Source organism: Podarcis erhardii (assembly GCF_964252035.2).
Source record: "Podarcis erhardii genome assembly, chromosome: 9".
NCBI classification, from domain to species: Eukaryota; Metazoa; Chordata; class Lepidosauria; order Squamata; family Lacertidae; genus Podarcis; species Podarcis erhardii.
The window spans coordinates 64,897,262-65,184,572 of NC_138512.1; the positions used below are offsets into that span (position 1 = coordinate 64,897,262).

General features: G+C 43.3%; 9 protein-coding genes and 4 long non-coding RNA genes across 21 annotated transcripts; 4 read left to right on the forward strand and 9 right to left on the reverse strand.

Moving 5' to 3' along the window:
- Positions 1 to 24: 24 nt before the first annotated feature.
- PPM1K (protein phosphatase, Mg2+/Mn2+ dependent 1K) lies at positions 25 to 25,873 on the forward strand. Of its 4 annotated transcripts, none has more exons than XM_081877079.1 (7): positions 25 to 361; positions 10,667 to 11,187; positions 13,972 to 14,072; positions 20,994 to 21,159; positions 21,520 to 21,664; positions 23,115 to 23,249; positions 24,813 to 25,873. In XM_081877079.1, exons 2-7 carry the CDS (start codon positions 10,751 to 10,753, stop codon positions 24,942 to 24,944), a joined length of 1,116 nt encoding a protein of 371 aa, XP_081733205.1. In that variant the 5' UTR covers positions 25 to 361; positions 10,667 to 10,750; the 3' UTR covers positions 24,945 to 25,873. The 4 variants fall into 4 exon arrangements, with proteins under 4 accessions (XP_081733205.1, XP_081733203.1, XP_081733202.1 ...); XM_081877077.1 differs by lacking the exon at positions 25 to 361 and adding an exon at positions 5,433 to 5,518; XM_081877076.1 differs by lacking the exon at positions 25 to 361 and adding an exon at positions 5,507 to 5,561.
- Positions 25,874 to 25,883: 10 nt separating this feature from the next.
- On the reverse strand, positions 25,884 to 28,199 carry LOC309350412. The gene is made up of 2 exons (XR_014160332.1): positions 26,582 to 28,199; positions 25,884 to 26,437 (listed from the first exon to the last, which is right to left on the reverse strand). It is a non-coding gene; the product is annotated as an uncharacterized lncRNA (long non-coding RNA).
- An 11,381-nt stretch (positions 28,200 to 39,580) lies between these two features.
- LOC309350157 (broad substrate specificity ATP-binding cassette transporter ABCG2-like) lies at positions 39,581 to 69,393 on the forward strand. Of its 3 annotated transcripts, none has more exons than XM_081876876.1 (16): positions 39,581 to 39,714; positions 48,230 to 48,432; positions 49,769 to 49,828; positions 51,007 to 51,121; positions 51,355 to 51,507; positions 52,081 to 52,238; positions 54,558 to 54,709; positions 55,027 to 55,131; positions 57,141 to 57,382; positions 61,796 to 61,878; positions 63,024 to 63,113; positions 63,976 to 64,100; positions 65,015 to 65,169; positions 66,230 to 66,319; positions 67,327 to 67,427; positions 68,978 to 69,393. In XM_081876876.1, exons 2-16 carry the CDS (start codon positions 48,251 to 48,253, stop codon positions 69,123 to 69,125), a joined length of 1,959 nt encoding a protein of 652 aa, XP_081733002.1. In that variant the 5' UTR covers positions 39,581 to 39,714; positions 48,230 to 48,250; the 3' UTR covers positions 69,126 to 69,393. The 3 variants fall into 3 exon arrangements, with proteins under 3 accessions (XP_081733002.1, XP_081733004.1, XP_081733003.1); XM_081876877.1 differs by lacking the exon at positions 39,581 to 39,714 and adding an exon at positions 43,602 to 43,816; XM_081876878.1 differs by lacking the exon at positions 49,769 to 49,828.
- LOC309350418 lies at positions 66,142 to 71,923 on the reverse strand. The gene is made up of 3 exons (XR_014160340.1): positions 71,853 to 71,923; positions 70,654 to 70,771; positions 66,142 to 66,371 (listed from the first exon to the last, which is right to left on the reverse strand). It is a non-coding gene; the product is annotated as an uncharacterized lncRNA (long non-coding RNA).
- Positions 71,924 to 73,018: 1,095 nt separating this feature from the next.
- On the forward strand, positions 73,019 to 95,144 carry LOC309350152 (broad substrate specificity ATP-binding cassette transporter ABCG2-like). Of its 3 annotated transcripts, none has more exons than XM_081876861.1 (16): positions 73,019 to 73,096; positions 76,218 to 76,434; positions 78,118 to 78,177; positions 79,050 to 79,164; positions 80,075 to 80,227; positions 81,483 to 81,640; positions 82,163 to 82,314; positions 82,747 to 82,851; positions 83,854 to 84,101; positions 86,987 to 87,069; positions 87,739 to 87,828; positions 89,063 to 89,187; positions 90,660 to 90,814; positions 92,041 to 92,130; positions 93,648 to 93,742; positions 94,094 to 95,144. In XM_081876861.1, exons 1-16 carry the CDS (start codon positions 73,057 to 73,059, stop codon positions 94,239 to 94,241), a joined length of 2,034 nt encoding a protein of 677 aa, XP_081732987.1. In that variant the 5' UTR covers positions 73,019 to 73,056; the 3' UTR covers positions 94,242 to 95,144. The 3 variants fall into 3 exon arrangements, with proteins under 3 accessions (XP_081732987.1, XP_081732988.1, XP_081732989.1); XM_081876862.1 differs by lacking the exon at positions 73,019 to 73,096 and adding an exon at positions 73,132 to 73,270; XM_081876863.1 differs by lacking the exon at positions 73,019 to 73,096 and adding an exon at positions 73,290 to 73,341.
- On the reverse strand, positions 94,825 to 114,474 carry PKD2 (polycystin 2, transient receptor potential cation channel). Of its 2 annotated transcripts, none has more exons than XM_081876726.1 (15): positions 113,886 to 114,474; positions 111,188 to 111,298; positions 109,620 to 109,753; positions 108,698 to 108,948; positions 107,819 to 108,043; positions 105,971 to 106,199; positions 105,387 to 105,557; positions 104,255 to 104,436; positions 103,622 to 103,742; positions 102,226 to 102,324; positions 101,356 to 101,477; positions 100,691 to 100,808; positions 100,057 to 100,217; positions 98,089 to 98,236; positions 94,825 to 97,865 (listed from the first exon to the last, which is right to left on the reverse strand). In XM_081876726.1, exons 1-15 carry the CDS (start codon positions 114,457 to 114,459, stop codon positions 97,626 to 97,628), a joined length of 2,886 nt encoding a protein of 961 aa, XP_081732852.1. In that variant the 5' UTR covers positions 114,460 to 114,474; the 3' UTR covers positions 94,825 to 97,625. The 2 variants fall into 2 exon arrangements, with proteins under 2 accessions (XP_081732852.1, XP_081732851.1); XM_081876725.1 differs by having other exon boundaries at positions 100,057 to 100,220.
- A 1,860-nt stretch (positions 114,475 to 116,334) lies between these two features.
- LOC309350404 (uncharacterized protein) lies at positions 116,335 to 141,911 on the reverse strand. The gene is made up of 20 exons (XM_081877467.1): positions 141,810 to 141,911; positions 140,650 to 140,730; positions 140,486 to 140,536; positions 139,173 to 139,238; positions 139,027 to 139,071; positions 136,478 to 136,522; positions 136,303 to 136,347; positions 130,745 to 130,795; positions 128,385 to 128,432; positions 127,876 to 127,914; positions 127,138 to 127,200; positions 125,982 to 126,038; positions 124,105 to 124,144; positions 123,170 to 123,231; positions 121,298 to 121,336; positions 120,657 to 120,695; positions 120,146 to 120,202; positions 118,511 to 118,555; positions 117,498 to 117,542; positions 116,335 to 116,828 (listed from the first exon to the last, which is right to left on the reverse strand). The coding sequence occupies exons 1-20, from the start codon at positions 141,894 to 141,896 to the stop codon at positions 116,757 to 116,759; spliced, it is 1,077 nt and encodes a 358-aa protein (XP_081733593.1). The 5' UTR covers positions 141,897 to 141,911; the 3' UTR covers positions 116,335 to 116,756.
- A 4,779-nt stretch (positions 141,912 to 146,690) lies between these two features.
- LOC309350263 (uncharacterized protein) lies at positions 146,691 to 158,756 on the reverse strand. The gene is made up of 7 exons (XM_081877122.1): positions 158,509 to 158,756; positions 154,062 to 154,135; positions 153,910 to 153,954; positions 152,765 to 152,890; positions 151,388 to 151,432; positions 149,894 to 150,154; positions 146,691 to 147,849 (listed from the first exon to the last, which is right to left on the reverse strand). Exons 2-7 carry the CDS (start codon positions 154,116 to 154,118, stop codon positions 147,313 to 147,315), a joined length of 1,071 nt encoding a protein of 356 aa, XP_081733248.1. The 5' UTR covers positions 154,119 to 154,135; positions 158,509 to 158,756; the 3' UTR covers positions 146,691 to 147,312.
- A 2,022-nt stretch (positions 158,757 to 160,778) lies between these two features.
- On the reverse strand, positions 160,779 to 163,549 carry LOC309350461. The gene is made up of 3 exons (XR_014160400.1): positions 163,414 to 163,549; positions 162,653 to 162,684; positions 160,779 to 161,648 (listed from the first exon to the last, which is right to left on the reverse strand). It is a non-coding gene; the product is annotated as an uncharacterized lncRNA (long non-coding RNA).
- Positions 163,550 to 163,740: 191 nt separating this feature from the next.
- Positions 163,741 to 172,415, forward strand: LOC309350494. Its single transcript, XR_014160435.1, has 3 exons — positions 163,741 to 163,972; positions 167,385 to 167,579; positions 172,311 to 172,415. It is a non-coding gene; the product is annotated as an uncharacterized lncRNA (long non-coding RNA).
- A 38,248-nt stretch (positions 172,416 to 210,663) lies between these two features.
- MEPE (matrix extracellular phosphoglycoprotein) lies at positions 210,664 to 225,557 on the reverse strand. Its single transcript, XM_081876791.1, has 5 exons — positions 225,544 to 225,557; positions 220,457 to 220,522; positions 218,829 to 218,882; positions 215,928 to 216,020; positions 210,664 to 214,064 (listed from the first exon to the last, which is right to left on the reverse strand). The coding sequence occupies exons 2-5, from the start codon at positions 220,508 to 220,510 to the stop codon at positions 211,833 to 211,835; spliced, it is 2,433 nt and encodes an 810-aa protein (XP_081732917.1). The 5' UTR covers positions 220,511 to 220,522; positions 225,544 to 225,557; the 3' UTR covers positions 210,664 to 211,832.
- Positions 225,558 to 230,767: 5,210 nt separating this feature from the next.
- On the reverse strand, positions 230,768 to 250,417 carry IBSP (integrin binding sialoprotein). The gene is made up of 7 exons (XM_081877197.1): positions 250,349 to 250,417; positions 246,280 to 246,345; positions 244,326 to 244,376; positions 244,154 to 244,225; positions 240,164 to 240,244; positions 234,533 to 234,652; positions 230,768 to 231,758 (listed from the first exon to the last, which is right to left on the reverse strand). Exons 2-7 carry the CDS (start codon positions 246,331 to 246,333, stop codon positions 231,192 to 231,194), a joined length of 945 nt encoding a protein of 314 aa, XP_081733323.1. The 5' UTR covers positions 246,334 to 246,345; positions 250,349 to 250,417; the 3' UTR covers positions 230,768 to 231,191.
- A 19,170-nt stretch (positions 250,418 to 269,587) lies between these two features.
- On the reverse strand, positions 269,588 to 278,674 carry LOC309350176 (uncharacterized protein). Its single transcript, XM_081876941.1, has 3 exons — positions 278,603 to 278,674; positions 273,873 to 273,941; positions 269,588 to 272,000 (listed from the first exon to the last, which is right to left on the reverse strand). Exons 2-3 carry the CDS (start codon positions 273,924 to 273,926, stop codon positions 270,360 to 270,362), a joined length of 1,695 nt encoding a protein of 564 aa, XP_081733067.1. The 5' UTR covers positions 273,927 to 273,941; positions 278,603 to 278,674; the 3' UTR covers positions 269,588 to 270,359.
- Between the last annotated feature and the right edge of the window lie 8,637 nt (positions 278,675 to 287,311).

The window sequence follows — 287,311 nt, forward strand, 5'->3', positions numbered from 1 at the left end:
GAGCCCGCCCACTCCGAGGCGAATTTGGCCGGCAAAGGGAGGGAAGGAAGGAGGCTCGCTCGGCTCCGCGGCTTCGATTGGCTCCGGGAGGCGGGCTGGGCCCTGCCTCGATAGGGCAGGAGAGCTGTCACACTCCTCGCCGGATCGAGTTTCTCGCCTTTTACGCACGGCCATTGCGCGCAGGGAAATATTTGGAGAATTCGCCGGGGAGAAGTGTGTCGACTGCTGGTTGCCACTGCTTTTTCCTCCTCCTCCTCCTCCTCCTCCTCCTCCTCTTTGCACGGGTGGAGTGCTCTGGTCCAGCGGGAGAGGCAGGACCGGCCGCCTTGCTACGCATCTCCTCGAGGGCAAGCCTTGCCAGGTAACAAGAGAAAGCTCGCGCCTTCGCCAGTTGCTCGCTTGCTTCCCATTCAGCTTTCTTGCATTGCTTGCGCTTCACAGGAAGCTACGGGAGGCGGCTGGAAGGTTGCAATTCTCTGCCGCCGCCGCCACCTCGCGTTGGCGCGCAGAAGGAACGTTTCCAAGCCGCCGTTCGTCCCCTATGCTATGCATCTTTCCAGGGCTTTCCGCCGAGGCGTCCTCTTGGCGCTCAGTTTTTGGCGTGGACATGCCCTGTCTGCTAAGGAAGAGGATGGGTTTCCCCACTTCTCTTAATTTTGGGTTTTGTTGCGCGCTCGGTTGACAGGCTTGGCTTGCAAGCCTCGACCCATTTTCTCCAGGGTTGTCCCAAATTGCATGAATGGGGTAGGGAGAGGCTGCAGCGAACTGCTTGCAGGCCGAATTTGAATACAGTACTTGCTTGTGGAAAAGAGCCTGGCTGAACAGAGTCAATGAGGCGGCAAATGTGCTTGGGACTGTATCGCTCGACGGCTACACATGTTTCCGCCTAAAAACGTGGAGCGTTCCTCGATGCTCCAGTTTTAAAGTACCTAGGACGACCATGTCAGGATCTGACTGAGGGCAGATCCAAGACTAATATTCTGTATCCTTCAGTTGCAAAAAAATACAATTATTTTTAATTACATAGCATTTTCAAGTGTTCAGGGCCCTTTTGAAGCACAGAGCTGTAAGGGACACCCAGGGTCATCCAGTCCAGCCCCCCTTCAATGCAGTTTCCACAACAACCCTGCGAGGTAAGTCAGCATTATTCTTACCCATAGAGAGCCGAGGTCGAGGGAGTGCCTTTGCCTAAATTCACGCCGTGAATACATGGCAGGGGCGAAATTTGAACCGGGTAGCTCTTTAGCCACTTATGATTCAGCTACTCCGGCTGCTGGTTTCCATGGCAGCTGATAGGCAGAGAGATACATTGCCTTTGAACCTGGACGTTCCATTTTAGTTGCCACGAGTAATAACTGTTTATAGATCCCCATAAATTTTATCTGCTCATTCTGCCGCCGCCCCCCTCACCTGGCCACTAGTTTAAGTTCTTAACTGTAGTGGGTAGCTTGCCATTTAGAGACATGTGATCCAGCCCTTCACCTTGCATTCCTCCTTCCTGATTATTATTTTTTAAAGACACATCACTCCCAGTTCGTTTGTTGCGCCTTTAAACCTGCAGGCTGCTCCTTTGCGCTTGCCTTAAAGCAAGAAAACGGGCTCGTCATCTTGCTGTCTTTTCTCCAGGGGAAACATATGTGGGTGGTTCTCCCCCCCCCCTTTATTTTGCACAGTTTTCTATTTGCCGCTTCGCCTGCAATAGAATCGCGCGAGGTGGAACTTGCGGCGGCCCTTCCTTCCGGGTCTCGCGTTCACAGTCGCGTTTCTCCTTAAGGCGATGTTCGGTGCACACGAGGGTGCCTGTTTCTAGAAGAATCGTATGGAAGGAAGCCGTTGGCGGCAGCAGCAGCAACAGCTTCCTCCAGCGCTCTCGGCTGGCTGCGGTGCAAATGGCGCTTGCTTGCCAGGAACTCGAACAGGGAGGCGGGCTGGGCTGGTGCAGACGGAGCTGCGCAACAGCGGCGGCGAATGTTGGAAACCGCCGGGTTCTAGAACGCGAGCCCGGGGAATTCCAATTTGGAACGCAGCTGAAGCCGCTGGAAGAACGCCTGCTGTTCCTCTCGCGGGGGGAAGGGAGGAGAGGCGTGGCTCGGCTTTCTCTCTCTCTCTCGCCTTCTCTCTTTACACGCAAGAAGGCGGTGTCTTCGCTCTGGTGGAAGAGAAAATTTTCCAACTTCCATGACGCAACCGATACGCCCATGGTGCCCTCCTAGTGGTGCAGCAAAATAATAATAATTGCTAGCGCATTTGCAAAACTAACCATGATCCAGGGGATGCGTTCAAATTGAATGGGGCACCGCGTGTTGAGATGCCTGCATTGGCCTCCATGACCCTCGGGGGGTTTCTTCCGAGTCTGATTCCTTTTGCTATTCGTGGAAGCAGAGACACACCCCTGCGCCGACGTCAGGAGTTGTGCCCGCCTCAGTTAGGACCCCCTCTCCAATATCTCTCCCCGGAGACCTCTGGAGTTGCTCCTCCTTGTAGCCTATTGACCTGCTTTCTCCTAAATCTGTCAGTAGTGCCAATGAGAAGTTGCTTCCATAGGCCAAGCCCTGGGCAGCTTTGTGGACCCTGCTCAAAGGAAGAGGGCAGATAAATGGCCTGGGAGGGATGATAGTAGTGAAGCCAGCCCTCTCAGGGAATGTGTTGCCTGCCCCACCCCCACCCCTTTGCATTTTATTTAAGGGCCCACCAAAATCTGGAACCAGCTCTGAATCTTTGCTTGAGACCTTTTGTGTAGGGGATCCGAGCACTCAAAGTAATTTGCTGTGGGCGGGAAAGTGGATTTCTCCCTTTGTCCATTGCCATTCCAAAGTGTTCTGGATTGACCTTTGAGACCTTACTTGAAAGTAAGTATCACAGCTATCTGCCAATCACCCATTCCCACCACCCTTCTGAGTAATACCCCTCCCCACCTTCTCACTATATAGAAAGGTCCGGTGACTTCTGTTTCAGTGTATCTGAAGAAGTGTGCATGCACACGAAAGCTCATACCTAGAACAACTTAGTTGGTCTTTAAGGTGCTACTGGAAGGAATTTTTTTATTTTGTTTTGACAATGGCAGACCAACACGGATACCTATCTGTTACTTGAAAGTAGTATTAGACAGGGAGGTCTTTTTCGTATGGTGGCTCCATGTTTTTCAAACTCTTTGCCTAGACAGGTAGGTAGGTGTTATGTATTGAAGTTCTCACCCTGGCCAAAAGGAGTATCATGTAGATAGTTTTCACTCAGGTCCACGTCACTTATTTTAGGCGGGAAACCCTGGGTTGTTGCTGCTACAATGTTGACAGCCGGCTGCCTATAAAAGCAGGCCTGCTGAGCTGTTTGCTGTTCAGTTCTGTTCCAGCTTACGAATAAAGAGCTGCTTTGGAGAAATCACTGTGTCGTCTGCTATGTTTACCCACAACTTAACAGTATGGCTCTTATCTTTTTGCCATTTAATAAGACCTTGAGGATTCCCTGCTTCTCTCCCCCCCCCATTGTTTTTAGTTGGTATTTATTTTAGTTGTTTGGTATTTAACTGCTACTTTTAAAATTCTTTGTTTTGCTGCATTTGCTGCATACTTTCCCGTGCTTATTTAATGTTTTATTGCTGCTATAACCTGCTTAGATGTCTTAGTGTGATTTTTTCAAATTGCACTTTTATGGCTTGCAAATTGCCCTGCGGGTGAGTTTTGTGTTTTTATATCCTGCGAGTCACCTTGGTTAATCCCGAAAAGTGGCTTGTATAAGAATCTAAACAAATTAAAGTTTATGTCCAAATGCTCAAAGGCAGGCTTCCTCAAACTCGGCCCTCCAGATGTTGCTTGGCAGGGGGTTGGACTCGATGGCCCTTGTGGTCTCTTCCAACTCTATGATTCTATGATTCTATGATGTTTTTGGCCTACAACTCCCACAATCCCTAGCTAGCAGGACCCAGTGGTCAGGGATGATGGGAATTGTAGTCACAGAACATCTGGAGGGCCAAATTTGAGAAAGCCTGCTCAGAGGTCTCTTCTCTCCACCCTGCCCCATTTGATCCTTGCCAACAACTGGAAGGTAGGTTAGGCTGCAAGAGAGGAACCAATCAAAAGTCACTGAGTGAGCTGGAATGGGAATTTCAACCCAGGACATTCTGCTTTTCAGTTGGCATATTTCAGAAAGTGTTGATAAGGTAGATTTGCCTTTAAATGCAAACTGAATCAAATTCCTCCTGCCTTCTTAAGCGGATTGTAATCTCTTGTTGCCAGTTGGCATTGAATGCACTAATCCTGCTGGTCCCATTGCAGGGCTGAGAAAATAAAGTACCCACGAGCCAGCATTAGATGTGTTAGTGACTGCTTTGTACAGTTACAGATAGGTAGCCGTGTTGGTCTGCCATGGTCAAAACAAAATAAAAAAAAATTCCTTCCAGTAGCACCTTAAAGACCAACTGAGTTAGTTCTAGGTATGAGCTTTCGTGTGCATGCACACTTCTTCAGATACACTGAAACAGAAGTCACCGGACCTTTCTATATAGTGAGAAGGTGGGGAGGGGTATTACTCAGAAGGGTGGTGGGAATGGGTGATTGGCAGATAGCTGCGATGAGCCTGTTGACGACTCTTAACGACTGCAATAGGTCTAACAGGAAAAAGCAAGGGGTGAGAAGGTGAAAAATGGCTTTGTCATGTATAATGAGATAAGAATCAGAGCCTGCAATAAACCCAGATGCCAACTTTGCTGCCACATACACCCGGACAACACCATTACTGGCCCCAACAACATCACACATACCATCTCGGGACTATTTAATTGCTCATCGTCTAACATTGTGTATGCCATAAAATGCCAACAGTGTCCTTCAGCTCTCTATATTGGACAAACAGGCCAGACCTTACGCCAAAGAATAAATGGACATAAATCCGACATCAGGAACCACAAGACAGAAAAACCAGTAGGAGAACACTTCAATCTCCCAGGACATTCTATACAAGATCTCAAAGTAGCTGTTCTATTACAAAGGAATTTCAGAAATAGACTGGAAAGAGAAGCTGCTGAATTGCAACTTATCACCAAACTTAAAACTATGGAGAGACCTGGTTTGAATAAAGACATTGGATTCTTATCTCATTATACATGACAAAGCCATTTTTCACCTTCTCACCCCTTGCTTTTTCCTGTTAGACCTATTGCAGTCATTAAGAGTCGTCAACAGGCTCATCGCAGCTATCTGCCAATCACCCATTCCCACCACCCTTCTGAGTAATACCCCTCCCCACCTTCTCACTATATAGAAAGGTCCGGTGACTTCTGTTTCAGTGTATCTGAAGAAGTGTGCATGCACACGAAAGCTCATACCTAGAACTAACTCAGTTGGTCTTTAAGGTGCTACTGGAAGGAATTTTTTTTTATTTTGTTTTGCTTTGTACAGGTTTGACTTTGAACACAAGCAAGCATCACATAGGCAATTGTGACTTGCCCAGCCCATAAACCCTGTGCAAGACATCCTATTGTTTGGCTGGTCTTGAATCAAGATCCTGCAGCAGTGACAGCCAGGTAAATCCTTAGAAGTGCATGAGTTGCTCAGCTTTACATGCGAGTATGTTCTTAACTTGGGGCTTAAAGCTATATATAGCTTGCAGGATTCAATTTATTGAGAGAGTCCAAAAGCCTGGTAACTACAGTGGTACCTCAGATTGCATACGCTTCAGGTTGCATACGCTTCAGGTTACAGACTCCACTAACCCAGAAACAGTGCGTTAGGTTAAGAACTTTGCTTCAGGATAAGAACAGAAATTGTGCTCCGGCAGCAGCAGGAGGCCCCATTAGCTAAAGTGGTGCTTCAGGTTAAGAACAGTTTCAGGTTAAGAACAGACCTCTGGTACTTAACCCGAGGTACCACTGTATGCAGATTATGTGGAAAGCTATGTCTTTAAACAGGTGATGGGGCAAGGGACTTCAAAGGGAAGTTATTTTGCACCTCCCCCTTCCCAGGAGTGCAGTTTTTCTTACAGCAGTTATCCACACATTTATACACCCTGTAGGTCCAGCCTTTTCTCAGCCTTGAGTCCCCCAGATGTTGTTGGACTACAACTCCCATCATCCCATCATGGTGACTGGGAGCGACCACCGAGACCTCATAACACTGGTCTTGAAAGACCTACATTGGCTCCCAGTACGTTTCCGAGCACAGTTCAAAGTGTTGGTGCTTTAAAGCCCTAAATGGCCTCGGCCACTCCCATCGTTCAGACATCTGAAGGCAGCCCTGTTTAGGGAAGTTTTTAATGTTTGGTGTTTTAGTCATAGTGGGTTTTTAATCTTTGTTGGAAGCCGCCCAGAGTGGCTGGGGAAGCCCAGCCAGATGGGCAGGGTACAAACAATAAATTATTATTATTATTATCCCTAGCTAGCAGGACCGGCAGTCAGGGATGATGGGAGTTGTAGTCCTCCCAACATTTGGGGTCCAGGATTGAGAAAAGGCTGCTCCTAGTCACTGTGAGGTTTTTTGAAGCTTAGAGGGAGTGATCCAAATTTCTGCACTGTAGAAAATTTCCTGGTTTCAAAGAATTTACATAAGCAATGCCTTGTAGCTTTTGGCTGCACTCTGAAACAAGGTCATTCCTCTATAATCTTCCCACCTCAGCTTGTGTGAAAAAAACTTCCGCTGAACCTGTTTTAACCCTTCAGGCACTGCTGGGTGTTTACACACCTTTGCTGAAACATTCCTCTGAGCAGTAGGTGGAAAATTCCACCACTACCACCGAGCCAAAATCCCCAGTGGTAGGATCAGTTTCCTTTGGAAATAGGTCAGAACACTTAAAGGTAAAATTGTGATTTTTTGGTATTGGCTCTGATCACATTGGTGAACTTCTGGGACTCAGTAACCCGCCCCCCCCCCCAGTAATATTCGCTTTCTGCAGTTATTTGACTTGTTTCCCCTCTGCTGCTGATTCCTGATCCTTGTGTCTTCCCTTCCTTTTGCTTGTTCCTAAGCAGCAGGCGCGGGTGGCGCTGTGGTTTAAACCACAGAGCCTAGGGGTTGCCGATCAGAAGGTCGGAGGTTTGAATCCCTGCAATGGGGTGAGGTCGAATGTTCGAATCCCCGTGACGGTGTGATCTCCCGTTGCTCGGTCCCTGCTCCTGCCAACCTAGCAGTTCAAAAGCACGAAGTGCAAGTAGATAAATAGGTACCACTCTGGCGGGAAGGTAAATGGCGTTTCCGTACGCTGCTCTGATTCGCCAGAAGTGGCTTAGTCATGCTGGCCACATGACCCGGAAGCTGTACGCCGGCTCCCTCGGCCAGTAAAGCGAGATGAGCACCGCAACCCCAGAGTCGTCCGCAACTGGACATAATGGTCAGGGGTCCCTTTACCCTTAAACAGCATAGGCAAATGTGCTCCTTTAGGAAGGCATAGCCCCCCCCAATGAAAGTTCCTAAGATGGAGCAACTTCATTTAAAAATTAATATGTTTATATAGGCCACTTTTTCTTCCAGGGAGCCGATTCTTGTAGTTGGTATTCAACAACATCTGGAGGGGTGGCAGGTTGTTTATCCCAACGCTGAAGGCACTCTAGTGTCTGTATTGGGAATTATATTGGCCGGGTGGGGGCAGGGGCGGTGGATGAATGACTGAGTTCATCTTTAGAATTTTCTCCAACTGGAAAACTACCTGCGAGACCATCTCAGATTGCTGCACTACCAGAAGAGGGAGGGCTTAGAAAGACGAAAGGTGGAGTTGCAACTCTTGCTTCCCCTTGGGGGACTGTGTAGTCTGGTGCCATTACAGGTCCAGACCTTTATATAAATAAATGTTGGCACAGCAACAGCGCTGGCTCAGTTACCTCTTGCCCTGTGTCCAACAGAAAAGATCTCCATACTTACCCCTGCAATCATTATGAGTGTAGAGGTTGAGGTTTCTATTACCTTTTCATTCTGCCCTTATTCAGAGTAGCTGTTCTTTTCTTCATCCCATTTTATCCTTTCACTTGCTAACGCTGTAATTTAGAAAGTGACCAGCCCCAGGACTACTTATCAATTTTCTGGGGGGAAGATTTGAATCTGGGTCTTCGTGTGGAGATGACACAGAGGGTTGTAGCATTCCTGAGCTAGAAAACACAGAACACCTTTTTTTAAAAAAAGGTTTGTGTTGGGGCTGAGGGTGGTATAACGTTGAGTTCCGAACTCGCATCCCCGTGTGAAATCACCGTATTTTTCGCTCTATAAGACGCACCAGACCACAAGACGCACCTAGTTTTTGGAAGAGGAAAACAAACAAAAAAAGAAAAAGAAAAGAAAAAATTCTGAATCTCAGAAGCCAGAACAGCAAGAGGGATCATTGTGCAGTGAAAGCAGCAATCCCTCTTGCTGTTCTGGCTTTTGTGATAGCTGCGTAGCCTGCATTCACTCCATAAGACACACACACATTTCCCCTTACTTTTTAGGAGGGAAAAGTGAGTCTTCTAGAGCAAAAAATACAGTATATTCTCAGAACCATACTAGCTAACTGAAATTGGAAGTCTTGACTGACTGCCACTAGTAGCCAACTTGGGCTCATTCTGTGGAACTCTACAAGTGTCACATAGTGTTACAGTGGTGCCCCGCAAGATGAACGCCTCGCAAGACGGAAAACCCGCTAGATGAAAGGGTTTTCCGTTTTGGAGGCGCTTCGCAAAACGAATTTCCTATGGGCTTGCTTCGCAAGACAGAAATGTCTTGCGAGTTCCTGCGGATTTTTTTCCCCTCCCCCCCTTTTTCTAAGCCGCTTATCTGCTTATCCGCTAAGCCGCTAATAGTGCTAATCCGCTAAGCCGTCAATGGGCTTGCTTCGCAAGACAAAAAAAACGCTAGACGAAGAGACTCGCGGAACGGATTCTTTTCGTCTTGCGAGGCACCACTGTAATTTTGCATAGGTAAGGAGTCATTCTCTTGGCCTGGCAGCACTGTACTTTTGGAACTCCCTGCCAGTTGACATGAAGCAAGCGCCATCGCTACATTTTACTAGATGCCTGCTGAAAATATTCTCTTTCAGCTGGCCTATCCAGAAACATAATCTGGTTCAAAGAATCATATGGAAGGGACCACTAGGGTCTTCTCAACCAGCCCCCTGCAATGCAGGAATCCTTGAACCCATGACCCCAGGTCTACCAGCTGAGCAATTCCAGCAGTCAATATGGTTACAATATGGTTTCATTGTTTTTAGATGAGTTTAATAGTCTTTAATAATAGTCTTTGGTGACTGGGAGTGGCTGCCGAGACCATATAAAACTGGTCTTGAAAGACCTACATTGGCTCCCAGTACGTTTCCGAGCACAATTCAAAGTGTTGGTGCTGACCTTTAAAGCCCTAAACGGCCTCAGTCCAGTATATCTGAAGGAGCATCTCCTCCCCCATCGTTCTGCCCTGACACTGAGGTCCAGCTCCGAGGGCCTTCTGGCGGTTCCCTCACTGCAAGACGTGAGGTTACAGGGAACCAGGCAGAGGGCCTTCTCGGTAGTGGCGCCCGCCCTGTGGAACGCCCTCCCATCAGATGTGAAAGCGATAAACAACTACCTGACATTCCCTGTTCAGGGAAGTTTTTAACGTGTGATATTTTACTGTATTTTTGGTTTCTATGGAAGCTGCCCAGAGTGGCTGGGGAAACCCAGCCAGATGGGCGGGGTACAAATACATTATTACTATTATTATTATTATGACATTTTAAACAAGTTGTAAGTATATTCTTGATTGTATTTTTTAAAATCACAGATGTGTTTGCTGCCCTGGGCTCCTTTGCGAAGGAAAGGCAGGATATACATTTAATTTTTGTCGTTTAGTCGTGTCTAACTCTTCGTGACCCCATGGACCAGAGCACGCCAGGCACTCCTGTCTTCCACTGCCACCCGCAGTTTGGCCAAACTCATGTTTGTAGCTTCGAGAACACTGTCCATCCATCTTGTCCTCTGTCGTCCCCTTCTCCTTGTGCCCTCCATCTTTCCCAACATCAGGGGCTTTTCCAGGGAGTCTTCTCTTCTCATGAGGTGGCCAAAGTATTGGAGCCTCAGCTTCAGGATCTGTCCTTCCAGTGAGCACTCAGGGCTGATATCCTTCAGAATGGATAGGTTTGATCTTCTTGCAGTCCATGGGACTCTCAAGAAAATTAAGTAAATAAACATAACATTCACTCACCTGTCTTATTCTAACTCTAGGTTCAGTATTGTTGATGTGAACGGAGCCTTATTTCAGTGCAAATGCTGGGCGTTTGCAGTCTGATTTCTTTTTGGTGAATGTGAGTTAAACATCAATGAGAAGGAAAAATGCTCAGCTGTGACCGGCCCATGCCTGTGGTGCATTTGACTATCAAAACTCAAAGAGCAAACATGCATTTCATTAGCTGGGAGTTGACATTTGATAGGGTACACTGAAATGAGTTTCCTTTGCTTTCATTCAGCTTTGATTGAAAAGAAAGGAAAGACGTGTCTGGCACGCAGGAGTCTTAAAACTGGGTTGCTGAGTCACGGGAACAACCTGGTCCAGCAAGAAAACTGCTAGCACATTTGCAAAGCTAAGTAGGGTCCAGTGCTGTTTCAAGTTGGATAGGGGGCTGTGTGTTGAGATTGGGATTGTACGAATGACCCCCAGGCGGTGCACTTTCCCCCGGCTGCTAATATGTCCTAACTCCGTAGAAAACATCAAGACAAACTTTCTTTTTTGTTTCCCCTCCCTAGACCAGATCTCTTTATATTGGGGATATTCTGAGACCCGCTTCCCACGGTTCTCTTCTCCGCCCCAACACCCGCGGATCCCAAGTTATGTCCACTGCTCTAATTAATCTGGTTAGAAACGGAGGCCACCAGGTGAGGAGGAGAGCACTGCTGACATCGCGCCTGTTGCAAGACGACAAGCGGGCGGCGGCTATTTGCCCTAGCTCCACCAGCGTACGCCGGACATCTCGCTTCGACTTGGACGGCAGCGGCCGCCCGGCCACGTGGGACTCCTTCGGGATCTGGGACAACCGCATCGATGAGCCCATCCTCCTCCCACCAAGCATAAAATATGGGAAGCCCATCCCCAAAGTCAGCCTCTCCAAGGTGGGCTGCGCCAGCCACATTGGGAAGCGGAAGGAAAACGAAGACCGCTTTGATTACGCCCAGCTGACCGACGAGGTCCTGTATTTTGCCGTCTACGATGGGCACGGTGGGGTGGCGGTAGCAGACTTCTGCCATAAGCACATGCAGGGATTCATCCAGTGAGTACATGAATTCTCCTTGGGGTTTTTTTTTTAATTATAGTGGGGTAGAGGATATTGCAAGGGCCGCGGGTGGCGCTGTGGGTTAAACCACAGAGCCTAGGACTTGCCGATCAGAAGGTCGGCGGTTCAAATCCCCGATACGGGGTGAGCTCCCGTTGCTCGGTCTCTGCTCCTGCCAACCTAGCAGTTTGAAAGCACGTCAAAGTGCAAGTAGATAAATAGGTACCTCTCCGGCGGGAAGGTAAACGGCATTTCCGTGCGCTGCTCTGGTTCGCCAGAAGCGGCTTAGTCATGCTGGCCACATGACCCGGAAGCTGTATGCCAGCTGCCTCGGCCAGTAAAGCGAGATGAGCACCGCAACCCCAGAGTCGGCCATGACTGGACCTAATGGTCAGGGGTCCCTTTACCTTTACCTAGAGGATATTGCACAGTTGAGTAGGAGAAACATCTTGATGTGTATAAGCTAGGCACCCAAGGGCACCTTAAACCGAGAATGGGGCCTTCTCTGCAGTGGCTCCTTGTTTGTGGAATGCTCTCCCCAGGGAAGTTTGCCTGGCGCCTTCGTTATACACCTTTAGGCGCCAGGCAAAAATGTTCCTTTTTAACCAGGCCTTTGGTTGATCTGATTTACATCCTATGCCCTTTTAAAATATGGCTCTTTTTGGGGAGGGGTGTTATCGGGTTGTTGTTTTTCTTTTGATTATGTATTTTGTGGTTTTATATCTTGATTTTATTCTGTGAACCACCCTGAGACCCCCCAGGTATAGGACAGTATAGGAATTCAATTAATAATAATAATAATAAACCGAGGTTACAGTCTCCACAACAGAATGTCTTCGCCCGGCAGGTTGGATGAGATGATGTTCAGGGTCCCTTCCAAATTTGATTCTATGATCTCAGCTACATTGCTTGGCTGTAGCCTGCTCTTACAACACTTCATTTGTCCCACTAGGCAAGAAGGATAAACACACACAGTGGAAATGGAATTAACTATGCACTAAGATGAGCACGCAACCCTAGAGTCGGCCACGACTGGACCTAATGGTCAGGGGTCCCGTTACCTTTTTAAGGCAGTGGTTCTCAAACTCTGGTCTGAGTTCTGTTTGGGTGGCTTGTGGAATGGCTGCAGCACAGTCAATATACCTGTACCCACACCCTGCACTTACTTTCCTTGATGGGATAATTGAGGACTAAGATGCCCAGCAAAGGAGTCCATGATTCACATGAGTCAGCTGGCTTGATGGAGATGACAGCCATCAACCTGGTGCCGAGAGATCTCCACGTAGTTGCAGTTGGACCCACACCAGTAGCAAAAGGCACCAGGCGTCCTGGGGAATTTCAATCAGTGGTTCAGAGCAGTTCAGTGGTGGGATCGGTTATCTGGGGTCTGAGGATGTCTGAGTGCTTGTAGTAAGTAAGTAAAGATACATATATATACACCCCGTCCTCCCCGGCCAAGACCGGGCTCAGGGCGGCTAACATCAAATATCAAATACATTAAAACAAAATCAAACGATTAAAATACAGCTTAAAAATTAGAATCAGGATAAAATTAAATGACTGACCACAAATTACAACCATAGGGGTCGGGAACCTCAAGTATTCATCAGGGCCAGCTATCCATGTTGGTCCCACATGAGCCGATAAAAGAGCCAAAGAGGTAACTTACAGGGTCCCATAGATGGGGGATCAAACTGGGCCCGGACCGAAGGCCAGGCGGAACAGCTCCGTCTTGCAGGCCCTGCGGAAGGATGTCAAGTTCTGCAGGGTGCTGGTCTCCTGCGATAGTGTTCCACCAGGCTGGGGCCAAAGCCGAAAAGGCCTTGGCCCTTGTTGAAGCCAGTTTAACCTCCTTCAGGCCCGGGACCTCCAAGATATTATTATTTGAGGACCATAAGGTCCTCCATGGGGCATACCAGGAGAGGTAGTCCTGTAAGTATGAGGGTCCTGGGCCATATAGGGCTTTAGAGGTTAAAATAGCGGTTCTCAACCTGTGGGTTCCCAGATGTTGTTGGACTACAACTCCCATCACCCCTAGCTAGCAAGGCCAGAGCTCAGGGATGATGGGAGTTGTAGTCCAGCAACATCTGGGGACCCACAGGTTGCAAACCGCTGGGTTAAAACCTGGTAGGAGGTCTTCAGACAAAGGCTGGACTACTGGGGTGGTCTAGCTCTGGATTTCCTCCAGTGAGCAGACAGTAGAGCTGTTTATTTATATATATATTGATTGAACATAAACTCTGCCCTTCATCCAAGGGTCACAGGGCAGTTAACAGCATAAAAACACAAAAATACGCACAACATAAAAGCAAACGAAGTTATAGGCTAGATGGCCTATGACAGTGTTCACCAATCTGCTGTCCTTATATGAACGGAGGAAGCTGCCTTATATATTGGTCTGTGTAGCTCTGCATCATTCCACTGGCTAGCAGTGGCCTTCCAGGGTTTCAGGTATACCTGTCTCTCCCAGCCCTACCTGGAGATGTCAGTGATTGAACCTGGGACCTGCCCCATAGGCCTTCCAGCTCTGCTGAAGGAAGCTGTCCCAAATGTCTGAAGGACAGCTGATTGGTGAAGGCTGGTCTACAAGATTCCCTCCAGCTGTATATGACGGCACCAGTTGCCTACCCATGAGAAGGCCAGGGGGATGATATTGGTGCTTTTGCAGCTACCGCCACTTTTATCTCAGTAGCTGATGTTAGAGGGTTTCTTGGATTGGAGCTTTTGCACTGCCTTCCTTGGGGATAATTTCAAGACTCTCCCTTCCTTGCTTTTTTCCAGAGGCTTTCTCACTGAGGAGCAGAACATGGAATTGGTATTGATGAAAGCGTTTTTAGAAATAGACAAAGCATACGCCAGGCATGCTCAGTTGTCTGCGGATGGTAAGTAAGAACCTTGTTTCCGTTCAGCCGTAAAAGACAGGAGAAAAAGAAATTCATGTGGCAACCACTGTTTTTTCTATTGAAAGTTGAGGCTAGCAGTTGTAGAGAGAGAACGCCAAGTAAAATATAGAAGGACTTGCTAAAATCCTGTTTTTACAAGGTTAGCATGGCTTCATAAGCCTGTGCTGCTTAAAATAATTCAAAGAAATTATTTGAAATGTTACCTTCAGGCAGATTTGTCCACAGCTGATTTTCCACCGCGAGACTATACACAAGTTTCTGTGTAACTCAGTGGGACTTAAGTTTTGAAAAGGTACGTTGAGCTGTTGAGCTAAAATGACTGGGATCTAGAAGGTTGCGATGAACAAAAACGTATTTCCATTTGTTAAAAAATCTCTGTGTTGATGCACTGACCTCCGCTTAAAAGAGGTGATGTTGGCTAATGTCATTGGCATGGACTAAGCAATTTAAGGCTAGGCTATAGTCTTACTTAAAAGCAAGGGCCATTGATCTTCAGTACCTTCACATAATAGCGGTTGGACTGATGGGGTGCCAATTCTATGTTAAATGCAAGGTGACAAAAAAGAGACAAATACAGCTTCACTATCCAACTTACTCAGGTTTTTAAATTAAGTGGAGACAGGCCTGCAATGTTGTTGGCCTCATGTTATGGCTTAGGCTGTAGATAACTTGATGAAAAGAAGCACACACGCCAATGCGCTTTTCTATCACCTTTTGATAACTGTCCCAAACACAACATCTAGCTTGATGGTAGAACACATTTTTACATGAAGCAGACCCTGGCTCTTCCCATTATGATGGGGAAGACTCCTGTCTGACACCCTGGAGAGAGACTGCTGGCTTATAAGAAAATATTAAGATCAACCTTAGGTCTGATGTTCCAGTACAGCTTCATAAGTTCATCCTTGGTGGCTCTTTGCATCTTGCTTTCTTATAAAATATAACATGCCTGCCAGCCCAATGCCTAATCTCGTTCTCTTGCTAATGTATTGTTTAGTTTTACGTGGATTAATTATTATTGCTCACCAAATTAAATAGATACTTCTTGATGCAAAAATATATTAAATGACAGCAATTTTTGTCTCGTGTATATCACTATAAGCAATCTTAATGAAAGCATTTGTTTAGCTTAGTATCCTTCTTGGATGGAGGACATATTGCATAGCCAGCAAGGACACTTCTACAGATCTAGCCTACAATTCTGCCCATATTCTGTTGAGACTAAGCCTTTGAACCCAATGTGACTTGCTTATGAGAAAGTATGCTTGGGATTGGGCCGCATGGTTACGATCATAGAATTGTAGAGTTGGAAGCGATACTGAGGCCAACCCCTTGCAATGCAGGAATCTCAACACGTGGTCTCTCATCCAGTTTGAAACCATACCGGACCCTGCTTAGCTTTGCAAATGTACTAGCAGTTTTATTGCTGCCTATACATCAGTGATGGTGAACCTCTGGCCCACGGGGCCTAATTACACCTCGCAAGCAGTTTTGTTCAAACTATGCCTACCTGCCCCACACAATCAGAAATTTAAAATATGTTCCTGGGCCGTGAATTTACAGATGCTTTATTAGACTTGTAGTTAATGCACTATTTGGGTAGTCTTAGAGTCTTGTTTTATAATGTTGATTTAGTAATGACAGTATAGTTACTAATAAAAAAAAGGTGTGGTGTAATTTTTGTTTCCTCGTCTTAAGAAGTTGCCAATCAAAACCATGATTTTTAAATTCTTTAATATGTTAACCTGCAACACTGAAGAAGTGAAAGAGCTGCAGAAACATGCCTGTTTTTATGTTCAGATTTGTAATTGTGACACCAAACTTGGATGCATTTGCTACATTTATATACCAGGCCGTTGCTCTGAAGTGAACAGGAATTATGCCTTGCATGTGTCCTACTCACTCTAGTGTGGCTGTGCAACTAAATTCCCAGGGAATTGTACTTATAGTCTACTGGAGATGGTGGTCTTTTAATTTTAAAATTGGTTGGAGCACAGTAGCCACAGTGCCCTTTAAAGTATACATCTTTGCCTAATGCAAATAGTTGGGACTTTTGGACAAATAACAGCTAGGCAAATGTATAAGTGGGTTTTACTCAGTTAAAAACTAGAAGCCGAAAAACAACCCACCCCACTATTTCCCCCCTCCCCGGAGATTGATTATCTTTGCCCAGGACAGATGTGCACAGTGCAACTAATAAAACTGCTTATTTGGCTAGGCTCCTTTGGGGATTTTATAAAATGTTCCTTTAAAATGCCTTTTTGGAACTGTGCAATTCCAAACTTCATAATCCCTAGCCGAGTGTTTGAACAGCAGGAGGTGTGCAGATGGATTGGCTTAATAACCAAGCCATGGTTGCTATCAGAGACGGATGCGTAATAAAATTGGGTGCAATAATATACCCCCATAACATTTCTAAGCAGAGCCCTTGAGTTAAGAGGGAATGCTTTGCTCTCTTTTGCAGCTCTGATCATCTCAAGTGTTGTAGGTTTCCTCTCTTTACTTTGAGCAAAATTCCTGGGTGAATTTCCTATTTGCCTCTGTGTACATGTTATTTATGGCAGACACTGTACCTGACCAACAGCTCTAGAATTGGAGGCCCGGGACTCTATGCTGGGCTTCAGTGGAAAGAGAGATCTGTGGTCCCAGGTGAAGGAGTCTGGCGGGTTCCTAGCCGGGACCAACGGAAGGTTCCCACAACCACTTTGTCACATTAGTTGTGACGACATGCTCTAAAAGGTGCCCAGTGAGTGTTAAGATACCTCTTGAAAGATTTTAGATGATAATATGTCTGTAGTAATATAATTTCTGTAGCTGTCTAGGAAGCAAACAAATTTTCGTTTTGTTTTAAAATAAGTTAATTTGTGTTCTGAGCCAATGTGTTTTTATGCTGCTAGATACCTTTGGAATAAATGGTGGCAAACGACTAGTGACTTTATGAATAGTATGATTCCTTGATTTTGGAACTGCAATACCGCTTGCGGAACAAATCCACCTATTTGCATTTTTTTTTTCTTTTTACATTCTCTCATCATTCCAGTGAAACTTGGAAAGGACTCCTGTACAAACTTCAGTTGATATGAATGCATTGCCCAGCTTGTGGCAATTTAGGCAGAGGTGGGCAACCTGTGGCTGTGAGTGATGTCGGACTCCAATTCTTGTTCATCCCAGGAAACATGGCTAATGGTCAGGCATGATGGGAGTTGTGGTCTGGCATCATCTGATCCTAATGGTTCTTCCCATTCTATACATTTTACTTTTAAAGCACATTCAAAACAGGTTCTTTCCCTCAAAGAATTCTGGGTACTGTAGCTTTCCACGCGCAGAGTTAGTTCCCAGCAACCCTTGACAAACCACAGTGCCCAGAATTCTTTGAGGGAACGAATATGCTTTGAAAGTATGGTGTGTACACAGCTTAGTCCACTCATTGTTTTGATCACTGTCCTCTGGACAGTTCGTCAACGTCCGCCTTAAAATGTGGCACCCACAACTGGGCATGGTACTCCTGGAAGCAAAGCTTAGGAAGAAAAAACATAGGGCTTCCCACAAAGTTTCACTATTCATTTAGGAAGTGGAAGAGAATGTTAAATTGAGGGCTGTGTTATTTCTTAGTGCTGAGTAGCTCAGGCTTTTAGGATCTACCTATCCAACAGGATAAGAGGTCAATTACTTTAACTCCTTTTGCATAGGCTATCTTGGAAGTTACTTTGCGCTCACTCCTGAGTGCTTTTAGTTATGACCCTGGGATTCGCTGCCACACCCTCAGACTTTGGGTGTGTGCATACACACAAATCTCAGTGTGGTTTTTGGAGAGGGGCTGTAGATTGCTCACCCCAAAAAGCCATGTTGTCAGGCTCTTAACACTGTGCAAGAGGAGCAAAGCTGTGCCTCTTTTCTGGTTTTGGGTGGCAAGATCACGCCAGCCTCTTACTACGGGGTTTCAGGGAAGGCGTTGCCTTTCAGAGAAGTGATGCTAAGGTAATGTTTGGTTACAGTTGCACATCCAAAAATGTGTAACTTACGTTTCCTTAATTTTATGGCCGTAAAAATAAAATAGCAATGTCTGATAATTCCCATCCCAAACGAAGTCCGAAACTACCCTGGCGTTTGTGCTTTCCAAGGGCGGAAAAACAAACCCATTGATTCAATATGTCCTGCCACTGTACATTTGTATCTGATGTCTCGGGGTTCATTATGGGATGGGTGCTCTGATTCATGAGGTTTTTCACCTGACGTCATTGCCATCAGACAGCTGCCAGCCCAGCCTGCATCCCCTCCCCCCCAAAAAAACCTTTTAATCTGGATTCGGCCTTTTTCAAGGAAATCCAACAAGTTAAAGAAAAAAGGCCTATTGCAAACATCCCCCCTGAACTCGGTGACCCATTTGTCATATTAAACCCCCATCTAAAAGCACCCATAATAGTCTCTTCCTGAAGTGGCGCTGCAGTTCGAAAAGCAAGGAATTGAATTGGGACGAGGGAGGTGGGGGAACTAGAGGTGGCCTTCAAAATTTAGAGGGGAGTTGAGAAAGAAGGCAAAAACTAGCTCAACCTTTTACGCCTTGCTGTGCTTTATTCATGTTGCTACTTAAAACAGGTATCTTACGAGCAATGCTAAAAAGTGTGGTTTGCCCCTCTCCGTTTCATGTGTAGTGCTTCTCCTTACTTAAGCACCTGCTTTGGAGTGTGCGGGAATGTTATTCAGGCGGACCTAGAAGTAAGACGCACACCCAAGTCCATGAGGTGTACGTCCAAAACACAAATAATACCAGGCTGAATGTGCTATAATGTCATGGCCACATTCAGCTTTCTGTGGTTAGAGGGTTGGACTTAAGGCATGAGACCAGGGACTTGGCTATACAGCTGCAAATGCAGCATTTTTAGTGCATTTTATTTGCATTATACAAATTTGACACTACATGGTCATGGTGAGCTTATGGCAAATTCAATATATTTTTCCAATTTTTTTTTAAAAAGCATTTTTATGTGTCTATATTCCACCCAGGGCTCAAATCCCCACTCATCTATTAAGCTCCCTGGGTGACCTCAGGCCAGTCACTCACTTTCAGCCTGACCTACCTCACAGGGTTCTTGTGGGTATAAAATGGGGAGGAAGAGAAGCCATGTATATCACCTTGAACTCTTTGGAGTAAAGGTGGGATATGAATGCAAGGAAATAAATAAATTTCCTAATGATACAAAACATCCAAGAAGAGATGGGAGGAAGGGGGGAAATTATTCCATCAAAAATTGTTGGGCAATCTTACAAGGGCAGTTTTCAACAGCTGCTCAGCGAGCTCTTTGCAGTAAGAATACCTGTTTTAATTCATGACAGTATTGCCTAGTTTAGATTCCTCTTCTGTTGCTGTCCTTTTGTTTTCCTATCTAACGTCTCCATTCTGTGGTGCTTCCACTTCACAACAAGGCTTGATGCATTTCTGTTCTCCCCCCGCCCCTCAGGTGTTCAGTTTGCCTTTATTATTTATTATTTTATTTTATAATGCATGTCAGCCTTTCATCCGTAGATCTCATGGTGGTTCACAACAAAGAAATACAGTATAAAAACACTTTTAAGTTTGTGATTAAAAACAAGAACAAAAATACACGAACCAGTAACTCTCCTCTCCCCTTTATTAAAAAATTGTCATAGATTCTCTTGGCATTTCAGTTCAGGGGCAAAAATAGGCATAACTCAGGACCTGACGCCAGTGTTAGGAACTCGGGTCTATAAGTTGGGCACCATATGGGTCCATAAACCAGGGTCACACGCACCCAGCGGAATGCATGGCTGCCATTTTGGGACAAGGTGGCTTGAAAGTCCTATTTTTCAGTATGACTTTTTGGTTGCTGGTGTGACCTGGAAGTGTCTCCGGACAGCGCTGGCCCCCGGCCTCTTAAGTGAGATGGGCGCACAACCCTAGAGTCGGACACGACTGGCCCGTACGGGCAGGGGTACCTTTACCTTTACCTTATTCATTCTGATAAAACACAATGGATAATGGCAGATAGGCAGGTGTGAAATGCGCCTGGTGAATTTCGAACGCCTGATCGCCGCCTTCTCATACCTTTCATAACTGGCTTAGTTCTCCTGTATCTGTACCCAAAAAGGAAACTGATCCAGCACCAAGCAGCTTTGCTACTGAGCACCCGGGAGTAAGGAAGAAGACTTTCCCACTACTTTTAGAACTTCAGCACTCGTAAAGAACATGCCAGTTTAATTAAACTACTTCAGAAAGCTACTGTGTATGGACATTTGTTTAAGGCTCAGTAAAGGTAAAGGGACCCCTGACCATTAGGTCCAGTCGCAGACGACTCTGGGGTTGCGGCGCTCATCTCGCTTTATTGGCCGAGGGAGCTGGCGTACAGCTTCCAGGTCTTGTGGCCAGCATGACTAAGCCGCTTCTGGAGAACCAGAGCAGCGCACGGAAACACCGTTTACCTTCCCGCCGCAGTGGTACCTATTTATCTACTTGCACTTTGTGCTTTCGAACTGCTAGGTTGGCAGGAGCAGGGACCAAGCAACAGGAGCTCACCCCGTCACGGGGATTCGAAGCGCCAACCTTCTGATTGGCAAGCCCTAGTCTCTGTGGTTTAACCCACAGCGCCACCCGCGTCCCTTTTAAGGTTCTGTTTTACTAGTTCAAGAATAGATGAGAACTCGCCACAGACTTCACCCAGCCCAAGCACCAACATGCCACATTTTCTCCCCACTGCATGGAGTCTTGTTGTCAAAACATTGCTGCTTTGTGTGCATGTCCCCCACGTTGCTTGTTTCTTGTCTTTGTAGCTTTAGCTATACAGCAGTGACTCTTTACGGGTGGTTAAAGTTTTTTAAGTTGAGTGGCAGCTTCTTGTGTGGTGCTCAGGCCTTGACCGCCTCTCCTTGCATGACGTTTTGTAGCCACCTTGCTGAACGCCGGGACCACAGCGACAGTGGCCTTGTTGCGCGATGGGATTGAGCTGGTTGTGGCCAGTGTTGGAGACAGCCGCGCCCTTCTGTGTCGCAAGGGGAAAGCCATGAAACTGACCATCGACCACACTCCGGAAAGAAAGGATGAGAAGGAAAGGTACTTTCGCCAGAAGCCTTGGGCTGGAGTTGTTGTTGTTGTTTTTCTGGGGGGGTGGAATGTAAAATTTGTATCCCTTGCAAAGACTGCTAAGGAATGAACACGAGCGGCTGTGGGCAGATATAATAATAATAATAATAATAATAATAATAATAATAATAATAATAATTTATTATTTGTACCCCACCCATCTGGCTGGGTTTCCCATAAAGACCAAAAATACACTAAGCTCTTTCACAGCCAAGCTGTGGTTGGCGTCGCTTGCATAAATCGGTCGTGCTAATTGCTTGGATATGTACGACCATAGTGAACGTTCCATCCTCTCTTCCTTTCCTACTTTGTGTGTTTGCGCATGCGAAGAATCAAGAAAACCGGTGGTTTCATAGTCTGGAACAGCCTGGGACAGCCCCACGTAAACGGCAGGCTTGCAATGACCCGCAGCATAGGAGATTTGGACCTTAAGAAATACGGTGTCATAGCGGAACCAGAGACAAAACGGGTCCAGGTAAGAGGCTGAGCACCTTCCTTTTCTACACCCTGACCTCATTTTCTTGTAAAGATGGCACAGCACTAAATAGCTGGCACTGCTACCATTCCTTAGAAGTGTTTCCCACTACCACTGCTCTTTCAGACTGTGGTACCCAGGCAGACCCTGCTATGCCCTGGTCTATACAGTATTTGGAACTGGGGGGGGGTGGTTTCCTACCTAATTTATTTTTTTCAACAAAGCATTTGTGCATTGGATAGCATACAGAATGTGTGTGTCAATAAAGCCACTTTTGCAGAGTTGCCAAGTGCCAGGGAGATGCATTTTTGGATATTTAGCTATGCATCTCGGAATCTTTTCTTCCCTTGAGGCCTAGCTGGCTTTGAGAGGGATGTTGGGAGAGCCACTACAGTGGTGCCTCGCAAGACGAAATTAATCCGTTCCATGAGGCTCTCCGTATAGCGTTTTTTTCTTCTTGCGAAGCAAGCCCATTGACAGCTTAGCGGATTAGCGCTATTAGCGGTTTAGCGGATCAGCTGATAAGCGGCTTATCAGCGGATCAGCTGATAAGCGGCTTAGGGCTTAGGAAAAGGGGGAAAAAGGGGGAAAAACCCCGCAGGAACTCGCAAGACATTTTCGTCTTGCAAAGCAAGCCCATAGGGAAATTTGTTTTGCGAAGCGCCTCCAAAACGGAAAACCCTTTCGTCTAGTGGGTTTTCCGTCTTGCGAGGCGTTCGTCTTGCGGGGCACCACTGTACTGATGTCTGTTCCTGGCCAGTATTACTCACTTTCCCTTATAGGGTTAATGAGGGTGAGCCAGAGAGAGAGAGAAAAAGATCGGAATGCTGCCTATGTTAAAAGTATTTGCCCTCCCTCTAATGGTTAACTTGGCAGGTGAGGGCCAGCAGGATTGTAGCATAACTGGGGCCGCTGAGAAGGAAACTCAAAATTTTGCAGTAGTACAGTGGTACCTCAGGTTACAGACGCTTCAGGTTACAGACTCCGCTAACCCAGAAATAGTACCTCGGGTTAAGAACTTTGCTTCAGGATGAGAACAGAAATCGCGTGGCAGCAGTGGGAGGTCCCATTAGCTAAAATGGTACTTCGGGTTAAGAATAATTTCAGGTTAAGAACGGACCTCCAGAACAAATTAAGTTCTTTGCCCGAGGTACTACTGTATAAAAAATATACTAGATGCCCCCATCCCAAAACAAAATAGCCCTATGAAGACTGAACATGGTTGGCCACAGAATGCAAAGTGTGGGGTTTGGGGGGGGGGAGGAGGGGTAATATAAAACTAGAGGGAAGGGTAATGAAATTGAGGTTCATGGAAAGAGGGGGCTGATGGAACCCTGAAGAGGACCACGCCGCACCGCAACACTTAGTTGCAGCTCTCACTTGTGGATTTGTATCACTACAGAAATCTGGGCATTTGGCATACTTTTGTTTGTGTGGCGTGTCATTTCAGTTGCACCATGCGAGCGACAGCTTCCTGGTCCTTACCACAGACGGCATCAACTTCATGGTGAACAGCCAAGAAATCTGTGACTTCGTTAGCCAGTGTCACGATCCCACGGAAGCAGCTCACCTTGTAACCGAGCAGGTAGGCGTTTCTGCCTTTCCAATGCAGAAAACACCACCACTGTCCAGTTTTGAGCAAAGCCAGTTAAGTCTGCTTGATTCTTTTTGGGTGGAACAACCTCCTACAAACTAGTGATGAGACAGCACAGGTTGTTAAAAGTATATGGCGGTTGTGTTCCTGCAAGGAAAATTCTCCCATTTGATTTTATTGTCTTCAACAGCTAATTGGAAGTTGCTGGTGTAACTCAGACACAGCACTTTCCTTTCAGTTGTGCCCTTGCTCAAGGACAGCAGGGGCCCACAGTCTTGCTTCACTGTCGGATATAAAGAGTTGCTTTTGGAAAGCAGATGCTGAAAAAGTCAACAGAACTGCTGCTGCAACTGTTTACCTGCTGGGAACTGTTCTCTTACTCAAACCGAGAAGATACTAATTTTGAACAACGCAGGCAGTCAATGGATGTATTTTCTACCATATCTAGTCAGCTGGAATCCAAAAAAATAAATCCATACACGACTGTCTGCATTATTTTATTTCCCCCCCAAAATCTGAAGATCACTGTTCCCCACATTTATTGATAGTGTAACTTAGGAGTAACTGATGTGGGGCTCACTTGGATGCTACTGGACTCCAGCTCCCATCAGCCCTAGCCAGCATTGCCAATGGTCAGAGGTTGTAGGAACTGCAGCTGTGTTAAGCTGGGTATACAGTGTGGTGGCATCCAGCTGATGATGATCAAAACTGTATTTATATTTTTTACCATTATCATGATTGTTACTAAACAGTATCCACTCCGTGTTAAAACTTCTGTGGGCTGTTCTCTCTCCTTCCACACCACCCTGTGATGCTATTGCCCCATGTTGAAATTCACAGACTTCTAAAAAGGTCCAGCATGCAGAAATGTGCAGTGGGTGAAATTTGTGGGTAGCTTTTGTATCAACACCCTTATCAATCCGTTCCTGTTTATTAATAGTCACAGACTTCGGTTTCCAGAAAGTATGTACTGATAACAAGATTAGGTTCAGATCCTGATTTTAGTAGTTTGTAAAACAGACCACCTGAGCGCAAGGTACTTTATGGATTGCCCAGTTTGACTGATCCATCTAAGTCCCTTTTATTTCTCTCCTGCTCGTCATTCACAATTGGGAAACTTGTGTATATATGCATACATTTCCTCTTTTGGCAGAAGTGGATAAAATTTGAAGGCGGGGTAAGCCCTCCAGTGTAGGCAAAGTCTGCCAAATCACAGGCAATGAAGTCCAATTGCTTTTGCGCCTTTGGGAGGTGCTTGGAGTGGGAGGCTATAATGTAGCCACAATTTTGGGGGGTGGAACTTCCCTTGAATTTGAATTATCTGTGGAATACATTAGATGCTTGTGGACACCAGTTCCCACCAGCCTCAGGCAATATGGCCAACGATTGGGGTGATGGGAATTGTATTCCAGCAACACTGGGCAGGTCACAGTTTCCCCTGATTTTGGTAGGATTTCAAAACTCCAGATTGCCTGCATCAATTCTTAGTTGAAAGAATACAGCCAAACAGGGTGAAGGGCTAAAGCTTTGTGCCTTTTGCAATCTCTCCCTCAGGCCATACAGTATGGAACGGAAGATAACAGCACTGCCATTGTCGTGCCGTTTGGAGCCTGGGGCAAATACAAGAACTCTGAGGTCAACTTCTCATTCAGCCGGAGCTTTGCCTCGAGCGGGAGATGGGCCTGAGTCACTGCTGCTACAAGATGTGGACTGGACTGTCCTGTAGGAGGCCTCGCAAGGCAGAGAGCAGATCTGTAGATAGTTGCGTCCATCTCTCTCTCTCCCAGCACCTCGTGCTTTCTGCCTGGGTAGAAAACCATCGTTAACTTGATGTTGCCTCTTTAACAAACACGTCTGCTACTGCTTAATCTCAGAGCCAGCGATTTCCGCCCCCTCCATCCAACGTAGATAATTCTGTCTGGTTCTTTGGCACAGACAAGATGCTGGCTCTCTGCACCTGGGTGACACACCCTCTGAAGGGGTTTTTAACCAAGTGTTTCTTATGCACAGCGTATGTTTTTAGAGGATGAGAGAGAGAGAGCGAAGAGGCCAAAGGGGCTCTCTTAATTTGCACAGTGCGAAAGGGAGCAAGCGCACAAGGAGAGAAAAGGTGGCATTTCATCTTCTCCGCTCTCACAAGTCTTTCCTTCCCTACTTACAGAAGTAAGAGAAAGCCAGGAGATTCGGAGGCAATGTGGCTGGCTGTGCTTGGCTTTGCTCAGCCTGCTGGCACCAGGTTAACCACCAAAGCTGACTTTGGTTTTGGTTAGTCCAGTTCTGGAGAGAAAGGGATCTTGGTCTCGGGGCTAAGACTCCGTGCAGTGGAAGGCAAACAGCAAATATCAGCTGTGTGTATGTGTGTAATGTCCTGTCCTTAAGTCCAATTTCTCATAAGCAGAATGTGGCTTTTACACTTGGGCTGAAGCCCATGTCTATTCCTCTGTCTGTGGGTTTATAATTGGAGAACCACGCTGTAACCCTCAAGGCAGAAGTGGACACAACACTAACAGGGATAGTGGCAATCGTCACATTGATTCCGAAAGGCGGAAGCAATGTAGGTTTTCTGTATTTATTTGTTTTTTCTTTAAATATACCAATACTAAGTAATCCCCCTTTTTTTGAAAAAAAAACCCCCTGCTTTTCAGGAGCTAAACCCTTTCAAAGAACATCTTGTTCTTCAGTTCCTTTTTAGATGTTCCTTGTCTTTCAGAGCCACTGAAAAATGCTATCTGAGACGCACAGAGTTAACTTGGATGGGGACATGTTGCCCAGTGGGTATTCAGTGTTCAGTTGCACAACGGTTGAAGTTCCTAAGGGATTTCTCTTCCTCCCCACAAGTTAGCAAGAAGTTGAGGGTACACTTTGGAAGGGAGATTTTTGTAAGGGAACGGGTAGGGTTATATTTGGACTTGCCACTCATCTTAATCAGAATTTCACTTTAGAAGCAAATGCTGGAGGGAAGCAAAAGGTTTAAATGAGGTAAGTAGAGTTTCTCCAGGAAATTCTACACTCCCCCACTTCAAATGTAACATGGGGGGGGGGGACCAAGGGAACAATCAGCATTCCTTTGCAGGACTTCAATAGGTTGCATGTAATCGAGAAATTCCGCAGGCCAAGAATATGATTCAGAGTGTTGTGTCACAGAGACCATTCACACCTCTAGATCAGTGTTTCCCAACCTTTGGTCTCTAGCTGTTTTCGGACTACATTTCCCACCATCCCTGACCACTGGTACTGCTAGCTAGGGATGATGGGAGTTGTAGTCCAAAAGCAGCTGGACACCCAAGGTTGGGAAACACTGCTCTAGGTCATGGGTAGCCAACATGGCAGCTGCAGGTATTGTGGATTGCAGATCCCATAATCCTGACAATTGGCCATGCTGGCTGGGACTGCTGGAACATGGAGCCCCAGGAACACCTGGTATTTACTGTTGGTAGTAGAGGCTGTCCACAATAGTTCTTCATTTCTGACATAGATACTTTGAACATTAATACTTGGAATTGAAAACGACCACCCCAAAGCAGTAAGAGTTGTTTCACAGTGGGACGTTCTCCCTGGAAAGGTGGTGGACCTTCATTGAAGGTTTTCAAGCAGGGGTTGTGTGGGCCTTCAGACATGGGTGCTTTAGTTGAGACTCCTGCATTGCAGGGGTTTGGACTATAGATGACTCACAATGCCCCTTCCAACTCTACAATTCTGTGATTCTACGAAAACCCAGAATTAAGCCGCTATAAAGTTACCTGGCACTGAGGTGTAGCAGTGCTGAGCTCTTTTAGCTGAACCCTGATCGCAATGTGAACCCGTGGACTTGCTGCTAGATGCCAGTACTATAATTAGAGCCACACCTTTTGCATAAATCATTCCAGTTTCACTTCTGCACAGCTGTTCACAAAGCTTCCTTTGGTCATGTACCTGTTGAAAACCACAAAGTACTTTGGAAACGGTGCCCTGGGTCCTGTTCTGGTGTTATCTTGTGTGTATTCTACATGTTTGTATATATGATATATATAGAGAAATGATATATCTACTTTATAAGTAAAAGAATATGTTAAAAAATGTTTGCATGCAGTGCTGTTTTGCTTAGTCGCTGCAACGGCACATGTGAAAACGGTTTCTCTCTTTGCTACTTCCCAGATTGTTGGGACCTGGGCTGAGAGTATATGTCCCTATAGAGTCAGGGTGATGCATTATCCCATGTGAGGAGAATATTGACATCTCTCTCAGTTGGTTTTTTTTGCCCTTGGAGATCTTGTATAAAAACAGCAACCTTTTTGTGCGCGTCCAATTGGTGCACAGCTGCTGAAGCGTGGGTCATTTGGGATCCGGAAGGGTGGGCTCACGCTTGCTCCATCAACACACACGGGGGCCAGGAACAGAGAGCCCCCCCCCACAAAATGGTCACTGCCTGTCTCCAAATTTGGCTACCTACGGTAGTTCTGTGACATTGTGTTAATCGGATGATCCCTCATTGGCTGGGATTGTTCCATTGGCTCAAAGGCTGCATTAGAAGAAAAAATTGTCACAGTCCTTACAAAGTTTCTGCCACCAGCACTTAAGTCTTCTAGCCCACTAATGTCTACCAACACAACAAACCAACCAACCTATGGTCACGTAAAGCATACTCAATAAACACACAAAACATAACCGGCTGTGTTCTTAGATAAATAAGGTATACTATTCATTGTGTCAAATCATAAATTTCAACAGAAGTAGCTCATAAAGTTCAACTAATGAACAAAGTAGAAGACCCAGTGGATCAGATCATTCTCTAATCAGTTCATGCATAAGGTCCACCTGTGTAATAGTGTCTAGTCCACCTGTCTGTTCATAAGGCCCAAACAATCCACATGAAAGGTTGTTACAGTTCCAAAGAATCCTTTTGCAGAGTCTAAAGACAAGGATTTCCGGAATATTGACCTGGTTTCGCCATCCTGGGCTTCATCAATACAGTGGTGCCTCGCAAGACGAAATTAATCCGTTCCGTGAGGCTCTTCGTATAGCGGTTTTTTCGTCTTGTGAAGCGAGCCCATTGACAGCTTAGCGGATTAACGCTATTAGCGGTTTAGTGGCTTTTAGCGGATCAGCTGATAAGCGGCTTATCAGCGGATAAGCGGTTTAGCGGCTTAAGAAAAGGGGGGGGGGAAAGGGGGAAAACCCGCAGGAACTCGCAAGACATTTTGTCTTGCGAAGCAAGCCCATAGGGAAATTCGTTTTGCGAAGCGCCTCCAAAACGGAAAACCCTTTTGTCTAGCGGGTTTTCTGTCTTGCGAGGCATTCGTCTTGCAGGGCACCACTGTAGTTAAAGCTCTAAGTAATACAAATAAATACAATATCGTGATCTCACACATTTTACAGCAAAAAATAAAATAAAACCATAAATAACTACGTGCCATATGTGATATTGCAGGACAGTGGATCTTATGGCACAGTAGTAGCTGGGGTAAGCAGCAACTGTTACAAACTAGGGTTGTATGGACAAACACAATATTGATTTACAGGTGTTGGCAATCCACAGATACAGAATATCTTCCTTAAAGTGACCCATATGGCACAGCAAAAGTAAAACAAACTTAATCCATGTTCAGATGTTATACATATAAACATTAATACAAATTCATACATTAATGTAAACAATTTTTGGATCTAAAGTAATAGCAATCCACAAATGCACAATTTTGTACTCAAAGTTTGATACAATGAATAGTATACCTTATTTTTATCTAAGAACACAGCCGGTTACGTCTTGTGTGTTTATTGATGATTCACTAATGTGTACCGGCATGTCACGGAATAAATGCAACAGTTGCATGTCCCAAACTGCTTGCGCAGAAATAATCACCAGTGGCTACCTGCAGAGAGGCATTGAACGTGCTGTATGCAAACTGCGCCCCAGGCCTTGTTTTTGTTGGCTGAAAATGCCTTTTCTTTCATTGTGTGCCGGAAGAACTTTGCCTGTATTTTGCACAAAACTTGGAGCTTTGGTATGCGAATGGGTGGTTGATTTGGTTACAAGGGATTTGATCAAACTAAATGTTGGCAGTGGGGAGCAAACTTAAAGTATTCAACCAAACTGAATTAATAGGTGCTAGTTTTTAGGGTGGGTGAGTGGGTTTCTGAGACTGGGGATGGGGGAAGTTCATTTGCTTTTGATATTACTAAACCATAGATCCTTTTATCACGTTGCTGAATGTACTGGAGAGAGGGAGACCCTCTCCTGGAGTGTCAAAGTTGGGAAGTCGCCGTGCGTCCCCAAAGGCGAGATGACAATGTAAGGAAATTCCTGGATATGTAGAGTGTGACTTGGCAGCTTCATGCATCATAACTGACTTGTTGGAAGTACTGAAGTGCACTTGTGTAAATTGTGTTGCATACTTTTTGCCTTGGCGAGAATGTAGATATTTGAATGTTGATTGTTCAGGATCTGGGGGAGCAAGCAAACTTGTTGGGTGGTCCAAATGCAGGCTCCCCGCCCCCTGTTGCATTTTTTTGCAGAGGCTGTTGGCAGACCATGGTTAACTGTTTCCGCACTGGGGCTTAATGAGAAACGCAGCGACTCCCTTGCTCTCTGTCAGGAATGTCTGCCGAAGGCAACACCACGGTCTGCTAGCACATATGTTTAAAACAACAGCAGCAGTGTGTGCGATTATTAAAGTTTCTTAATGGTCGCTGTGATTGGATGTGGACATTTCTATTGTGGATTCTGTAGCCCAGCTGCTGCATCATTTTAAACAGTTGCTTTGTTTAAAAAGATTATGTGGAAGCAGGTTGGAGATGGAAGAGTATTTTAATAAACAGCTTGCTCCTAAGGGGATTTGTCTCCTTTCGTTTTTTTCACCTGCATGTCCTTTGATTCGAATTACAAGGAATGGTAGGATTATTATTTTTTTGTATTTTTTAGATTTTCCATTGTTGGGTTGAAATACCGTAAACGACAGACAAATGACAAGTGTCATATGGGAGGCATCTCCCGAGCATATCTCGGGAAGTCCCTTTTATTGAATATTACAGCATTGCCACATATGTGCTTGTTGCTGATTGGTTAACACAAATACAATGCAAGGGTTGCATATAGGCATTAATCATCAATAGATTAAAGGTTGGGAAAGGGAACACAGAATTGGACAGGCGTGAAAACCTCCTTATTAAACTATTACTAGTGATTGATATAGCAGGACTTAAACTATTACTAATGATTGATATATCAAGACTTAAGAGAGCATACATTCCGTAGATGTGGTCAACCATGCATTAAGAACAGGTCAGGATACAATGTTTCATGAACTCAATGTGAACTGAACATTCTAGGGTGGATGAAGAAGGAATGCTTCGTGTGCAGAAGCAAAACTTCCCATCATTCCATCATAAAATTTAATTAAAAAAAGAGAAATAATACACAACAGAAAAGAAACATTAAATCATTATACATTAAATCATTATGCAATATCCAAAAAGGGAAAAGAAAAAACATAAAAAGAGTGGTGGGTTTATTTTATTTTATTTAACTTCCCTCCACTGCTACTCGTCTTCTCGAAAATCAATTTTACCTTTATCATTGCATTCTGATTGTTTTTATTTTCTCTATATACATACATATGTCATTGATAATTTATTGTTTTGATGCATTTACATTATTAATCTAAACATATTAGCATGTCTTTTTTAGAGCAATGTTTTCTCATATAATCATCAAAGCATTGCCCGGAATGGTAGGATTTTTCTGGGGCTTTGCCATCTGGGAGCTGGCCTGGTGTGTCCATTGGACCTTTCAGGGAAAGACAAAACAGCCTACGCAAGTTCCCGGAGAATGTATTCACATGTCTTTTTAGGGTGCCAAGCAATGGGTGGAAAGCACAGTTGGTTGTGGGTTCTTGTAGGCCTTGGGCTACTTTCCCTTCTAGCTGTCAGAATGGAAGACGTCCTTGCGTAATGGAAGCTAATAATGTCTTGTAGGCCAGTATGAGCCAGTTTCATTCCCAGGGTACTTGTGTGCTTGGAATAAAGCTCTTGAGGCCTCATTGCGATGCTGAGTGGAAGATTTCCCAAATATTCAGCCTGATCTTTTATTTCCCTTCTCTTCCCTCCCTCTCCCCTTTTTCGAAGATTACCCACTCTGAGACCCCACAGCTAATTCTCCCCTGGCCTCGCTGGCCCAAGTAGGACTAATTCAGCCAGCTAGCCCTGGTGATTATCTAATGCTTATTAGATAGATTTCCCCTAAATTGATTTCTGAACTTTCAATCTTATTATTATTCATGTTTTTATACTGTATTTTATGCTGCTTTTACAATTGTGTTTTAAATTTTTTGTTAGCCACCCTGAGCCTGGTTTTTGAACCGGGAAGGGTGGGGTAAAAATATATATATATATATATATATATTTGCTTTCGTAGATTTTCACGGGTACAGGAATGCAGGTTTTGGTGTCCTCGGGTGTCTTCCCGTGTAAAAGTTGGGGTGTCTGAGACCTCGTCGAAACGTCGCCTAGACACCCCAACTTTTACACGGGAAGACACCCGAGGACACCAAAACCTGCATATATATATATATATGTTTGTTTGTTTGTTTGTTTGTTTGTTTGGAGGGTGCCATATCTTAGTTGTGGAGCATGCAGATATCTCTAGTTAAAAAGATTGGTGGAATCGGCCCTTTGCCTGAAATCTACATGATCTGCTTGGGAGATTTATAGAAAATTCTGGACTTTTGTTTATTAGATTTATAATCATAAGATCTCAGGGTGGTTCACGGAATTAAATACAGAATAAAAACAAGTAAATGAGTAGAACAAAACATCAAAACAGTAACCCCTCACCCTTCCCACAGACACATTTAAAATGCTGTATATTATTAATCAGCCCAAGTCCTGGCTGAAGAGGAACGTTTTCACCTGGCTCCTAAAAATATATAATGAAGGTGAAACTCCCTGGGGAGAGCATTCCACAAATGGAGTCACTACAGGAAAACGGCCTGTTCTCGTGTTGCCACCCTCTGGACCTCACATAGAGGAGACACACAAAGAAGGGCCTCAGAGGATGAACGCAAAGTCTGCGACAATTTATATGGGGAGAGGCAGTCCGTCAGGTTAGGTGGACCAAGCCAAACGATTGGCTCAAGTCTGGTTCATATGACATTGGATGAAGGTAAAGGGACCCCTGACCATTAGGTCCAGTCGTGGCTGACTCTGGGGTTGCGGCGCTCATCTCGCTTTATTGGCCGAGGGAGCCGGCGTACAGCTTCCGGGTCATGTGGCCAGCATGACTAAGCCACTTCTGGCGAACCAGAGCAGCGCACGGAAACGCCGTTTACCTTTCCGCCGGAGCGGTACCTATTTACCTGCACTTTGACGTGCTTTCGAACTGCTAGGTTGGCAGGAGCAGGGACCCAGCAACGGGAGCTCACCCGTCACAGAGATTTGAACCGCCGACCTTCTGATCGGCAAGCCCTAGGCTCTGTGGTTTAACCTCTGTGGTTTAACCCACAGCGCCACCCATGTCCCATGACATTGGATACCTCTTGAGTAAATCATGTGTATCTTCAGTTAACAAATCCTTTCGGGAAAGTCTGGCAGAGCTGTGCAAGTTTCAGCCTGCAGGAGAAGAGAAGACAGAATATGCTTGCAGTCTTTTAGGCAAGAGGATCCATTACCTAGAGGGGTGGTAGGTTGAACAGCTGAGGCAAATAGCCCAGTCCATTGCGAGACTCAGCAGTAAATGTTATACTGGATGTTGAACCACACATCCCTTGCCAGCATCTTTTTTTCCTGTAGCAGCCAGACATGTCAGCCAAATGGGCTTGTAATTGAAGCCAACAGTCTTCAAAAGCATGTCATGGTGACCTGTATCACCCATGGGACACAGCCAGAGAAATGGGCTGCACTTCATTGCTTTCGGAATGAACTCAGGTTTATGCAACAAGGGTTTCAGGAGTTGCAGTGAAAAGTTCAGACCAACGGCATTGGCACAGAAGCCAAATTGCTCTTGCTCTCGTGGCAGATGCAGTGACCCATAAATGGATCTGTATCCTTTCCAAAATGCTCCTGTCAGAAGACACCACTGGCTATGACACACTTGGGAAAGCACCTGCCCCATCTTGTCACACGTACTTTAGTAAGGCGGTTTTTCCAGGCAAGGCTGAAGGCAATCATTTCTTTCAATGTGGATTTATTGGCTGAACTTGAATGAGGGGTCTTATGTGCCATGAGTGCAAAAGGGATATGTTGTTTCTGCTCTGGAAGTGCAAAATATTGAAGCACGGGAATATAATAAGCTGTCTACTCATCTCCTTGATATACTTTTTGACTGAAAAGGAAAACTGATGAAACCTGCGACCAAGTTCTGGACACTCAAAGACACACTGCAGGGGAGGGGAGGGAGTGTTTTAATGTTTAATCCACTGAACTTTCTTGTAACACATGGGCGAGAATTGGTTTTTCAATGCCATCCTATTTGGGTTATGGTTTTGGATTACTTACATTACAGGTACTAGGCATGGGGAAAACGAGAAGTTGTTCCCCTTCCCTATTTATAAAGTTAGCATTTCTGAAGGTGTTTGCAAAGTTTCACATTGAAACATTTGCAGTTCAGTAGAAGAGCAGCTTGGGTGATCCAAAGATCAGGTTTATCCTCGCACACCACACTTGTCCATTCATTGTCTTTTTGCACACACTGCCCATTAATAATTATATGTAGACACACAATTTCCACTGGAGTTAAAACAAAACAAAAAACTTCCCATTCATTCCAGTGGGAGGTTTTTCCACATGCAAACTGCAGGTGCAGAGGGCCTCATCAGAATCAAAACTCTTAACACAGGTGGGCTTTAAACCTTTGCTTAAATTTTTAAGCATTTCCATTTTCACAGACAAAACAAAATAAAAAAATTCCTTCCAGTAGCACCTTAAAGACCAACTAAGTTAGTTCTTGGTATGAGCTTTCATGTGCATGCACACTTCTTCAGATATATCTTCAGGGTATCTGAAGAAGTGTGCATGCACACGAAAGCTCATACCAAGAACTAACTTAGTTGGTCTTTAAGGTGCTACTGGAAGGAATTTTTTTATTTTGTTTTGACTATGGCAGACCAACACGGCTACCTATCTGTAACCATTTTCACAGAAACACCCATGGTTCTTAATGTTATTAACAACAATAATGTTAAATAGCATGGCCCACAGGTATGAGGTGGTTTCCTATGTTCCTATGATTTGAGCAAGGCTTCATGGGCCTCATCCTTACTGAGGTAAGATGGTCAACCTGCATTTGGGCTACACCACTGGACTGCAGGAATGCTCTCAAATTTTTAAATTACACTTTAAAAAGCTCTCACTAAAAAAAATAGGACTTTTTTCTGACGAAAGCAGCTTCTAGGCATCCTTGAAACTGCATCGTGCCGTGTGAGGAACAAAAATATTGCAGCAAGCACCCTTGTTTCCATATAAATAATAGTCCACAAGAGCTATATTTTGGGTAAACAGACTGCTTAGTAAAATACCAAATCCTTAAACAACCCATATATTCGGAGCACGACAGAGGTGAAAAGAAAAAGAGAAGTCTCGAATGTAAGAATATTTTTATTTGTTTGCAAACATGCCTTGTATTGTTGTGTGCACTTTAGGGAAAAGGGACTGTGGCTCTGTGGTAGAAGTATCTGCTCTGCGCACACTCCATGCTTATAAGCGCACTGGCCTGGGTCATATGAGCCAGCAGGGAAAAGTTGGAGGACAGATAACTGTTTTCTAAGCACTGGAGAGCTGGAACAGATGGGCCTTCCCTCTGGGCATTGACAAGCATTCCTCTCAGGATACTCTTTCTAACTTGCTCCTACACAGCAGCTGAGGTGGAACAGAGCCAAATGCAAACAGACCAGTTCTTCACCAGCGGGGACTCTTAAGTATACTTCTCTGACTGTCAACCCTATGCTCAGCCACCAGCAAGAGAGGTGAGGGCTCTCCTGTCCAATCAGAGCTTTTGCTGCCTGCCCTGCCTCTTTCCTCCCTCCCAGGCTTCAGGTGCTCACCCTAGTAATAGGGTTGTCAAATTTGCAGATTGGGCTCATCTCTGAAAGGGAGGGTGAAACGGACTATAGAGATGAGGTGGGGCGGGTGACAGAGTGGTGCAGAGCTAACAACTTGCTCATAAATACAAGGAAGACAAAGGAGCTTGTGGTGGACTTCAGGAGACAGAAGAGCAATGTCCAGCCACTTTTGATTGATGGGGTCTGTGTGGAGAGGGTTACAACGTTCAGATTTTTGGGTACTGAATTACAAGAGGATCTGTCCTGGAGTGTCAACACAAGGGGGCTTGTGAAGAAGGCGCAGCAGAGACTGTACTTTCTGAGAATCCTAAGGAAAAACCATCTTCCGCAGAAACTGCTGCTTGCCTTCTATCATTGTGCCATTGAGAGCGTGCTCACTTATGGCTTATGTGTGTGGTACGGAAGCTGTACTACCTAGGACAGGATGGGGTTGTGCAGAGTTGTGAAGGCAGCAGAGAGCATTGTTGGCTGCCCACTTTCCACCTTAGAGCAGATTTATGCCACAAGGTGCCATAGGAAGGCACTGGACATAGTAAAAGATCCATCGCATCCTGGTCACTGTCTCTTCGAGCTCCTGCCGTCGGGACGGAGATACAGGACGATGAAGACAAGAACGAGCCGTCTCAAGAACAGCTTCTTCTCCAGAGCGATCTCGGCCCTGAATGGGAAACCTGGACTTTGAAAGTCATCTAATCTTCCTTGCTGTATTATATTATATTGTTTTAATTAGTGTTTTTATAGTTGTTCTGATTTTGTGTGGAGTGCCCTACCTGGGTGGATGGAGCAGCCAAGTAATTTTCGTTGTCCCCGAGAGGGGGCAATGACAATAAAGATGATGATGATGATGATGATGATGATGATGATGATGATGATTAAATATGGCTGCCTCAAGCCAAAATATACTTGAGAGGAGGAATGATGGAGAACACGTCATCTCCACGTTAGCACCCATGGGCCTTTATTCTTCCTTTTAAAAAAAGAAATCCATAGGATTCCTTTAAACATTGTATCTCTTAGGAGAGTAAAGGGAAAGGGATGTATTTGGTAATTCATCTAATTATTATTATTATTTATTACAGGTGTCAGGTGCTCAGGAGCAGAGACACAGGGGAGAGAGGAAACGGAGAGCGAAGGGGAGGAATCTGAGGGCAGCTTAGGGGAGTATGACAGTGGCCCGAGAGATTCCATGAGCTTCTCCAGCGATTCAGAAGATTCCCAGAGGGGGGCGCCGGTGGCCAGGGCAAGGGGGGTCCCAGGGGGGACACACCAGAAGCAAGGGGCCAGCGGGGACTCCCAAAGCAGCAGCGGGAGATCAGGACCAGTTCCCCCACCAGAGCGGAGTGGGGGGGAGGAGTCCCATGAATCAGGGCCAGCGTCTTCTCCAGTAGGGAGAGAAAATGAGTCAGAGCTGGCCACACCTCCATCGGAGAGTGAGGGAACGGAGGGGAAGTCAGGTCCAGCTACCCCCCCCCCCCGAGGGGGGAAGCAGTGACAGGAGCAGTGAAATGGTCAGAAGGAAGGTTACCAGCTGGGTGCGCGCGCCAAGTTCAAATGTACAGGCGCGCAGGACAGCTGGAAGCCCGGATTGGGAGCCAGGTCCTAAAGCACGCCGGAGGCAGGGGGAAGAATCCGGGGACTCAGCATCAGAAGAGTCCAGAAAGGGCGACACCCCAGCGGGCAGACGGACCCAGAGGAGGAAAGAGCAGAGGAAGAGGTGGAGCAAGGCTAGAGTCTTAAACTGGTGTCTGGGGGGGAGGAGATTCAGACGGAGCTTCAGCGGTCTAGCGTTGAGACGTAGAGCTGCGCGCCGCGGCTTTGAAATCAAAACTGAACCTTAATAAAGACTTTTGTATATAACGAGAACTGGCGTTGGTCCTTTGTGAGCTGGGACCCTGGGCAGCTCTGACAACAGGCAACTCCCAATTTATGCGGGGGTTACGTTCCAAGGCGCCGTGTGTTTAAGTGAAATTGTGTATAGCTGAAACACCATTGAAAAGGCCAAATCCACACCGTGATCAACTCCTACCCAGAAACCAATGTCCCCATGTGTGGGTCCAGATTTGGCCTCCACAGTCGCTTACGGACTCATTGTTAAAACTGTGTTTATGGAAGACAATCTTACTTGGCTACAAGTGATCGCCGAAGAAGAAGATTATTAAGATTTTTATACTGCCCTTCATTCAAAGATCTCAGGGTGGTTCACAACATAAAAATAAAACACGAGTAGCAACAGCACACAGTTCCAACAGGAGATAAAGCCTGCATATAGTGGAAGTGTGGGTTATCCAGAGAAAGTTAAGTCACAGATATGTTACACAGAAAGCAATCAAATTCCTATGCATTTTATAAAGGTAAAGGTACCCCTGACCATTAGGTCCAGTCGCGGACGACTCTGGGGTTGCACGCTCATCTCGCTCTATAGGCCGAGGGAGCCAGCGTACAGCGTACATGTGGCCAGCATGACTAAGCCGCTTCTGGCGAACCAGAGCAGCGCATGGAAACGCCGTTTACCTTCCCGACGGAGTGTTACCTATTTATCTACTTGTACTTTGTGCTTTAGAACTGCTAGGTTGGCAGGAGCAGGGACTGAGCAACGGGAGCTCACCCCGTCGTGGGGATTCGAACCACCAACCTTCTGATCGGCAAGCCCTAGGCTCTGTGGTTTAGATTACAGCACTACCCACATCCCATACACATTTTATAACCACCTTTAATTCTTTTAATTTCATTGGGACCAAGGGAGAGTTAGCTTTTCATTCACATGGATATAGCTCCCTCTGATAGGAAACATACCTTCTCTTGTGCTAGGGATCTGTACTAAGCAATAGTGTAGAAGGGAGGGGAAAACCCATCCCTTGTTCATAATTCTCATGATACAGCACAGTAATCTTTCAACGCTCAGCAATATAAGAATAAATGCTTCCATCTAGTGGCTATAATGGGAACTGGGAGTTTTGAGTTTCAGCCTTCAGCAGCAGCAGCAGGTGGTGATAACATCAGGCTTTCCGACTGGTGAGGGTCACAATCCCTGTGTATACACTGGGTGGTATTCAACTCAGTGTTACTCAGAGTAGACCGACCAATGAAATGAAAGGGCCTAACTTAGCCATGCACATAAATTTCTTCTTCTTTTTTTAAAAAAAGTTTTTATATTTTTCAAATTTATACATTTCATTAATTTTACAATCATTTTAACATTTCAAAGCTTGACATCTTCCCCCCTCTTTCTGTAGTTCCTTAAATTTATTTTTTAATATCTTCTGCATATCCAAATTCATTTAATTATCTAATTTAAATACAAACTGTTATGCAGTTATATAACTGTTATATAACTGTTATCCTGCCAATGTTTTTTTATCTGATTGTACTTTATCTGAAAATTTTCAATAAACCATTTTCATCATATTATAAAAGGTTTTGTTATCTTGATTTCTCATTCTTCCGGTGAGTTTCGCCATTTCTGCATGTTCCATAAGTTTTCGTATACATTCTTCCTTTGCTGGGACTTCTGCTTCTTTCCATTTTGGGGCAAATTTCTATACAATTTAGGTAGTTCTGTCCCTATAATTCCCAAAAACATATGTTATAAGAAAAATACTGCTCCCTTTCCCTTATGGGGTATCTAAGAGCCCGTAAAGAAGGCTGATTGCCAAAGAATTGATGCTTTTGAATTATGGTGCTGGAGGAGACTTGAGAGTCCCATGGACTGCAAGAAGATCAAACCTCTCCATTCTGAAGGAAATCAGCCCTGAGTGCTCACTGGAAGGACAGATCCTGAAGCTGAGGCTCCAGTACTTTGGCCACCTCATGAGAAGAGAAGACTCCCTGGAAAAGACCCCGATGTTGGGGAAGATGGAGGGCACAAGGAGAAGGGGACGACAGAGGACGAGATGGTTGGACAGTGTTCTGGAAGTTACCAGCATGAGGCAGTGGAAGACAGGAGTGCCTGGCGTGCTCTGGTCCATGGGGTCACGAAGAGTTGGACACGACTAAACGACTCAACAACAACAACAAGAGCCCGTATAGAGTCCTTGAGTAGTTTCTCTATTGGTAGGAGAAAAGAACAGAGGCCAACCAGAGAAAATTGAGAAGCAAGGCAGCTAGTAAGCCTGATCTTTATTAACTGTTGCAACAGGGTGTTCACAACCACATGCAGGAGGCAGGAGGGACCCAGAACAATGGTGCGCAAACCCTAATATAGACTTTTGAAGTTGCCCACCCTTTAGCCAGAGACCACCACCCCCCATCACACATACATCACAGAAGGAGACGGGCTACAGTAGAAATACATCACAAGGGGCCATCTACAATACAAATCCTGTCTGGCAGGATACTGATAATGGTCACTTGATTGCTTCACCTGGGCAGCCTGGCCATTCCTCTTGAGATACTAAATAGCTCACCCTATTCATATACCCTTAAGACAGGTAAGCAAAAGACATTTCCCATTTCCTTTCTTGTTGCAGAGAAATATCTGAAGTCAGTTTGGGAGAGCCAAAATGGTTTCAGGACTGCTCTCCTGTACTATTTCAGACATGCGGTTCGTATACTTATGTATGTGTTTGCCTTGTAGATTTATGAATATAGGATCTTTATATTTGAGACCCTAGAATTCCTATAACACCTAATTTTTCTGTGTCTGCTCTGAGTAAACCTCAGCTGAATACCAGCTACTATACCTTGGAAACTAATGGGTCATTATGTGCCCAAAAGGTACTTAGGCCTTGTCCACACAATACCTCTGAAGCACATTTAAAGCACATTATTTCCCGCAAAGCATTCTGGGTGCTGTAGTTTACAACTCACAGCTTCCTGCAAATCTCTCCTCTCACCTCCCGCAACTCACCATGTTGTAGCTGCATCTACTGTAGGTATTCCTCTCACAGACATGGTGGACCTTGATGGCTGGTCCACACTGGAACTCATAGTGTGAATGATGAAGGTAGCCTGTTGGGGCATTTTACTGATTTCCACCCAGACACAGTTTCTGACAGCTGTCACATCAGTGGTGAGAAAAACTTCCAGCCTGAGCTTCTGCATGTATATTTGGAAGTTCAGCTGGTAGAGCATGAGAGTCATGGGTTTGAGCCCAACATGGGGCAAAAGATCTCTGCATTGCAGGGGGTTGGACTAGATGATCCTTGTGACCCTTCTGATTCTATGTCCCATTGTGATCAAGAGGCTTTATTCCCTAGAGCAACCTTCCCCTACCTGGTGCCTTCCAGATGTTTTGGATGCAAGTCTCATTGTCCTGCCAATCTGAGGACTTACCCTTATCACTTAACCTATTGCGCTGCTCTTTCCAGGCATAGGTAAAGGTAAAGGGACCCCTGACCATTAGGTCCAGTCGTGGCGGACTCTGGGGTTGCGGCACTCATCTCGCTTTATTGGTCGAGGGAGCCGGCGTACAGCTTCCAGGTCATGTGGCCAGCATGACTAAGCCACTTCTGGTGAACCAGAGCAGCACACGGAAATGCCGTTTACCTTCCTGCCAGAGTGGTACCTATTTATCTACTTGCACTTTGGTGTGCTTTTGAACTGCTAGGTTGGCTGGAGCAGGGTCTGAGCAATGGGAGCTCACCCCGTCATGGGGATTTGAACCGCCGACCTTCTGATCGGCAAGTCCTAGGCTCTGTGGTTTAACCCACAGCGCCACCTGCGTCCCTTTCCAGGCATAGGCTCCTGCATAAAAGTTCCGTGTCTGTATTTTTTTGCCACCGAGCTTTCCCACCCCCTATTTAGCGCTCAATTGTAGCAAGCACCAATTTGGGTTTTCTGCAGATTGCCATTTGCTCCAACTGAGCTTTAGAGAGTGGGTTTTTGCAGGGGGAAAGCTCTGGAGTGAAAAGGAAAAGGGGCTCTCGGATATGGAGCTTTAAAATGTGGACTGTGCTTGGAAATAGTAGAGGAAAGGAAGTGTGGATAAACCCTAAGTCTATAAAACATTTTACACCAGCTGCAGCTTCTGAACACTCTTCAAGGGCAGCCCCATTGTGGTAATCTAAAAGGGATGCGGGTGGCGCTGTGGGTTAAACTACAGAGCCTAGGACTTGCCGATCAGAAGGTCGGCGGTACGAATCCCCGCGACAGGGTGAGCTCCCGTTGCTCGGTCCCAGTTCCTGCCAACCTAGCAGTTCGAAAGCACATCAAAGTGCAAGTAGATAAATAGGTACCGCTCCGGCAGGAAGGTAAACGGCATTTCTGTGTGCTGCTTTGGTTCGCCAGAAGCGGCTTTGTCATGCTGGCCACATGACCCGGAAGCTGTACGCCGGCTCCCTCGGCCAGTAAAGCGAGATGAGCGCTGCAACCCCAGAGTCGGTCACAACTGGACCTAATGGTCAGGGGTCCCTTTACCTTTAAATGGGAAGTGACTTTGGCATGCCTCAGGCTAGCTGGTACATAGGCACTTCATCCTCATCACGACTCTCAGATTGTTTTTCTTACTCATTGCTAACACCCAATGTTCACTTTCATAAGATACTCAATCCCCCCCCCCCCAGTGAGTGTTATGGATTAAAGCTGCAGTCCTGGGAGTAGTTCCAACTGAACTCATTGGAGCTTACTTCTGAGTAGACATGTGTAATACAGTGGTACCTCTGGTTACGAACTTAATTTGTTCTGGAGGTCTTAACCTGAAACAGTTCTTAACATGAGGTGCGCTTTCGCTAAGGGGGTCTCCCACTGCCACCCCACGACTTCCGCTCACATCCTGGGGCAAAGTTCGCAACCAGGAGCATCTACTTCCGGGTTAGCGGAGCTCGTTACCCAAAGCATTCGTAAGGAGGGCGGTACATAACCCGAGGTTCCACTGTATAGTATTGCACTGTAAGGAGTCACTAATCTCTTAAAAGAACTTTATACTAAATAGTGTACCCTGATATGATTCTATATCTCCTATGTTAGGCTGGCCGACTTTTAAGAGCAGTATCTTGGCTTCAAATCTTATGCATTATATGAAATTATGCTAATTGGTTAGCACTCAGAATAGTTTTCATAGCTCAGTCATGCCTTTCGAGGGAAAAAGCTGTTACACAACGTACAAATCATCATAAATGCCTGATGCAAAAGGTCAAACTTATATAACCAGCTATTGATGGGCACAATCCATTTTTATTACATGGCTGTATAGTTACGGTTATACAAGTGGCCGTCATGCATATCTAGCAGAAAAGAACACTGCTTTATTAACAGGGAGAAGAATATCTTCAGTTCTTTTACAGAAAACCGTGCCTCTTTGTGACACATAAATGAAACTGGAATAACTGTTACTAATTCCATGAAGTACTCATAACTGAGGAGGGGATTTGATTATGTTCAAAACAACATGAGAACCAAAACATATTCATTCTTCAAAATCCACACTTCTCTGAATTTTGCAATCTAGTTCTCCAACCAATGTTTGCAGAACAGCATATGTCAGGGGTAAATGTGCATTAAAATGATGATAGTGAAGCTAACATGCAAAAAAGCGTGATGTCAGGAGAAATTGCTTGCTCAAATCTGAGACATTAGGAGAAAATTGCCTCTGATGTGGGACTACAATTTCCATCATCCATGCTGGCCGAGAGTTGTAGTCCAAAACATTTGGAGGAGCCCAGGTTGTTTTGCGCATTCTGGAGGCCAGAGGCCTAGTTCATTTATTTCCAAATGCTCTGGGTTCTGTCAATCCTATAATTGGCACAGACTCCTTGGGATTTCAAAATTCCTTATTCATATGGTCCTGGTCCTCTTACCTGCTCTGGGACCCTGCTAGGTTCTCCTCCTGCTTATGCACGTGCATGGAGAAACACTGTTGTTTTTGAGAGAGCATGTCACTCTTCTCTCTTGTCTCTCAAACCCCAAATTCTAACTTGCAGAAGCTCCTTTGTAGCATCTGGGGAACACCAGCTCACTCTTCAAAGCATGGCTTATTCTCATCTGCTTCTGTTGGGCTCTAGCCCAATCATACGGGATCTGGGCACAGAGATGCAGGGAAAGAAGTCTGCATAAGTATCCTCAAGGAGGATGGTTATACATTTAGCTTTAATTTCCCCTTCACAGTTGCTGCCTTCCAGCCTGAGGACCTTCAGGCCATGTCCTGCTGGGGTCCTCCTGGCTTAGCAACAGGATGGAATTGGGTGTGTGATTGAATACCAGTAAGTTCTTCCACACATTCTGGGCTACTCCTGCAGCACTTTCGGCTCTCAGACAAGAGAAAGTGTGTCTCTGGGCTCGCCCTTCCCTAAGCAGACCTTTCACCCCTCCCTTAATTGCAGCTGGAAAGGGGAGGGGTGAGCTGCCTCCTTTACAAGGCCCTACAATAGGACTTGCCTGGGAGAGAGAGAGAGGAAGTGGGAGAAACTAGCTGGCTTTGTGGATTAGCGCTTTATGCCACAGAAAGTGGTCCCTTGGGTGCCCCAGTCAGGGGGAAGACTTTGCCTTCTTGCAAGCTGTTCAAAAGCCTAGAATTTAAGCCTCATCGGACAGCGTTTCTTCAACCTGATCCAGCTTTTAATATCCTTATCTGCTGCTGCCTCTTACGCACAAAAGGTAAGCCCAAAGTTGACTTCTGAGAACCATTCTCCAGCTTTCTTGCTTTTTAAAATTTTATTTTAAATGTGGGGCTTTCCCCCCTCAAGCACACCATGGGTGAAGAAGGGAGAATATTAACTATGCGCTGTAGTTACACGACTGAAATAAAACTGGTGTGTTTCACAGCTGCTCCAAGCTGCTATTTCTGATAGCAAGGCAGAAATTGGGGCGATTTGGACCTATTGCCTATTGCCTTTGCCGATTATTCCGACTGAAAGGTAGCTTTTAATCTGAGAATAGGATTCACAGATTGAGGTTAAAAGGAAACCGAGATTTAAAACCAGCCTCTAAGGTGGAAAGTGGCAAATACAGGAGGGATCTGCTATGCTACTCAGAATGACAGGAATATATAATGGGTGCAAATGAGTGTAATTGGGGCAGAAAGGGGCAGAAACAGATGTTTTGGTGATTGAAACCTATTCAGAACTAATATGAGCATTGGATGGATTCTGAATTTTTAAAATCTTGGATGCAAATGCCCCTGTGTTAGGGGACTAACAAACAGAATCATAACAACAACTCTTGAATTGTCGATTCACAGTTCTTCAAAAAAAATATGAGAGCCAAACAACAGCCATCCTTCAAAATCTGCAGTACTATGAATTTTATGGTGCACTTGTTCAAACAACCAACAAAGAACATATTACATGTAGGGTAAAATGTGCATAGAAATGCATATGCTGCTGACAAGAGCAAAGAGAAATGTATTATGTTGCTGTAAATTCCTTGCAAAATGTGCACAAATTGCTTTAAAATTTACTTTAAGAGAAATGAGAAATATGACAAAGAGTGGGGAAATCAGAGAAACAGAAATCGACAGGATTTACCTATTCTTTTAAGTATAGGAAACATTAGTATTTTTCTTTTTAATGGACTGATTCCAATTTCTTTAAAGTCAGAAAGAATTAAGCAACTTCCCTGGGAGACGACCAGCGCTTACCGTATCTAAATGTATCTTAAAAGTAAAATCAACGGGAGGGCAGCTAAGCAGCATAAGAGATATTATTCCCCCTGTTCTCCTGAATTAGTTTAAGATTTTTTTGGCTAAATTATATCTGGTATATTGTGAGGGAAACAACTTGAATTTTCTTGGAAATTCAGGCTGCTTTCTCAATATTTATATATATATATTGTTGCTTAAATAATGTGGACACTAAAGTGTAGATTTAACTAGCTACCAGGAGTGTCATTTAAATGAGCTTTTGCATTTTTTAAAAGTTGGTAATTCAAACATAAACATTTCAGGGACTTTAAATGTATATTGAATTTGAAAATGACCCATCTGTTTCCAATTCCCCGTAAACAACATTCAAAAGTAACACACACAAAACTAACAGCAATGCTCATGAACTGTTTGTAGGTTTCCCAAAGAAAACTTTTTGGCCGCTGGGCAAAGACAATGATAGATTGGATGGGCCTTTGGGCTCATCCAGTGGTTCTTTAACTTTTTTCTCTGGGCCATGCTTTCAGAATAGAAATTTGCTCGCCACACTGAATTTTTTTATTGATAAGAAATACACGGGGAAACAAAAACAAACAGCTCTTCGCAGTTCTTGATTCATAACATAGAACACAATTACTTTGTAATATGATTGTGAGACACCCAGAAAGCATAAAACAATTATTTTTGAACTGCGCTACACTGAAATGTTTAAATGTTTCTTTGTTTGCTCTTGCCACACCATTTGAGAACAGCTTCCTTATATGCATGTTGACCCACATGTACCGTATGCATGTTGACCCACATGTACTGTATTTTTTGCTCTATAAGACTCACTTTTCCCCTCCTAAAAAGTAAGGGGAAATGTGTGCCTCTGGGCTCGCCAGAGTGTGTCTTATGGAGCGAATGCAGGCTGCGCAGCTATCCCAGAAGCCAGAACAGCAAGAGGGATCGCTGTGCAGCGATCCCTCTTGTTGTTCTGGCTTCTGAGATTCAGAATATTTTTTCCCTTGTTTTACTCCTCCAAAAACTATGTGCGTCTTATGGTCAGGTGCGTCTTATGGAGCGAAAAATACGGTAAGTCCCACTGTTTTCAACGGGGCTTTCTCCCAAGAAAGCGTACACAAGATTTCAGCCTGAAAAGCATTCTTAGTATTATATGAGAAAACTCCATTTAGCATTGCTCCCCCCACCCCCAATATTTCATCAAAATGTATCTGTAGTTTGGGCAGGTGTAGTAGTCTTTAATAGGCCATTTAAAATAGCTGAGAGCAGGGCCTGTCCTGGCTGCTGCTTCTGTATATTTTTAAAGGAAGAGATGCTACATGCTACTGAAATCTGATGTGCTATATGCGTACATCATTCTTCTAAATACTTGCATTACGATTAATGCAACGAAGTATGTGACCCTTAGTTATGCAGGCTGCAGTCTTTTACTGTTTTGTCTAAGGGCAACCAAAGCAGTGCCTTCTCCAATATGCTGATTCTGGTCTCTGATATCCTCTGTTGAGGTTCTGCTGTTGACTTATAGTGGCGACAGTGAAGGTCTTTTCTGTGGAACCATCATTTCTCAAGGTTTTCAGGGGTTTATATGTCATTGACTAAGCCTTGAATTCAGACTAAAAACAAATGGGCAGCTGCTGATGACTGAGGGATAGAAGGGACTGTCAATCTCGGTTCTCTTAGTTCCGTATTTTTGTCCCGTTATTAAATTCAGTTCTCCACATTTTGCATCAATTTGCGATCGGAAAAATCCTTATGGAAATTCACCTGCATTTTAGTGCAAATTTCTCCTTTAACAGCAGTTTTCACTAATGTACACATTTCATCATTGTTATGCACACTTTCTCCTGATAATACTAATTTCCCCCTAAAAAAAAAATGTTTGGTTGGAGCGCTGCATAGCAAATTTGGACAAGTGTGAATTTCGAAACTTTGTTTTGTTTGGATAGCTGTGTTTTGCTTGGCATCATGAGCAGCCCTACATAATGTGTTGAAATAACTGGGCATTTTCTCACTGATCCTCCACTCCCATTTCCATACTCATTTATTTCATTCACCCTAATTTCAGTCTCCTTTAGGCAGCAAACTTGCAGGCAGTGTCTATATCTCATATCTTACATAAAGCGCTTCAGTGCCTTCACTACAATAAATGAATAATACTAGGGTACAGCGTATTTTCTCAGTATTGGCACTATCCAGTAAACATTAGACAATGAAAGCAGTAGACTAACATTTCTCAATGAGCTTAATGGGACTGATTATCACTATTTTGTGGGATTTGATTGCGTTCATACTGGAAATCTATGCTTCTGCAACTAAAATGGATTTAAGTGCCCTGATGAAACAAATTCATGTTTTAAAAATGACCTTTTCGCAAGGAGGAGAGTGATGGGGAAACACACTAAGAAGTGTGGGATACGGACTGATTTGCAAAAACTCATATAAGCTTTGTGCAAACAAATTGGGATGAATGCTCGCTGCTATATAACCTCCCTTAAAACTGTGTTATTTCTTTCCTGGAGTTCCTATGGAGAAATAACATTCACTGCATCAATATGACAAAATCTCTGGTTACAAAAGCTATAGCAAGTCAGAATGGATGGGATAAACCTCTAGGATAGCACACACATACACGCAAACTAACACAAATATCAAAGACAGAGGAACTAAATCAGTAAAATGCCTAGGGATGTGGCACAAATGATTCAATAGAAATTATCAGAATCAATCAAGAGCTATTATATATTAAAAAACTGAGAAATATTTGGAATGTTGGAAATCTCTCTGTATATCCTGGATTGATAGGGTATCAGTAATTAAAATGAATATGCATCCCTAAACCCTGTTTTTGCCCATAAATATTCCTCTATTCCAGGAATATTTATAAGCAAAACCAATATTTTCCCCTTCTTTTATTTTCTAAAATTTGCAGATAAAAATAGATAAAAGTGAAAACATATTCCCGTTATCGTTTTCTTTATTAATTTTAGATAAATAGCAAAAGCTCTTATTGAACTTTATATAGTCAAAGAACACACATAGAATAGCAGCAAAAATCATATTCCTTAAAAAAGTAGAAAGAGGAGCGGGAGTGCCTAATACTGTATTCCAGGCTTCCTCAACCTCGGCCCTCCAGATGTTTTTGGCCTACAACTCCCATGATCCCTAACTAGCAGGACCAGTGGTCAGGGATGATGGGAATTGTAGTCTCAAAACATCTGGAGGGCCGAGGTTGAGGAAGCCTGCTGTATTCTGTTACCATGCAGCAAAATATAGCTTCTCTTTGAGATTTGTTGTTTCCAGTAAAACAACAGAAGCAGAAAAACATTCTCCTGAATAAAGAATTTAAAAGTCTGTTAATGAGGGGTGGCTTGGAGCTACCTGAATTTTGTTGCTCATATTGTCTGTGTTCATCTTGTGGTTCACAGGGATAAAGCACCTCCGGAAAGATGGCTCAGAACCCACAAGTTGGCATCCCCATGTCCGAGACCAGTACAAACGGCATCCCAGGCAAGAAGCAGATGAAAGCCAGCACAGTCACTTTTCACAACATCTGGTACAGAGTTAAGACGAAGTCTGGCTTCATAGGTTGCCGAAAAACAGTTGAGAAAGACATTCTGAGAGACATCAAGTACGTATTTCTCAGCCGGAATGTGCACTCACTTTCCATATATATGTGTGTGTATACTTTGAGAGGGTCCCTTGTGTTTCTCCTACATTATCTTAATAATTCTTACAACAGCCCTGTTATGTAGGCCAGTATTATTATCCCCATAATACAGATCAAGGGCAGTGTCTAAGGTCACTGAGTGAGTTCATGAAGGATGGGTGCCAAATATTCTGATAAACCAGCCACAACCAAGTTCCTTATCTGCTGGCCTAGCTGTTGGTGAAGACCAGACCCTGCGAAATCCAATGGGAACTTGGGTGATATAAGTTAGGAAGAGGAGACTGAAACGGTTTCAGAGTTCATTGCACTATCCAAAGCCCTTTCAGTGGACAATTTTTTTGCCTTAAGAAGCATAGGTGGAAGAAGGGTGGCCCTCTGGCAGCTACATGATGACAGTGCTAACAGATCGTCTGCCTAAGATGGCATGGCAAACTTTCTGTGGGAATTTCTGGATCTAAAATGGCAGCCACCGCTGTGGAAATCTGCCAGTGCTCGCTTATTGACCTATGTCGGGAACAAAAATTGATCAAGCAAACACGGCTGTGGTTGCAAATGGTGCGCAATTGACTGTGAAGTTCAATGCTACATGAGAACAGACCGTAATATGACTATGAATAATTAACCGAATTATATTGATCCCTGTGTGAAAGGTAACAGGGGGCCACACCCTACGGAATATTTGGTAGCTTGCCCTTAGATAAACTGAAATAATGTGTTATGAAAGCAGTCGTTATTAACCCTAGGGACCCATAGGGTTGATTTGTAAGTTTCAGGGATGTCCAATGGATCCGCAATCAGTGCTGGATTAAGTCTAGGCACCCACCCCCCACAACATGTCTGTGATCAACTCGTGCATGACCACATACACATGCAGTACTGGGAATAAATAAATCGATTCAGACTTGGAATTGGCAGCAGAGTGCTGGAGAGTCCTTGTGGAGCCCGAAGAGTACTTCAGTGAGGGCAGAGGAAGCCTTGAAAAGACCGGAGGCACAGCTGGAGGGAGAGAACTTAATTATACCACATTGAGCTCCTTGAAGTAAAGGTGCAATACAACTGTAATAATAATAAAGTATGTATGTATGCTATCTTGAAGGACAGCTTGTCTAGCATTGCTGCTGCAACGTTCACTTGCAGGGGCATTTTTGAGAATATTGTACGGATGCACTTTTTAAGGCCTTCAGCCTTTTCAAACCCAGGCTTCGAATCAATCTGCAGCTTGTTTAAGTTTGACCAATAGATGCAATGCACCGAAGGCGAAGCAACTCACAAGAAATGTGCTGGTTTTGTGTTGCAGCGGGATAATGCGGCCTGGACTGAACGCAATCCTGGGGCCAACCGGCTGTGGCAAGTCTTCGTAAGTTTCATGGCAGTGAGCAAAAGCGGCTACATGTTAACCTTGACTAAAAGAAAGCCCTTCAGGCAGAAAACATGGCTTCATATATTGAAGCCCAGAAGGGGTTCATAGTCTGGTCTGAAATAATTTTGCTGGAGGATCAGCCTGTTCCTACAATTCTGGTATAATGTTGTGAGCATGTCCTCAGTTACGTTTCTCAGTGGGACTAGCTAAACGATGCTGATTATGCTATTATGGTCTTGACAGAGGCAGACAGAGGAGCAGAGCAGTCTATAAACTGAGTCAAGACATCTGTGTGAACAAACTGCAAGTTATGTCCAACACACAGGGCTGGATTCATCTACCCTGTTCTGCTAGCAGAAGCCGGCAGAAGGACTCCGGCTAAAATAATGGGGATTCCTTTCTTCACCATACGCCTCCTACACACACACACACACACACACACACACACACACACACACACACTATTATGGAGGACTGGGAGACCACCCAGAACAGCACTGGAGGGAGGGGAGATCATCCCATCGGGTAATAGGGTGTGTTGAAATTTTCAGCTTTCAATTTCCCCAAACAAGGGGTGCTAAAAAGTTGTAACGTGACTTGGGAATTCAAAAGATATTTTGGTTAAATGAATAGAAATTTGTTTTTTCTTGGGAAGTAAAACGATAGGTTTCAGGAGCCAACACCGTCGGCAGAGCATGAGGCTCTTAATCTCAAGTTTGTGGGTTCGAGCCTCATGTTGGGTGAAAGATTCCTGAGATGCACTAGGCTGGACTAGATGACCCTTGTAGTCTCTTCTAAGTCTACAATTCTATGTTTCTACGAATTTGGTGATCTGTGCTTTTTAAAATAAAAATCTTAAATAGCAGCCACACCAGGGAAAAGTGGAATCAGATCAGAACCGGTGTGTGTGTGTGTGTAACTACTTTCCCTCCATACCTTGGGCCTGATAAAAATCTTCCCCAGTTACACTTTTGCACTGGAGAGAAGCTTTCCTCTTGTCCACATAGTTGCTTTTGGAAAGGGCTGGGATGACTTATTTCCATTAAAATTGTGCACAATCAAATCCAGTTTGACTCCCAGTTTGCTTTAACAAAATAATAATAATAATAAAAATTGTGTGGGTGGGTGGGTGGGTGGGGAGTCCTGTGTGATGTAGTTCTGCCTTATTCTTCTAGACTACTGGATATTTTAGCCGCAAGGAAAGATCCCCATGGCTTGAGTGGAGACGTTCTAATCAATGGAGCCCCTCAACCTGCCAATTTTAAATGTATCTCTGGATATGTTGTGCAGGTAAGCCACCGATAGTCTCTGACTCTGTTTATTTTACCCTTTACAAAATCCAGTGTTAAAATCAGGATTGCCCAGTCCCGATGCATAGTCCCAGTTTGCTTTAGGCAAATGTTGCAGAGCATGGAATAGAGAAGGTTTGCCTGGAGCTGTGCATGTGATTTGTGGCTTTGGTATGTGAACTGGAGCTCCCGATTTGAGTTGCGAATCTATCTGTTTCCTTTGGATTTGTCCAGGATGATGTGGTCATGGGAACCTTGACCGTGAGGGAGAACCTCCAGTTCTCAGCTGCCCTCCGATTACCGAAGACTGTGAGGGAGCAGGAAAAGGAGGATAGGATCAACCAGATCCTCAAGGAGCTGGGCTTGACAAAAGTGGCAGATTCAAAGGTATTATCATTGCTTCTCCAAAACTATGTCCCACACTTTCTAAATTCTGGGAGAAAAACTTATATCAATAAGACACTACAGAAAAAAATTAAGATTTTCAGAGGTGAATAGTCTTTTGAACAATATACCCATTGCATTGAAATTGACCACAGGACAGTGAAAATGGATTCTACATGCCCTAATGCTGGCCAAGAGATTGATACTGATGGATTGGAAGAATAGAGATACAATTCCTCTTAATCAATGGCTTGACAACATGATAACATTTGCAAAATATGGATAGCTTATAGACGCAGACTATCTTTGAATACAATGATATTTGAAATGAGTTTACACAGAAGTTATTAGGTTATTGACAATTATATGTGTATTAGGTTAATAAGAATATACACATTTGTATATTAATGTATGGTAATGTTAGGGTTTCTTCCCCCGTTCTCACTTTCTTTTCCCCTTCTCTTTCATTATAAATGAAATTCTTCTAATGAAATATTAATCTTTATTATTTTAAACGTTTATTTATATGGCACCATCTACGTACACAATATCGCTCAAGTTCTTGTTTTGCATTAGGTTGGAACCCAGTTCATTCGTGGCATATCGGGGGGAGAGAGGAAACGGACCAATATCGGCATGGAGCTTATTACTGATCCTACAATCTTGTTCTTAGATGAGCCAACCACTGGACTGGATGCCAGCACAGCCAATGCTGTCCTGCTGCTCCTGAAAAGGTAATTGCTTGAAAAGGTACTGCGTGTCTTTGGCCGTGCATAGGATGAAACAATAGCACTTTCTTCAGCATCGATGCAACAAACTGTGAGGCCCAAAGTATGATTCTTGTGTGAGCCACTGGGATTTAGTTGATAGGGCTGGAATTTGGATGGCGAGACCACCTGTGTCCAAAGTTTTACTTAGCCATGTTATTTATGCTAGGAAATAACAATGCTTGCAATAAGTTACCTGAACCAGGGTGGGGTGGGGGAAGCAGACGAAAAGGCAACCTGTTCTTCGCTTCCTGATTCCTTCTTAACGAACTGCTTGTTGATATGTAGATTGTTTCTCATGCTTTACTTCTTTCCTGCTTCTCCAAATCAGTTATTGTTAAATTTTTGATTCCATGTTGGCTACATGTAAGCTTGGAGCTGACATGTGGCTTTGTTTGCTATAAGTAATAAACCTTGCTTTCGTCTTTCAACCAGCCATCAGTCTTATTTGACTATTAAATTCTGCACTTCACTGCAATATATACAAGACACCACAATTTATTTAAAATTATTTATGTGCCACTGTACGCACAATGTATTGCAGGGATTTCCAAATGTTAAAATACTACTACTACTACTACTACTAATAATAATAATAATAATAATATAATACTAATAATAATACCCTGTCCATCTGGCTGCAGCCACTCTGAGCGGCTTCCAACAAAATATTAAAATACAATAGTCCAAAATATTAAAGCACAACAGTAAACCAAGACTTCTCTAAAGCCAGTCAAAAAAGTAAAAACAATATAGCAAAACAGCCAGAAAACAGAGGATGAGGTAGTCAACTTCAGCTTTAAAAGGCCAGATGGGACAAATAGTTTTCTGCAGAAAAGTGACAAGAACTTCTCTTGGAAGGCACAATTGCAAAAACAAGGGCCAACCTAGCTTCCCCGTGAGGTGGAATCCTGAGCAGGGCATCATCGGAAGATCTTAAGTGCCGGGAAGTTTTATATGGAAGGAGGCATTCTTCCTAGAAAATCGAGACCCAAACTGGTTAGACTTACATGGAGAGTTTGGGTCAGTCACTCCCTCTGAGCCTGCCCCACCTCATAGGTTTTTGTTGAGCAAGGGGAACCCATCTGTGCTTTCCAGAGGTACTTTGGGGGAAAGTCATATACCGTACAGTAAATAAACGAGGTTTTGTTAAATAGGTTTAGTGTTTTTCAGAGAATCAATCTTGGATACAGTAACAGCACTTGATTATTTTTTTAAATGTTATAGTTCTTTGATGGGACTTACAATACTCCCAGCCTCATAACAAGACAAATGGGGAAAGTACGGTGATAATAAATGCAAACTGTGTAGCTGCTGAAAGTACGGACTAGGCCTCGTGAACTAGGTCCCTTTTTTTCCCCCTGCGGCTCACCGGACGTTGGGGAATTGTAGCCAGCTTTTAACAAGCCTCTTTTTCCTGGAGGTGTGCAATGCATTCATCATCTCTTCCTTCACAGGTATGCAGTTGAGCAGGTATTATGGAAGTGCAGAAGCAGGCACACTTCAAGAAGCACTAGCAACCTAACAATATAAAAAAACCCGAACCCCTCTCCCAAGCTGTTTCTGACAGCCTACTCCCAGGTTTACCTTGCCATACAGCAGAGCCAGAGATATGAAAGCTAGGAGCTAAATGGCACCTTAAACCTAGGTTATGGGCACAACAACAGAATGTCTAGGCGTGTTTTTTTAATAACAATACAAAGCTGAAAATGAATGAACTGCAGCTAAAATATTATGTCCATTTTTCACATGGTCTAGTCCTTCCCCTGCCCACCCCCCTAATATTCTTAAGAGGGTCTCTTCTCCAGTCTTCAGAGAGTAGCTGGAAGTGGGGAGGCAGAAAAAGGTCTTCTTTTCCTTCCACTCTGCAGTTTTAATCTGAAATCTTCGGCACAGTACTGCACCCAGAGCTCAGAAACCACTCGTGCTCATGAAATTCCCTGTCACAAAATGTGCCTAGAACAATGGGAGTTTCGAAGAGCTGGAAAAAAGGCAGAAGCTATCTGCTGGGCCAAATCGGGGAGTGAAATCAGCTTCTCAGGTAGCTAGAACATCAATTCAGTGCCCATTATGCAAGTAGTCATAGCTACTGGGCTATGGAGAAGAGAAGAGGTGGGGCAGCACAGAGAGAGGTGGTCTCTTCACTTTGCACAGCTGCATTTTGAGAATTTCGACCTAAGATGAATTGCAGGGTTTTTTTTTAGCTTGCTGATTTTGAATGAGTAACACCATGTTTTACAAAACCTTAAGCCGGTTGACACCTTTCTTACTGCCTACTCTGTTCAGGATGGCCAGGCAAGGGAAAACAATCATCTTTTCCATCCACCAACCTCGCTACTCCATATTCCGACTGTTTGATAAATTGACCTTGCTGGCAGCAGGAAGGATGCTTTATCATGGACCAGCTCAGAACGCCATAGAATTTTTCAAATCCAGTGGTAAGGTTTCTGAAGACTCTCTACTGAACATAGTGGGGACTGCTATATGTGAGCATATCTCCCTGTTGTTGTTTTGTTAAAGTCAGCTCAATTTGGCTTTGCTACTGGGGAGTGGGTTGATGTATTTATTACAATAGCCTAGTCTTGAAGTTACCAGAGCATGGATGGCTGCAGGCTGTTTGATAATCTGGAGACATTTTTTGGGGGGGGGAGGGGACACAGATCTGAAGATTTTGAATACACGATCCCAAGTACTTTGCAATACATTTTCACCACCTGCTTATTGAAAGACCTGCAAGCATTTTATTTCTTTGTAGGTTATGAGTGCGAACCGTACAACAACCCTGCTGACTTCTTTCTGGATGTCATTAATGGAGACTCGACGGCTGTGGCTTCAAACAAGACTGGTGAAATTGAAATAGGTATGCAAAACACTGTTTCTTTGTTAGAGTCACTGCCTGATGTGCTGTATGAAGAGATGCATTCTGCGTTGATTAGCTTTGCCATAGAGAAATTGCTCCTGTACGATACCATACAGAGACCACTGGTTTGTATAGTGCCGGTGCCAGCACAACAATCTATTCAGAGATCATACCCATCTGTTGTGCAGATTACGGCACTCAGCTGTGCATCCGTGTGCATTCAATGTACTGCCTACCTCCCACTGGTACTGACACACGGTGAAGTCTCAGCACCTACAATCCGACAGAGCATAAGACCCTTAATCTCAGGGTTGTGGGTTAGAGCTCCACACTGGGCGAAAGATTCCTTCATCACAGGGGGTTGGACTAGACCCTCGTGGTCCCTTCCAGCTCTGCAGTTCTATGATTCTATAAATAACTGTTGGATCAGAGCAAAAAAGAGCTGGTTTCAAACCAGCCTGACAAGGAAGCTCAAATGCTGCCCAGGCAGCAGTGAAGTGTTGCCAAACTACCACTGCATCCAGATCCCTGTCACTCATGCTAGCAGGGGCATAAGTAGGCATAAATCCCTGTGCGAGCCTGGAGTTGGTGCAGCAATTGGACCTGATGCTGTCAAATGATGGCAGTTGGGTTGGGGAGCTAGCACATGCTGGGCCTGCTTAGCCCCTCCTTGCCTCATTTTGGTGCTTTCTGTATGCTGCTGGTGGTGATGTGGACCTGCTAATAGTTCTTCTGCCCACTCACATGCTTGAAAAGGGGAAACTGCCTTTGTAGAGTGACTCTGGTGTTACTTTGTGGCTGGAAGACGTCAAAGGCCTCCACTCAATCCAAAACCACCTCATCGTGGCACAAAGAGGGTTGGGATTGCAATTGAATGGCTTAGGACCAGAATACCTGGAGGACTGGCTCCTATCATACAACTTTGGTCGTTCCATTAGGGCAGTGTTGGCCAAACTCGGCCCTCGGACTACAATTCCCATCATCCCTGACCACTGGTTCTGTTAGCTAGGGATGATGGGAGTTGTAGTCCCAAAACATCTGGAGGGCTGAGTTTGGCCACCACAGTTTTAGGGTCAGGCTGAACATGGGTCTTCTTCTCTGTCACCATGTCCCAACTTTGGAATGTCACCTGAGAGATCAAGTACATGTGAAAAGTATCTAGGTGTCTTAGTTGACCACAAAATGACCATGGGCCACCAATGCAACATGGCTGCAAAAAGAAGAAGCAGCTATTCCAGTCTTAGGCTGCATTAGCAGACAAATTCATGGAAGATCTACTTATCAACAGCTACTAGGCATGATGGCCATGCTCTGCTTCCACAGTAATGCTTCTGAATGCCAGTTGCTGGAAACTGCAGGAGGGAAAAGTGCTCTTGTGCTTGAGTCCTACTTGTGGGTTTCCCATGGGTATCTGCTGAGAGCAGGATGTTGGACTAGGTGGGCAATTGAGGCTCTTCCTGTGTCCGTTTCATTCAAACAGTGGACCAAACTGAAAGCGAAGAGCAAAGCGCCTCTTTGGATGGTATGAACCCTAATCCACAAAAGCTTATGTTATATAAAGTAAAGGTAAAGGTAAAGGGGCTGCTGACTGTTAGGTCCAGTCATGAACGACTCTGGGGTTGCGGTGCTCATCTCGCTTTACTGGCCAAGGGAGCCGGCGTACAGCTTCCGGGTAATGTGGCCAGCATGACTAAGCTGCTTCTGGTGAACCAGAGCAGTGCACGGAAACGCCATTTACCTTCCCACCGGAGCGGTACCTATTTATCTACTTGTACTTTCGAACTGCTAGGTTGGCAGGAGCAGGGACCGGGAGCTCACCCTCCTGCGGGGATTCGAACTGCCGACCTTCTGATCGGCAACCCCCAGGCTCTGTGGTTTAGACCACAGCGCTACCTGCATCATATAAAGTACTCGGTCTTTATGTTATGCTACATTTTGTGTTTTGTGCTCTAGCTCAACTCCAAAGATCCAGAAGACCATGTTAAATGTATTTCTCCATCTCTCCAAAGATAACATTGACGAACACATCAGTCGTGATCAGACACTGGCAGAGAAATTGGCAGAAAAGTATTCCAGTTCCACTTACTACCAAGAAACCAAAGCAGAATTAGAGAGGCTGTCTTTGGGGAGCCAGAGGGAGACCTCTTTCCGAGAAATCACCTACTCCACTCCCTTCTTTCACCAGCTCAAGTGGGTCTCTAAACGCACGTTCAAAAATCTGCTAGGCAACCCGCAAGCCTCCATTGCACAGGTAATACTGGTCATTTAAAATGCTTCCTTCATTAATCTACACCCCAGTGATACAATACTTGCATTGACCTGTGCAGCTAGTGAGTTACTGCTGTGCACATGTTGATTGCACAAGAAAGAACTTTAAGCTGTTGGGGGCTTCCAGGTGGAGAGAATGGCAGAAATAACAAATGGATACCAGAATGCACCAGTGTTTTTCCATAGATGCTGGAATATTTCACCCGGAGCCATGATGACCACCCACATTTTGTTTGGGGGATGGTAGTTGCATGACTATATTGGAAGACGCTCACCTAAACAATTTCTTTATTTATGAGATTTGTTTCCCTCTCTCTGTAAATGATGCAACCATTAAATATTGCAATGGAATTAAAAAACAGAACCAAGAAAATGAAGCGGTTAAAATAACCAGCATCTAAACCAGTAAAAACCAGCAGCAAAAACAAGAGGTTCCATGACATTTGCACAAGCCACTAAAACTAAAATTCCTAGGGAAACGGGTATGTTTTGAGTTGCCGCTGAAACAACAGTAATGTAGGCGCAGTGCTATTTTCCTAGAAAAAGAGGTGGCAGAACTCACCATGAACGTCCGTCTCCCTTGTTCTCTTGTAATGGCAATGGGGCCTACCTGAGAGGTGCCAGAATTGTTCCAGTGGAAAAAAACCCATGTGTAGGTGTCATCCATACCTCTGGGGGGAAAGAGCATGCCAAAGTCTGGGGGGCAAACACAGAGAAGGCCCTATCTTGTTTTACCTTTGTCTGTGTTGTTTTGAATAACCAGAAGTCTCTCTTTTAAGTTTCTTGTTTTCTGTCTCCTTCCCCCTTGCCACAAGGTTTTCTGTTCATAGACTTTAAAAATAATAATAATAATAAATTAATTAATAAATGGTAGCTATCCTGGTCTCCAACTCCATATTGGGAAGCAGCACCCATTTCACTGAGGAGACCTACGTATTGGGCCAAAAATATGTACTGTGTCCTATGACTGGCTCCTACACAGAGGGCACGGAAAGAGGTCGATGGTGAAAGCAGGGGATACGACGATTCCTTAGGGCAGCCTTTCTCAACTTGTGGGTCCCCAGATGTTGTTGAACTACAACTCCCATCACCCTTAGCTAGCAAGGCCAGAGCTCAGAGATGATGGTAGTTGTAGTCCAACAACATCTGGAAACCCACAGGTTGAGAACCGCTGCCTTAGGGGAAGAGGAGACTGGCTCTGAGGGTGAGGATCACCTGGAAGAGGCTTGCTCGGGGGAAAGTGACAGGGAGGGCGAAGACTGCCGGAGTTGGGGGGGACCTTGCAGAGAGCAGCAGCAGCAGGGACTCGGTGGAATGAATATGGGACCGGTGGAAGAATTGATCAAAGCAAGAAAGGTTGCCCAAATGCCCCTCTCCCCACCACTACTGTCACCTCAGCCCGTAGGCAGGCAAGGAGGGAAGAAGAAGGGCATTGTTTGGCTGCGTGCACATAGCAGCTTGAAGAGAATGACAGCTAAACACAGGTGGGGAATGCCTGAGGTAATGTTCACAGCTGTGCCTGGCCCAGGCTAAGATGGGGCTGGAAGCAAAGAGCATGTGATCTCTGCACCTGCAGTTGACTCAGCTGACTGTAGCTGTAGCCCATCACTCCACCCTGGAAGGGTGCTCTGAAGAGAAAGCATCCCTCAGGCTGAAAAAAAAGTTCCCCACTTGGTTTTATTAGGCCCGACCTTTTAAACTGGTACGATGAATTGACATGCTTTACTGCCACTTCTCTTTTCCCTTCATTGTTTATAGTACAGTGGTACCTCAGGTTACATACGCTTCAGGTTACATACGCTTCAGGTTACAGACTCCGCTAACCCAGAAATAGTGCTTCAGGTTAAGAACTTTGCTTCAGGATAAGAACAGAAATCGTGCTCCGGCGGCGCGGCGGCAGCAGGAGGCCCCATTAGCTAAAGTGGTGCTTCAGGTTAAGAACAGTTTCAGGTTAAGAACGGACCTCCAGAACGAATTAAGTACTTAACCCGAGGTACCACTGTATAAAGCTATGCATAAAAAAGAAGAAAATAAAAAGGTTCCCTGCTCCTGGTCAAAAAAGTGGCTGAGGCGGGATATGATTTGAAGTGGTGAACAAGGAAATGTTGCTTATCCCAAATCAGCTTTAGGCCTGTATTTTCCCCAGCTGCATTTATTCTGAGCCCCAACAAATATGCATCTGGGTGTCCTGAAAGAAGAAGATTATCTTGGGGAGGGGAGCGCAGGGGAGAAGAGGAAGGCCACGAGAAGGCTTAAGTTTCTCCCACCTTTGCGCTTCAGATGTTCAGCAAACCTATTTGGCCCTTAGACGTTGGGGCTCTATAAAACATCTAATTAGATCCATTTGATTCCTTCTTAAACTTCTGCTGTCCACAAGCCAAAAATCTCCTAGAATTACGGCCTTTGATTCCATGTGTATGTTGATATTATGGAGATCTCTCTTAATTGCTTTGTAAAAGCTTGACCTTGTGACAAGAATAATGCCCTTTTAGAGCTTTTTAATCTTCCAGGGTCCTGACTCCCCAGCCCCTCCAATCGTTTTGATCTCCCTAACCTCATTAGGAATGGATTTGAAATGCGGTCTCCAAATGCCCTACAGTTCTTTTTTAATCTTCTCAATTGGGCCTTGCTATGATCCTTGTTTTCTACTACAATTGGCTTAGTGCTTGGATTATCCCTGACATTTGGTCCTTTCGGCAGGTTCTTAACATCACGGTACCATGTATGGAGGGCCCTCTGTTGCGTTTTGAGGGCTGCTCTTGCCAAACTGCCTGATACCATCACATTGGCCGTGGTTTTAATCATTCATACTTAATTCTTGATATGCGGTCTTAACCATTCTGGCAGTACCAGCCCAATACATTCTGAGTCCAAACGGTGCCCTACCCACAATGGCCAACACTTTAAAGCATCCTTCATCAATCTGGTGCACCTCCAACCTCCCATCAGCCCTAGCCAGCATGACCAATGGCCAGGAATGATGGGAGTTGTAGTCCAACAACATCAGGGTGGCGGGTTAGAGAAGCCTTCATGTAGTCATTCAGTCATTCAAACACTTATCCTTGCCTTCAGCAGTCCCCGCCACCGCTGATATAGCCTTGTGTGCTCCAAGTACATTAGTATACCAGTAGATACTTCATCAGCTAAAAAGAGAAATAATGTTCACCATATATCACACTTTATAATACAGTAGTACCTCGGGTTACAAACTAAGGTTACCAGACGTCCCCGTTTCCCGGGGACAGTCCCCGTATTTATAAATCAGTCCCCTAATAAAATCCTATCATTCCTACTGAAGTTGAAAAGTATCCCTGGATTCATTGAAAAAAATCTGGTAACCTTATTACAAACACCTCTGGTTACAAACACTTTGGGTTATAGACTCTGCTAACCTGGAAATAGTACCTCGGGTTAAGAACTTTACCTCAGGATGAGAACACAAATTGCGCAGCGGTGGCGTGGTGGCAGCGGGAGACCCCATTAGCTAAAGTGGTACCTCAGATTAAGAATGATTTTAGGTTAAGAACAGACCTCCAGAGCAAATTAAGTTCGTAATCAGAGGTACCACTGTAATAATAAAAAACCCTTCTCAACCAGGGTTTCCGAAACTTGAACTACAACTCCCATCATCCCTAGCTAGCAGGGCCAGTGGTCAAGGGTGAAGGGAATTGTAGTCCAAAAAAAGGCTGGAGACTCAAGTTTGGGAAACCCTATTCTGAACCTATTTGGGCTGCCTTGAATCAACACCATTCTTCAAAGTCTGCTGCATACATCACAGGCCACTGCCAGTTATGATACTTATTTTATCACTAATATTATTTTATTAATGATATCAATAATATTTCAAATGTAGATCATGCTAAGAAATTGAATAATAAAAATACGCTGGGGCTGCAATTCTATTTCCCAGGCTCGGGAGGAAGCCCCTTTGCATTCCAGGAACTTACTTCCGAGTAGATATGAATAGAATTCTATTGAACGGTAAAAAAACACACACAAAAAAATACAATCGTGCACCCACAAAATAAATAGCAGCAGATGAGACCTCAGTGAAACAGCCATAATCCGAAAAATAAAAGTCAATTGCAAAATATAAACAGCTTGAGCCGATTTCAAATGCCTTCTTAAAGAAAAAGGCACGTGTCTGGTATGCTGTTTCTCAGGCTGCAGCAGGTTTAACCTGCTAAATTCCAAAGTTCTATATGAAACCATGATAACTAATATGGTACTTGTGATGGTTTTTAGCTGCTGGAGGGTGTTTCGTTGCTAACGACAAGTCCAATTTTTAGAAGGAATTTGATTTGTATTTCTCTTCAATTTTGTAGTTGACAGCTAGTGATTTTTGCACTTGACTGTATGTGATATAACACTGCTGTATATTTCGTTTATGTTTCAGATCTGTGTTACCGTTTTCCTGGCAGCAGTTGTAGGTGCCATATTCTTTGGGGTAACGAATGACACTACTGGTTTGCAGAACAGGTGAGCAATCTGGGGGCTGTGTGAGGAGAAAATGGCGGCAGTTTTTGATTCTAGAGAAATCTTCAGACTTCTTAAGCCAGTGTGGTGTAGTGGATAAGAGCAGTAGACTCGTAATCTGGTGAGCCAGGTTCGCTTCCCCGCTCCTCCACATGCAGCTGTTGGGTGACCTTGGGCCAGTCATACTTCTTTGAAGTCTCTCAGCCCCACTCACCTCACAGAGTGTTTGTTGTGGGGGAGGAAGGGAAAGGAGAATGTTAGCCACTTTGAGACTCCTTAAAGGGAGTGAAAGGCGGGATATAAAATCCAAACTCTTCTTCTAAGAAGATAAGAAGATCAGGCTGGATCAGGCCCATGGCCCATCTCATACCAGCATCACAGTTTGCCTGTGGGAATCCAGCAAGCAGGATCTGAGCCCGAGCCCATTCTCCCCTCCTGTGGTTTCCTGCAACTGGAAGCAATCAGAAGCATTGATGCCTCCCATTTTGAAGCTTGAAATTTAGCTCTTGTCAATTGAAAAACACAGCCTGTAAAACAAATACTAGCTTCTGCTTGGACTTTATACATCTCTTTTATTCTTTAACTGGATGGGACTGCTAACCAGCCAGTATCTTAGCGCTCCGTCTTGTAAAAGCAGGCGATGGCAGCTCCTCCTTTAAATTTCTGACTTCCACCAGATGTCAAAGAGAAAAACAACTACCAGATTTTTAGAAGACATCTGAATGCAGCCCTGTTTAGGGAAGCTTTTAATGTTTAATAGGTTATTGCATTTTCATATTCCGTTGGAAGCCGCCCAGAGTGGCTGGAGAAACTCAGCCAGATGCGTGGGGTATAAATTATTATTATTATTATTTATTTGCAGGGTACTGGCCCCTCCCATTCTGCCTCAACTTACCTCCCAAGGGGATAGTATCTTTAACATAAATTGGCAGCTACCCAAGGGCATACACTGTAAATGCCTGTTTTCTACCAGAAATGGAGGTTACAGCTCTTTTCCCGGTGGGTGAGGCAGTGGTGAAGATGAGAACATGGGGTCATCCAAGGATGAGCTTGCTAAGAAAGTGGGTTTCTGGGATCCTTTTTGTGAATATCAAATATTTTTTCAAAGGCTTTACAGTGACAACCCCTATTTCCCCCCCACCCCATAGAATTGGTGCTATGTTCTTTATGACCACCAACCAGTGTTTCAGCAGCATTTCTGCTATTGAACTTTTTGTTGTGGAGAAGAAGATATTTATGTAAGTAGAACACTGCTGAACAGGCAACACTGTATATTATTATTATTATTTACCTTATTTATTTGTTTATTTTATTTATTTATTTCAAGAATCATCTTTCTTACCCACCCTTCACCATAAGGTCCCAAGGCAGGTTGCAATTTAAAAACGTAATTATTAAAACGAGTTCAAAACATATTAAGAGTCACAGAAATAGGGTGGGTCCTAATATATAAGGCCAGGAAAAGAGGGTGTATCTTCAGCATGAGACAGAAAGGTCCCAGACACACCTCTGTGAAGAGGTAATTTTACAGTATAGGGTTTTTTAATGTTTGATGTCTTACTATGATTTTATATCTGTTGGAAGTCGCAGAGCGGCTGGAGCAACCCTGCCTGGTGGGTGGGGTACAAATAATAAAATTATTATTACAGCATAGGGTCCACCCTCTTCCAGGCCGCTCCCCCCCCCCAAAAAAAAATCTGAGGGTAGTGAACTACCAAGACTTCTACCCTATGCTGATCTTAACACCCAAGAAGTTCTAAAGGGAAGGAGACAGTCTTACAGTCTAACCCAAACTACAATTTCCAGCCTCCCCTGAGAAGAGGAAGTAACTGTTTTACACCTCTGGTCTGCATGACCCCAATGTATATTTTTATGGTAATTTTTTTTTTAAAAAAACGATTTAATCCTAGCATAACATTTTATTGAAAGACTGATAAATAAGACTGAACAGATGTACTTTTTTATTTTTTGGATGATTTTATTATGGCAACATCAAAGTTTTGCCAAACTGCATACAATGTATCTTGGTTGTTTATTGTGTGAAATTATTTGAGTACTTTAAAACTTTACCTGATAATATTGTACTGTTTATATTCATAGACATGAGTACATCAGCGGATACTACAGAATTTCTGCATATTTCTTCTCAAAGCTAATGGCTGATTTAATACCCATGAGGACTTTACCAAGCATTATCTTCACCAGCATTGTTTATTTCATGTTAGGTAAGTATGTTGTCCTTGAAGCTTGCCAAGTGGATCCTGCAACAAAATTTTGTCGTGTGCAAATGCTCCTGTTCTGCTTTCCAGCCCATCAACCCTACACACTAGGATATTCCATCCCTCCGTCACCAGGGCTTTTTTTCAGCTGGAACTCGCCAGAACTCGCACCTCTCAGGTGGGCACTATTGCCATTATAAGAGAACAAGGGAGGAGTTCATGGTGAGTTCCGGCACCTCTTTTTCAAGAAAAATAACACTCTCTGGCACCCTAATCAGATAGGCATCATTTCATGATCGCTGCTATGCTTTGTCCTCATTGAAGTGTTTTGGAGCTTTGTCTTGAATTTAGTCCTTTTTGTTTCTCCCACTCCCGTACTTTTTCCATACTACTGCAAACCTGAGATGTATGAGGGCAGAGTGGGATGGTGCTTTCACCCAGCGGTTTATCGCTGGGTGAAACTGCGGCTGCTCTGCTTCCAGTGCCTGTCTGCAGCTTGTTGCTCCCTCGGTGCGCTAGGCGCTGGTTGTAAAGGGATTCTGGAGACAGCAGTTTCATCTGCAATATACCGCTGAGTGAAGCTGTCATCGCAGTCTGCCCCTTATATCAGTCCAGGGCGATATATCGCCCAGGCTTGTTCCAAAGGCCAAGTAATGTCTGAATGGGCCATTGGCAAGTCACCCTCTTTCAGCTTTCCACCTAAAACTAAAATAATATGAGCAACGTCATATTATTCGTTGTAAACTGCACAAGGAGTAGAAAGCATTTCGCCCATGCAGATGTTATTAAATATAAGGATGCAACATCATGAAAATAAAGTGTATGCAAAGTCTATGATGCGTAATAAACTAGTAACATGGTACAAGATTTGACTGTATATTCTTCGTCAAACAGCACGCTTTTTCTTTTCGATCTCTAAGGTCTAAAGCCAACAGCAGAGGCCTTCTTTATCATGATGTTTACTCTGATGATGGTATCTTACACAGCGACTTCTATGGCGCTAGCAATTGCCGCAGGACAGAGTGTCGTGGCTGTAGCAAATCTACTCATGACCATCACCTTTGTTTTTATGATTGTGAGTATCCTTAAATGGTTGATAGGAAGTTGCTGGCATTGCAGCAGCTAGGAAACTGAATCAGGTGGGTGCCCCCTTTTTTTAATAACTAAAACTTTATTGCCGGAATCACTTTTTATTGAGTTTTATAAACAAGGACCACAGGGATAGTAAACAATACAAATAAATAGACCAAGTTTTCTCATGTCATTTGTCTATCACAAAATTAGCATAATAAATTTGCAGTGCGATCTACAACATAGGGTTCATTATTAGTGGTCAACGTGTAAGTTCTTGGTTCCTGAATTGGTTTAAACAAAAACAACGGGGAAACAGGATAGAAGAGTTAACAGATAACATTCAACTTCACATAACTAAACGCCCTTGTGGTTGTGCTTAGATTAAGTATGAGAAATGGTCATTTTTCCTCTTACATTACCTATGAAACAATATAAAGTTTTGGTAAATTGATGGACGTGGGAAGGGGTTTCAAAGTGAAGCTAATACTTTATGTTTAAATTTAGATCAATCAGATTGAGCCAAATGCTGATGGGGGCTGGAATGGTTCATTTTCTGGAACACAGTGGTACCTCGGTTTAAGAACAGTCCTTTTCTGGTACCTCGGTTTAAGAATGATTCAGTTTACAAAGTCCACAAAACCGGTAGTAGTGTCCCGGTTTGCGAACTTTACCTCGGTCCAAGAACAGAATATGAGGCCTCATTAGGGAAAGTACACCTCAGTTTAAGAACGGTTTCGGTTTAAGAACGGACTTCCAGAACGGATTAAGTTCGTAAGCAGAGGTACCACTGTATTGGCATATGTTATGAAATTAAACCACACTGGAGTAAAGCCATCTTTCTTGATCTGTCCGTGTGTCAGCCGCAGTTTATTTGTTAAATCTTTCAAGAAGGGCTGATTCCCAAACAATTTTGTACCAACTGTACAATTATACCATTGTCTGGTTATGTTGCATCTCACTCCTTGTAACAAAATGGCTTATTAATTCTTTATTATGTAAATCCAGATTGTTGACTACAAAGCGTCATCGGATTGAATTTTTAATTATGGTTTTGTCTGCAGATTTTCTCTGGGTTGCTGGTAAATCTCACCAGTATACTGCCTTGGCTTGCCTGGCTCCAGTACTTCAGTATACCTCGATATGGGATGACAGTAAGTGCTTTATGCGAAGAATCATTTCCCCCCAGAAAAGTAACTATTCTACCTATAATGGTGAAAGACAAGCTCAAGCCCTTGGAAATTCTGCCCCCTAATTACAGGCATATATATTTGTTGCTTTTTGAGTTTTACAGGCTTTGCCCTCAATCCAGCAGCTAAAGTGAGTTGTGACTAAGGTTACAGCCGTAAACATACTTGCTAGAGAGTCTACCCACTGAATGTAGGTCATACTCCTGAATAAGCATGCACAGAATTGTGTTGTTAAGATCCACTGAAAGCAAAAGGACATATCACTTTCAACATAATCCTGAAGCTGTCTGCAATGCCTCGGTTAACAGCTGCCCCTAAAGTCGACCTGGGCTGAAGCACTTCATGGATTGCTGGAACATATGCATACTAAGTCACTTAGAATCATAGAATCAAGAGAGTTGAAAGGGACCGCAAGGTTCATCTACTCCAACCCTCTGCAATGCAAGAATCTTTTGCCCAATGTGGGGTTTGAACCCACGACCCTGAGATTAAGAGCCCCATGATCTACCGATTGAGCTGTTCCAGCTGTAGTAATCTGGGCTGAAGAATAGCTTCCTTTATACTCACCACCACAAAAAAGTCTACAGTCTGGGAGCCACCAATTTCAAATAAACCTTATCCCCATTATATGGTTGTAAATAATAATAAATGTGCAAATATATATGACACTTTCTCCAAATGCTCAGAGCATTTCACATACAACCTTTGTGTTCCTTACAACAATATTACTCCCATATTGCAAACGGAAGAGGGAATGTTGAATGATAATGGCTTGTCTGATATCACCCAACAAATGTCATAGCTGAAGTGAGGACTAAATCAGCAAAACAAACTCTCAGCTCATTTTCTATCCTATACTAGTGAGAAAAGAATAGTCTGCACACTACAACATTTTTTACATGAAACTACACTGCAACAACTCTCTTGCTGTTACTATGCCTTTATATCATTTTTTCTTCTTACTTTCAAAGGCACTGCAGGTTAATGAACTTGCTGATCTCAATTTCTGCAATGTAAGCATGAATGAAAATTGGAGCAATTCTAACTGTACAGATCTCAGCAAATTACAGATGTAAGTAAAATATATTTTCATTCTAACTAGATCTAACCCAATTAGCAGGAGGCACCTACAAACCCCCACAAGAGTACTGTTCACATTAATATGACGACTGCATTCAGACATACTGAACCATAGTTTAATGCAATGTGAATGGACCTAGGTGAGCCTTGGTCATTGTTTTGGATGTCTCCCAGAGGAAGAAAGGCATTAGAAAGAAATTGCTATGTTACTGTTTTGACGCTACACTATTTATTATAGCAGTGGTACTATGAATGGTTTTAGCCTAATCCCTTTAAATGAGGGATTCTGGAAACCCCTGAGGCAAATCAGGTCAGAGGGACATTTCACTATACTGTATATATCTTATTTCATTAAGTACATACAAAAAACAGCTGTCTTAATTGCAAGATAATTCATAACCATGAAACTAGGATCATGCTTACTGCCCACTTGTAGGCATATGGAAAATCCATGCATAGTCTGAACGTTTTTCTGTGCTGAATTTAATCTCGGTCATGTTGGATGGCCTGATAGGAAGCTGATTTATACCTGGGGGGTAGGGGTGGCTGATGTAGTCTCACCACCACTGCCCAAGCAAATCCCTTCCCCCAAATGATCCTACTAATTCTGCAGTAATGTCAAAAAAAGAAGTTAAAATTATATGCAGCACTGGGGTTAGGTGGAGAAGTTTTTTAATCTGCCAAACCCAGTACCCTGATGGGAAGGCAAATTGCCCATTCCTTGGTCATCAGACTGATCATCCATGGAGTGCAGAGGGGGTCAGTATCCCTCTTCAGCTGACCAGGTGAGGATGGAGGTTGTGTTCTGTGTGGTGTCTACCTTGATTCTTAGCCAAAACTACTGCTGCCATGTGGTCCCCAGAGTGTTGGCTAAGGACAGATGCACCCTTAGGCCAAAAAGCTTAGCTATCCTTGTTTTATAATGAGTCAGATCAGTGGTCCATCTAGCTCAGTGCTGTCTACACTGATGGCAGTGGCTCTTCAGTTTAAGATAAGGAATCTTTTCCTGCTCCACTACGGCAGATGCCCAGGACTGAAACTGGGACCTTCTAGGGTGGCGCTGTGGGTTAAACCACAGAGCCGAGGGCTTGCCAATCAGAAGGTTGGCGGTTCGAATCCCCGCAACAGGGTGAGCTCCCGTTGCTTAGTCCCTGCTCCTGCCAACCTAGCAGTTCGAAAGCACGTCAAAGTGCAAGTAGATAAATAGGTACCGCTCTGGCAGGAAGGTAAATGGAGTTTCCGTGCGCTGCTCTGGTTTGCCAGAAGCGGCTTAGTCATGCTTGCTACATGGCCCAGCTGTACGCCGGCTCCCTCAGCCAATAAAGCTAGATGCGTGCCACAACCCCAGAGTCGGTCATGACTGGACCTAATGGTCAGGGGGCCCTTTACCCTTTACCTTATTTTACCATTGGGAAAGGGCTATGTGCTCTTTCTGTGCTAAGCAACAAAGTCGCTGGCTACTTCTGGAGGGGAAGGGGACACTTATAATATATTGCAATTCTAGGACTAATTCTCAAAATGTCTACTTGTACTTCTTTGTAGGTGCACTGGAGAACAGTATCTCAAAAGCCAAGGCATCGAACCAACTGCATGGGGCCTGTGGCAGAACCATGTTGCACTTGCTTGCATGACCGTAACTTTCCTTACGATTTCATACATGAAGCTGCGTTTCATGAAAAAGTTCTCTTAAAAAGCAACAGCTTGGAAAACAGATCTATGATCCAGGCTGCCCTGGAGGTGTCATAAGTAGCAGAGCTAAAGGCGTGACTATTCTCTTCTGCTGGCAGTCTTATTTCTTTCTTTGAACACATAATGGAGGAAAACACTGCCAAACGTCTGCATTTGTAGCGCACCAAAATATTCTCTTTCAATATTGCTATACTTATTTAGTGGCACTTCCAACTGCAAGCAGGCAAATGCCTGAACAGTTATTTGCAACTAACATGATCCAATCAAGACTGACCACTTGTAAGCTCTGTAAATTTCAGTGGGAGAGAGTTCATCATGTGTTTAATTCTCCAACAGAAACCAATAGGATATAAAGTGTTTAAGTTTGGAAGGATGAATATTTATTAGAACTCAGAACAGTTTTTGTGAGGTTTGCCCTCACATTTTGAAGTGTGTAAAGGCAAATAGATTCAACTTAGGAAGAAAACTGGGTTTTTAAAATGAAGCCCTTTTCGTTCACAGGGCTTTGGAATACAACTTCTGTTACTGCTTTGATAGCACTTTTGGTGTGTTTGGAGCATGTCACACAGATTAGCAGTACACCCATGAACCTTCCCTTATGTTCGGTGCATGAATGGAAGGAGGAAAGAACAGGACTGAAGTTTCACCCCCCCCCAAATCCCCTTTCTGGCCTTGTCCCCCTGGTGTCCATGCACTTGGCATGGTGTTTGCAAAGGAGAGGCTGTCATGCATACTTTTGCACACAGACACACACACACAGACACACACAGACACACACACACAGACACACACCTTCCTTTACAGACATTGCACAAAACATTGACTTTGGGGTGGAGGACTTCATGCATTTATTGAACATGAGCTAGAGTGTCATGTGAAAACCCGTTAAGCCAGTGTATCAGATATGCAAAGCAGCATATACTAGGATCTCAACAAGGTTTGCTTCATTTTATTTTTAAGAAAAGCAGCTTTGGAAGATAGGGTGAATGTGTGTACAGATTAAGAGGGGCAGAGAGCTGGGAGAAAGGATGCTCCTTATTTTCTTCACTGCAGGTTACGCCCCCCCCCCAATGGCTTCTCATCCAGTGTTTGGAATCAGTTTGCCCACTTTCATTTAAATCAGAATTCAAGCTATTATTTCATTGCATGTAGTTTGTGAAATACCTTCTTTCTCTCCCCCCCCCGCCCCAAATAGGAGCTAGTCAAGGAATTAGCGTATCTCAAATTTAATTTAGAAATGCTTTTATTTAGGGCATCCTATGAATGGGAAAGTTTTGCATATGAATTGTAACTAAATAGTTGAACAATAACTGCTTATTATACACTTTATGAAAAGGATCGTGTTCCTTGAAGTGCAATCGGTTACAGATACCCAGCATTATGGTTAATGATTTTTTTTTAAAAAAATGATAAATATTTCCTTTCTGTTTTGTAGCCTCTTTACCCCATTCTGAGTTTAGGTTAGGGGGCAGAACCTCATGAGCTGAGTTGGACCCTGAATGGCTTACAGCTTTATCACTTCAACTCACCCTCAATCTACTTTCAACTTTGCTGTGTGCTGATATTCTTACTGATGAGTGTGGGCCTTAGGGAACAAGGGCAAACTGTCATCTTACACTTGTACAGCATTTTGTTTCTGTAGGTACCCTGAAAATAAACAAACAAATAATATCAGATGCAGTGAATGTGTTTTGGTATCAGCCTTTTCAGATACAGGACCCACCTTTTACACATACATGCATTTGGGGACCCATTTCTTAATCTTAAACCATATATGGTGGTAGTGCTCCTGTTGCGACCCACCTTGGATCAGGCTATGTATGACCCAGTAGCTGGTCCTGACCCACCAAATGAAGACCAGTGAATGAGTGCAAACTGCTGCTCCCTAAAACAGTGATGCTGCAAGCTCTGGCCATTTCGGTGGAAGTTCAGGGCTTCCCACTCGTCAAAATGAGCAAGAGTACTACCAAAAAGCACCAGGTTGGGTTTACCACATTTTAAAGTACCATTTAAAGAGCAGTCACCACCATATAAGCCTCATTGGAGGTCTTGCTGTAGTGTTGGCTTCTAGGTGCTGACTGATTTTGTCCTTGGTTTAGCATAGATGGATAGATAGAGATCTAGATGATATAATAAATAAATAAATAAATAAATAAATAAAAATAATTTATTATTTGTACCCTGCCCATCTGGCTGGGTTTCCCCAACCACTCTGGGCGGCTTCCAATAAAGATAAAAATACATTAAAATGTCACACGTTAAAAACTTATCTAAACAGGGCTGCCTTCAGATGTCTTCTAAATGTCAGGGACAGTCATACCTCGGGTTTAACATGCTTCGTGTTGAGCGCATTCGAGTTGTGCTCCGCGGCAACCTGGAAGTAATGGAGCGCATTACTTCCGGGTTCCGCCACTTGTGCATGTGCAGACGCTCAAAATGACGCCACGCGCATGCGCAGACGCGGCGAAAAGCTACGCGTGTGTGCGCAGACATATCGTCGCTAGTTACGTTTGCTTCTGGATGCGAATGGGGCTCTGGAACGGATCCTGTTTGTATCCAGAGGTACAACTGTAGTTGTTTATCTCTTTGACATCTGATGGGAGGACATTCCACAGGGCAGGCGCCACTACCGATAAGGCCCTCTGCCTGGTTCCCTGTAGCTTAACTCTCTCTTTATGTACCGTGAGGGCAAACGGAACACATTTTAATTAACGCTGCAGTAACATACCTAATCCACACTGCTGGATATCATATTCTTTTGATCTTTCCACCTTCCGGATAAAATAAACAAACTCAATAAATAATAACTACAGTGGTACCTCGGGTTAAGTACTTAATTCGTTCCGGAGGTCCGTACTTAACCTGAAACTGTTCTTAACCTGAAGCACCACTTTAGCTAATGGGGCCTCCTGCTGCTGCTGCTGCGCCGCCAGAGCACGATTTCTGTTCTCATCCTGAAGCAAAGTTCTTAACTCGAGGTACTATTTCTGGGTTAGCGGAGTCTGTAACCTGAAACGTATGTACTGAGGTACCACTGTGTTAATTGTGAAAAAGAACAATGCGTGGGGGGGGGGGCAGAGCTGGCACAAGCCATTTTGGCACCTGAGGCAAACCACAGAATACTCACCCCCTGCACTGGTTCCCACTTCAGGGGAGAAGAAGGGGTGAGTGAAGATCGAAACCAGAAACAAAGGAGGGGGAGCCAGTGGTGGTACAATGGTTAGAGCATTGGACTTGGACCTGGGAGATGAAGGTTCGATTCCCCACTCGGCCATGAAGCTGACCTTGGGCCAGCAACTACCTCTCAGCCTAACCTGCCTCACAGGGTTGTTGTGGGGATTAAATGAGGGGCAGGCGAACTAGGCAAGTCCCCTTGGAGCTGCATGGAGAAAAATGGTGGGGATGTAAATGCAGAAAATAAAAGATCCTGCTAACCCTGGGGATCCTGTCGCCTCACCTTGTCCCATGGGGGCGGGGGCAGCCAGTGGCGTAGCGTGGGTTGTCAGCACCCGGGGCAAGGCAAGTAATTTGTGCCCCCTAACCCATGGATTTGCGCCCCCTGACCCGTGGATTTGCGCCCCCTAACCCGTGGATTTGCGCCCCCTAACCCTAACCCTAACCCCCAGATGTTGCACCCGGTGCGGCCGGCCCCCCTGCACCCCCCACGCTACGCCACTGGGGGCAGCCCATATAACCCAGAAACAGGAGCCCCCCCTCCCACCGGTGTAGCCAAGGGGGAGGGGCTGCCTCCCAATCAAGTAAAAAAAAAAACTTAATTGAGATTCTGCCCCCCCACCCCCCAACATGAAGCCTGCCCCCCCCAACATAAATCCTAGCTTAGCCCCATCCATGACGTCTACTTTTTGTGCCCCCCCCCCCATTTTGCCGCCTCCCACGCCGCCGCGCGGTGGAGGGAGGGCGAATGGGCCGCGATGGAACGTCCCCGGCGGAGCCGTTATTTCCTGGCTTGCGGTGAGATGGGGAAGGGAGGAGAAGCCGGAGCGGGACCTCAGCGCACGCGCGCTCTCTTTCTGCCGCCTTCACCTGCCGAGGCGCTCACCTGGGCCCCCTTCGGCCCGTCGGAGTGGAGGGACGGCTGCTAGCGCATGCGCGGCACTTCGCCCGCCCCGGCGCCTTCATGAATGGGTAACAAAACAAACCAAACAAAAGGGACGGAGGGATTGGCTGGAAAAGGTTTTGAAAAAGAGGGGGAAAGTGTGTGAGTTGAGGGGAGGCTGCCCTCTAGTAATCCCGTGGTTTTTTGAGGGGGGGGAAATGAATCTTCATGAGGGGTGGGGTTGGGGTTGGGTGGAATCCCTCAGGAAAACAGCAAAAGGGCGCTCTTCAAAATGGGTTGAATTTCCAAATCTCGTTCATCATCATCATCATCACCACCACCCCTTTTAATTTGTATACCGTCTTTTTATCTTACAATACCCAAGGCGGTTTACAAGCTGAAGAAGCAAAAGAATGTACCAATCTAATGCAAGACAAAAATGTGACAATAAAACATCACTTTAAAATACGCAACCTACATCAAATAAAGTAATTCATTAGAATAGTATAGAATAATATTAAATACCAGCATATAAAAAGTAACAGAAATCCACTCTTAACAAGTACAATATATAGTTTCTAAACTACAGTCGATAAAACAACGGCAAGCAGAAAATAATACAATACAAATTGAGAAGCAGAGACTGGAAGGTGGGGCAAGGCAGATTCAGTGGCTCTGAAATGCCTGTAGGCCTGATGATGATGATGATTATACCCTGCCCATCTCGCTGGGTTGCCCCAGCCACTCTAGGCAGCTTTCCAACACATAAAAAAACAATAAAACCAGTGCTTTTTTCTGGTGGTGACGCATACCCCTAAACATTTTGTGAGTGTTTTGTTTGGCCTCATTGAGGGGCCGTATGAGTAGGAAAATGAGAGTACCCATAAACATTTTTTTAAGGACTAAAAGCACTGAATAAAACATTCAGATGTTTTGGTTTTGGGATGCTACATGCACCCTGAATTCAGAACTTGGGGTCACTGGTGGAGGAAGAGGAGTGCACAGCCCCTGGCAGCGCGATCCTGGCAGGGTGCCATTGCAGCTGCCCCCCCGCCCGCACCGGGTGCCATGCCCCTGCAGATGGCGTACCACACCCCCAGGATGCGCGCCACACCCCTGTGGGCAGCCAACCCCCCCGCCTGCTCTCCACCCCCCCCCTTGGTGTCGGAAAATAAAAATAAAAACAAGACCATTTATAAACTGCCGATGCATTAAAACTATAGTGGCAGTGTGCAATAAGATCATTTGCATGTAAAATGTTTCCTAAAAACACATACACAGTGTGCATAGATGCTAACCTCAGAGGGAGAGACAATTATATACGTATGTATTTTCTCATAACTATGCCCCAAATAATTGTGCACTTAGGGTGATGCTGTCAAGGATGTGCCTTTAGGAGGTGCTCTGTGGTGACTGGTTGCACGGGTCTTTTTCGGTTCTTACTTTGCATTTTTAGTAGCTACAACTGGCTCGGGTTGTTTATTTTGTCAAAATGTTTCTATTTCAGAGTACATAAGTTGGCTAACAAAACACAAACAATTTAAGTTGCATTTGTTACTCCAAATCTCTGTCATTCTCTCTCTGCTAAATGCATGATGCTAAATGCTAAATGCTAAATGCATGATGCTAAATGCTAAATGCAGTTGCAAAATGGAAATGGGTGTTTTGCACACTGGTACCAGCTTTGCTGTGGGATAAATGGGCAACCTAGTTATTTCCTTTAGCCATCGTTTTAAATATCTGGGTAAATGTTCATTCCTGTGTGGGAGTTGTGAAGTGGGAAGTGCATAGCTCCCTAAAGAAATTAAAATAATAAAATTAAAGTATTGTACAGAGGGCAGAAATTGCTGACAAGATTCAGCAGGTGCTCATGATATCCATGCAGCCACAATCCACAGAGCAATGATAATAGCAATGAATTCTGTGCCTGTAGGAAGAACTATATTTTCCCAAATACAAAACTAATTTACACAGGGCTTATGTTTCGAGGTACTATTCGCGTCAGTGAAATTGTGTATATTTGAAGCACCATTGGAAAAACCTGCAAACACACCCTTGAAACCTCTGTAAACCCTTTAAAAAGCCAGCAGTGCTTACCCAATGCCAAACTCCACCACAATTGTTCCCTACAAACCTTCTCAAACTCCACAGGCCTCAATGGTCAGCGCAAGGGCTCCTAGGATTCCTCTTACAAGGCTCCTGGGATAGATAGGCGCTGTTTTCACTCATTTTTTCCCATTTCTGGGCTCTTCTAGAGCCGTTTTTGCAATTATTAAATTCACTTCTGGTTTGGCATGATGTTTGTGTGTACAGTTGTGCATCAGTTGGACACTCATAAATAACTGGAACATTCCCTAGAATATTCTGAATGGAGAAATCCAACAGAGCTCAGGGACATTGACACACTCCCACCCACTCCCCAAGCACAGCTGGATCTTAAGTTGTTTGTAAGAGACAACTTCATTTTTGAGACAGAGACTGCATATACACCATACATTTAAAGCACTTGACTGCCCCCAAATAATTATGGGAGCTGTAGTTTACCACCTCACATAGCTACAATTCCCAGCATGCTTAACAAACTGCAGTTGCCAGGATTATTTGGGGAAAGTCAGGTGCTTTAAATGTATGGTGTGAACATAGGCCAAGATAGAGAGGCAGACAGCTGCCAGAAGGCTGATGGAACGCCTCCCTAGGGATCGGATGGGGCAGTGTTTCTTAAGTTAAACAAATATTACAGAAACACCATAAGCCCTCTCTATCAAAGGAAGCCAAACCCTGATAACCGGTGCCCTTGGAAATCCCCACGGCCCACGCAAATAGAGAGAGTGTAACAGAAAATTAATTTAGAAAACTTGGATGCCCTGCCCTCGTTTTGTTTCCTTAAAATTGCCTTCGTAATTTTTTTATTGATGGTGGTGTTAGATTAGAATTGGGCTCACGATATACTTTTGCTACCTGTTGCTATTGGTTCCTCGTTTGTTACAAACCTACAGTGACTTTTCTGATCATTCATTTGTTTATTGCCACCACCAGCATTTGCATCAAAAATCAGACAAATTGAAAAGCATGTAAGCATATGTGATGACGAAGATGCAGGTTTCCTACGGAAGAAGAAAATCAATTTTCTAGGCTCCGGGTTTGCTGAAGGAAGCACAATGACCTTTCATCACATCAGCTACAGAGTGCATTTGAAGACTGGCCACTACGGCTTTCGAAAAGTGGTTAAAAAAGATATCTTGACGGATGTCAGGTATGCTTAATTGCCATTGCTTACTTATTTTGGGGTGCAATTCCTGCTTCTTCCATGTACGGAGAGCAAGGTGTGGAGTGGCTTCACTGGAGGGGAAGTTGCTGCAGCTCATTGGTAGAGCAGCTGCTTAATAATAATAATAATAATACTAATAATAATAATAATAATTTATTATTTATACCCCGCCCATCTGGCTGAGTTTCCCAGCCACTCTGGGTGGCTCCCAATCAAATGTTAAAAACACTACAGTGTTACATATTAAAAACTTCCCAGAACAGGACTGCCTTAAGGTGTCTTCTGAATGTCAGGTAGTTGTTTATCTCTTTGATATCTGATGGGAGGGCGTGCCACAGGGCAGGAGCCACTACCGAGAAGGCCCTCTGTCTGGTTCCTTGTAGCCTCACTTCTCACAATGAGGGAACCGCCAGAAGACCCTCGTCGCTGGACCTCAGCGTCCGGTCTGAATGATGGGGGTGGATACGCTCCTTCAGGTATACAGAAGGTTTCAGGTTCAATCCCTGGCATCTCCAGGTAGGGTTGGGAAAGATTCCCCACCTGAAACCCTAGTGAGCTACTACAAACAGTCGACATAGAAAATACAGTGGTACTTCGGGTTACAGACGCTTCAGGTTACAGACGCTTCAGGTTACAGACTCCGGTAACCCAGAAATAGTACCTCAGGTTAAGAACTTTGCTTCAGGATGAGAACAGAAATCGTGCTCTGGTGGTGCGGCGGCAGCAGGAGGCCCCATTAGCTAAAGTGGTGCTTCAGGTTAAGAACAGTTTCAGGTTAAGAACAGACCTCCAGAACGAATTAAGTTCTTAACCCAAGGTACCACTGTACTGAACAAATGGATCCACAATATCATGTGGTATGAGGCAGCATTCTATGTTCCTTACCAGTCCTTTCCTGCCCCTGGTATTGTTTTATGTACGTTCTGCTCTGCAGCTGGAATACTCATTGTCAAGAGATGCCCTCCTGAACCCATCTCTCTGTGTTACAGAGGCCAAGCTTGTTTCACCTAGAGGCAGTGCTTTTTTTTCTTCTTCTAAAAAAATGTTTAGGGGTACTCTCATTTTCCTACCCATATTGAAATACTGCCCCTCAATTAGGCCAAACTTAGATTCACAAAATGTTTAGGGGTATGCGTACTCCCAGGAAAAAAAGCACTGCTTAGAGGGTTTCCCAAACTCGGGTCTGCAGCTGCGTTTGGACTACAACTCCCATCATCCCTAGCTAGGAACCTCTTAGGTCCCTCCATGAACAGAAGGATCCCATCCGTTAAGAAGAGGGACAATCTGGATCTAACCCATATAGAGAAACTAAACCCAAATGTAAGATGAATATTTATGGCATATAATCCATAATCTTGTAGAAAAGGAGTAAGGAACCTGTCACCTACCAGATGTTGCTTAATTACAACTCCCATCATCCCTAACTGTTGGTCATGCTGGCTAAGGCTGATGAAAGTTGCAGGATATTTCCAGTTGTTGAACATGTTCTGCCTCTTGTACACTGATATTTAAAGGGGTGGGGGGGAAAGATGCTTAGTTTTCAAATTATGAAGAAAGAACTAGTTTATTTTTGTGCAAAAGTGAACTATTTTACCAAAGATGCCATTCTGTTGGAATGGATTTACACATTAAACAACTGACTACTGACAAATTGCTTTTCATTTACAGTGGTGTCATGAAACCTGGTCTCAACGCAATCTTAGGACCTACAGGCTGCGGCAAATCTTCGTAAGTGTTAACATATGGGTAAAGATCTATTTTCTGATAATATTAAATGTAACATTGTTACAGGTTTTTTTTTTACATTCACAACCAGTAAGTGAGATTCTGTAATGAATGTGCATATTTGATCGGAACAAAACTCAAGACACATTTTCAAAATGGCATCAATCAAAACCAGAAAAGTACAAGGTAAAAAGATTCAGCGTGGTGTGCAGAAAATGGGTAAAAAGAAGTGTTTTTTCCTCCTCTTATAATACCTTAACTTGGGTTATCCAACATGGCTGGATATTGGAAAATGCAGGGCAGACAAAAGGAAGATCTGCTGCACATAGTTCAACTCTGGAATTTTCAACCACAGGGTGCATTGATGGTAACCCAACTTGGATAGCTTTAAAAGGGGATTAAGCAAATTCATAAAAAGATAATACTAGATTAATAATGGAGATGGCAGGACTTTGAATACCAGTTGCAGGGGGACATGAGTAGGGAGTGTGGTTGTGCTTGAGCACATCTGGTCGGCTAGCATGAGAAGAGGTTGTTGGGCAAGATGCAAAGGCACCAAATTGCCCCCAAGATTGAGGGGGCCTAATGCGTGACTTGCATGTGTGACGCTGAGCACTCTGGAGGAGCTGGCCACTGAAGCTCTGCTGCTCTCAGCTCCACAGTCAGCCTCCTCCACCCCCTCAACATTGAGGGGCCCCGACTCCCTTCCAACAAGTATTGAGGGGGCCAAAGACACCTTGGCTTCCTAGAGTTAGCGTACCTGGCTAGACAGGTTTTTGGGGTGATCCAGCAGGGCTCTTCTTAGGTTCGTAACAGTATGATCTTCAGATGTTGGCACAAGTAACTTTTCTTGAGTCCTTTGATTTTCCTTATAGGCTCCTGGACATTTTAGCTACAAGGAAAAATCCTAAAGGCCTGACAGGAGACATTTTGATCAATGGCTTCCCTTTGCCTTCAAATTTTAAATGCATTTCCGGATATGTAGTTCAGGTAAATAAACTCTGTAGTGGATCTTTTATCACGGTACGTGTGTGATAGCTATTATTCTGTTTAGATAAAGGATTGTTATGATACTTCATGTGTTAATTGTCTGCCAGTGCTATCAGTGTCTCCTTTTCTGTGCATGATTACTGTTAATCATGTAAATCCGCTCACCTTCTCTGGTGGGCACCATTGCGTGCCAGCATTCCCCACCCACCCCGCCTGCTGGATCCCACCCATGGATCCCACCCATCTGCTCAGTCAGAGAATCGTGAGTGGGCATGGGGGCGAGCAACCAGGCGGCAGGCTCAGCTGCCCCCGGCATATAGCGGAGGCTGCAAAGCTAGAGTTTTCTCTTGCACTGGCTGTTTCCCAACTGATTTCATTCTACCTTGTACCTGGACATATGGAGTGGGCCATAGCTATTAGCCACCTGTCATCAGTGCTCATGAAATAACCATCTTCTGAGCAGGCGACTTCAGCCAACTCTGGTAATGTCAACTGACCTTCAGTGCCCTTTAGCGATCAATCAATACATAAAACAAAAAATAGCAGCCTCTTCTCTTGACACAGCACAGTAGCACTTTCTTTACTATGTGAATGCATACAGTGGTACCTCGTTTTACGAACAGCCCTGTTAACAAACTATTCAGTTTACGAACTCCGCAAAACCGGAAGTAGTGTTCCGGTTTGTGAACTTTACCTCGGTCTACGAACGGAAGCCGAATGGTGGAAGGGCATCGGCGGTGGGAGGCCTCATTAGGGAAAGCGTGCCTTGGTTTAAGAACAGATTTGGTTTAAGGACGGACTTCAGGAACAGATTAAGTTCGTAAACCGAGGTACCACTGTACTAACAATTGTGCAGTAGTGATAAAACCTAGTATAATGTTCAACTGAAAACTTTTTTTTAATCAATCAGGATGACATAGTGATGGGAACATTGACGGTCAGAGAAAATTTAGAGTTCTCAGCGGCTCTTCGGCTACCATTGTCTATGAGCAAAAAGGAAAAGCAAGAGAGAGTTGAAACAGTTCTCAAGGAACTGGATTTGTCTAAAGTTGCAGACTCCAAGGTATCTGTGTAGTGGCATTTAATACTGCCAAATATTAATGGTTAATGTCAGAACTCGTCTTATAAATACTGGCAGATTATGCAGCCCTTCTGGCCATCTGCCACAGAGGCTTTAATTGAGATTCCTGTATTGCAGGGGGCTGGACTAGATGACTCTCAGGACCCAACTCTACAATTCTGTGATTCTCCCTGCCTACCTCTGCAGGGAGTCTAAGTGCCCATTGTTTGCTACTTGATCATGAGACTATCTCAGCCCTTTTCTTATGGGATGCTGGTAGCACGGGAGCTACTGCAGCACATCTCCCTTCTATGCCACTGGAGTAAGCTGAGGAGCCCTGGGCTGGGGAGAGAAACTTCACCACTCTGGCATTGTCCCATTGTGGAGTTGGGAAGCTGCAGCCCTGGTGACCAAATGCAGCCCTGCAGACCGCTCTGTCTGGTCTTTGGGGCTCTCCCAGGCCACGCCCCCTCTTTGGACCACACACTCTCACCAGTCCTGCACCATACCCTCTTCAAGTGCTAGAATGTGTCTTTGAACTATACTCATGCCTCAGGCTTGCCTGCCTGGATGGATGGGTGGAAGATAGAGAGGATGAGTGTGTATAGAAAACCTTAGGCTTTTGCTGGAAGGTAGCATAGAGTACAAAGATAAAAGACCCAGAGCGGGTTACATTGAAAGCAAACACATAATACTAAGGTTGGCTGGTCTATAACAGCAACTAGTTCCCCTACCCTCCCTCTGGCCAGAGTTTGAGCAGCAGTGGGGAGAGAGAGAGAGAGAGAGAGAGAGAGAGAGAGAGAGAGAGAAAGGAAGGAACGAAAGAAGGAAGGAAGGAAGGAAGGGTGGAAGGGTTATGGGTTGAGTTCCAGAAAGACCTGTGGCTTGGGAAATGGATGTGTTACAAGCAGGGGTGGACTTTGGTAAAATGGTGCCCTGAGTAAGGACAAAATTTGACACCCCCCTTGAATATCTCTTATTTTCACGCCACCTCCCTCTTGCCTTCTGTTCTGTGCATACTCTCAAGCGCACTATGTCATAGTTGTGGCATATTTTGCGCCCCCTCAGCTCAGAGCCCCAAGAGAGGAGCTGCCCTAAAACCGCTGCTGGTTGTAAGAGAGGTACCTGAAAGATAGGGGTGATGACATCTTTTTTTTGGGGGGGGGGAGAGAGGTCCAGAGATTTTTCCTGTGTGCTAACTGAAACATTTTCATAGTTTTGAGGATCCTCGTTTTGAAACTTCATTTCCTGTACCTAGATTGGCACCCATTTTATCCGTGGAGTTTCCGGGGGAGAGAGGAAAAGAACCAGCATTGGACTAGAGCTCATTACATACCCTACAGTATTGTTCTTAGATGAGCCAACAACTGGACTGGATGCCAGCACAGCCAATGCCGTCCTGCTTCTTTTAAAAAAGTAAATTCTGCTAGACTCTTGGAGACTGCACCTTATGGCTAATGATGTACTCTCTAGATTGAAGCAAGAGACAGACAGACGGGGGTGGGTGGGTGAAAACCTGTGCCATGGCTGGAATATTGACAGTCTGATGTTCCTTGGCTTGGTTTGTTTTTCAACAAGGCAATTATTTTTAAAGACAGCATTCCTTTTTTTGGTTTTTTGTCACAGCTTTTATATTCACTTTCTTATGCAATAGTTTCCCCCATGCCTCCAACTCTGGTGCGATCCCACAAGACAGCACTTATGTTATGGTTATGTTGTGAGTTGTGTGACATGCTAAGTGGATATGGGTAAATGAAGAGGGGTTGAGTTAGAAGACTATCAGTTTTGGTAAGAATTTTGCTTACAGTACTGCTTAATGCAAGAGCCCAGTGTTGTTATCTAAAGTTATGTCCATTTGTGTTGTGAATGGTTTGGAACATTAAAACAACAGGTACCGGTAATTACAGTAGTTGACGGTCTTTCCTGTGTTGCACTCAGGATGGCGGTACAAGGGAGAACAATAATTTTCTCAATCCATCAGCCCCGGTACTCTATTTACAAATTGTTTGACAGCCTGACGCTACTTGCTGCTGGAAGACTTCTTTATCATGGCCCGTGTGAAAATGCTCTTCCATACTTCAAAGGTCTTGGTGAGTTTTCATGTGGTATGTTAAATTTAGAGCCAGAATTGAGCATGAGTCTTTTCAAATTCCTGGATCCAGCAAGAGTTAAAATCTAATGGAGGATCCCATGTTGAATTAGCCAAGCAGGGGCCATAATGGCTGCTTACCCAGTCCAGGGGTGGGCAGCGGTTGCAATTCATTATGTCCGGCTAGTGGGACCGCAGAGGCCCCTAATTATGGGTCATTAGCTTTGTTGGCATCCATCTGTCTTGGGAGACAATGGAAGAGTGCAGAATGTGGAGAACTGAATTTAAGACTGAAAACATAAAAAACTGAGGGAACCGAAAGTGGCAGTTCGTAATTGCACCTGTAATGTTCATAAATGTACCTGTAAATGTGTTTTCATTAAAGCTGCCTCAGCTGCCGGCTATGTAAAAATAAATCATCTTTTATTCACAGGTTATTTGTGTGAACCATATAACAACCCTGCTGATTTTTTTCTGGACATCATTAATGAAGATTCAACTGCTGTTGGAATGAGTAAAATGACCATCATTACTATACGTATGTATTCTGAAAGCCTTCAGAGTTACCTTGATGAATCTGTGTGTATCAGCACCAAACCACTTCTTTCTGTGTTTTTTTAAAAGTACTTATCCATTTGGCCCTAAAATGTGATAGGAGGTTCTACTTTTTTGTCAAAATCCCACCCATAGAATTGGCAGAGTTACTAGACCAGATTTAAGTAGCTTCTGGTCTAATCAATCACAACCCTAAGACAATATTGGGCTGCATGCACACTGTTCATTTATATTACATTGTAAGCACATCACTTCCCCCAACAAATTGTGGGTCATACAGTTTACCTCTCACAGAGCTATCATTCTCATCTCCCTTAACAAACTGAAGTTCCCAGGATTCTTTGGGGGAAGTCATGTATGTTAAATGTGCCTTAAAAGTATGGTATGTGTGCAGCCTTAGAGAGTATTCCTAACTGTCCAGATCCTCTGGCTGGAGTGCTTTCAGTTTGGGGCAGGGGTGCTTCTCCACCTGTGTAGAGCAGCTCTGCTAGCAACAGAGGGACTGGGGAAACAATTACCGTATTTTTCGCTCTATAAGACGCACCAGACCACAAGACGCACCTAGTTTTTGGAGGAGGAAAACAAGAAAAAAAAAATTCTGAATCTCAGAAGCCAGAACAGCAAGAGGGATTCCTCTTGCTGTTCTGGCTTCTGGGATAGCTGCGCAGCCTGCATTCGCTCCATAAAACGCACACACATTTCCTCTTACTTTTTAGGAGGGAAAAAGTGAGTCTTATAAGAGCAAAAAATACGGTATGCCCATAGAAAGATCTGTGGGCATAGAACTACCATCAGTATTTTTGTTAGCCGTAGACTGTGAAACGCAGCATTTCAGTGTTCACCCAGAAGTAGCTTTGGATCTGTTGCAAGATGGTCAGTCTGTACACAACCTAAGATAGTTCAGAGTACACAAACTGTGATTTAATTTGCACCTGTTGCTCATTTGCAAAGGAGTAACCTCAGTTTTCATTATCACCCAAAACAGCCATTGATGAAGACAATGACATGGAAGACACTGACAGCATTGCATTAGGATTAGCCATACGCTTTACCAGAAGTGCTTACTACAAACAAATGATGGCAGACCTCGATGCACTATCTTCGGACGATAAAAAGAAGACGACAGCTTATAAAGGAATTCCGTACACCACACCCTTTCTTCATCAGCTCAAATGGGTGTCCAAACGCACATTCAAAAATCTGATTGGAAATCCACAAAATTCCACTGCCCAGGTATCCCAAATTAACCTTTCTTTTTTTGGCGGGGGAGATCAATGTTACTAGGAAGCTATGCGGGTTATTTAAAAATGAATTTAATTTAAATAACCAAGAGCTATAGGAATCGTTACGTTTGATATACTGTGGGTGGGTGTTGGGAGCAGGACAGACATAACTTACATGGTGTCAGTGAAATGGACTATTCAAAGAAACAAAATAGCTCAGGCCTAGTGAGCACAGCAATACTTCCCAGCAGATCTTGCCCCAAGCAGGCAGTCTCCAAAGTCTCCTTCTCCCTTGGCTCCTTCCCAAGCACTCTGAGACTCCTTTGTCTTGGCTGTCTTTGCTCCGCCCTCTTCATACCTCTTTGGGTTCTGGGAGACCAGTGGGGAAGGGAGCTGGTCATAGCGGAGGGGGAGACTCCCTAGCTTCTTCAGCAGCCTGCCTCATCTCTGTCTCTTGGCCTCCATCCTCTGCTTCTGCCTCTGGTTCTGGACTGCTCTCTGCCACAGCCCCTTCCTGCTCACTAAACCCTGTTACCTCTTTAGCTTCCGACTCCGACTCCTCCTCCCAGTCAGCTCCCTTTTCTCCCTCTGACCACTCATTCTTGTCCCACCACCAATGCCCAGGCTCCGAGCCTTCTTCCCTTGGGGGTTCCCCAGCTGGTGGCTCCCACCGCTCCTCTGCGTCCAACCACTCCATCATACCTGAACTGTATGTGTCCTCTTCTTCCCCTGGGAAGCACATTTCAAGCACACGCCTGTACTAGAAACATCCACAAGTTGAATGTGACAGAAACGATGAGGGACAGGCATGGGCAGAGCTAACATTGTCGTCCCTACTGTCCTCCTCATTGATTTTCTGAACACTGGGTCATAATGTCTGAAGAGAGCCGTAGAAAACAGCAAACAACAATGTATTGCTGTTCCAGCAGGTATTCTATCCGAAGGGCTCTTTGAGTTTCCCTCTCACACAATGTGTCCATTCCTTTCGCTATAACCTCCACTTCTGCTGCAAATTTGTCAAGAATTCTGCAGCGGTTTTCAAAGATATGTAGTGATTGCTAATCATCTGTTCAGAGGCCGTGAAGTTAAAAGCTTTGTGTGTGTATGTTGATATTATGGGGATCCCTATTAATTGCTTTGTAAAAGCTTGACCTTGTGACAAGAATTAGGATTTTAAGAACCTATAATCTTCCAGGGTTAATGGGCCTGACTTTTTTCTCACAATCATTTCTATCTCCCTAACCTCATTAGGGATGGATTTTGAGTGCATTCTTAAAAAGACTCCACATTTCATTAAGCCTTTTTTTTTCTTTTTTGGTAATCTTCTTAAATTGGTCTTGATATGATCTTTGTTTCCCACTTCAACTGGCTTAGCAGTAGAATTATCCCTGACATTTGGTCCTTTCAACAAGTCCTTAGCACTACGGTACCATGTATCAAGTGCACTTTTAGTGTTAAGGCTCAGGCAATCCCTCCTGCTTAAACACGACTGAACAGGCTGTTACCGTCATCTTGGCTGAGATTTTCATCACTTTTGCTTGTTCTTAAGAAAGCAAAGCATAGTTTTTAATCAGTTTGATCATTGTCCTCTCCCTCCTTCTCTCTGTATATTTCATATAGAGAGAGATACAAATAAATATATGTGTGCATGTGTGTGTGTGTAAATTGGCTGGGCAATTTTATTGCTCTGTATAAATGTGTTTAAAGGGACATGGGTGGCGCTGTGGTCCAAACCACTGAGCTTCTTGGGTTTGCCGATCAGAAGGTTGGCAGTTCGAATCCCTGTGACGGGTTGAGTTCCTGTTGCTTGGTCCCAGCTCCTGCCAACCTAGCAGTTTGAAAGCATGCCAAAAAAGTGCAAGTAGATAAATAGGTACCGCTCTGATGGGAAGGTCAATGGCGTTTCCGCGTGCTGCTCTGGTTTCGGTGTTCCGTTGTGCCAGAAGTGGCTTAGTTATGCTGGCCACATGACCTGGAAAAACTGCCTGCGGACAAACGCCAGCTCCCTCAGCCTGTAAAGCGAAATGAGTGCCGCAACCCCAGAGGCGTCTGCAACTGAACTTAACTGTCAGGGGTCCTTTACCTTTATAAATGTGTGTAACAATACCTAGTTTGTTCCAAAATCTGGCAGAGTTTAAACACATCTCTGTTGGATTTTACCTTGTAAACATTTAGTAGAATGTTTTCTTTTCAAATTCAGTTTGAGTCGTTCAAGTTGTTATTATTTCTAATAGCATTTTAAAGCAAACATTATTTTACAAAAAGGGGGGGGGGGTTGCATAGAATTCAAGAAATAAAAGAAAGAATAAAATTCAGTTAAAGAACCAGTATTAATATTTAATGCAGTGGATGTGCTTTCTCTTGTTTTCAGTCCCAAATCCATAGACATGCTGTGGGCCATGTGAATGAAATGTGGGCCACTGATGGTCTACAGACCACAGTCTGGGAACCCTGTTCTATGTTACAGTGAAGGTCCAAAGCCCATTTTTATAAGTTACCTAGAGTGATATGGTTACTTCTTCTTTTGTGGTTTCTCCTATGCCAAAGTATGATTTGTATCCACCATTTACCGGTACTTAGAAAAGACTGATTGAAACAAATGGGAATTATTAACTTGGGTCTGATTTCTTTGGGTCTGCTCAGTTGGATATTTAGTTGGATACAATCTTATGTTCTAGGACTAGTATGCCAGGCATGACCAGTGTGGTATATCAACACACATCCTTCCCTAACAAAGTGCAGTGCTCATCATCACAGCAGGAGAAGAAACTTAATAGATAACAGTTATTATACTTTCACGAAGTCCACTATTTTTCAAAAGTTTCCTTCTGCTCCTCACTCCTACCTGCCCAAGACAGCATGTTTTCAATATGAAATATTCTTTCCCTGCACTAGATATGTATTGCCACTTTTCTGGGACTAATAGTAGGATCCGTATTCGCTGGAGTTAAAAATGATGCCACTGGCATTCAAAATAGGTGAGTAAACGCTTCAAAAAAAGAGAATGCAATGTAGCATCATCTTCAGCTAGTATTTATGTGCAGAAAAGTTTAGGTAACAAATTACTTTAGGACATATTTTATGCAGCAGTCTCCAATATATTTGCTTAAATGTTTATTTAACCATGGGACAGGGAAAGGTAATTTTGCCAAGGCTTTTTTCCCTTTTAGAAAAAGTCTGGTATTGTCTGATTCTATCTGAGAAGGGCTTTCTAGAGTTCACTCATCTCTAGCAAAGCTGAGCCACCCAATTCAAAGCATCTATTTCTCCCATCTAAGGATGAGGGAGAAATTTGTTTTTTTATGCATTTTCTTGTGATACTACCGAATCTGCACGTAATCCAGAAAGCCAGCTGAAGGACGGCTGTCTTTCAAAATTTGCACTTCGCCAAATTTTTCAATGCAGTTCTAAAGCTGCAATTCAGTTTTGCTCCGACGAAACAGTGTGCACAAAAATATATTAGAAGAAATAACATATGAAACTAAATTAGATCGGGAAATTGCTTGCAGAAATGCATATGCTAGAAGAATCCACACAAAAATACGTAAGGATTTTTGCACAGATTTTTTTTAAAAGTTGCAGATTGATGCAGAATTTAATCTGTGCCTTGGTATCTCTAATTCTGTCACTTTTGGGTTCTCTTGTAGAGTTGGCGCTTTGTTCTTCTTGACGACCAATCAGTGTTTGAATAGTATTACGACTGTTGAACTTTTTATCACAGAAAAAAGGATATTTATGTAGGTAAAACTGTGTGTAATGGAAAACCAAGCTTACTCTTCTGCTAGTAGCCTTATTTGCTTACCTGTTCTTTGGTTGAGTAACTCATCAGTCACTTCCACCTATGGAGCCCATGCTCATGGCCATTCTGCCACACTTCATACTACTTATCAGCCCCTGGTTATGATAAAAGCCTTCTCTTCATTTGGTAAGGAGATACAGATGGCCACGCTGTCCTGGCTGAGAGCGCTCAGTCTGAATTAAAGTTTGGCTGTCTGTATGGGCTCCGGGTTTAGGGAGAAAGAATTCTCTAAAATAAGGGTGAGAAGCTTTTTCCAATCCAAGGACCACATTCTCTTCTGGGCAACCATGCAAGTGTCACATGTCCATGGTGAGTAGGGCCTGGGCAAAAGTGGGAGGAGCAAGAATTTGACCGTTGTAAACATAGACTAGTTTCTACACACCTTTCTCTGTCCTCCAACCAGACAAGCAAGAGGCATCATCACAATTCAAAGACACATTTCAGCCAGGAAGAACCAGGTATTGCCTGAGAAGAGGGTGTGTGACCTGGAGAAAGCATTAAGGGCCAGAAAAAGGAGCCTTGAGGGCCACATCCAGCCCTGCTCTATAGCATCAGTTTTGTCGCCTAAGGAATATGTGAATGTTGAGCCCATATTCAATTTCAGCAAATACTAGCTCAGCAGTTGCATGCTGGATGCGTTGTGGACCTGGGTAGAGCAAGCACACTTTCATTAAAGCTTATGGGGCCCCAGCTAAGTGGCAGAATATGTGCTTTGCATGTTGCGGAGTAGTGACCTCATATAATCATAGAGCTGTAGAGTTGGAAGGGATCCTGAGGATCATCTAGTCCAGTCCCCTGCAGTTATAGAATCTTGCCCTTGGTGGGCTTGAACCACCAACCTCCTGGTTAACAGCCAGACACACTGATCCATTGTGCCACAGGGAAGACCAAGGACAGGACATGTTGCCTGAATAATCCTGGCACCATCTGGACACCATGCTATTTCTGTTCTTGATAGTAAAGCTGAATGTGATTATATTGGGGGAATCTTTCATAAAGCACTTTTGACAACCTCACAAGTCTATAAAGCAGGACATAACTGTTCTAAATAGATGAAACAAGCTTCTGGGAAATGTCTGGTACTAGTTTGAAAACTAGATTGAAAACTGCTGCCATTTATGAATCCATTTGTTGGTTGTGCAAGTCCTGAATGTATATATTTTGTGTTGCAGACATGAATATATAAGTGGCTACTATAGAGTGTCTGCATATTTCTTCTCAAAGATATTAGCTGATATGGTGCCCATGAGGACTTTACCTGGCATCATCCTCACTTCCTTAAATTATTTCTTGATAGGCAAGTATACTACAAAAGTCATGTTTCATTTTTCCTTAATATAGATATTAGATGGTGGCAGGCAGATTGCTTGTTGCATATCACTATTGTTGGAAAGCACAATATGCTTATTTTGCCACTTAAAACCATGTGTGTATTCAGACACACCCTCCCGTACCAGCAACTGGGAAATGAAGTGGACTTGATACTAGAAATGTTTATGCCATAAAAAAAATTTAGTTAGTCTTTAAGGCGCCACAAATGCATTGGTTGTTTTCCGTAGGAGACTAACATGTATATTCCTCTGGAAATAAATAGTAAAGTTATTGTTTTCCTTTTGTCGACCAAATCTCACTTTTGATGTAAAATATATAATAGGTTAATTCTAATTACAGATAGGTAGCCGTGTTGGTCTGCCATAGTCAAAACAAAACAAATTCCTTCCAGTAGCACCTTAAAGACCAACTAAGTCAGTTCTTGGTATGAGCTTTCGTGTGCATTTTTTGTGTGTATCTGAAGAAGTGTGCATGCACACGAAAGCTCATACCAAGAACTGACTTAGTTGGTCTTTAAGGTGCTACTGGAAGGAGGTTAATTCTAAATTAGCAATAATATAAAACACCTACCCAATGCTTGAGGTGGGGTAGGAGAGACCTGCTAACTCCCATATCTTGGCAGCCCCCTCAAGCACTGTGTATGGGCTTGTGGATTTCATTAAGACCCACTCACCCCAGAATTAGGGTGGTTAAAGCAGAAAGGGATAGCAAAAAGCTCCAAAAAGTTCCCCTGAGCTGGGGGACTGAGCACTGAAAGGATAAACACAGCTCTTATGCATTTGTGAAAGTGATGCACGCTGGACTCCAAATACAAATGTCACATATACATAGATGTGATTTGAGTGGACAGTGATTGATCAGGGTATCAGTCTTGGGGTTGTAGTGGAGAGCTGGATGAAAATGTTGACCCAAAGTGTAGCTGCTGCAAAAAAGGCAAATTCTTGGCTTTTCAGGTAACAAGATCATAGAACACTGTATTCTGTGTTCTGTTTACAATACATGTAAGGACCAAAAGCACCACAGTCAACAATGCTTTTTATTGACAAATAAAACCAGCTATGATATTAAGGCTGACATGCTAGTGCAAAGCTGCATATGTATACAGTTTTGCTCATGGGGAAACTTGCATTGCAAAATTTTGATGCTGAGTATGTACATCTACAGTGGTACCTTGGTTCTCAAATTTAATCTGTTCTGGGAGTCTGTTTGACTCCCGAAACACTTTGAAAACCAAGGCGTGGCTTCTGATTGGTTGCAGGAGCTTCCTGCACTCAATCAGAAACTGCGGAATCCACATTGGACATTTAGCTTTCAAAAAACGTTTGCAAATTGGAACACTCATTTCCGGATTTGCAGTGTTTGGGAGCCAATTTGTTTGGGAGCCAAGCCATTCAACTACCAAGGTACCACTGTGTTAACATTTTTAATTTGTTTCAGGTTTCAAGCCAACTGTGGTAGCCTTCTTTACCATGATGATTACTGTTATATTAGTCGCCTACGCAGCCAGTTCCATGTCTCTGGCAATAGCAACAGGGCAAAACGTCACGTCGGTTGCAAACCTCATCATAAATATTTGCTTTGTTTTTATGATTGTGAGTTTTGGTTGATTCTTCTCTTTCCCCTCCTCCTTTGCTGGGTGGGGGTGGGAATGTTTAGACAGATATTATGCAAAAAGGCCACATTGCCACATTTCAGCCACCACCCAAAGTTCTATCACATGAACAGGATGATTCATAGGGGAGCAAATTTGCCTTCAGGGAAGTGGGTGGTGCTGTGGTCTAAACCACTGAGCCTAGGGCTTGCCGATTGGAAGGTTGGCGGTTCAGATCCCTGCGATGGAGTGAACTCCCGTTGCTCGGTTCCAGCTCCTGCCAACCTAGCAGTTCAAAAGCACATTGAAGTGCAAGTAGATAAATAGGTACCACTCCGGCAGGAAGGTAAACGGCGTTTCCGTGCACTGCTCTGGTTCGCCAGAAGTGACTTAGTCATGCTGGCCACATGACCCGGAAAAACTGTCTGCTCCTGTCAGCTCCTTTGGCCAGTAAAACGAGATGAACGCCGCAACCCCAGTCGTTCGTGACTGGACTTAACTGTCAGGGGTCATTTACCTTTACCTTTTTAAGTTTGCCTTCAGTGGCTGTAAGACTCCTAGATAGTGCCTGTTTGGGGTGAAGTCAAACTGTGAAAAGTTAGAGCACTTGCTGTGGATGTTGAGACGGGTATGAGAGACATGGTTTTTTGGAGCTGTGGCAGATGAAGGCACCCAGCTGTGCTGCTGCAGGTGCACCACAGGGTTTCTTATCTCTACTATCCTCCCAGTGGTCATTCCTGTTCTGGCCACTGCTATGGATGTGCAACCTGTCTGTCTGTCTCCAGGCTCTGTGGTCGTCTGCAAGGGATTCCCACACAGTGGGGTTGATGTTGCCAGCCTTCATGCCATGTTTACAGACATAATGGGAGTTGCAAAGATGGTGCCCTAAGACTCTTTATCCCATGGAAAACGAATAGCCATTCATTCCCGCAGGAAAACTGTTTACTGCCATTAAACTAACTTACGATGCACCCCTGAAATGGGGGCGGTGAATAAAAAACACATACATAGTTTGCTGAACTTCAAAAAGTACACGCTTACTGATGATGGGTGCTCCAGAGGAATAACGACTCGGTAAACATGAAATCCACAAAGCCACTTTGTATAATTTATGGCAATGAGAATGAATTCTGGAAATGGCTGAAATCCTTTAAGAGCTCTGGGTGAATTTTTTTTCTGTCAGTTTGACTTTCCCCTGTCTTTTAAAACTACTATTACCATTTGTAGGTTTTCTCTGGCTTGCTGGTGAACATCACAACCATTTCACCTTGGTTGCTGTGGCTGAAGTATTTCAGTATCCCGCGCTATGGCCTGAATGTAGGTATTAGCCTTTCCCTTTTTTTTCTTTAGAAATGGTTCTGGAAATTTAGAACTCGCCACCAGATATCATAACCCTGGCTGCAAATTCGTATAACTGACCAGAGAACGTTATCTTTCCCCTCAACATTGACTCTGTTTTTTTTTATTTAAAATAGTTCTTAAACACCCAAACTTCTAAGCAGTTTACATAAAATACAGTACGATAAGTTCTCTTAAGGCTGCACCATATGTGCAGGTGTTTAATAAAAACATGTTTGCTCGCTTAGCAAACACATTTTAATTAAACGCCACATGTTACTTTTGCTAATTTTAAATGCAGGCATTAAAATGCCATTGTGTGGGACCAATCTGGATTAGGACCCTAGTGTGGCAGGTGGGTTTTTAAAAAAAAACAACAACAATGGCATTGATGTACCTTTAGTGATTTCTGCTCTTGGAGAAATATTAAGAGTCCCTTCTCATTTCATCAAGCAACTGCCTGGATGATGGCTCTGTGGAAGTGCAGGCCTGCCCCTTTCTCATTTACTACAAAGAAGACCCCAGATATTAAGCATTTGCCATACACTGGTTACTGAATGTGTGAACTGGGCACAAGCACACTTTCCACATCCTTTTCTTTTAAATGAGAGGGTGAATTATGTGAATTGGACACCACTACATGATGAGCGGTGAAAACAAAAAACACCCCACCACTTTTGGACCTGTGACTTGAGATCACAAGACAAAACGAAAGTGTGGAAAAGTGATCTCACAGTGACATCTAGTGATATAGGCTGTGAAGTGCACAGTGCTGCCTGTTAACTCTCTTCTGTATTGGCATACATTAATTAGAATCAAATATCCCTCTCCCCCGCCCACATTGTTAGTTTGATGTGAATGATTTTTGGACTGGGGGAGATCGAGATTTTGTTCATTTTTGTTCATTTGTTAATTAGTGGGTCTGAGTATTGCTTTATTCTTTGAGCATGGCTTTTTTTTATAAAAAGGATTTTATACGAAATATTAATATATTATTTGATTCCCCCCACGGTAATATATACTGTATATCTTCCTTTTTTTGCTGTAAGTCATTTGGAGAACTTCAATAAATCTAATAAATGAAATGAAATGCATATAAAACTTTAGGTGAAATAGGTATTTCTGCTACAAAGGGTGTGTGTGAATTGCAGGATTTCTTATGCAACATTTTCCAGTTATGTTCTTAAAAGCACCAATAGATCCTTAGTATATTAACTTGTGGCAAAAAATAGTGCTTGAAAGCATGTGAGGCTGTTCAGACAGGTTGCCTCTTAATGCGCACAGCGATTGACAGCCAAACTGAGAAATCTCAGCTACTTTTGGGATCTCCACCAATCCTGGAGAAGTAAATATAATGTGTAATGTTTTCATATCCTTAACAAGACTGAAATTCTTCTTGTTGTATTGCCTCTTCCCAAAGATGTGAAAATATGGAAACCTTCTCAGGTAACAGCGGCGTAAACAAGCAAGTAATTCAGTTTTGTTTGTCTTTAAAGGCTTTGCAAGTAAATGAATTTACCGGGCTTAAGTTTTGCTCAGAACTTGAACAAGGGGTCAACGTAACCTGCATCGCTCCTAGTCCATTTACTATGTAAGTACTTGGCATGTTGCAAACAGTTGCGCTATACAGTAAGCTAAAAAAACAGTTATTTGGAGCTGATTTCTTGGACATTAGAATTAACCGGGGGCTGCGGTGGAGTGGAGAAGAAGGCTTCACTGCATTACAGTCTTAGTAGGGGGTGTGGTGTGTGTGTATGTGTGTGTGGACTGTCTGTGTCATCCTCGATCAACTAATAGCAGTGTCTTCTTTGTATTCCATCTTTTGTTGTCATTCTTCTGACTTATATTAAGAAACAGCATTGAGAGCAAAACAAGAAAACTAGGTAAAATTAGGGATAATGCATTTCTAACAAAACGTCTGCCTTTAACCTGTATTTTCTAGATGCACTGGAGAAGAATATCTGAAGATGCAAGGCATTGACATGACTTTCTTGGGCATGGTGAAGAATTACGTGGCTCTTATATGCATGACAATCATTTTCCTCTCTATTGCGTATCTGAAATTGAGATTTATTAAGAAGTATACTTAATCGAGCAGGGCACACATGCCTACTGAACACTACAGTGTATTTTTATGGTAAACATGTAATATATGTAAAGTATACAGCTGATTTATAAAACTTTTCTTTCTTTCTTTTCTTTCTTTCAAGAGAGAGAGAGTGGAAGGAAAGTGGCCATTGTGCCAATTGGAACTTTCCTCCCGTTAGCAATTAGCAAATAGCCGGGGATTCCGAATGGGGCCGTGGGTGTGGCAAAGTGCCCCCCCCCATGGTCCTAACCTGGCCTGTGACCTCCCCCACCAGTGCCATCTACGTATAAAACTATATGTATTTATCATCTACAATGTCACATTTAGATTGGCCTTGTCCTTCCAAACAGTGGTTAAGGTGGTCAATGTCTTACCCATACAAAATCAAACCAGAGGTGGGAGCTCACATGGGGGGATATAAATTTGCCCTTATGCAAACAGAGACTTTTGCTTTAGTTCAAGATCCATGGATTGAGTTGAACTGGGTCAAGAGACCACCTATTCCTACAACCTACAACAGGCCCATGGAACTAAATTGAAACCCAGCCTGTATCCCCCCACCTAATAACACACAAACTACTGCAAACCATATAAAGTCTTTATTAAGGGGGGAGGTGGTCACTATTAAACCAATACATCTTTGATCATTGTGGATAACTAATAACTTTCCAACACACCTTTGCTATTAAGACATTAACCTAAAAACAGGGGGTAACTCACACTTCCATTGTGTGAAACAAAAGGGATACAAAAACAGGTAGCTTCGCTGTCATACACTAAATGTATGTACGTTGTCAGTATGCATGGATAACCCATGAAATCTTATTGCACTTCAAAATGAAGTTTGTTATTAAGTAACAACATGTTACAACAATATATATAAACATATATATTAATATATATATATATAAACAAATAGGATTATGAATGCAAACATTTTGGTTTTTATAGCAACGCTGAAAATGTAAGATATAATGATTGTGATGGCTGTAAATACAAACAGGAAGACACAACTTTTGATACAAGCACGCCAAGGCCGTGTTGCAATGGCAGCTTCCCACTCTGCGGCTTGGCATCTGCGACAGCATGGCACGAAAGATCTGGGATGCCATTAGCACTACTGTGAGAAATCCCTGTGGACTGAAGCACCCTCTTGAAGACATCTAGCCCCCAGCAACAAAGCCAACTGAATGTGTCCCTATGAGTCATACTGTCACACAGGTTGTTGTTTTGGAAATGCACCACATAAAATCTTTCAGAAATCTAAAAGACTCTGACTTGCTGACTTTTGTGCTCTTGCTACATCACTAAATGACCTTTCAGGGTTTTTTTTTAAAATTTCATGTCTAATTTAAGCCACAACCCAACCACAATCAGTGCCTAAGAATAGAATGTTGTAAATTTCCTACCAAAAAAGAGAACTCTGGGTCCCTCTTGTGGTCCCTTTAATTTTCAATTAATGCAAGGTGCATTGCTAATACCGTTGAATTGAAAGGCATGAGCTGCCAGTCTGGCACCTCACAAAAGCTGCTTCCACAGTGGAATTTTACTGTAGGATAGACATACTTTCTGCATTATGTTCTGAGCAAAACATCCTCCCCCTGCAAGTATCCCTCCTTCAGCTTTGGGGCAATTTCCTCAGGTGTAGGTGACCTGCCATCTAGCTGTTCATTCCCCCCATTTTTGCCAGTTATGACCTGCATAGATTCATCCAGCCATTTCCCTTCTCTATGGTTAATACTCCTCTCTAGGAATCAACTCTTTATCATTTTAGCCCTTCCCTTCCCAAATTTCATTAATCAGTTTCTTACCCCATCCCAAAACTCTAGAAACAAGATGGGGGGCACACTTATTATCTGGGGTGCAACCCAGGGGTGTGGGAGGGTGTAGTTAATCCCTTCACCCTCATGATGCAGCTCTAATTGAAATTGCTTCACCCTCTCAACATTTGGGGCTGGGGACACTGCCTACCAGGCTAAAGGAATGTCATTTGAATTTCAGAGGTCTGGAAACAGAGCTGTTATTCTGCTTATAGCTTGAAGCAGAGCTATTAAACAGGGTGCTATTAAACAGTACTTTTTCCTGGGGGGTACTCAAAGGTACGCAGTACTGACACCTTTTTTTTCCCTAGAAGAAAAGCACTGGTTAAAAATGTGGCACTTATTGTAACAACTTCATGGCGAAGAACTTCTAGAAGAAAAGCACTGCTATTAAATCACCCATGTTTAGAGGCACACTGTGTGAAAATAGCATTTTAAGAACTAGAGGAGACTCTGCCTTCCCTTGCCATTTGAGAACTACTGCTTGCTTGAGTAACAGAAAATTCCTGTGCCATTCCATGTAGAAAAACAGAAGAAGAAAAAGAGCATACCATCCCAGCCACATTATTCTGGACATTGTGTGATTTCATTTCTTTCTGGTGAATGAAATGCAGAGGTTACTTTTTTGGCAAGTAGTTAGGATAAATTACTGTAATACCTATTTCTCTTGAAAGCAGGCAACAGCTATTTATCCTTTGATTTGGACAGTTTCTTTAAAATACTATTAAGAGTACAGGATTTCCAGAATCCTGCTATCTTTAAGAACATACAGATAAGATTTGCAATTAAAATTGGTGTGTTTTATACTTTATATAGCAAATTGAAACTTGATAGTTTAGGGGTCGTCGTCCCTCACTCTAGAGGGCTAATTACATTTTTGAAGGGAACATAGTCCGGAGGGGAAGCCTCAATGCATCTGTATGAAAACATGTAAAACAACTATTAACAGTGCAATCCTATGCATATTTACTAATGTGTTCAATTGTGCTGACTTTCAGGTAAGTGTGTATAGGATTGCAGCCTTAGTTATTGAGCTGACAGTTCACTATATGAGCTTACTCATTTTCTATGGAAAGCAGAGAAATTTGTGACATTTCTGTAGATTCTTAAGTAGCTGGAACCGAGTCCAAGGCTGGATCAGTTCTGTTTGGTAGTGTAAGTGTTCTTGCACTAGCAGATGTGAAGGTTTTGCTATTTCACATCAGAGAAGTCCAATACAGCAGCTGTGCTGGTGGAAACTTGGTGCGCAGCCTACTGTACAATCTATCGTGCGACAAAGTTACCTGCAACCTACTTTTACATTAATCTGTGAAACAGCCTTTTGCCAACAAAAGTATATCGCTAGGTGATTTTAATTGAGTGCTACATTAGAGACAACCCCAAATTAACTTTTCTTTTTAAATCACTTCTTAGTCTCCCAATTTTATATTTAAAAAAGCATCAACAGCTCGGCTGTTTCTCTGCATACCGAATCTGCCTCTGCATATCTTAGAGCTTCCTGTGACTTAGCCAAATCACTAACTCTGCGCAATACTCATAATTTTGTAGGCAAAGGAAAAAGTCTACTAGACGTGGACATTGTTCCCACTGTTCCCACCTCCTCCGGCATCAATGCCTTCTGTGGACTGTGAGGAAGAAGGGCGGGAACTCCTAGCCCGGGACTGGCCATTGAGCCCCATTGGAGTTCCCAGTCTGTGGCTCACTTGGGATGCCGTATCATCCGATTCCCATCGCTCCAGCTCTTCTCGTACAAGTCTCTCCATCTGATCCCTGTGGACTTCATTATCACGGCCCAGCCTGTCGTCCTAGGCACAAATATCATAGTGTCTGATCATACAAAGAATGCCCAAAGACGATACACTGCATTTTATGAATTCTTAAATTAGGAAGAAACACTTATGTGGTTTAAATGGTTAAAAATTACTAACACAGCTAACAGAAACAATACTTTGTCTTAAGAAAATAGGAATAGAATGAAACAGCAAATTTGCAATAACTGTTTGCATTTTTCCAGCACATGTGAGTTACCTCTGTGACCCCATCAAGCAGCCTCCCCAGCACCTCTTTCCTTTTCAGTTTTGCTCTCTCCATGGCTTCCAGCTTCACGATGACAGCGTCAATCTTAGAAACAATGCTGCCTATGGAATGCTCCATGCGATCCACTCGCCGCACCAACCTAGAGCCAAACATTTTTTTTTATAAAATATGGTTTTTACTTAAACAATGCGTATTTTATTTTGACTAGAGATTTAATGATCAAGCAATTCATGTAACACTTGTTAGGAAAAAACCCCTCTGCCCTAGTGGTCTATTATCATGTACTTTTGCATAGATCGGTCTCTTGCATCTCCAATGAAAAAGTAGTATAAGAACAGGCAGAAACCCCGAGGAGCTGCGGCCAAGCGAAGTGGTCAGTACTGAAGCAGCATCTGAATCAGGGAAGCCTCACTTTGAATTTTGCCTCTGACATGGACCTATGAAGTGGCCTTGGGAATGCCACTCCCATTCAACCTCCCATTTTTAGTAATGATAATAATAATAGTAGCCAACCTTGCAGGGCTGTTATATGGATTTCAGCAGTTTAACACATTTGAAGTACCTTGATAAATAAATCCGCAACGAAGCATAAATACATGGTTATTTGATTACAGGGTCTGTGAAATACTGCACACAACACTCCACAGAGCATGGCAATGGGAGCCACAGCTTCTTTGCATGGCAACTGTCTTCTGGAGCACACAAGAGGTGCCACTTTAAATTGAGAAAAACAGCCGAGAGCTCATGCTCACTGGAAATCCTATAGTTCTACCGCTGAATATACAATAGCCTTGATTAAAAGGGAGGAAAGGCACCATGCAATGTTCTTTGAACATTCATAATCAAGTAGAATTCCCCTATATCTGGACATCTCAGAAGACAATCGATCAGTCTACACGTACTACTGTGGAAGGACACTAACAGGAGCAACCCAAGAACCTTTCAGCACCGTGCTCAGAATGCCTAGGCAACAGAATCAGCAACAATCATCTCCTATGCTTGCTGGCTGCTCATATAGCTACAACCCTATGCAAGGCTTTGCAACGCACAACAGAAAGACATCAAGATTAGAGAGTGGTCAGGATACTCAAGTGTTTCAGCTTATTCTAGCAGGATGACAGCATAAATGCACAGCTGTCCAGAAACAATTATCCAAAAACAATACTCCCACATTCCTTTGCTGGCTTAGTCACAGGATGGCTCGTTGTTACTACCCATCTGTATTTAGTGTTATTTCCCCTTCTGTTTTCCACTGGAACAGAAGGATTTTCCCTCAGATATTTTTCAGCTGGATTCCTTCACATTATGTTCCGAGACGGAAGTTTCCAGAGGCAATACAGAACATTCATAAATCAGACTTGGGAAGAAGGTAGACAGTGATCCACGAATGGAACTCTGAGCAATTTCTGGCAACTGCCTTCTCCCCGCACCTTCTCCCAAGACAAATCCAGCACTCCACTGCAAGAAGAAGCCTCATGCCCCACTGGTTTGAATGCAGGCTGTTTTTTACATATATAAATGCTGAAAACAAACAAACAAAAGCAAAACCCATGAAGATCCTGCTTACAGCAGGAGCTCTTGCCTTTGATGCTAATGCCCACCCCCCAAGTAACAGATTCAAGTCTCTCTTACACACCCACAAGGGATACAAGCAACGTTTTGTTGCGGGGCTTTGCTTGTAAGTGATGGAGAAGGACCATGGTTCAATCTTAAAGCATCTGTTTTGCATTCAAAGGTCCCAGGATTCAGTTCCCAGCATCTCCGTGTAGGGCTGGGAATATCCCCTGCCTGAAATCCTGGAGGCTGCTGCCAGTCAGTGTAGACAAGACTGAACCCGATGGGTGACCAGTGGCCTGGCTCAGGTTGAGGTCGTTTCCTAGGATGCATTTCAAAAGGAATATCCAGAACTGTGTTGAACAATGACATTGTTTTAAAAAACCCCAAATTCCTAATACTAACACTTGAAATTCTTCATACGAAACCCCGCTCGAGCTGCTGCCTCTCCTCCGGGAACTGTGTCCGCTGTCGTCGTCATCGTCCTCTTCAGAGTCATCCAGGCTTCGTGGGAAGCTACGGCCGCTCAGCGGACGATTCAGAGAGCTTCTGTCTAACTCTAAGTCCTCCTTGGTGAAAATAACAAAGGCTATAAGGTTCGTAGGGCAGGCACAGTATCAGAAATACACAAAGCTCTCTTTCCTCCCGAGGTTGTTACAACCAGGGACCCATGCTTGCCACAAACTGAAATCCAAAATTCTGCCTAAGTGATTATTTGAGACAGCTTCCTGCAGCATTACTCCACGTGTACTTTGTGCCTTGCCATTTTTACTTTCTTTATTCTGAAACTAACGATGGCATTTGTGGCTCGGCAAGGCCAAACATAAGGCATCGTTCTGCTCTGCCTTGCACTGGTCCAAGACCTGCACAAGCAGAATGCAGTAGAAATGGAGCAAGCAAAAATAAGATAAAACTGCTTCGCTGAAAGCAAAAGCAGTAACTTGGATTATATAATCCAGACTTCTAATAGCGAATACAGATAAAAACAGTATTTGTTCATTTCAAGAAGTCGTCCCGTGGTATTTAAACCATAACTCACCCTCTCTTTTTCCAAATCATCTCTCATTTGCTGATGCTCCAGCTCAGTCAATTCCTGATCTCCATCTTGGTCATACTTTGTAAAGATGGCTTCAATCTCGGCATCAGTGTGTCCCCTTCTGAAAATAAAACACACACACACGCACAAACTTCAACAAAAGGTTGCCAAAGGGTAGGAGAAGTTAAACATTATGCATGAACAGGCACAAATCAGCAAATACAGTTATATAACTGCTCCTTGGATCCATGATGTCATTTGCTATCGCTAGTATGTCTAAAATTGGCATTCCATACAAAACTATCCATTAGAAAAAGATCAAAATCCACCCATCTCACAACAAAAGGTTGGTGAAATTAATTGAAAAGGCTACTCATCACCATTGTTCTTGAACTATGGTCACCAAGAGCCTTTTGCTGGGAAAGTACAGTGGGCCCTCCGGATATGAACTTAATTTGTTCCGGGGGTCTGTCCGCAACCTCAAAAGTCCATATCTGGAGGCGCTGCTTCTGCGCATGTGCAGTGTGATAGAGCGCTTCTGCGCATGAGGCGAAACCCAGAAGTATACACTTCCGGGTTTGCCGTGTTCGGAAGCCGAAGTTTACGTATCCAGAGGGGTATGTAAGTAGAGGTACGACTGTATTACAGAGGAGGACAGTCAAACTTACCCCTTCAGGTCTTGCCGCAGTTCATCAAAGTTCAATTTGCCTCCGCTTTGTCGCAGACTCTCTGAAATGTCATCAACTGGTGTTTTTTTAAGTTTTAATTTCACCATGGCTTTAGTGTAACCCTGAAATAGGAAATACAGTCTGTATATAGTCAAAGCTATAAAACTTAGCAGCATATGCTGGAACTGTGTATTTTTATGGATGCTTTCCTCTCACATTACCTTTGGTATGAATGCACTGAGCTTCTCCACATCAGGGGATTAACTTGGGAACGTTTTGTGTGACAAAACGCTTTCTAACTGACCTGCGACCTGTACATTGCTGCTTTCTAGTATACTGCTAAAGAGATCAATGACAATCTTCTTCAGCCGTTCTGTTTACTCACATGAAGATAATGACTTTCCGGGGTTCTAACACGCAGGGAGGGCCTCCCCACTTCAGAAACTTGCCCTCCCACCTGTGGAGGACTGTAAAGGAGAGAGTGATACACTGGATGGGGAAGAGACTGTCAGCTCTCCTTGCCAGGGATGGAAACCTTGGACCCTCCAGATGATGGACAGCTTCCATCATCCTTGATGGCTATACAGGTTGAAGCTGATGGGAGTTGCAAGTTCCAACTGCTGAATGCCTACAAGTTCCTTATCCCTGACATGTCCTGGGAGCTGCATTCAGGTACCTTCTTAAAATACCAGCTGAAGCTCCATGTTTAAATATGATTAATAAAAGGAATAATAAAAATAAAAGGAATTGGTAAATTAATTTGCCAATCAGGATTTGTGAATTCATATGCTAACCATTCTGAAGGGGCTCTGAGCCCCTTGCTTGTGCCGTAAGGTCAAGGCAGCACAAATATCTGTAAAAGGCTTTTACCTTTCTTATAAGATCCGACAGTTCCATTTCAGATTTCTGCTGCGCCATATCCGATTTGACTTCAGAGTATGTATCATTGATGATGGCCAAAAACATGTTCTGTTTAAGACAAAGCATTTTAAAATGGAGCTTGAAAAACAAACAAACCCAAAGCCTTTGACTTCATTAAAATATAGTTACTGAGCATATGCTAAGGTTAAGTTTTGTAACTTCCAAGGAAAAAGACAAGCTCTGTCCAAGTGAGAGGCAGGGGGACCTGGAACAATGAGGGTAATTTGCAACAGCTCCACCAGAACTAGTTGCTCATTATCTTGTCCTCTCAAAAAGAGTGAACATGCCTTATTAGGATATAATATATAACCCAAATGCAAAAGAAAAATAAAATTAGGCCAGGTTTGGTGCTCTCCCTCCCCCTTTCAGCATCACCCCTCTGACAAGAGCACTAGATAAATGTAAATGGCCCCTTGATCCTTGGATGAAGCATGGTGTATAAATATAGAGGATAAAACAACAACAACAATAAGGGGCAACAACAACAACAACAACAGGCAGTTGCATTCATAGCCATAACTCATTTCCATAAGGATATGAACTGATTTTAGTTTTAGGTTTATTTAGAGTTCAAACTGAGCTTGGGAAGAATGAATGCCTCTTGACCCACCTCAGCTGAAAAATGCAAGAAGGGCATGGACAATAGAGAGAGGCTGCCATCTCTACGAAGTGTATTTCACAATGTAAGAATGGAACACAAAGCAGTCTCAGTCTCAAATTCCAGAAACTGAATAAGCTCATAACAGACTGGGGCTGGATACTTGTGGCTGCACTGCACCCATGCACGTACTGTCAAACTGTACAACTGTTACTTTTCCCTACCCCCATCATTCTGCCCAGACACTGAGGTCCAGTACCGAGGGCCTTCTGGTGGTTCCCTCACTGCGAGAAGCCAAGTTACAGGGAACCAGGTAGAGGGCCTTCTCAGTAATGGCACCCGCCCTGTGGAATGCCCTCCCACCAGATGTCGAAGAGAAAAACAACTAACAGTCTTTTAGAAGACATCTGAAAGCAGCCCTGTTCAGGAAAGCTTTTAATGTTTAATAGGTTTTTGTATTTTAGTATTCTGTTGGAAGCCGCCCAGAGTGGCTGGGGAAACCCAGCCAGATGTGCGGGGTATAAATAATAAAGTATTATTATTATTATTATTATTATTATTATTATTAATATTAATATTATTATTATCAAGTGGACATACACCTCAGAAACTGCACACTGTTAAAGCCCTTTTGAGTATTAGTTGTATTGAAGCCCAGGAAAGATAATAAAACAAAACAAATAAAATTCAACTTGAGAGGATGACAACAATAATACAAAAATGGCTATGAATAAAATGGTTACATACCAAAAGAATGAAGAACATAAAGAACACAAATGTAGTGAAATAAACTGGTCCCAAAACTCTGTTAGCTTCTTCAATCTCTGTAAAGTCAAAATCTCCCAACAGGATGCGGAACTGAGTAAAACTTTAAAGAGAACAACGCAGTTTTAGCCAATAGTTGAGTAAGTCTCACAAAACTGATCCCACCCCCTTTGTATTCTGGCAGTGGTCTACAACATTCTTTTCAGCACGAAGACAGGTGGCTGGTAGCAACTGCCTAAACAAGTCCAGCCGCAATGCAAATATATCTGCAAATATTAAAGTATTTTATGGATTCTAAAAGTTCAGTTGGTTACAGCATGGTGCTGATAATGCCAAGATTGCAGGTCTGATCCCCATATGGAGCAGCTGCATATGCCTGCATTGCAGAGGGTTGGACTATGTGACCCCCAGGTCCCTTCCAACTCTACAATTCTATGGTTCTAACTTTTGCATAAGGTCAGAGAAATTTATTTGATGCTAGAATTTTGAAAATCCACAAGAACTTCACTAAAATGGACAGAATTTGAACAATGAATTTGATGTGATCTTCTGCGTCCAATGAGGACATTTGCTAAGCCACTGGCAGCCTTTTAAAGATTTTATTGTTGTACTTACACACTGTCCTGGAAGGTACTGAAATCGTCGACTTGTGCACCAAACACAAGGTAAGCTAGCTGAGCATAGGCTATGAAAATGATGAAAAACATAATGGCAAACCCAAGAACATCTTTGGCACATCGTGACATCGTGGTAGATAACTGGCTCATTGTACGGTTGAAGCTGATAAATTTAAAGAGCTGTCAAAGAACAGAAAAATATTTCATGAGCTGGGTAATTGAGTGAGAGTAGGAAACAGGGAGAAGAATTAGGCTGCTAAATACTGTAAACCACAAAAGGAGGAACATTAAACAATTCTGTAGGCTTGTTCAGACATACTGCCAAGCCACGGTTTGTACTAATCACAGACGGACTCCAATTCACAATGTGTGCTCCAGGCAAACACATGGAAGCCATGGTTTTTGTGGTTTTCTTCTTCTCCTGCCTTCTCTGTGATTCCCTGGATTCTATTCTAAACAATAGAAGCAAGTCAAACTTTGCAAACTGGAGTGGTGCAGAGGCTATACCAAAGCCTTGTTTGCTGAACCTTTAAATCGTGGATTCAGGTCCTGGTTTGGCAGACACTCACAAACCACAGCGGATTAGAGTGTATTGGTTCCAAAATTATGAAAAATGATATCTGGCCCTTACAGCTGAACTATTTCAGAGTGTGGTATGCTAGTACTGTAGAACAAAGTTCAAAGGAACTCTCTGCTAGGTAGCACTAGACACCAAGGATGACACAAGTAGCAGAAAACAGTGTTGTAATAAGTCACTTAGAAAGGAAATTTACATTTAAATCTAATTTTCAAATAGTTTAATCATTCTTTCAAGGCAAAAAACAGGTGGTCTAGCAAACTGAGTTTTCTCTTCCTTTCTAGCAACAGCTTTCTTGGATCAACTTTAGCTCTTAAAATATGAAGTTTCAAAAGCAACTTTGGATTTGCTGGATTTTGCCCTTGGTTTGGAATGTTCTCTTTCCTGCTGTGAGTCTTATGGCAGGGTAGGGCACAACACATATTTAAAGGAATAAAACCATGGACAGATTTGGATGTAAATTGATTTATCAAAATAACAAATACAAATTCCCTTAAAAAGATATTAATATATAGGATGAAGTGCCTTGAAATATCACTTAAGCATGAATTACCTTAATCCAGACAAAAAACATGGTGACAGCTGCGATATTGTTGAACTGTGTTTGCCAGTATGCTAAAGGTTCAAAATTTGGGAAGTTATTTTGATTTTCCAGCAGCTCCTTCAGTAACCTATCCACAGCAGATGTTCGATATATATTAATTCCTATAGCTGCCACCGATAGCTGAGTGCAGAAAAAAGAGTACATAAATAATATGGAACATGCATCTTAAAAAAGCATAAGAAGAGCCTGTAACTCTTGTCCAGAAATCTTGTGAGACATAGAACTGCCAAGTCTTGCAATATCTCTCCCTCTCCCATTTCTATGGGATAACTGAGAACTCAACCATCATGACAGCTCACCTAGAGGTTTTCTTTCCCAGCAGGAGGCAGCTGAGCTATAGAAGTAGTGCACTGGAAGAGCAGATAGGCATATTGCCTCCTCATACACAGGGAACTCACAAGACAAATTACCCAAGGTCTGTGTCCATTAGAACTAATGAGTCAGCTCACTCTGCACATCAATCCACAAGCACTTCTCTCAAAAGACAGAAGGTTCCACTATTGAAAGATCTGTAGTCCTTAGATCTCACTTACCACGATAATGAGAACATCAAGACAATTCCAAAGACTCCTGAAATAAAAGAGTCTGTGTATGTGAATTTCCAGGATTTCTTCCACCACGTAATAAAGAACAAAAAGACAAAAGACAATTTCGCAGGCAGCCAGGAAAAAGTCAAAAGTGGAAATGTAATGGATCAACTTTACAGGCTGGAATTGCCAAGATGTAAGGAGGCCTCCTGTTGGTGGGAACTCCACCAATAACCTGAATTTCAAAAATAAATACATGTATAATTAATTCACCTTGTTATTAATAGAAATTTGTTGTTTTATTGCTCAGGAATCCACCTGAAAGTATTTTTATACTGAAAGGAAATTAATTTTATAATAAATAAATGTTTGAAAGGCAAGGCTTGGAAACAAACTAAAATGCAAGCAAGTAAAATATATACAGGTAAAGGACCCCTGGACGGTTGAGTCAAGTCAAAGGCGACTGTGGGGTTGTGGCGTTCACCTCGCTTTCAGGCTGAAGGAGCCGGCACTTGTCCACAGACAACTTTCCGGGTCATGGGGCCAGCATGACTAAATCACTTCTGTCGCAACGAAACATCGTGACAGAAACCAGAGTGCACAGAAACGCCGTTTACCTTCCCACCACAGCGGTTCCTATTTATCTACTTGCACTGGCATGCTTTCGAACTGTTAGGACAGCAGGAGCTGGGACAGACCAACGGACGCTCACTCCGTCACAGGAATTCAAACCACCAACTTTCTAATTGGCAAGCCCAAGAGGCTCAGTGGTTTAGACCACTGCGCCACCTGCATTGTGCTTTTATTTATTAACATTTACAACCCACTCTTCACTGTTCACCCATCCCAGAGCAAGAAACATTAAAACACTGCAGTAAAATACCCTTTTAAATACAACTTAATGCAAAAGCAGAGTAACATCATTCATTCTACTGTTTTAATATTTTTTAAAAAGAATTTTTCTTTACCGCCCACAAGAATGCTGTACAGGAAATTATTTACAAACAAACTAAAAGTGTTAGCACCATTTATAAGTTAACAAGGATGTTACCAATAAGAAATCGTACAGATGTCCTAATGTTTTCATGAGTTTTAATTATTGAAAAAAACTCCCTGTAAATGACTTTTTAATGCAATTCATTTTAAATTGCTCTCATTTTACATGAATTCTCTTTATGCATGTGTATATGGTTCTGTATATCTACTGTATATAAAATTACAACATATACACACAGCTGTGTGGGAGGTGAAAGATGTGAACTCAGATCTCACTTTAATAAGGGAGGGTTGCTCAAATGCACCTCTTCAATTTGCCTGTGAAAAAAGCTGGAAGCATTTGAATTCACGGGACTTAACTGTTCTTCAAATGTCAAAGTAACTTCTTTTTAAAAAGGACTGATAACATTTCATTTTATGTCCCCTTAATAAAATTCAAGGCACAATTAACTTTTCAGTGTTCCTGCCAGTGTGTTTGCACTATGCCACTTTTCGGCCTCTCCCCGTCCCAATGAGCAGTGGCTAATTTACCTATTGGGAGGTCAGAAGTGCCATTCACTACTGCATATATAGTTTGGGTCTAGTTTTCATTGATTTCAATGGTAATTACTTCTGAATAAATATGCACAGATGCTCTAAATCAAGCTTCCTCAGCCTCGGCCCTCCAGATGCTTTTGGCCTATAACTCCCATGATCCCTGGCTAGCAGGACCAGCAGTCAGGAATGATGGAATTGTAGTCTCAAAACATCTGGAGGGCAGAGGTTGAGGAAGCCTGCTCTAAATCTACACAGTGAAAGCAGACACTACCATCTGCTTCATAAAGGCTGTGTTCCATCATTCAACAATTCCAGACTTACCTGATAATGCAGAAGAGATTGATGTTTGCATTGTACACTGAAAAATCTATAAATGTTGCCCGTGTGCCTCTATCAAGCCACAAGCTGTTCTTAAGGCCAAGAATTAACGCAGATGTCTCCTCTCTGCTTCTGGACAGATCCTGGTAATAGCCAGCTCCACTGTAAGTTGCAAGCAACCCCCAATGGCTGCTTCCATTCAGATCTTTTTCATTGGTATAAATCCAACTGAAATGCAACCAGAAAAGACACACTGAAGAATTTCTTTTCATGCATGTCTACTACTTTGCAGGAAAACCTAACTGTAAACTCTTAGGGTTAACAATTCTGACACAGATGGAGGAAATTCCCTCTCAGCCTTTTCTCTCTCCATCAAAATTAAACTGTTGTGGCAGACATGGATGCACCTGAACTATTCAAGAAAACAGGCTGGTTTTTTTTCCAAATTTACACAGGCTGTTCATATGTTTGCAGAAACAAATTAGTGGTTATGGGATCTCAGGTAAAATACAGTGGACGCTCGGTTTGCGAACATGATCTGTGAGGGATGCACGTTTGCAACCCGCAGCATTTGCAACCCGTGTCTGCGCATCTGTGCACGTGTGGGTTGCAATTCTGGTACCCATTCTGGTACTTCTGGGTTTCAGAAGTCCGTAACCCGAAAAAACGCAACCTGAAGCGGCTGTAACCCGAGGTATGATTGTAGTGCTTTTATAGGGACTACAGCACAGATTGAATGAAATCTAACAAAGTCCCCCCCACCAGAAGAACTGCCCCCATTTGTGAGATGGATTCCTCCTTCACCCTACAGCCTCCTGCATTCCCCCCAAATCTGCTCCAGATTGCTAGAGTTGGCTATATTTATGTGAGAAAAATACATACGCAGTTCCATTGCGAGGCCCGAACGGTGCAGTGTCCTCATTACTCACAGAGTAAACATCATAACAGTCTTTAATTTCATCTTTTAAATCTTCAGGTATTGAACACGTGCCATTCCTCACTTTCAGCTGTCGAATGCGAGGCACTCCCAAAAGCAGGTTCTCATGGTAGATAAAACTCCTGTTCTCGGCCACGGTTCTGTTGTTGTACCACATCTCCCAGTACAGGCCATCTAGCAAAGGACCCTCAGTGAACTGAAACAGAATGCAGTTTCAGGGAAATTAACTCTTGCTAAGATTCTGCAGGTTGTTTTTTTTAAAAAGATACAATTTTATCACTGAATAATGTTTTAGAATAGGCATGGTGTAACAATTTCTACTATTACAGCATAATCCTCTGTGTATATCTGTTCATACTATAGAAAACTAGTCCTGTTGATGGCAAGAACTGTTTCCAGGCAATCCAAAGAGAAACTTTTGTATATTGGAGAGAAGTTGGTTTTATCCTAACTAACCCCACCCCACCCTCCCACTATATATAAGGGTCTCGTGACTTCTGTTTCAGTGTATCTGAAGAAGTGTGCATGCACATGAAAGCTTATACCCGGAACAAACTTAGTTGGTCTCTAAGGTACTACTGGACAATTTTTATTTTTTTTACTGCATCAGACCAACATGGCTACCTACCTAAATCTTATCCCAATTAAGTCATCATTGTACCACAAGAAATAAGAAGGTGAAGTAGTAGTAGTTTCATTAACTGGCTTCTTTGAAAGACTGGATTAAATCGTACCGTTAACTCCTGCCAAATCATACATATTTTTCAACACTGCAATAGACTAAAATTGCCTTAATATTTTTCTGATAACACACCATGTACATATTATTTGAACATATTCCTGCTCAAAAACCAAATTCCACAGTACCTTCCAGAAGTCTTCCATTGTAGATAAAGTTTTAAAATTGGTCTTCTCCATTTTTGACACTGGTGTGTCTAGAAAGAGCTGTGACATCACCCTTGTGTAGTAGTACATATTCGAACTCATCATCCCATATGACACTGTAAATGCAAGTTGGAAGGGGGGGGAGAGTCAAAATGTATTTTTTTTTAAAAAAACAACAACATACAACCCATACAAGCATCAAACAATATTTTTTTAGGCTGTGTTATGAACACAGTAGTAAATAAACTTTTAATTCAAACAGTCTATGATTTACCTAGCAGACTCCAATGGGGGTCTGGGTCTGATCCTATACTGATTCACGAATAGGGGGGAGGGAATGCCCACAATCTTGTTGGAACCAAATATATGTGCTGTAGCATCAGCGGCCCCATTACAGAAAGACCTAAGATATTGTATATCTTAACAGTAGCGTTCACCCTTTTTGACCCACCTTTGAACTCAACCCTCATCATGTAATCTACCTTTGACTATTTTTCTGCGCAAGTCCATCTTTGTCCTTCTCTTTCTAGTACTCTCCTCTTTCTCCTGTCCTTTAAAACATTTAAACAAAAGAAAGAACATGGTGGCGCTGCTGCTTATGTAACCTACTTTGATTTTTCTCCAAATATCTAAACCACAAGCAAATCTAAAAATTGCTCTAATAATTCAAACAAAATGGTCCATACTATCAAAAAATGTTTCTTGCATATATATCTTTTTAAAAAGGGAAAAGGATGGCAACTTCGCAATTTCCATGAAACCGCTTTGGACAGCAATGCATTTCATACAAATTTACATCTGGTTAATCAGCTGCCTAAGCTGCTGATATGGATAGCCTCTAACAGCAATAAACTTCACAGAAGGCCTGCCCTGCAGAACAACAGAGTGCTCTCAGAATATTTTATGTTTCTTTAGGAAGCAACGCTATTGGCATAAGCACAAATGAACTTGCACCAGACGTGCTCCAAAAGGGAAGAGACTAATAACTTGTCAGTAACATCTCACTTTACACATATGCTCTGTTTTGTTGATTTCCACTAGTGAAGAGAGGAAAACAACTCTAAAGTTGTATTAATGAAAATATGGCTTATGAAATATTGTTCTTGACACTCAAAATTATTCCTTACCCCCCCCCCCAAAAAAAAAACCTTATCACAGATAAGGAACTGAACCCAATACAGAACTTCAATTTTGTGAGTGGCAGTGTTGCTTTTGCAAAATCATAATATCATCTGCAATTGAATTTTGATAGCATAATGTAAGGCTCTCTTTTTCCACAAAAGATGGACATTCATGAATTGTCAAGACGGGTTAGTACATATGCTATTTCTTTTCTAGGACTATTAACCATGTAGAGCCACAGTGAATCAGAGAAAATGTATAACCATTAAAGCTGATTAACTAATTTTAGGAGCAATGCCAGTCTATGGTCTTGAAAGAGGAATACTTTTAAAACAACAACTCAGTAGAACTATATTGAATTACCTGTTAAGCTTAACTAGTGGTCATTACTAGTTATCATGTTAAAGTGTTAGCAAGAGTCTACTTACAGAAAGACAAGACCAGGAGAAAAATCAAGTACGTGATCAGTTCTCGTAAAACACTTTTCAGGTATCTCTCTCTGGTTGTGGTTTCTTCCATTAGGCTAGTACCCCACAGACCTTGAAAAAGAAGCATTAACAGAAAACCGTAAGAAATGTAACATACTTACATGTTTAACTGTGCCTATACAATCAGGTCAAAGTGTGCATTTGATTTTAATTTGATATATAAGCTCTGGCAACCATTTCCCTCCTACACAAACTACCAGATCTACCATATATTGCTTTAACATTTTGGGCTTAACGTTCTGGGGCAAGGAGCTATGAGTATGCTGAGGACGCTCTACTCTGTTTCTCCAAAACATCTGAATTGGTGGATCTGTTGAGACTTAAACATTACACATTACACACAATTGATTGCTGTGTGTTTTAGGTGACGTTATCCTTTTAAGCAACTGCTGTTGGATCTCCTGTAAATATTTTCCATTCATTTAAAATATTGGGACGTTTTGAACGGTACAGATTTTGAGATTACTACATCAGCAACAATGGAAGGTTAAAAAAAGAGAACAATGAAGTAAGAATTTAGCACCATGTGCTGCCAGAAATATCTCTCAGATTTAGTACATATGCCAAAACATGACCTAAAATCAAAGCGTCAGTAAATACTATACATTCTCTTCACCAAGAAGAAGTGTTTCAGTATGTGACTGTAAAAAAGATTAGCTGGCATATTACCTAGTTACAAGAATCATAGAATCATAGAGTTGGAAGAGACCACAAGGGCCATCGAGTCCAACCCCCTGCCAAGCAGGAAACACCATCAGAGCACTCCTGACATATGGTTGTCAAGCCTCTGCTTAAAGACCTCCAAAGAAGGAGATTCCACCACACTCCTTGGCAGCAAATTCCACTGTCGAACAGCTCTTACTGTCAGGAAGTTCTTCCTAATGTTTAGGTGGAATCTTCTTTCTTGTAGTTTGGATCCATTGCTCCGTGTCCGCTTCTCTGGAGCAGCAGAAAACAACCTTTCTCCCTCCTCTATGTGACATCCTTTTATAAGAAGGTAATAGAAAACTACTCAGTGCCGGGGCTTTTTTTGGGAGGAGTTGAACTTATACAAAGTGGTTGGGAATATTTTGTAGGAAAACACTCACACACAAAAAGCTTAACCTGAATGTCCCACAACTTGCTATAATTAAGCTTGTAACCAAGTCTTGTTTACCTGTCTACCCCTGATTCTACCTTCCAGTGGCTCAATGTCAAATTTTAGTTTGTAAGTTCCTCTGAACAAGGCCCTTTCCCCTTTCATACTCTGTAAAGTGCCCAGTCCACAGAGGACAATGTAAAGAATACATTAATCCAAACAAAAATGGGAGCGAGTGAAACATGGAAAAAATTGCTTATGCAAAGCTCATGTCACAACAAACCAGCAAATATCTGTCACAGCACTGTTTGCTTTTTTGCTGCTATGGGCTAAGATGGCTCTCCTTCTGGAATTTGTAGCTAGATGGTTATCCTGAACTGGAACAAATGAGCAAATACTGGTTGACTAGGCAACAGAAAGCTTGAAATGTACTCTGACGGAGCTGCAATTCGCAAAACTTGGCATGGTGCAGGTTTTTTTATATATATAATCAAACACATTGCTTTTCTGCTGTTTCCCCCCTCCAAAAAGTCTCCTGGTCAAAAAAGCAACAACTTAACAATACTGTATACAACAACTTAACAATATTCTATAAACCATATTGCATGTGGTTTTTAAAGGGATACTGATTCCTGAGGATTTGGAAATCATGCAGTCTATGCCACTGCAATTCTGCATGTACGTTTGCCAGCTTGGAGTCTAAAGTAAAGTGTCTACATTTTTTGAGGAGGCTCCCATATAACATCTTTACTGTTAGCTTTGGATTTTCTCTTAGGAACTTGAACAACTTCAATATTTTCTTTTAAAGTAGCCTGGTCTAGTCTTCAGCACAGGGCGAGAAATCTTTTTCATCCCAAACCCATGTGCTTTTCTAGTCAAATACGTATTACCTACTGGTTTGCATGAAATGGTGAAAAACTTTGTTGGAAAACAATACACACAGTGTATTCCCACATCAGATGCAAACAGAAGCAGACAAAAGTGAACTGCTTTGATTGGTTTCCCCCATTATAACTAGTTTGGCCCAAAGCGTTACAACTTTTTGAGATAGATTAGCTAGATGGATGAAGGAAAGGTCTGACTGGATAGAAAGTAGCTTCCTGGGCTCTTAATAAAAAAGCATTAGTAGCAGGAGAGGAGACAATGAGGTGGTAGGGCAGTGGTGCCCAAACTTTTTTCAAGGAGGGCCAGATTTGATGAAGGGAAGGGCCATGAGGGCCAACCAAAGTTGTTGCGCTGTTTTTAGGCTTGAAATTATTGAGCTTTTTTTTTAAAGGGTTGAAGTTGTTGCGCTTTATTTAGGATTGAAGTTGTTGGGGTTTTTTTTTAGGATTTTACTCCGAAGGGGCCCCGAAAACGGACTTTGATATGCCTGCATGCCTGTGGTAGAGCCTTTGGCCAACAAGGGAATCCAAGGTGTGCTAAAGGCGTGCAAGGAGACTGCAGAGGAGCTGAATGGATTATTTGACTCGCGAGAAACATCCAAGTAAGAAGGCGAGGCAGGAGAGAGGCGAGCCGGGAAGGGCGACCGAAGGGCCCGGCGGCCGGGCGGTCACTCACCTCGCAGGCGGTGCGCCATCCCTTTGGCCCAGGCGAGCCGGCGAGGCGGCGGCGGCGGCTGCTGCTCGGCGCCCTCCTCGCCCGCCTCCTCGTGAGGGAAACGCGGCGTCGGCGTCGGGGCGGCTCCGGCGGAGCAAGGCCGCTGGCCTTGGCCTTCCCCCCCGCCCTCCTCCTCCTCCTCCTCCTCTTCCCCGCGCCGCCTGCGCCTCCGCTGCCTCCCGCTCTCGGCGGGGCCTCCCGGGCGTCGGGCGTCGGGCTCCGAGGGCGAAGGCGCCCCTCCTCGGCCCCACTCCACCACGCCCATCTGCAGCACGGGCCCCGCCGCCACCGCCGCGCTCCCGCCAGCCGCCCTGGCCGCTTCGCCCGCCTCCTCCTCGGCCTCGAAGCCCGGGTTGTCCCGGCTCCAGGCCTGCCTCGAGCAAGACGAGAGCGGCGGCGACGGCGAGCAAGAAGAAGGAGGAGGCGGCGAAGGAGAAGCAGCGCCGCCGCCGCCGCCGCCGCCGCTGCCCGGCGGGTCCCGCAGCCGCCCCAGCTCCAGGTGCTCCAGGCCGCCGGGAGGGCAAAGTCCCGCCATGGCCCCCCGACCCTGGACGAAGGCCGCCGCCGCCGCCGCCGCCTCAGAAATTTTCTCTGAGGCCAACCGAGTAACGGCGCGGGAAGGGAGCGCCTTCGCCTTCTCCGCCGCCCGCCTTCCAGCCCCGCATCCCCGCCCACAGCGCGCCGCCTCGCAGGGGGAAGCGGGCAGGCCGCGCTGCGTGTGTCTCTGGGCCGGGAAGCTGCGGGCAGGGGAAGAGCTGCGCTCCCCAGACAGCCCGGAGTTCCTGCGGCTCCTTCCGAATCTAATAGGAGTTTTGTTTTGTTTTTGTCTCTCTTTCTCTGCAATTTGAGCTGCTGACACAGCCCCGTCCTCGCCTCCGATTAGGATTACCCCGGGGGATCCCTTTCCAAGGTTCCTCTAGTCCAGGGATTTTTCAATTTCCAAGAGACTGCGATCTACTCCTACTAAAAAAACAGCAACTGGCAGTGATCTACCCATTGTATTGACCAAAGTTGTTGAGATTTTTTGGGGAGAGGAAGACCCAAAGTTGTTGAGTTTTTGCTTTGTTTTTTGGGGTGACCGATCAGGATCACACGGTCGACCAGGGACGCCCCGCAATCAACCGGTAGATCGCAATAGACCTGCTGGACATCCCTGCTCTAGTCTGTTATAGAATTCTCAGATACAGAATTAAGTTTTGATAATTGCACAATGTGAACACACACATAGGTATATAAACCACATTAAAACAGTACAGGAGAGCAATTCAAAAGCCATCTTGGCTCTCCCTAAAGACTCTAAATCAGTGGTTCCCAACCTTTCTTTGGCTATGCCCCACCTAAGCATTTCTAAGATCCTGATGTCCCCATCTGTGGCATATAATTCTTATTATTCAAAAAGTGAACTCCTGTTCACGTGGAGGAAGCCTAAAAGGCCATTAACTGTTAATAATTCATTCTTGAATTGTCCCCCTTAAAAATCGAATTGCTCCTCTGTGGGGTGTGTGCCCCATGTTGGAAACCACACTCTCAATATTTCCTCTGCCTTCTTAATCCCCCTTGCCAGAGAACAGGTAGGCAGCTGGCAATCAGGGAAGTTCCTGAAGGTTATTCCTCTCTTATATCTATGAAGCTCCTTTGTATGAATTGTCATTGTTTGCCCAGATGCTCTGCACTGAGGGATGTCTGACAGGCCTCCTGATTATCTTATCAAATGCTAATGTTTTGTTTAAACTGTGTCTGGAACTATGTAAAGCTTGTTAAATCCTCAGGAATATCACATCTTGGCCTGCCTGAGCCACAGTAACCCCACCTTACGTGTGATACAATTTCTGACTGTACAGTACAGGGGGTGTCCTTCTTCTCCATGCCAAAACGCAAACCCTTAAAAAAGATGTTTCTTCTTGGTTCTGGGTCTCTCATGCCTCCTTCCTAGGAGGGGAGGAAACTCTGTCGCAACAGAAAAATAAAGATCTGCCTTGCTTTCCCTGCATCCTGCCTCCATCCATTCATCTCTGACCAATCATGGACTTAGGGGACTCAGTCCCTTGGGGAGTTGGGCAGCAAAAGCCAACCATCCTTATTTTTTCTATATCAAGTCCAACCCCTGCAATGTGGGGATCTCAGCTAAAGCATCCATAGCAGATGGCCATCTAACCTCTGCTTTAAATCTTCCAAAGGAGAGTCCACAACCTCCCGAGGGAGAGACTGTTAATAAAAAAGGGTCCAATTTAACTAACTTCCTTTCATGTTTCTTATGTGCGATGTTTTCCGTTAGTGCCAAGTCTCACATTCTTTGGTCCCCAGTTTCAATAGATGGTTGTTGGCCTGCTGGTTGGTGCTTTTTGTGTTTTTAAACAGATCAACATGCCTGAGTGTGTTTTGGTGTACTTTGGAAAATAGACAACACTGCTCATTTAGACAACATTTATTTCAAGTGTTAAAATCATTAAACATGAATCATATAGAAGACTCTCTGGGGTTTTTCTTTTACTTTTCATGATGAAAATGAGAATGAGCTACACAGAAAGGCTTGCATTGCTTTAGTGGAAATGAGAACTAAAGGCTTCAATTTGTTTATATAACAAAGCCTGTTGTATTCGGATCTTTACTAGCTGAAATCAAACTCATTCTTGAAAATAAATGTTGACATGAAAACAAGTTTCCCATCTGCCTAGCTGAGAAAAAGAATATTACTGATTTGTGTCCACATTTTAACGTTAATCTTCCTTGCTTTGAAAGCAGAAATTTCATTGTCAATGCTAGGCAGTTTCAAGGACCTCTGATGATTGTAGTTATTTTAGAGGCACAGGTTTCATATTAGACTTCTACACTTCAAACTTCAGCTTCCTCACTGTCCTGGAAATCCCCGAGGACATCTGCTGATGGTTCACTTTCATCAAAGACCTGTCAAAAATGTAATAAAATTACGGTATTGGCCTGAATATAAACCACACTCCCCCCCCCCCCCCCCAAAAAAAATTCTGACCGTGAAAAGTTAAAGAATTTATAGAATTCTATTATTCTATGAACTCCTCAAATAGTGACTTACACATACAATCATGCAATCAATAAAAACTGCTGTGATGGCACACAAGGCAAGAAATGAGCATCTCACCTAAAACCAAAGGTTGAACTACTAGAATGCATTTACTGCTAATAAATTAAACAGTTAACATGAAGAGCGTGACGACTTAGAAGCCGTGACCCACCAGTTGAAGCCTGACGGGCTAAAATCTACCTGTAGTTGTGATCATTAAGGTGCACCTCTGGAGGAAAGTAAGCTAAGAATATTCTATTGCCTAGAATTTCTAAATTTGCCTTATTTGTTATAGCAGTTATCACTGAGCTACCCAGTGTGTGTGTGTGTGTGTGTGATTAAAGCAGTCATTTAAAATCTTAGGATACTTAAATTTGTGCTTCTATAGGTAATAATACTTTATCTCAAAAAACTAAAACCAGCAGAGGGCTAAACTTTAGCCATACTGACTATTGGCATTCTCACAGCCAATGCCAAAGTGATGCTTATGATGAACTAACTGAAGCAGAGTTAGATTTCTATGTTGTAATTTTTACCTGTTGCTCAGCAACGTTATTGTTTTCTTCTGTTAAAAAGGATACCTGTAACAAACCAACAACAACCCAGTATATTACTGTTATATCTGTAGAGTTCTGCCAGATGCAAAACTTTGGTGCTGCCCTTTTTAAAGAAACTCCCTTTCTCTTGTCAGGAAAGAGGGTTAAAGGTGGTTTAGAGTTCCAAGGACACTATAGTTAATGTGAATCGCTTTTTTCGTTGTAATCACGGTTGCAAACTAATTTCATAGGGGGATGCAGGGGTACGCATACCCCTAAACATTTTGGGAATCTAAGTTTGGCCTCATTGAGGGGCAATATTTTAATATGAGTAGGAAAATGAGAGTACCCCTAAGCATTTTATTTTTAGAAAAAAACACTGAATATATGCATTTTAAAGCACACTGTATATGCATTTTTATACACCTTAGTTGGCTGGGGTCACAAAATTCAGAGAAGTGTGAATTTCAAAAGATTGCTGTTTTAGGTCATGTATTGTGTAGGAAAGTATGAATTAAGGAGGCTTGCCTTTAAATGTGAATGTGATTGGATTTCTCCACAAGCTCTAGTGCCAGATTCAATTCTAGGCATTTCCAGGTAGGGTTGGGAGAAAGAGCTATCCAAAATTTTGGAGAGCCACTACTAATCATTGTAGACAATAGTGTGCTAGGTTGACCAATGATCTGACACTGTACAAAGCAACTTTCTGGGCTCCAAATTCTCTGTGTGTGCATGTGCTTATGTGTTTCTAAGGGAACCATGGTTAGTGTTAAACCTGGTTAGCATTGGTGCACCAGCAGTAATCAGCAAAGGCAAGGAAGGGAATTTTTATTTAGAGGGGAAGGAGAGAAAAAGGAGTGCACATGCACAAGGTTAGTTCCCAATTTGTAAACCATGGTCTGCTCTGTTTTGTATCTGCTAAAGACCTTGACAACTAATCCTGTAAGTTACTCATGAACAAGTTATTCATAGCATCACACACTCACTGTACAATTCTCTATAAGAAAGCTTACTTGTGGTTCAATCTTCTCTATAGCTTCATCCGAAGAAGGAGCACTCTGAAAAAGCAAAATGGATAATGTCAAAAGCTATGTCTATGACAAGGCTGCCTGAAACATAGTGAAAAGGTCAAACAATACATTGGTTAAGTTGGAAAAACCCAAATACAGTCGTACCTTGGTTGACTAACACCTGGTGAGTCGAATGTTTTGGCTCCCAAACACCGCAAACCCGGAAGTGACTGTTCTGGTTTGCGAACTATTTTTGGAAGCCGAATATTTGATGGGGCTTCCAATTGGCTGCATGAAGCCCCTGCAGCCAATCTGAAGCCGCACTTTGGTTTTTGAACATTTTGGAAATCGAATGGACTTCTGGAACGGATTCCGTTTGACTTCCAAGGTACGACTGTATACTGAATGTTACATTTGTGCATGGGTGCCAGCCCTGACATCAAAGCGAGAACTCTGAAATAAAAAAAATACATTCTTGTATGTGTGGCATCATATATTCACTAATAGAAACATAAATAAAACCTTTGAACAAAAATGTGTTCATGTCAAGTTGATTGTTTGTAGTAGTTAATTGAAGCAACTTAACCATAGTCCATTCTGTAAAAATTCAGTGTGATAAGTTACTAGATAAGATGTTAGATTCCAACTGACATCAGGAGAAGCATCACCATCAATGGTCAAGGCAGATGAGAACTGTAGTCCAACAACAGCCGGGGGGCAAAAAACTCCCCATCCCTGATCTAGATGGAAGCATTCCTACTGCCATTTTACTTCAAAAAATGGAAGGAGAAGAAGTGTTTGGAAAAGTGACCCTGAAGTGTCTCCGGACAGCGCTGGCCCCCAGCCTCTTAAGTGAGATGGGCGCACAACCCTAGAGTCAGACACGACTGGCCCGTACGGGCAGGGGTACCTTTACCTTTACCTTAAATGATAATACTGAAAGCAGTGTCTCGCCTAAAACCAAGCTAAGCATAATGCAAGCTTCTTATAATTACCGTATTTTTTGCACCATAACACTCACTTTTTTCCTCCTAAAAAGTAAGGGGAAATGTCTGTGCATGTTATGGAGGGAATGCCTATGGGTGGCATGCCTACGGATTTTCCTCCTCTAAAATCTACGTGCATGTTATGGTTGGGTGCGTGTTATAGAGCGAAAAATACGGTAAATACAAAAAGGGAAAGTCCCAACTTTATTAAATGTTGCCGTATTACCTCTTTGTCAACCTCTGTCAAGTCCAAAGCAGATGAGTTCAGAAAATCAAGAGAGTGGATTTTAACAGCAAAATTGTCTTGTTAAAAATGATTTGTATGGCTTACTCCCAGGTCAATGGGGTCAGGACTGCAGCCTTTGTAATCTTTTTGTAATCTTTAAATTCTTTAAATTCTTAATAAATATTATTATTTTTTTAAAAAGGACTGCAGCCTTTGTAGCTATCACATCAGCAAATAACTCCTATCCATAGCAAAGAAAGGTATTGCCATATTTCCTCATATCGCTGGTCATGTTATTGCTCCCAATATATAAATGCTTTGTATCATGTTAGAAGTCATAATTCTACCAATGATGGCCCTGAACCTTGTGGATACTTTTTTGCTATATTTCTCCAGAGAGTTCAACAGCAAAGAAACTTTACATACCTGATAATCTTCTGCTGGAGCTTGCAGTTGTTTGACAGCAGGATGGTTTTCAGCATCCTGGGCATAGAAAAAGAACCAAAACCTGTTTTTTTCCACCACATCAGTGCGGAACTTAATAAAAGCAACAGAGGGTCATGGTTTATCTAACCACAGCTGTGAGAGCACAGGTTCCTGTCCCTGCTCTGCGGGGAACCATTCTTACAACCAGTGCCATTTTTCTAGAAAAAGGGGTGCCGGAATTCACCATGAATGCCTCCCTTGTTATCTTACAAGGGCAATCGTGGCCACCAGAGAACTCTGTGCCAGTGAATTCTGGCTGGAAAAAAACCCTGCTTACAACTCACTTAGGAACCTTTTTACTTCAAGAAATGTGATAAAGGACATCATTAGAAGAAACATAAATGGCAGTATTTAACGGGGTATCCAACCTAAAACCGATGAAAGCATAATTAAAGCTGCTAATATATAAGGAAAGGGAAAGTTTCAACTTTATTAAATGCTGCCATTTTACCTCTTGGTCATCCTCTCTGGTGTCCGAAGCAGGTGAATTCCGAAAATCAGGAGTGCAGAAGAAAGTCAGTTTCTCCTCGCAAAAGCACAATTTTCTGATTAAAAACGATTTATGTGGAAAGGGCCCCTATTTTGATTGATTGCATCACTGCTTAGATGACAAATGTGTCCATACGTCTAGTTCAGTGTGTAGTGTAGTAACAAACAGCACAATCCTATAAGACTTCCTGTGAAGTGCCAAAATCTTCATTTGTCATCATGCATGAAGTGCTCCATAAGGCTGATCTATTAGATGTTGTAAATTCTTGATAAGGGGGAACCTGTGGCCTTCCAGAAATTGTTGGATTCCAATTCCCATCAGACCCAACAACAAGGTCGATGGTCAAGGATGATGGAAATTGTAGTCCAACAGCAGCAGGAGGACCACAGATTTCCATCCTGGCTCTAGATGGAAACATTCCTACAACTATTTTACTGCAAAAAAAAAAAAAAAAAAAATTATTTAATAAGGTGCTGGAAGAAATGTAAATGAAAATACTGAAAGTAGTGTCCCGCCTAAAGACAATCAAAGCACAATGGAAGCTGCATCTAATTAACTATGAAACGGGAAAGTTCCAAATTTATTAAATGCTGCCATCATACCTCTTGGTCAACCTCTGTCAAGTCTGAAGCAGGTGAGTTCTGAAAATGAAGAGTGTAGAAAGTCATATTTCTCCTGACAAGTGCACAATTTTCTGATTAAAAAAGATTTATGTGAAAAGGGCCCCCATTTGCACTGATTTCTCTTAGATTTCTGCATCACTGCTTAGATATGGCCCACATCAGCGAGTCATAAGATCACAGCAAGGAAAAGTCTTGCCATAGCTATTGCTTCAAATATTTGTTTGTTTGTTTGTTTGTTTAAGAATAATTTTTATTAACCGACCAATCACATCAAATCAAACCAAATCACATAAATTCCAAATTACACAGCCGAATTTTAAATTTTTGTTGGGGGTACCCATATTTCAAGTTCCGAAGGGATCCAATCAACTTCTTGCTTCTTACTGCTGTTTTAATGTCCACAAATCTAACCTTATGATGTCCACAGTACTATCCAGTCCTTTCTTATTATTTTTCCACATCTCTTGTTGTTATTTTCACATATTTTTCCTTTCTCTTTGTGACCTCTGACAGTCTCCGCAAGCTGGTTAGAACAGTTTGTAATCCTGCGTGGTTATTAATTTTTTTTTTATCCAGTAGCCATATCCAGACGTTTTCCATATAACATCACTTCCATACATCAAAACAGTCTTAGTGTCATTAATCTTCACCAATCTGCCTCCTTTCTCAAAACCTCTGAGGAGATTCACTAGGAATGCAGTCTGAAAACCAAGTCCATTCTTCCTCCCGGCTATAAATCCTTTGGCAAGATGGCGACTCCGAATTAATTGCTGCGCCATTCACAAAAGCTCTTATTGCTTCTCGATCTCCATAAAGCATACTTTTGGTTAAAGTTTATCTCCACACAGACCTTAATCATCCTGCTTGGGTCAGTTCAACTGACGGTTCTAATAAGGAGGGGTTCTTGTAAATCACATAGAAGGAAAGTAAAAAAGGTCCCCCCCCCATTCAGCCCTGTTGGTGTATCTTTACCGTAAAATATTCCTGTTTCTCCAGCCCGTCGTCTTCCTTCGCAGAGGTCACTTAAATTAGCAGACTTCACTCCCCTTCTTCACTTGAAATATGTGCATTTGCTTCTTTTGTAATTAATTATTCCAAATTGCTGCAACTAGTGCGCGATCAGAGACAGCGTCCAGGAGAGCCGAGGTCCACATGGGGGCATTCTGCCTAGGGCCCTCACCCCCTTCTTTCGAATTAGGGGGTGATTTATGGGCACAGCAGGCAAGGGCAGTGTTCCCCATTTCCTTGGGGCAACAAGGGAGGCTGCCTACTCCCATAACAGCCTCTTAATTACCCCGTGTGGGTCGGAGAGATGGTATTGTCGGCCATCTTCCAATGCGCCCCCTAGTGGCCCCCTTTGGTTTGTTTGTTTGTTATCATGTTAGAAGTCATAACTCCACCACTGATGACCCTGAAGACTTTGTGGTTACTTTCTGAAATATACTCAGAGTCGAGAGTGGATTTCATGCTCTTTATTCAGCTCATAGTGGTGAGGAGGAACGAAAGTCCCCTCAAAGTATCTACTTTATATACATTATTTACACAATGGGCTGCTCGTGATTGGCTAATTCCGGAATTCTCCTGTAGGCCAATCAGGTTGTGGATTCACTTCCATCTGGAGCCGGATTGGGTGGCTCCTGCAGACCAATCATACTGCTGCATTGTTCTAGGACCAATCCGACTGCTGCATTCTGAATCCTATTGTTCTAGGACCAATCAGACTGCTGTATTATGGATCCTATTGTTCTAGGACCAATCAGACTGCTGCATTTGGATCCTATTCAACTCAGTACATAACACTTTCCTGCTGCATTTCTCTGGATAGTTCACTGGCAAAGAAACTTTACATACCTGAAAAGCTTCTGCAGGAGACTGCAGTTGTTTGAAAACTGGTTGACTTTCAGCATCCTGAGCCAAAGAAAAAAAAAGGAACAAAAATCCATATTCAAAATGAAAGTTTTCCATTTGTAATGTTCTCCCCACCACACAAATGGGCAACTTCATAAAAGCAACAGAGAGCTGTCCCACTCATAATGTGTTTTATCTTATACTTGTCCTCATGTAAAGTGTGAACTGTCTCATAAGATTGGTGTATTAACTATTCTGGACTCTAGATAAGGCATGGGGAACCTGTGGCTCTCCAGATGATGTTGGATTTCAACTCCCATCAGGCCCAATGGTGAAGGATGATGGGAATTGTGGTCCAATCACAGCATGAGGGCAACAGGTTCTCATCCCTGCCATAGATGAAAACATTCTGACAACTCATGACCAAACATTTAAAATTCAAAAATGTGATGAAAAAAGACCATCAGAAGAAATGTAAAGGGACCCCTGACCATTAGGTCCAGCCGTGACCGACTCTGGGGTTGCGGCGCTCATCTTGCTTTACTGGCCGAGGGAGCTGGCGTACAGCTTCCAGGTCATGTGGCCAGCCTGACTAAGCCGCTTCTGGTGAATCAGAACGGCACGGAAACGGCGTTTACCTTACCACCAGAGCGGTACCTATTTATCTACTTGCACTTTGACGTGCTTTCGAACTGCTAGGTTGGCAGGAGCTGGGACTGAGCAACTGGAGCTCACCCCGTCGTGGGGATTCGAACCGCCAAGCTTCTGATTGGCCAGTCCTAGGCTCTGTGGTTTAACCCACAGCGCCACCCTTAGAAGAAACATAAATAATTTATTGGAAGAGGGTCTTACCTAAAAACAATCAAAACATAATGGAAGCTGCTTATAATTAACGATGAAAGGGGAAAGTTCCAACTTTATTAAATGTTGCCATCCTACCTCTTGGTCAACCTCTGTCAAGTCAAAAGGAGGTGAGTTCTGAAAATCAAAAGAGTGTGGAAAGTCACATTTTTACCGTTCAGCTGTGGATTGCTGCCTTGATGTAGTGAACTGTTTTGCCATTATCAATGAAATTTACACCTTCTTTTCATCCTCCACAAAGAGATGGGCAGAACTGAGTCTAAAGTGCCTAAATATTTGTCAGACACCAGGTGGGACGCACATGCAAAATCCACAGAAGCTGTTTTGGAACGTTACAGTGCTATCACTAATGCCCTCAGTCATTTGTACTCTGACGTTAAAGGGAAGGGGGAGACCAGGCTTCAAGCTAATAATCTTTTGCAGAAGATGGAAGAAATGGAATTTGTGTTTATGCTGCATTTTTGGGCCCGTGTGCTGGGTCATTTTCACAAGGTCAGCAAAGCTCTTCAGAAATCAGACCTGTTAATGAGTTCTTGTGCAAATTTGAACAGTTCAATTCTGGATTTTATAAGGAAAATTAGAGAAGATTTTGATGAGCTTGAGAAACAAGCAAAGGCCACCTTGTCAAATGTTAACTACAAAACAAGGAGACAAAGAGTGAGGAAATGGCAAAAAAAAAGTGCACCTGATGCCTTAGATGCACTTTCTTCAAGAGATAAGTTTAGGATAAAATCCTTAATTCCTATATTAGATGCGCTTGAAGCCAATTTAAAATAAGAAGTACTGTCTACAGTGATGTTGCACAATTGTTTCCCATTCTTGCTAATCTGACAGCATCTAAGCAAGAAATTGAGCAAGGTGTTGAACTGTTAATGGAAGCATACCCAGAAGATACTGACCTGAAACTTCTTGATGAACTCTTGCACTTTTACCTGTACATGAGACAAAGCCATGGGCTTACAGCAGAGCACTCTCTGTCTCATACAGACCTTTCTCAAATTATATACAAGGAAAAAATTCAGCTGGCCTTTGCTAATGTGGAAACAATCTTGCGGCTATTTCTTAGCTTTATGGTCACTAACTGCTCAGGAGAGAGGAGTTTTTCAAGACGCAAAAGAATTAAAAATGAATTAAGGGCCACAATATCTCAAGAGAGGTTGTCTGCACTGAGCATTTTGTACATTGAAAGTGACAAACTTAGACAAACAAATTTTGATGAAGTTTTGGATGATTTTGCTATGAGGAAGGCTAGAAAAAAATTTTTTAGTCTTACTGTATTTGATGGTTGCAGTTTACTTCTTAATATGTATTTTAAAACTGACTGTTTAATGAAAACATAAAGTAGATTCTAAAAGTGCCACACTGTCAGGTAACCATGATCATATTACCGTATTTTTCTGTGTATAAGACTATATTTTTTCCTAAATTTTTGAAGTTTAAAATAAGGGGTCATCTTATACACGTGTTATACATGGAAAAATATGGTATTTACACTTCCCAGGCAATATAATATGTAAACTCAAGGATTTTTTTTTAAAGAATAACATTACAACTTCATTTTCCTAAAAAATAATGCTTATTCCATAAAAGGTTTACAAAGTTCAGCTGCTGCAATAGTTTTTCAGTTTTAATTTTAACATTTATGCATTTTTTAAAACCAAAACCACCATGGTATTTAACAATAGTATCTTATGTCCTTTAGAGGAGAAATACCCCTCACATCCTTGGCTTCAATCAATTTTGTTTATAGCACTCTTCCATTTTCTTCTAGTCGTGAGGGTAGGGGACTGGGAGGGGCATCACAAGTAGAGTAGCCTAGGGCCCCTCTTTGTCTAAACCTGGCCCTGGTTTTCGTGTCAGAAGTCATAATTCTACCAATGACGACCCTGAACCTTGTGGATACTTCCTTACTATATTTCTCTAGAGAGTTCAACAGCAAAGAAACTTTACATACCTGAGAATGTTTCGTTGGAGCTTGCAGTTGTTTGACAGCAGGACGGTTTTCAGCATCCTGAGCACATAAAAAGAACCAAAAATACAGAGAAAACCTGTAGCATGGAAAGTCTTATTTCTCCTGACAACGGCACAATTGTCTGATTGAAAATGATTTATGTGAAAAGGGCTCCATTTGGACTGAAACCTATCCATTCTTAAGGAAATCAGCCCTGAGTGCTCACTGGAAGGCCAGATCGTGAAGCTGAGGCTCCAATACTTTGGCCACCTCATGAGAAGAGAAGACTCCCTGGAAAAGACCCTGATGTTGGGAAAGACTGAGGGTACAAGGAGAAGGGGACGACAGAGGATGAGATGGTTGGACAGTGTTTCTCGAAGCTACCAGCATGAGTTTGACCAAACTGCAGGAGGCAGTGGAAGACAGGAGTGCCTGGCGTGCTCTGGTCCATGGGGTCACGAAGAGTCGGAGACGACTAAACGACTAAACAACAACAACCTTTAGATTTCTGCATCAGTGCTTAGGTGGTGCGAGAGGACAGGAGTGTCTACACTTCTAGTTCAGAATGTAGTATAGTAACAAACAGCACAATTCTAAGACTGCCCACTCAGAAGTAAGCTCTACTGAATGCAGTGTAACTTAATCCCAGGTTAATGGTGTCAGGATTGGAGCCTTCGTAGTTGTCACATATGGGCCACACCAGCAATTAAATCCTACCTATAGCAAGGAAGCCTGCCAACCTAGCAGTTCGAAAGCACCCCTGGGTGCAAGTAGATAAATAGGGACCGCTTACCAGCGGGAAGGTAAACGGCATTCCGTGTGCTGCGCTGGCTCGCCAGATGCAGCTTGTCACACTGGCCACATGACCCGGAAGTGTCTGCGGACAGCGCTGGCTCCCGGCCTACAGAGTGAGATGAGCGCACAACCCTAGAGTCTGGCAAGACTGGCCCGTACGGGTAGGGGTACCTTTACCTTTACCTTTACCTATAGCAAGGAAAAATCTGGCTATATTTCCTCATATTAATGGTCAAGTTATTGCTCCAATTTTATTATATTTTTTGTTATCATGTTAGGAGTCATAATTCCTGACCCTGAACCTTGTGGATACTTTCCTGCTATATTTCTCTGCAGAATTCAACATCAAAGTTACTTTACATACCTGAAAATCTTCTAATAGAGCTTGAAGTTGTCTGGCAGCAGGATGGTTTTCAGCATCCTGAGCCTAAAAAAAAGAACCAGAAACTGTATTCAGAATGAAACTTTCCCATTCATAATGTTCTCTCCGCCACATAAGAGTGTAACTTAATAAAAGCAACAGAGGGTCATGATTTATCCAACAACATCTGGAGGACGTCAGGTCCTGCTCTGGGGGGAACATGCTTACAACACAGATAGGAACTATTCTACTTCAAAAAATGCAAAGGGAAAAAAAAAATTAGAAGAAACATACCGGATTTTTCGCTCTATAAGACGCACCTTTCCCCCTCCTTAAAAGTAAGGGGAAATGTGTGTGAGTCTTATGGTGCGAATGCAGGCTGTGCAGCTATCCCAGAGGCCAGAACAGCAAGAGGGATCGTGAAAGCAGCGATCCCTCTTGTTGTTCTGACTTCACTTCGCTGGAGAGGTGCTGCACAGCTTTCTCTCTCTGTCCAGCGCCTCTTCAGTGCTGGAGAGGCGCTGCACAGAGAGGGAGAGAATATTTTTTTTCTTGTTCTCCTCCTCTAAAACTAGGTGCGTCTTATGGTCGGGTGTGTCCTATAGTGCAAAAAATACGGTAAATGGTAATATTGAAAGGGGTATCCGACCTAAAACTGATGAATGCATAATGAAAGCTGCTACTGTAATAATTAAACAAGGAAAGACAAACATTTGACTTTATTGAATTCTGCCATCTCACCTCCTGGTCATCTTCTCTCACGTCCAAAGCAAATGACTTCTGAAAATCAAGAATGCGGAAAGTCATATATCTCCTGTTGAAAGCACGATATTTTCATTGGAACATTATTGATGGGCCCCTGTTTGGACTGATTGCTCTTAGTTTTCTGCATCACTGCTTAGGTGGGGAAAGATTCCACACTTCTTGTTCCGTATGCAGTGTAGCAACAAACAGCACAATCCTAACCATGTTCACACAGAAGTAAGCCCAATTGAATTCAACAGGGCTTACTCTCAAGTAAGTGGGGTCAGGGTTGCAGTGTTAATAGCTATCACATATGGCCCACATCAACAATAAAATCGTATCCATAGCAAGGAAAAGTCTAGCCATAATTCCTTAGATTGTCGGTCAAGTGATTGTTCCAAATAATATTTGTTTTGTTATCAAGTTAGAATTCATAATTCCACCAATAATGACACTTTCCTGCTACATTTCTTTGGGCAGTTCAATGACCATGACGCTTTACATACCAGACCAACTTTTTCCAGATTCTTGAAAGCAGGTTGATTTTCAGCATCCTGAGCCACAGAAAGAGAACCAAAATCAGTATTCAAAAATCAAACTTTTCAGCTGTTAAAGCTCTCTCCACCACACAAGACTGTAACTTCATTACGGAAACAAAGGGCTCTCCCAGTCATAATTTATCTTTTCTGCAGAAGGTTGTATTTCCCACTGTAGTTCACCAGGGAGAAAGTGTTCTATGCCAGTTTACAGCGCATGCTTTGAGGTTCTGCATTATACTGCTGAATGTAGGGATAAATCAGTAGTTCATTGAACAAATTACTTTGGTCAGAAAATAGAGATAGAGTCGAAAGACTAAAATTTGGCTAATTAAAACATAGTTAAATATGCTTTTGATAGAACTGATAAGGAGTTAAGTTGTTTCAAACATTTAGTTTGGGGTGGGATATTATATTCCATGAATTCCATGGTATTAAATATAAAGAGACCTTCTGAGTCAAATCAAGAGTCTTAGGGTGGATCTACACTCGTCGTTTATAATGTTAAAGGTAAAGGTAAAGGGACCCCTGACCATTAGGTCCAGTCGTGGCTGACTCTGGGGTTGCGGCTCTCATCTCGCTTTACTGGCCGAGGGAGCCGGCGTACAGCTTCTGGGTCATGTGGCCGGCATGACTAAGTCACTTCTGGAGAACCAGAGCAGTGCACGGAAACACTGTTTACCTTCCTGCTGGAGTGGTACCTATTTATCTACTTGCACTTTGACGTGCTTTTGAACTGCTAGGCTGGCAGGAGCAGGGACTGAGCAACGGGAGCTCACCCCACCGCGGGGATTCGAACTGCCGACCTTCTGATCGGCAAGTCCTAGGCTCTGTGTTTTAACCCACAGCACCACCCGCATCCCTTTTATAACATTAAAAGTGTGTTATTAAAATGTGACACCAGAGGGCACTGCAGAGCAGCGAGCCACTGGCGATGGAAAACTGCCATTAAGCGGTATAAAATGTTACATTTAATAACGTTTAGAAGATCAATGTAGATCCAGCCTTAAATTGGCCAGTTAGATGCTTCCAGGAGGCTAACATGCAGGGCTCAAAGGCAAGAGCTCACCTTGATTGTTTACCCATTAGCAACTGGCACAATATTGAATCATAGAATCATAGAATCATAGAGTTGGAAGAGACCACAAGGGCCATCGAGTCCAACCCCCTGCGAAGCAGGAAACATCATCAGAGCACTCCTGACATATGGTTGTCAAGCCTCTGCTTAAAGACCTCCAAAGAAGGAGACTCCACCACACTCCTTGGCAGCAAATTCCACTGTCGAACAGCTCTTACTGTCAGGAAGTTCTTCCTAATGTTTAGGTGGAATCTTCTTTCTTGTAGTTTGGAACCATTGCTCCGTGTCCGTTTCTCTGGAGCAGCAGAAAACAACCTTTCTCCCTCCTCTATGTGACATCCTTTTATATATTTGAACATGGCTATCATATCACCCCTTAACCTCCTCTTCTCCAGGCTAAACATGCCTAGCTCCCTTAGCCGTTCTTCATAAGGCATCGTTTCCAGGCCTTTGACCATTTTGGTTGCCCTCCTCTGGACACGTTCCAGTTTGTCAGTGTCCTTCTTGAACTGTGGTGCCCAGAACTGGACACAGTACTCCAGGTGAGGTCTGACCAATATAGAGCTGCCATTTAGCTGTCATGGCTGGCACACCATTGATTTATCCTCATTTAGCAATTTCTAAGCCAGTGGTAGGGAACCTGTGGCCTTAATAATAATAATAATAATAATAATAATAATAATAATTATTTATACCCTGCCCATCTGGCTGGGTTTCCCCAGCCACTCTGGGTGGCTTCCGACAAAATATTAAAAAAACATTAAAATATCAGTCATTAAAAACTTCCCTAAACAGGGCTGCCTTCAGATGTCTTCTAAAAGTCAGGCAGTTGATTATTTCCTTTACGTCTGATGGGAGGGCGTTCCACAGGGCGGGCGCCACTACCAAGAAGGCCCTCTGCCTGGTTCCCTGTAGCTTCGCTTCCTGCAGTGAGGGAACCGCCAGAAGGCCCTCGGCCCTGGCCTACCAGATATTGTTGCCCTTCAACTCCCATCATGCCTGGCTGCTGGCCATTTTGGCTGTGCTGGATAGGAACTCAGCTCCCAACAGCACGTGGCTCGACACAGGTTCTCCACCCCTGTTCTAAGCCAGCGACCCACCTAATATAGCTCATTTCATATGCTTGTTCTGTGCAGTGCACATAACTTTGTTTTGACCATCCTGAGTCTACCACCTGCATTTCCAGTACTTGTGTGAATGAGAGGGAAAGGGGGAAATGTCTCTATTTCAGTGGAGGGGAGGTTTCACACACCGGTGTTTTCAGCGCCCGAGTGCTCTTGGAAGGAGGCTTATCTTCAGAATCCTTCAACCACAGAAAAAAACAACACACCAAATATCAGCAATACTTCAAAATGAAACTGCCATGCCCTAATATTTCATTCACAACCAGGGACGGATTTAGGCTATAGCTTGTTTAGCTTATACGTAAATCTGGCACTGTTCACAACACACAGCTGTGTTTTAGTAAAAAGCTTTTTGGTGGAAACACAAGAATATTGATGGCCCAGAAGTGGAAACAAGAGGAGCTACCTACGTTAGAAGAATGGAGAATGAAAATGATGGATTACGCAGAACTTGATAGATTGACTGGAAGGATCCGAAATCGACGAGATCAGACTTCCGGGTTGGCGCCTCCAGGCAATGGCGGAGTTCCTCCGATCGGGAGGAATTTGCTCCGTGGAAATTAGGGTCTGACCGCCATGGCGAAGATGGAGACCCGTTGAAATCACAGGCAGGAGAAGCTTGTGAACTTGGGATTTGGCTGGCACCTTTTGCGCCTCCTCTACTCGCGGGGAAACCCTGATTTGGGGATCCGGAGCGAAGTGGGGTGAGCGGCGCAGTGCTTTGAAATGACTGCTTCTTTCACGGAGTGAAGCCGCATCACTGTTGCCGGAGAGTGCTGACTTTTTCCTGTGGACAATTTGACTTTAAACAACTACCCGTGAGTATAATGGAAAATTGGATCTTTAAATTCATTAATTTGGCATCGAAGCGGGAAGGTTTTAAACAGGAAGTCCGCCTTCCTCTTTTGTAAATAGATTGAAGCAAAGATGTTGCAAGTTAAAGCCTTGGAAAGTATTTTGTAAAGGATTAAATCTCCATCGGTTAAAACTGTTAAAAACCCCCCTTGGAAGCAGGAGAAGAGGGGGAAAATTTTGGACTTAGTGAGCCTGCAGGAGAGAGTGAAAAATTAAATTACCACTGCTCTGAACCTGGAAAAGGGCTGCCAGCAGAATTAACGTTTTGGGAGAGTTCATTGACTGTGAACGGATAGCATGTTGACAGATGGCTAAATAAGAGAAATATATTGTTTCCATTGTCCTCTTCTGTGTTCAAAAAGGAGGAAAAGTAATTGAAAATTGAAACTAACTTTATATTTTAAAAAGCGCATGAAAGGATCGATACAAGTGGAGACTGTTTCCCTCTAGAGGGAGCTTTTGAAACTGTTACAAGAGTGGGTTTTTTCCAGCTGCAAGATAAGAGCTGTGAGAATCAGAGATTGACTTTGGACTTTAAGAATGTTGACAGAAGGAGCTTTAGTGACTGTTTTATGTAAGATAAGCTACTTGCTGGAACAGCTTCACAAAAAGACGGATGTTATGAATTCCAAACTTGAGAACTTGAAACAAAAAGTGATAAATTTGGGACAAAAAGTGACCATTAATACAGAAATTGCTCAGGATTTGATACAGGAAACTACTTTGACAAGACAAACTGGGGAGAAGAAGGAGAAAGTTGTGGTTGTTGAACCTAAAGTAATACAAGTGGAAGCCCCAGCCTTTCAGAGGCAAATCGAGGACTATAAGTGGAGGCCTCTTATGAATGAATATAGAAAAAGTCAGAATTTGAAGATTGGAGCCCTGCCTGCACTGGAGAAGGAAGGTTGGATAGACTCTTTCATGCAGGGATTTATTGACCTTTGGGTTCTGAATCTGGGTCAGGAGGTCATTGGAGTTGTGAGGGTCTTTGGATCTGGAGGAGTCTTGAAACATGATTTGAGATATTGTATGGACCTTGGTTCTAGCTGTGGAGAGTTGGCTGGCCTGTCGAGAGGGAATGGGGGCATGGCTGGGTTGGGGCCTCCCCGAGACTTGCTCTTCAGCATTTTCAGCATCAAAGAATATGAAGAAGAATTGCAGAAGGGACTTGGAAAAGATTTAAGAGCCTCGGACAGAAGATCTCCAGGTTGATGAACTATATGGAATGGACGGAAATGATTGGCAGAATCCGAGACCAGGGAGAAGAGATGGTGGTAGAAGATTGGGAAAGTCTAAAGTTTGTACATAGAAATATTGTAAAATTAATGAGTGTTTGAAAATTGTTGGAATGAAACTTTATGGCTTTAGCAGAAATGATATAAGGAGGTAAGTATAAATAAGTATTTTAGTATTAATGGAAAATAAGGTTAAAAATATGTTAAGACATTCATAATGATAAAAATAGAGAAAGATGGAAAGGATTTGCTGAAACAAGTAACAGAAGTGGAATACAAAAAGGGAGGTGAGAGGAAGTCGATGAAATAAGGGAATGAAAGATAGACTAATGAAATGGTATGCTATATGTTTTTTAAATTGTTGTTGTTTTGTTTTGTTTAATTTAGTGTTAAGGTTGTGTTTTGTATTGTTTATTGTATTGTTTCTTCTTTTGTTCTTTTTTCTTGTTTGCCGTAAGTTTGAAAAGTAATAAAGATTATTATTATTTTTTAAAAAAATGAAATCGATGAGATCAGAGATTCACAGAAGATTGGAAAAAATCCAGTTTGCATTACCTGCTATGGAAAAGCATGCCTTGGTTTTGGAACGCTTTGGTTTTGGAACAGACTTCCGGAATGGATTAAGTTTGAGAACCAAGGTACCACTGTAAATAAATCACATCTCACAATAGGATGTTGTCTTTCCCAGATCTATTCAGCAGAACGGAAACTTTGCATACCTTTTCAGTTTTTCCTTTTTCTGCTTTAACTTCTTTCTCCTGGTGATCATCATGCTTAAAGCAAAGAAAAAGTATCAATATCAGTATTTCATTTGGCACTTACCGTATTTTTCGCTCTATAAGACGCACCAGACCATAAGACGCAACTAGTTTTTGGAGGAGGAAAACAAGAAAAAAATATTCTGAATCTCGGAAGCCAGAATAGCAAGAGGGATCGCAATCCATCTTGCTGTTCTGGCTTCTGAGATAGCTGTGCAGCCTGCATTAACTCCATAAGACGCACACACATTTCCCCTTACTTTTTAGGAGGGAAAAAGTGAGTCTTATAGAGCAAAAAATACAGTACTTCATGCCTCATGACTGTCAGATAGGAACTTCTCTGAAGTGAGAAGTCTTCATATGATCCTTGATCATAACTGAATCCTGTTTATTTTATGGCGCAGTTTACATACATGCACCGGTTCAGTTTTCCATCAGTGGACTGGATGTGGATGTGTTTTGCACCAGCGCCTTAGTGCCTGAAGTTCTCGATTTTCATGCTGACCTCCAAAATCTTTTTTCAAAACTACAACAACCCACCATTTTTTTTTAACCTTGGAGCTATCGCTTGTAGCTAGACAAGGATGATCCTGAAAACAAAAATCATATCTCACAATGTGATGCTGTCCTCCCTATATTGAGGTGTGTGTGTGTGTATTTATTTTGATTATATATTTTGTGGTTTTATATTTTGATTTTGTTCTGTGAACCACCCTGAGACTTCTGGGTATAGGGCAGTATATAAATTCAATAAATATGATAAAAATAATGATGATGATGATGATGATGATGATGATGATGATAATAATAGCAGCAGCTCAGTGGGAGGCAAGATTTACATACTTTTTCACTTTTTCCTTTTTCTGCTTCCGCTCCTTTGTCCTTCTCAACAGACTTAACCTCAGCATCCTTAAATCACAGAAAAAGTACCAACATGAGTATTCCATTTGACACTTGCTGCAGGCATTATGCTTTTCAAATAGGAGTTATCGCTGAAGTTGGAAGCCTCAATATTGCCAATAATCATAGCTGACTTTTCCGGGGTGTTTTGGTGAAGTGGATGCATCATGGACTAACCTACTTAGTGCATAAAGTTCTGTGTGGGAAGAGTGACTTCCCAAACCCTCGCAAGACAGAATTCTTATGAGACAGACTCAACACCAGTGTTTAAAGATGGGACTCTGTTAACAGAAGGAGGTCTGGAGGCATAGCAAGTAATTAATTAATTGCATTACATAATTCCTTTTTGAGTGATTTAATGTCATCATGGGAAAGACAGGCTCCACTGAATATTGCGTTTTATACCACTCCATTCTATTAGGAACTTATCATTGAATTGCAGACCTGCTCTCCAAATCAACAAAGCAGGAATTTTTGCACAATTTTTGCACACTGGGGGTGGCAATAACAGCACTAAGAAATAAGGGAGGTCTTTCTTTAAGTCACTACACAGAGGGCTGCTTTACACAGGCTTGAATATATAGACTCTGCATAGGTTGTGGAGCACAAACAAATTTTTATGTAAGCTGCTACATGTTATTTGTATGCACAACCCAAATCCTGAAGGGCCCTAAGGAAGTCAGACTATCCTCCACCAGGGCCAGGGCCTTTTCAGTGATGGCTCCGACCTGGTGGAATGCTCTGTCCCATGAGACGAGGGCCCTTCAGGATTTAACCTCTTTCCGTCAGGCCTCTAAGACAGAGCTATTCTGCCTGGCCTTAAATTTGAATTCAGCCTGATCTTTTATTTCCCTCCCCCTCCCCTTTTATGAAGATCACCCGCTCTGAGACCCCACAGCTAATTCTTCCCCGGCCTCCTTGCTGGCCCAAGTAGGACCAATTCAGCCCACCTGGCCCTGGTGATTATCTAATGCTTATTAGGTGGATTTCCCCTAAATTGATTCTGAACTTTGAATTTTATTGTTATTCATGTTTTTATACTGTATCTTATGCTGCTTATAAAATTAAGTGATTTAAATTTGTTGTTAGCTGCCCTGAGCCGGGTTTTTGAACCAGGAAGTGTGGGGTATAAATAAAATTATTATTATTATTATTATTATTAGTAACATTTTTCACTTGTACTAGGCACATCTCAGTCCCAGTGCCACACAGGCACCCCCTGTCATGGGGAACTGGTACTGGGAGTTCGTTAAGGCATGATTCAATAATAAATCAATGGGTGGCTGATCTTGAGGGCATGTGTTTTTTAAGAGCAATTTGCCGGAGAAGTAGGATAGAACTGAATGACACTTCCTGTCGTGTCAAAGATAAGATGCTCCTATATTTGCAGCAGAAACTAAAGCTGTTAACACATTAGTTACAAATCAGGAATTCCCTGCTTTGGTTCCTGCTTCTGCCCTAGACTCCCCATGACTGTGACCTTAGGCAAACTGCTGTCTCTGAACTTTAGGCCCTCCCCACACCTGCGCAACCGGGGATCCAAAGGCAGGGATGTATAACTGGGCCAGCTAAAGCCTTTTGGAAAAAAATTACAGTTACAAACTGGTTAGTGCAAAGTCCTTTTTACCTCTTGTTTATCAATCTTTTCACTTTCATCTGAAGAAACATCGTCCTGCAAACAAATATCAAATGTTAGTGCATGGAAAACCATTTCCCTCCCTTTCTATATGATGTAGTCTTTCCCTTCTCAGTTCAGCGGGGAATAAATTTTACATACCTCTTCCGTCGCTTGAGTGTCTATGTCCTGGTTATCGTTATGAATCTCAGCCTGCTTAAAACACAGAGAAAGGGACAAAGGCGAGTTTCACACTTGCAAACTTCTTTTTAACTTTTTTCTTCCCAACTGTTGTGAAATAGTAACTGTTTTTGGTTTCTTACCTTTTCTTTCTTGGCTTTGTCGCTTTCAGATTCAGAAGAATGCTCCTGAAAATAAATACCAAACACAAGTAGTGGGGGGGGGGGGAGGGAAATTGTGTCTCAAATTATGATGTCATCTTTCCCATAACTGTTCAGTGTGTTTGGAGACTGGGGTGTGCGCTACAGGATTTCCTACCTTTTCTTCCTTGGTTTTATCGCTATCTGCTGGAGATGAATGGTCCTGAAAACAAATATCAAATATAAATGTGATATATAAACACACACACACACACACACACACACACACACTGACATTGTCTTTCCCATAACTACTCAATGTGTTTGGGGATGGGGGGGTTAGTCTGGATTCTCCCTGTGGGTGCCCTCCAAACCTGTGATCCTGTGTTTGTGAGGTTTAGAATCTAGTAGAATAAACCTACTAGAATTTTGAATTATGGTGCTGGAGGAGACTCTTGAGAGTCCCATGGACTGCAAGAAGATCAAACCTATCCATTCTGAAGGAAATCAGCCCTAAGTGCTCACTGGAAGGACAGATCCTGAAGCTGAGGCTCCAATACTTTGGCCACCTCATGAGAAGAGAAGACTCCCTGGAAAAGACCCTGATGCTGGGAAAGATAGAGGGCATAAGGAGAAGGGGACGACAGAGGACGAGATGGTTGGATAGTGTTCTTGAAGCTACCAGCATGAGTTTGACCAAACTGCGGGAGGCAGTGGAAGACAGGAGTGCCTGGCGTGCTCTGGTCCATGGGGTCACGAAGAGTTGGACACGACTAAACGACTAAACAACCACACAGAATAAACCTGTTAAAGCAGTACTGGCTTTGGCTGGCCAGTTAAGTGCCCTCATCAGCATCCAAAAGAGTGAGCTCTGTTGCCATAGAGACAAATGGATGGACGTTTTCACACTTCAACTGCCTGGAAGCCACACCATTTTAGGATAGAGAACAATAGACTGGTGGGGGGAGTCCTATTTGTGAGAGTTTTGGTTGATGCTGGAAGCTGGAGAGACAGAGACATGTCTGTTCTGTGCTGGACCTAAAATGGTGACTTGGGACTTTTCTGAAAACATAATAGGGAAAGAAGAGCTGTTGGGGTGTTAATGCTGTGAGCCCCTCCATCTTACACTCAGGTTGTATATATGTGTATATGAAACCATATGCCCTAAGGACACCACAGTCTCCATTGACCTTCACTCCAAGGAAACTGAACATTGAGTACGCGCAGGCTCCCTGGAATCTCTTGCTGCTTGGAGACTTTGGTGTGTGCAACAAGATTTCCTACCTTTTCTTCCTTGGTTTTATCGCTTTCTGCTGGAGATGAATGGTCCTGCAAACAAATACCAAATATTGATATGAGACACACACACACACACACAGAGAGAGAGAGAGAGAGAGAGAGAGAGAGAGAGAGACTGACATTGTATTTCCAATAACTAACTGCTCAATGTGTTTGGGGATGGGGTTGTGTGTCAGTCTGGATTATACTTGTAAGTCCCTTCTAAAACCGTGATCCTATGTTTGTGAGGTTTAGAATCTAGTAGAAGAAAACCTGCTAAAGCAGTTCCTTTGTTAAGGTATTGGCTTTGGCTGGCCAATTAAGTGCCCTAATCAGCATCCAAAAAAGTGATCTCCATTGCCATAGAGACAAATGTGTGGATATTTTCACACTTCACCTGACTGGATGCCGCACCATTTATCTTAGGATGGAGAGCAAGACACTGGCAGGGGGTAGGGGTGGCACTGTGTGAGAGAGTTTTTGCTGCTGCTGGAAGCTGAAGAGACAGAGACATGTCTGCTCTGTGTTGCACCTGGGAAACACTGGCCTGCGAGTGCTCCAATTGGAGAACAGCCTTTACCAAAGGTGTCCTGAGTTCTGAAGATGCTGGCACTCAGGACGAAAGGGAGAAATGTGCTAAGAGGAAGGCACACATGGCAAACCCTTACCATGATCAACTCCTACCCAGAAACCTATGTCCCCACTGTGGAAGGACGTGTGGATCCAGAATTGGCCTCCACAGTCACTTACGGACTCACTTTTAAAACTGTGTTTATAGAAGACAGTCTTACTCGGCTACAAGTGATTGCCGAAGAAGAAGAAGAAGAAGAAGAAGAAGAAGAAGAAGAAGAAGAAGTAGTAGTAGTAGTGTTGTTGTACCTAAAATGGTGACTTGGGACTTTTCTTAAAACATAATGGGGAAAGAAGAGCTGTTGGGGGTGTTAATGCTGTGAACCCCTGAATCTTACGCTCAGGTTGTATATATGTGCATATGAAACCATACACCCTAAGGACACCACAGTCTGCATTGACCTTCACTCCAAGGGATCTGAACATTGAGTGCGTGCAGACTTCCTTGGAATGTCTTGCTGCTTGGAGACTTGGGTGTGCGCAACAGGATTTCCTACCTTTTCGTCCTTGGTTTTATCGCTTTCTGCAGGAGATAAATGGTCCTGAAAACAAATATCAAGTATTAATGTGATATATATAGACACACACACACACACACACACACACACACACACACACACTGACATTGTCTTTCCCATAACTACTCAATGTGTTTGGGGATGGGGTGCATGTGTCAGTCTGTATTATACCTGTGGATCCCTTCCAAAACTGTGATCCTGTGCTTGTGAGGTTTAGAATCTAGTAGAGCAAAACCTGTTAAAGCAGTTCCTTTGTTAAGGAGACCAGAATGTGTGCAACAGGGTCCTTTTAGGGTTTTACCTTTCCTTCCTTAGTTTTATCGCTTCCTTCTAGAAACCAATGTTCCTGAAATCAAATACCAAATATTAATGTGCAAATAAAAATAAATCTCACAATATGACGTTGTCTTTCCCATATTTGTTCAGCACGAAGGAAGCTTTACATACCTTTTCAGTTTTTTCTTTGGCTGCCTCAGCTTCTTTGCCGGGGTGATCAGAATTAACCTCAGCACTCTTAAAACACAGAAAAGGTACTAATATGAGTATTCCATTTGACACTTACGATATGCCTGAGGTGAGTAATCTTCATGTTATCAGTGAGCATAACTAAAACCTGTGGATTGTTTGGTGATGTTTACATACACACAAGTTCAGTTTTCCATCAGTGGATGGGACATGTTTCGCACCAGCCTCTTAAGTGCCTAAAGTTCTGGGTTTTCAATGAGAAGACTGACCTCCAAAATACTTCTAAAATATAATCCTTATGTGATAAAATCAATACCAGTAATAATAAAAAAATAAACCTTGTCAGCATGGAACATGAGCGGGTATGGGATGTTCTTAACTACAGAGTTCCTTTTGAATAGATTAATGCCCTCACAGCAACGGCAGTTTCCACTGAGCTGGCTGCATTATTTTGTTCTATCAGTAACTTTTCTTTGGGTTGTAGAACTGCTCACAAAATCAACAGAACAGGAACTGCCACTCACACAATGTGGAAATTGTGTCTACCAAGAAGTAAGAAACACCTTACCTTAAGCTGCAACATGGCTGCTTTACACAGTCTCCACACACAGAAAAAGGGGCAAAGCTAAATTTTACACAGGGTGCTGTGTGTTATTTGCCTGTGCGTGCAATTCATCTGACACGCAACAGGGATGGATCTAAAGGGCAGGTACTAGCATGTGTCGAGCATTCTGCACATGTGGTGGGCATGTGTGAGCCTGAGCGCCACTCCTGTGTCCCTCACTGTATGGGCTCTACGTGCCACTGAGTTCTTATGGACTGATTCTGTAGATCAGTGGATTATCAAAGATGGAGGCCGTAATGAAAGGTTTGCCAAGAAGTAGCATAGGGATGTGAGTCTTTCTGGTGTGCCAGAGGCTCCTTTAGAAGCAGTAAAAACTACAGTGTGCTGGTGCAGCATAGTGTCTAAGAGATCGAGCTATGAATCAGGAAGTCCCTGATTTGAACAACATCTCCATCAACACCTCCCTATGTTGCCTTAGGCTGTTGTCTGTGGGCATAAGTTCCCACCACATCTAATAATACTGATTTTCGTCATAGGGTTGTTATATGGATTACAACTACAAAGTGTATGTTAAACACTTTGAACTCCCAAAAATGCTATTCAGATATTTATATTGTTATTAATGCTTTGCCTTAGTGTTGCTAAACTGGATCTACTGGATTAGGGTGATCATACACCTGGCCTGTGCTTCATTTTCCATAGGAGGCAAATGAGGGGATGCATTACGTACCTTCTTTATTTCCTGGTCCCTCTCAACATGGCCATCTTTTTCATGGTGAATCTTGGAAGGAGAGAAAGTAGAAAAAAGAGATAATGGGGCTGAATCTCCTGCTGTCAAGCCATTAAGACAAATTTACAATTCTTGGCTTTTTGCTTTTTTGCAAATGTACTTACTGGCAAAGCCAAGGCAATGCTGAAAAGGCACCAGCAGATCACAGCAGTCTTCATTGTGAAAGATCCCCTGAAGAAGATGTTCTAATGGTCAGTTGATAGGTTACATGTATAAAAGAAGAAAAGCTGAAGAGCTGATTGCAAACTTGCTAGAACTTTTCCAAGTGGCAACACGATCACGCTCTTTCACTTTGTGGTCTACATTCCCACTGCACACTGCTCATCCGTGCCGAACCATCATCAACGCAAGGGAACAGTGGATAGACTGAAGCAAAGAGGCACAAGGTGGCTTCCTGAGAGTGTTACCTTGAAAGCAGGTGAGTGTGACAGCATTGCCCACTATGGCATTTACATTTGTTCCTTTATTGCCCCTGGTAAATCAGTTTTGCTGCAGGTGATGTGTGGGTAAGTAGCACTTCAACAACCTACAAAACTTGATTAATCTGAAATAATAGCAGGACAAAAGAAATGCTTGTTTGTGTGTAGACTAAGGATGTCAGAGAAATTCAATTCAATTTGCCTTTAAAGGAAAACTTACGTCATTTGCATTTCCCAAAACAATACATGAACTGAAACTCATCCATCCTGAGAAAAACCACATTTTTTTCTGAATTTTGTAATGCAGTTCTTCAAACGAGTAATGTGTACAAAAATGCATACACTCTGGTAAAGTGTGCATATAGAAACACAGATATTGGTGGAAATGGCCTCCAAAAACGCATTGCGTTAGAGAAAATTGCTGTGCAAAAATGTATGGGAAATGACATATAAATATGTATATAGTGGTACCTCGGGTTACAAACACCTCAGGTTACAAACACTTCGGGTTACAGACTCCACTAACCCGCAAGTAGTACCTCAGGTTAAGAACTTTACCTCAGGATGAGAACAGAAATTGCACGGCGGCAGCAGCGGGAGGCCCCATTAGCTAAAGTGGTACCTCAGGTTAAGAACGGTTTCAGGTTAAGAACGGACCTCCGGAACGAAATAAGTTTGTAACCAGAGGTACCACTGTATTAGAAGGAATTCACTCTAAAATGCTGATGAATTCTCATGAGGACTTTTGAAAATATATATCTATAAATGGATGTGGAAAATGAGAAATTTAGAGAAGCCAAAACTGACAGATTCGTCTAAGAGCAGTCATTCCAAAATTTACTTACATCTGAGAGTGGAGCTTGGAGCAATCTTGGCTTACTCAGTCTCTTCCTTTCTTCTTCTGCTGCTGGATGGCTACAGCCCCCTGGCATTTAAACCCTTCCCAAGAAATCAACCCACCAGTTGTCACCCATGAAGTCGAAATGGGGGGGAGACCATTAGCTTTCTTATCACTACATCTCCCCCTCTCCCCATTCAATGACTTTCAGAACAGACAAAAGCTACTGGTTGAAGTGTTCCTTATCATGATCAAGCATTTGTGTTCAGTGCTCATTTTTTCGTCTCGGGTGGGAGGATTTAAGGGGCACAGAGTATTTCATTCAGCCCATGTAGGAGATTGTGAGGGGCATGTTGTCTTTTGCAAACTGTGTGGAAGAGGAAAAACAGTTCTCTCTTCAGAGATCAACTGATAATTGCTCTTAGATTTCTCATGGATGAAGATATGTTTGGTGTGCTTCTTTCTGTGCGCATGAGTGGTTCATTAAAAGGACAAGGTAATCATTCATTGGCATTTGGTTTCGGTGCAGAAAAGGGAGGATGGATTTTGGATCCCATATGGAGGATGAAATAAGAGGGCTGTACAGTGTAGTGCAATGTATTCACAGTGTACTGATTACATTTTTTTAAAAAACCCCACACTTCTTCAGGGCATCTCATGGTGGCATACAATAGTCTTTTCTTTCCTCATTTTTTCACAACAACCCTGTAAGGTAGGAGGGACTGAGAGATGGCAATAGTCTTAAGGTCCGCTTGTAAGCATCCTGGCTGAGTGAAAGATTCAATTGATCCTGTTGTCTCTATAGCTCTCATATAACTGGGGGTTGGACTCGATGGCCCTTGTGGTCTCTTCCAACTCTATGATTCTATGATTCTATGGTACAGTGGCTCATCTAATATATATATTTTGAAAAGTGATTTGTCCATCTGCCCATCTGCTGTCCATAGGTATGGCAACCTCTCGCCAAACTCAGCATGGGGGTTCCTGAGTTGGGGTGTGTGGTCGTTTTAAACATTTGGACACCCACCGCCATTTTAAATCAAGATGTCAGACTGAAATGTGCCTTTGGTCTGACTTTGCCTATTTTTTTGGCCATAGGTGAGGCCGCCTCTTGAGATATTACACTATCCATGTAAAAAGTGCTTTTTGGTTTCTACAAATTCCCAGGCAGTGCCAGGCACTCCCTGCTAATATAATATAAAGGTAAAGGGACCCCTGACCGTTAGGTCCAGTTGTGGCCGACTCTGGGGTTGCGGCGCTCATCTGGCTTTACTGGCCGAGGGAGCCGGCGTACAGCTTCCGGGTCATGTGGCCAGCATGACTAAGCCGCTTCTGGTGAACCAGAGCAGCGCATGGAAATGCCGTTTACCTTCCTGCCGGAGTGGTACCTATTTATCTACTTGCACTTTGAGGTGCTTTCGAACTGCTAGGTTGGCAGGAGCAGGGACCGAGCAACGGGAGCTCACCCCGTCGTGGGGATTCGAACCACCAATCTTCTGATCGGCAAGTCCTAGGCTCTGTGGTTTAACCCACAGCGCCGCCTGCGTCCCATAATATAATATAGATCTAGGCATAATGATAAAGTTCCATACTAGGTGAGATGCTGAAAGCAAAAAAAGTGTCTTTGATTTTAATGTTTGGAAGGCCATTTAGCTCAGGGCAAGGGTCTATAGCTCCATGGTAGAGCATCTGCTTTGCATGCTACAGAGAGTCCTAGGTCCAACCCCCAACATCTCTAGGTAGGGCTGGACCTGGGACAGACCCCATCTGAATTCCTGGAGATTCTCTGCCAGTCAGAATAGACAGTACCAAACTACATTGACCAACGTTCCTACCGTGCAGTGTTTTTAAAAAAGAAAGAAAGACATAGCATCAGTTTGGGTAGTGTGTGTAATGATTATCAGGCCTACAGGAGGTGAGAGGGTGAATTTAAACAATTCCTCCACTGCTGTAGCCCTGAAAAGCCATCTTCTGAAGTTGGCCACTGAGCCACAGTCCCTTCTCATTTCCCCATCTGATGCAGGTGGAAAACTGATCAGAAGAGCATCTGGGTTTACACACTTTAATTTTTAACTCAGTGGCAGGGAGGGGGAAGTAAAGGAATCTTTAAAAAGCTCTCACATATATATTAAGTCTCCCCCTCACATGTACCTAAATATAGAAACTTGTTCCCCCACCTTCTTAGCTCTCAGCTGAGCTTAAGGAGTACAGATTGTACTTGCAAAATGGGCCAGGGAGCATTTTATCACAAAATCAGACAAAGCAACACACACCATATATATAGAGATAGTCTAGTTGTGGATATTTTTGGATACAGTACTTTGGGTATGGATTGAAGAGAAAGCAGCAGAGAGGGCGTTTAAAGGCTGCTCCCTGCTTTACACGATTTCATGCCCACAACATAACCCCTGCGTAAGTGGGGAGTCACCTGTATACAAGTTTGAAGTCAACAGCACAGAATATCACTTTCAAGCCCATTGCTGGCTTTCCCCACTAGATGGGGCTTGCTGCATTCCCAGGTTTGAAATTAGTTCAATTAGCCAGAGTATTTGAGTGATTTTTGTTTAATTCCATGGGCTATGGGGCTGGCACAGGGCTGCTGAATAGCAGAGGCATTTTGAGAGGGAGAAGGTTGATTTCATTTAGTTTGGTGGGTAACAACTGCTGTGGAGCTGCGATCAGCACCACATTGTTCCCTGTACAATAGCCGAAGGGGAATGGTGCTGCAAAGTGACTTTCCCCCATTGCATGGGGCACAAGGCTGGCTGACAATTGCACGCTGCTCTCACTCCAAGCCACCTCAAGTCAGCTGTGTGAGAGAAGAGCTGTCCTGTCCTCTTGGACTTGATGTTGCTCCTGGATCTTCTCTGAGATCTGCTCTGGAGGCGGGTGGAACGTTTCAAGTGGGGACCACTCTTTATCAAAGAAGAAGAGTTTGGATTTGATACCCCGCTTTATCACTACCCGAAGGAGTCTCAAAGCAGCTAACATTCTCCTTTCCCTTCCTCCCCCACAACAAACACTCTGTGAAATGAATGGGGCTGAGAGACTTCAAAGAAATGTGACTAGCCCAAGGTCACCCAGCAGCTGCATGTGGAGGAGCAGAGATGCGAACCCGGTTCACCAGATTACGAGTCTACCGCTCTTAACCGCTACACCACACTGGCAAGACACCCAGAATGACCACTGACATTGGTGAGGAGTTGCTGCTCTTAACTTGGCTGTTAGAACTGTGACTTAAGAACTTGCAACTGAGGTTGCCTTGTCCTCCTCCCTCCCATTCCTTTTTCCTCGTGCCTTTTTAGAATGTAAGCCTGAGGGTTGTCTTAATACAGATCTTTGTAAGCTGCTCTGAAAGCTTTTTTTGGATCAAGGGTGGGGTATCGATGCAATGGTGATAATGGTAAGTCTCCACTCTCAAAAGTTAAAAGAATTCACCTTCCACTTGAAAGTTGGAAAAATTCCTCCTCTTTCGCAACTACATGAATGTCCCGGTGAAAGAATGTATGTGAACTTCAGCCAAACACTGCTTTATACCAATGATTTAACCATAACCAATTTCCGCATACCCATATGAGTTGGTCAACAGAGTTATAGAAGCTTCATGTGTCTATGTGCATTCTAGACTCCATGCTTAGTTCATATCAGAAGTATATAAATTGAGTATGAACTATCCGAGCCAGGTTAGCCATTCGTCTATAGCCTTTTTGTTGTTTTTAGACTCTCATTGTTGTTTTTAGACTCTAGATTTCCAAGCTCAGCTGAGAAGCTCACTTGGTGACCTTAGGTCTGTCGCTCACTCTTGTCTTCCATACAGGGTTGTTGCTATGATGATGGGCAGAATGTAAATCCATGCATGTATGCCCCCTTGCCCCCTTGGATGAATGACATAGCCAAAGTAAGAAAATAATGCTTGTCTGCCTGAAGCAATTAGAGTAGAAATTAGTGTACTGAATGGTCTTTGGAGATTTAATTGTTGATTTCAAAACGTGTTTTCTTTAAAATTAGACTATGGGTGGATCTACATTCACGGTTTATAACATTAAGGTATGGTTAAAGAACGGTTATCACAACGTAATTGAACATACTATGTTTTGCCTGTAACGTTAATAATACGTTATTAAAATGTGACACCAGACGGCGCTGCAGAGCAACCAGGGAAAACTGCGTTGTTATGGAGGAAACAGGTAAGGAACGTTTTTGTTTTAACAGTATGCCCTGTGATGTTTAAGAAAGATATATTTAATATCGTTCTAATAACGGTAAAAAAGTCAGTGTTGATCCAGCTTCTGTTACGGTGTGGGATTGAAGATCCATTACTGTTTTTTTCTTTAATTTATGCATTTGCCATGTTTCTATTTACACACCATACTTTCCCATCATACCTTGTTTCTGTACATTCTTAATGTTGGCAGTACAGAAGAGTTCTGCAAGTAATTTTAGAAGACGGAACCAACACATGAGGTCTGGTGAGAAGACCACACTGGTCTCTTAGTATATAGCTCAGCGACAGAGTATCTGCTTTGCTAGCAGAAGGTCAATCCCTGGTATCTCTAGGTAGGGCTGGGAGAGACCTCAGTCTGATATCCAGAAAGCATCTACACTCAGTGTACACAATACTGAGCTAGATGAACCAATGGCAGAAGGCAACTTCCTATACAGTCATATCTTGGAAGTCGAACGGAAGTCCGTTCGACTTCCAAAACATTTGGAAACCAAAGCATGGCCAATCGGAAGCCCCGTCGGACATTTGGCTTCCAAAAATAGTTCGCAAACCGGAACAGTCACTTCCAGGTTTGCGGTGTTCGGGAGCCAAAACGTTCAAGAACTAAGCTGTTTGAAAACCAAGGTATTCCTATGATAAGAACCATGCTGAGTCCTAGGAATATAAGGTTTTGTCTTTTTATTTAACTCACAATTGTCAACAAAATATACATTGCAACAGTAAATCCTTTGGTACTACAGTATCATGAGATGCAACATTCACTCTGATTGTAAAGCTAGATTTCTCTCTCTCTCTCTTTCTCTCTCTCTCTCGCCTCCATCACAACCTCCTATGAGACAGAGCAGGAAAAATATGCAGCAAGAAGGGCTTACAGTTCTATAATGGACAGGACAGCTAGTACTGCACATTTAAGGTTGACATCCTCAGCATGTTTACCTAGCAGTAAGCATGCACCAAAATCAGTGGGACTTACTTCCAAGTAAACATGTGTTGGATCAGGCTCTGCATTTGCCTGGTTAATACTGCTGCCAATAACTGCTATGATTGCTGAAATCAAACATGTGATATGCATAGAATTGGGAGCAAACATTCAAGTAGAAATTACATTGCCTTTCTCACACTTCTCGCCTTCACGCACTCAGCAAAACAAATTTTTAAAAAATAATCCCAGAAAAAGCCACCTGTTATGAATTTGGGCTCCAATCCTAGCTGCACCCACACATGCGAAAAAACTGGGGAGTGCTCTTAGATAGGTGTGGAGACAGGAGCCTGCCTGTTTATCCACTTAGAGGGTGACCTCATTGTCCTCAATGCTGTGATGGTCCTCAGCGCTGTGGTGATGATTCTCAGTGCTGTGGTGGTGATCTTCAGTGCTGAGGTCATGCTCTTCAGTGCTGTGGTGGTGATCCTCAGCGCTGTGGTGGTGGTCCTCAGCACTGCGGTGATCCTCAGCACTGTGGTGATCCTCAGCGCTTTCGAAAGTTTGGTTGCTGACACTGTCAGCATCATGGTCATGATGTACCTCTTGGAGTACCCCACTGAGGGCCTTCTTATACTCTCTGCTGTCATGGCTTTCCATGGATACGTGGCTGTCATCGTGGTCACTGTCATCATGAGGTTCCTCAGCGCTCTCAAGTTTCTGGCGGCTGTCGTTCTCCGTGCTCTTATCGTGGACCTCTTGGCTGTCTCTCAGGTGACTTGCATCATCACTTTCAAGGCTTGTGTCGTGGCTTTCGAGAGAATGTGACTTGGCGGAATGGGATTCGCGGCTTTCCACGTCTGGGGTGCTGTCCACGTCTTCCGAAACATCACGAGAATCAAACTGCAAGGCCCACAAATGGAAGACAATAAATGGCCACCCAGAAACAGGAGGGATAGCTACAGTATTGACTCACAGAACAATTGTTGTCTCCAACTACGTTTTACTCATAGCAGACTCACTGAACGAACCCAAGTTGGCCATGTCTATTAATTTCAATGGGATGACTCTGAGTAGGACAAACATTGGCTACAATGCTATGCCTACTTGGAAGTAAACCCCATGACATTCACAGGGACTTTACTCTCAGGTATGTGTGTATAGGATTGCAGCCTTAAACAGGTTTAGCAGTCATCCTCTTTCTTCAGGAAGCTGTAGGAATGGACAGAGCAGCCTAATTTCACCCTGTTTCTGTCTGCATACTCACCATGCCTTTAAACCACCCCTCCGCAAAGAATATTATATATATATAAATTTTATTATGGTCCCAGACCAGTTTTACATACCATACTAAACGAGCATAAAACACAATAGAATTAAATTTGGATTAACAATCAAATATAACAATAAACAATACGAAGATGGCAGCAGTTGGAAATGTGGTTTAGGTCTCAGTCTCTAAAATATTATCTAGAGTTTGCATCTGAGGTCTTAGTCTTTGTAATTGCACAGCTTGTTCCCTGAGTTTTATGGCAGCCACGCAAAATTTGGCCACCCTTAGTGTGCTCTCTGAATCCTTGTCCTCTAACAGAAGACAATAAATCTCGACCACCTCCATGACTGAGTCGCAAAGAATATTGGGAATTACAGTTTGTTAAGGGTGCTGGGAACGGTAGCTCTGTGAGGGGTAAACTAAAGTTCCCATGATTCTTTGTGGACGGGGCTGTATACATTTGATGTATGATGTGTATACAGTTATCAGTGCCTCTGGTCCTCAGGCAAAGGTCTGTCCCATTCAGTTCTCATTTTTTGAAAGGTCCACATATAAATTGTACATATATTTTTGTACATGCATTTCATGTAACCCCCCCTCCCCACACTTTTAAGAAGATAAAATATGTGCTTTTCAGTCCTCTCATGTGAAATATATATGCATTTCTCTGTGCAGGTTTTAGGTTATAATACATATTGTATGCACACATTTTGTGTGCCAAAACTGCACCAGAAAATTTGCTGTGAAAAGCAGATTGAACGAATTGCTCCCCATCCTAGGAGAACACACATCTAGGAATCTCTAGCAGAACATTCTTAGCAGTTCAGTTTGTTGCTTCTACCCTGGAGTACCCAGGGTGGCTTCCTAATAAAGAATAAACTACATTATAAAATAAAATCAGTGTTTAAAAATAAATAAATAGACACAATCAACAATCCAAACTACCTTCACCAGACCACAGCTCCTAAATTTATTATGCCCAGATAGTTATAGAGGCATAGAACAGGGCTGGGTAGGTCAGAAAACTTTATAGTGACCTTACGTTTTATTTTTAATTGAACTCTTTATTGGGGAATCCGGCAAAAATTCTTTTTCTTCTGGAGTTTTCATGCCTCCAAACAAAACAAACATGTCTCGGTTAACTAAATTTTAAGACTGGGAATCCCAGAGATTTTGCTTTTCTTTCCTGGGATTGCTAGGACTTTTGTGAAGTCTATCCACCAGATTTTTATTGTTTTTATTTTAGGCAGGGAGTTTCCTAAAAGATCATTACTACTTTTCCTTCCAAGCCTTCTTTGCAACATCTTGCTTCCTGTTTCAACTGGCACCCTCACAGCAACCACAAGCGATGCTTTTCAAATATCCAGTGTTTTGAATATCTCTGGCTCGCAGAAGCTTCTGTGAGACAGATGGACTTTTAAAACTGAACATTTCCTTCCTCTTGTGCCGTTAGGGAAGATGAATGGAAGGAGAATGAGTTGCTTAGGGTTCTAAAAAAGAATACCCAGACGTACCATAGCATTGCTGCCTTGGGGGAATTAAACCATGATGGCCATAGAGTAAGAATTCTGCTGGCAAAAATGTGTGAACCGTAACAACGGCAGGTGGATTATATATTTCTAAAGATGTCAGCTGCCTAGCTCTTTTTACTTACAGTACACCTGTAGCATTTACCTTTCCAGATCTTTTGTGTGCCTTTATGGAATCCTCATAATGTACCAGGTCAACTTTTGCCTTGATTCCGTAAGGTACATCTCCTCTGCCAGTAAAGACCTCAGGAGTGACAGGCAAGGAAAAGGGAGCCTCGGTAGGGTAATCTGTGACGCCGTTTTCGTGTGACTCATCCGACTCATCCGAATCGTCATGGTCATCATCGTCCACATCACTGTGGTCGTCGTCATCTTCCTTGCTCTCGCTTTGAGGCACCAGAAGGGTCTGCAAGGAAAGAGAAGCAACTCAGTATTACAGGATGAAGATGTAACACTCAAAACATGTTTATAGGCCTGGGTGCGCCTGATGACTGCACAACACAAACACAAGCCTAAGGAGAGGGAAAGAGGTGAAAATATTGGGAGGTATGTAGTGATGTATGGAAGTGAGAGCTGGACCATAAAGAAGGCTGTTCGCCGAAGAATTGATGCTTTTGAATTATGGTGTTGGAGGAGACTCTTGAGAGTCCCATGGACTGCAAGAAGAGCAAACCTATCCATTCTGAAGGAAATCAGCCCTGAGTGCTCCCTGGAAGGACAGATCCTGAAGCTGAGGCTCCAATACTTTGGCCACCTCATGAGAAGAGAAGACTCCCTGGAAAAGACCCTGATGTTGGGAAAGATGGAGGGCACAAGGAGAAGGGGGCGACAGAGGATGAGATGGTTGGACAGTGTTCTCGAAGCTACCAGCATGAGTTTGACCAAACTGTGGGAGGCAGTGGAAGACTGGAGTGCCTGGCATGCTCTGGTCCATGGGATCACAAAGAGTCGGACACGACTAAACGACTAAACAACAACATGTGGTATGTGGAGGGGAGAATTAGTTAGGCACCCATGCTGTCTGCTGAGTGTCCTCTGCAGATGCCTTTTCCAGCCCTTGTCTTGCAACACTAATAAAAACTCAATCTCTGTTTCCTAATATGCAGGTTCTCGTCCCCCACCCCAGGCCATGTAAACTCTCTCCTATGCAGTGGCGTAGCGTGGGTTGTCAGCACCCGGGGCAAGGCAAGTAATTTGCGCCCCCTAACCCGTGGATTTGCGCCCCCTAACCCTAACCCCCAGATGTTGCGCTTGGTGCGGCCGGCCCCCCCTGCACCCCCACGCTACGCCACTGCTCCTATGGTTCCCGCACTGGGGAAAACAGTGATCTGCGATGGATGGGAGTGAAGGGCACATGGATGTAAGAAAAAATATTCTACGGCAGGGAAGTGAAAGGCACATGGATGAAACAATATTCTACAGCAGGGATGGGGAGCCTGCAGCCTTCCAAAATTTTGCTGGACTGTGGCTCCCATCAGCCCTGACAATTGGTCATGCTGGCTGGGGCTTGATGGGAGTTGAAGTCCAACAGCACTTGGGAGAGCCATAGGCTCCCCATCCCTGTTGTATAATCCTTCTAGTGGCAGCAGTGACCCAGGGGTTTTGTACTTAAGATGCACATGGTTGGAGGAAAACTTACCTGTTGCTCAGTGATCTCATCACTTTCTTCGGAAGACAGAGAGGCCTGGAAATGAAACAGCTATTTTGTGAAGGCTTGTTTTACACACACACACACACACACACACACACACACTGATCCCACTGAATTAAAAAAAAGTCAAATGAGTAGTTTTAGGACAGACAAAACGTCTCTGCACACTGCATGACTGACTAATGGGATTTGGTGCTACACAGTGCAGTGATGACCATAGGCTCAGACCGCTTTAGGAGAAGATTAGACAAATGCAAGATGGGTAGGTCTATAAAGGGCTCTTATCCTTGACAGCTAACTGGAGCCTCTGGATTTAGAGGCAGGGAAGCTCTGAATACCAGAGGACAAGCACAGAGGGAGAGCTATTGCCTTTAAGCAGTGCCTGAAGGCTTCCCAGAACTATCTGGTTGGCTTCCGTTGAGAAGAGGATGGAGGCGGCAGGAATTTCCTTATGATCTCTTTCTGGTCAAGCGATTGATAGGTGTTTGGGTTTGGATTCAATTGGAAAGTAAAGAAAAAAGACAAACTAGAAACACAAAATGAATAGAAAAGTGACCAAAAATTAAATCTAGGAACCAATACGGAGTCTGAGGCAAGCTAAAAGTTAGTCATGACTAACGCCCAGTGGGATTTCCACATTGATCCTATGCATCTTTACTTGGAATAAAATCCCACTGTGTTCAGTTGGACCTATTTCCAGGTAGGTATGCACGGAATTGCAGCTAGGTTGGGATTTTATCTAACCAGGTCTGTGGAAAATTATCTCTGCTGAAATTCTCTTGGACCAAGAACAAGAGCAAATGATCTGAATGGTTGCCTACCTACATGGATAGAAGAGTACTGGTTCTAGATTCAACCCCACTGTCCCTTCTTGGCATTACAGTACAGTATAAAGGTAAAGGTACCCCTGACCGTTAGGTCCAGTCATGGACAACTCTGGGGTTGTGCGCTCATCTCACTCTATAGTCCAAGGGAGCCAGCATTTGTCCACAGACAGCTTCTGGGTCATGTGACCAGCATGACTAAGTTGCTTCTGGCGAACCAGAGCAGCACACTTGATGTGCTTTTGACCTGCAAGGTGGGCAGGAGCTGGGACCAAACAACAGGAGCAGGGATTCGAACCACTGACCTTCTGATCGGCAAGCCCTAGGCTCTGTGGTTTAGACCACAGCGCCACCCGTGTCCCACTTGGTACAGTATAGGTTATATCAAATGTTGGTCGTACTCAGAATGGACCCATTGAAATTAATGGGCGGGCAAAATTTTGGTCCACTGATTTCAATGTGAGTGGAACTTAGTTGGGTACAACCACATCTTGATTCTTTAGAGATAGCTTTAACTTGATGGAGAAGAAAGGCTTCGTACCGGCTGGGAGGACTCCTGATGCTCTTGAGACTCATGGCTGTTCACATGCTCCTGGCTGTGCTCCTGGCTATGCGAGTGATGGTGGTGATGCCCGTGAGCGTGGTGTTTATGATGATGCTTGGCAACCTTTAACAATACAAAAAACAACAACGTTGGCATTCAGCGTGCAACATCGCAGAGCTTGGCTAACGCAGAAGGGGAACCAGGGCCTGGTCAATGGATACCCACCCCAGAACTGCGAGAACAAGGTGGAATAGTTAGCAGAATTCAGATCCTACTGCAGAAGTGTTAGGGGTGATTGAAAATAAGTCAGCTAGTGCCACCTTGAAATCAGTATTGGCCATATCAGGGCTGTGTGCAGTTCTGATTACCTCAACTTGTATACACCATACATTGAAAGCACTTACTCTCCCCAAACTGTGGTTTTCCCTCACAAAGGCACAATGCTGAGCATCCTTAACAAACTACACTTCCCAGGATCCTTTGGGGGTGCTTTAAATACAGTGGTACCTCGGGTTAAGTACTTAATTCGTTCCGGAGGTCTGTTCTTAACCTGAAACTGTTCTTAACCTGAAGCACCACTTTAGCTAATGGGGCCCTTGCTGCCGCTGCGCGGCAGAAGCACGATTTCTGTTCTCATCCTGAGGTAAAGTTCTTAACCCGAGGTACTATTTCTGGGTTAGCGGAGTCTGTAACCTGAAGCGTATGTAACCTGAAGCATATGTAACCCGAAGTACCACTGTATATGGTATGAACGCAGCCTAAGGCTCTGAGGAAGGTGCAGGAAAGTCAACAAAAGTGACTAACTGTCCAATCTTCTGCATCTCAGAACAGAGATGCAGAGATACTTCTCAGAACAGAAGTAATTCTTGCTGTGCTCAGTGGGGCTTACTCCCCTGGAAGAGAGGGTAGGACAGCAGCTGAGGGGATGGAATATGCTCCACTTGGAAGCAGGTCATTGTTTTCGCTTGTCTTCTCAAAGGGGGCACATGAATTCATGAAAAAGAGACTCCCACATTGACTCAGCCTTATGTAATAGGTGTGTGGATCTCAGAATCGTGGAATTAATCCCAAGCTGTGATATAATAAATCCAACAATAAAATGAATTCACTGCTAAAAGGATGGGGGGGGGGGAAGAACTTACATGATAATCTTCAGAACTTTTTGAATCATCATGGTGTTTGCCCACCTTTGAAAAGAAATGCAGGGGAATAGAGTCAGTATCGATTCACTTATTCTGCATTACGGAAATATGTGCTTCTCATGGTTTATTTGTTGTATTTTTATTGTACTTACTGGAGCTGCCAAGGCGATGGCGAAGAGACACATGCACAGCACAGCAATCTTCATCATGATGGATTTGCAGTTGACTGTTCAAAAACAAAACAATCACTTCACTCTTAGGACCAGTCCAAATGCACAGAAATAGTACACAGTATAAGTCTTTTTGGATAGTACCGGATAGTACCATCTCAGACTTCAAGAGGGAGATAGAATGTTTGCCTAACATACAATTCTGCCCAATATACTCATTTTTACAAAACACATTTCCCCGTTATCTATATTTTCGCTCGTGTATTTGTATATTATTTTAATATGCATCTTTTAAAAAATATATTACAAACTTGATTGAAAGCATATGCATTTTGTTTTCTTTGCACACATTACTTGGCTAGAGAACTGCACTGCAAAATCTGGAGATTTCCAAGGATTTCCGTGTTTCACTTTGTATATTGTTTTGGAAAGTGGGAATCAAGTAGATTCACCTTTAAATGTGGACTGAATTAAATTTCTCCCCCATCTGTAAGTTTGCATGTGTGACTCAGCTTTTTCACATTTCCCTTTCTCAGGAAAGAATACATTCATATATATATATATATATATATATATATATATATATATATAACCACAGAAAGCTATATAGAGGCTAGCATTCTGCCTGTAGAACTTTCTTCTAGGTTTTGCACCCCGATATAATATTTCCCCTCCAAATGTTATTCCAGGAAAATACCGTATCAAATCAGAATCAGTTCCCATTGGTTTCCCTGTATTTATGCTATCACTTGACAAAGCTAATCCGAGCAACAGAAGAGAACTTCTGCTGCCCAACATCAGACAAAAGGGAATTAGATGGACTTCTCCATTCAGCACTTTGTTTGGGCTGAGAGATGAAAGAACTGAACATATGACCTCTGCCGATAAGATGCTCTTGATATGGTCTGATCCCAGGCCATGACTGCAGTGGGAAAAATCTCTATCTACTGTATATGTGGTGCTGCAAACATGGGCGTGGGCAAGGCCCGCCCCCTAGATCAAGTAAAACAATAGAAATACTTAACTAACGGACTAATCATGTTGGTTCTGTGCCCCCAACAAAAGTCCTGCCCCCCCCAATCCTGGCTACGCCCATTGCTGCAAACAAAGTCAACATTGGGAGTTGTAATGACTGGGCATCTGCTGAAGCCCATGTCTCAGCAGTGGCGTAGCGTGGGTTGTCAGCACCCGGGGCAAGGCAAGTAATTTGCGCCCCCTAACCCGTGGATTTGCGCCCCCTAACCCTAACCCCCAGATGTTGCGCCCAGTGCGGCCGGCCCCCCCTGCACCCCCACGCTACGCCACTGTGTCCCAGCAGAGGCCCCTCCAGCAACCCCTAGCGCAGCCTTCCTTAGCCAGAAGACCTCCAGAACTTTTGGACTACACTTTCCATCAACCCCTGCCAGCATGTCCAATGGCCTGGGATGATGGGATTTGTAGTCCAAAACATCCGGAGGGCACCAGGTTGTGGAAGAGTGCCATAGAGCTTCCTGCTCCTACTCCTTCTTGCTGTTGCTACCAGTTTACCAGTGATGAAGAATGGATCCAAAGGGGCAGGACTAAACAAATGGGCAGGAGCAACAGTGATGCAGAGGAGAGGGACTACTTAGGAAGGGCGTCTTTGCCAAGCCTTCCCTGAAAACCAAAAACCAAAAACTAAACATCCCTGGAGACCGCAAAAACTTACTTCCTAGATGCTGCTGGAATGTTTCTTGGAGTTAATTGTTAGAGAAAATGGAACAACCCCCACTTTTTGGTTCTGAGATCTAGCAAATTTGCCTGACAAAGGGTAATTTATTGAGATTCTACCAAGGAGCTGACAGTGCTCACAAATAATATAACAACCAACAGGGCCCATTGCACAGTACGCTCCGTCAACGCGTGCTGTCCCCTCTTTCGGGTGGTCTGGAACCCCAGCAAGGTAAATGTGTGGGACTTTACCTATCCGACGCTGACCAAAGGGTAACGGCGGGGGTAGCTGAGTTTTTGCCAGCAGTCCTCCAAGGAGCAGGTTAACAAGGAAAACCACTGATTTTATATGTATATATATATATATGTATGTAACCATCTGCTGCCTTTTTATATACATTTTAAGGTTTTTATATGTTATTTTCTCTTTTATGGTTTTATTTGCATAATGCCTAATAAAGGTTTGATAATAATAATAAAAAAATATAATAATATAACAACCAACAGGGCGATCCTATATTCATATACTCAGAACTCAAATTCCATGGAATTTACTCCCTAGTATCTGTGCTTAGTATTGCAGCCAGATTCAATGAATGAAATAAACACCAAAAGCAAGCACAATATTGACAAAGATTTGTATTGTTACTACATCTTCTGCTACCCTGCGTTTTACATGTGGCTTGACTCATTTGTCCGAGGCATCAAGAGCTGTTTTGGAAGAACCTTTCAATACTGTTTGCAACTGTGGAACACTGCAGTTTGGATTGCATATAGCTATTGAATAGTGTCAGATGTGGGATTAAATCTGTAGGCTCTTGGTAACTTCCACTTCTATGGATCTACCATCCTCAGCATAGCTCAGTCAGTAGAGCATGAGACTCTTAATCTCAGAGTTGTGGGTTCATGCCCCATGTTGGGCAAAGTATTCCCAGATTGTAGGGGGTTGGACTAGATGATCCTTGTGGTCACTTCCAACTCTACAATTCTGTGAGTCTATGATTCTAATTCTCAGTTAACTTATTCCAGAGTAGCCCACAAGGCACTCTGTGAGATTTAAAGCTTACAGACTGCAAAAGGACACACACTATTTTATTTTAAAACCTCTGTCTTGCTCGAGAATATTACAGTCCAATAGAATTTACTGATTTTCACTCCAAGCAGATTAATGCACCAGTTCTATAAATTTCCACAGACATCAGAGCGCCGTAGTATTGTTGGAGGATAAAAATGTAAGAGGAAAACACTGCCTTATAGCCAAAGGGAAAATACTAGAAGAGAGAAATTCCATGGGGGGTCCCAACTCATCAGCCAACAGATTTTCTCTCTTTCTCTGACTTTGCTGCACATTAATATGAATAGGAACCTGAAGCAGAATTTTAATTATAAGTTGGTTTTGTAATTGATCCTTCCTTCAAAGGCATTTGAAAAGAACAAGCTGAAATTTCCAAATCAGGAAGGATCGCATTGCTCAGTGTGGCACTGCAGGGGGAAAAACTGATGAATCAGGGCTCAGGGGACATCAGAAATTGATGAATCATGACGGAAGGCTAGGTATTAGCAACCAGGCTGATGGGAAAGCTGGCACACTTCACTATGCATTGCCCTTCCTCTCACAAGGTTAATGAGCACTTGTGCTAAGAGAGAAAATCGATGGGAGAACATTGCACCAAACTGTATTTGAGCAAAACCCTTGCAGAGCAAAGCAGGAGTGCTTTTTCAGAGATTAAATGCAAGAGTAATATGATGGCTTTTAGCTAGGTGCACAGTGATAATTAACTGGAAATTGCATGTGAGTTGATGGTACAAGAAGTTAAAGAACCTCCTTGGACAGAGTTAAAGTCAAGCCCAGACCCTCCAGGCCTCTGATCCCAATACATATGAAATAATAACTGAGCATATACAGAGTGATTTTCCCCATTACCAAGTAATCACATCCTGCACTTGCATATATGGAACTAAGGAAACAGATTGTTAGTTATGGTTGCCAACTGTTTTTCCTTGACAGGGCTCTTCTGTCATTTAACAGCTGCATGGTAGGCTGAATATTCAGCTCCTAGTTCTGTGCATTAGGTGGCTGTTAAAAGGCATAGGACCACCCCGCCCCCCAACATAAAGCAGCTGGTTGGCGGCCCTAGTTTCCAAAGCACAGAATCTGAATTTCTGACAAGCTTATTTGTTATATTTTCATCCTCCCCCCATGTTATTCTCGCAACAACCCTGTGAGGTAGGTTAGGCTAACAAACAGTGACTGGTCCTAAGTCCCCCATTGAACTTCATGGTTGAGTGAGGATTCGAATCCTGCACACTCCTAGTCCAGCACTCTAACCTTTGACTCACACTGGCTATCTGCGTGTAAACCCCTAGACTTCAAATATTATAAATTTAGCATCAGGGATGCTGGAATGAAAACTACATCTTGTTCCAAAAGCATGTGGCATTGGGAGTTGGCAAGGGTACAACTCACAAATCTGTGTTTTTAAGTGGCAGGTTCTGTTCAGCAATACTCTCTCTCTCATAAACCGCTTCCTCCCCGAATCCCTAAACATTCTCCCTAGTGCAGGCAAAAGAGGCGTTGTAAATTATTTTTAAAGCTGTGCACTAAAAGTCTTTCTTTTTCTGCCCCTGAAGCTGGAGGAGTTTAAAGCCTCCATCAAGTACTGCTGCACTGCTTTCAGCTTTCTGGAAATATAAGAAGACTGAATAAAATAGGTAAAGCAAAAGGAAAAGGCTGAGGTACCTTGCGTTGTCTGGGTCCGAAGTGTAGTCTGAGGCAGAGGTCTGCTGGTTTGTATGGAGAAGCTCAAGGCAATCACTCAGATGGTGCGTGATCGTTCTCCTCCTGTTCTGTTGCTTTTCTGTCTGCAGACCTCTGGAATTTAAACTCTTCTTCCAGACACGAGCCGACCAATCCCCACGAGGCGGAAAGGATGAGGTCATGAGGTTTCTTGTCACTGTCCTCCCACCGTTCTCCTACATTTCCTTCTGGGGTTTGTGGCTTTCAAAGCAAACAAGAAACTACTCTATGGTTAAAGCATTACTTATGTACAATCCCATTAACAGGCATTTCAGATCAACGCCCAGCATTCAGTCCTGAGCCAGAGGGCTTTAGGGTCAAAGAACTTTTCATGGCATTTGTCGGAAGGAGAAATAAAATTGGGAGGTAGGTTTTTTTTTTCATGGAACGTCTTAATCTCAAAACAAATCATTAGAAGCTGAGGGTGGGGGGAATATGCGCTGCACACAAACCACAGAGAACAGTGGGGTGCAAATAGCATCTCTGAAACATAAATGACGAGGCAGTTCAGAATTAATCTGTATGGAAACAAATTCTTACAGATTTTATATTTAGGGAGCTTGGAAAGGGGAAGAAAGAAAGCGAAACGCCAGCTTTTGCAATATTTGCTCCCTGTCCTACAATGTGGTTGACCTCTATCACTAGTACAGGCTTATAAGGTAGCAGAAACAAATTCTTGATCCTTCTTTCCTCATCTGCCAGAATGCTCATATACATTCAACTGGTCCTCATTATTCCTGTTCTTCCTTTGGGATCCATAGCTTTATGTAACTACTAGTGATCCATCACTTGGAAAAGGCAGGATAGACGGGCAGCTTTGTGGGAGGGCTTCCCTAGTAAACCAGCCTATCACAGGCCAGATTGTCTTCCTGCTGCCAAATGGGCCAATGGCGACAGTACTTAGGGGGCATTCCACTGGGCGCAGGACCAATTGCGGCCCTTGGCATCACGTCCAGGAAAAGTTTAAATGCCTGGCCTGCGGGGTCTTTCTGTTTCGCTTTGCTGGTTCTCCCACCCTCTCTCCCTCAGATTAGGGTTTTTCATGGATGGTACAGTCTTGCTATGAACAATGTCATTAGCCTAATTTTCAGGGGAAGTGCAGGAATTTTCCCCACTTGGCTAACTGGCACCACCATTTGGGTTTTCGCCTACCTCATAGCAATTGTCACAACTTTGTAAGGCGGATAGGCATTGGGTTAGTCTTGGTTGGAGGGGAGGTTGTAGCCTACACCTCCATGGAAGAAGAAGAAGAGGAGTTTGGATCTGATATCCCACTTTATCACTACCCGAAGGAGTCTCAAAGCGGCTAACATTCTCCTTTCCCTTCCTCCCCCACAACAAACACTCTGTGAGGTGAGTGGGGCTGAGAGACTTCAGAGAAGTGTGACTAGCCCAAGGTCACCCAGCAGCTGCATGTGGAGGAGCGGAGACGCGAACCCGGTTCACCAGATAACGAGACTACCGCTCTTAACCACTACACCACACTGGCTCTCACTGGGTAAGGGTATCCTCTTAAAAGGCTCTGGGAGGAATGGCTCCTGTTCGATGGCCAGGCGAGGGCGAGGGCCATGCCACTCCTCAAACGCGGACCACTTTGGGGATGTCCCAATTTGACGTAGGTCATAGTGTGCTCCCCTCCCCCACTGTCTTTGCCCTTAGAAACATTCCCAATGGATGGACAGGAGTGACAGGCGCTGTTGCTTACCACAATGCCTATGGCCAAACTCCACATCTGTAACCAATAATATTGTGGGCTTATTTGATCCCGAAAACCAATATGCTGTGTGTTGTCTAGTTATTCGCACCTTAGGGAACAGGGTGGTCACGGGGCCTTGATGTGCAAATCCTTCTGTTTATCAAGCAATATATAAACTTTACTAAACTAATAAACTAATAGGGAGGCTGCTGCTGCTGCTTGAAGAGGTGGCAAAGTTTATATACCACCTCATGGTAATCCCCACTCCCAAATATATAAAAAATTCTCCCAAGTATCTTTAGGGGTCCTTTTCACGCAATGCACATGAAATGTGAAGAAGAAGAAGAAGAAGAAGAAGAAGAAGAAGAAGAAGAAGAAGGCGAATGTATTGAATTTTACACATTTTTGTATGTAGCTTCTGCAATAAACACATTTATTTTGCAAAGCAATATATCTGAATGTCATGCTTTTTCTCTTTTGCATCAGTGCATTCTTATATACAATTTACTCCAGTTATATTGCATTTCTGTACCCGTTATTCAGCTGGAGAGTTGCATTGCAAAATTCAGAGATGTGTGAATTTCAGACGGTAGCTGCATTTTGTTTTGCGTTTTGTTTTTGAAAGTGCGAATTTGGTGGGTTCCTCCTTAAATGTGCATTTAATTGAATTTGTCCACCCTCCTCTAGTGAAGAGTGAGAAAAAAGAAATGGCATAAGGCACAATGGTGTCAAACTACTGCAGTGCATCCGTGCCATTTGCAATGCAACCGACAGACTTTAGGTTAAGGCGTCATGCAGTCCAAAGATTCTTCATGACCTCTTGACATTTATTTCACTGGTACCTTATTTTGAAGCTGCAGAGTGACTAGCTAGCCACCAGAGGGCTCTTATTGACAGCCCTGCTTTGGCAGCAGTTCTCGCACCCCCTTATTGAGGTTACCTTGTTTAGGCAGACATAAACAAGATAAAATAAGAGGGGGGGAGGGGTTGGGAACATGTGTTTGGGTGGAAGAACCAGTTTCTTCAAAATCAGGGGTGGGAAGACATCGGTGGATTCAAAAGACACGTGGTCACTGAGTTTCTAGGAAAGCAACGAAAACAAAGTCCAGTTTGAAATGAAAATGAAAATTTGTGTTTCAAATGTCACTTGGCAGCCAGAGTGTAAATAAGGTCTCTGTGGTCACAGCTTTCCAAAGCAAAGCAGGCTGTGTGGAGTAAATAGAAGTTTACGTGAAAAGCAAACGAAGAACCCAAATGTATCTTCACTATTGCTGGCAATCTATCTTGCTGGCAGTGGGGAGGTGATGGAGATTTTTTTGGGGGGTGGGTGTGTGGATAGATGAGAAAGAGAAGCAGCCCTTAAATTCCTCTCACCCAAATAGCCCATCTAATAATAATAATAATAATAATAATAATAATAATAATAATAAAAAGCCTGGAATAAGAAACGTGTTTATCAATTGAATTACATGTTCCCACTTTCACTTTAAGGAGGACAGACGAGAACAGACTGTTCTCAGGTAGGAAGGGACCGTTCTCTGGTCTCCTGTAACTGCACATAGAACAGGATGGAGAGAACGTGGCCTGCAAGGCATGCTGGGAAAGAAGCAGAGCCAATAATCCCTGTTAAAGAAACAAGTCACTGTCCTTCAATTTGCTGAGTCAGGATTGTCAGCTATAGCATTGGGTTTTGACTACCTTCTTGAGATGGGGTTTAAAATTTCTTTATTGACTAGCAAATGTTAAAGATGAAGTTCTTCAGGGGCATATAATCCAGACCACCGTGGACAAGGGTGGGGAGCCTCAGGCCTGGGGGGCAAAATGTGGCCCTCCAAGCCTCTCTCCTTGGCCCTCAGGTCTCTTCCCAAGCCACTCCCTAAGCCTGTTAAGCAGAACGGATCTAATTTACATAGAAATGAAAAACGTATGTGTATTAATGAAGGTTTGAAATGGAAAAGGGCTAAATATGCATTGCTAACATCTGAATGAGAAGCAACTTTACTTGCATTTGTTCAACTTTTGATTAGATAGCTCATTTTTAAATTGCTTTTGTACTATGCAGCCTACTTTATAATGCTGATGCTCAATTTACAAATGCATGATTTATCCCTGCTGTATGAAATATTGTAAAAGTTCCTGCAAATAACAACAACCAACTAAATGCTGGTCAGGGAGGCTGATGCTGTCAACTTTACAAGTGAAGAAGAAGTGTATGAACTCCACTGAATGGATAATTGAGAAGGTATTAAACATAAACGCAACCCTCTCAAACCTGGTTCTTCCTCTGGTCACCTACATAATTGGTCCCGGCAGCAGTGGCAGGTAATATATTTCTTGGATGCCGAATCTGCCGCCCCCTGTGGATCCTGGCACCTGAGGTGGCTGACTCACCTTGCCTCGTGGGTGTGCCAGCCCTGGTCATGCTACAGTGTGACAAAGAGACAAAACACAGGAAATAGCTTTAAACATTTATGGTATACTAGCGCAGAAAACACACACACCATTTTACAAAAAAGGATTAACAAAACCATGGGTTTAATCATGACTACTTCTGGCTCCAGCCTATAAAATTTTGTATGGAAATTCTAATTCACTCCCCAAACACCCCTCATTGAAATTGTAATATGGTGCCACAATAATTCATTCATTCATTCATTCATTCATTCATTCATTCATTCATTCATTCCCTGCCCATCTGGCTGAGTTTCCCCAGCAACTCTGGGTGGCTCCCAACAGAATATTATTATTATTAATAATAAAGCAATAAAATATCAGTCATTAAAAACTTCCCTAAACAGGGCTGCCTTCAGATGTCTTCTAAAAGTCAGATAGTTGTTTATTTCTTTGAAATCTGATGGGAGGGCATTCCACAGGATGAGAGCCACTACCGCGAAGGCCCTCTGCCTGGTTCCCTGTAACCTCACTTCTCGCAGTGAGGGAACCGCCAGAAGGCCCTCGGTGCTGGACCTCAGTGTCCAGGCTGAACAATGGGGGTGGAGACGCTCCTTCGGGTATACTAGGCCGAGGCCAGCTTCCACATTCTGGATTAGTTGTAGTTTCTGGGTCACCTGGAAAGGCAGCCCCATGTAGATCACATTGCAGTAGTCCAAGCGGGAGATACTAGAGCATGCACCACAATGGCTATGCTATACCTCCATGGTAGGTGAGGCGGTAATGCTCTGGATATCAATTTGTCAGGAATGAGCCAGCTCCTAGTGGAACTTTGCAGCCTGCGGCAGGTCAGGGACTTACATTTGACACAGGCTGAGCAAAGAACACAGCAGTCAATGGTGACTCCTCCAGACATTGGAATGCCAGTTGCCATGGGAACAACTGAGAGCGGGCTGGAACACAGCCAAAGCTCTCAGGAAGCTCAAACAGGCATGAAGAGACATGGAGACAGTCTGTCAGAGCAGGAAGAGGCTGGAGCTAATCCAATAAGTACGAAGAGTTGGTGAATGGGAGGGCTGCTTAGATAGGAAGCAGAACAAGAGACCCAAGGGGAGACAGTTCAATATATTCTGTAGAACCTGGAAGAAGTCTTCAGAAGGGTCATCTTGAGTGATAATGCTGGCGGCTGCATTAGAGCCATCCGGAGCTAGCTGTTTGTTTTTGCAATAAATTCTCCTTTTAAATTACCTACACTCACTGCATTATCAAGCTGGGAACCTGGACTCCTGACACAGTTGCTGGAAGTCACAGGAGGGGAGAGTGCTGTTGTGCTCAGGTTCGGCTGAAGGGTTTCTTACTACCATCTTGTTGGCCACTGTGAGAACTGGATGCTGGACTAGGTGGGACACTGCCCTGATTCAGCAGCCTCCTCTTATGTTGTTTTCCAGGAAGGGAACATGTGAGTTGGCAATGGGGGGAATTTGGGAGGTGCACAATGTTGTTGTGGGTGCCTTTCCTCCTCCCCAAATGAACGCCCCACTCCAAGTGAGAGATAACCAGAGCATGCACCACTCTGGTGAGACAGTGCGCAGGCAGGTAGGGTCTCAGCCTGCGTACCAGATGGAGCTGGTAGACAGCTGCCCTGGACACAGAATTGACCTGCACCTCCATGGACAACTGTGAGTCCAGAATGACTCCCAGGCTGTGCACCTGGTCCTTCGGGGCACAGTTACCCCATTCAGGACCAGGGTGTCCCCCACACCCTCTGTCCTCCCAAAACAGAACAGGCACTGCGTAGATAGTAAGAATGTTGCCAGAAAGGAATATTTCTGGACTCCTGAACTTCAAAATACCAGCGCACAAGTTGTTTACAAGATGTTAACTATGACGATAATGGGCAACAGATGGAGAAAGAACATCCTGCATATAATTTGATGTTAGACATATAGGAAGATTATTGGTTGAACACGTGGCAGAAAGTTTGGCAGGAGCAATGGCAAATTGTGGCTGGCCCCACATGTGGAGAAGGAAATTAAGCTTTAAGGTACACATTACAGAGAGGAAAGGGAAGCTTTGGATTTCTAAACCAAGAGACGTGGAGAGGTCTGGGGCGCCATTTAGGGAGGGTAACAGGGGCCGCTCTCTCCCGCATGTGATTATTCCTCTACAGCACCTATTATCATAGTCCATTTTGAATTATGGTGCTGGAGGAGACTCTTGAGAGTGCCATGGACTGCATGAAGATCAAACTGATCCATTCTGAAGGAAATCAGCCCTGAGTGCTCACTGGAAGGACAGATCCTGAAGCTGAGGCTCCAATACTTTGGCCACCTCATGAGAAGAGAAGACTCCCTGGAAAAGACCCTGATGTTGGGAAAGATGGAGGACACAAGGAGAAGGGGACGACAGAGGACGAGATGGTTGGACAGTGTTCTCGAAGCTACCAGCATGAGTTTGACCAAACTGCGGGAGACAGTGGAAGACAGGAGTGCCTGGCGTGCTCTGGTCCATGGGGTCATGAAGAGCCGGACATGACTAAACGACTAAACAACAACAAAATCTCAGTCAAACTCTGTAGAGGAATAGCTTGGAATAGTGATTCCTGAAGTCTAAACAAAACTGCAAAATCCTATGAGGGTAACATTGAATGCGTGATACGGAACCTACTTGGCGTCTGCAGTATGTTGATGCATTGACTACAATAGGCTATGTTGTCATGTTAGGTTCCAATGCTCTCTGCAATTCCCTTGTTTTCATTTTGCAGGTAGAGGAAACTCCCCAATACAGGTTTGGATATGCTCCTTCCCACCTGTGTGCTGAGGGAGATCACTCAACATCAGTTTTTTTAAAAAGAGAAAAACAGATGCAAGGAACCCAGATTGAACCAGGGCTATCATGGTATTGGGAGAAGGAAACTTTTGGCTTTCCAATTGTGCTCCTGCCCCCCTCTACTAGCGAAACAACATGGATAAAGGGTTAACTCCCTCCTCCACCAGTGCCCCTCTGGTGCAGCAGCTTTTGAGCCTGAAAAAATACTTTGCAAGTTCAGTGTTGCTTACATTGACTAGCTGGTTTTCATATGGGGGACGATCCTAGTCTTACCTGGAGATACTGGGGATTGAACCTGATACTTTCTGCATGCAAAACAGGTATCAGGAGAGGAGTAGGCAGGAAAGGTGACAACAATCATGAATATACCAAGATAGATAGATACTGGCTTGACCTAGGTTGATATTGTTGTCGTGAGGTATCTGAAAAAAACCACAGCCAATTCTTCTTAAAAAACAAATTACTTTTTAAAAGCAATTTAATTATTGGATATTGTATATCCAGTGGATGGGCATGTGAATCTGCCCCCCGCACAGGAAATACATTTGCTGTCCCCTCCATCCACCAACCAAACCCTGATAAGGCATCTTGAGGTAGTTGGTGGACAGGATTTTGGGAAGCAATAGAGATAGATAGGCCCATCCCTGAAGTGTTCAGGTCCTAAGTACACTGGAAAGCATAATATATAATTGCACACACAAGTCTGTGAATTACGGAAGTTCCTCGTATGGCCTGATGACTGAGTGCCGTTTAGCCCATTTTAGTCAAGTGACTTTTATTTCTCTGTGGAAAATGCAACAACAGCAATACTCAATGGAAACAGTTATTGTGGAAAGTAGTTTTAAATGGCCTTCAGGTGGACATCTTATGACGTGTTGTGCAATCTCGAAAGATGAAGACTGGGTTCTCAAACTGGGGTGTGGGCATATGGCAGCTATAGGAATTTGTGAGAATTACATTCTAGAGAAAGAAAGTGTTCTGTGGCAGGCAGTGCTTTCGTTCTACTGAGAAACTGCTTGGTTCTTAAAACCAGGGCCGGCCCTCAGGCAAGACAAGGTGAGGCGGCTGCCTCAGGCATCAGGTCCACAGGGGCAGCAGATCCAGATGTAGCTATTTACTCCCCGCTTGTTCCTGATGTAGGTCTTCACCCTTCTACCCTGGCAGGGAGGCGGGTGCCATTTTGCGGTTTGCCTCAGGTGTCAAAATGTCTTAGGCCGGCTCCGCTTAAAACTATATTGACAAATAGTTCATGACACGTTAAACTCCTTCTGTTTATTAAGACTTCAAGTGGGAGGCTGCAGAACTGAATGCTCTCCTGTATGTATATATGCAGGCATGAATGTGTGTGAGAGTGTGTGTATGAGTGTGCATATATGTATAATAAAAACAGCACCTTTCTGCACATAGAAAACTAGATGCTTGTCACATAGCTTGGTGTTGCATACAGTGGTGCCTTGGGTTACATACGCTTCAGGTTACAGACTCTGCTAACCCAGAAATATTACCTCGGGTTAAGAACTTTGCTTCAGGATGAGAACAGAAATTGTGCTCCGGTGGTGCGGCAGCAGTGGGAGGCCCCATTAGCTAAAGTGGTGCTTCAGGTTAAGAACAGTTTCAAGTTAAGAATGGACCTCCAGAACGAATTAAATATGTAACCAGAGGTACCACTGTATAGGGATTGATGAATTTGCCAGTTCGATTTCTCTTAGGAAAAGTACAAATGGGGGCCTCTGTAAAGGAGGACATGTGGATCTTGGCCCATTTAACGTTGGCTCCCAAAGTCAGAATTTTTTTTCACTTGTGCAAATATTTCTGAGCTATGGGGCTCATGCGAAATTCAGGCTTCTTGTCCTGCCCAACTGTTTTTCATGTTTTCATCTACTCATTATAACCACAGCAAGAGGAGGAAGACACAGAACATTCCTGATGTCTTTCCAGCAGTCTAGTGGAAAGACGTTCCTGGGTGTCTTCTTGGAATTTATCTGTGAGTGGAAACATCATCAGTGGCATCTCACCACAATGCAAAGGAAGTCTGAACACCTCCCAGAAATAAACCTATGATTTCATTGGGACAGCCTTACTGACCCATGGCCACAAGGTAAACATTGCGTCTCAAACACTCACCGGAACTTATGGTTACTGGGCATTGAAAACATTTTTTTCAGTAGATTTCACAATAATAATAAAAAAAGGACATCTTCATTTAGTTTACATAGCTGGAATTCTTATTGTCCAAGCATATGAGAGACTGCTTTCATACTGCATTGATCCAATTCATTGGACATGACCCAGCTAACTTTTGGGGGACTTTCAATGCAATCCTATAAAGCAAGCCTGACCGAGTTCAATGGAGCTTACTCCTTGGTAAGCAAGCCTAGGATTGCAGTCCGAAAAACATGCTTACATATCTCTCAATAAGCCACAATGAAGGAAACCTTCTAACGGATAGTTGTGTTGTTCTGCTGCAACAAAAATAGCAACTTAAAGCATGTGGAAGGTCTCGGACCTGGAGACAGAATGTACCTCTCTTGGGAATGGGTTCTAGTTCATGAAAGCTGTGTTGAAGTAAAGCAACATTTTTTTCTATTAGTCTCTAAAATGTCACATGACTTCTTGTTGCCGCTGTTAACTACTCATGAATCACCAACCAAAAATGGCTCTTTCATTTGCCTGTTTGTATATAGGAACCTGCTTTTACACCACGGCAGACTGTTTTGGCCACCCAGCTGGGATGTATTAAAATGTTGGTGGTGTATAAATATTTTTTAAAATAACAATAGAACAAAATGAAAGACTAGTATTTGTGATATTTTGGTTATTGATGCAGGCTGGAACTAGATGTAAAGTAATGCCATCATGTTCTGCATTTCTCTGCCACACTGTTGGTTGCTGTTGGAGAGGAGGGTTGGGCACTATATCATGTGTTTCCTTACGTGCACATTTAGGAAGAGCAGAGCGTAAATACAGAGCTGCCATTTTGGTTGCCAGCCCTGTGAGCAGTGTCAGCACCCAGTTCTAGCTATAGCTGCGGGTTCCTTTTTATGGGATAAGCTGTAGGTATTTTTTATGGACATCCTTGTCATTTTGTGCCTCAGGGTTCAGCCATCGCTCGGTTACTTTCACAAACTTTTTAAAAGAATCTTCTGTCACCCTTCAAAAAGTAAAGTGAAAATAAACCCCAACAACACGTCATGGTGTGTCCATGCTTTCCAACCCTGAGGTGAGCCTTGCTTGTTGTCTTTTCCTAGGCTGAGGCTGGGCTACACTGGAACATTTGGATAAATGCCTCCCAGCTATGTCTGGAAAGTGCCTTTCGCATGTTCGTTCTGTATCACTTTACGCCGCATTGTGTGACAGACATTTCCCCAAGCAATGCTTGTGCTGTGAGGTCATTCGTAATTATTAATCAATATTTGAAGGAGGTGCTTTTCTTGTCTCTAGCAACCTCAGAATGTACCTTTCACCACACCAGTACAGTGGTACCTCAGGTTACATACGCTTCAGGTTACATACGCTTCAGGTTACAGACTCCGCTAACCCCGAAATAGTACCTCAGGTTAAGAACTTTGCTTCAGGGTGAGAACAGAAATCGTGCTCTGGTGGTGCAGCGGCAGCAGGAGGCCCCATTAGCTAAAGTGGTGCTTCAGGTTAAGAACAGTTTCAGGTTAAGAACGGACCTCCGGAACGAATTAAGTACTTAACCCGAGGTACCACTGTATTTCCTTGCTCTGCCAGAGTTGCTAATATGTCTCTGCTGTGATTTTATTTTTATTCTTTTTTGTAACACATTTTCGTGAGGAGGAAGGAGCTGTGATGCTTCACTTTGCACCATGCCAGCTGACGGTACCTCTGGCACAGATCTCTGCATGAGTTGACCTGCACAACCAAGACTCCAGCTCTTGTAAAAGCCTACACAGTGTGTATAGACAAGTGTGCTCATAGGCTGTCTCAGTTAAGATACCTGTGCACAACAACATAGAACAACAATAGTAACAATATAGAATAATAATATAGAAATGGATGCATTCCTCCAGAACACACTCTGCTTTTGAAATCTGCAGCCTTTTAAACCCGATACAGTTTCAAAAGAACTTAATTCGTTCTGGAGGTCCGTTCTTAACCTGAAACTGTTCTTAACCTGAGGTACCACTTTAGCTAATGGGGCCTCCTGTTGCTGCCACGCCGCTGCCATGGAATTTCTGTTCTCATCCTGAAGCAAAGTTCTTAACCTGAAGTACTGTTTCTGGGTTAACGGAGTCTGTGACCTGAAGCATCTGTAACCTGAAGCGTCTGCAACCCGAGGTACCACTGTAATTCAGAGTCAAACATGCAGTCTCTTCCTGATGCTAATTGTGGTTAAGCGATTTCTACCTATGCCAAGCCAAGATGTCCACAAACTGAGCAGACAAGCAAAACCACCAGTGGGTGAGGCACTGATTAGGAGCCACATGACAATGGCTTGCCTCGGTTTCTGTTTGCAGCGTCTGCTTCCTAGCCCCCATGATAAGAAAGCGCATGGAACTGCTTCCCAGATGCAAACTGTGGTTCCTGTGTGTATGTCTGAGTGCAGGCCCTTGTAAACATACCCTAATCTTGCCTGCCCACTCCTGCCTCAAAGGCAGGACTTTCGGTAAGGGCAATGGCAATTAAAAAACCCTACATGTCTCGAATACAATTACACGGTTAGCTTCTTTTTATTTATTCGATGTGTCTGTGTTGGCTTCTTGCTCTGGGGAGAGGAGGCGGGGGTGCTCATTGTGACAGTAAATTGTTGCAATAAAAACAAGAAAAATGAAGCCCCAGACCTAAGTATGATGTAACACAAGGCTTCATTGTTCTTGGACTTTGTTTTCCCACATGTGCACATTTATGAAGGTCGTGCCCTCTGCTATCAACCCCGGCAGAAGTCAAAACACTTGGCTTTCTAAGTTGAGGGTTGGCTCAAGACGTTGAGACATTGGAAGCTGTTGCAGCCTCACACAATTTTGGAGGTGGGTTCTTCTTCTTCTTCTTCTTCTTCTTCTTCTTCTTCTTCTTCTTCTTCTTCTTCTTCTTCTTCTTCTTCTTTTATAGACTACTCATCATCATGACAGAAACTTCAGCGTTGGTTTCCAACATATAAAATAAATTGATTACAGTGTAGTTGTTGGGGCAGGGAAGGGGAATCTGCTACCCTCAAGATGTTGCTTGATCATTGGCCATCAAGAGGCTGATGGGCTTGGAATATATAAAAATCTGGAGATTTCCGAATTTTGGACTGGGATTGGAGAAACCAAGGTTCAAATCCTCACTGAGCTATGAAACCAAGAAAAGACACATCATCCTCATCCTCAAATTTTTTTATTTACATGCCTCCCACAATCTGACTGGGTTCCCCCAGTCAATCTGGACAGCTTCCAACAAATTAAAACACAATACGACATCAAACATTGAAAACTTCCTTAAACAGGGCTGCTTTCAGATGTCTTCTAAGTCAGATAGTTGTTTATTTCCTTGACATCTGATGGGAGGGCGTTCCATAGGGCGGGTGCCACTAATGAGAAGGCCCTCTGCCTGCTTCCCTGTAACCTCACTTCTTGCAGTGAGGGAACCGCCAGAAGGCCCTTGGAGCTGGACCTGAACGATGGGGGTGGAGACGCTCCTTCAGGTATACTAGACTGAGGCCATTTAGGGCTTTAAAGGTCAGCACCAACACTTTGAATTGTACTTGGAAACATACTGGGAGCCAATGTAGGCCTTTCAGGACCAGTGTTATGTGGTCTTGGCGGCCGCTCCCAGTTACCAATCTAGCTGCTGCATTCTGGATTAGTTGTAGTTTCTGGGTCACCTTGAAAGGTAGCTCCACGTAGAGCACATTGCCGAAGTCCAAGTGGGAGATACCTAGACCATGCACCACAATGGCTGTGCTGTAACTCCATGGTAGGCGAGGCGGTAATGCTTCTGAATACTAGTTGCTGGAAGCCACAGGAGGGGAGAGTGCTGTTGTGCTCAGGTTCTGCTGAAGGGTTTCTTACTACCATCTTGTTGGCCACTGTGAGAACTGGATGCTGGACTAGGTGGGACACTGCCCTGATTCACCAGGCTCCTCTTATGTTGTTTCCCAGGAAGGGAACACATGCATTGACAAAGGGGGAAATTTGGGAGGCGTACAATGTTGTTGTGGATGCCTTTCCTCCTCCCCAAATGAGTGCTCAGGTTATTACCATTATGCAGAAAATGTCTGTTGTGCCCTAAATCGAAGGCTGCCAGGTTTCTAAAACAGAGTTACTGTATTTGCACACTGTGGAATCATTCTCTCTGTCTGTGTTTTAAGCTTGCTTAGGAAATTGTTGTTAAGAAATATGTCTCTTTGGTGGAATGTAATTAGCATTGCTTTCTTCCTGCTATGAGCTATAATTCTGTGAGTAACTGGAAGCAAAAAAAATAAAAAAAATAAAATTGAGGTTATTCTGAGCCATGGTTTATGCATTTCAAATAATTTGTAAAGTTAGATTTGTAGCAGTAGATGAAGAAGGGGGTGTGCGGAAAAGCCCAGCAGACGTCTCTTTCACTTCCTGTTTAAGTCCGTGGTCTGGGGAGGAGTGCCACAGCCTCTAATGACAGTTGGTTCACTGGAAGAAATTGGTTTCTTCCACAATCTATAAATGTGATTTTAGGGAGATTAAACAGGGCATCACAACATGCATAGACTTTTGTACTGCAATCTTTGGCTTGACATGAACTGGGTAACTCAGATTCTGATCATGAGTAATTTGTGATGCTTGTACCAATAACTTCATTTATTCAGAAACACTTTAATATTATTATTCAAGGATTTTTTTTTCTCCAGCTGGGACTCACCAGAACTCAGTTCCAGCACCTCTCAGATGAGTGCCATTGCCATTACAGTCATACCTTGGAAGCCGAATATCTTGGCTCCCAAACAAATCGGCTCCCAAACAATTGAAACCTGGAAGTGGGTGTTCCAGTTTTTGAATGATTACCGGAATCCGAACATCTGGTGCGGCTTCCAATTGGCTGCAGGACGCTCCTGCTGCCAATCAGAAGCCACGCTTTGGTTTTTGAACAGTTCCGGGAGTCAAAAGGACTCTCGGAATGCGTTCTGTTTGAAAACCAAGGTACCACTATACAAGAGAACAAGGGGGTTGTTTGTGGTGAGTTCCAGAACCTCTTTTTCCAGAAAAATATAGTGCAGAGAGCCAGGGCAGAAATGTGAGTCAATGAAGTGAGAGGTACCTAAGATTTGTTTCAGATTTGAAGGTACTTTTTATCACCTTTGGTGGACCTGCCCGAGGGTTAAAGCCTTTTGGGAAATGATCTATAATGAAATTAAGAAAGTCCTTAAGTGGACCTTTTCTAAGAAACCTGAGGCTTTTCTCCTGGGCATGGTTGGCCAATTGGTGCCAAAGAAGGATAGGATCTTTTTTATGTACGCTACCACAGCAGCAAGAATTCTTCTGGCAAAGTATTGGAAGATGCAAGAATTACCTACTCTGGAAGAATGGCAGACAAAGGTCATGGACTTTATGGGACTGGCAGAGATGACCGGCAGAATCCGCGACCAGGGGAAAGAGACAGTGGAAGAGGACTGGAAGAAATTTAAAATATATCTTAAAAATTGTTGTAAAATTGAGGAATGTTAAGATGTCAAGGGGTAAGAAGTAGAGAATTACAGCTGTAACTAACAAGTTTATGGAAACGTTATGAAAGGGAACTAATAGACAAACTGACTAAAGGGTTGCTAAAGAATTTCAAAATAAGGATGCAGCGAAAGGGAGGTATGGGGAAGTCGGAGGAAAGAAGGTGTATGAAAATAAGATTATGAAATTATACATGTTTAAATGTTTTGTATGTTTTTGTCTTGTGTTTTGTTTGTTTTTATTATGTGTTTGAAAAATGAATAAAAATTATTAAAAAAAAAAAAGATTTGTTTCAGATCATGATGAGTTTTGAGGAATTAAGCTGTTGGCTTTTAAGAGAAGATGGGTTTTTGAAGGAAAGGAGAAGTGAAGAGTAATTATTCTGGAAGCAAGTCCCGACACTGGCGGAGGAAGAGGCGTGCGGGGGAGCAGACCGCCCCTGGCAGCACAATCCTGGCAGGGTGCCATCGTGGCTGCCGCCCCGCCCACACTGGGTGCCCCCCCAGGATGCGTGTCAGCCCCTCCCCTGCCTGTTCTCCCCCCCCCCCAGTGCTGGAGCATGAAGCTCTGCCACTGAGTCCCAACTACTTATGTGGATTCACTGACTGTACCCAGTATCAGGTTCTTCAGGCAGGAATGTCATAAGTTTTCAGGCTGGGCTCCAGATTCGTGTACTAAACCTACCTTAGACTATCTCAGAGCCCTCGTCCAGCACAGAAAGGAAGGTGTGCAATGCCTAGCAACGATCTAATGCAAATGACTAATAAATACAGCAGCTGCCTTAGAACAATAGAATCTTAGAAATCTAGAGTTGGAAGGGACTCCAAGGATCATCTCTTGCAAGCTCCTGCAGTCACAGGTGAACACACTGACAAATCAACATCTTGTGGCAAAGAGCTTTGTGGACCAAACAGCTTTGTTTTAATGGCCAACTATGCAACCACCACACTACTAACGAGCCTAATTATTGGCTCTTGCTGGATTCATGGTGTCAGGAACTGGAGTGTGTTGGTCTACATTTTCTATTTGCCAAAGGGTTCGCCTTCTATGAATACCGTGCCTCTGTGAGTGTGAGTTGCTGGGGAACAACAGCAAGAGATGGCTGTTGACCTTGGGTGGTGTTAGCAGACTTCCCAAGGGGCATCAGGCTGGCCACTGTGAAAACAGGGTGATAGATGGGCCTTTGGTCTGATTCTTATGTAAACCCATTGTGTGAATTAGATCAAAAGATTCCATGTGACTTGAATGCTTCCAAGTTGGTCTAATAAAAAACCGCAAATGTCTTTGTTGTTTTTTAATCCTCTAGGTCTAAGAGGAATGAGTAGCCTCTCCCTCCCTCCACCCAAACCGCAGTCCAGATTTCATTTTTGTAAACATATTCCTTGCCATCTTTTTGGATTGAAACACTAGAATAGCGCATCCAATGATAATTTCCCTTCTAAAACCATTGTCCAAGGCATCTTGGCATTCTGGCTCCCAAGTTGCTACACCCTGCTATTGAATCAAATGCCAAGGTCGGTGCCCTGCTTTTGATTTATATAGCCCAAGTTCTTGGCACCATCGTGATTCTCTCCCCACCTCCTTGACTCCATATAGTTAAGATCTAGAATTTGCCAGCTAGGCAGCTGCTGCATATTCCGTCACAATGACTGCATTGAAGGCATCACACCAGCTAGAAGATGATATAGCCAGTTGCACATTTAATAGCAATTGTGTAGCATATTTTGCGTGTAACAGTGAATGCCAAAAATGTAGCTGGCGGACAAGTTGCACACTTTCACTCAGCAACTATTAAAAAATGAATGCAACCTTGTTTCAATTGGCCACAAATAGCAAAACATCGAGATAATGAAGAATATAATTAATCTATACCACAAAAGCACTTTTGAGGACCCAAACACACCCATAATTAAAAATGCCTCTCCCAAATCTCTCTTTCTTCCTTACTACACTAATTAGTTTCATCAGAGTCAATAACTGGTTTAGCACTGTACTTCGCAAGCCCTGAGGTTCCTTGTGGATTTATTGGATGCCAAGAAACTATTAAGAGCTATCAGGGTTTTTAAAGTCCACAAGCTTATAATGGAAGCATGCCACAAGTCTCAGCTGGTAGCTGCTGTCTCTGTCAATGCTGGTGTGGTTTATTAAACCATACTCAAGACCAGCTGATGGTGCAATGTATTAACTGGGTGGAAAACGCGATGAGAAGCAGACAGGGCAGTAATCTGAACCCCTGGATGGGTTAGAGGCCTTGGGTGGTCAACCTGGATGACCTCCAAGCTTTCAAGGCCCAGACTAACCACATGTAAACAGAGAACAAGCAGACGTCTGTGCAACATTGTGAAATGTTCCTCACCTGTGTCTGCAGCTTGTCTTTCTGTATGCACCACTACTAAACCAGCTTCAACTTAAGCACCTTTAAGATGAGGTCTGTCAACATAATCCTTCTCCATCATCATGAACTCAATCCCACCGTACACTGGACCTCTTTATTTGAAGGCTGCTCCAAACATGGCTTAATTTTTATTTATTGTATTGATTTCTCATGTTTTCCTCCAAGAAGCACAAGACAGCACTCATGGCCTCCCCTCATACAACCCTACTTAACAACCCTATGACCCTACATAACATCTGCCAGCCTTGGTTATTCAGTGTATGCAAGCTGATTCTCAAATGTTTAGTACTAGAGCAAGGTTGGGGTCTGATTTCCAGATCTGGGATGTACGTTCTCATGTTGGTGTTAATCATTATTGCATTTATTTGCATACATTTATCAGGTGCATGGGTACTGTAAGGATGCAATATTATTTCTTGAGTATATCAGTGCAATAATTTCTGTCTCAAAAGCGACACCCAAGATAGCTTGCATCTTAAGTCATATGCAAAAAATACTACAAAACAGTGAAACTTATTAAAGCTAAATTAAAATGGGACACAGAAAGAGAACCTAAAAGCGTTCAAACACCTAAAAACTCAAGGGGTTAAATGACTGGTGGAATTAATAATAATAATAATAATAATAATAATAATAATAATAATAATAATATCATCTTCCCAAGGCTTAAAAAGGCATCAAGGAGAGGGCCAGTCAGCCCTCCCTAGGCTTCGAATTATGAGCTTTGCTGGATGGGGTCAAAGGCTCATCTAGTTTGGCATCCTGGTCTCACATTGGCCAAATGCACATACACATAGACACATCACGTTTAATTGTTCTGCGAGATGCAGCAGGGAGGAAAAAGGAAAACTGGAATATTCCAGGATCAAATAAAAAACCAGGATGGCTTCTGTAATTCCAGGACTGTCCCTGGAAAATCAGGACACTTGGAGGGTATGTAAACTTGGAGATACCCTCTATTTAAAGTGTTTCTAAGGGGATGGCTGTTGCAGACCACACATTTTGAGGGTGTTGTAAATAAAAATATGCCCTTTTCCCTTATGGGGTATCCAAGAGCCCATATAGAGTCCTTACATAGGTTCCCTATTGGTAGGAGAAAATAACAGAGGCCAACCAGAGAATATTGAGAAGCAAAGCAGCTAGTAAGCTTGATCTTTATTGATCTGTTGCAACAGGGTACTCCCCTCACACGCAGGAGAGGAGGAGGACCCAGAACAATGGCGTGCAAGGCCTTATAAAGACTTTTGAAATTGCCACCCTCTAGATCAAGACCACCCCCAGAAACATTATGCATTCATCACAGAAGGGGTGTAACCTAAGACCACCCCTCAGATACATCCCACCTACATCACAGAAATTTAAATGTTGTTTTTCTCTTGTCCTTGTTTATCTCCTGTCTGGCAGGTTACTTGATTGGATTGCCTGGGGAGCCTGGCCATTCTTTTGTAGTGGTAAAATACTTATTTCCTGGGCCAGGTCACAGGCTCACACCTTTATTCAAACACAGATTAAGACAGGATTCGTGAAGGAAGAGACAATGGGGAGGCTTTTCCATTTTGACCATGCAGAGAAACATTTGCTCAGTTTAGGAATCAAAATGGTTCCAGGTTGGCTTTCCTGTGCTGATCTATGTACGTGTGGTTATGAACATTGCCATATATCTAAGACCATAACATTCCTATCACAAGGGGACGCTGCCTTAATGTGGCATCAATGACAGCAACCATGGTGGGCAGCTAACAGCTGGCTAACAGCAAGGTAGGACCTGCACCCTCACCTGGGGCCCTACTTCTCTGCAGCTGTATTCAAAACACAGCTAGAGATGCCACAGGGCTGAGAGAGAGGTCAGAGACCGGAGGAAGGGAGAAAACAGAGCGTGCCTGGGACTGATTAGCTCTTCAGAATTTAAAATGTTTTCTGCTAGTTAATCTCGATGAGGATCTGTATGCCTATTGTTTAAAATAAAACCGAAAGAGACCTGCATAATGGGAACTCTGTTTGCTTTAGATTGCAAGGAAGACTTTGTGTTCACTGACGATTTAACTTCTTTGCAGGATTGCTGTGTATCATGTGTTCTTCAACCTGATCTGAGTTTGTAGAAAGTATACATCTTTCTCAACTAAGACCCCCCCCTTTTTTCTGCCCCTTTGGCTCACCTGATCTGGATACAGTTGGTTTGTCTTTTCTTAGATCTCTCATTGATCCAGGTTTAGGGGGAAGAAGAATGGAAAAATAGTCCTTCCCACATATAGCCCGGATTGGGTTGGAACAATCCAATCTGATCAGCAAGCAGAACCTTAAACAAATCTGCTCTAATTAACCTTATCTCAGCAATCTCTGAGTCCCATAAATGCCAGCGAGATCACCCTCTTGCTTGAAGCAGCCTCATTCTGCCAACAACAATGGAGCCATGTGGATTTTCACTAGCCCGTGCTGGCTGGTTCACTGAAAGGAAAAGCACAAAACCTTCCTTCAATAGACAATGGAAGCAGTGGGCTTGGATTAAGGGGAAAGGAAAGAGGCTGCCATCTTTTTTGTATCTCCTGCAGAGCAAAAACTTGCTAGCATTTTATCCTCGAATCATTGCACGCCAGTCTGCTTTGCTTATGGATTTGGGTCAGGGAGAAAACAGAGTTGCCATATGTTAAAAAGTGAAGCTTGTTGATTATTATTTTTTTGGTCAGAGTTGTTGAGCATTTTTATTTTTTTGAAAAAGTCATCATATGTTGCCATACAGACTTTTAACACATACCGGAAATTCCCCCCAAGACAAAACCCTAGGACAGAAGCAAAGCAGTTGGGTGAATGATAGCCAGCTTGCATAATTGGAGGAAGGGGCAATAGATGATCAGCCGCCTGTGACACATATCAAAGTATTGTGCAAAGAGATATGCAAGATGGATGCTGGGGCTTGAACTGAGGACCAAATGCCCTGCCCCTGGGATCTGGTCTAGTGTGGTATTTGGATTTCAGCCAATAGAGCTTTCTTAAAAACCATGGTCTAATAGGATACCTGAAGTAGTTGCTGGTTATAATTAACTTTTGCTATATTTTAGAGTTAATGTTCACACACAGGAGTGCAGTACTCTATGATAAAACAACAATGTGATATTCTACTAGAACCTTATTGTGAAGGACAGGTAAGAATAAATAAATACTATTAGGTCTTGCACAACATGGAGAATCTGAAATTCTTTTTCTTGGATCTGTGACTTTTAATGAGTATCCATAAATTGCATATATTGGGAAGATTATATTGCCTTGCCATAAAGTATCTAAATCGATGCACCTTTGAGGATTGCAACCTTCTAAACATCCAACTTGTTTATCAGCAAATTATTTTCTAGAAAACATCTCTGTAGACCACACCAATGGTGTTCTTTCTCCAGAAATCCTGGAGATATATATTTTTTAAGACTCTTTTTTATTATGCTCCTCTGAAAGCACTGGAGCAGTCATGGGTTTCGTGGTTTCTTGCATGGTTTCGCTTTGGGAGGCAGCAAATAAAAAGCTTAATAAAAGAAATCGTGTTTTTCCAGACTCCAGCTGGTGAAGTGCAGCATGTAACTAGCTTAATTTGTAAGTGGCTTTGACTCATATGTTCCAAAATCTTGCAGTTAAACGCTAGACGTTATGTGGACGTCACAAGTAAATTTATTGCTAATGGAAATAAAGGAGAGATTGAGAGAAGTCTTGTGACTGAAGATACTATGCAAGCCTTTCATAGTGATAGCTGCTGAGTTGCATCTGGCAAATCATAGCTTGCCATAATCAATAATGTATTAAAATTGTATTTTAAAAAACAGAGCCCCCAAGAAAACAAATTGTGGCTACACGAGCATTAAACATTACTCCAGGGGTCAGCAAACTTTTTCAGCAGGGGGCCAGTCCACTGTACCTCAGACCTTGTAGGGGGCCGGACTATATTTTGGAAAAAAGAAATGAACGAATTCCTATGCCCCACAAATAACCCAGAGATGCATTTTAAATACAGTTGTACCTTGGGTTACATACGCTTCAGGTTACATACGCTTCAGGTTACAGACTCCGTTAACCCAGAAATAGTGCTTCAGGTTAAGAACTTTGCTTCAGGATGAGAATAGAAATGTGCATAGTGCTCTGCCGGCGTGGCGGCAGCCGGAGGCCACATTAGCTGAAGTGGTGCTTCAGGTTAAGAACAGTTTCAGGTTTAGTATGGACCTCCGGAACGAATTAAGTACTTAACCTGAGGTACCACTGTAAAAGGACACAATCTACTCATGTAAAAACACCAGGCAGGCCCCACAAATAACCCAGAGATGCATTTTAAATAAAAGGACACATTCTACTCATGTAAAAACACGCTGATTCCCGGACCATCCGTGGGCTGGATTTAGAAGGCGATTGGGATGGATCCTGCCTCCGGGCCTTAGTTGGCCTACCCATGCATTACTCTATCTCCTCTCAGACCACATTGCCTATTTGCAACCCATGATTCCATATCTATTGTCATGGATGAAGGCAAGAAATCATTGTGGACTATAGGGGGTACTTTGTGGCTAGGGTGGTGGTGAGGTGATGGCTATAATCTACCTCCATTGTTGGAGGCAACACACTGGTATTCAGTACCAGTTGCTGGAGTCACAAGTGAGGGAAGTGGTGTTGCACTCAATGTAGGCTTCCTCTAGGCATCTGGTTGTCCACTGTGAGAACAGGATGCTGTGCAGGCCTTTAATCTGATCCAGCATGACTCTTACATTGTTGAATAGAGCATTTCAGATAACATTGCATTAGCTGAACAATGATTTATAAAGCTCCTTTTCTGAAATCCACTCTGGTTGATGTTCTTAAGGTAGGTTACCAGGAAAAAAAGGCAGCCTTCAAACAACCTTGAAGCCTTGAAGCTTGACACAACAGCTTGAGTTTCTAAAAAATCTCCCTGATGTTAGCCGATCCCTGTGCCCAAACTAACATTAATAGGAAGGGAGCCTGAGGTACTGAGGTGAATAGTAGTGGTGACAAGAAATGAAGTTCTAGGCCTCATTGATAAAATAAAAAGTGACAAATGGCCAGGTCCAGTTGGCATCTTCCCAAAAGTTATTAAAGAAGATAAATGTGAATTGCTGATATCCTAACAACTTGACTCTAAGATCAGCCTCTGTACCCATGGACTGGAAATTGGCCGGTGTTAAGATCAGTTTCAGAAAAGGACAACCAGATGATCAAGGGGATGGAACAACTCCCCTGTGAAGAAACATTACAACATTTGGGGCAAAAAGCGAGCAAGAGCCAACATGATGGAGTATCCCAGTTTTCCAGGGAAAGTCCCAGATTTTCAGAAGCCATCCCAGTTTCTGATTTGATCCTGGAATGTCCCACTTTTTCTGAATATGTCCCTATTTTCATTGGAGAAATATTGAAGGGTATGGAGCTATCTGACCCACAAGCCATCTAAATGTATCCCTGTATGGGAAGGTTTTTTAAAAAAATGTTTAATACTTTAATATGTTTTTATATATGTTGGAAGCTGCCCGGAGTGGCTGGGGCATCTCAGTCAGGTGGGTGGGGTATAAATAGAAAAATTATTATTATGGAATAAGGTAAAGGTAAAGGGACCCCTGACCATTAGATCCAGCCGTGACCGACTCTGGGGTTGCGGCGCTCATCTCGCTTTACTGGCCGAGGGAGCTGGTGTACAGCTTTCGGGTCATGTGGCCAGCATGACTAAGCCACTTCTGGCGAACCAGAGCAGCGCACGGAAACACCGTTTACCTTCCTGCCAGAGCGGTACCTATTTATCTACTTGCACTTTTACGTGCTTTCAAACTGCTAGGTTGGCAGGAGCAGGGACCGAGCAACGGGAGCTCACCCCGTCGCGGGGATTCGAACCGCTGACGTTCTGATCGGCAAGTCCTAGGCTCTGTGGTTTAACCCACAGCGCCACCCGAGTCCTTTTATTATTATGGAATAGGACGTCCCTATTTTCATTGGATATATGTTGGAGGCTATGGTAGAGGCATTTCAAATTATGCATGTTGTGAAGAAACTGGATTTCTCTCTCTCTCTCTCTCTCTCTCTCTCTCTCTCTCTCTCTCTGTGTGTGTGTGTGTGTGTGTGTGTCTGTCTCATAAGGCTTGAACTCATAGCCATCAGGTGGAGCTGAATGAAGACTCAGGACAGTTAAAATAAAGTACTTCTTCACAGCCCATAAAGTTAAACTGTGGGATTCATTCCCATAAGAGACATAGAAGGGTATCAACTTGGATGGCTTTAATGGGATTAGACCTATTCACAGAGGATAATGGCGGTCAGTGGCTACTAGTCACAATGGCTATATTCTTCCTCCACTGGCTACATCCTTCTGAATAACAGTTATTGGGAATCGCAGGTGGGTAGAGTGTTTTTGCACACAAGCTCTGCTTGTGAGCTTTGCAGGTGACATTTGGATTACCACAGTGAGAACAGAGTACTGGCCTGGTTGTCCATTGGCCTCTTCCAACAGGGCTATTCTTATGTATTTTTAAACGCTGTTCTGCTGCCTCTTCTTAGTTTTATTGTTGATTATTGTATTAATATGTTGGTTCAATTATAATTTCCCTTGTGCATATTTTTTTTATAATGGAAAGGCAGGATAAAAATCCTCTACTAAACAATAGTAACGATATGAAGCCATAACTTTTAAACATATTTGGCAGTCATTTATCTCCTTAAAGCGATTTGAGGTATAGTATAGGAGTTTCCAAAATGGTTTACAAATGTCTGAAATGGTAAAGTTTCCACAAAGGTCAATACAGTAACAACAGAACGTTGCAACAGGAGACCCTAATGCTAAGTCAGAGAAAGGCAGCCACTGAATGAACTAAAAAAAATCTTCACCCGATGCCAAAAAAACTAATACTGTTATGGTAGAATAGGGGAATTATATAAACAGCAAAGTCCAAAGGGAATTAAATTCAAGAGGGTACAGACTGCATTAACTACTTTGATATCAGCGACTATTCATATAATACAATTGTGTTGATAACTCAGATATCCAGGCATTGTTAAACCAGGATGTCTATGGTGTACTATTCTTCATTTCGGTTTGTTTTTACCCTTACTGTTTAAAATCCTCCCATTCCCACTGTGTGTGTGTGCCAAACATTTCATGCATCTAATGAAGCAGTCTGTAGTCCATGAAAGCCTGTGCCATAATAGATTGGTTAGTTTTTGAGACCTCATTGCAACCCTCTTTGTGGACTTTATAACCATTTCCTCCTATATCCATATTAACTGGACAGCAATTTCCAGTTTTTCAGTTGGTCTTTCCATACAGGCATATGTTATAGATTTCCATTTCCTTGGGCCCCTTTGGAAGGAAGGGTGGGATATAAATTTAATAAGCAACTAAATATATATTGGGTCCAAATCAACATATGTTCCTTCACTTGTTTAAAGTCCCATTCAAATTTTAAAGATGATTTTGTAATGATTAAATGAGACGTTAAATGAAATTGTTTTTGTCCTGCAATGAATTCCTAGAACTTGGTTGATGTTCTTAAGGATACGTTGCCTCTCTCTCAAAAAAAGAGGACAGCTTTGTTAAAGCTCAAATATAATTATTTCATTTATTAGATTTATATACCACCCTGCATTGTCAGATCTCAGGGTGGTTCAGAGAATAAACTACAGGCTAAAAGCCTGGTTGGATTCATTCCATTTATCTTGTTCTTACTTTCACTGTAATGTAGAATATTTTAAGGCACAGTTAAGGCTGTCATCCTGTTTTCTTTGACCTGTGAGTAAGTCCTCTTGAACTCAAATGTGGCCCTCCAGGCTTTTATCTGGCCCTCAGAATTCTCCCTAGGCTATGCCCCACCCCAAGGCCCCCTCCCTCCCCAACATGCACCACACCTAGATTGTGCTTTTGCACGGGTGAAATGTGTCCTTTGAGCTGTGATAATACCTCTTGCTGGATGAAAGATGGAGATATAGGTGTGTGCATGTGTATGGAGACCTTAGACTTCTGTACAAAAGGTAAAAAAGAATACCCTTTGCTCTTCCAACTTTCTTCTGACCCCATTCACCACTAGCATGTGACACTTGCTTTCCATCCAAAGAAGGTTACTCATGAGGGAACAGCTCTAGAGCTGCTGTTTTAACTTCCCCTGACGCCCTGATGTAATGTTGCTCCAGGCCATTGTGGGAAATTAAAATGGTGACTCTCAGCCTCAGCCTCCTGTCTGCTTCTGCTGGGTGCCTGGACATGCCCGCATTGGAGAGGGGTCCCTGACACAGGACAGAACCTACCAGAATATAATTTTGAGGAGCCTCTGAAACCTGGATCGAGCCCTATGTTGGGGGATCAACACTGAAGGAACATCTTTGAACTTCTGTCAAGACTCCACGCAGGGAGAGACTGTTATGACTGCCATTCTGGTAGTCTCCTGCTACCAGCTACAACCTGGACTGGAATGACTTTGGTTTACTACTGAATAAACATATAAGAAGAAGTAAACAGTCTGTTCCCTGTACATGTGGACGGTCAGATATTTCTTCTTCTAAGTGTCTCTCTACATGCAGTTTATCCTTTACAGCTCAGCCTCTCAACTTAGTAGACAGACAAGTTGGCAAATCAACGAGAGCTTTTCTGCTGGAGGAGTGGAGTGAAGTGAACTCAGTAAATGTGTACAGAATCCTCTGCCAGTAATCAAGTCAACAGATCGTATTTTATTGGAACAGGGCCTGTGCAGTAAAGAAGAACCTCCACCCTTCCCACCACCTCCAGTGATAGTTTTTAATGTCCCATCAGGGCAGTAAGAAAAATAAAAACAGTCTGTCTGGGGTCTAAAATTGCTAGAGTAGAGTACATCAATAAAGATGTCCATCACGCAAGATGTTCTGCTCAGGAAACACCAGGGCCTGTTAATAGTTATAACATGCTCAACTAATTGCACACAGAGGCTCTTTAATATATACTGTACTTTTCCGTGTATAAGACGAGATTTTTTCCTTTAAATCTCATGCTAAAAAGTGGGGATCGTCTTATACGTGGGTAGTGCATAGGGTGGACATTTGATTGGTTGCTGCTGATCCTGCGTCAATGGGTGGTATTGATTGGATGACGCTCTGGCAGTTGGGTGGGCGATGGGACAGATGGGAGGTGGATTTAGCGATGCGTGTGGGAGATTGATTTCGGCAATCCCCCAAAAGCTCAACAACCTTGGATAATTCCCTTTAAATAAAGCTCAACAACTCTGTGCCCTCTCCTCCCATTTTCTTAAATCTGAGTCCCCCAAAATAGGGGTCGTCTTATACATGGGGTCGTCTTATAGACGGGAAAGTACGGTATAGACCTGGTACTAATATTATGCCATTTTAAAAGGGGGCTTCACTCCACTGCTTAAGGTGCCACTGCAGGCCTTCACCTCACTGATGCCCAAATGGCACATTGATTATGTTAAATGCAGGACTGAATGGACTATGTGTCTGTTTCTATATAGCAGCTGTGGGGATGGCTGACTAGTGTTGCATACAGTGCAACTGCTCCATTTTGAGTGGGACATCCTGGACTGACAGAAGCCATTCCAGCTTCTGATGCCAACCCTGGATGTTCCAGAAGCCAGTGCTGCACTCACCCAGGAACCAAAAGAGCGCGGAACCAAAAGCTGCACATTTTTCGGTGCCGCGCTCTCCTATTCCTCCCGTGCCACTTCCGGAAGTACAGTGGTACCTCGGGTTAAGAACTTAATTCGTTCTGGAGGTCCGTTCTTAACCTGAAACTGTTCTTAACCTGAGGTACCACTTTAGCTAATGGGGCCTCCTGCTGCCGCCGCGCAATTTCTGTTCTCATCCTGAAGCAAAGTTCTTAGCCTGAGATACTATTTCTGGGTTAGTGGAGTCTGTAACTTGAAGCGTTTGTAACCTGAGGTACCACTGTACGTGTTTGTGAGGCGTTTGTAGAGGTGGTAATGTGTACACAACCAAACCTGAGATTCTCTCATCTGTATTTTGAAATACTTAAGTCAAGAAGCATGCTTCTTCTGAAGATGTCCTCTAGCTCTTGGTTACACAATATACCCAGCTTATTTAATTTTCTATATTGAAAAGGAAATCCAAAAGCAGAGCTTGCTGTGTGTGTGTGTGTGTGTGTGTGTGTGTGAGAGAGAGAGAGAGAGAGAGAGAGAGAGATGTATTGAACCTTAGGAAATCAGTGGCAGAATAACTGCAGACTAAATTTTTGCAGACGACAAAAAGTTGGGAGAAGCAAGGACAACCAGTACAGAGAGGAAGAGGAACAGAAGAGAGGTCAGCCAGAAATGGATACAAGCAGATGAAATTACATGTCCTTCTAGTCTAAGGGCAGATCTCTCTAAGATAGAAGGCATATACTGTGCATGCTGCTCTGAAACATCCAAATCAGGAAAGCACATTAGAAGAAGGGCTGTAGCTCAATCGCAGAGCATCCGCTTTGCATGCAGAATGTCCCAGGTTCAAGTGGACTGGGAATGTTCCCATCTGAAACCCCAGTCAGTCTAGACAATATTGAGCTACATGGACGCATTCAATGGGGAAGCTTCCTATGTTCCTATGGAGGAGCCAAATTGAGAAGATCTATGGGGGGACGACGACAAATTTTGACCTTGCAAGGGGTGCCATACTACAAAAGATTACCAAAGTTGACACCTGTTATTGCAGGTGTGAAATGCTGCCCTAATAGCTCTCTGTTATAGCTTAAGCCCCCCCCCCCCTGCATCACTGCGCAAGTAAACCTTGGAGGTTTTTAAGCAGAGGTTGGATAGCCATCTGTTACGGATGTTGCAATTGTCAGGAGCTCGTCCTACTCTCGACTGGCATGTTCCCTCCCTCCTGGTCGATTGTTCGGGAGCTTCAAAAGCTTTCTTCTGCCCAAACATCACAGCTACCGATGCCAACAGACATCGGCACACTTAGGGATCCGCAGAGTTTGCGCAGCTTGCGTAACAGACCTCAGCAACTCAGCATTTTGGCTAATCTACTTTATTTACATATAAACACACACGGAGCACTGCAACATGGCTCCCTCTCTCTCTAGCATCAGACAGCAAAGAGAAAGAACAAAGGACAATAGAACACAGTAACACAAACATCCTGTCTCCGTCACTTCCCAGTCTGTGGAGTCAAAACATACACCGTCATGTGATAGACAACAATCCCATGACTGCAGTCATGGAGCAGGAATTCTAACAGCAATACCTGCACTGCAGGGGGTTGGAGTGGATGAATTTTGGGGTCCCTTCCAAATCTACATTTCTATGGTTCTAAGTGTCAAATGCGACTGAGTTGCTCCATCTCCTTGATCATTCTGGCTGCCATTTTCCAAACAGAGATAGAAAGAAAGAAGGGAGCAGTATGGGTAAGTCATTAAATATAAAGGATAAGTCATAAATATAAAGCCTCAAATTGAAGCACAGAAAAGTTGAAGTGTACTGCATGTTTTCAACTAGCTGTTGCCTTGGGCAAACATGTCTCACGCACTCTTAAAGCGAGGGTGGTATAGTGGTTAGACAGAGGTTTGGACCAGGATGAGAGAGACCCACGTTCAACTTCCCACACAGCCTTGAACTTCACTGAGTGACTTCAGGCTAGTTACTGTCTCTGAGTCTAACCCACCTCACAAGGCAGATGATAAAATGAAGTGTGTGAGGGGAAACATTCCACACAACAACTCGAGCTCCTTAGGGGGGGAAATGAAATATAAACAGTTCTACTGCCTCATTGCAGCCATTTATTTTAGAGCTAAGTTGAAATTTTCCAGAAGATATTAAAAAAAAAAAAATCCCCTTAGAAAATGAAGACTACTTTGTAGAATTTTACCTGAATGTTTTGTACAATATTTTTGATGGGGAGGTGTCATCCCACCCTCCCACCCCATGCTGTGGGACGATGCTAAGTTCCAGGGGTTGTGGCATATACAAAACCAGGTTGACCAGGTTGCTAACACACTTGTCACCATTGCCACTTGCAGTGGCAACAAAAAATGAAAGAGAAAATAAGCATTAGCTAAAATGTATAAGACAAGTAATAAATGTTGGAAATGTAAAGAAAAGGAAGGATCATTTTATCATATGTTGTGGGAATGTTAGAAAGTTAAAAAATTCCGGGAAATGATATATAATGACATGAAAAAGGATGTTGAAATATACATTTTTTAAAAGACCAGAAGCATTTTTACTTGGTATTATAAGTGAGGACATTAATAGACAGGACATTAAATTGTTTTTATACGCAACAACAGCGGCAAGAGTATCGTTGGCCCAGAAATGGAAGCAAGAAGAAATACCGATGAAAGAAGAATGGCAGACAAAATTAATAGACTACGCAGAATTGGATAAAATGACAGGAAGGATTCAAAACCTGCGGGACCAGAGATTCACAGAAGATTGGAAGAAATATACGAACTATTTGAAGAGCAATTGTAATCAACAAATTACGCTAGTAGGACTACAAGAAGTTTTGTAAGGAGGAATATACAAAATATTGCAAAGAAAAGAAGAGAAAGAAGAGAGAGATTAGTTATGATATTTAAATGTAATAGTGAAAGTAAGAAATGTAAATTAAGCGGAAAAGATTGGGAAATTTTCAGATGTGATTGATGGAAGTCAAAAAAATTGTATAAGATATAAAAGTATGTTTAATAATTGTTGAAAATGATATGTTTAAAAACTAATAAAAATATTTTTAAAAAAGAAAAAGAAAAGAAGCATTAGGTGGGGGGAGAGAAATAGCTGTGCTGCTACTGCCAATGGCGAGCCCCTCGCTGTATAAAGTGATCCACACCTGATTGCCCTTGATGTGAAATATTAGGGCGCTTTCCTCTCCTTTTCGTGTGTGTGACTGGGGGGGCCATTCAAAAATAGTACATACCCCGCCCAAAGTCTGAAATGGCGCAAACCATTCCAACAAATTGTTTTGCTGCACCTTTGGTTGAGGCTGAAGACTAGCTCATTTTTATCTATAAAAGAGCTATATACAGTGGTGCCCCGCAAGACGAATGCCTCGCAAGACAGAAAACCCGCTAGACGAAAGGGTTTTCCGTTTTGGAGGCGCTTCGCAAAACGAATTTCCCTATGGGGTTGCTTCGCAAGACGAAAATGTCTTGCGAGTTCCCGCGCGTTTTTTTCGCTTTTTTCGCCCTTTTCCTAAGCCGCTAAGCCGCTTATCAGCTGATCCGCTGATAAGCTGCTTCTCAGCTGATCGCTAAAAGCCACTAGACCGCTAATAGCGCTAATCTGCTAAGCTGTCAATGGGCTTGTTTCGCAAGACGAAAAAACCGCTAGACGAAGAGAATCGCGGAATGGATTCTTTTCGTCTTGCGAGGCACCACTGTATCACTATTTGTAAAAGATACTAGAGAATTTCAAAGCGATACATAAAAACATTCAGTAAGAATCGTGCAAAAACAAACAAACCAGAGCTCAACTAACTATTACACAGAAAAGCTTTCAATAGTAATAGTAATAGTAATAGTAATAGTAATAGTAATAGTAATAGTAATAGTAATAGTAATAGTAATAGTAATTTATTATTTGTACTCTGTCCATCTGGGTGGCTTCCAACAAAGATTAAAATTACATTAAAATGCCACACATTAAAAACTTCCCTGAACAGGACTGCCTTCAGATGTCTTCTAAATGTCAGGTAGTTGTTTATCTCTTTGACATCTGATGGGAGTGTGTTCCACAGGGTAGGTGCCACTACTGATTGGAAGCTATACAACCAATTTTTTGTGTTGTTCACCTACAGATTTCTTTCACTTTTGATTTCACTTGGCTGAGCATATATTTGGATCTTGCCCTCTCCATTGTTCTCTTCTCTTTTAACTCAAGTTGCTGAGTTTTGCTTTAATGTCTTTACCCCCCTTTGTTCCCAGCTGTTATTTTTTCCATCTTCTATAGGCTGAACAAAGGAAACTAGACCACAGTGACTAAGCATCAGCTGGTGTTGCACAAAACTGTGAAGTTCTCCCGCTGGGACTCTTTCCCATCAGGTGGGGTTGATTAAGTATGTCATCCTCTTTCCTCTAGTTAGTTCATAGCTGATTTATTAATACATTCCATTCTTGCTCTGCAATCCACAAACCACAGCCATCAAATAAACTAGCAGTTTGTCGAGCTTAAATGGCTTACAAGGATTGCATTGCCCCACATTTTTGCCAAATGTAACCCTTCTGTAAGATATGTGTTTGGCGTTAAAATGTCAGCCAATCTAGCAAAGTTGATTTCACAAACCAATATGAGAACCAAAACACTGCTGTCCTTCGAAATCTGTACTTCTTCAGATTTTGCAATGCAATTCTCTAACCCGGAAATGCATACAAACATGCATATGTTAGAGGAAAGTGAGGACAAAAAATGCATATATTTATTAAAATAATGTACAAAATAATGTACCATTATGGTAGGGGCAATCTCATGCAAAAATATCTATGTTAGATAAAAGTGTGCAAAAATTCATACCAATTTTAAGGTGAGCTTACATAAAGTGGTACCTCAATTTTCGAATGTAATGCCTTGGAACACTGTTTGAGTTCCAAAATGTTCAAAAAACGAAAACTCAAAATGGAAGCCTCAAAACAGAAAACTCGAAATGGAAGCCACGTTTCTGGTTCAGCTTCCGAGGTGCATTTAGAAACTGAGGCACTTATTTCTGGGTTTACAGTATTTGAGTTCCAAAATGTTCGACAACGGAGACGTTCAAAAACCGAGGTACCACTGTAATCACACACTAATGCTAAAATGGGGAGAATAGAAATTAAGATGAGAAATTGAGAGAACCTTGAATTGACAGATTGGTTCGTTCTTCACTGCAACAGCTTCAAATACCATATTTTTTGCTCTATAAGACTCACTTTTTCCCTCCTAAAAAGTAAGGGGAAATGTGTGTGCGTCTTATGGAGCGAATGCAGGCTGCGCAGCTATCCCAGAAGCCAGAACAGCAAGAGGGATCGCTGCTTTCGCTGTGCAGTGATCCCTCTTGCTGTTTTGGCTTCTGGGATTCAGAATATTTTTTCTTGTTTTCCTCCTCCAAAAACTAGGTGCGTCTTATGGTCTGGTGCGTCTTATAGAGCAAAAAATACGGTATATCACTAGATTATCATTCTTCCCATGTCTATTTAGAGAAACAATTAAGTTTGTGAATATTTTCATTAAACTGGATTGAAGGAAATGAAAGGAATGGTTTGTGTGTGTGTGTGTGTGTGTGCGCGTGTGTGTGTGTGTGAGAGAGAGAGAGAAATCAATGTAGTTGGCTAATGTGTGTCAGTGATGCACTGTAATTCAATATGCAAAGGCCATCTTTAGTATTTTACGTTTAATTCCCTGACATGCAAGCACCAAATATGGTCTGCAGAAAATAAAGGACTATGGAAATCAGTCCCTACAATTAATCCACTATGGCTTCAGTTGATTAATCTGCCAATTAAACCAATCAAAGGCAACAGGCCTAGCTGAGAAGCAAATTGCTGGTGCTGTAGAGACAGCCTCTCTGAAGGTGCTGCCTAAGGAGCAAGTCCTGATGAATTTAGAGGGTCTTGTGCTGCACAAGGAACACAGAGAGATGTACTCAATAAAGATAAAGACTTTGAGTGATACGGAGTGGATCTCTGGCTAGGCTGGCCTTGCCCTCACAGAATTTGATGCATCTTTTTAAAAAGAACTAAATGTAAAAGGTAAAGGACCCCTGGACGGGTTAAGTCCAGTCAAAGCCCAGGCTATGGGGTTGCGGCGCTCATCTTGTTTTCAGGCCGAGGTAGCCGGCATTTGTCCACACACAGTTTTCCGGGTCATGTGACCAGCATGACTAAACCGCTACTGGCACACGGAGGACTCTTACGAGTGCCAGAGCGCACGGAAACGCCGTTTACCTTCGCACTGCAGCAGTACCTATTTATCTACTTGCACTGGCTTGCTTTCGAACTGCTAGGTTGGTGTAGTGGAAATGCGGAAGACAATTATATTTTGAGGAGTTAGGTGGCATGTCCCTTTCCCTCTAACATCCCCAGTTTGAGGTCTGCTGGATTCTTGTGTTTCACACACCTGTCGGGAGTTTCTTGGGTTCTTCTGTGTTGCAAGTGGTGGCTAGATGCCCGGCTGCAGGTAGTGGGAGACTCTCAGCCACTCTGTATTAATTCCATCTCAGGGTCCTGAGCTAATCATGAGTAATGCCAGGTGGGCTTGATTACATCAAGGCAGGCTATAAAAGCCATAGCTGGGAGGGGCCCGGGGAAGCTTCTACCCAGAACAAAGGACCTGATGCTGGGAGACCGATGGTCAGGGTCTTTCTCCTGCTGCTCTACCTGGGGCTCCGGGCAGCTGAAGGGGAGATTGGATAGCCCCTGTAAGCTATGTTTTATTTTATGCTTTGCATGCCTGCTGTTTATTTGTTAATAAAACTGTTTTGGTTTCCCTTCTACCTCCTCATTCCTTTTGTCCTGATATCCTTGGAAAGAACTGCTGTACAGTGGTACCTCGGGTTAAGTACTTAATTCGTTCCAGAGGTCCGTTCTTAACCTGAAACTGTTCTTAACCTGAAGCACCATTTTAGCTAATGGGGCCTCCTGCTGTTGCCGCGCCGCCGGAGCCCAATTTCTGTTCTTATCCTGAAGCAAAGTTCTTAACCCAAGGTACTATTTCTGGGTTAGTGGAGTCTGTAACCTGAAGCATATGTAACCCGAAGCGTATGTAACCCAAGGTACCACTGTATTTGGCAGACAGTTGGCAGGAGCTGGGACAGAGCAATGGAAGCTCACTCCATTGCGGGGATTTGAACCACCAACCTTCTGATCGGCAAGCCCAAGAGGCCCAGTGGTTTAGACCACAGCGCCACCCGTGTCCCTAAATGTACCAGTTGCTGGAAACAGCAGGAGGGGAGTGTGCTGTTGGGCTTCAGTCCTGCTTGCAGGGTTCCCATGGGCATCTGGGTGGCTACTGTGGGGACGCTGGACTAGATGGGCCCCTGGCTTGATTCAGCAGTGCTATTCTTACTCTGTTAAATGGATGCGTGTGTCGGCAGATGAGTGTTTATTGTGGGATGGATACCCTCATTTGTGCACATTTGAAGGCTGTACAGAATTCCATTGGCATTAAAAAAATGCCAGCCTCCCCTCCCATTCCAGTCCCAGTTTAATCCTTATTTACTCTTTCTGTGGGAAACCTGACAAGTTAAAAGAACCCTGCGGCCAGCGACTCACTTGTGATATATCTCAATACCTGCAAGCTGTATTAAGCCCTGTCTGGGGAGCACCATTTGAACGTGTCATCAGTGCAATTAAAGCATATAAAGACAAGGAGCATAAATGCTTCAAAGGGATGGAACGGTGTGGAAAGGGAGGGATTTATAACAATGGGAACATTGTATGTCTGTGTGTAGGGGAGACCACTGATGGTTTTTACCACGTAAGAGATTTGTTTCTGTCTGAGTTCTGAATCCAATTTCATGGTGGTTTTACTTTTTCCAGTAAAACAAAACCTCGGTGAAATATTTCAGGGGTGTTGGAACGTACCCCAAGGTTGACTTCCTTAGCGTTCACTGGAGACCGTGGTGCCTTTATGATAGATGGATTTATTTCCACAAACATATAGGCTGAGCAGTGATGCTCAAACAGAACTTACGATACAATACAATACAATAATCTTTATTCTCAGGTGGCTAGTCCTAGTCTTTATAACCCTGTACCTTCTTCCAGAAGGCAGAAGCTGAAGGAGATTATTTCTGGGATGTGCACTATCCTGCACTATCTCTGCAGCTTTCTTATAACACCTGGAAGCATAGATTTGATCCAAGGTGGGAAGAGTGCACCCAATTATTCTCTCCGCAGACTTTTACAACCCTGGACAGCATTGTTTTCCCCCTGCCCGTGCAGCTCCCAAACCACACACAGAGACCATAGGTTAATACTCTCAACAGTACAGTGGTAAAATGTCATCAACAGGTCCTTTGAGAGATTATTTTTCTGGAGGATTCTCAGAAAATATAACCTCTGCTATGCTCTCTTCATCAGGTCTTTACTGATTTCTCCCCAGGTTTCTTGCTCCCAGCAGTGGCGTAGCGTGGGGGGTGCAGGGGGGGCCGGCCGCACCGGGCGCAACATCTGGGGTTAGGGCAAATCCACAGGTTAGGGGGCGCAAATCCACGGGTTAGGGGGCGCAAATCCACAGGTTAGGGGGCGCAAATTACTTGCCTTGCCCCGGGTGCTGACAACCCACGCTACGCCACTGGCTCCCAGATTAGGATTCTAAGGGGGTTCCCAGAGCCATAGCTTTGGAATCAGCACAGAGAGACAGATATTGTGTCTCCCCAGAGCTGATATCATTTAGTTTACATCCTTACCATTGATTAAAACAGCAGCAATGCAGAACAGGAAACAAGGAAGAAGGTGGCAAATAGAGAACTAGCCTTTTCTGTTGTATCCAATGAAATGCTCTTCCCAGAGAAGCATTTGGTCAGTGCTAGTGGTCTATCCTTTGGTAGATGTCTGATATTCACAAGGGATGGATATTTTATTTTTTTTAGATTCTATTTTTGGGACACCATATTGCATTGTTCCAATGAATCGCTTTGTTTTCAATTAATATTTGATTATACATACTATTTTGGTAGCATTATTTTTTTCTTCTGTAAATTGCTTCAGTTGTGGGAAATACTTAATAAATTTAATAAACTAAATGTGCCCATCTGCCACCTTCTGCCCCTTCTGGTTTGCTCCCCTTTAGCTGGCTACGTTTGTTTTTCTACATACAAAATCAAGAGCAAAGACACAACACTAAAAGTATGGAATGTATATTTTGATTTGTCTTTTCTTTTCCCGATGAGTGAAATTGCAAGAAAATAGTTTTCTATACCTTGTAGGGGATTATTATTATTATTTTGGTAGAATGATTAAGAACCAGGTAAACTGTTTGCAGTCTCTGCTCTTACACCATCAAACTCACACCCAAACATTTCCGCCTGAACCTAAAAGTAAAATATTACCTTTACTTTGCTCTTGCCCAAATTAGTAATACGGCTATACCCAATTCCTGCTTAGATATTTAATGCTCCGTGTTGCATGGCTCATAATGAGTCCTTGTGTGTGTCCCCCCCCCACACTTTCACCATCTGGGCGTGGGTAGGATTTAATGATTACCCAGGCACACAAAATAGCATCCGTTCACTCCTGCTTGGTATGTGTGGGAGCAGGAGGTGGAGGTGAATGTGCAAAACAAAGGAGAGCTGTTCATTGACAGGAAGCTGTCCGTTAAACACGCTCCGGGTTAAAATGGGTGACTAGGAGGCAGTGAGGCAACAATAGTTTGGAGGGAAAGGCTATGGCTGGATGGGCACACGCACAATCCGTTGCTTTCAGGTGGAATGTCAGAATGTAAAGCGAGCTCTCTCCTGGATTAGACCAAAGGTTTGTCTTGCCCAGTAACTTTCCCAATGAATCAGAGGCTTCCAATAAAGACACACGCAAGGCATTATGACAACTGCTTTCCCACACACTGTGACACCCTCCATCAAGCAATTGGTAATTAGAGGTATAGTGCATGGGCCGGCAAACTAAGGCCCACAGGCAGAATCAGGCCCAATTGCCTTCTAAAGCCACTTCCGGCCTGCCCCAGGAGGTGGGGTTGCGGGATTCACGCCCACCCCACGTGAGCGGGGGCTGGTCACAGCCCCCGCGAGAGCAGGGGAATCCCGGTCGGGTCTGCCCCCCCAGCCAGCCAATCAGCTGGCTGGCTGGGGGGCATGGCCTGCCCTATTTAGGGCCGGCGCGGAGGGGGCTCGCCCTCTTTTCGCCGGCTCGCCCCCACGTTTTCCCACCCTCCCTCCCTTTAACTAGGGTTAGGTAGGTATTGGACTTTGCTATGGACTTCGGTCTGTCGCCGCAAGGGGCATGGTAGGAATTTTTCCCAATTGGCGATTTCTGGCCTTTTGGTTTTTCGCCTACCTCGTAGCAACTCGTCACAACTTCTCGGCATTGGCGATAGGCATTGGTAAGAAGGGGTTAAGAGGATGAGTTGGGGGGGGAGGAACGCCATCACCTCCCCCCAGTGAGCGAAGGGTGGTCCGTTAAAGGACTCCGGGGGGCGTGGCCCTGTCCGAAGCCTATGGAGGTGAGGGCCAAAGGCACGCCCCAGAGCGGTGACCCGGGGGAGCTCCTAGTCGACGTGCCTCGGCAGGAGACTCCCCCGATATAAGGTTATCCCTTCCCCGTGTCTCCAGCAAACGGGCTGGAGCCGGATAGTCGTTAGGATCAATGCCTAAGCCAATGCCTCTCATTCCTGAATTCAATAAAGTTGTGGCCTAATTCGCCCAATTAACCTTAAATTATGGTGTCTCATGTCTTTATTTACCCTGGTGGGGGGCGGGAACTCGCCACGCAAATCCTGCCTGCAGACGGTCCAGGAATCACCAGTGTGTGGATCGTCGTCAGCGTGCATATGCTTTCCCTCTCCCTCCCTCTCCCTCACACAGCGGCGGAGCTGGTGCCTCCTCCCTCCCTCCTCCTGGCTTCTCCCCGCCCTGCCTAGATGAGGAAGGGGGCTGGGCTTTGTTGGTGCCAGTCCCTCTCCAGAGCCCTTTCACCCATTGCTCATCATCCCTCCGCTGCCGCTGCCAGCCCCTGCTGCTCACAAGACACAGGAGCCGCGGTTGGCTGAGCGCCCCTCTCGAGCGGCCGCCATGCAGCCCCTCTCCAGAGCCCTTTTGTGTGCTGCTCATCGTCCCTCATTCATCCCCCCCCCAATATAGTCTGGCCCCCCACAAGGTCTGAGGGACATTGGAGCGGCCCCCTGCTGAAAAAGTTTGAGGACCCCTGGTATAGTGCCTCTGAACTTGGGGGTCTTTTTTAGCTCCCGGCTAATCACTGTCAATAGGCATACCCTTGATAATGATTGGCATCTTCTTTATACACCTTTAGGTGCCAGGCGAAAATGTTCCTCTTCGACCAGGCCTTTGTCTGATGAACCTTCTATACCCTTTGAAATATGTTTGTGGGAAGGGGTGGGCCATTGTTTTGTTTTGTTTTTATTATGTAGTTTGAGTTTTATCTTGTATCTTTATGCTGTGAACCACCCTGAGATCTGCGGGTGAAAGGCGGCATACAAATTTAATTAAAATTAGATAAAATAAATAACAAACTTTCATTTGACTGACCTGAATTTATTGACAATTTGTTTCTTTGACCCTGAATTCTAGTGTTATGAGAGTGGGAGAGAAAAAATCTACAATGCTCATAATTTTATAAGGTTACATCATGTACCCCTTCACTTTCTTTTTTTTAAAAATAGTTTTTTATTAAGATTTTAAGGATTACAGAAAAAAAGAAAAAGTAAAAACAATACATATATAAAAAGAAAAAACATCATCAAAAACCAAAAAACAGAAGAAAAAAGATAAAAAACAAGTCAAACCTGTACATCACTTACTTACATTCACTTATTTCCTTGACCTCCTCATGCCTCCCATTTTTGTATTCTAATTCAATTTGTTATTTCAGCAAATCCTTCCAACTCTTTCTTTCTTTCTTATGCTAAATTTAGATAATAAATGCTACATAGGAAGCTGTCTTATACTTAGCCAGATCACTGGCCCATTTGGCTCAGTATTGTCAATACCAGGACTAGAGAACCAGCCCCAGTTAAGGTCGAAAACCTCTGGGGGAACTCTAGGGACTCGGCTACTTTGGCAAAGAAAAAGCACTTTATATGCGCTGTTTATGCATTCTAACACTGTGACACCAGATGGCGCTGTGGAGTTCTGGTTTTGGTTACCCGACTTTTCATACAAAGTTTGCAACACATTTAACTGAAACACTTCTTTGATGTGTCTAGAGATCCAGCCTAGGTTGGGATAAGCTGTCCTAGGTCCACTCACAATTCCAGGTTACATTCTCAGCCAACTCACAAGTGAAGTGAGCTCTCTCCACCATTTTGGGCTGCGGGCTCTAAGTTGTTTTCCGCCTGCGCAACAGATCTGAGCTGTGATGAGCTGAGCTGGATTGACTTTCTGTCTCGGGGGAAGTTAACACCTCCAGAATTCCCAGTACCACTTCCTGAGCAACCTTCCGTGTTTGCTTTCCACGTTGTCTCACATCTGTGTACCTACCTGGCACAATCCTGCTTCCTCCCAAGAACTAAGAGTGGCATGACTGTTGCGACACCACAAATGAGACAACATTTCCAGGTGTGCCCACTTTATTGTATACTTTGTTTCCTGCGATGCTATGCACATGGCACAGCGCATCGCCAAAACTCTCACTCACACAAACCTTATTAATGCGCTCGCCTCCCGTTCTATTTTTGTTTAGATGAAGCAAAAATAGTTCAGCCGAGTCTTAAGAAACTACTTTTAACTTCTTCTTTTTAAAAAATAGACAATACATCATAAATTGGGTTCGCTAAGCCTTTTCTATGGAAACTGTCAGAATAGCACAAGTCTACCTCAGAACTGAGCACATGGGCATCTCTTACTCAGGCCCGGAATTGGAACAGTAGGGACCATGACTTAAATGGAAAAGCTGTTGTTTTCTTTGCCCTAAATTTAGAGCAGGGGACATTGCTGACATTTGCCCAACCTTGGAAAAAAGAAGAATGGCTCATGGTTGCTGGCTCTCGATCGCCTCAGACAGCTGCCCATGAACCAACTCTGCTATTTGCATGCAGAACAGCCAATGTTCAGTCCTTGGCATGGCCTGGAAACTGGTCCCACCAAGGCCAATGGGGCACTTCCCCACCAACCTCAGTCGGCACTAAGTCAGCTCTCACCTGCCTGCCTTCTTATTTACTTAAATCCAGTCCAGCATGGCATGTCAACTCTCTGCTCTTTACTCTCAGTATTGATTTATAGGAAAATGGGTAATGCTTTGGAACAAATTCAATGATAATGTCCAACTTTATGGTGCTTTCAACCTGATCAAACTGCTATAACATTCTGAGTACAAGCACAAGCACAAACACACCACTTGTGCACATCTACATATATGTGTGGTGCTGGGAGATAAATCTTCCAGATAAATAAATAAAACCATACTGTGATGGCCTGGGACGGGCTCAGACTCGGAACCAGAGGAGACTCAGTCTGCACCGGATCCTTTGCCTCAAGCACCATCTGAACCAAGTCTGGGGCCTGATCCTGAAGAGTCCCAGTCTGCACAGGTTCCCCTGCAATAAACACCAGCTGGGCTGAGTCAGGGGCCTGAGCCTGCCCTGGCTCCAGATGTGGGGATTACCTTGTTGCCTTCAGCTGAGCCATCACTTACAGCTGCTCCACTACTGGTTTGGTCAGGGGAAGCTGAGGCGGCCCCTGGGTCTAGTAACCCGCCGACGTCTCCCGAGCTGCAGAGACTAAGGTCTGAGAGAAGGAGAGACCTGAGTACTAGCAGGAAGAGTGCTCGCCTTCCGACGAAACAGGGAGGTGAGTCACCAGGGGATCAGGACCGGCCGCTACCCCGACAAAGATAAAAGGCTGTCAGACCCTGCCCCAGGTTGCGGGAGCAACATTGCTGTATGCTAGATCTTGCCTGAGATCCTGTACCTGTCCTTGCCTGGTTTCCTGCCTCGGCCCTGTCGGACTGACTCCCAGCGGAACCTTCAGATTCTGGATTGGTCCTGGACTGTGTTTCATGGGTTACCCCCGGGCCCAGCACACATACCAGGAAATGGAAGAGAGCTGGAGAGTCCCTGTGGCTTGTGAGAAGACCCTCCCTGAAGCCCGAAGAGGACATCAGTGAGGGCAGAGCAAGCCCCAAAGAGACCTGAGGTGCAGCGGGGCTTTGTTTCGACTGCTCAGCCTCCCTGCCTAACAGCTGATGTACAGGGTAGCGCAGCAGCTGCAGCAGCCCTTTCTCATTGCATCCTCCATCTGCCCCCAGAGCTTCAACTCTCGATATTTTAGAGAGAGAGAGAGAGAGCGCGCTGGAGAGCAGGATGGAATAGGCATTTAAAGGCTTTTTAGAAGGTGCTCCTCACTTTACACAATTTCACTTACGTGTAGGGGGCCTAGAAAGTAACCCCTGCATCAGTGGAGGGATACTTCTATTTCTTTGGTTTATTTAGTTTTTTAATAAATAATTGGGAGCGGAACCCCTAGAATGTCCTGGCTTTGCCTGTCATTGGCTCTGACTCCACTTACTGTTGGTCTCTCCACTTTCCATTATTCCAGTTCCAAGTGGCATCTCCAGGTATGGCTGGGAAATACTTGTCTGAAATGCTAGAGAGTGCCTGCCGCCTAGAACAGACAGGCCAATGTTCCTCAAACTTGGGTCCCCCCCTCCAGATGTTTGACTTTGACTCTGACCGTTCCCAATGGTTGGCTAAGCAGGCTAAGGATGTTGCAAGTTGCAGTCCACAATCTCTAAGGACCCAAGGTTGAAAAACATTGGAGTAGACATTCCTGAGCAAGACAGACAAATAGTTGGATGTAGAAGAAGGCACTTTTCTAGGCCAATCAGGTGTGCGTCCAACTGCAATATGAAGTGGTTCAGCCCAGACAAAGGTAGGAATGGGCAAGATACCTGATTCAGTTTGCATTTAATTCACTTTCCTTAACAATTCACAAACTGAAACACAGAGCATCCTTTGAAACCCATAGGAAACCTGACCCTCTCTATGTATTGCTGGACTTGCTTGGTTGGGATCCACCTGTCTTGAGAGACAATGGAGGAGTGCACCTTTGGGAGTGAAGTCAAACGGTTGGAAGGTTACAGTGCCTGCCTCCCGTTATTCCTGACCAATGGCCAAGCTGGCTGGTGTTGATGAGACTCAGAGTTCAGCAACATCTGGAGGGCCAAAAATTCACAGCCCCTGACCTAGGCGATTAGGCTATTTGATGGTAAGCCTCATTAGGAGTATGCTCCCACCCTTTAATTCTTATGTTTTTCTAATTATACATGACTTCCTTCCTTTTGATTGGGGGAAGGGAGGGGCCTGAATATCAAACTTGGGCGGCTTTAAAAGAGGATTGGTCGAATTCATGGAGGGTAAGGCAATCAGTGGGTACTAGCCATGAAACCTATGTTTTACCTGAGGTTGTAATGCTTCTGGATACCAGTTGTTGGATAGCACAGAAGGAGAGAGTGCTGTTGAGCTCAGGTCTTGCTTGTGGGTTTTCCAAAGGCTGGCCACTATGAGAACAGGATGCTAGACTAGATGGGCCATTGGCCTAATCTAAGGTCAAGGTCAAGGGACCCCTGACCATTAGGTCCAGTCGTGGCCGACTCCGGAGGTTGCAGCTCTCATCTCGCTTTACTGGCCGAGGGAGCCGGCCTACAGCTTCCGGGTCATGTGGCCAGCATGACTGAGCAGCTTCTGGCGAACCAGAGCAGCGCATGGAAACGCCGTTTACCTTCCTGCCGGAGTGGTACCTATTTATCTACTTGCACTTTGACATGCTTTTGAACTGCTAGGTTGGCAGGAGCAGGGACCGAGCAACGGGAGCTCACCCCGTTGCGGGGATTCGAACTCCCAACCTTCTGATCGGCAAGTCCTAGGCTCTGTGGTTTAACCCAAAGCGCCACCCGTGTCCCTTTTTTGGCCTAATCTAGCAGGTTCTTAAATACTGTTTTATTTCCCCTCAAAATGATTACCATTATTGGGACCCTGCCTCCCCCCCCCCACTCAAGTCCTTTTAATGATTAAAAAAAAATGGAAGGGGGAGGGAAACAGAAATATACAGCAGCAGCAGCATGGAACTTTTTATTTGCCAACAATTTGGGATGAAGAAGAAAGAAAGAGGAAGCGAAACCCCCCAGGGAGGATGTGGTCTGGAGATCTGACCCAAGACAAACTCTGAGAGAAATTTGATCCGGTCATTGCCACACAGCCACTGTCCTGGGCAGCATCCCCTTGTCTTTGCCAAAGCTCATTACAGGCTTTTGCTGGGACTTTTGTATAGTGTCTCTTTTCAGTAAGTTTAAAGAGAGCCTTCTCTTCCAGTAAATTACTGCCTACAGTTGGGTTTTTTCAAACAAGTCTGTAAACTTGTGTTTTCATACAGTCTGGCTCGTCGTGGGCCTTGCCTAAACACTGGACATACACAAGGCTGGACGGTATAGCAAAGCTGAGCCTCTGGTATGAAAACAAACCTACAGACTTCTGGTTTGGAATGCCCACAAGTAACAACAACATGTGGGGAGTAACATGGGCAGGATGGCTTGGAATGGGACCAGGAGCGGAATAAGCCTGTGACGTGGGGCCTTGGTCACTCCAGTCTTTAGACTTCATCCTGGGACTGGGCCCCTTAAGACAAGAAGCCTGTGGAGAGGGTCAGCGGACAGGGGGAGGACGCGGGCCAGGACTTCTGAAGAAAAAAGAAGGAATTAGAAGCAAATGGTGGACCAAGCTGATTGTCAACCCTGCTTGCCTGTTTCAAGGGACATTCACTGTCCAACACAATGCCAATTTAAACAGTCATGGCTCTCCCCTGTGGAATCTGGGAGCTGTTAAGTGTTCTGAAAGTAGCTAGGAGGCCCTTATTCACCTCACAGATCTACAGTTTACAGAGTGGTTTAACAACCAGTCCCTCTTCACAGGAAGGGGCTTATGGTGAAGGCCACGGGGTCAGGGACGGTTCATGTGGGGAGACGTGGTCCTTGAGGCATTGCTTATCCTTGAGGCATTGCTTATCCTGAACCACATATGGCTTTGTAGGTTAAAACCAGCACTTTGAATTGAGCCCAGAAAGTAATTGGTAGCACGTGTACTCCAAAAATGTTGTCCAGTCCCTTTTTAAATGCTATCTAAGCTTGCATGCCTTACTTTAACTGGTGATTGTGAATGCTGGAAGTGATTTGGGTATTGCATAAAGAAACACGTATTGAAAGCTGCTTTGAGCACATTTTGAACCTGAAGAAGAATTCTGTATAACACGGACCTTTGGCTTCTAGCATTGCCTTTCTAGCATTTTCGAAACCAAGACTTTATGGTCTGACAAAAGGTGTTGCCATCCTACTTGATCTGTGTGTTTTTAGTTAAACAAGCTGCACCTTAGGAAGACCTCAAGGCCATGTTGAATGGTGAAAAATAATTACAGTGGTGTCCTATTTTTAGAACATTAGGTGAGATCCTATTTGTCCTTCTTAAGATAATCATGTCAGCAAGATTTTCATGGCATCCAGTTATAATGTTCCCTAGTTATAATTACTGACCATGATGTGAGTAGGTGTTTGGCTGTCAAGGTGGCTCTCATTGGGTTTCTGAGTAATCTAGCTAAGAGGAGACAGGATGTCGTTCAAGAGCCCAGAGGGAATTTCCTGGTTTATAAAGAGAGGGGTCATGGTTGGGCTAATTAAACAGTCCATAAATATCCATCATTTTTGTTGTAGCATAGGAATGGGCGATTTCCCCAATCTTAAGGGTTGTATCCAATGCTAGTCCTATTCAGTCTACACCCATTGACATTAATGGACATGACTAACTTAGGCCCGTAATTTCAGTTGGTCTACTTTGAACAGAACCTGTTTGGGTGCAACCTCAGGTTTAGTTTTCCACATTTCCAAGTCAGTTTGTAATGCTTTTTTAAAAAAAACAACACCAGCATTTTAGTATGAGTTTCTCCTAAAAAAAGTGTTTGCAGTTTTGTTGAATATTCCCATTTTGCAAAGCACTTTCCCTCAATATAATGCAGTTTTATGCTGTTTCACTAAAATATGCATTTTGTGCGTATTTTTCTTAGTGCATATGCCTTTACACACACATTGCCTGGCTGGAGAACTGCATTGCAAAATTCAGAGAAGTATGAATTTTGAAGGATGACTATTTTGGTTCACACATTGTTTCAGAAATTGCAAATTAGGAGGTTCATCTTTAAATGCAAACTATAATGAATTTCTTTTCCATCCCTTTTATGGGGAATAAAAGTTACATAGCTGAAACTGTGGGCTATGTGTCCTAAATATGTCATGTCGTGTGTGAATTTTAATCTCTTTTAGTATTTTAACTTTTTGTATGTTTTAAACTTTTCTTGATTTTATTGTCTTATCTTTTGGTAAACCACTTTGAGGTGGTTGTTGTTGTTTTAATTAAGTGGTATATAGATTTTATGATAAATAAATGAACAAAGTAACAGGTTTCTGAAAAGTTATCACCAGTGTAAGGTAGTGGTGGAATACTTCTTATTTATTTAGGGGAAATGGATAAAGACTCTCCAATAGCCTGGTTTCATGACAAGCACCATTGCAAGACAAATCAGAGCTGTGAATGGGGAACTGTGATGAGAAATAACTGGGTTGGATCCATTTGGTTGGATCCATTTGCCCTGAGGTCCAAAGGCAGTCATGATTTAGCTTAAGTTCCATTGGTTTCATGGGCAACTAAAGGCAACTAACCCACTAAACATTGAAAAGCCAGTCAATTATTTTGTTGGAGAACATAGATGACCAGCTATTTGAATGGGCAGTGGTTCCTAACATGGGGCACATGTCCCACAGGGAGGCAATTTGATTTTTAAGTGGGGCAATTTGAGAATGAGTTATTAACAGTGAATGGCCTTTGGGGCTTCCTCCACATGAATAGGAGTTAATTTTTTGAATAATAAGAATTATATGTCACGGGGGGGGGGGGGAATCAAGATTTAGAGATGCTTAGGTGGGGCATGGGGACGCGGAGGAACACGGGTGGCACTGTGGGTTAAACCACAGAGCCTAGGACTTGCCGATCAGAAGGTCGGTAGTTCGAATCCCCGCAACGGGGTGAGCTCCCGTTGCTCGGTCCCTGCTCCTGCCAACCTAGCAGTTCAAAAGCACATCAAAGTGCAAGTAGATAAATAGGTACCGCTCCGGCAGGAAGGTAAACGGCGTTTCCGTGCGCTGCTCTGGTTAGTCATGCTGACCACATGGCCCAGAAGCTGTACCCCAGCTCCCTTGGCCAATAAAGCGAGATGAGCGCCGCAACCCGAGAGTCGTCCACAACTGGACCTAACAGTCGGGGGTCCCTTTACCTTTACCTAGGTGGGGCATGGCCAAAAAAAGGTTGGGAACCACTGACCTTACCCTAAGTGAAGCCTGTCAGCTGATTGTGCATTAGCCATCTTCCAAAATAGCAGGCAAACTCAGAATTCAGAAAGCCATGCTTGTGTGAAAACCATGTATCTGTTTTGTTTTTGTTTTGTTTTGGGTAAGAGTCCCTCCTAACTCAAAGGCTGCAGAAAGCTGCAGAAAAATGCATGGCGTTAGCATTTCCACAGTGAGTACCACATTTCTGCAACAGTTGAAAGGGAGATGTGGAAGCTATGAAACTGTCCTAAATTAAATCAATCCATTGGCCCATCTAATTCAGCATTATTTACACTGATTGCCAACTGCTTTCTGGGATTTTCCCAATCCCACCTGGAGATGCCAGGAATTAACCTGGGACTTTCTTCACGTAAAGTAGATGCTCGACTGAGATATGGCCCTTCTTGTGTGTGAACACACAATAATTCTGCATCCAGGAGCCTTAATCAGTCACAGTGCATTTTTTGCATGTTTGAAAACTGCATCTGCACCTCTCATTTCAGTGTAGCTGTGATTTCCAGATAGCAAAAAGGCAGAGATTTGGGGTTTTCTTCTGTCACTTATGAAATTGCCCTTAAATTGTCAGGTCAGGAGATTTCTCAGACCCTCAGGACCCAAATCTGAGGCCTAGGGGTGACCTCTGGGGATGTCAAAGGGGCAAGCCCCAGAGATGTCATTTTGCATGACATATTAAAACATTAAACTTAGTTGCTGAAAGTATGTCATTCAGATAAAAAATCCCCCCACAAAGTCCAACAAACATATATATATATATATAACACTGGTTTGGCACTGCGATAGAAACCTTAGCTAAATAAGGTGTTCCCAGGTCCCAGGTCATTCCTTCTCCCTGCTTAGGGAGCTTTTGTAGTGAAGGCACTGTCTCTCACCTGGAGATTCACCTGCCATCTGGGGGAGAGGACAGGCAAACCTGGAGACTTCAGTTCAGCCCCTGGGGTCTGGCAACCCTAAATGTGAGGGGTAGGTGGGTAGATGCTGTTCCTCAGAGCACAATGCACCACAGTGTGTCGTGTCTTTATCTGGTTCCAGGCCTGAGTCCTGGCATTGCAAATAGGTTTCACAGCCAGGTTTATTTAAATCCTGCTTGCCGGCTGTTTATGGAAACAAACCTGCCCTTTTATTTTTCACATTCTTTCCCATGAATTCAAACAAAGACAGGATGTTGGCCTCCAAATTGCTTTCACTTTCTTAATCATAGTCAGGGAGGCTCATGAAGGTTGTTTGTGCTTTCGGCAGACCCCATACATTGTTCTATACCATTCTCGGGACACTGGTGAGAGGACCCCTCACCTCTGAACTGTATTTAAACCAGGCTCCTTGGAGTGCATGAAGACTAATACAGTGGAACCTCAAGTTAAAGATGCTTCAGGTTACAGACTCCGCTAACCCAGAAATAGTACCTCAGATTAAGAACTTTGCTTCAGGATGAGAACAGAAATAGTGCTCCGACGGTGCGGCGGCAGTGGGAGACCCCATTGGCTAAAGTGGTACCTCAGGTTAAGAACAGTTTCAGGTTAAGTACGGACCTCCAGAATGAATTAAGTTCTTAACCCGAGGTACCACTGTACCAGAAACTTTATCGTCAGTTAACTCTTGTTTTGCTTTGTATTTATGTACTTAAACCTAGATTGGCATTTTGTTTTGATTTTTTTGTAATATTGAGTTGGGAGTGCTCTGGGGTTGGGGTCTGTTTCTGCTCCCCAACTTCAGGCCTGGTCTTGGGTCCAGCCAGGTCTCTCCAGCCCCAGTAAAATAACTGGTACTAGCTTGTTGATCTGATTGAAGAACTTCTATCTAGTTCTGTCCTGAGGATTCAGTGTGGGCTTACACAGTCATAGGATTCCTGTCTTGCTTGTTCCACTAGGAAAGCCATTCTATTTACTGTACCTCGTTCATTTTTCAAGATAGCAGCACCCAAAACTCTGATTTAGCCACAATTCATGCATTGCAGGGGGTTAGACTAGATGGCCCTTGTGGTCCCTTCAAACTATGACTCTTGCATTCATTCGGCTTGTTAAATTGTTGGTTTTTTGCCATCTTTGAATTTACTGACATGCTCTGAATGGTATATTTTTATTTTGGTGTTTTGAATGTTTGCTGTCCGCCATTTTGGGCACAGCTCATTGTGGAAAAGTGGCATGTCAGTAAACTCAAACCAATCAATAAAAAATGAAAGTGAGATAATCACATGTGAAAGCACACGAGGCTTGTTTGGGTGGGACCCTGGCCAAGTCAATACTGGTAATATTTGTTTAGATATACTAGTCACCATGTTGTTGTTGTAGTAGTTCTTGTCCTTTTAATTAGGCTCAATTTTGAACTCTATGCCCTGCTGTCAAACTGACAAATGCTAACTCCCACCTCACAAAAAATTCTTCAGTGCCACCAGCCCTTCCTTAACCTAATAAACTTCCCCCCAAAGCAATTCAGACCGGATGTCATTATTCAACCTGAGGATATACAGTATGTATATTTAGTTTTTACAAGTCTACAAAAATACAATCAATTCCAAGGACCTGAAGAAGTGCTTATTTTAACAACAGGTGGTCTTCAAGAGGTTGTTTTCAGTTAAGTTCTAGGAAACAGCCAAGTCTACAAAATCTGTTACAGACAGTTTGGTTTTTGTAACAAGGTTATTGTTGGTTATTTCAGGTCTGTCTGTCTTTAGCAAAGCACTTGCAGAGGCAGGTAGTGTAAACAGAAAGGAAGGGCTGGGATGGATGGGGAGGAGATATTTAATTCAGTTCTTCTTTGCAATCACATAGCCCCCATCCACACCAAAAGATGCATCTAGGCCAGGCTTCCTCAATCTTGGCCCTCCAGATGTGTTTGGCCTACAACTCCCATGATCCCTAGCTAGCAGGACCAGTGGTCAGGGATGATGGGAATTGTAGTCTCAAAAAAAATCTGGAGGACCGAGTTAGAGGAAGCCTGATCTAAGCAGTTTAATGGGAAGGATGAGTGCTGTGAAGTAAATTTTATGTTGCACATGCATTAGCCTCCAATCTGCAAATTTCCTTTGCTGAATTCATTTGCGTTTGTAAAATATTGTTGTGTGCCACCCCAATTTCCAAGCAGTGTGAGATTCCAGGGTTTCCAGGCACTGTGGTGTCTTTATTTACACACATATACAACAGTGATGGTTCACAGCATTGACACCCCAAGAGGGTCTCGCTTCTCCCATGGCTGCAGCTGTGGATTCAAACAGAACTCAATCATCACTCTGTATCTCTGTTTCCAGCTGCCTGCCTTTGAGAAGTGCTCAAATTAAGGCAGAGTGCATGCAATTTGCCCTTGATGCTTGGTGCCTACATGTGCATATACAGCAGTGGTGACGACTTGTGCCCAAGATTGAGGGGGCCAAGCATGCTCTCTGTGTGTGTGTCATCAAGCGCACATCGCACATCGTGTGCACACAACGTCATGCACCCAATATGCACGTGTAATGTCATGCACATGACACACATCTTGAGCACGATGGCACAGCGTTGGAAGGAAGCTGGTTGTGGAGCCCAGCATGGCGCAGCTTCAATAACCAGGGGCTCCTCCACTCTCGCATTCCAGAGGAGCTGGCCATTGAAGCTGCACAGTGCTTGGTTCCATGCTAGGCCTACTCCACCCCCCCCAACATTGAGAGGGCCCAGCCCCCTCCCAACAGATATTGAAGGGGGCGAAGACCATAGCTGTCAACTTACAGATTTGAAAATAAGGGACCAGCAGCCTTGAAAATAAGGGACCAGCAGCCAAAATAAGGGACCTGCAGCCTCACCTGTTCCAGGCACTCCAGTCTTCCTGTCCTCCTGCAGTCTGGTCAAACTCATGCTGGTAGCTTCGAGAACACTGTCCAACCAACTTTGTAACCAGAGGTTCAACTGAATAGAATCTGAATCACATGTACCACAAGGCCAATGCAGTCTCAACTTAAGATGGCTTTCTGGCCTGGCTTTGCACTGCAAAGTTTGCAGCAGCACGTGCAACAAAATGGCGTCCAGCATTCAAAACCCCCCTCAGCTTGCATTAACTAGCCACACACAAGGCATGCAAGCTCCACCCCCCAGTCGTTCTTAGACTTTTTATTGGGTGAGCAACACAGCCAAGCAACACAGTTGGAGCCTCCCTCCGCCCTGGCTGGCAGGGAGGGAGGGAGAGGAGCTGCTTCCTTTGAAATTTAAGGGACATCATTTAAGGGACATTTAAGGGACATCCATCAATAAGGGACAGCAGCGGGACATGGTGCTGGAATATGGGACTGTCCCTTCAAATAAGGGACACTTGACAGCTATGGCGAAGACACCTCGGCTCATAGAGTTGCCTGATACACACACACACACACACACACACACACACCGGGTGTGCAGTCCACCTACAATCTAGTAATCAGGTTTTGTTTTTATGGTTTTATTATATTATAAGCTACTTTAAGAATCCTGTTGGATTGAAAAATGGGGTTTTAAGTTACAGAAAGAAATAATACATCAATAAATGTAAAAAAAAAAACAATTTTCCAAGCCAGGGCGGGAATTAAACCAGGATCCGTTGACTACAGCTGACTTCTCCCCCTGCCCCCTGGAAGATTTAAAATGTTTACTAGTATCCACTTCCAGTAAGCTTAAAGAGATTTTGAAATCAGGACAGGTTTGCCCTCTAGTGGGAATTTGAGTTGCAGCCGTGTGTTTGTGTCTCCCACTGCTATTTATGCATGCATTCATGAATACCTGCCTGCGTCCTCCCGGGACTGTGCCTTTTGGCTCACTTTACCGATTTCCCATTTAGCTATCTTTCCCACTGAAGGTCCCACAAGGACTGACCCTCAGAAGTCCCAGGTTCAATGCCTTGCATCTTGAGATGGGGCTTCCTCCCTAAAGCACCGCTTCACCATGACAGCAGACAATAAGAGGCAACGGTCTGATTCAGTGTAAGGCAGATGCTTTGCTGGGGCACTCTGTAAAAGAACACGTGAAGAAGGGGAGAGCAAGCTTGAGTGTGTGGTCTCTAATCCCACTGTTACCCTCTGCATGTTCAGGGAGAATTATCAGCAGTGGGGAAGCCTCCTGTGGTTGTGGAGGCTCCCATGCATTCTAGAAACCTAGAAACTCATCATTCCAAATTGGATAGGAGCCTCCAGAAGCTCAGGAAGCTTCCCCCAGTGCAAGCAGCTGCAGTTGCCCTTGAACTTGAGGAGGGGAAGGGATGGTGGAGCTACATGTGATCAGGCAGGCTGTTGTCACCTTGTGTCCTTATTTAAGCCTCATTATGAGAACCTGGGGGTGCGGGTGGTGCAGTGGTCTAAACCACAGAGCCTAGAGCTTGCCGATAGGAAGATTGGTGGCTCGAATCCCCGCGATGGGGTGAGCTCCCATTGTTCAGTCCCTGCTCCTGCCAACCTAGCAGTTCGAAAGCACGTCAAAGTGCAAGTAGATAAATAGGTATCACTCCGGTGGGAAGGTAAACAGCATTTCTGTGTGCTGCTCTGGTTCACCAGAAGACGCTTAGTCATGCTGGCCACATGACCTAGAAGCTGTCTGCGGACAAACGTTGGCTCCCTTGGCCTATAGAGCGAGATGAGCGCTGCAACCCCAGAGTCGTCCGCGACTGGACCTTAAGGTCAGGGGTACCTTACCTTTACCTTTATGAGAACCTGAATAGGGCTTTCGTCACACACAGTTCTCATGGAGATGAGTGGGACTTAAGTTTACTTTTTGCATTGGTTTCAGTGGGACCTACTTGCAATAACTTAATCCAGATCTAACCCATGGATACTTGTGAGCATAAGAGCCACTTGTCTCCCAATAACTACATTTAGCAGTCGGGTTGAAAGAATGCGCTTGCAGGGAGTTTGTGAGTGCACTGCGTACCCTTTTGCATGTTGTCTGTCTGTTGTGCAAACTTTTCCAAAGATGATCCCATGAGCAACATACAAAAGGAATCTAAGATTTTTCTAATGGGATCAGTTTTCCAGTGTTCTAAAAAAAGCCTGAATACAGAGTATAGGAGACTAATTACACAATCCAACCGGACAGTAGGCTTTTTATTCCCATTGAACTGGGTGGTGGAACACATGCTTAATTATTGCATTGAAATCGATGGGAGAATTGTGATCAGTTGCCTAAGAGTTAAATTTACATTTCCCTTTTTGAAATAAAGCTGGCAAAAGCTGGACTTTTCCAATACTTTATTGGCATGTGACATAATCATAGCATCGGTTATTATTAAATACTACATGTTATATAGATATCCTTCTACTGTTTTGCAGCATGTTTTACCCAAATAAAATCAATACAGTAAAACAACTATTCAGTCTTCTAGCTAATAATTTCAGATTACAACATCAAAGGTATTGTGAAAGACGTAAATGTCAAAGTTGCTTTTAATGCAAGGATAAGGAACCTGTGGCCTTCCAAATGTTGTTGGATGGACTCTAATTTCCATTGGCCCAACCAGCATGGCCAACGGTCACAGGTAATGGAGTTGTAGTTATGCGTCATCTGGAGGGTCATAGATTTCCCTGCCTTCAGACTTTAGAAAACATAATAACAAGAGCTGTGCTAAGTATTATCTATTACTGATTTTTGAACATTATTGTGGAAATACTTTTTCCTAGCTGCCCCAGCTGCAACAAAACATGTCTCTCCCATATCAGTCTCTACAGCTACAGTGGGCACTGTAACTCTCCAATAGTTTGACTTTACTCCCAAAGGCACACACTTCCATTGTAGAGAGAGATGCTAACAAGCTGCTGCAGTGCTTTACCTAGGTGCTGCTTCTTCCTTCCTGAATTGACCTAACAGATGATCACTATGCAATCATTGCACAGTGAACAGGTTACAGCAGCCTCCCCTGAGCTGCAACTTCCAGCCGTGATTGCTAAGGCTGATGGAAGTTGTAGTCCAAATTAGCTGGAGGGTGCCAGGTGGGGGAAGGATGAGTTATGGGATTACCTCAGGATGTCATGTGGCAAGCAGATTGTGCAATATAATGACATCACTAAGAATAAGAGCTAGGAAAGCCAATTTACACAAATAATCTCTCCATTTTGCCATTACTGCCCCCCCCCAAATAATTGAGCAAGGAAAGTACACCTGAAAACACTTATGAGTTATTTCGACTCAACCCTAATAACGGCTCTTGAAGTGCAATGCTCTGATATATGCCTACTCCAAAGTAAATCCCATTGAGTTCAATGAAGCTTGCTTCCAAGTAAGTGGGTATAGGATTTCAGCTTTATTCTGCGCACCAGAGCAATGCCACATAATTATGTCCTATGTATCACCTAGCCTAGTGCATTTGAGGCTCTCTTTTCTTCCCTTCTGAACAAATGCAAGCAAATCAAGCAGTACTCTTCCGCTCCTGGGAATCTTCTTGTGAGTTGGTTCTTTGGCTGTGGTCATCACTTTCATGACTTTCATCAGATCGGTCTTCTTCAGTACTCTCAGGTGATTGATGACTGTCGGGTCTGTCATTCTGATAGTCTTCATATGACTGGCGGCTGTTTTCCTCACTCTCTGATGATTGGCTGCTGTCATTTCTATGGACAGATGGATGCTTCTTACCATGTTGACTGCTCTTTCTCCGCAAGACACCCAAATACCCATGGTAGTGCTTAGCTGCACTGCTGCCATGCATTCCAATATTAACCCTAGATGCCTTTTTGCTTGGCTTCATAACCTTCTTATTGTTCTTCACAGTGGCCAACGAGTGCCTCTGACTTTTTAGCTTCTCATTCTTTGGAATATTAAGGATGTCTCGGATACTGCTGTGAGACCCACGAGATTCAGACAGGGCACTTTTGAACTGGATCGATTTTTGACCACTGAGCTCCTCCTTTTTGTTGGAAGAATCTATATCACTCCTCTTGAGATCTGCAGAATCTCCAGTAGCTTTCTTGTAACTGATAGCTCTTTCTGGAGTGTCCTTGTTGACTCTTTGAAATGTGACACCAAATCCTGTTTTGCCACTTGTAGTCATCTTTGGGCCACCCAATGTGCTCTCATGAGCATTTTTGTTTGTTTTTTCATAGCTGCCACCTTCACCAATACTAGGCCTTTTATGAATGATACCAACTTCACTGGGACTTTTTCGACCGTGCTGTGTTGTACCTGAATCAGAAATTTGTTTGCCGGAAAGGAGAGTAAGTTCACCTTTTGAATGTGACTTAGTAGTACCAGATCCATCCACATGACCATTTAGTTTCCTGCTCAATATAACTTTGCTTTGCTTTGTTTTCTCTGCCTTGGTATCACCAAGATCCCTCACGTGACTGATAAGCCTTTCTTTGGTACCAATTTCACCACCATCTTTTTTCTGTAGTTTGGTAATACCAGCTGCGTCCAGATGGCTATTGGACCTCCCATTAGTGACATCCTTTCTGGTTTCATCTTTTTCTTGTAGGTTGGTAACACCAGCTGCTTCCAGATAGCTCTTGGACCTCCCATTAGTGACGTCCTCTCTGGTTCCATCTTTTTCTCGTAGGTTGGTAACACCAGCTGCTTCCAGATGGCTCTTGGACTTTCCATTAGTGACATCCTTTCTGGTTTCATCTTTCTTCTGTAGGTTGGTAACACCAACTATTTCCACATGGTTGCCACTAGCGACACCATCTTTTACATCACCCTTTTTACGTGGTTTGGTAACTCCATATCCATCCTTCTGTCCATTCAGCTTCCTAACTGTCACTGTATACCCATCTTTGCCTTTTGTATGAACTGTAGCATTGTCAGTACCATTTTCCTTAGCCACTTTAATTTCACTGGTATCTACAATGTTAGTGTAGCTGCCTCTGGTTCTCGTGAGTTCAATTTCCCCTAGACGTTCTCGAGACATATTGGCTTTTACTTTGAGACTTGTGTCTAGTTCGGTGGTACTCTTATCCCTTTTGCTTTTGTCTAACAAGTGAACATGACCACCTTCTTCTTTTCCTGGCTTCCTATTGGTGGCATCAGTTATGACTTTCAAATGGACTTCTGAATAATCTTTGCTTGGTGGGTCTTTAATTTTCTTGGGAATATCATGGAAAGGATTGTTTTCCCACACTGCACTGGCATCATTCTCCTTCATCTCTATTTTGATGTAGGGATCTTTTGATGACTTGGTATTACTAGATAACCCAGATTTGCCATCTTTATTTTTCCCCTGAAGTTTATCAGTGCCTCTTGTGTCTTGGTGGTCTTTGATTCGGTCATGATATTCATTGCCAATAATGACGCCATGATGGGTGTCAACTTGGCCTGGAAAGCCTATGTCCCCACTCCCATCTATCTCAATGGTGTTATCTCCTGTAGCGATTTCATTTCCTTCGTTGTTTACAATTATCTCCATGTGATGCTGGTGGAGATCCTGATTTGTGGTGTTTCCATAATGTCTATATAAATTTTGGCTGCTTCCAGTAGTTCTTCTGCCCTCAGTCTTTCGGCCATTTCCAGTTGCATCAAAGTGCTTCTGCTCTTCTTTTGCCTCTTCTGTTGTGTCAGTGAAATTGTCAGTGGCCTTCCTTGGTACATTTTTTCTGTCAGACCCATGAGTGATAATGGAAATGTTATTTCTGTTTTCTTCTTCTTCTTTCTAAATTCCAAAAGAAAACAAATGGTGAGTGTATTTAATTTAACAAGCAAGGTAAAACTTATTCATCATTTAATTTGTTTATGGCTAATGTGTTTATCCATTGAGTAGGGGAGCCACAACCTTTGCTATTTCAGTAACAATTCAGTCTGGAATTTCCATGTTTTGTTCACTTATATTTCTTTTTTTACAGAGAATCCAGACCATGTCACTGGCAGACTGTTGCACTCTCTGTTTTCTATGTTGCCGTTTTCAATATTTTCCTTAGACCTGATTTGTGGGAATTATTTTTATTTTAAACAGTTTTAGAACCATCCTGCCCAGTGTCAACTGGCAAAACACCAATGAAACATTTCAGGGCCACTGTGTGGGGTTTTTTTTCTGTAATTTAAAAGCTTCCTGTTTGTAGCTCTGGCCCGTCTTATCATTTTCTGCTGAATGTGGCAGTGGGAATGCTGATAAATAGCTTGTTGATTGCCTCTTGGACTGCCTGTTAATTACCCTTTAACATCAGTTACTGTTCCTGGGGAATCAGGGAGCTCATTTTGGCAAGGCTGTTAAACTTGTGGGGTAGGTTTTTTTTAATGAGAATTAATTACAGAAGAATATTGGCCATTGGGATGGGGCATGGCTGGATAAATCAGCAGGACCTGTGGAGCCAGCCCACTTATGAGGCAAAGTGAGGAGTTCGCCTCAGGCAGCAGGAACTACAAAGGCAGCAGATCCAGCCTCCAAGGAATGCATTGACTACTGCTGCTTCAGCAGCAAAAGCTGCTGCAAACTCCTTGGAGGCTAGAAGTGCCATCTCTTTGACAGCTCTCCCCACAAGCCACCTCTATAGTGGCCTCTTGGCAAACAGGAGAGGTGCTGCTGGTCTCTTCCCAACCTTGTTCCCTATGTCAGTCATTATCCCCACTTGCTCCTGATACAAATCTTCACTCCTTGCTGTGAGGGCGCCATTTTGTGGTTTGCCTCAAGTGCCAAAATGTATTGGGCTGGCCCTGCGTTGGACCATCATTTAATTCTGCTCCCAGCTGCTTAAAGGTAAAGGTAAAGGGACCCCTGACCGTTAGGTCCAGTCGCGGACAACTCTGGGGTTGCGGCGCTCATCTCGCTTTATTGGCCGAGGGAGCCGGCATACAGCTTCCGGGTCATGTGGCCAGCATGACTAAGCTGCTTCTGGAGAACCAGAGCAGCGCACGGAAACACTGTTTACCTTCCGACCAGAGTGGTACCTATTTATCTACTTGCACTTCATGCTTTCAAACAGCTAGGTTGGCAGGAGCAGGGACTGAGCAACAGGAGCTTACCCAGTCGCGGGGATTCGAACCGCCGACCTTCTGATCGGCAAGTCCTAGGCTCTGTGGTTTAACCCACAGCGCCACCCGCGTCCCATCCCAGCTGCTTATGGAAAAGCAAAACACTCCTCTAACATGAGCCCCGCACCATGTTTCTGCAGATCTTGCTCAAGAACAGCTTACTTACTCGGCAAAAGCTGAGGAGTAAAGTCACTTTGGTGGCATTGCATCAGTAAAGATGAGTGTGCAGATTTCGATACGTTTGCAGGCCAGGGGACATTTCCAAGCTTAATAACCCAAACACTAGTGCTTCAGGCTGCATAAATGCTTGTCATTCTGAAGGCAAGGGGTCGAAAGGTGTATCTCCTTTTTCCCCAAGAGCCTTTTTCAAAATAAAATAAAATGGAAACAGCTGCTGGGATGCTGTTTCTTGGTGCTGCAAATGAGAATGAAATAGCAACTGCAAGAGAGTTTGTGGATGAAATGATGTGTTCCTTGTATACCGTGTGGCGATACTGCAACAAATGCAGACAACTAAAAAGGTGTATGAGCCAAAACGTTATTCTACCTGAATCTGTGTTTGATTGTTGGTCACCGCAGACGAGTACACGTAATTAAATATGTAAAACCCGTGCTTGGAGTGACGACCTTTGAGCATTATCTGGGGGCAGAAAAGAAGGCATTAAAAGTACTCTTGGAAATACCACACTTCTGTTCATTTCAGCTATGCCTGCTTCTTGAACTAGGAAAACAACAACAACAACAACATACAATGGACACCAGGATGTTTGTGTGATAATCAACACTGCCTTGTGACTGGTCAGTATAATTATTTTTACAGTATTTTTAAACTTCATTGTAATTAGCATCATCATTATTATTAGTCATTTTCCTCTGACCTCTCTGCTCACATTTCTACCCCATGAAATCTAATACATCTGTTTGACTTTTAAAAGCCGCAGGATTAACACAGCTACCTCTGTGGAAATTATTACAATTCCCACCAGAGGGCATGCTTAATCTTCCTTCCATATTCCAGAAGGCCAGTCTCTTTAGTCTGTTAGTCAAACCAGAAAGATGCAAGCAAGCTTTTCCAAAGCAGTCGATTTTGGGGTCACAGGGACTGTGTAGGGGGTGGGTAAAGACTTAGCGATCAAAAGGGGGGGTCAAAGAGGTGCAAAATAAGTTTTAAGAGTATAGCACAAAAATATAATTAGTGCACTTGCCAATGAGGAGACTGTATGTAATAAGATGATTCATTTCAATAGTATTTCTCATTTTTTACATGTTATGGTTCTTAATAATTGTGATAAATGGTTAATAAATGTTGATTATACATTGATATTTCTGGACTTTATTTCATTTATATTCTTAAGAATCTGGGTTGGGGATAACAACAGCTTTGTAAGTTCTTCAATGGATCATTGAACTCAAGTTTACAAAACCCTGCCTTAATAACTAGGCATTGTATCAAAGCCATTTTTTCCTGTCCATTAAAGCTTACACCACAACATATCTATGATTCTTTAAGATGACACAGGACTCCTGTTTGCTTATCCTTAAGTATGGGAGTATCTCTAGGTAGTAATTTTAAAGGACTTTCCACTCAACTTAAACATTGTTGCTGGCATTCAGAATTTGGGCAATACGGTTGTGGAACATGTATTTGTCCCCAGAAATTCTAGACTTCCTCCCCTCACATTTTCTTTAAAGAATAATGTGGAAGTACAAAAATTGCTGTAGCAAAGTGGAATTTATCTGAACTGTGTAATACCCTTCATTTCTAACACTTACAAAAAGCTTGTCATTAATTTACAAAATGGCAATGCTACAGCAATTCAAATATTGCATCCAAACAAATGAAAATGGGGGGGGGGGATTAAACCTCCCAGCAGCCCTTCTCCACATCAGCAAAGGCTTGTCAGAAAACGATGAGCTGACATTGCTTCCTACCAATGATGTGGTAATCTGGATCATGCCTAGGGTTGGTCCCACCCTTTAACCAAGATGGGCCCCTTGCTTCTAGGAGGCAGAGGAGCGGTGAATCAGTGGCCCTGTCACCCTGACCACTGCATCTGAAAATGCAGGTGCTTTTCAGGGACACCTCATCCTCAATTGAAATACTTTATTGTCACTTATACAACTTGTATACAGTGAGATTACATGAGCACCCCCCACTCAGCTCTCTTAGTCTTAATTCCCCTCGTTTACTGACGCACACCCACCAAACCTGAAAGTCAGTTGCCCTGTTGTTATCTTTTCATTCAGCAGCCTAACAGCCCACGGATAGAAGCTGTTCTTTACCCTGTTGGTGTGACTAATCATGCTTCTATATCTTCTGCCTGAGGGCAGGAGATCAAGGAAGTGCCGGCCAGGGTGTGATTCATCCCTGAGAATTTTCCTCACTCTCCTGAGGCAACGTTCTTCCGCTATTTCATCCAGTGGATTCACAAGACAGCCCATAATATCTTGTGCTGTTTTCACCACCCTCTGTAGGCACTTTCTATCAGTTGATGTCAAACCAGCATACCACACTGTGATGCAGTATGAAAGGACACTTTCTATTGTATACCGGTAGAAGGAGATCATCAAATGTTGATTGACATCATTCTTTCGCAATACTCTGAGATTAATACTCAATGTCTCGCTTTGAGGAAGGACCCTATGTTCCTCAGAGCAAGCTGTAGATCCTAAGAAGGGCCTTAAGTAACATCTGAACAGGAACGAGAAGAGAGTTGGCAGCAGTGGCAGTGGAGGAGGCTAGTGTACAGGGAGGCAGTGGCTGGCCTGTCTTGCCTCAGGCGGCATAATATTTTGTGCCAGCCTTGGCCATGCTACAGAGCTGGTTCTAAAGATGCAAGGCCTCAGGGTGGGAAAAGAAAGGCCCCATTCCTGTTCCAGCAATGGAAATTAGCATTAGAAAGCAAAGTGCATTAAAACAGAAGAGTATCCTATCAATTATGCCTCCGTGCAGCATCCGTATATTGAAGCACACTACTCATCCCATGTTTCTGTGGAACAGACAACACTTTCCTGCCTTCTTCTGCTAACAGAAGCTGAAGGAAGCCATGTTGTCATCAAAAGACCTGACTCATTTACCTGGTGTATACACGCTCGGTCTTTATCACCCCTGTTATACAGAAAATTCCAAGTGGGTCTGAACCTCAATACTTAAAATCTCTGATAGAGGATAAGGATCCAGAGATCACGCTAAGGTTGGCTAAATTTTGTGCGTCTGCCATGAAACTCAGGGAACAAGCTGTGCTATTACAAAGATTAAGGCCTCAGATGCAAACTAGATAATATTTTAGAGACTAAGACCTAAACCACATTTCTAATGGCTGTCATATTCGTATTGTTTATTGTCATATTCGATTGTTAATTCAAATTTAATTCTATTGTGTTTTATGTTTGCTTAGTATGGTATGTGAATCTGGTCTGGGACCATCATAAATTTAATTTCATTTACCTGGTGATCTCCCCGGCACTTCTGCTTTGCTTTCCTGTAATGGGGTTGAAGCTCCTGGAGAAAGATGGGAGGAAAAAAACCAACGTCAGGTAAATCTCTTCTGAATCGTTGGTGTGTTCTGCTAAAGGGTTGTCTACAGGTTTTCAGAGGGAGGCTGGGTAAGAATCTAACTTTGTTTTAGCTCTATAGCAGCAAACTCCTGATCTTGTTCTGACACTCACCTGAACATGGTCTCAGAAAAGGTGAGGGAGGCCACATGGAGGCCACACCTCCATGTTCTCCATCTCCATTGACTGCAGCCTCAGGTCTTTGAGCAGTGAGTGGGAAGGTGTGAAGGGGGCATCTTTGCATGTTGGGGCCCTCCACACAATTGGGAACCCTGAGCATTCGGGATTCCTTGAGGGATCATCTTACCCCATCCGTCTCTATCCTATCACTTCAGCCTGCATATCTATAATGTTGGTTCTGTGTTTGTAAGGAATAATCCCTTCAGTGTGGCAGCACTGGAACACACAGCCTTCAACGTACTGTATAGCAAGGGACTATGAGACTCTGGGCAGGAAGCTGAAGAGCCTTGGGACACAGGTGGTCTTTTCATCACTCCTTCTGTTGAAGGTCACGGCCCAGGAGGAGAGAGGAAAATACTAGAGGTAAACCACTGGCTGCGCAGGAAGGGTTTGGCTTCTTGGATCATAGTTTCCGCTTCCTTGAGAAGGACACCTGGCAAAGAGATGGGCTGCACCTCACAGCGGTTGGCAAGGATGTGTTTGCAAAGAATCTCGTGAGCCTGATCAGGAGAGCTTTAAACTAGAACTTGAGGGAGAGGGAGACAACATTACAGATGACAGAAGAACACTTGCTACTGGGGATTATAGCTTCATTGATGCACAGGAAACCGAGGTGGGGCTCCAGAAACCTGCTAAAGGGCAGGAAATTACAAGAAGGAAGCAGTTGGAAGGAACGACTTGTGGTTTGGATTTGGATTTGATATCCCGCTTTATCACTACCCGAAGGAGTCTCAAAGCGGCTAACATTCTCCTTTCCCTTCCTCCCCCACGACAAACACTCTGTGAGGTGAGTGAGGCTGAGAGACTTCAAAGAAGTGTGACTGGCCCAAGGTCACCCAGCAGCTGCATGTGGAGGAGTGGGGAAGCAAACCCGGTTCACCAGATTACGAGTCTACTGCTCTTAACCACTACACCACACTGGCACACTGGTTTCAGTTGTCTCTATACAATTCTATTATCTCGTTGCTCTCTTTGCTCCATTCCTACTAACTCAAAGCAGAAATGGTGCCTCTCCATGCAAATAAATGTCACTCCTTGACTTTAATTCATGTAGAGGCATTTCATACAAAATGGGGAAAGAGGAACATTATGAATGACACCCTGTCATGTGAATCTGGCCGAACATTAGAATCAACACTGAATTCCAAAATGTGGAGTCCTAGCCATAGTTTTTCACCAGATGTCGCACTTCTCTGAATGTTGCACAGTCTGTCTTTTCATAGGTATGCGTTCCTCTATTGAAAATTTCTAAAACATCTGTCCTCCAGATGTCACTCTTCCCCAAAAGTTACTCTCAGGAGAATCTGTATATCATTTCAGCCTGAAGTTTGGAATACTCACCGACTGAGCCCAGGTTAAGCCACAGAGAGTCAAGTACAAAAGAACAGCCTTCATCTTCAGAGCTTCCTAAGGACAGAGCAATATAACTGAGAAATGTTTTTATTTCACCCTTAATGCCTATGATCACAATCCAGAATACCCCCTCCTTGCTCCTGAAAGCAAATCGCTCATCGTTCTGAGAATCAACAATTAAAGAGTAATGTATTTTTAATCTTTGTTGGAAGCCGCCAAGAGTGGCTGGGGAAACTCAGCCAGATGGGGTAGAAATAATAAATTATTATTATTATTATTATTATTATTATTATTATTATTATTATTTATTACAATCATGTTTCTGAATCAGAATGAATGGAGCATTGATTTGCAAAATGTGGAGGCCAATCCTATCCTTGTTTGTTTATTCATTCATGACATTTATAGCCCATTCTTCCTTCAGCGTGGTATACATTGACCCCCCTTCCAGCTTTTACTCTTACAACAGTCTTTTGTTCTTGTTTTTTTTAAATAAATATTTATTAAAGTTTTTTGAATACAAATGCATAAATAATAAACAACATTACTTATATCATAACATAATTTCGTCACTTCTTTGGACTCCCTCACGTCTCCCGCTCCCACTTACATCGTTAAAAAAAAATTATCCAAGCAAATTACCATCTTGTTTACAATCTTATATCCGCTCATTTAAGTAGAATCTAGCAGTTCTCCAAAAGATTTATATTTTCCTTAATCTCACTTATCGTCAAATTCAGATCTAATTCAGTGGTGGACAATTATTTGTGATCTAGCATCCTTCTTAACATTCAACCAAATTACAATATTACAACAGTCTTTTGAAGTAGGCTAGGCTGATAATCAATGTCTGGCCCAAGGACACCCAGCGTATCAGAGTTGAGTAAGGATTTAAACCTGGATACACAGTCAACTTGTGGGACGTGGGTGGCGCTGTGGGTTAAACCACAGAGCCTAGGACTTGCCAATCAGAAGGTCGGCAGTTCGAATCCCCGTGATGGGATGAGCTCCCGTTGCTCGGTCCCTGCTCCTGCCAACCTAGCAGTTTGAAAGCACGTCAAAGTGCAAGTAGATAAATAGGTACCACTCCAGCGGGAAGGTAAACGGCATTTCCGTGCGCTGCTCTGGTTCGCCAGAAGCGGCTTAGTCATGCTGCCCACATGACCCGGAAGCTGTACGCCGGCTCCCTCGGCCAATAAAGCGAGATGAGCGCTGCAACCCCATAGTCGGTCACGACTGGACCTAATGGTCAGGGGTACCTTTACCTTTACCTTTACCTTTACCTTTACCTTTACCTTTACCTTTACCTTTACCTTTACCTAGTCAACTCAGCCAGAGCATATATTGGGGATAAGTGTGCATAAAAATGAAGCTATTAGGGGGGAATTGCTTTGCAAAAAAACAAAAAAAGGTTGCATTAGGCAAAACTGCATCTAAAACTGTGTTTATCAGGGCAAAGTTGCACTAAAATGCTGATGAGTTTCCACAAGGATTTTTTTTTTATAAAAAAGCAGAAATAGTGGAGAACTGAATTTGATATAGGAAAAATGAGAAACAGAGAAGCAAAAATTGACAGATCCTTCCAATCTCTTGTTCTGATTGCAATTTGCTTCAATAGGAGCTTTCCCCTCCTCCCCATGTCTACTGCAGGCACTAGGTAATGGTGGTACAAATTGGGACCATTAACAGAGACCAAAAAATTACAGCCCCTCTCCCCCATGTTTCCCAAGCTGAGGTCCTGATGGGAATTGGGACCCTGCACTGGCAATTTGTGTTGAAAAACAACAGCAACTGTGCTCTTAAGGGCACTGATACAGAACTAATGTGACATCTAGTTAGGCCCTTAGTTAATTTTACTCAGTGAGACTTAAGTCATAATTAAATTCTCCTATGGATTTCAGTGGGATCCATCTAAAGCTGAAGACTGTACTGAACTAAGGTTTACTCAAGCCCACTGAAATTAATTGAAACATGACTAAGTTAGGTCCATTAACTTCAACATGTCTACTTGGACGAAAACTTGGTTGTTTGGATCCAAACTAATGTAAATTTCAAAGCCTTTGCATGCACATCCAAGCCATTGGATTAGGGCAGTTGTGGATAACTGATTACAGTGGTACCTCTGGTTATGTACTTAATTCGTTCTGGAGGTCCGTTCTTAACCTGAAACTGTTCTGAACCTGAAGCACCACTTTAGCTAATGGGGCCTCCCGCTGCTGCTGCCGCACCGCTGCCGCACGATTTCTATTCTCATCCTGAAGCAAAGTTCTTAACCTGGATTAGCGGAGTCTGAAACCTGAAGCGTATATAACCTGAAGCGTATGTACCCCAAGGTACCACTGTATATTAAATAAATCAAGAGCCATTTGCACCTGCCAGCAATGGCAAAGGTTATCACTATGCTGACGTGCCTCTCCTCCCCCTACCCTTCAAACAAGCAGAGTTTGCCTAGAAGCATCTGGATTAAATTGAGCACATTGCACCTCCAATCCTCGAATTCTTCAGTGAAGATGTACAACAGCCTTTGCCAACCTGGTGTTTTGTAGTCCAAAACATCCGAAGGGGTAGCAGGTTGGCAAATGTTGAAATGCAACATACCTGAGCTCAATTATGTAGAAGTATTGCTCTAAATTATTGAAATCCATAAAACTGCACAGCTACAAGGGAGGACCCCAATGCCATTTAATCCACCTTCTTAAACCTCCACATATTAAACCACATTATGCATAACACATTAATTTACTTTTGCTTTATTTGTTAAAAATGTGTGTGCCGCAGCCTCTCTGTCATTGTAGGTTTTGAAGGAAAGGTGGGGAAAGGGCTCCTGTACTTTTAATAGTGGCGTAGAAGAGGAAATTTCTACACTACTATTAAAGGTACATTGGGCCACTTCTACTTGAAGTATCAGGATACTAAAAATATAAAAGTGCAAAAAAATACATGCCATTGTACAGAAACAACAGCAACAACAAAGGAAGCAATTAGAAAATCAGTGGCAAGCAGATCCAACCCTGGGCAAAAAGAAAAGGCCACATTCAGAAAATCAAATCAGTTTACCTACCAAATATCTGAGCAAATGTAACTTTTCCGGGAAAAGATTGGAAAAAGAGGTGATTGAAAATGCAATCATTTAAAAATAAGGACTGACATACATGGTTGACAAGATACGGACTTGGGTGTGAAATAAATAATAAGAATTGAATGCTTCATAATATTGAAGGTAATGCTGCAATGTTGTACTGGAGGAGAAATATTGTTGATTATAATACACAACAATAATTGGAGAATCCCCCTTGGGCTTCTTGCATTGAAAGAAATGAAGGAACTGGAGGGTCCTGGGTCGAAGACTGGAAAAATATTGGCCAGAGGAAGGAACAGCTGAATATTAATCTAGACTGAGCATTTGACCACTGTGAAGAAATATTGTATATATGGCTGACGGATCTGAGCTTTGCTTGCCATCTAAATAGGAACATAATACTCTCCTACCCATATTTGTACAGATCTTATCTTTAACTGGCATGCACTATGCACAAAGCTAAGTATTCTTTAATACAAAGGTTGAAACCTTCCATCTGAATCATCGCTGTTGTTTTAAACAACTAACTAACATATATCGGCTCAAGGAAATGGGATTAGACTTTGATGGAGGTCCAATTTCCATTTGCCAGCATTCAAGCTTTGCAGCGTTAGAGAATGGAAGGCAGAGTGTTAGGTTTAGCTGATCCAAGAGGAAGCAGGAGATTGTTATAGAATAGTAAGGAAATAGCTCACGTTTCCTGAAGAAGACAGGGTACCTTCAGCCGATGTTGGCAGCCTTTTGCCCACCTTGCTGAAGTTTAAAGTTTATTATAATAGTAATGGCCAATCAGCTCCAGCTGCTTTTAGCACTTGCCCACAGATAACTGGAGGAGGGTCGGTTTTAATCTAAAAAAGTCTTTGTGGTGGAAGCCAGCCATCTCATGTTCCATCGAGGTGGATAAACAAAATGCAGGTTATAAATATCTATTGTGCGGCTGAAGGTGCCTGATAGTGACTGACATGATGTCATGATGGGGGCTTCTAACTTCTTCAGTTAATAATATGGGTAGAACTATACTTTTGAAACAGGGGTGGTCTCAAGAGGCCTGATCCAGCCACCCTTCGAGACCCCACTGATTTTGACAGCAGCAGCAAAAAAGAAAAACTAAAACTTAAGGGAGACAGTTGGCTCATTTGATGAACAGAGAGGAGCAATAACCCCACTCCACAGATTAGCTGAGGAGGTGAGGCCTATGTTCCTGTGCATATGCTTCTGTGTGTCCTTTGTATGTGAGCATCCTGTGTGCAGGTAAAGGACCCCTGGATGGTTAGGTCCAGTCAAAGGCGACTATGGGGTGCAGCGATCATCTTGCTTTCAGGCCGAGGGAGCTGGCGTTTGTCCACAGACAGCTTTCTGGGTCATGTGGCCAGCATGACTAAACCACTTCTGGCGCAACAGAACACCGTGACAGAAACCAGAGCGCACAGAAACACCTTTTACCTTCCCGTCACAGCAGTGCCTATTTATCTATTTGCACTGGTATGCTTTCGAACTGCTAGGTTGGCAGGAGTTGGGACAGAGCAGCAGGAGCTCACCCTGTCATGGGGATTCAAACCTCCAACCCTCTGACTGGCAAGCCCAAGAGGCTCAGTGGTTCAGACCACAGTGCCACCTGCGTTCTGTGTGCATGCTCATGAGTGAGTGTGGGATGACCACATCCACTTGAGACCATTACTGGCATGAGACCCCTGGAGGGTTGGCCAATGGTTGGCCCTTGAGACCCAAAAGATTAGCCACTTCTATGGGTGAACATTATGGTTTGATTTCTCTCATTTTCTTATTTTTTTCCTTCAATCTTAAATTTACCGTACTTCTCCATATTTTCACATCAGAAAAGAGTTTTCATGAACATTTTATTGCAAATGTCTTCTCATATACACACCTTTGAATGTCATTTTTCTTAATATACACATTTCTCAAAGCAATTTCCCCATATATAATTTTTTTGGGTATGCCATTTACACCAATATATGCATTTATAGGCACACTTTACCTTATCATATGCATTCTTGTACTTGTTGCTTGGCTGAAGAACTGCATTTCAAAATTTGGAGATACCCAGAGTTCAAAGGATGGCTGCCCTCTGGTTTGGAGAAAGTATTTCAGAAAGTGAGAATTAAACAGGTTTGTCTTAAAGTGTGAACTGAATGGAATTCCTCCCCTAACCCAAGCCAACCCTATTTTAAAAGAACATCCTGTGGGGCAATTCCACTCTCCCTTGTATCAGTGGAGGAGGAAGGAGGTGCAGGTGTCATCACTGAGGAGGATGACAAAAATATGAGTTTTTAATAATAATAATAATAATAATAATAATAATAATAATAATAATAATATAAATTGGGCTCACAAAACTTTTTAGTTCAGTCAACAAATGGAATGAAACACGGCTGGCAAGACAGGAAAATTGGTTTCCAGGTGGAGAAATCGAAATTAGAAACAGAATTGTTAGAACCCAATACTAAGAATTTATCCAGAATGTATAATTTGTTGCTGAAGTGGAATACAATAGATGAGACAGTTAAATCAGCTATGATTAAATGGGCACAGGACATTGGTCATGACATTATGTTTGCTGACTGGGAACAGTTATGGACCACCGGCATTAAATTTACGGCATGTAATGCCTTAAGAGAAAATATCATGAAAATGATTTATAGGTGGTACATGACCCCAGTCAAGCTTGCGAAGATTTATCATTTGCCCAATAATAAATGCTGGAAATGTAATGAGACTGAAGGTACCTTTTTTCACCTGTGGTGGACCTGCCCAAAGATTAAAGCCTTTTGGGAAATGATTTATAATGAAATTAAGAAGGTACTTAAATGTACTTTTCATAAGAAACCAGAGGCATTTCTTCTGGGTATGGTTGGCCAACTGGTGTCAAGAAAGGACAAGACTTTTTTTATGTATGCTACCACAGCAGCAAGGATTCTTCTAGCAAAGTATTGGAAGACACAAGAACTACCTACACTGGAGGAATGGCAGACGAAAGTGATTGACTTTATGGGATTGGCAGAAATGACCGGCAGAATCCGTGACCAAGAGAAAGAGACGGTGGAGGAAGATTGGAAGAAATTTAAAGCTTATCTTAAGAACTGTTATAAAATTGATGAGTGCTAAAATATCAAGGGAAAGGAAGATGCAGAATTACAGCTGAAACTGTTTGATGAATTAAGATGAAATTGAGAAAGAATAAGTTATAATTTAATTGGACTAAAGGGTTGCTGAAAAACCGTAAAACAAGGATGCAGTGAGGGTGAGGTATGGGGAAGTCTGAGGAAGAAGGTTTATGAAAATGAGGATATGAAATTATACTTGTTTGTATGTTTTTTGTTTGTCGATGTTTGTATGTTATTTTGTTGTAAAATTGGAAAATTATAAAAAAATTATTAAAAAAAAGAAAGAAACACGGCTGGCACTGGGCGCCACACTGTGGGGCCCGGCACTTACCATGGGGCCTGCAGCATACCCGAGCCACGTGTCTCTCCTGGGAGTGACATGGTGGCTTGGGCGACTGCAGTGTGGGACTTGTGTCTGCACTCCGCCTCTCCCTCAGTCACCCTACAACTGAGGGGGAGGCAGAGAAGAAGCAGAAGAGTTTGAATTTGATATCCCGCTTTATCACTACCCGAAGGAGTCTCAAAGCAGCCAACATTCTCCTTTCCCTTCCTCCCCCACAACAAACACTCTGTGAGGTGAGTGGGGCTGAGAGACTTCAAAGAAGTGTGACTGGCCCAAGGTCACCCAGCAGCTGCATGTGGAGGAGCGGAGACATGAACCCACTTCACCAGATTACGAGTCTACCACTCTTAACCACTACACTGCACCGGCCGGTATACAATGCAGTGCGCCCCCTTAGGCGGCTTGCCCCACCCACATGGGCGGCTCGCCCCGCCCCCAGCTGCAGGACACGCATGCCACACCTGGCATCCGATGGCTAGCTACCCTGCATAACAGCTAGTTCAACTTTCCTTGCATAATTATGATGTAAGCTGCCATATCTGAACTCCTACTTCACATCAACTGCCTCTGGCCAGGGGCAGAGTAGACACATTGTCGCAACATCAGCACATGGGATAAGTTGATATTACAGAGGGGATGGAGGAACCTGGCATTGAGCCACCATTTTTATTGGAAGCTGTTCTATGTGACGCAAGGATGGGAGATCTGCAGCCTTGTAGATGATGTTGCTGGACCTCAACTCCCATCATCCACTGCTGGCTGGGGCTGATGGGAGTTAAAAGTACAGCAGTATCTGGAGGGATGTGTACGTCCCTGTTGTATGGCACAGTTCCAAACTCAGTGTGGTTTTGTAGGTTCCTTTCCATCTTATTTACCATCATGGGTGTTGAACTGAAAGCGATGAAGTTAAAAAGGAGGGCTACATCGAGTGAGTCAGAGCAATTATGTTCTGCTTTTTTGAGTACCGGGAATGCATTTTTGCCTAATTGGTTGTAATTGTAGCTTCTATTAAGTATACAAAAAAAAAAAAAAAGTTGCTGTGGAAAGTTTAGGGAGTAATTAGTCTATTTTGCTTGAGTATCTGTAGGCAGCAAGTCTCCTTAGCCAGATGCATCAAACAAATTTGAAGCATGGTAAGGAAATATACCTGTGGGCTGAGGTAAGTTAAAGGGTAAGGCAGCTCACAGGGTGAAGAAAGAGGAGGCAGGGAATAAAATAGCAAACACAGCTTGATTGCCAGACCAGTACCGTGCCAAGTCAGTACCCGTGAAAGCTTAAATATTTGCTGTGGTATTAAAATAAATGCAGAGCATGGGCAAATGGTAGATAAAATAGGGAGCTAATTGCTCATAATCCCCATTTAGATTTATTAATAGGTTCTGGTTTTCCAGTCTGCTGCTTTTATTAAAATAACGGCCATAATGCACAGTTGTTTTATTGGCGTAAATCATTGCTATGGCAACAGCTAAGGAGTGAAATATTGTGGTTGTGATTGATGAGTAATTTCAAGTAACCTCCTCTGGATTAATCTATGTTAGAAAACCCCAGCAGGTGTATGGAGGTCCTGGGTTGGCTGGACAACAGGACCTCCCTCATGTGGGTCCAAAGGAAAGCAGAGCGATATGTTTGGCACCAACTTGGCTGCAGGAGTTGCTGGAAGGAGATGCCATCCAACCATCTTTAAAGCCCTATGCGGCCTAGGACCCTCGTACTTATGGGACCGCCTCTCCTGGTATGTCCTGCAGAGGACCCTAAGGTCCATGAATAATAATAGCTTAAAGGTCCCGGGCCCTAAGGAAGCCAGACTATCCTCCACCAGGGCCAGGGCTTTTTCAGTGACGGCTCCGAGCTGGTGGAATGCTCTGTCCCACGAGACTAGGGCCCTGCAGGACTTGATTTCCTTCTGTGGGGCCTGTAAGACAGAGCTATTCCACCTGACCTTCAATTTGAATTAGCCTGATCCTCTATTCTCTTTTCCCTTTCCTCTTCTATGAATAAACCCTTTCTGGGACCCCACATTTAAATTCTTCCCTGGTCTCCTTGCTGGCCCTAGTAGGACCAACTTGGCCAGTTAGTCCTGGTGTTCATTTGATGTCTACTGACTGGGCTTTTTTCTTCTTCCTCAAAATGACCCCTGAATTTTTGAATTTTATTGATATTGATGCTGCATTTTATGTTGTATTTTATGCTGTTTTATGCTGTTTCTAAGTCACATTTTAATTATTAGCCTCCCTGAGCCTGGTTTTTAAACCGGGAAGGCCGGGGTATGTATAAATAAATAAATAAATAAATAAATAAATAAATTATTATTATTATTATTATTATTATTATTATTATTATTATTATATCTTAGGGACTCCACGCCAGATTTGTGGGTGATTTCTCCTTAGCCTTTTCTTCTCCTGAAGATATCTCATGGGGCAGTGGAGATTTAGGTTCAGAGTTTTCCTTCTCCTAGATGGGCTAATAACCAGAGTGTAGTTGTTGGATAGAGTTTCCTTTCCTCTTCAGAGAAGGGGAACCTGTGGTCCTCCAGATGATGCTGAACTACAATTCCCATCATTCCTGACCACTGAACATGCTGCCTGGGACTGATGGGAGTCCAATAGCATCTAGTAGGCAACCAGTTCCCCATTCCTTCTCTGTCTGCTTACTGCTAAAGTATTATGGTGTGTGAGCATCAGCTCATACGTAATGGTAGAAAACACTGCATGCATGATGGTGAGACTTGTGTGCTGTTTACTCGGTTGAAGGGAAGTTATAATGTGGAAGAGGAAGCAGTCATCAAAGCTAGTTTACATTTTTACACATACATGACATACAGGAATAGAAATTCACAAGGGAATGCGGAAGTTCTACTTTGTTTTGGTGGCTGTAACTTGAAAACTTATCTGCAGTGTTATCTGTGTTCAAACATGAAAAAGTGTGTCAAGAGAAGTTTCTGGTTCCCATATATTTGTCAGGATTAGGAGTGGAGGAGAAATTCATTTAAAGCCTAATTATCAATTTTGCACCTTCTGAAACACTGTATGTGAACCAAAACACAGCAGTTCTTCAGAATTTGCACTTCTCTGAATTTTGCAATGCAGTTTGCCAACCAAATGATAGTTACAAAAATGCATATATCTGGGGAATGTGTGCATGAAAACGATGCTATTAGTGAAGATAACACAAGAAAAATGTATTGCTGTGGGAAACTGCTTGCAAAAATGTGTACATTAGTCAAAAGTGCATATAAAAATGCGTTTATTAGGAGAAATTTGCACTGAAATTCTGATTAATTTCCATCAGGATCCCCCCCCCATAAAAAATATTGCAAATTGCTGCAAGATGTGTGGAGAACTGTATTTAAGGTTGGAAGATGAAACTCTGGGAGAACTGAACCTTACAGGTCCTTTCATTCCTAGTCAGGATCTGGATGTTTTATGGTTATGCCACATAATGTTGACAAGAGTACTTGAATTATAAGGGGTCGTGGGGGCTCAGCCTTGTTACCTTTTATGATAAGTCCCATAGTTCTTATTTTCAGAAGGCTGTTGGGGACATAGTCTGGCTAAAGTTAGGGGATTCAGTAGATGGGATATGTATATTTCATAACAGAGTTACCTTTCTCTCATCCTATGTCTTCACCCATAATTGGAGTACTGGGTTTTACACTGTTCAAGCTAAGCAGATTTCAGCCTGGCTGGATAGGATGCCCCATGAAAACTGCTCTGCGCTTCCCAAAGGCAATGTGGAAAGAAATGAAAATGGCCTGACAATTTCATCATTCTTTATCTTTACTTAGAGCAAATCCAGCCTGCAGAATGTTTCAAAACTCATCTTGACTTTAACAGAAACACAGGGGCAGAGCATGTACAGCATACGACACACTTCAGTTTGACAATAACTCCATTTGACACACTTCCGAACCGTTCTAAAAAACAAAACTGCAAACCCTACAAAAAGTCCACAACGGGTACATGAATACTGGTCAAAAGCGCAACAAAAACAGTTATTTTTTTAAAAAAAAAACCAGACAAAAAGAATACATTTTCATAGTTAGCAGTAAAAACAGACAGCAACCTCCACTCTCACTTAAAAGGCACCATGTTATATTGTGATACATCTTCCTGAGTAGGCATTTGCAAAGAACTGCCATGCAAAACATTAAGCAGGCCAAGAGATGGCTTCTTTTCTTCATTGGTTGTAGTAGTATTCTTGGCCATAGACATCGTACCCATGGCCTTTGTAGTAGCTATACTCGTCCTCATAGGCTCTGAAAGTATCCCCTCGGGGCTGCCCATTCTCACTCGCGTAGTATTCTGTTTGAACCTCATAGCCATTCTCATAACCGGTGGTGGTGGTATCGTATGGCCACGGCTCTTCAGAGGGTGTGTCATAGTGCCACTGGTCCTCCGTGGTGGTTTCGTATTGGTCCTGATACTCCGTGGTGGGGAGGACTGTGGGGAGCAGGGTGGTGGGAATGGCAGTGGTCGCTTCGTTTTCTTCCCCTTCTTCCTCTTCCTCTTCTCCATTGCCACCGTTTCCGTTCTCTTCCGCGGTGCTGTTAGTGCTTGTGCCGTTGACGCCGCTTCCATTCTCGTCCACCGTCTCTGCTTCTTCCTCTTCCTCCTCTTCGTTTTCTTCTTCTTCGTCACTGTCTTCCTCTCCCTTCCCTCCTTTTTCGGGAGCTTTGTCCTTTTCACCCTTTTTAGCTGCTCCTCCATTTCCAGGTTTCTCCAGGGGCTCTTTCTTTATGGGGCCCTGCATGGACACAAAAATATTGGGGGAGGCAGGAAGGGGGAGAAAACCCAGAGTTAGAAAGGATGTAGGGTGATCCAAGGGAATCAATCCAAAATATGAAAGCTAGGAACATAGTATAACAACATTTCCCACTCATCAACATACCATGTCCGCATGTGATCCCAAATAGCAGTGAATAGGAGTTGTCTAACCCTCTACATGATACAACTTTGACCGTGTATCTATTAGCAGCAGTGTTTGAAATTCACCAGGCGCATTTTGCACCTGGCTATTGGCCACTTAAGGGATGCAGGTGGCGCTGTGGGTTAAACCACAGAGCCTAGGGCTTGCTGATCAGAAGGTCGGTGGTTCGAATCCCCGCAACGGGGTGAGCTCCCGTTGCTCGGTCCCCACTCCTGCCTACCTAGCAGTTCAAAAGCACGTCAAAGTGCAAGTAGATAAATAGGTACCACTCCAGCGGGAAGATAAACGGCATTTACATGCGCTGCTCTGGTTCGCCAGAAGTGGCTTAGTCATGCTGGCCACATGACCTGGAAGCTGTACGCCGGCTCCCTCGGCCAGTAAAGCAAGATGAGCGCTGCAACCCCAGAGTCAGTCACAACTGGACCTAATGGTCAGGGGTCCCTTTACCTTTTACTATTGGCCACTTGCAACCATGTGAAGATGCCTGGGTGCCAGGATGGTGCCTGACGTCTCCTCCATATGGAGGTGCATGCCTGGGGAATTCTTGCATCTTGACTGTTTTCACACATTAGCAACACACCCTGTAGAATTCTATCTGCTATATTCCATCTGTATTGTACAATCGGAATGAATTACAGGAACCAAAAAGTCGTACTGAAAAATACGACTTTCGAACTATCTGCCCCCAAAATGGTAGCTAGGCATTCCGTTTTGGTGACCGTAACCCTGGTTTAAGGAGCCATTTGGAGCCTAGCATATATATCTGAGTTTCTAACTCTGATTAGTGCAGGCATAGGTAAACCCGGCCCTCCAGATGTTTTGAGACTACAATTTCCATCATCCCTGACCACTGGTCCTGTTAGCTAGGGATGATGGGAGTTGTAGTCCCAAAACATCTGGAGGGCCGAGTTTGCCTATGCCTGGATTAGCGGCTTAAAATGCAGCAAGGTTGTTTTCGCACCACTGTGTTTCATGTTGCATTTGCCCCACTGCTGTACACACTAGAGAGGGGCCGAGGATGCCTTCACCTGGTGCCCTTTACCTGTTTGGTTTCCCCGTACCTGCAACCCCTCCCAGACATCTATTGATGAAGCTGTCATGTGCACATACACTGTCATCTGTGCATGTGCCACAGCCTTCTCAAATGTACTCTTGGCTTCACTGCCAAGTGAGTGCAACTACCATTTTCATATTGGATGGAAGGTGATTTGGAGGAAAGCGCAGAAAGCAGCAGCAATCCCCAAGAAGCTACAGGATAGATATGGACTGTGGCTAATGTCACATGTTCTGGGCAGCCTTCCAGAGGCCAGAAGCTACAGTGGGTGGAGAAATGAATATGAATTTTACTTTTATACAGGAGGTTAGCTTCTACACACACCTCTCTCTATCCTCCTTGCGAGCAAGCAAGAGCCATTATTAGAGTTCAAGGGACACATTCCGGACAATCAGAATTAATTACAGATAGGTAGCCGTGTTGGTCTGCCATAGTCAAAACAAAATAAAAAAATTCCTTCCAGTAGCACCTTAAAGACCAACTAAGTTAGTTCTTGGTATGAGCTTTCGTGTGCATGCACACTTCTTCAGATACACTGAAACAGAAGTCACCAGACCCTTCTATATAGTGAGAAGGTGGGGAGGGGTATTACTCAGAAGGGTGGTGGGATTGGGTGATTGGCAGATAGCTGTGATGAGCCTGTTGACGACTCTTAACGACTGCAATAGGTCTTACAAGAAAAAGCAAGGGGTGAGAAGGTGAAAAATGGCTTTGTCATGTATAATGAGATAAGAATCCAATGTCTTTGTTCAGACCAGGTCTCTCCATGGTTTTAAGTTTGGTAATAAGTTGCAATTCAGCAGCTTCTCTTTCCAGTCTATTTCTGAAATTCCTTTGTAATAGAACAGCTACTTTGAGATCTTGTATAGAATGTCCTGGGAGATTGAAGTGTTCTCCTACTGGTTTCTCTGTCTTTTGATTCCTGATGTCAGATTTATGTCCGTTTATTCAGAATTAAGGTTGCCATATCTTGAAGAGCAAAAAAAGAGGACTCTCATTTTAAATATTTCTACTATATGTAGGCTATAAGAAGCTGTGACATATTGCTGAGGGTGGAAGGAGAAGAGAAGAGGGAAGCAAGTCTTCAACCAACCGTTACATCTACGTCTCATCCAGAAAGTATAGCCAGAGACATTTTGGGGGCTGCACTTGCCATAGCACTCTATTTATGTTAGCTGTTTTAGGGTGCAAACCCATGTCCACATTCCACCTGCTGAAGGGCCATACGATGTGGTGAAAGTTCGGCTGTGTCCATAGAGGACCAGATTTGCTGCTGCCATGACAGATATGCCTCTGTCTGAGTTGGATGAGGACCCATGAGGGTAGGAAACTTCAACCCTTTGCCCCCCCCCACAGCAGTCCTGATCTGAATCATCTCCCCTCCACCCCACTATTTGCAATGGGAGGGGAACTTGCCTTAATGCTATTAAGAAGAAAGCACCCCGTTATATGGGATGGTTTGAGGCAACAGGCTGGTAGTAGCAACCTGTACAGCTTTCCATTTATTGCAGGGGTATTAAAGGTCCACCAATCTTACCTGCTTAGGAGGTGTGGCTTTGCTAGTGCCCTTTTTATCTGCAGTCACTGCTGCAGTAGGAGCCTCTGTCGCCTCTTCATTCTCCTTTCCACCTTCATTGTTTTCTTCATTTGACTGTCCCTGGAGATGTATCAAAAACCAGGAATATCAGAATTAATTTCAACTTCAGTAGATGCAGTAAACACTGCCCTTCTGCGTTTATAGAACGGGCAACTCCCCCTCTCCTTCCATTTCTTATGTTTGCAATAACCATACAGTCGTACCTCGCAAGACGAATGCCTCGTAAGACGAGAAACTCGCAAGACGAAAGAGTTTTTCGTTTTTTGAGTTTCTTCGCAAGACGAATTTCCCTATGGGCTTGCTTCGCAAGACGAAAACGTCTTGCAAGTTTGTTTCCTTTTTCTTAAAACCGTTAAGAAAAAGGTGCATTCAGGGGGTGCAGTTGCGACTTGACTTCGAGGAGCAACTCATAGCACGCGGTGTGGTAGCCTTTTTTGAGGTTTTTGAAGACTTTGGTGATTTTTGAAGCTTTTCCAAAATCCGTGCTTCGCAAGACGAAAAATTCGCAAGACGAAAAAACTCGCAGAATGAATTAATTTCGTCTTGCGAGGTACCACTGTATATCTGTTTAGCTTACCATATTTTATAAAAAAAACAACAGACGAAGCTTGAAAAAAATGTTTCCAGGCTAATATTGGAATGATGATCCAAATGCACACATGTTGCGTTGTGGAATCACAACTAGCATCTGGTATTTATTCTAGAGCAGGGGACAGCAAACTTTTTCAGGAGGGGGCCAGTCCACTGTCCCTCAGAACTTGTGGAGGGGGACTGTATTTTTTGGGGGGAAATGAACGAATTCCTATGCCCCACAAATAACCCAGAGATGCATTTTAAATAAAAGCGCACATTCTACTCATGTAAAAACACCAGGCAGGCCCCACAAATAACCCAGAGATACATTTTAAATGAAAGCACACATTCTACCCATGTAAAAACACACTGATTCCCAGACCATCCGCGGGCCACATTTAGAAGGCGATTGGGCCGGATGCACACACATTTTAAGATTTAAATTAGTTCGACTGAGAGATGGGGGATTAGGGCACTTTCTGCTACAGCTGTCATCAAGGCAACTACCTGATATTTGAAGGGCAAACTGGGAAAGTGAACTTCAGGTCCTGGATCAAACATTTGCACTGGCACCAGTTCCTCCAATGCTGGCACAACCTCACCGCAAACTGGCATAACGTCATGTTTTGCAGCATTGCTCTGGCATTGCTGTTGGTCAGAGCAAGCTAAGTACTTCTGTGCCGGGGCAGCAGTTCTTAGGATCAGGCGGTTAAAACACTTAAAATAAGATGTCGTGCAGTGCCAGTAAAAACCTACGTTATTTTCTTCTCTGTTGCGAGAACTTGCAAAATTGCATGGTGTGGCTGTCTATTTAGATAGCAATCTGAGAGCATCACAACCTCTATAAAAAGCAATTATAGTGTTCTTGTTTGTTTAAATGTTCCTGAGGTTCTGCTTTTGTCGAGGCTGGACATAGCCAGTAGCAAAACCATTGAGATGGATCCGAGAAATACAGTGGTGCTTTCTGAATGTTCACAAGTGACAATTCTGCTTTTCTGCATAGTGAGGCTTGTGAATAGAAGCCTCCAGCTGTCTGTCATGGCAGCTTGGAATCCCAAGAGCCCTCTTTCAACTGCAGTATTGCATTTCTACCACTTACATCCTTGTCAGCACCTGATAGAAGAGTGGAAGAACAAGGAAGTGCTGCCAGGATAGGTAAATAGGTGAGCAACAGCTCTGAAGGAAGGGATATAATGAAGCACCCCACATCCCTGTAGCAGCTGTCAGCTACTACAGTCAACTAGAGGCTTCTATGTGATATTTTTCCATTGTTCCTTTGAACATATTTTCAAATGACTTAAAGTTTCTTAAGATCGCAATAAAAAATTATTGGGAAATATAATGCTTTCATTTAGTGCATTTCCATCCACCCCTGAAGGGCTGCTTGTAATGTAAGTCTTACCAGGATTGGTAAGATTTTGCAACCTAATTCAAAAGATCTAGAGGACCCTCACTGTCCCTTCCAACTCTACAATTCTATGATTCTATGACTGTGCTAACTACCTACTCTTTCCCACTTGGAGCCCCACATGTCTTCAATTCCCCCTCCCCACTTTGTTCCTTTTAAAACCCCTAATTTACACCCCCACCTCTTTGAATATATATATATATATATATATATATATATATATATATATATATATATGTAATCCACATACATTCAGTAAATTGTGTTTTAGAGTACTTTTCTCCATACTGTTCTAGTTACTAATTGCTTCCCAACAAAATAGATTATGGACAGAGGGTACAGTGCAAACATTGGCCCTGATGTTCAGACCTCCTGCTCCTGCCCCCCCCCAAAAAGCATTGACACAGGATAGTTGCCTCTCATGTGTGCAAATTACAGCCTAGCAGAGCTGGTAATAAATAGATCTTTACCTCTAAAGCCCTATTCTGTTGCAATTAGGGTTTGCCAACTGTGAGGATTATTTGTTTGTTTGCTTCTTTGGAAAGACAGTCCCCACCTTTCCATTTTAAAGACTATACTCAAGGCAGTTTACAGCAAGTATTAAACACACACACACACACAATATCTATATCATCTATATCTATATCTATATCTATATCTATATCTATATCTATATCTATATCTATATCTATATCTATATAGTTTTAGTGTTTTGACCATCTTCTTCAAGAGAAGAATCAGAATCTCCATCCCATCCTGTTTTTGCATGAATCTGCCATTTTAAAAAAAAATCTGTGTGCAAATTTGTATTTAAATATATATTTCTGAATGTATTTTCTCACAAGAGATGCATCTATCAGTATCCTTTATCTCACTGTACACATTTATAAACATATTTTTATCCAAAAATACATATTTCTAAAGGCACTTTCGTACATTTTATGGTGTTCACACAATATATTCAATAAGTGTACAGTCTGTACCTGTGTACACAGATAGTTGAGCTGCATGCTTGTGGAGTCATTCACATGTAAATTTCACTGGGTGTACAGTTTGTGTGCCTGTGTACACAACAGCTGACCTGTCCAAATCAACAAGTGTACACTCTTTCACACAAACCCTTGTACATGTGTAGAGACTGCTTGTGACTTAGCACCACCAACAGCCAAGAGAGACAACTCCTTTCCTCAGAAAACTTGGGAACTGTTGTTAAAGGTGCTGGGAATTGTAGCTCTCTGGTGGGGGAAACTACAATTCCCAGAATTCTTTGGGGGAAGCCAAGTGCTTTAAGAGAGAAAGGGGGGTTGCCTTATTAAAGACAGGAGGTTAACTTTTTATTAGGGACCTGTCCAACTCTTCTTCTATGACCAGAAGCTCCTTCCATTCACACAGCAAGAAGTTAGGATGCAAAACAAGGTGTTTGTCTCCCTAAAATAATTGTTTCTTATAACTCTTGCCACCAGGTTGGTTCACCTGGAAGCCCAATCTGGCACTTCTTCTGATCCACCAGGTACCATCCTTTGCCCTCAGTCACCAGGCACTGCTCTGCTCTGCCCCTATCCTACCAGGCTCCACTTTGTGATCCATCGAGTCTCATCCTCTAGTTTCCAGATTCTGCCCCTAAATCTCAGGGCCTGCGCCTCAGGAGAGCTGGCTAATTGTCATGGTGACAAGGAGAACCCTACTCAGAAGTAAATCCCCATTGCTGAAGCCACAGAGAACCTATGAAAGAGCCTTTTGGGGGAAAGCCAACAAGGCTTTCTCTAGTAACCAGAGAAATAATAAAAGGTTGGGCGAGATGGTGAGGTCTACATTTAACTTAGACCCACCCCAATAACTGTTCATAAAAACAACACCCTAACAGAATGGGCCTAGAAGGCTCAAGGCTTGAGACAAATGTGTGTAAAGTTCTGATTCTCATGCAGGAACTTCTATTTACATGGGAGAAAACATCTGCCCCCAAAGTACAATAGAAAATAGTGGCACTCTTGTAGCTTTTGACATCCAAGTCAGGCCAAAAAAAATCATTTTTTATAAATACTCTTGTGTCTAAGCACATATTGACCCAAGAGACCATAATGGTACTGAAATGAAGAAGCTATTCCAGGCTGTTCAGGTAAAATATGTGTTCCCCAAATAACATGTATACCAAGATACATATTTACCTAGGAGATTATATCAGCTCTCGGGGAGCTAACACGGTCCTGAGGTAAACACAAACATGGAGAAGATGCATAACAGCCAACACTGCAAATACGCCAGGGCCCAGACCTGTGTCAGGGACCATTGCTCCTTTTGGACACATTGTCCCTTTTTGTGTCAGTGGGCTTGCTTTCTGTTTAACTGAGGTGGGTCTTGTTGTGGATGGCTCTTTGGGGACAATCCAAAGGAAATAAGACTAAAGTCCACTGGCTTAAGGAGACCTAAGTCCTATTGAGTGCAGTGGGGCTGAGGAGTAGTGGGAAAGCCCTTCCTGGAATCTGCCAGGTTGTGGATTGAGTAGACTTTGTACAGTTGAGGGAGCAGGCGGAGAAGCAGGGGAAAGGCTAGGCTGAACTTCCTCCTTAATATACCTATTTTCTTAATGTAGGAAGTGATATCTGGTTTTCAACATCATAATATATCACCAACTAAACATCTAATATACCAATACAGTCGTACTTTGGAAGTCAAATTGAATCTGTTCCTGAAGTCTATTTGACTTCCAAAATGTTTGGAAACCAAGGCATGGCTTCTGATTGGCTGCACAACCTTCCTGCAGTCAACCGGAAGCCACGGAAGAACATTCGCAAACCGGAGCACTCACTTCCTGGTTTGCGGTGTTCGGGAGCCAAAACGCTCAAGTTGCAAAGCGTTCATCAACCAAGGTATGATTATATATCACAATGTCTGAAATAAGGATGGAGCTATTGGCTGGCTTCATGGTTTTCCCCACATTGTGATTTTTGCATAACACCCACCCACACCCACACACTCACTCCCCCCCCCCCATGATTCATGATATATTGCCAGGTCAAAAATTATGAAACCAATGTCACGATATGGATTTCAAACCTGCTTTGGACGATATATCGTCCAGTCCTCACACACATCATGATTTGCAATATATTGCCAGGTTAAAAATTATGAAACTGATATCACAAAATGCACTCCCAATTGGTTTTGGATGATATCTCGATCGTATATATATCACAAGGTGTTTCTTTAAATCATAATTCTTTAGCTATGTGATTATCCTTATAAAAGAATACCTGAGGGTGAATTAAAGCTGACCTGCCCAAGTACTGAAGAACAAAATATTATTGAATGGTTCACCTGAGGACCATAACAGCTGCATTGGTATAAATGGACAAAAGTCACATCTGTCTCTAAACCTTTGGCTCTCACAATCTCTCACTGTGTCTTTAAGGGTTACTTCTTGTTTAGATGATTTGAGACTTGAAAAATATTGCGAGGAACCAGAATGGAAACTTGTGGGCAGTTAGTAATCGTCACCATGGACGCTCACAGAGTACAGTCTATAAAAACAATCCAGGTTGTTTTCTTATGCTCCTTGGTTTGTTGTGACCAATGCCAAACATGTCTCTTACCCCTTCTTCTTCTTCCTCCTCCTCCTCCTCCTCTTCTGAACTATCACCACCATAGCCTTCTTCGGATGAGTCACTGTTAAACTAAAAAGAGATACAATTGTGAGGCATTTCCCGTATTTCTATCACAAAACAGAATGCTGAATTATACACATGTAAACGGTCAGCTTCAGTTCTCAGAAAAACACCCGCCCCCCAAACAGCAACAATCCCATCTGCACTATACATTTAAAGCGGTATCACCCCACTTTAAATAGTCACGTCTTCACCCAAAGAATCTTGCGAACTGTAATTTGTTAAGGGTGATGAGAGTTGTTGGGAGACACACATGCACCCCATTCCCCTCACAAAACTACTATTCTCAGATGTCCTTAGGGAAAGGGATTGATTGTTAAACCAATCTGGGAATTACAGATATAGTGCAGAAGGAGCTTGGTAGTTCACATGCTTGTTATGCATATATACATGAGGCTCCACATTCAAAGTTTAAAACCAGAAGGTCTCTGGTTTGTTCTGTGTCCTACTGATACTGTGAAAGTTATTTTTTAAAAAATTAGATTTACAGTGGTACCTCGGATTACAAACAGCTCGGGTTACAAACACTTTGGGTTACAGACTCCGCTAACCCAGAAGTAGTACCTCGGGTTAAGAACCATGCTTCAGGATGAGAACAGAAATTGTGCACCAGCGGCAGCAGATATCTAAAGTGGTACCTCAGGTTAAGAACAGTTTCAGGTTAAGAACGGACCTCTGGAATGAATTAAGTTTGCAACCAGAGGTACCACTGTATAGACAGCCCTTCATCATAAGATCTCAGGGCGGTGCACAGAATAAAACACAGGATAAAAACAAGAAATTATTAAAAACAAAACAGTAAAACAATAACCCATAGACACATTTAAAAGGTTGTAGAATATTAATCAGCCAAAGGGGGACATTTTTGGCTGACGCCTATCTATCTGTCTGTCTGTCTGTCTGTCTGTCTGTCTATCTATCTATCTATCTATCTATCTATCTATCTATCTATCTATCTCTATCATCTATCTATCTATCTATCTATATCTATCTATCTATCTATCTATCTATCTATCTATCTATCTATCTATCTATCTATCTATCTATCTCTATCATCTATCTATCTATCTATCTATCTATCTATCTATCTATCTATCTATCTATCTATCTATCTATCTATCTCTATCATCTATCTGTCTATCTATCTATCTATCTATCATCTATCTACCTACCTACCTACCTACCTACCTACCTACCTACCTACCTAAAATTATGTGTCTAAACTTAAACAAAGAAGCAAGGATTATGAAAAATGGATGCTGCTCAGCATCTGACCTTCAGCCAAAGAGCTCAGAGGAGCTTATCATAGAATCATACATCTGATGCCCAGAGAGACTTCCATGCAGGCTTTTTATATGGTGACAAGCCTACTGAACTTCAACCACAGAGCTGCATATTATGTTTTCAGACCCCCTTTTAGTGCCATGGGCTAGATCACACTTCTCAGCTCACATAACAATCTGCACCTTGGCAATGCTCTCAAGGGGTGTGTGTGTGTCAGTTTCTTCCTATCACCCATATAAAAATCAGGAATGTTGCAGAAGCATCCTGCGTTTTAGGTTAGGAAATGTTATCCCATTACAAGCATTAGGGGTCTGAACAGTGTACCTAGACATCCAAGCAGTCTACAGATGTTTGGGTTGTATGTCTATATTGGCCTTAACCTAAAAGCCACGCCTGTTTTTTATGAGGAGGCAAACAAGAAAGATATGAACAGAATTCATCTTCTACACAGCGAAGCACAAAAATATCTCTGTACTCAAGAGACATGCCAAACCACTATTCTGCCGGCACAACATTCCCAGAAGCAGGACCATTTTTAGGCTTCTTACATGAGCTATCCTTGAAAACATGTAATTAGCGTCCCCCTGCCCCAGCTGGAATCTCTCTCTTACATGCAAGAGTAGGGGTGGAGGGACAATGTCAATTCTGTTTGCGTTTCAAAGGGAACCTGAACTTACTTAAACAATAGGAGACCTGAAACACAGCCATCCTTTGACATTCACAGTAATCCAAATTTTGCAATGCACATCTCCAACAAATTAATGTCTACAAAAATGCATATTACTTAGGTGAAAGCATGCATAAATTAAATCCAGTTGTGAAAATAACATGCAAAAATGCTTTACCTTACGAGAAATGGCTTGCAGAAAAATGTGTACATTGGTCAAAACTACATACAAAAATCTGTTTATTAGGAAAATTCTTAAGGAAATTTCCTGAGGATTTTTTCCACACACAACTCCCCCCCCCCCAAAAAAACCTAAAGAAATGTGGAGAACTGAATAAGATTGGGGGGGGGGGGAAATGAGATACTGAAGAGAACCAAAATTGTCAGATCCTTCCATCCCTATTCAAGAGACAATGATCAAGACTCCTCCATATGAAACTGCCATGTGAATAGCTGCAGGCAAAGGTTTTGTTTCCTTTTCTTATCTTTACAGTGGAAGTTGTTATTATAAGAAATATTGTGACTTGTATTCAGAGGCATGAGGCAAATTATCTCATGCACTGCCTCCCTGGGCCATCAGCACTGACCTCACGGGGACCAGCTTAAAATTCCGAAATTCTAAACACACGCACACAAACCTTTTTTTGTGGTGTATGTGGCAAGGACCTGAAACTACAAAAGGGATTTCACATAGGGGTTGTGGGTTTCGTGGTTCTGTGACTTGTATGTCATTTCTGAGGGCTACACACAGATGGAGATGGTCTATTAGGGTGAATGGCAGACCCTATTTTCCAGGGACAGTCCTGGTTTCTGATTTAGTCCTGGAATGTCCTGCTTTTCCTTAGGACATCCTGATTTTCATCAGAAAAATGTTGGAGGGTATAGAGTTATGCAGTGCTTTTTTTCCTGGGGGTACGCATACCCCTAAACATTTTGTGAATTATTGTACTTTTGTCCATTTACTGTATTTATTTTCCCTGATTTGAACTATAAAAATGGTGATTTTCTTGAGTCAAAATGAGAGTACAGTCATACCTCTGGTTGCGAACATGATCTGTGCAGGAGGCACGGTCGCAACCCGCAGCATTCACAGCCTGAAGCGCCACATCTGCGCACGTGCATGACATGATTTGGCGCTTCTGCGCATGTGTGTGACGTCATTTTGTGTTTCTGTGTGAGCGCCAAAACCTGGAAGTAACCCATTCCAGTACTTCCGGGTTCGGTGCAGTCCGCAACCCGAAAATGCACAACCCGCAGCGTTCGTAACCCGAGGTATGACTGTACCCCTAAACATTTTTTTAGAAAAAAAAGCACTGGAGTTATGTGACCCCCCGAACCAAGGAGATAAGCAATTATACAAGCTTTAGAAGACATCTGAAGTTGGCCCTGTATAGGGAAGATTTTAACGTTTAATGTTTTATTATGTTTTCATATGTGTTGGAAGCAGCCCAGAATCGTTGGGGCAATCCAATCAGATGGGTGGGGTGTATATATAATAAAATTATTATTATTATTATTATTATTATTATTATTATTATTATTATTATTACAAATGTTGAATGGTATGGAATGGTGCACTGTTCAAGCAACCTCATTCTGCCCTTAGCCAACTCCTACTTGTCTGCCTGCTTACCTACATCCAATCCAGAAGGTGGCAGTAGCTGTGACTTCCTCCTCCTTAATTTCAGGATTGCCATTATAGAACTCAGAAGGGAGGAGAACGACAGCAAAACGATAATTTCTTGTCTGTACCTCTTATTGGCTCTGACTTCTCCTACCGTTGGCCTCCTGGCATTCCGCCACACCAATCCCAATTGACACCAGTCGCTACTACACAGAGGCAAAACACTAGAGCCATCATATAATAATTAATTAGGCTCAAAAGGGCCTCTAACTCAGCACCTGTATTTGCCTTTATTTTGTGTCTCAGTAATGGTTCTTATATTTTGAAAAGGAATTGCATTTACCTGATATCTCTTTACAGGTGGGTAGAGGTAGGGGTACCTATAAAGAAAATACCTATATCTGTTCTTGAATACCTGCCAGAAAAAAAGATAGAAGAATTTCAGCTGTCGAATTTAAGGAAAGCATCAACACATTTCATTTTGAACCGAGAATTTGATTTAGTTGACAACATACTGCATTTTCTTCAGAATCCTCTGCTTTGAATCTTCTTCTGAAGTTTTTTACCTACAAGAAAAGAAGAGATTATTTAAGTCAGTGGTGATTTCCCTTTTTTTCCTGCTTGCTTAGCTGGGTTTGGGAGTTTCCTAGGTGAAACACATATCCACAATAGAAAGGAAAGTGTTCTTTATTCCTTCCCCACTTTCAGGCTTCTGATCTAGGGTTGTGTTATAGTAATTGTATTTTGTCCATACGTTGCACTAAAGTGCTGTTTGCTTCTACATTAGCTTCACCCCACCACCACCACCACCACATACACACCAAACAACAACGCTAGAGTGACACCTAGTGATGTATGCAGGATTGGCCTTCATAGATCAAAGCTATTTCTGCTGAGCAAAGAACCAAAACTGTTATCCTTCCTTCCTTCCTTCCTTCCTTCCTTCCTTCCTTCCTTCCTTCCTTCCTTTATCTGTAGTGTGATGGACCTCTTTTTATTTCTGTAGGATGGAGTTGGATGGGATATAGAAAAGAGCAGCAGTGTGATAAGAGAAAGAAATATATCATTCTAAACTGTACAATGTACTATGTGCAGGCATATAAGAAGCCAGAGATTTCCGCCCCATCCTGTGTTGTTGTTGTTGTTGTTGTTGTTGCCACCAGCGTTGCTTCCATTTTGCTGCAGTTCAGCTTCTTCTACAACCTGCATTATTCACCTTGCTATTTGCTGTGGCCAAAAGCAATCAAATCAATTATGTAATTAATTTCAATGCATTTCACTGGAAGGGAAACATCAGAAACATTTGCAGACTGAAAAAGACAGGGCGAATTTCACTTATATTCTGTTTCATGATTTCTGTTCCTAACCTCAGATGAACATGTGAATTGCAACCATTTCTGATGACATTTCCATTTCTGATGGAATTATCTTGCATTCCTAAAGGAGGCGATATTTTCACTTCTGTGAGTTAGCTGCAAATAATCAAAGCTCTAGGTGGGATACAAATTCACCCACCCACCCAAGGGCCACATTCCCTTGGGGGTTATTTGTCCCGGGGGTGCAAACAGCAGCTCCCATCCATCTATTCAAATTGACACACAAGTGCATCCTATTCATCCATCACCCATTTATTCTCTCAGAGAGAGAGAGAGAGAGAGAGATACGTACTGAGTTGAATAGGATCCAAAATGCAGCAGTCTGATTGGTCCTAGAACAATAGGATTCAGAATGCAGCAGTCTGATTGGTCCTAGAACAATAGGATCTAGAATGCAGCAGTCTGATTGGTCCGCAGGAGCCACCCAATCCAACTCCAGGTGAAAGTGAATCCACAACCTGATTGGCCTACAGGAGAATCCCAGAATTAGCCAATCACGTGGGGCCCATTGTGTAAATAATGTATATAAAGCAGACATTTTGGGGGAACTTCCATTCCTCACTACTATGAGCTGGATAAAGAGCATGAAATCCACTCTTGACTCCGAGTATATTTCAGAAGTCAAGGAGAAGAGATGGAGCTGGAAGAGGATGGGAAGGCTCCTTGTACACATCTTCCTTGGATGCTAAGCGGCAGCTGTTTGATTTTGTCTCATGAATGATATTGGTATGTCTTTCTCCTCAACCATGACTTTTGTGGTTGTGGCTGTGGCTAGGCAACTCGGACATCAATCCATGACCAGTCCCCACTGGGGATCTCCTGCCAACTTATCCACACACACACCCATTCTGTTTGCATATGGCTGTGTGACCTGAGCAAGAGACAGGCACATTGCCAATATACACAGAGTTTTCTTGTAGCATTTCAACGGTCCACCAGCAGGCAGGGCCAGCTGGCAGGGAATTCCATTGCTAGATGCAAAAACACAGAATGGAAGGGTCAGTACCCTTCAGAAACAGTTGCAATAAGTGTCATTGAAGTAGATGTTCACAATGAATCCCGTGCTACGTAAATAATTGCTGATTTTACTCACCGAGAAGGCGCAAGCTATTCCCAAAATGCAGAGGAAGATTAGGGCTGCCTTCATTTTTTCTGATTTCTGAAAATAAAAAAAGAAAATACACTTCTAGGTTGGGAAACCAGGCATTTATACATGACAGGTGTTATTTTCATGGTCCTATTCACACAATAAATGTGTGTAGAGTAAACACATGGAAGAGGAAACAAGGCTGTGTCCACTGGGCCCACCAATGACTTCCACGTGTTCATTGAGAAATCCTGGTCAGTGTAGACAGAACTGAGCTAGGTGGACCAATGATCTGACTCTGTATAAAGCGATTTCCTAAGTTTCTAACAGAGCCTACGTGTTTCTTGGCAAACTTACAGAGCCTCTTGACTGAGAGCCAAAGACCAAGAAGGTGAAAGTATTAGACCCATCCTTCAAAAACTCAGGGCCAGATCCAGCCCAGCCCCCACCATCAGATGCCAAGGCGACAGATGCTGAGGGGATAGGGAGCTAAGGTAAGGTGTCGGAAGACAGAGTTGTTGTTGTTGTTAAAAAGGTAAAAGAACCCCTGACCATTAGGTCCAGTCGTGGCCGACTCTGGGGTTGCGACTCTCATCTCGCTTTATTGGCCGAGGGAGCCAGCGTACAGCTTCCGGGTCATGTGGCCAGCATGACTAAGCCGCTTCTGGCGAACCAGAGCAGCGCACGGAAATGCTGTTTACCTTCCCGCTGGAGTGGTACCTATTTATCTACTTGCACTTTGAAGTGCTTTTGAACTGCTAGGTTGGAAGGAGCAGGGACCGAGCAACGGGAGCTCACCCCGTTGCGGGGATTTGAACCGCCAACCTTCTGATCGGCAAGTCCTAGGCTCTGTGGTTTAACCCACAGCGCCACCCGCATCCCTGTTGTTGTTGTTAATTGAATTTATATACCGCCCTATACCCGGAGGTCTCAGGGTGGTTCACAGAAAAGATCACAATATATAAAATCAAAGTAAAAACAATAACCCAATACCCTCCCCCCAAAAAGCAACATTTTAAAAGGGTACAGGATGTCAATCAGGTCAACCAAAGGCCTGGTTAAAAAGGAACATTTTTGCATTCCACAGAGGGGGAGCCACTGCAGAGAAGGCCCCGTTCTCATGTTGCCACCCTCTGGACCTCTCAAGGAGGAGGCACAAGAAGGAGGGCCTCAGAAGATGTTATGTAGGCCGTGCACGCTTTTGCCATGAACCCACTAAGCTAGCCTGCTGCCTTCAGATAGATGGAGGGTGCTGTGCTCTGGGCAGCGCTAAGAAGGCTACCAGTTCTGGCTGGTTGTGGTTTATGTCTGTGGAATTGGGGCAGGAACTGTCTTGTCCTCCTTTGCCTCAGACAGCAATGTTCCTTGGACTGGTACGGCCTACTATGTTGATGGCCTCCCTTCCTGGTGTTGGTGAGTGGTCCCTCCTCTTATATATTTCTGCTTGGACATGGTAGAACCTCCGCAGGTGGAGGAGAGTGCAAGGGCAGAGGTGAGCACCTTTGCAATTGCTCACAGTGCCCCACAGCAATGTGATGTTGCCCTGAGGCACTTTGAGCAGTCCCAGAGGCAGCCACCCTGCTGGAAAAGGGAATTTAGGCCATTGGCCTCAACAATGGTAGACCCTTGGCTGAGGCTGCTGCCTGCTTGTGCCAGGTTTGAAACGGGCTGCTGCTATTGCATTGATATATGATCTGTTCCCTTCATCTGGTGCCCCTCCTCCTCTCTCCCTTGGTCATGTTTCAGTGTGACCAACACGCTTCATCACGTTTCAGCATTGCCAATATACCCTCATGCGATGAGTATGGCTGTTTTGCACTGTGAAGTTGCTATTTCTTTGCAGCAGAGGAAACTTAAGCAAAACAGAGACATAAAAAATGTTGTACTTGACTTCACATTTGCTGTCAAGATGGAATTTTAAAAAGGGTTTTTTTCTCTGAAATATGGCTGCCAAACATGTCCTATACTCAAAAGCAACTCTTGATCATGTTATAATCACATGTAATAGTATAGGCATCTATTATGTTATCATCATCCTATCATGTAATGGAGACCATCATAGCCTCATGTGATATAATAGGCACCTCTTATTTCACTGTAGCTCCAACTACCCATTATTTTTGAGAATTTGGCAGTGATATTGTGAGGAACAGCTGTCCTGGAACAGCTCCATGGATCTCAGTGGGATAGGAAGTAATACAAAGTTAACTGAATGAGGCTGGTGCTCCTCAAACCTCAAAACACCAACTCTGGACTGATTCCATGGGCCAGCTGTGGGCAAGGTTGAGAGAAGGAGATATCTTTATCTCATTTCAGTCATCCAGCCCTGTTAACAGACTGATATGCCAATCCATTCCTTAACAACTTCACTGTTGATATAAGGCAGCGGGAGTGGCTATTTTTTGACCCAAAGGTCATCCTTGTCCAATTCTTGGAGACCTCACATCAGTGGTAAAGGTAAAGGTAAAGGGACCCCTGACCATTAGGTCCAGTCGTGGCCGACTCTGGGGTTGCGGCACTCATCTCGCTTTATTGGCCGAGGGAGCCGGCATACAGCTTCTGGGTCATGTGGCCAGCATGACTAAGCCGCTTCTGGTGAACCAGAGCAGTGCACAGAAACGCTGTTTACCTTCCCACTGGAGCGGTACCTATTTATCTACTTGCACTTTGATGTGCTTTCGAACTGCTAGGTTGGCAGGAGCAGGGACCGAGCAATGGGAGCTCACCCCATCGAGGGGATTCGAACTGCCCACCTTCTGATCGGCAAGTCCCAGGCTCTGTGGTTTAACCCACAGCACCATCCGTGTCCCGCATGTCAGTGGTAGACATTGCCAATAATGGGTGTGGCTACCCACACGCTCTCTTGAACACAGCTCCTCCTCTTCCTCAGCTGATCAGGGCGGATTAACGCCTCCTCTCTTCTTAAATAATCAATATGATGACTGAAAGGGGATGTCTGCATCTCCATCAGGGCACTGGCCTCTACCTATCCCAGTTCTGTGCCGCCCCCCCCCCCCTTTGCCACTACAGTCAAAATTGGTGGAGTCTTGGGGAGGCAGAAAACTTTCTTGTGGGGCTGGATCAGGCCTTGAATTCGTGAGTTAGCCACCCATGTTAGGTAAGTTCCTTGCCAGTAAGGATTGAAATCAAAGTACAAGGGCTGGATAAATGAGTCTTGAATATTCTGGAATAAATCACAATGGTTACAGCTTTATATGCATTCACTTCATTAACATAGACCAAGGCCCCTCAATAAACGGTCTAAAGTAATTGATGGCACCCACATTCTCAGTCTGGTTTTCTCAGCATAAAATCTTCACAACTTGGTGCCTTCCACCTGTTGTTGGACTACAACTTCCATCAGCCCCAACCAGAAGGGGATGATAGGAGCTGTAGTCTAAAACATTGGGTGGGGGGCACCTGGTTAGGGAAGGTTGATATAAAGATTGATCCAGGAAGTCCCTTGTCATTTATTTTACTTCCTCCATACAGCAGATGAGTTCTCATAGACAGTGTGTTGCTTATGGCCTCCTAATGAGGTCATGGCTGATGTGATGTCTGAGGAACCCAAGTAGATATAAGCAAGACAGTTACCTGCTAGGCTCAGGCTTGTCTACAGACGGCAGAGAGAATGACAGTGACTTACTCAGTAATGTATGGATTGCTGAGTAAATGAATGGAGAATACTCTGAACATGCACAAAATGCTAAATAAATGCTAAGTATTAGCATAGGCCCATTACATAGAGCTAGAGAAAACTATTGTGGTTGTTAATAATTTTGGACTTCCTGCCCTCCCTCCACCCACTAGCAATGATGTAAAATAAAGTTCAGCCAAGCATCTCTGAAGCCAAAGAGCTACAAAATACTACTAGCTTGTAAAATGTAAAACATTCCAGGTCTTATTCTGTTTAAGCAATTTCTGGCTAGCAAGAGAATGATTTAAGTAAGAGAAATTGTACTCTTGATAAATTTGCACCTACAAAACGAAACATAAGTTACCTCAAAACTAGAGTCAGAAATCCAGAAATCCGTGGTCTAAAGAGGAGAGAAAATTACAGTTGCCAGTCACTTACCAGCTTGCAGTCCTGAGAGTTTACAGGCTAGTCTCAAAGGAGTGAGGGGACAGAGATTTAACAGTTCGTCTGTTTGTTCTCGGCCATCCTAGTGGGATATAAGCACTATTTTTACCCTTCACCAGCCAATCACTGCTTCCCTTGAATGATGTCATTGAGTGGACTCTTACCAGAAATTCTCCAAACTTCAACATTTTTCTAGTCACAGATTTCGTTTATAAACACACAGTGCCATTTTAGTGCCCAGAGTTTTGGATCATTCCACTTAATTGAAGGTTTGAACCAGAGATGAATAGGTTCGGATGCCGAGCTGCATAATGATGGTCTGGGTTTAAATTAAACTAAATATCGTGAACATTAGTTGGGTGGTTTTTTTTAAAAAAAAGAACGTTTTTTTTTTCTTTTGTGGGGGGAAGGCAGAAATTGCAAAGGGATGGAGTGAGAATTTCTCCATTTCCTCCTGTAATGCTCTCTACAAACAGAGTGAAGTCATTTGAATGTGAATTAGAAATAACTCTGACATCAAAAGGGCCACTTCACCTGTGATGTTATTTCTGCATGGAGCTGCTGTAAATAAGCATACGTTGCATTAAAATAGACATCTGTACTATTTTCTCAGTTAACAGCAGTTAACTATTTTCAACAGTTAACAGCATGTTTTATTTAGTGTTTAGATGGCACTTTTAAAAGTGTTCAATGCACTTTGCATATAAGACCATTATGGTGATGCTAGACTACAAGTTCCATCATCCCTGACTATTGCCCATGTTGGCTGGAGCTGATGGGAATTGGTGTCCAACAGGATCTGGAAGACCATAGGCTCCCCACCCTCGATCTCATTGAACATCCTGTTTTCCACACTGTCCAATCAGATGCCTATGGGAAGCCCACAAGAAGAACATTCAAATGACTTCACTCTGTTTGTAGAGAGCATTACAGGAGGAAATGGAGAAATTCTCACTCCATGAGTTGCTCCCCAGTAAATATTATTCATTGGCAAACTATTTCTGAACCTTGAGCTTTCACAAATAATAACTATTGATAGACTTCTCCTCTGTGAATTTGTCTAATCCTCCTTTAAGTCCATCTGAACCAGCTGCCATCACCAAATCCTTTGGCAGGGGGACATCCGTAGATTAATTGTGCAGGCTGTGAAGACGTACTTCCTTTTGATAAGTACGCCCTCTCCCAAGAAATTTCAGTAGCCTCAAAAGAGTTTCCCCAGCTCCTCCATCAAAATACTTATCCAAAGTTTCTCCAACCTCCAAAATGCATTTCAAATTTCCACATTGCCCAAAATGACACTAGGTTGCGGCATTGTGGATGAAACAAAATGGTGGCTCGGTTGCCAACACAGTTCCAGCAGCAGCAAGGGGAAAACAGTACAACCTAGGTAAAAAAAAAGAAGGAAGCTATGCTGGGATCCTCAACTTTGAAAAACTGTTGGAGAACTTTTCCTTCTCCAGGAGAAAGTCGGTGAAATGTTCCCTCACATTTTTTCCTGCCCATTAAGAAGGTGGAAAATTTTTGATAGGTCATTTGCAGACAGCTCTAAAAGCAGTCAATGAAGACAGAAGATGCTAAATACTTCATATATGTGGAACAACGGTGTTGTCGTAAATTACTGAGCCAGAGCATAGACATTAAATTGGATTATGGTCAGGACCCCAGGGTCAGCTACCCTAATCCTGAAGAACTGCAACTGGCCACAAGTGATGTATGCAATGCTTTTTGGTTCCTTTGAAGACTGGCACCTTCTGAAGTTGTGACCTCCCAACACAATTCTAGGCTTGGGACTCCATGCTGACTCAGAGGGAAAATGGCCACCTACATTCAGGGCAACTTCCAGAAAACATGCTCCTTGGTGGTCTGGCACTTGGCTGAACAACCAGCAGAAGCAGTTGGCTGGGATTTGCGACGGACACAAGCTCCTAAACTGGAATTGCCTTGGCGAATATTTGCATGTTATGCACATTCCAAATTTGAGAGAAGCATGCTAGTTCTACATTTGAAACATCATAATACGTGTCATTCTGATGCAAACATGAGAGAACTGCAAACCAGAAATGGATTCTAGCGTGCAACCTGTGTCCAAAATCCAGATGGGAAGGTCATTTCCTGCCGAAATAACCCCAGTTGACACTAGGTACATTTTTGTTGCGAACCCAACATGATGGAAAGTAATTGTAAGCCATGCTGAAAATAGGAATCTCTCTAGTTTCTCCTGGGATCTAGTGTCTGGCTGGAATAAGAAGAATCTTTATAAGACGATGTTGCATAAAAGTTTCAGTACTGGATGTTCTGACTTGAACCAAGATTTAAGAATGAACAGAGGCCTGGAGAAAGGTCTGAAGGTAACTGATGTAGTGCCATCTCTGCAGTTTTGCAGATTTTGACCCAGCCAGTACCAAGGTGGGTGATGTCTTGGGTGGAAGGAATCCCATGTATCTTGCTCTGAGGCCTAGTAATAATACTAAGGCTGCAATCCTATACCCACTTACCAAGGAGTAAGTCCCAGTAAACTCACATAGAAAAAAGTGGCATTCTTTTCTCTCTCTCTCACAAGACGACACATGCCAAAATGGCCGCTGCAATCTCATGCAATTTCAGGCTGCACTTTTTTCAGGCATGGTGTGCAAAAGCACATGTTTTGGGGTGTTCTGCCTGAAAAAAGTGCTTTATGGGGGCTCATGATCTTGCATGAGCCACTTGACTCACACAGGAGTGAGGACCTGTAAGCTGGGTTCTCCATTTCCTCCATTTCCATAGCAGTTTATGTTTTTTTAAAAAATTCACATGAACATTCACCAGCATTTTAGTGCGAATTTCCCATGCTATACACACACTTTTGTATGCAATTTCCCCCACACTCACGTTTTTGCAAAGCAGTTTTCCCTAATACAAGACATGTTGTGTGCTAGTGTCACCATTGTGTGCATCTGTGTGCACATTTTGCCCTACTATGTGCATTTTTGTACACTTCGCTCAGCTAGAGAATTGCACCGCAGAATTCAGAGAAGTGCAAATGTCAAAGGATGGCTTTGTTTCCTGTATTGTTTTGGGAAGCATAAATGAGGAAGCTTTGGGCTGAATTTATCCTCTATCCTTACTACACACAGTGCTGAATGGGACACTAACTGTCTCTGTTGGTCCTTGAAGGCAAAGGTAGACATTCTTCTCCTATGACTTTTTCATAGGAGCCACCAGAGATTTTGTCTAGCAAACATCCACAGTGGATGCTTCTTCTTCTCTGTCTTTTTTTGTTTTCAGTGATAGGAGAAGGTGCGGGGAGAATTAAACTACTTACCTGAGAGTAAGCCCTATTGAACTCAATGGGACTTACTTCTGAAGAGACGTGCATAAGATTTAACTGCCAATTGCTTGACCTGTGATCAGAAATATTTGTGTTTGGAAAAATGATTGTAAGATGTACAGAACCCACCAGCGGTATTTGACTCCTAGTAAGTTGGCAAAAACGTATAAGACAAGTACAAATATCTGCTGGAAATGTAAAGAAAAAGAAGGTACCTATTATCATATGTGGCGGACTTGTAAGGTAATAAAAGCTTTCTGGGAGATGATATATAATGAAATGAAAAAAAAATATTTAAAATAACCTTTGTTAAAAAACCAAAAGCATTTTTATTAGGAATTACATGTACCGACATTCCAAAGGAGCAGAAAGGACTTTTTATGTATGCAACAACAGCCACATGGATGTTACTAGCCCAGAGATGGAAAGAAGAAGAAGAGTTTGGATTTGTTATCCTGCTTTATCACTACCCAAAGGAGTCTCAAAGTGGCTAACATTCTCCTTTCCCTTCCTCCCCCACAACAAACACTCTGTGAGGTGAGTGAGGCTGAGAGACTTCAGAGAAGTATGACCAGCCCAAGGTCACCCAGCAGCTGCATGTGGAGGAGCGGAGACGCAAACCAGGTTCACCAGATTATGAGTCCACTGCTCTTAACCACTACACCACACTGATTATGAGTCCACTGCTCTTAACCACTACACCACACTGACAAGGTCTCTACCAGAGAGGAATGGCAAACCAAGCTGATGGACTATGCCAAAATGGTAAAACTGACAGGAAAGCTCAGAAACCAAGAGGACAAAAACTTTATGAAAGAATGGGAAAAATTTATAAGTTATTTAGGGGACCACTGCAAGCAGTTGGAAGCATTGGCAGGATTTTGATTTCACTTGTAGTATAACAAATACCATGGACAATATGGACTGATATAAAAGTTAGAGTGTGGAAGAATATGCAGTTGTAAATGTTTAAAATGGGATCCCATGGAGGGGGTGGGGGAAGTCTTGAGATTCGGAGGAATCTCTGTAAATGGATATATATATTTGGATTTTTATAACTCTGTACAGTGGTACCTCGGGTTAAGAACTTAATTCGTTCCGGAGGTCCGTACTTAACCTGAAACTGTTCTTAACCTGAAGCACCACTTTAGCTAATGGGGCCTCCTGCTGCTGCTGTGCCGCCAGAGCACGATTTCTGTTCTCATCCTGAAGCAAAGTTCTTAACCCGAGGTAATACTTCTGCGTTAGCGGAGGCTGTAACCTGAAGCGTCTGTAACCTGAAGCGTCTGTAACCCGAGGTACCACTGTATTTGTAAAATCAAATAAAAATGATTTTAAAAAGAAGAAGTAAGATGCACTGAACCCGGGGGACATATAAAACTAATAAATGCATACATAAATAAAAGCAGTTTGCCATGTAGTCATGGGGAGGAGGCGATTAGAGGAACACAAGTTCAAAACCCCTTTTTGGACATATGGGACCAGTTGCAGTGAATGATTTAAAAGCTGAGCAGGAAGCAACTAAATCAACCAAAGAGAGAGGAATGTTATAGCTTCTCCAGAATCTTGACAGCGGTTATGTCAACAAGCTCCAATTGATTAAGCACTTTCTCTGCAGGGACCTATAGAATTTTAACTAGTTTTTTTTCCAGCAGCTAGGTAAGAGTATGCATCCCACAAGCATGATTTTAATAATTAGTGATTGCCCCGGTGAGGTTAGCGATGAAAGTGAGCCTTTCAATGCCTATGGGGTAAATCATGTCAGGAGCATAGGAATCCCACAGAGACAAGTTTATGCTTGATGTTCTTCAACCCAGCAAAGCAAACAGAAGAGAGTGAAAATTACCTATTGGTGTTTTTTTTAATTATTATTTTAAAAAAAGACAAACCCCACGAGTAAGACCGTATGTCCTGTTTCCAAATCAAACTGGAAAACTCCGTAGGACAGGAAAACCAAGGTTATGTCACTTCAAATTCCTTACCCCTGGCGGATTTCCTTCACAGCAATGGCTTATAAACACCTGGCTATGAAACCCAAGTTTTTGGTAAAAAAAATTTAATGTGGTTGCTTTGGGTTGGGACATTCTGGCAAAGATGGCCACTAGCCATGCAGCTCCCATTCAAAGTTTGCTGAGTTACTGAAGTTACGCCACATATTATTAATCATGAGTTTTCAAAGGCACACCTCAGGGATGGCATTATCAAACACAGCACTCTTCCTTCTTGCATGATAATGAGAACCAAGAGGTATAATCCCTTAGTGTTAGACCTGGGTGTAAGGAGAGCTGAGTTCAAGTCCTTACTCAGGTATGAAACTCATTTTTTAAAGTGAGGGCCTTCTTGGTAGTGGCACCCGCCCAGTGGAACGCCCTCCCATCAGATGTCAAAGAATTAAACAACTATATGACATTTAGAAGACATCTGAAGGCAGCCCTGTTTAGGGAAGTTTTTAATGATTGATGTTTTATATTTAACCTTCTGTTGGAAGCCACCCAGAGTGGCTGGGGAAACCCAGTCAGATGGGCGGGGTAGAAATAATATATTATTATTATTATTATTATTATTATTATTATTATTATTATTATTATTTAAAAATTTGGGTGCTGGCAAATGAGACAAATAAACAAGACCATGAATCCCTGTTCAGTTACCCAGATGCACACCTTAACATCCAGCCTAATTAGGAGTTCCGGAGAATTTGGAAGCTTACTCAATATTTTACGACATGTTAGTTGGTTCTAAGAAAGGTGTTGTGTCTGTGTGTGGTATATTTAGGAGTTTTTTGTATGGACCCAGCATCCTTGGGGGGGGGATGCCTTTCAATAGTTTACAGAGACAAAATAAATCTCTTTCACAAGCTTTCCATTATACTTTTCACTAAGAACTTCCCTGTTGCCTTTTCTGATAAAGAGACTTTGCATAATCTGATCTCATTAGCATGGTCTGTACCAGGCTGAAGAAAAATGGGGAAAGGCATTAAGTCCAGAGGACTTTAGCTCATGGGCTAACACAGCATTTTTGGTTCTTTTTCAAGGACAGCTTAGGAACCCTTAACGTCATCAGGAATATTTATGAGCCATTTTAGTTTTAACCCCTGCTTTCCAGGGAGTTTGATACATCCCCCCAAGCCATTCCCCAATATATGGTGCTACACTCCACTTGATCCTCAAATCTGTGATAGGCTAAGGTTGAGAGGAAATTACTGGCCCAAGGAAATCCAGTAAGCATCATGAATAAGGCAGGATTTGAACTTATCCCAGCCCAGGTACAATATTTTAGATAGATTCATAAAGGTAAAGGGATCCCTGACCATTAGGTCCAGTCATGGCCGACTCTGGGGTTGCGGCGCTCATCTCGCTTTATTGGCCGAGGGAGCCAGCGTACAGCTTCTGGGTCATGTGGCCAGCATAACTAAGCCGCTTCTGGCGAACCAGAGCAGCGCACGGAAATGCTGTTTACCTTCCTGCCAGAGCGGTACCTATTTATCTACTTGCACTTGACGTGCTTTCGAACTGCTAGGTTGGCAGGAGCAGTGACCGAGCAACAGGAGCTCACTCCGCCGTGGGGATTCAAGCCACCAACCTTCTGACTGGCAAGTCCTACGCTCTGTGGTTTAACCCACAGCGCCACCCACGTCCCTAGATAGATTCGTACATAATGGCAAAAACATGGTTTGTCATTTAGTGCACAAGAGAGTGCCACAGGCCTGAAGCTTCCTTTTCTCTCTTTAGCTCATGCGAGAGAAGGAATTTAAAGATTCTAGTCAAACGTTCTAACAAGCTGCAGTTTCCCATTTCTTCTGAATCCAGGAAACCGTGGTTTAGGTGGGGATAAGTAATAAAAAGAGGACAGAAGAATGGAAGAAGACTGTGGAGTGGAGTGTAAGGAAGTCTAACAAAGTTCTGATTTCCCCCACAAAGACTGAAATATCAAGTGTCAATTTCTTTCCCAAAATATTTCTCGTTTCTTATGGTGCCCTTGCTTTGCTGGTGTCCTAAGCATGTCCTTAACCTGCCTACTGGCTAGTCCAACACTGCCAGTTATTGGTGGGGAGGTCTTCATATCCTTTTGATTTCACATTCCATAAATCGCTAAATTTCAGGGAGAAGTTTCAGCTGGGAGGGCTGTTGTTTCCTTATCTTAATCAGCCATAGAGCCTCCCCTCAGATTGTATTCTTCTCTCCGTACGTCTACTGCATTGACAAATAATGTGCAGAGCCATTCCAGTGGCTGGGGTTGCCCCAAGGCTTTTGGAACCAAGTTGGCTGTGTCACGCTAGTGTTAACAGTTACACAAACCACTTGGTTTATTGAGGCATTTACTTCAAAGCCTAGCTGAAGCCCATTGTGCTGTTGCAAGTGAGGCCTAATTATAAGGATCTGAAGCTCAGTTTGGGTTTCGATTGAAGCTCCAGGCCAAAAATATCCTACAAAATCAAAAGTAGACCTTGTCATCTGATGCCAGCTCAGCGCACTTCAAGTGGAGAAAAGAAAGGACTGGTGTTCAGCATTCTGCTTTTTTCATGGACCCTGAACAAGCATATTAGTCAAATGCCTGGACTGCTATGTTATTGTTGTTTTTGACTTTGACTGAAAACATGTATAGCTTTAGTTTGTAAAGTTGTGTGATATTCTTTTAGCTTTCCAAGCAGAAATATTGTGTATTTGTGATAAATCATGAGCTTGGTATTATGTACAGTGGTACCTCGGGTTACATGCGCTTCAGGTTACAGACTCTGCTAACCCAGAAATAGTACCTTGGGTTAAGAACTTTGCTTCAGGATGAGAACAGAAATGGCGCAGCAGTGGCGCGGCAGCAGTGGGAGGCCCCATTAGCTAAAGTGGTGCTTCAGGTTAAGAACAGTTTCAGGTTAAGAACGGACCTCCAGAACAAATTAAGTACGTAACCACATGTACCACTGTAGTCTATTGAGAGTTGACTATTGATTTTTCTTTTTAAAATGTTGGTTGGTAGCTAAAGAACTTTATTAAATTGAATCCAAACTGAATCTTTATGGGACATTATTCTAATAATTCTATGATGAGATCCAAAAGGGAACTGAGCTGTGTGAAGACAACACCAATTAAGAGAAGACCGGGCCTCCTCCAATAAATTTTGCTGCCACGAACAAAACACAAGATTCTCCCCTCCCTTTCCATGTACAAATGCTAACCCAACTGGCAGTTAATATTTATTTAAATACGGGTGGTGAGCCATTGTTTTCCATTGCATCTGAAGTGCAGAGTGCATTGGTTGGAACAAACTCTCTTTCTGTCTCCTAACAGAACATTAGGTTCCTTTTTGCCTAATGGTAGGAACAGCCCTGAGACAAGGTAACAGGATCAGGTAGAAAGTCGGGATAGAGGAATCCATCCATTTCTCTCAATTTCACATTTTCCTCATTTTAAATTCAGTTCTCCACATTTCTGCAGCAATTTTGATATATTTTTTTAATGCATTATAATTTATCTGCATCTTAGTACAAATTTCTTCTAACAAACCCATTTTTATATGCAGCTTTGACCAAAGTATACATTTTTGCAAGCAATCTTTGCTTATATAATGTACTTTGTATGCTATTTGCACTCTTGTATGCATTTTTGCACACCTTACTTGGTTAGAGAACTGCACCGCAAAATTCGGAGAAGTGCAAATTTCAAAGGATGCCCTTCTTATAGTTCGTGTATTGTTTTGGGAAGTGTGAATTAGGATGTTTGGGGCTAATGTTCCTCTCCATCTTGAGCTCGCACAGTGCAGACTAAGACACCCCCTGTTTCTGCTGGTACTTAAAAGCAAAGGCAGGATTTGGTCTTCGCTTGTCTTCCTCGCAAAAGCCATCAGGGATTTTGGCTAGCAAATATCCCCACTGCATGCTTCTTCTTCTCTGCCTTCTTTGTCTTCAGTGAGGGGATGGGCAGAATTAAACTGCTGACCATTGTTCAGTCAGCCAACTGCCCTCAAAAAATTCAGATGAGCACAAATTTCAAAGGACAACTTCAGTTCACAGAAAGAGTGAATTTGCTAGATTTGCCTTTAAATGTGAACTGACAGTGATGTAAAGACACCTGCCCTGGAGAGTTTCAGCCAGTCAGATTGGACAACACTAGGTCAGAAAAGGATTCAGAGATTGCTATGAATGTTAATTAAGCTGTATGAAGGTGATGGACTACATGGAACTGGCGGAAATGACTGGCAGAATCCGAGACCAGGGAGAAGAGTCGGTGGAAGAAGATTGGAAGAAATTTAAAGTTTATTTACAGAAACATTCTAAAATTAAGGAATGTTAGAAGGAGGCTGGAATGAAGTTATGTGGCTTTAGCAGAAGTATTATAAAGGACTAAGTAAAAATAGATTGTTAATGGATGAAAGGAGGGAAGGTAAAGTTACATTGTATCAGGATAAAAATTGGGAAGGGTGGAAAGGATTTGTTGAAATAGCTAATTGAACTAGAATACAAAAAAGGGAGGTGTGAGGAGGTCGCTGAAACAAGTAAATGAAAGTTAATAACATTGAAAGTACTGGATGTGTTTTTTAAATTGTTTTTGTTTTGTTTTTGTTATGTATATGTAGCATTTTTGTTTTTTGTATTGTATTGTATTGTTCTGTTATGTTTAATTCTTTTTCTTTTCTTTCTGTAACTTTTAAAACTTTAATAAATATTATTTTTTAAAAAAGAATGTTGATTAAGCTGAAATGCAAAGAGTCTTAGATTTGTAGCCTAATACTTCTGTTCTGGACACAGGGTAAGTCCCATTGAAATCTATCATGCTTAAGTAAACATGCAGAGGATTGGCTGCCCATTGTATTAAACCCTCCACTGTTTCTCTATGAAATGTCAACATATTTCTGTTGGTTAATGCTCACCAGTTTGCTTTAACTACAATGCTAATGCCAAAAATGTGGTAGAAAGGGGACACACATACACCCAATTTTAAAGTATCCTCATCCTAACCACAATTACTCAGCCTGGTTGATTTCAATTGGGTTTACTTCCAAGTAAACATTGTGGCATAAAGCTCCCCTTCTAAACACGCCTGCTTTGAAGCCAGTTCCATTTGACTCCATGGGCTTACGCAGAAGTAAACTGCTTAATGAGGCATCTGTATTTATCCACAGAATGAAATATGGAGCAAAGCTTGGGCAAGAGACACATTAACAAAAATTCTACTTGGACGTGTTTTTATTTTTAATTTCAATAATAGCTGAAGACACGGTGCAGCAAAAAATATCCCTGTACTCACAGAAGACGCCAAACCACCATGCTACTGCTGAGACATCATTCCCAGAAGACAGACCACATTTAGCTTCTAAGGAGCCTTCCTTTAAAACACCAGCCAGTTGTTTGTCCCACCCCTCCATGCAAGTGCATTCCAGTGTGGGGAAATGTAACCTCTGGGGCAGCCTGACCCACGGGTGCTCAGTATTGTCTACCCCAGGGGTCAGCAAATTTTTTAAGCAGTGGGCTGGTCCACTGTCCCTCAGACCTTGTGATGGGCCGAGGAAGCGGCACCAGGGGGGAGCTGGAAGAAGAGGCAAGGGGGGCAAGTAGTCCTGCTCCCCACCCCCCAGCCCCAGCCGCTGCGCTTACCTTCCCGGGGCCTGCCACCACCACCACCACCATTGCTGCTTCTCGTGGGTAGGCAAAGCGAGCTTGTCTGCTCCACTCACTGGCCCACAGGAGCACCAGGGCAGCAACGGTGACAGCGGCGGGAGGAAGAGGCTGTGCCTCGAAGCCAGAAACCGCCGCGAAGCTGAGACTCCCGGTGATGGTGACGGGAGGAAGAGGCCAAGCAGCGGCTATACCAATCAAACGCTGTGCCTGGTTTACCTCAGCGCGGCGCATGGACATCTCTGCCAATCAAACGCCGCTGAGGTAAACCAGGCGTTTGAGTGGCAGAGCCACCACCACTCGGCCTCTTCCTCCTGTGCCGTCACTGGGAGTCTCTGCTTCGTGGCAGGCCAGATTTACGAGCCTGTGGGGCCACATCCGGCCCCCCAGGCCGTAGTTTGCTGATCCCTGGTCTATCCTGGCTGGCAGAATTTCAGACATGGAGCATTCTCAGCACTACCTGAAGATGCTAGGGACTGAAACGTGGACCTTCTGCATGAAAAACAGGTAGACTAAGCTACAGGTGCCTGACAGATGCCAACTTCACCACTCTCAAGAGCAGTAAGAAAGCCCACAGACATCTGTCTTTTTCTTCAGCGGACGTTAAAACTACATATTTTCTCTTGAAAATAAGGGTGCTGAGCATTCATTGAGAATATTTCTTATTGTTTATGGAATTGGGAGTTAAAGTTCACAGCATGTTACACATTGAAAGAAAATTATATGAAAATGATGTACCGGTGGTATTTAACTCCTAGTAAATTAGCAATAAAATGTATAAAACATGCTTAAATGTACTCTGGGAATGTAAAGACAAAGAAGGCACCTTTTATCACATGTGATGGTAGTAAAAGGATTTTGGGAAATGATATCTAATGAGTTGAAATAACTTTTGTTAAAAAGCCCGAAGCCTTCCTTTTAGGATTTCTAGGTGTCAAAATCCCAAAGGAGCAGAAAAGACTACAGTAGTACCTCTGGTTACATAACCCTCTGGTTACGTAAACTTCAGGATGCGAAACCTGGAAGTATTTGACTGGATTTCGCCGCACGCTCATGAGCAGAAGGTTGCGGAAACCTTGGGATCGACTGGACCTCTGGAACAGATCCTGTCCACAACCGGAGGTATCACTGTATTTATGTATGTATGCAACCACAGCTTCATGGATGCTACTGGCCCAGAAATGGAAAGAAGATAAAATTCCTACCAGAAAAAAATGGCAGATGAAGTTAATGGACTATGCTGAAATGGCTAAAATGACCAGAAGAGTCAGAAATCAGGAAGGCCAATATTTTAACAAGGAATGGGGAAAATTTATAACTTACCTTAAAGACCATTGTAAACAGTTAAAATCATGAATAGGATTGGAATATCACTTGTAGTTTAAGGTTGAATTCTGGACATAACAGAAGAAGTAAAGGATTTGGATTATCATAAAAGATGCGGGAGGAAAGAATTAATAATAGGACCACAAAGGGGGAGGATGGAAGTCCAGGAGATTCCTTGGGATCTTGTTTTTATGATTTATGTTATGTAAAATTTTAATTTGAAAAACCAAATAAATAAATTTTATATATAAAAAGAGAGAATATTTCTTATTGTTATCATCAGACTGTTTAATTCATTTTTCAGATAATGAAAGCTCACCCCCTAATAGTTAACAATGTGGTCACAGAAGAGTTCAAAATTGAAAAAGGAACACGACAAGGCTGCCCGATTTCCCCTTTGTTATTTATTTCGGTTCTGGAGGTGCTCTTGAACTTGATCAGAGGGGACCGGTTGGTGGAAGGGATTCAGGTCGGAGCGAAACAATACAAATTGAAAGCTTTTGCAGATGACCTAGTTTTGACTCTGCAGGAGCCAGAATCTAGTACGAAAAGAGTATTACAACTGATACAGGATTTTGGTCGGGTGGCAGGATTTAAATTAAATAAACAGAAAACTAAAGTGTTGGGAAAAAATTTGACAGATACAGAGTCGGAAAGGTTTCAGAGAGAAACAGAACTAACTATGGTTAAAAAAGTAAAATACCTAGGGGTAAACATAACAGCAAAAAACCTGAGTCTATTTAAGGATAATTATGAAAAATGTTGGTCTGAAATTAAGAGAGACTTGGATAGTTGGACAAAATTGAAGCTTTCTTTGTTAGGCCGAATTGCTGCTATCAAGATGAATGTATTGCCAAAAATGTTGTTTTTGTTTCAAACATTACAGATCGTGGACAAAACGGAGTGCTTCCGGAAGTGGCAGAAAGATATATCCAGATTTGTCTGGCAGGGCAAAAAGCCCAGAATTAAGTTTAAGATATTAACAGATGCGAAAGAAAGAGGGGGCTTTGCCCTGCCAGACTTAAAGTTGTACTATGAAGCCGCAGCTTTTTGCTGGCTAAAAGACTGGCTACTTCTCGAAGACACTGACGTGTTGGACTTGGAAGGTTTTAACAATGCTTTTGGTTGGCATGCATACCTATGGTATGACAAAGTTAAGATCAATAAGGCCTTTAAGAACCATATTGTCAGGAAAGCAGTGTTTAATGTCTGGACAAAATACAAAGACTTACTGGAAAATAAAACTCCAAGGTGGCTCTCACCTCTGGAGGCTAAGGCCCTAAAAAGACCCAATATGGAGGCTAAATGGCCAAAATATTGGGAAATATTAGAAAAAGATGGAGACAATTGGAAATTGCAGAGTTTGGAGAAAATGAAGGATAAGGTGCGAGACTGGTTACATTATGCTCAGATTAAAGAAGTTTTTAAAAATGATAAAAAGTTAGGGTTCCAGGTGGAGAAATCGAAGTTAGAAACTGAATTGTTAGAACCAAAGACTAAGGTATTATCAAGAATGTATAACCTGCTGTTAAAATGGAATACACAAGACGAAATGGTTAAATCGGTTATGATAAAATGGGCACAGGACATTGGGCATAACATTATGTTTGAGGACTGGGAAAGGTTGTGGACCACTGGGCTGAACTTCACCGCATGTAATGCTCTGAAGGAAAATGTAATGAAAATGATATATAGATGGTACATGACCCCAGTTAAACTTGCCAAAATATACCATTCGTCTGATAATAAATGTTGGAAATGTAAAGAAAACGAAGGAACATTCTTTCACCTCTGGTGGACATGCCCTAAGGTGAAGGTCTTCTGGGAAATGATATATAATGAGCTGAAAAAGGTATTTAAGTATACCTTCACTAAGAAACCAGAGGCCTTCCTTCTGGGTATTGTCGGCCAGAAGGTGTTAAAGAAGGACCGAACATTCTTTATGTATGCAACAACGGCAGCAAGGATACTCATCGCAAAAAACTGGAAAACTCAAGATCTACCCACACTGGAAGAGTGGCAGATGCAACTGATGGACTATATGCAACTGGCCGAGATGACAGGCAGAATCCGTAACCTGGGAGAAGAGAAGATGGAGGAAGACTGGGAGAAATTCAAGAAGTATCTACAAAAACATTGTAATTTGGTTGAATGCTAAGAAGGATGCTAGATTATAAAAAACTGGCCACCACTAAATTAGATTTGAAATTTGATGATAAGTGAGATTAAAGAAAATATAAAATTTTTTGGAAGAAGTGCTAGATTATATTTGAATGAGTGGATATGAGATTGTAAACAAGTTGATAATTTGTTTGGAAAAAACTTTTAACGATGTAAATGGGAGCGGGAGACGTGAGGAAGTCCAAAGAAGTGATGAAATTATGTCTGTGATAGAAGTAAGACTGTTTATTATTTGTGCATTTATATTTAAAAACTTTAATAAATATTTATAAAAAAAAAAAAAAAATGAAAGCTCACCCCACACACAGCAGCGGTGCATATGCCAATAATGGATATCAAAGTAAGTATTGGGCATAGAAAATGAATAAAACTATAATAATAATAATAATAATAATATATGAGAAGAACTCGAAGAAGCCAGATGTTGCTGAACACTGGGGTCACCGTCTTTACTGTGTTTGCAAAGGCAATGAATCTCCACCATTCTACTGCAAAAGAGCCCCTTTTCTTCTGACCTCTAACTATTTGTAAATGTTGAGGAAGCTTTTCAATCAAAGCAATTTCCCAAACTTTGCTATGCAATTGTTTCAAACTGAGTCCTTTTTAAGCCTTCCCAATGACTTAAGAATATGAATGATGGAGGTTATTTCTTTTTGGAGGGGGGGGGTAAGCTGAAGAGTAATAAAAGAAGCAATGACCAAGTGTGCCAGGCCTTCAGTCCATTTCCTATGATGCCCACAACCTAGCGTTGCTCAGTGCATTGTGGGACATTAAAAAATGGGCTAGGCCCGGGAGTGCAGCGCTGCATAGAGCAGCCTTCGCTGTGCTTCCTGGGGTCAATGGAAATTGTAGTCCAGTAAATCTGGAAGGGGACGCGGGTGGCACTGTGGGTTAAACCACAGAGCCTAGGGCTTGCCGATCAGAAGGTCGGCGGTTCGAATCCCTGCGACGGGGTAAGCTCCTGTTGTTCGGTCCCTGCTCCTGCCAACCTAGCAGTTCGAAAGCACGTCAAAGTGCAAGTAGATAAATAGGTACCGCTCCGGCGGGAAGGTAAACGGTGTTTCCGTGCACTGCTTTGGTTCGCCAGAAGCGGCTTAGTCATGCTGGCCACATGACCCGGAAGCTGTATGCCGGCTCCCTCGGCCAATAAAGCGAGATGAGCGCCGCAACCTCAGAATTGTCTGTGACTGGACCTAACCATCAGGGGTCCTTTTACCTTTACCTAAATCTGGAAGGTAGCAGACTGGTAGAAACTGCCACAAAGCACAGCCACCACAGCAACGAAAACCGACCATAACAGAGTATGGGGTTCACCAGAAGACACTTTGCCCAGTTTGTCCTCAAACCTGAAGCCAGCCCAGAATACATGAGTCAATTGTCCCTTCCAGTAAGCTCTGGAACCTGTATATTGAAGCCATGTTCAGTGCTGGTGATTCACCTGAAGGCAATATGGCACCACGCTGGAAAACATTACCAAGTACCCATGATCACTTTGACGACTCCTGCAAAGTAAAGGGACAGCTCTCCAAATTATATACGGCTCTATGGCAGGATCAGCTTGTATACTTAAACTGCACTTTCAGCTTTCTCTTGATCCCTACCCCTTGTCTATAAATACTCCATTTTTTTCTGAAAGTAAGCATTTCAGTGAGAAAATTAGGGAGGGAAAGGAAAGGGGAATGTGGGCTGGGTTCCACTCTCGTGGAATCAAACGCCTGTGAGATGGAATCAAACGCTTTCTGAAACCAAGTCTTTTGCATGGAGGGAAAAGAGTCGACATTACTCAGGGCAGACCCATGTATTATAAAGAAGGCAAGATGCGCACTGGTGTGGAAGCTGCAGAACCAGTGTCCTGTTGGATCAGAACAAATCTCCACCTAACCATCTAACTTTCTCTACATTGGGCATAACTTCGCAATTTTAAATACCCATACCATAACCCTTCCTCAGCCGTGGTTTTTTTAAAAATAAACTCTGCCCACCTCCCAAGAATCGGAGGACATGTCAATCTTGTCTTTTCTCTCTGTTTCTCATTTTTTAAACCAAACGTCCTGTCTTTCACATTTCCACATCATTTTGAAATTATTGTGCGTGTTTTTAAAGAAAACACTGGCCAGCATTTGGGTGAGAATTTCTCTTGCACGTTTTTGTACGCAATTTCACCTAATACAAATGCATTTTGCAAAGTAATTCCCCCCCAATTCATGCATTTCCGCATCTTATTTTCCACCAATATACGCATTTATTTGCACACTTTAATCAAGTGTATGCATTTTTTGTGCACATTATTTGGATGGACTGCAAAATTCAGAAAAGTGCAGATTTCCAAGGATGGCTGGTCCATGTATTCTTCAGAGATTTGCAAATTAGGTAGATTTGCCTTTCAATGTGAACAGACTGCCTTTCAATGTAAAATTCCTTCCCCATTTTATTACTGCTCCCCCCCCCCATAACAGTAGGTCAACCTACCTGATGCCCAGACCTCATAGCTACATATACTTTCCCAGCTTCTTATTTTTTGTAAAATGTAGCTCCATCCTCAGAGGGTTTTCCTCACCACCATTTTCTTCCTTTCCAGTGTTTGGATTATTTATTTATTGGCATCTCATCTGTTCAGGACCTCACTGGGTTTTTTTTTGTTTTTTCAGTTATATTTTATTAAATTTCATAAGTTTCACATATACACTCCAATACATAACACAGTTTTCTTTTGTTTTGTCAACTTCCCACCCCGTTTTCCATGGTGCTTTCCCCCCATTTCTCCCCCTTTGCTGAACCCTAGCTTCTGTCTTCTATGCCATAACAACAATACAATAATCTCTAATTCCTTCTGTTGCTCGTGGTTCAAATCCTGCCCGCGAATTCATCATACTATAGTATTTATTTAAGTAATCCAAGAAAGGCTTTCATTCTTCCACAAGATTATCATCATTAGGCTCTCTTATTTTGGCTGGTAATTTTGCCAATTACCAGCCCACCACCTTACTTATTCATTCTTCTTTGGTGGGAACTTCTTCTTGCTTCCTGAAGATTATGACCCAGTCTGTAACTGGACTGGTTAAACCATGAATGTGGGCCAAATACACAATAGGGTACTATTTTGTTTAATAGCAGAAGCTTTGAATAAAGCAGCCACTGAGGCTTACAAAAGACCTTTGTTTGAGGCACAGTTTGCAATCTGGACATTTAATTTTTTATTATTACTTTTCCGAAGCATGTTGGAAGCTGGTTTTTTTTGTTGTTGTTCCTTTTCTGCCAGGATATTTACAGCACAGCCTGGGCTTGTCCTTCTGACAGCTTCAGCACACTAGCTTTGTTGTGTTGTCAAGTTTCCACGCCCTAGCTCAAAAAAGGAAGCCACAATCCCCAAAATAAGTAAAAAGAAAACAAATGCCCCAGAAAACCACAGAGAATACAAGAGTAAGGGATTTGTCTGCCGTACCATTCCAGCAGGTCCCTTTCCCTCTCTCTGTAGTATTTGGAGGAAATCTCTCTCTGTGTGTGTCCAAAGCTTGTTTGAAGGATAGCTACCCTGATAATAGAAATCCGCCTGAACTGGTGGTGGTATCAATGTGCAGGGATATATGTCCAGAGGGTTTGGTGGGTATGCATGGCAGGACAAACTTATGAGCAACATCCATTCTGCACTAAGGGGTACTGTCAGGAACTGGACCTCAGAGGACGTATGGTGGAGACATCCCACCCTCCTTCTCCTGAACCTTCTCAAGAAGAGGAGGCTAGTACAGTGGTAACCTCGGGTTACATACGCTTCAGGTTACATACACTTCATGTTACAGACTCCGCTAACCCAGAAATAATACCCAGGGTTAAGAACTTTGCTTTAGGATGAGAACAGAAATTGTGCTCCAGCGGTGCGGCGGCAGCAGGAGGCCCCATTAGCTAAAGTGGTGCTTCAGGTTAAGAACAGTTTCAGGTTAAGAACGGACCTCCGGAACGAATTAAGTACTTAACCCGAGGTACCACTGTATAGATTTACAACAGTGGTTTGCAGAAGGTCATGACTCTGAGACAGAAGAGGGGAAAAGCTGGGAGATAACGGAAGAGAAAGGCAGAAAGCAGCAGAGCTGGAGCAGCTGGATGACACGTTATCATTAGAAAGCATTCCTGACCCTGCTCCTCCTAGGACCTGGCGTGCATCAAGAGTAGTAGAAGAGAAAACTCAGAGGCAGAAAGACTGATCAGCCGGCGTGGGGATGACATACAATAGGAGAGATGGAGGGGTGGGACTTTACTCAGAGAAACGCCATTACTGGGATGGGGAGGCATATTGAATAAAGGACTTGGTAAGATCTCTTCCTGTTATCTGCTTCTTGGCTGCCCACCGGAGGAGGGATCAGATTCCCTGAAGCCTGACAGGTACCTGCAGATGAACCACTCACTGAGCATGTGTCCTAATTTGTTTGCAAAAGGCTTCTGCATACAATGCTCACTTTATTTGTTTACTGAGCATTCATTCTGACTTGTCTGCATGGAGGTTATATGGCCTGACCACCACTCCATAGTTCTCCCACACTTTCTGGTGGATTTCCCTATCACTTTCATTTCCACAAGAAGTCTGGTGATTTTCAAAGCTGGCTTGTTGCACAAGAGGACCGGAGCGCTTTGAGCCCTAAACTTGCCAAGATGCCGAGACCACATAACACCAGTCCTGAAAGACCTACATTGGCTCCCAGTACGTTTCCGGCCATAATTCAAAGTGTTGGTGCTGAGCTTTAAAGCCCTAAATGGCCTCAGCCCAGTATACCTGAAGGAGCGTCTCCACCCCCATCGTTCAGCCCAGACACTGGAAGTCACCCAGAGTGGCTGCGGAAACCCAGCCTGCTGTATAAAAGGGAAATCATCATTCATTGCTCCACCTACTTTTGCCTCTGGCCACGCCCACCAATGGCATGTGGCTCCTGGAAGGTTCCTCAGAAAGGTTGGTGGAGATGCTTCTCCCTCCTGCCCTAGAGAAATGTAGTTTCATAATGATGGCAAGTGTTTCTTCTTTAGAGGTTGCCCTCCATTTTGCTGTGGCCAAGTCAAGAGAACAATCAGGATAGAAGACACTCAAAATCCGCTCATGGATATGTGAAGGGTTATATGCGAGTCCAGTGTGGCTGTGAGGTCCGCCATGGTTGTCACATGTCACTTCCAGCTCCTCTCATGCACGGTCCCTGCACAATCAAGGTTCTAAATTAAGACCCCCTGAGTACAGCAGGCTCCATGCTGCAAACGTTGGCACTGAATGTGTGGGAAGCTGGAAGAAGCCACGTGACAACAATGACAAAGCTCCTTTACTGCCCCTTCATACAACTGGGCAGGGTTCATGCGTCATTTGAAATGGTTGGAAATTCATCTTTAGACAAATCAGCACATTCGCCTTCCGTGCCTCGTGGAGCAAGGCAGCCATTTCAATTGTGAAAGGCGCTTTGGAACTCCACAAAATATTGCCTCAGTACTACAGGACCTGCTGTCCCCATTCACTCCCCCTATTGCAAGTTTGTCCCAAATTCTACCATTTTGCCTTATTAGTACTGATATCTATGGGTGGCACCAGTACTATCTGAGCAACTTCTCACTTATTTGGAAGTGCTAGAATTATTGGAATCACTAGAGTCACTGGAGGTGCTGCTATCATTGGAACTATCAGAATCAGTGGAATCAGTGGAGCTGCTGGAATCACTTTGCCCACTGGAGTCACTGGAGTCAGAAGAGTTGCTAGAATCACTAGAGTCACTGGAATCACTAGACTCAGAAGTATTACTTGAGTCACTGGAGCTGCTGGAGTTACTGGAGTCACTAGAGTCACTACAACTGCTAGAGTCACTGGAATCACTGGAGTCACTGGAACTGCTAGAGTCACTGGAATCACTGGAGCTACTGGAGTCACTAGAGTCACTGGATCTCTCGGAGTCACTAGAGTCACTGGAACTGCTGGAGTCACTAGAGTCACTGGAACTGCTGGAGCCACTAGAGTCACTGGAACTGCTGGAGTCACTGGAATCACTGGAACTGCTGGAGTCACTAGAGTCACTGGAACTGCTAGAGCCACTAGAGTCGCTGGAACTGCTGGAGTCACTGGAATCACTGGAGTCACTAGAATCACTGGAACTGCTGGAGTCACTGGAGGTGCTAGAATCACTGGAGTCACTAGAGTCACTAGAATCACTGGAACTGCTGGAGTCACTGGAGGTGCTAGAATCACTGGAACTGCTGGAGTCACTGGAGGTGCTAGAATCACTGGAGTCACTAGAGTCACTAGAATCACTGGAACTGCTGGAGTCACTAGAGTCACTAGAATCACTGGAACTGCTGGAGTCACTGGAGGTGCTAGAATCACTGGAGTCACTAGAATCACTGGAGTCACTAGAATCACTGGAACTGCTGGAGTCACTGGAGGTGCTAGAATCACTGGAGTCACTAGAATCGCTGGAGGTGCTGGAGTCAGGGGACCCATTGGAGTACTCTGGGCTTCCAGAGTTCCCTGAAGTGCTGGCCTGTTTCACCTCTTCCTCGTTTGAACCACTTGAACTATTTGGTTCTCCAGGCTGCTGACTGAAATTGCTCTGGCTCTCCACCTGCTGACTAGACTCAGAGTCATCAGTCCAACCTGGGTCATCTCCTTGCATTCCTTCGTCACTGAAATGGTAGCCGTTCAGATGATAAGGGACATTTTTTCTCACATCAAACTCACGGCTGGCCTGGAAATCCTTGATGTGCTGTTTGCCAGCAAACAGATCTGCTTCCGAAACGATGGACTCCCCTGTGGTCAACACTGGGCCATGAACTGCATTCTTCTCTCTCAAATGCTGTGAGCCATTTTGTTCTGCATTGCTAATCGTTTTAAGAAGCGCTACATCCTGGCCGCCAACCTCTTTCTCTGTTGGATATTCAACATAGGTCTCCCTGGTTTTTTCCGTGTTGGGCTGACTGTTGCCTTTGGCCTGCACAAAGCTGTTGTCCTCATGGAACAGCAGGCTCTCGGTTTCGTGCAGATAGCCTCCTTGGGAACGGATAGGATCGACTGTAGAAACTTCTTCAGCAATGGCATATTCTTTGGTGAGATCCAGAAATATTTCTTCTTCCTGGTGACCCTCATCTCCATGCTGCTGGTTCCCATTCGCAATGGCAGAGCTGGTCTCTAAGACTCCTTTATCTGCACTGATGGAATTAATATTGCCTTCATAGCCTCTCCTGAATAGAATTCCACTTCTTTGGATCTGCCACATGGAAGTAAAATAAAACATCAGTGTGTTAAGTCAATTCAAAGGTATATATGGAATCTCCAGGAAAAGGAGGAGATAGTCAGTTTAAATCTTGCCATATTGACACCAATTGACTCACTAATTGCTCCTAAGTACCAGGACATTTAGGGACACGGGTGGCGCTGTGGGTTAAACCACAGAGCCTAGGACTTGCCGATCAGAAGGTCAGCGGTTCGAATCCCCGCAACGGGGTGAGCTCCCGTTGCTCGGTCCCTGCTCCTGCCAACCTAGCAGTTCAGAAGCACACCAAAGTGCAAGTAGATAAATAGGTACTGCTCCGGTGGGAAGGTAAACGGCGTTTCCGTGCGCTGCTCTGGTTTGCCAGAAGCGGCTTAGTTATGTTGGCCACATGACCCGGAAGCTGTCCGCCGGCTCCCTCGGCCAGTAAAGCGAGATGAGCACCACAACCCCAGAGTCGGCCATGACTGGGCCTAATGGTCAGGGGTCCCTTTACCAGGACATTTATGAAACTCACCAGGGCCAACATTTCCTACCTTTCCAGCGCTAGGCAAAGGTGTGTGCCCCCCCAGCTTTTAACAGCTTTATTAAACTTGTTGCTGCTGTTTTAGGCTTCTTTATATTTGCTGTTATTGGTTGTATTTTGTATACTGCCCTTGTCTCTTTTTGTAAAGCGCTATTGATGCTGAGCAGAAAGGCAGTATATGGCCTCATCTGCATTGTACTTTTAAAGCAACATCATACCACTTTAGCCAAAGAATCCTAGGAATTGTAGTTTGTTAAGGGTGCTGAGAGTTGTTAGGGGGGGCCCTCTTCCCCTCAGAAAGCTACGATTCCCAGAGTTCCCTGAGAAGGAATTGGTTGTTAAATCACTCCGAGGAATGTAGCTCTGGGAGGGGAATAACAACTCTCAGCAACTTTAACAAGCTACAGTTCCCTGTATTCTTAGGGACAGGGAAACTATGACTGTTTGATACCGCTTTAAATATACACTGCAGAAGGGCCAGGAAGTCCATTAGTCAGCTATTGTTTATATCCTGCTGTTCTGCAGTCACACTCCAAGTAGCAGTCAACAACAACAACATACCTAGAAACCAATCTATAAGATTTAAACAATTTGAATGCAATATATGATACACAGCTAAAAAAAAAAAAAAACACTGAAGAAATTGAGATGACTCAGACGGTAGAGTGTGACACACTTAATCTCCCAGTACGTTTCCGAGCACAAGTCAAAGTGTTGGTGCTGACCTTTAAAGCCCTAAATGGCCTCGGTCCAGTATATCTGAAAGAGCGTCTCCACCCCCATCGTCCAGCCTGAACACTGAGGTCCAGTTCCGAGGGCCTTCTGGTGGTTTCCTCGCTGCGAGAAGTGAGGTTACAGGGAACCAGGCAGAGGACCTTCTCGGTAGTGGCACCCGCCCTGTGGAACACCCTCCCAGCAGTTGTCAAGGCAATAAACAACTATCTGACTTTTACAAGACATCTGAAGGCAGCCCTGTTTAGGGAAGTTTTCAATGTCTGACACTGTATTGTTTTTAATATTTGGTTGGAAGCCACCCAGAGTGGCTGGGGAAACCCAGCCAGATGGGCGGGGTATAAATAATACATTATTATTATTATTATTATTATTATTATTATTATTATTATTATTATTATTTCAGGTTCATGTGTTCGAGCCACACATTAGGTAGAAGATTGAAGCATTTTGGATTGCATCCAACAGAGCTAAGCTGCGAAAGGAAGCAAGGTGGAAGACACTGGTCAGTCATGAAAGACCTGCTCTTGTAAGCTAAGCAGAAGCTCAGAACATTCCTTAAATCTTTTTATTTATCTGCTGTTAGGACTTTTCATATTTTGTATACTTACCGGGGAAGCAATGGCTATACCAATGATATATATCAGCAAAAGCAGAGTCTTCATGCTTGAGATTGCTTTCTGTGAGGAAATGGAAAGTGTATTATATATTTCACTACTAACACTGAGTATTTAATTACATAGCAGAGATATACAAGGAAGTCTCATATAGCTTGAATTGGGGCAGGGGGGCTATACCAGAAGAACCAACAAGTGAAACATTAGGGGGAATAACTAAATAACGAAAACATATTATTCATATTGACCAGCAATCAAAACTGACATTATAATATTGCCATAGAATGCAAATAGCACCCTCAGTTGAAGTATATAAAAAATCCCAACAGAACAACTATGCAGCAAGTATAGAAGCAGATGTGTTATGTAAGATTAGTTTTGAGGATCTGGTCAAAGCCTCTGAAATTAGAAAAAGTAGGATAATTTTTTCAAATATAAATAAAGTGGACGTATACAAAAATGAACATTATTTTCCATCTTACTGTAGGCTTTGTTTCATTTCGAAAAATAAAATTTTATTTTATGACAAAACAAATTCCTTCCAGTAGCACCTTAAAGACCAACTAAGTCAGTTCTTGGTATGAGCTTTCGTGTGCATGCACACTTCTTCAGATACCTGGAGGTATCTTCAGGTATCTGAAGAAGTGTGCATGCACACGAAAGCTCATACCAAGAACTGACTTAGTTGGTCTTTAAGGTGCTACTGGAAGGAATTTGTTTTGTTTTGACTATGGCAGACCAACACAGCTACCTATCTGTAACTGGAACTTTTATTTTATGGTTTATTATTGTTTATATTTTGATTTTTTTTGCCAACTTAGCAGTTGGAAAGCACACCAGTGCAAGTAGATAAATAGGCGCCGCTGCAGCGGGAAGGTAAATGGCGTTTCCGTGCAGTCTGGTTTCTGTCATGGTGTTCTGTTGCGTCAGAAGCAGTTTAGTTCACATGACCCGGAAAGCTGTCTGTGGACAAACGCTGGCTCCCTTGGCCTGAAATGTGAGATGAGCGCGACAATCTCATAGTCACCTTTAACTGGACTTAACCGTCCAGGGGTCCTTTACCTTTACTATTTTTTCCCTTTTACCTTATATTTTGAATCAGAGACAACGAAGGACAGAGTTTGGCACATCATTCCGTGTAACACAGACTCCCAGGGCTCACTGAAAGGTGGCAGTACTATTCTGAGACAAGCCACCACCCGTCTGAAAATATACCAGCCTCTCCAAAAAGGGGCAGAATTCCTGGAAATGTCGAAGTCTGCTAAATGCAAAATGTAGCCCTCACAATTACATTAAGTCCTTGCTTCTACCATGTCGTTTATATATAGGACAGAGCCCCCTGGGTGGCTGAAACTGAGCTCTGACTGTGAGGGCTCCTAATCTGTTATTTCCTCTCTCTAGAATATTTGACAGGAATTAGGGTGAGAACTGTATGTTGCAAGTGCAGGGTATTTGCATGCAATCCTATAAAATCCTCTTTGTTGCTTACCTGCCGATCTCAATAAGCCTATTGAGACTACTTAATATGATACTGCCTGAGTAATAATACATTTTCCTTGCAAAGTCCAGGATCTGGGTTTCCTTTCTTGTGTTGAGAGAGTGACACGGTGACAAACAAACCTAGTCACTTTTGAGACTGATTAATGTTCACTGCCCATTTCTTCAAAAGTGTAAATTACACTGAAAACATCTGGCAGGGGTAACAATAAACACTGCTGCAGCTGGCAGAGGTTTCTTGCTTTACTTTTTTTTTTTTTGTTCTCAAGCAGCAGAGCACTAAATGTACACATCTAGGCCTCAATTATTGACACCAGGCCTGGGGCTTGATGTGCCACCCAAGGCCAGAGAAGCCACATCAGTTGGTTAATCATAACTTCTATGGCTGACTAGAGGATTCTGCATGAAGCAAAGGGCAATCTTAGCTGGGCATTTTCCAGCTAGCACAGGGTTCTAGGCGTTGCAAAACCACAGGGGAGGCAGAAAACTCATAATAATGGGTTTCCTTCGGTCATGAGTGTGACATTCCCATTTAGGTGGAGAAAATGCTCTCCTTCTGTGGCTGGAAAGAAAGCAAGCAAGCTGCAGGGGAAATCTCCAGACACAAGAGAAAATCCACTATTCCACATGGTAAAAAAGGAGGGCTGGGAGAAACCAACGTTCTCTTTTGAAAGTAGCTAAGAGTTAATTATTGTGCATGGTTTAAACCAATGTACCTATTGAGAAATTCTTTTCAAACCATTTTTGGCTTTTACAGTTTCCACAGACGGGTGGGTGATTCACAAGCAATCGCCAAGGGAGTCAAGTGGGTTTTGTTGGTAAGCATTACCCAAAGGGCCACAGTTCAGTGGTTGAACATCTGCATCCCAAATTTCCATCGCCAGCATCTTCATGCAGGGCAGGGAGAGACCCTGGTCCAAAGTCTTATAGTCATGGCTAGTCAGTGTGGACCATACTGAGCTAGATGGACCAAGGATCTGATTCCATATAATGTAGCTCCCTATGTCCATATGTTCCAAATGGAAATATAAGCAGATGCTTCAGAGGAACCTTTAGAAAGGGGTACCCGAGATGAACCAAGTTTTAATGAAATCTAAAGTTTGCATTCTTTGTAGTATCAGTCACTGAATCAGATGGCCACATCTTAATGTGGTAAGCTTCATGCCACTAAACCTGGGTAACTCCCCCACTCAAAACCTATTAGAGAGCCAGTGTGGTGTTGTGGTTAAGAGCGGTAGACTCGTAATCTGGTGAACCGGGTTCGCGTCTCCGCTCCTCCACATGCAGCTGCTGGGTGAGCTTGGGCTATTCACACTTCTTTGAAGTCTCTCAGCCCCACTCACCTCACAGAGTGTTTGTTGTGGGGGAGGAAGGGAAAAGCCGCTTTGAGACTCCTTCGGGTAGTGACAAAGCGGGATATCAAATCAAACTCAAAAAACAAATCGGGGGGGGGGATTCTGGAGGGCACAGCAGGAGCAAAGTATATTTCTAGGTGGACAAAAAAAACAAAACAAATAAGGCAATCTTGTAGGTAAACTGGTCCAAGTAGTTAAGGGCTTCATATACTAATGGTAATAAGGGACATGGGTGGCGCTGTGGGTTAAACCACAGAGCCTAGGACTTGCCGATCAGAAGGTCGGCGGTTCGAATCCCCGCGACAGGGTGAGCTCCTGTTGCTCAGTCCCTGCTCCTGCCAGCCTAGCAGTTTGAAAGCATGCCAAAGTGCAAGTAGATAAATAGGTACCACTCCGGCGGTAAGGTAAACGGCATTTCCGTGCGCTGCTCTGGTTTGCCAGAAGCAGCTTAGTCATGTTGGCCACATGACCCAGAAAGTGTACGCCGGCTCCCTCGGTCAATAAAGCGAGATGAGCACCGCAACCTCAGAGTTGGTCACAACTGGACCTAATGGTCAGGGGTCCCTTTACCTTTACCTCTATACTAATGGTAACACATTGAACCTGAACTGGTAGGAATTCAGAAATGGAGGGCATGTGGGGGATGAGCTCATTGCTTGTGGGGGCTGCTTGCCCCCTGTCTAGCACCACCAATGCAATCTTGTCATGGATTTCATGTGCAGAGACTTTGTGTGTGTGTGTGTGTGTGTGTGTGTGTTTACTTTTAAAGTCAAATAGCATCATGGGGAGCCTGATAATTATCAACATTGCAGCACGCACAGTGGGAAAAGTTAACATTTTCCTCCCCTGCTGTGGTCATGAAGAGAATCCTGCCCCTGAAGCCAGCATTTGCTTTGGAGGGGAAGTCCCTGAGTGATGTCAATGAGCAGCATCCAAAGGGGGGATTTTCCTCAAGGCCATAGCGAGGGAGAAAAGAGTTACATTTCACCTCTGTCCCAATGTCGGCACCACCAGCTGATGCTATTTGCATTTTTATTAAAACAACAACAACCCAGAGACATTTTAGAGGCAATGATGTATTTGATATCATGCATATCATGCATGAGTTTGACCAAACTGCAGGAGGCAGTGGAAGACAGGAGTGCCTGGCGTGCTCTGGTCCATGGGGTCACGAAGAGCTGGACACGACTAAACGACGAAACAACAACAACATATTGTAGACCTAAGTAAGACCATTGCTTCTTCTGATCCAGAATTGCTTGCTCTGGTGGTGTCCGCACTAAGCAGGTATCTCTCCCAGTTCTGCTACTTGAGAAAGTTTATTTTTCAATGGCGATGCCAGCGATGGAACCTGGAACCTTCTGAATGGACAGTAGCACAGGGGCTGCTATTGCCATAGTGATGATCTCCTACCAACCTGTCCTTATCCGAGGATGCCACATTTTTTTTTAAATATGGCTCCTGTGCCTATCTGCATTTACAGCAAACAGAAATTCAACAGGGAGCATCCCTCTTCACAACGTCTCCCTGCTGGGAAAAGCTGAAGCTGTTGAGATTTCTGCCTGCTGAGTAGAAATGATCATGTAAACTGATGACACATATAATTGTGTGATAAATTTGCAAAGTACCTCTACCTCCTTCCAGTAAACCACAGAATGCTAATTGCTGTTAACCTTCCTATGCAAAATGGTTGATTTTTTTAAAATAAAAAAACTAGCTTTGCTACCTGCTAAATATCAATGCACTCACACAAATGATCACTGTATTGGTTGTAGAAAGTATTCGATATGTATACATTGTTTGTCCTTTTACCAAATTAAATAAATTCAGCAAGAAACCGGTCTGTTTCAAAGTAAAGCATGTTCCACTTACCTTCTTTGCTGTGCTGCAGTGAACAATCTTAAAATCATTAGTGATGTTTTTTTGATGCCTCTGTGCCTCAGTTCTCTGAGGTAAGGACCCACGGAAGTACCCTGCAAGAATTTAAATAGTGTTTTAGCTTCTAGGCAACCAATCAAAGCCTAGCAACTTAACTGTGACTTCACACAGGGTCTTAAGTGAAAACCCACTAATCCCCCCCTTTTGTCCTTGAAATGATTATGTGCCTTGTGCACTAAATTGAAATTCTCCACTTCTTCCCCACTCAGGCAGAATGCTAGATAAGTATATTCCATGGCTTGTTTTTGCAAGATAATATATATTATGAATGCCAGGCAAATCCCCGCTTCTGTGATTACTATATTCCTTTACCTACGTTTTTCCTTTTGAGATATTCAGGTGCATTCTAACTGAAAGGTAAAATTTTAGTGGCACTCCTGATCTGGTTAACTTATACATCAGCCTACCCTTTAATAGCTATTTTTTGTGATGCTCCATAATCAAATCTTCTAGCCTGGCTATTGTCACAAGCCTTCCACTTGTTCAGACAACCAGGTTTCTCACTGCAATGTCCCTTGATTTTTGCAGTCATCAAAGCCTTCTCGGCAGCTACTTTTTTTACACATCACTTAGCATCCCATCTCTGAATAGATGATAGACTTTAGCCACGCTAGGTTTTCGCACATGCAGTCAAACAAACTGTGTTTTCACTACACACCTGGTCCTGGTTTTTCAATGCATGCTGACATTTTGCGATGTCACAGCTGACAAACCGCTGGAAACCTTTGTGGTGGCACAGCAAACTTTCAATATTCACCAAACAATTGGAATGTGGAAGGGCTTTGAAGCAGCCCTGTTAATGAAGTCATGTTTCACTAAAGTCTCACGTATTTAGGGCCTCAAAATCTCTGAAAGTAAGAAGGTACCATAGAAAAGAATTTCCCCCAGAAGAACAATGTCCAAAACTCATTGGGAGTCAGCTTGTCAATAAAGCTTTCTCTCTGTTTTGCACCAAATAGTTTTCACTTACTTAAAAAAAAAAAGTGTTTGTTATATATTTAATTGTACAAACTCTAACCGATAATAGAGGGTTGTTTTTTTAATGTAAAAGATCTAATCATTGAATGTTCAGGTTAAAAATCTAAACAGAGTCTTCATGCTCACAACATTACAAAACAGTACTGAATATGTAGTCAATGATCTCTCCCTCAATTTTGGGCATAAAGATAAAGGTAAAGGGACCCCTGACCATTAGGTCCAGTCGTGACCAACTCTGGGGTTGTGGCGTTCATCTCGTTTTATTGGCCGAGGGAGCTGGCGTACAACTTCCAGGTCATGTGGCCAGCATGACTAAGCCACTTCTGGCTAACCAGAGCAGCGCATGAAAACGCCGTTTACCTTCCCGCTGGAGCGGTACCTATTTATCTACTTGCACTTTGAGGTGCTTTCGAACTGCTAGGTTGGCAGGAGCAGGGACCGAGCAACGGGAGCTCACCCTGTCACAGGGATTCAAACCACCGACCTTCTGATCGACAAGCCCTAGGCTCTGTGGTTTAACCCACAGCGCCACCTGTGTCCCTTCAATTTTGGGCATACGTCCATGAATTTTGTCCATGAATTTGCCTTATACACTTTTGAATCCACATAATGCTAAGGGCAAGCAAATTCCATAAACCGGTCATTTAAATAAGTGCTTCCTGAGGTTTCCCCAGACATAACTGAATTTCCTGGACATAACCAAAAATCGGCAAAAATCCGGACGTATGGCAACCCAAAAATTTTGGTCAGTAGAGAAAGATCTCTGATTGCTGGGCAGAGCAATCACAGAAGGCCACAGACCTAGTTACAGTGTGAACAGCATCCATTCTTTACAAGCCTAGATGACCCTCATAGTTTCTTCCAATCTACAATTCTATGATTCTATTAATTTTTTTGTATGTTGTTTGCTCTATAGCTGCCCAGGGAACTCTTTTTGTGGGGCAGCTATAAAAATATAAAAAAATAAACACAGGGTTGTGTGAAACTGTTCTAACATATTTATTGCTCATTTCTGACTTCACATTAACTTTTCAGCCTCTCCCTTTCGTTTTAATAAAAAAAATCATACTAACGAAATATACAATATAAAGCCCTTTTTTCTAGCAAAGTAGCTCCTGGCCCTGCTTTCTTTTTCTTTTTTAAAAGCCACTGAAGTGTTTGTTCAAAATAGTTATTATATACTATATTGTAGATTTCGCAGGTATGTGATATATATACCTAATGGGCACCCTTGAGGGAACAGTAGTCATTACACTATTGAAAAGCAAAGCCCTGGAGGCTCTGATGAAATTATAGATTTGCATTCTCAGGAAGCCAGGGCTTCAAATAGGAAGGGAAGTCTGCCACCATTCAGCTCATAGACAAAGTGCTTGTTTGTAGGAGTCCCTTCTGCTAACAAACAGCCATTTCCCAGGTTTTATTGAAGGGATATAAGACAAGCCACCCTCAGCTGCTCAGATATTTCTGCTCTCTTAAATCAGTGGTGCTCAGTGAGTAGGAAGAGATGGAATTGCCATATTTGTTCATCTACCCCAGTGCCTCTCACAACCTAGTGTCCTACAGGTGCTGGCTAGAGCTGATGGGAACTGTGGTCCAAAACATCTAGACAGTAATAGTTTGGGGGAGGCTGACTGAGCTCATATTATCCCCTCCAGCCTCCCCAGCTGCCCTCTAGATGTCTAGGCCTTTAGTGTGGTGGCTGCCATGTGTCTGGAATTTACTGGACATATATGAGATTCGTGAGCCGAAAATAGTGTCTGGGCAGAATTTACAGTAACCAGTTGAAATGTCCAGGCGTGTGGCATCAGAAGTGTTGTTTTTTGGTGAATTTCCTTTAAAAATAGCTTAAAAACGGAATTTTCACTTTTTGAAATATGGCAACCCTATGATATTTCACAGTCTGTATCGGAGTTGTTTTGAATATGTTTTTGTTGGTACAGGGGCAGGGTGGGGGGTAGAAAGGAGAATTCCCAGGATGCAACAATCCAGGTTTGGGGCAAGTACTCTCTTGTGAGATAAGCCCAGCAGAGATTTAAAAGCACAAAATATGCAGCAAAGTAAAGCATGAGAATATAGGCTGTCAGACCTTCCAAATACACCCTTCCAAGCTCCTTTGAATGTTTCTCACTTCCCCTAGCGTCAAAAAAGACTACACATTTAGTAAAATGGTTTACTTACAAATTCTTCAAAGGTCTGGTTCATGTGCTTTTTCTATACCTCAGTCAGAAAAGTTGCATAGGCAGTAAAACCTGATTTAGTTAACAAAGTGGTGAAAGTTCCTAAATTATTGGCATAGGAACACAAGAATGGCTGTTGAGAACCATACCAGCTTAGCCTCTTCACATGCTGAGTTCATCAGGTAGACTGGGGAGGGAACAAAGGCTTGATTACCTAGTTCTTTGCAATGTGAGAGGAAGTGAAGATCACTAAGCCTGGCTGGGCAGATTACTCTATAGCAAGGTTTCCGAAACTTGGATCTCCAGCTGTTTTTGGACTACAACTCCCATCATCCCAAGTTAGCAGGACCAGTGGTCAGGGATGATGGGAATTGTAGTTCAAAACCACTGGAGACCCAAGTTTGGGAAACCTTGCTCTATGGTATTAACTCCTTCATGCATTAATTAGACTAAAGTGTGATGGTTCTATGAGGCTACTTACAGTATTCCACATTTTATTGTTTTATTGCTGTATGTTGGCAACCATGGACTCCTTTGGGAGGAAGGTTGGGATATGAATTAATTAAATAAACAAATAAATATAAACACACAGAATTTATTAGAGGGAGAGAAGCAGACAAGTGAGATAATTTTTAAAGATAAGTGAACTCTTCTAACTAAATTTATGAAGAATAGATATAAGGTAAAGTTTCTCTGTGTGGATAAATAGACATATATATAGTAGCATGTATTTAAGTATTTGTTGTAATTATATTATATTTCTGAGATTTAATAATAGTTAATAATATTGATAATAATTACAATTAATTAGTCAATGCGAATTTTATGCAGTGTTGTGGAGTTCTGGCCCTGTATCTCATATAGATACAGTGCTTTTTTCTGGGGGTTCGCAGAGGTACGCATACCCCTAAACATTTTGTGAATCTAAGTTTGGCCTCATTGAGGGGCAGTATTTCAATATGAGTAGGAAAATGAGAGTACCCCTAAACATTTTTTTTAGAAAAAAAGCACTGTATTTGTTTGAAACCTGCTTTGTTTGGATAGCAAATATTTCTGACAGGGAGTGGGAAGTAGTTACTTAAAACAGCATTTTCCCTTTCAACGTATCAAAATACAGCCATGGGTTTGACCCAGAGCTGTTCAAACATTTTCCTTTCTGCTGGATTGATTTTCTATTTCTATACAAGTCCTTATCCTGAATTAGTATTTCCCAAGAGCAACAAGCAAAAGGTTACAAAAATACCCCCACCCCTCCAAAATGAAAAGGATAGGCATCTCCAGCACAGACTCCTAAAATACCAGGTGCCAGGTAAATGTTCACATCTCAATGCAAGGCATGAACTTAAATAGAGCCGCAAGCAAATATGACAGGGGACTTTTTCTGCACGTCAAACAGTGTGGGCACAAATTCTTCAAGTTTAGGGATGGCAAGGAAATAACATCACATAACCAAACAGATGGCCAAACCTCTGGACTTGTTTACAGCCACTGAAGAGCCTTTTGATTTAAAACATGGTGGTGTTAGTAGCAAGACCAGTGAGATGTTGCATAAGGCTTTTGAATAGCAAAGGGCTGGTGTCTTCCTTAATATAGAAAACACTCACTGTGGAATACTGGGGCATAGCTGTCAACTTACAGATTTGAAAATAAGGGACCAGCAGCCTCAAAAATAAGGGATCAGCAGCCAAAATAAGGGATCAACAATTACTTTGATAAAATACATATTTTGTTGCGTGCAAATGGCTTTAGATACCTATTAGGTCCATAAATTACCATATAGCATATATTCAATACAAAAAACAACAACAATTTGTTATTGACAAAGGACAGCTGGACATAGAAAGGCCCCATTACCTTCAGTAGCTTATTTAAGGGACATCATCAATAAGGGACAGCAGTGGGACATGGTGCTGGGATAAGGGACTGTCCCGCCAAATAAGGGACACTTGACAGCTATGATCTCTTGCCTTTATGCCACACCTTTGACAGGCAGCTGTTTATCATAATGCTCTTTGGGGCTTCAAGGAAGTCTGACTCTCAGGCTGTCAGGGGCTGGACTGATGAGGAATGGTGGGGACAGCCGCCCCTCTTCCTGCACCGTCCCAAGAAGAGGAGGACAGTATAGATTTAGAACAGTGGTTTGCAGAAGGCCATAGTTCAGAGGCTGCAGAGGGCAGAAGCTGGGAAATATTGGAAGAGGAACATCAGGAAAAAGAAGCACCAGGGGAGAGACTCAGTGTCCTTGGAGAGCATTCCTGACCCACCCCCTCCCTGTTGGGATGCATCCAAGGAGACGGGGGCAAATGGCAGGCCCCCAGCTGGCTCCAGCCCAGCGGCCAGCAGCCGGGCGATCTCCGGTCCTTGGATCAGCATGTAACTGCGACTCGAGCTTCAGAAACCTTCAGAAGCTGAGCACGCAGGCCAGCAGAGAATAAAACTCTTCGCAACAGAAGGGCAGATAGAGGCTGTGTAAAGTATATTTACAGGCATTTTATTCAACATCAGGACAAAGAGAAAAACATGTCTGCTACCCTTCGTGTCCAAGCAAACAGCATAAGCAAAAGCTATACACACAACGGAAGTTTCCAGCAAGCTGTGCTGGAATGTAAACAGACATGTGACATACAACAACTCCACACATCTGTTTAGGTGGAACGGAAAATCGTAACACTCCCAAGACCAGAAAGGCATTGAGGGTATTAGAACAGAGAGCTCAGAGGCAGAAAGCTCAGACTAGCCAATGCAGGAGTGACGACGAATAGGGTGGTCGTAGGAGGGGTGGGGCTTTACTTGGAGCAATGCCATATTTTGGGAAGGCTGCATTCCTTCGTCATTCTCTGTGAATTATTGCATGGTAAGAACTTTTATCGTTTCTCTGATTCTTGGTTGCCTATGTGGGAAACATCTGATTCCCCGAAGCCTGACACAGGCCCATTTATTTAAAGCAAAAAGAGCTAGAAGCCTTGCAGCAAGGTCAACCTGATCTCCAAATGATATATTGTCCTCAAACTAGGACAATTTCCTGCTAAGCAGGAAAGTGTGCCATTTAAACATAATCATTTTTCACATGGCTCTTGAACATGCACCACCACTGCCTGAAATCACTGTTCTTCACCTGGCCTTCCTAGATCCCTCGGGGTTCTAGCAAAAAACACGAAGTTGATAGCACAAGCCTGAAGGGTGTCCATCCCTAGACCAGAACAGGGGTGGATTTAGGGCTGTGCGAGTGGATCAGACATAGTGGGCACTGAGCCAAGGGGGCTGAGCGAGGGACTGGGCTTTGGGAAGGAGCTGTGAGGACTCTGGCAGGGTCCTCATTCCCAAAGTTTAGTTAGCATTTTCCCAGCTTTAGGAAGGAAATGGGGGCTCTAGGACCCTGCCAGAGCCCTCACATCCCCTTCCCAAAGCCTGATGACTCCTTACCCACCTTTGGAAAGGCAGAGCAAGGGCCTCGTAGTACCACCAAGAGATAAGGGAAACCTTGCATAAGCACTGTAGTGAACATTAGAGTTGCTGTATTTAAAACTTTGGGTTTGAGTTGTGGCAGGCTTGGCTACTGATTTAGACCAAGGGTACAAGGTGTAACAGTAAGGGCAGTGGTTGGGGAGAAAATTCTCTCATTCTCTCTCTCTCGGCTGCATTCCTGTGGTGTTCCAAAAATACGGTTCTCACTAAAAGGCAAAATGAGAGAGTGGTCTTGTGTAAAGAACACTTTGAAATCCTTTTCCTTACTTTTCCTTCATCTCACTCTTGGCGCTGTGTTATTATACTTGGGAAGCTGGGGCTCCATGCAATGGGAAGACATTTGTCTGCCGAAATAGTTTGAAAGCACAAAGGTTTACTATTGCCATGGCGTCCTCTTGGGCTCCCGAAGATGGAAGAGAGAGCTGTAGCCATGTGTAACAAACCTTAGCTTGAGGACTTCTCTTTTTTAAATCCGCAGCATTGTGGTCAAACACAAGAAACATATTTAGAACTCTGTACGATGTTTTGGAGTGGGTACTTCAGTGAGACTCTGGCATGCTTTCTGAGGCAGATGCTCCAAGTTTTATAAATTGATGGCGAAGATTGTATTATACCAAGAGTTGTGTTGCCAGGGTGGTTTGGTGGGCTTGAATTACAGGAGAAATGCAGTTTTGAAGCAATTTAAAATTCAGTATGAAAATTTTGAAGATTCACATTTTAAACCACTGGGAGATAATTCACATGTAGCACTGAGCCAAGCCATAGCTTATTATGAACTTATAAGCATTGGTTTGGCTTAGCATGCCGTCCAAACCTTAACTCATGGTTTGTCATCTCCTGACAAACCATCCGCTCTGGGCCTGCAAGTTCACATATTCCTGCTAAGCCATGGTTTGTCTTAGCATTACACGTGCTTCATTAACAAAACAATTTTTTATGGTGCTTCAATGAAACAAATGACTGTGTGTTTTTAATAAATGTGAAGGCAATCCCCTGGAGAATCATCAAAACAATATTTCATCCAATAGACCTGAGCAACTTTACTGTCCCTTATTTTTCTCCTATGTGCCCAACCCAGGAGTAAAAGGAAGGAGTCATCATTTGCTTTGTCAACAGCTGGTGTCAGCTCCATTTAAGTAGAGGGAGAACATGCAATTTGCCATAAAGGTAAAATATACATTGCATTTAAGTGGTACCTAGTGAGGTAAGGAGAGGGGTCCACTCAATTAATGTTTTTTTTTAATTAAAAAAAAACACCTTTCAGGCTCTAGTCATAAGAAGCATACACCCTTTATTTCAGCCTCTTGTCATACCTCCTGCAGTGGCTTCAAGGCAATTCACCGTGATGTTTCCTGCATTTCACCCTTCTGAGCAGCTTCACAGGTAGCTAGCCTGAAGTTCCTGTCTGGCTCACTGCCTCCTCCACTGCTGTGACTCTGGAGAAGATGAGAAGGAGTCTGAGAGCTGACGGAGAATACCGACAGCTAGTATGGTGACGTCCATCTCTGGGGTTGGACCCAATAACTTCTCCAGATCACTGGCCGTGAAGAGATCTGCTGGAGAGTGCTGCTCTCCTTGGTCCTCATCTAAAGAGACCTCAGATTCCAGGTCTGGGTAGGGCTATACCATGGCAGGCAATTTACCACCACCACCCAAAAAAATACCTGGGCAGTACCTCTTCATTCAAGCCCCTCTGGTTCAAAATGGGTGCAGGAAACTCTATTGGTAGTTTGTGCCTGTGACTTATGTCTTGGGTATATATTGTTGGTTGGTTGGTTGATTAATTGATTGAATATATATCCCACCCTTCCACCCTAAAGAGCCACAAAGGGCAGCAAATATATATACAATTTAAAAATGAAACAAAGTATAATCATAACAATCATAATCATATTTATATGCTGCTCCCAAGAAATGTTATAAAACAGATTAAAACAATCTAAAAGACAATTAAAAATATACTTCCACATATTAACCATTTCCGGACTAGATATAATATATATAATATCTTAATATTAATAGA

Bases quoted from the DNA above. Each gene is read 5' to 3' on its own strand.
- LOC309350152 (XM_081876861.1), top strand. From the start codon at position 73,057: ATGGAACGTCCCCGGCGGAGCCGTTATTTCCTGGCTTGCG. The intron at 89,188-90,659 runs GCAAGTATACTA...AATTTGTTTCAG, and splicing joins CTTAAATTATTTCTTGATAG to GTTTCAAGCCAACTGTGGTA. The intron at 93,743-94,093 runs GTAAGTACTTGG...TGTATTTTCTAG, and splicing joins GCTCCTAGTCCATTTACTAT to ATGCACTGGAGAAGAATATC.
- LOC309350176 (XM_081876941.1), bottom strand. From the start codon at position 273,926: ATGAAGACTCTGCTTTTGCTGATATATATCATTGGTATAGCCATTGCT. The intron at 272,001-273,872 runs GTAAGTATACAA...TCCATGTGGCAG, and splicing joins GTATAGCCATTGCTTCCCCG to ATCCAAAGAAGTGGAATTCT.
- LOC309350157 (XM_081876876.1), top strand. From the start codon at position 48,251: ATGGCTCAGAACCCACAAGTTGGCATCCCCATGTCCGAGACCAGTACA. The intron at 51,122-51,354 runs GTAAGCCACCGA...GGATTTGTCCAG, and splicing joins TCTCTGGATATGTTGTGCAG to GATGATGTGGTCATGGGAAC. The intron at 65,170-66,229 runs GTGAGTATCCTT...TTTTGTCTGCAG, and splicing joins TCACCTTTGTTTTTATGATT to ATTTTCTCTGGGTTGCTGGT.
- PKD2 (XM_081876725.1), bottom strand. From the start codon at position 114,459: ATGGCGGGACTTTGCCCTCCCGGCGGCCTGGAGCACCTGGAGCTGGGG. The intron at 108,949-109,619 runs GTACTGTGGAAT...ATTCTGTTTCAG, and splicing joins CAATGGAAGACTTCTGGAAG to TTCACTGAGGGTCCTTTGCT. The intron at 108,044-108,697 runs GTATGTATTTTT...GTTGCATTTCAG, and splicing joins GGGCCTCGCAATGGAACTGC to TTGGATTTATACCAATGAAA.
- LOC309350404 (XM_081877467.1), bottom strand. From the start codon at position 141,896: ATGCCAGGGGGCTGTAGCCATCCAGCAGCAGAAGAAGAAAGGAAGAGA. The intron at 120,203-120,656 runs GTAAAATGGCAG...TTCTATGCCCAG, and splicing joins CCAGAGAGGATGACCAAGAG to GATGCTGAAAACCATCCTGC. The intron at 116,829-117,497 runs GTAAAAATTACA...CATTTTTGACAG, and splicing joins ATAACGTTGCTGAGCAACAG to GTCTTTGATGAAAGTGAACC.
- MEPE (XM_081876791.1), bottom strand. From the start codon at position 220,510: ATGAAGGCTGTTCTTTTGTACTTGACTCTCTGTGGCTTAACCTGGGCT. The intron at 216,021-218,828 runs GTAAATGAAATT...TTCTGCCCCCAG, and splicing joins AGTGCCGGGGAGATCACCAG to ATAATGCTCAAAGGTCGTCA. The intron at 214,065-215,927 runs GTAGAATAACGT...TTTGGAATTTAG, and splicing joins ACAATCAAACACAGATTCAG to AAAGAAGAAGAAGAAAACAG.
- LOC309350263 (XM_081877122.1), bottom strand. From the start codon at position 154,118: ATGATGAAGATTGCTGTGCTGTGCATGTGTCTCTTCGCCATCGCCTTG. The intron at 150,155-151,387 runs GTAAGTTTTCCT...CTTTCCTTGCAG, and splicing joins ATGAGATCACTGAGCAACAG to ACCCTTCTGGTGCCTCAAAG. The intron at 147,850-149,893 runs GTAAATGCTACA...TGGGCCTTGCAG, and splicing joins CACACAAAAGATCTGGAAAG to TTTGATTCTCGTGATGTTTC.
- PPM1K (XM_081877076.1), top strand. The intron at 14,073-20,993 runs GTAAGTAAGAAC...GACGTTTTGTAG, and splicing joins TGCTCAGTTGTCTGCGGATG to CCACCTTGCTGAACGCCGGG. The intron at 21,665-23,114 runs GTAAGAGGCTGA...GTGTCATTTCAG, and splicing joins CAGAGACAAAACGGGTCCAG to TTGCACCATGCGAGCGACAG.
- IBSP (XM_081877197.1), bottom strand. From the start codon at position 246,333: ATGAAGGCAGCCCTAATCTTCCTCTGCATTTTGGGAATAGCTTGCGCC. The intron at 244,377-246,279 runs GTGAGTAAAATC...CTTTTCTTGTAG, and splicing joins GAATAGCTTGCGCCTTCTCG to GTAAAAAACTTCAGAAGAAG. The intron at 240,245-244,153 runs GTAAATGCAATT...ATCTCTTTTTAG, and splicing joins CACCTGTAAAGAGATATCAG to TTTAACAGTGACTCATCCGA.